Source organism: Aulostomus chinensis, chromosome 23, assembly GCF_037954235.1.
Source record: "Aulostomus chinensis isolate RoL2024-O1b breed Wild chromosome 23, RoL_Achi_v1.0, whole genome shotgun sequence".
Lineage (NCBI taxonomy): Eukaryota > Metazoa > Chordata > Actinopteri > Syngnathiformes > Aulostomidae > Aulostomus > Aulostomus chinensis.
The window spans coordinates 8,593,648-8,879,425 of record NC_141342.1 but is presented as its reverse complement, the minus strand read 5'-3'; the positions used below and the strand labels follow the sequence as shown (position 1 = coordinate 8,879,425).

Below are 285,778 nucleotides of genomic sequence, written 5' to 3'. Positions count from 1 at the left end.
CCCTGGTGTGGGGCCCATGGGCCTCCAGAGAGAGAGAGGGGCAGGGTGGGGTGTTAATGGAGGGTTTACTACAGGTCAGCATAGCTTCGGCTATCTGAAGAGGAACCCAGGCAAAATGGAAGATTGATCCCAGAGTGATCAATATGAGACGACTTAAAAAAATGACACAAAAACGCAGATTGAGGATCACACACTTCTAATGTTTTATTAGAGTTCATGCAGAAGTCAAACAACACAAAGAGAAATGAGAGATGAGGCAACTCAGGAAAGTAGCAGTCATACAGCCAGTACCTTTGCTTACAATCCAGTGACATACAAAGAAACGCATTGTTCCTCTGCAAAAACAGGTCTGAGATGGCGACGTGAGCCGGCATTCAGTTACACATCACTGATGGAGAGCTCACACCGATGTTAACCAGACTGCTCCTGGGAAGACTCAAACATGAGCGCAACAACATGGAATTTTCCAAAAAAACAAAAATACAAAAAAACAAAACAAAAAAACACTTGATTTTCTATCAACTGAGATAAAACTTTTCTGTGTTACAGAACAGCTGAGACACACAAGTTTCAAACGAAGAAACAGACAAGAGGAAGGTTCCCGTCATATATGCAATGTTGATGCTTCGTCCAAAAAGTGAGAGACGTTGGTTAATTGTTAATCCATTTTTGTCGCACACTGGTCAGTCTATGAGGGTATCCTTCGTGAGATGAGGGCGTCTCTTCGCAGTTACAAATCGTTGTCGTAGCCGTTCACTGATGGGACACATTCGACCAACAAGCACCCACATAAGCAACAAACATGAGATACATTAGCCAGCAGCAATGTAGAAGAATGAACTCCATAAACAACAATCTGTCCTGACATAACTCATTTCCCATTTGTACAATAAAATTTAAAATACTGATATAAAGAATGAATAAATTATCTTTACACTTCTGCTCAAATATTTCTCAGTAATTACAGTTTACGTGTTCGTCCTCCATCCGATGTACAGTACAAGTGCTATGTAGTGATTGCGTTGCTTTTAGAACTGTCCAAAAAAAACAAAAACGTCTCATTTGTAGCGATGTGCAAACTCATTTCTGACAACAAATGTGGCTTCGAAAGGTCAGGCCGTTTACGATGTCAGCACGAGGGAATAAAAAGGAGAGCTGCGTGAACAGAACGTGCAAACAGCTTTCAAGGTGGGACGTTGAATTCTAATGTGCAGGCTGCATGAGATATGTTCAAATATACAGCCTGTTCATACTTCCATCTGTATCCCTTCAGCATCCAGAGGAAAGAACTCGTTTGGTCCTCTACAGTCGACTCCAGCACAGTAAACTCCTACCAACCGCTCACCAAGGACAGCATGGTGTGAACTCACGCAACAACAAAAATATTTTTTATCCATCTTCAGCATCAACAACATTAATTCAACAGAACTGATGGAATAAACCAGCTTTAGGTGAATAAAACTTCAGCAAAACAACCTTAGTAAATTTTCTGGGACCAACATATCAAACGAGAGAAAATCTACAACACAGAGAGGCAGATTAAGCAAAAAAAACAAAACAAAGAAAATTCGTTAGAACTGTGTACTACTACACCAAACACAGAAACTAAATTCCCTTCTTTTTTTAAATTATGTTCTGTAAATGATCATATAGCTAGTCCCTTTTCTTGAGAAAACGCAGGCCACGATTAGGTACATCCCTAATGTTAAAGCAGCTGGGAACAAGTTCCAAAACCCTTTTCAAAAATCTACATTTAATCTCTTTCATACAGCTTAAATATACACACGACGCACGTGACGTTTGTCATTTACAGATTTACAATTCAACGCAGACTGACTTGCCAAGGGACTGATACAAACACCAAAATAATATCCTTTTAGGTATGCTCAGTGTGTAGTAGTACTAGCAGTGTTACTACTTTGATAATAAAAGATAAATAATCAGGGTTGGTGGTGTAAATGCATGCGTTTGATTAAACAGAATTACTGTGGGACAGAGGGGCACCTCTTTGATGAAATGATATCAGGATTAGCTGCAACATGAAGCTCTGCAGTAAAGTGAGGGAGTCTCCTCTTCTGATCATGAGGAGGTCCTTGGTCTGCTGGCGGCGAGCATGAACAGATCCCTTTCAATGAGGATGTGGCATAGAAGTCTCTGCAGTGTGGTGACGGACCAATCAGAGCGGAGGTGGATGTGTTTCAGTGTCCGGTCAGTCTGTCCTTGAATGATGCTGCTCAGCTGGTCAGGTCTTGACTTGGGGTCGGGGGGGTTAAAGGACTACATGGCAAACAAAGCGTCCTCTGATCTTTCTGGCTTCTTGCGGCTGGGGGTTTCCTGTGCTGCACCTGGCTCACCACTAGGGGGAGACGGTAGGCTAGGGGCCATCTCAGCAGCTTTGGCTCGCTCTTCCAGAAACTTGTCAAATTCTGCAAGAGGTGCAATGTCCACGAGTTTAAGATGAAACATTGACGTAAGAATCTGTGTACACTTGAAATCAACACAGTACAATATCACAGTATACTTAACTAAAATTATCTAATCTATTTGGTTTGATAAAAAATGAACATGTACACAGATTAATTAAGATGAACAAATATGGATTTCCTTCATGAATCTTAAGTATTAGTAAAGCAAATTTCTGGACTTTTCCAAAACTTTCTAGATTTGTCAATTTTCCCAAGATTTTTCAGGCTTAAAAAAAAAACAAAACCTACTTTTTCATCACTTTTCTAGGTTTCTCAGGACCATATGAACCCCGGTTTGCCCCAAAATACACCTTAGGTATCCAATTGATTAAAGAAACTTTTGTAAAGCCAGTTTTCTGATATTTTAGTTGGCAAGCTTGCCGTCTTCACTTCCTTTGTGGCTGCATTGATAGACTTCTTTACACATTTATCATTGGGAACAGCACAAATTGATGGACAAGCATGTTTGTGGAGATCAATGCTCCAAGTGCTGAACAACTCCACAGGACTTGAGCTGCCTTACCTTCACTTGTCACACCCTCTTCACCTTCATCTCCTTTCTGTTGAAGAAGACAGTGTTTCAAAAATGAAAGTTTAGCAGCAAACCACCAAACGAGGAGCAAACCACCACAAACCACATCAATCCTTATTAAACCCACGGCAGCAGCATGAACACTCACCTGCACTATGATAGGACATGCTTACCATTACCCCTCAAGCAAAACTGTGCAATAAATAATACAAATGGCCACCGACTAAACTGAAAACTCACAAATTAAATATATGTTTCCCAACCAAAACAGATATGTTGCCACTCATGCAACAATCATATCTGTGTAAAATGAGCATGAACAGATGTGTTGCTTATAGCGCCTTTCAAAGACACGAGGCCGCTATACAAAGAGGTTGACATCAATTAACTGGCATTAACGAAATATGCAAGAATAACGCTGACTGCCAGTGGTAAATGTTAGTCCGTAAGAAATGCTGTCTTGAATAAGACTTAAGTAAAAAGTAAGTCATTCAAAACAGGTAATGAATATGTGGTATAAGTACATAAATCTATGGCAAACCCGTTTAATCGGAATTAGAAAAAGGCTCCGCTATATGATGTCATAACATTAACATCGCTACACATGGATTTAAGTATCCTTTTTTTTCCCTGTGTGTAATTATCATTATCATTACTGTTATTATTAATTTGTTTTATCATATTCTGATTACAGAAACCAGGATAAGCCCTTATCCCTTTTGAAAAAGCCCACTACCTGAGAGACTCTGAAAGTTAACAGAATAGATAAGCATGTAAACGCCTTGTCCCTGTCTCAGCCAAGAGACAAATCAGCATATCAAACATGGCGGCGGGCAGCGAGAGCATCTTACTGCTGGAGCAACGAAGATACTGAGTTTTGTCTTTCAGTCATGAAAGAATTCAATATTATTGGGGGTACAGACAGGAGAAAACACTGCGATGCTGAATTATTTCAGTCTGTGATGGACAGGTTGCAGGATGCCAGTTTCCCAACATCGTGGAGCAAGTCAGATCGTGTTAGAAATTGCTTAAGATGGATCACTACTTGGCTAAACATAAGACCAAAAACAGCGGCTCTGATCCAGCTTCTTTCAAATTTTGCAAAATCATTGCCACAGTTTGTGCTGTGAAAAATAAACATGACAGCACCTGACAAAATACGATGCAGTCATCAGAAACTGGGATACTAATATTTACCATGTATACAGGGATATCAATATCCAGGTTCCTCTGTGTGCATGTAAACACCATATCCTTGAAATGATCAAAACTGGGATATGGCTCGTGACTAGGATACTTAAGTCCAAGTAAGCGTGCAAACTGTGAGGCTCCTCCCCTTGGGTACAAAGAAAAGATTACAAAATATACATATGTATAACACAGATAAAAATTCACAAGATATTCTTATAATATCCTGCTTGTTGCTGTTGTGCTTATAAAATTAACATTTTAAGCTGGTTATTATAACAAACCCTCAATTTAAATGCCCTTCAAACTATATATTTACTGTGTAAAAAAAAAAAAAAGATCTTTAGTCAGGGCAACCCTAACGCCCTCAGTAAATCAATCCTATCATTTTGCGAATCTATGGTCAAACAAATGGTCTTGAAGGTAGGATTTATTGCAGAACTGCTGGAACGTACTTAATCGAGGTGTAACTAACGGCAAGCACGTCTGAAGGTGGCGACCAGTTGTAACCATTATACTGAGATGCAGTGATGCCAAGCTCTGATTCAGCACCAAACAACAAAGCTCACTAAGAAGGCAACAATAGATAAACGTGTCCAAAACCATTCTGAGGTGAAAAATATTGTCTCACCTGTCATCCTGCATTCACAATGTCATGCTCATTTTTACAAAGCATTGTCATGTTAATACCAGTTGGTGCCCACAACACACTGTTAGTGACTTAAACCATACGTGATTGGTCAAAGAGGTGACACAAGTATTAGAAAGGAAATGTTACTGGCTTTGAGAGCCTTTTAAAAAGAGACATGAGGATATAAAAACAGTGTGAAAGGGGAAAGATAAGGCAGAAATTAAAAAAAAAAATCATGATGATCTCACCACATCAGTACATAGCCACTCCTCTATGTCATCCATGACAGAGGACTGGCCTCCCACACCCTAGGAGGCAACATCGAGACCGCCACAGGTGGTCAAGAGGGGCGGGGGGCAGCAAAGCCACAAAAGAGAACAAAATCCAGCCCGAACACAAGAGTAAACATGATTTCAAAACGTCAGTTTTAACTCAAATCCAACTTCAAACAGAATTTTGTGAGGGAGAAAATAAAATTAAATGAAAATGAGTGTGTTGGAGTGTCATGGCACATCAGACATGATGACAGTGACAAAGCAAATGTGTAGCACATGCTGATGGGAACACTGGGGAGGAATAGAAAACACAGCGTCTGACAGTAAAAGCGGGAGAGAGCTTGATCCAGTGACAGCAAACAGAATACAGCTTATTTAACCATCCCTTTAAAACTCTTTCTCTCAAATCATTCAACTCATGTGTCGAGTGGATGGGAAACAAGCAAACAATTAGCAACAGTTGGTTCGTTCCAATCCTTCTATGTCCCATTTGACAGTTCAGTGGATTGAACTGTTTCAACGAGGCCACACACACTGCCACTGATGAAACAAAATACTGCAAGTTGTGTTACTGATGCATGAGGAGCCGAAGCCAAGAACGCTACCAGTTAACATGCATTTAAAATGAACTTGCTGGAAAATACATAAAGCAGGAAGCTGGAGATGTAGCCTGAATAGTCAACAAGAAAAGCTGGCTCCAATTCAAATGTGTTTATCTACCTTAGCAGCATCTAGCAGCAGAACAGGAGGCATGTGAGTAAACAGAGCTACATGGAAAACACACACACTGCAAATGTCCTCTGAGTGGTTATAAACAATTGTAGCCCCTGCTGGACAGAGAGGAGTGTGTTGCAGAGACTCACCACTCCTGCAGTTGGCTGTAGGACATCCAGAGTGGGAGGAAGATCACCACCAGCATGGCTGTCTTCTGCTGCTGGAGTGCTGAGACAGGAAGTGGATGTGAGATGTTATGACACAATGGTTTTGTTTAATTCATTTTTATTCATGTAAAAGACCTAATCTGGTTGTCAATCTTAAGGTAAAAAAAGGAGCCCACATCACTCTTACGTATTGGGCTGCTCTGGAAGGGCTCCGGTCCTGGTTTGGGCAAATACATCAAAATCGTCCTGGGCGGGTGGAGGCTTACAGCTGGACAGAGAGCTCAAGGTACTGCTGACACTGTCAGCACCCATGTCTGAAGAGCAAAAATATTCAGATAACTGTACGTTTGGCACACAACAAAGGAGAATTATTTCAAGTCAAATCAAATTTGAGGCATATGGACGCAACAAATCCGACAGTTGTGCGAGATTTTGTTTTAGTCCAGTCAAGTTGGTATTTGGATTTGACCCTAACATCACAAATCACACATTTACCCCGCTGTTATTAGACCTAAAAAAATAAAATCAGTTTGTCAAATAAGAATGCTGGGCTAATATCTGAGTTGCAGTATAAGAGGTGGACAGAGCATACCAAGTCCAGCCAAACGGGAGGCTAAGGTAGCCGGGGAGGAGGGTCCTCCTGCAGGCGCCGTGACTGTTGGAGGCAGGCTGGTTGGTGCTGCATTTTGCATGTTGCTAACCACTGCCGGGGAGGCGGGGCCAAGATCTATGAGGTTGTCCTCTGTTGCCTCACTCAGGACCTGTTTAAGACAGAGTGATGAGATATAGATAAGTGACAGCAGAGGGAGGCTTTTCGGGTTTGTGACTCATGAGCAGCAAAACAAATATGCTTGTGGGAGATAAAGAACAGGACAAAATGTTCAGTCTAAATAAAAGGCACAGTACACTTGTGAGAAACTTGTTGGTTAGCTTCAGGAAAGCATGAAAATGTCTGTGATTGAGCACCGTGGGAAATAATGCAACTTTTAAAGTATTTTCTTAAGGGGGTTCAAAGAAGAGTGTTATACATTAATATAATAATACTGTACTTTCGTTTAAAATCGATGTTTAGAAGAAATAGAGAAACTTCCAGTTACCATAGATGTGCCTGTTTATCATTGTTTTTTGCAGCCCCTTAAGAAGAATTACAAAAGGGAAAAAGCAGGGGCGTCTCAGGGAGCTCTAGCAAGACTACTTTGAATGTTTGAGATGATGCAAACACAATATGACTGCGATCCAAGGGACCTTCAACTTGTGTCACTATAAATCTACCTCCATTGGCTGGTGGGGGCTGCATAGTCAAAACATGCCATTTGGGGGAAAAGATACTGGAGGAGGCAGCGCTCGTATTATCTCAGCTATACTTCAATGGTTGCTGTAGGGTCAAAATATATGGCCATGTGATACTACTCATTTGGGGAGGTTGACAATATTTTCATACTTGCCTGTCTCAGCTAGCCACAGAAACAGAAAAGAACAGAAAACAAGAGACCAGTGAATACCAGTGACATGGCTACAGCCAGCACAGAAGCTCAGCTACGGCATGTCAACTACACAAGACATCAAATTAAGATGAAAGCCAACAAAGCAGTCAGAAGCTTCCAGCAGCTTCATGCTGATCATAAGATTCTTGATGGAATTTTGATTTAAGGAACATTTCCGGGATCCAGCTGAGAAAATTCACAATAAAGTGGAAACAAGAGGAAACTGACTGTAAGCAGCAGCATGTTGGACATTTTTAGACCTTTTTTGTTGATCTATTTCAAAACACTGTGCTGACATCTTAGATTAATATCAGAAATATGACTAAATCTGTACTTCAAGATATAAACACCCTTCCTTTGGAAAGTATAATCTGAACAGAGACAAATATGTCTATGTGCAGGGTTCAGGAACATAAGCTCTAGAGACCGGTAGGTTTGAGAACATTCCAGAAGACTGTGAGCTGGGAAAATTAAGTTCACCATTTACTTTACTGTCCTGTTTTTTAGGACTCAAGGGATTTATACTGTTTAAAATCTACTCTAGCTCTGATTATTTGTTTAAAATGGATTATTTTGAAAAAAAAAATTGAAATGTCTTTCAGGAAGTTATTTTTTTTCTGCAGCAGATTATTTTGTTTAGGACTAAGATGCTTAATGTGATACTGTAAAAGTATTTCAAACCAATGAGGGTTGGGTATTTTAAACAAATGACACAGGAATAAAAGAAATCAATCCATTTAGAGGACACTATTAGACATGCTTGAAATCTGTAACTGGACCATCTCATTTCTGGCTTAAACTGCACATGTAAATCCTTGAATGTACTCCACTAGAAATGGAAATACTTTGCACTGAAAATTTTTAGGTCACAATCAGTGTAAACCAATATCTTTTGCTTGTCTTTGTTGAGTTTCCATTTAATTAGGCAATGAAAACTAGTGATTGACAATTGACACATGACATTTCCTGTGAAGCCTGTTAGTAACGAAACATGCGGGTCCACATGAATGAGAGAAATGTCAAATAATAAGATACATCATGCTGTGGACAGTGGTGCTAAAGGAGAAGCTAAGATGACTAAGACATGAAATCCTGGATGTTTTTCGGTGTTTGACCACCGGAGGAGGTACCGCCTGGTGACTCACCCCATTGTTGACGCTCTGAGCTGAAGACCTTCCAGACCTAAACCTCTCATATCTAAGACAAAGACAAGACCACATGAAAAAAAAAGAAAAAAAAAAAAGTAGTTGACCACACTGAATCTGTGCAAAAATTAAAATGATATGTAGGTTTTGTACACCCATTTCCTCCTAAAGATGAGAGTGCTTCTGAATGTGTGTTTTAACCTTTCGTAGCGCAGGAAAATATTATTGAGGTCGTCGTTTACATGTAGCAATTCCTCAGTCACCGCCTCATTGGACACACAGGAGATGAGCTCCACTATTCTCTGCTGCATGGCTCTGCAAGTCCTGTTCAGCTCCTGAACACACACATACAGAGCTCTCTTGGTTTATGGTTTGCATTTTTAAACAAACAAAAAAAGTTCTATTTGTTTTTTTCAAATACTATTAAAAATAAACAAACAAAAAGAAGTGTGACTCCTTGCCTGTAGTAATTCGTAGTCCGAGGCTTCCTCCTGTCCCGGGACCATCTCAGTCAACATTTCTGACATCACCTTTGTGTTTCCACGCACGATGTCCAACTCACTACGCAGGCGGCAGATCTGGGTGACAGAGATATATTTAGCTACAAACTAGTTATCCTATTTCTATGAAAGCTGGTAAATTAACTAATGGTTATCTGCAGCAAATAATATTAATTCCCAGGGAGGGACACTTGTGAATTTGCAAGAATGTGCATTTTAAAATGGATTCCATTAAAAATGTATTTGCATTCTTGCATTACATTTGAAGAATGGACAGTGAAGGCATGTATCAATTTTTTTTCTTAAATTTTCAAAATGGAGGGTTCTTTAGGGATAAAGCAAAAGGTATAGAAACTGCAAAGCTGATACAATGTTAAAGATTAGTTGAAATACTGCAGAAACCTCACAGTGTCCACACTTTCCTAAAGGGACTGCAGGATAAGTCTGTATTTAAATGCAATTTTTCAGTTTTATTGTGTTAATGGGAGTAACACTGTACCTGTTCAGGAGTAGGATTAATGGAACCAGAGGCATGAATGTTGGGGACTTGAGGGGTGGTGTAGGCAGGAGGGACAGCGTGTGGTCCAGGTTGGGGGGCTGTGGTGAACTTATGTAGGGTTGAGTCTCCCTCTGGAGCAGAAGCTGACTGGAAACACCAGATAAAGTGATGCAATACAAACCAGAACATGGAAGGTAGTCACTCTGCTTGGTCTTCTGCTCACAACTGTGCTCCTTACTGAGGCACCCCCTACCCGCTGAGGAGTGTGTATTGGTGACAAGGTCTCCAGGTCTGACATGGGGAACTCGATGCCTTTCCTCTTGAGCTCCTCATAGATTTGGACCACACCTGTGAGATCTGGACTGCTCCTGAATGCATCAGCCCATGCCTAGTTTCCATGCAAATAATAAAAAGTGTGGATAAAAGAGAGGGCTGACACAGCACACAAGGCAAGGGATGCAATAGCAGAAGAGTGTTGTTCTCTCATTTCAGTTGCCTGTCTGCCTTGAATACATTCAGTCAGCAAACCACAGAGCTTGTGGTGTCTCAGCAATAGGAGGACTCTAAACACAAATAAACTCCAACACAGAGAGGCACACGGACAGTTGCGGACCCCACAGACACGTTATACTTCAATGTATAATGTCTGAAGTCCACGTTCCACACGTGCACAGCAATTTAGTGTTCAACTGCTGTGTTGATTGTTGTTTTAAACATGTTTGCAAACAATTTACACTGCATCGACACTCAAGCCAGTCGAAGATTAAATGACCCAGGGAGCAGCGCAGGTCCCCCCCCCCACCAAAAAAAAAACAGGCCTGATGAGCCACTGTGATCATTCTGATGAAAATTATATTTGAACAGCAAGACAGAAGCCTGCTGGCAGAAGTCCACCTGAGACAGTTTCTCTGATGACTGCCATACTGCAGAGTTTAGAGCATCTTCAGTGCAAACTGAACTGAATACTCAGTCACTAATATAGCATGTTCAGTTGCTGCCCTTGTTTAAAGATGAGACACAACAAACTGCCTGGCACCTGACTTCTAATGGCAAAGTTTACATTCTTTGAACCCTCTCGCATGTTTGACATCATGGAAGGTATAACACCGGCTTTAAGATAGACTTTAACATTACAAAAACACATGACAACGTCTAAAAAAAAACCAAAAACCTCAAAGCTGCAGTGAACTTATTTAACATAGCACGTTCCACTCAGTAACTTCAAACTGCTGAACAATTACACATTTATAACTTCCACAGTTCCATAACATTTTGCTGAAAGTCTACCCGTAATTGAGATCAAGCTAAAGACGTAGCCAGCATCTTGTATGGGTTTCATTAAACTAAATCTAGGATATGGATTCATGGATCAACATCTAATTTTAAAATAAAATACAGACAAGCAACATGGGAGTTTCACCAGCATAACCTGGTTCCCGGGACGGTTTGTGAGAAAGCTGCACAGTACAACTACAGTCTGTAGTCCAAATGGTTATACAACAATACTTGATGTGAATGAAGTGTTGTTCCCTTGAACACATATTTTCCTCAACAGTTCCCCTCTCCCTCACTGCAATGCCACTCTCCTGGGTCCAACCTGTAGTCGCATAGTTTCTCTGGTGGAAATGAGAGCAGCCTTAGTGAGCCTCGCAGGATTACCTGAGATGAGACAGGTAATTTGAGCTGCACCGGGTGAAGGCCTGGAGGCACAGTACCTTACTGAGACTACACCTGAGCACCTTCTGGACTGCTTCACACATACAGTACTGGAATAAAAACAGACCTAAAATGCCTCTCAGACTCAATCAAAACAACCATTTTCATTTCTAGACTCAGTAATGTTCATGAGAATACCCATCCTAGCACTGTGAGCACCATCAAGATACATGTAGCTATAAATCTACAACAGCTGCTTGCAATTATAATTATATCATACCTGAATCAAAGCGAGTACTTTATCTTGAACGATGGTGGGTGGGTTGTTTTTTGGAGAGATGATTTTAACAAGTACGCCATCAACAAAGTCTCTGCTAGTGACAAGAGCGTGAAAGCGATGGCCACAGTTCTTCACACAAGTCTCCAGGACCTGATGGATAAAGAGAGGAAGCGGTGTATCCTGTATCTGAATTTTGCAACTGAGTCACACTCTAGAAATTGCAGACTTTCTGTGAAAGTGCACATACATATTAAAGATTAATTACAGGCGTGAGTTGTCTGATTGTAAACTTGAGAGAAGCAAACTGCATGAACTCCATTTCTATGAGGGGAACATGTAACTATACCTTCCTTCCTTACCCACTCTAACTCACCGTCAAAGCCAACATGACTTCCCTGTAGTTCCTATTACCATTCAGCCTCTTCTTCACGGCTCTAATTGCATCCTTTGGCCTTTACACAAAGACATAAATATAGACACGAATTAAATGCATAGGGATAGCACAGTGTGCCATAAAATGGAATGTCAAAGGAGAGGAAAACACAATAACCAAGAACTAAATGGTGGCAGGCTCTTAAAATGTTTCCAAAATCTGTTTTAAAACAATATTCTGTTGCCCATGTGGCTACTCTAACTTTACGGTAATTATTCCTTCTGATCACTAGGTGAACTAAGACAAACTTGAAAACTGTGAGCCTATCCATTGAATATCATTTTGGGGGCAATACTGGAAACTGCAAGACTTGGTCATATGTCAGTTATCCTTGATTTTGACTCTGCCTGCACGCACACAGTGAAAGTTCTACTGTGGGGTAGTAATTATTAACTTTTGAGTTATTTGACTACCTCCACTAAAGGAAACATGTAGACTTCAGTGGACAATTTCTATAGATGATGATAAACAGAGTTACGTTGTAGACTTGACCCACTTAAGAGTTTACAACCCACTGATCAAACAAGACATGGACTTCACACAATGGTGTTGACCTACAGTACAAGGTTAATGGAGCACTGAGATAAGCAACTGGGCCTTGAATAAATCCAATTTATACAGCCGGGGCTTGGCTTCTCTCAGCACGTCACGGACTAAAAGGAAATGATTATCGGTGCAACATACAACAGTCACGTTGCGTCATGTTAATAGTAAAGGGACAAGGAAACCAGTGCATATGTGAGTTGATCAATAACATATAGATGAGCATATTGACTGTCTCCGTGCACTCACCCGTCCTCTGTTTCATTGATGATGTCACATATTTCCATGTTGAGTGTCCAGTCTTCACTCTGCAGAGAGCCATCAGTGGCTCTCTCTGGAAAACACACATGTAACTATGAAGACATCTCTGTCAAACGCGAGTTAATATCAAGACGGTGACTGGTGGCTAGCGAGCATTAACTGTTTGCTAATATAGCTAATGCTGGCATTCTATAGGCTTGGTGTACCGTTACATTCATTCGCCAATGTTGTTTGCATTGAACGAGGTACTTCTACTAACAGAAAATAAAACAATTTAGTGTTCTAAAGGTGATGCTGGCACACTGACAGCAGATGTTACCGTAACTAGTGGTAAGCTAGGCGGCTAACGGTGGTTTTCCAGCTGTAAAGAACTCTTCCAGGGACATTAGCCTGCTAAAGGTTGCTAGCCCGTAAATTAGTCACGCGCGGATTAGATACGTTATCGGGACAAAAACACATATCTGCACAAACTGTCGTCTCTGAAATTTTGAGTTACATACCAATGCAATGCCCCACTGGGGTACTATAAGGATTCCCTAAAAGGAACTCCATCTTGGTCGACAACAAACAAGTCAGTCCATGGAATAGAGATGATGATGATGATACATGAGGAAACATCCAGTATGTCCCGCCCCCAGCACCCAGTCATTGGCTAAGATATCCTGACCTTTGATGTGATTGGACAACAGTGACACCTTTCTTGGGAGTTGGGCGATTGTAAATAAAGGGCTGCAAAGGTTACACCAATACAACTGAAATTGATGTTTGTTCATTCAAACATTCAGCGACGGAAAATAATAAAACCCTTTGTACAATGGTTTTAATGTTCCAGTTTTAATTCATGATGAATTTGTGACTAGCTTGCTCTCAGCTTGTACGGAAATGAAATAGTTAAACATGTCATATAATGTAAAGAATTTAATTCAAATCAACTGTAGAAGTTAAAAAACAGTGACCTTTGTAAATCAAAATGACCACTTTAATTTTAGCTGGAAGTTGCACTTACAGATTACCAAAAAAAAAAAGGTTGTCCCTGTACAGCATTTAATAGTTAGCATATAACCACCAAAAATGCCAAAATAAATTCAACAGGAAAAGTTTCAGAATGTGGTTTGTAATACTATATTTTACCATCAAATGCTACCCAATATTTTTCTTAACTGTAAACATACAGAACAGTTTGCATGGATAGTGTGAACGTTGGGGTCGCATATTCACATGCCATATTTAGCAGACAAAGAAAGCAGACATTGCATTAACACACCAGCAACAATTAGACAACGTTAGTCACCATTCTCTCGAAACCATGCGCAGTGTCCAAAATGTCACGGGTGACTGAGAACTGACTGGAAACTCAGTGAGCGTTATCACACTTGGCAGCTGCACATATAAACACTGCAAAGGAGACAGCCAGAGTGTTTCATGGGGGTGAGATGACTCCATAATAGATCACAGACTAAGCAGCTGTCATCACTAAACAGAACAAACAGGATGTGTTGTGTTTATCTGCATGGATAGAGAGGCACTGCTTTTATGGTGCTTGGTGGCAGATTTGCAGTTTTCTCTCTTTGTTTGACATTTGATCCTCTCAGTCCTGCATAAGTTTGCGTTTTACAGTTGAACTCTCAGATGAGAGGTGAACAAATAGAGCCCCGGCAGCGGTTCGTGCCCTCAGCTCATACATGTCGTAGTCATGAGCCCATTCCACATTTCCCCAGCGTTGAATCTGTAAAAGAGAAAGAAAATAAACTCATAGAAAAAAAAAAAGAAGTCCTCATAAAAATCCAGAGAGGGTACAGAATTTAATTTATTGTTTAAATGTATCACATATATTCAATTAATGCTACTAATGGCATAAAGATAGGACCACGACTAAAGAGCAAAGTCAGTCTCCACACTGCATTTGAACATTGGGTGCAACTAGGTTATATTTCTTGGGAAACACTATGAAAATAGAGGTTTTTTTCCAAAATGAAGAAAGCTAATGTTTTTTGAGTGATTGATAATTGCAGAGTGGCAGAGAGAAACATGTAGAGCCATCTCACAAGAGATATACTGGTGGTAATGAAGTTACAGGAAACAAGTGTCAGAATAAAGAGAGTGCCAATCAACTCATTCATGTGTGGTTATAGAGAAAAAAGAAAACATGTCATGGATATTTAAATGGAAGAAGGTGGAAAAAAAAAAACATAAACAACATTCTGCTTCTTTCCTACCTGGTATTCCTCCTCCAGTCTGGACAGCAGCACAGCCTGCTCAACACTGAGATGCCTATCAATCATGCCTAATGACAGCACGACAGACTTAAGCTGGGTGATTACATATTCAAGCCCTGCACAGGAGAACCCATTCTGTTAGTTTACCCATCCTACAAAAATAACACACCATAGTATTTATTCATCACAAGCTAGTCCCTGTTGTTGTTTGTTTTGATATATAAACTGAAATTTATTTTTGCACCAATCCATATTTTCTTTTTAAAATTCCAATCTTATTCCACAGTCGTTTTTCATTTCCAGTCTAATTCCAATAACCATCTGCCAATAGATTCTAAAACCAGAGCTGCCTTTTTCTGCCTTGTATCATTAACATTGTTTGTAATGACTTTATTTCTAAAGTTACATCATAATAGTAATAAACCATACAGCAATACTTTCTGTTCATGAGATAAAAAAACTATATGCACAAACCCATTAATTAAACATCAGTGTATTCCAAAAAAAAAAGTATTTTAACTGGATCAGTGATGTGTTTCATGTAACGATTACATGATCAAGCAAAACGAAGGCACGGAGTCTGGATCGACACCACTGTTCTGATTCCTAATCTAAACTTTAACTCATCCGATGTCTGTGACACCCGATTCCAATATTCCTATGATAAATCATCGCTAATCCAAACTACATAATAAAGAGTGGCATTAAAAATACACATAACATTTGTTGTCATCATGAATGACAACAATATAAACCTGCCACCAAAACTTAGTATAAGAGATGCTGTCCTGTACACGATATTCCAATCAAGGCCTGTATCACTTGTTGACCGTGCTCATTTACCTGTCAGCGACCAGAAGTTGTAGGACTTCAGGTGCTGTCGGAACGTCTCTTTGGTTTCCTCTGGGATCTCAGGACCCATAATACTGGATGAGGAACCAATAGCGACATTATATCTGCAATTCAGATGTGGGAGACAAGTATCAGAAAAACTTGCTTCAATATGTTCATGAACATATTGCCTGTGTAATGTAATTATGTCCACAGTAAATGCAGATGTTACCTGTTTTCAATCCAGTGCAGCACAGGGTCCCACTCATTGTTCTGCAACTCCACCAAACCATAGGGCTCATCTACTCTGTAACTAAACAAAACACCATCAACATTTCAACAAATTGAAGTGCACAACTTTTTCTACTGTCTAATTTCTATTGTCACAATGTGGACTCTGCAACAATATAGGCAAGGAAAACTTTATAAACATATATTTTTATCTGTTCGACGTTGTCATGAAGCTGGTGTTGTTATATCTTTCGAAAAATGATTTTTAATTGAAATCATGACATTTCATTCATCCTTTGAAGACTGACAGGAGACGTTCGCCATCAATAACTGCAAAGATGTGTAAACAATGTTTTACTTCTAGTGGTAAATGTATGTAATGTTATTCCATTAATCAAGGAGTTCACACCCTCACCATTGTCGATCAGACAGGCAGGCAGTAGGATTTTGCAAAAAAAAATGCAGATATTTATATCACTCAGTGGAGTGGTGTACATAGCATGGGGAGGAAGTATAAGGCAGATCTATTTGATAATAGTGAAAAATCTGGAGAAACAACACTGGCTACACATGGCTGTCAAATGAATATATAATGTTTTGTAAATGCTTGAAACTTATAGTTTTAAGGGATTCTAAGGGTTCTATGGGATTGGCATGTATAATCCTAATGTTTATTAACAAAATAAAAGTCAGTAAATAATTAAGTAACATACCAGACAGTGTCTGTCTCCAGAAACTTCAGAGCAGCATTAATCATTTGGTCCTTGTTGCGCTGAGTGGGATTGTCCAAAGCTGTGTTGCACAGCGTAGTCTGCAGGAAGACTCTGTCTGTCACGTCCATTTTTAAAATTATTTACCTTTGGCATAAAGCTACATATCAAATATGGATAAAAGCTGCTAGCATAACTAAAATTCCAAACAACAACTTCTTCAAAATGATCCCCTTGCTTTTGTGTCACAAATACAAAAACCCCTGAATCTGCTCGGTAACTGGCATACGATAATTAAGAAAAATGTATTTTGAGGTGAATGGGAGAAACAGAAATGTTATTTAAAGTTTGTCTGTTGTTGAAAAGATAATAAATCTAGACACAGTTTCAGACATCTCTCAGGAACTCATCAAAATGTATAGAAACCCTACATGCTGGCCAATCAGGAGGTGACAGGGGTTGCCTCAGTAATTAATAGCACGTGAGATGCTGAGCTAAGTTAATAAAGTACATTAAAACATTTCAAACTATATTCAGTGCCAAGGTACAAGTCATACCAGATGCATGGTATAAAACTTGAGTGTGTCTCTCTGAGCATCCCATTCAGTTGCAACAGCGATGGCGAGGGCTTCATTTGGGACCTTCAACAGCTTCCCTCCTGGTGTTTTCAGTTTCCTTTGGTCGAGGTTTATTTCATACTCACCCCCTACGAAAGCATATTAAATAGAAATACCTATTCAAACAATTGTTCCTATATTAAAAAAATAAAACTATGACAAAATAATTACATCTATTGCGAACCCCCCCCCCCCCAAAAAAAAAATTATGAAAACACATCACATTAATATAAATAGTGACCCTCACCTTCTCCTTGGGATACGCTGACATCTTGATAAAATTTCTTTCTTTCTGGAAATAACATAAAAGTAGGTTGAATGTTGTCTATAAAAGTCCTCTAGCAGCAGATTGAAAACACTGGACAGTTTTCTTACCTGAAGCTGCTGTTGTTGAATATTTCAAATAATTTTGCAAGCACCGACTGCCTGGATAAACTTTACAGAGTGAAAGGGCATTTCCAATCCGACTCTGAAATCTAACAAGGCTTCTAAACATAATGACACTTCTTCAAAGATGTGGCGTATAGAGGGAAAGCTAGCCGAGAAGACACGACCGATCCTAGTTGCAGCTTGACTTAATTTAACGCATCATTTTTCCATCAGTGGCTATTTTCCAGGCTGGCACTGATCATTATTTGTACAGCATCGTTTAGCTGCATTCAGTCGACGTGTCCATTACTTACAACTACACGTTTATTCTATGTTAGCTGTAAAACAGCTCCTGTGCGTTCAAAAACACGCGTGTGACCTTCTGCGTTTGACAGAAAGCTCAATAGTTGGGACTTGTAGTTTCGAAAAGACCTTACGTACCCAAACACAAAACGAAAAAACTACGCAAAAATCCCATGGTACTTTCTACCAGTTGAACCAATCAGTATTGAAGTTCTTTCCCAGGTGAACTCCTTTGGCCAATGAGAGTGGAAGATGCTGCCGACAGAACGTCGCGTCATAGTCCAGTTACTTTTCTAGGAGCTGGGTACCTGGTAAACTGAACTGTGTAGGAATCAAGAGGAATTTGAATGCCGGAGGACCTCTTTAGTCCTCCTTTGCCTCTTCGCGGACCCCGGCAGAGTCCATCGCGCAGACGGCCATTGAGCAGGGTCGGTGTCCAACCAGTCAAGCGGGAGTCATGCCTGTCCCCGCTGGATACCTCAGCAACTCCCACTGCGCGGCCTTCGCATCCTCGGTATCGCTTATCCCGCCGCCGCCGATCAACACTCAGCAGCCCGGTGTTGTTACCTCGCTGCTATATAGCGGGTCCAAGTTCAGAGGCCACCAGAAGAGCAAAGGGAACTCTTACGATGTGGAAGTTGTTTTACAGGTGGGACTTTGAATTTAACAGTTTAGGCGAGCTGTCAGGGTTCATTTGATCTGTCAAATGGGCGGTGCGATGATTGACAGCTACAAAATCAATGAGCTCAGGCCTGTCGTGGACTAACTAGCAAAGCTAGCTGTGATGTAGCAGCGCCTGCTGTTGTAAGGCTACGCCAACAAGTCTTTTCAACTATGAAGAGACATTCCAGTCAAAGTTACTATCAAAATTCTGATGTAATTAATGCAGTCATGTTTTTTTAGTTTTTTTTTAGCTTGTGTAGGTGTATAAATTCCTTTACAAATATCATTGTGTCTGCATAACAACATATTACACTGACGCTACTTGATATTGGCATGAACTTGTTAGTACTCAGGTTGTTTTGTTTGTTTTTTAAAGCATGTCACAATGGAGGATTCTTACTTGTGTGGCTACTTGAAAATAAAAGGACTGACTGAGGTAAGAAGACAATTAACCACAAATGTGCATTCATATTGTTTAGGATTTGTGTCCATTTACAGCTCTTGGTTTTTGAGTCCCTTTTTATATACAGGCAACTTTTTAGATAATATTTGTGAGCTGGTGCATCCGTTTGACTGTATGTGTCATGTAGAAAGCTACATACAGGTGACATATGAATAGAAAACCCAGAATAGATGTAGTTAGAAATGTCATACCTCCATTTGAAAATGATTTATGTGTTGATCTAATTTCAATTGTATGTATAGACGAAACATTAAGATGATGGATTGCAATCAGTCATCAATCCCAATAATATATGTGACACAAAAACAGTTAAGAGTAATTAATTTTTTGACAGTTATTTCCAACCTTCTCTAGCATGTAGGTGCTTTCTGTTCCATGTTTTCTTTAAGAATGAAATTGGGCCACCAATTCAAAGTAAATGCCAGACCGAGAATTGGGCTGTGTTACATTCTTTCACATAAAAAAAAGCACTGTTGTGTGTCTGATTGGCTGCAGCAGAGCTAACAAAACCAACCTTAACACTTCTCTTGCTATCATTCTTGCTCTCGCAGGAATACCCGACTCTAACCACTTTCTTCGCTGGAGAGATAATCAGCAGAAAACGTCCATTTCTCACTCGTAAATGGGATGCAGATGAGGATGTGGATCGGAAACACTGGGTAAGGCGAATGCTTTACTTATAATCTGCGCAAGTGCGTCACCAGTAGCTGTTTGATTGTGAAATTACCTTTTTGCTATTTGTTTCTAGGGTAAGTTCCAGGCCTTCTACCAGTATGCAAAGACGTTCAACTCAGATGATTTTGACTATGAAGATCTAAAGAACTCGGACTATATTTTCATGAGGTGGAAGGTAAGTATTGAGCTTTTATGCTGTGTTATACTTGGATTGTCACCTTTCAACTGAAGCTCATTTCTTGCCCTGTGTGCACCATCAGGAGCAGTTCCTGGTCCCTGACCACACTATCAAAGACATCAGCGGCGCTTCCTTTGCTGGGTTCTACTACATATGCTTCCAGAAATCCACAGCAACAATTGAAGGCTACTACTACCACAGGAGCTCTGAATGGTAACACACCACAACAGAATTATGCTGGCTCAGCATCAGTTGACTGGTGCAATTTTGAGCTATCTGCTTTTTTTTCTAAGGTGTTTTAATTTATGATATAATCATACACTCATGTTATATGATATTTAGTTTGCAGTGGGTCGACGTAGTCCTTGATTAGATGCATGCATTATTTCTTGAGGGTACATTGGGACTCATATAGTCTAGTAAACAGGCTAAACAGTTCAATTGTCACCAGTTGTGCTGGCACACACACACACACACACACACACACACACACACACACACACACACACACACACACAGGTGTCCAAACCTTGATGGTGCTTTCTTTCCAGTAGTGTCCCTGATCTGCTATCCAGCTCAGATAAGAGCAGGTGTTGCCAAACTTTTTTTTTTTGGAAGTCTTGAAGCGCCTCTACCTTCACAGCATTTGCTAGCACCACCAGTAGCGCTGCTAAAATCGGTGCCAACGTTGTTGCAATACATACTGTAGAGCCCCAGAGGGACTCTTGTCTTCACTTGTTGTTTTGCATACTCAGACCCTTTCTGCTGCTCCTTGTAGGTGTGGGGTTTACATCATTTCAACCATTTGTTCACGGTTTGGGTGCTAAGGGCCTTTTTTCAAAGTAGGACAATGTGGTCAAAGGCCAATAACTTACTGAGTCCACATCCCCTGAAAACCCATCTGCAGGCCTTCTCTGTACTTGAGGCATGTAGAGTACATGGATCAGGGTCAATTAGAGGAAGAAAAGGAGCAGGTCTGTGGTTGGGGAAAAAACATAAAATGCTGGTTTATTTTTGTTGGAAAATTTTGATAGCATACTCTGTTTTTTGGGCGAACCCCCCAGAAGTACCTGTTTGCCCCCCTGATGGTTCCCTGTTGGGTAATCATGGTTCTGGACAAGCCGGGGCTGAGTAACATAAAATACTCCAGAACATACATGTGGCACATCATTGCAGGCAGCACAGACAGCTGGAGTTGAAGGATTTAAGAAAAACCAAAAAAAACAAAACAAAAAAAAGCCAGCTTGGCTCCACATCATATGATGAGTCCCATTAAAAACCCATTTTTGAGTGTGTGTAGGGAGCAGGTTGTGATCTTCTTGACTGCATGTCGTTGCATCAAATGTCCCTTTTGAATAAGTTGACTTTATGTAAGATTAAAGTGTTCAGGAGTTCAAAATTTCATGGTCTTTATATTGTAATGTCAATTGTGCCGTTGCATCTCAGGTACCAGTCTCTAAACCTCACCCATGTTCCCGAGCACAGCGCAGCCATCTACGAGTTCCGGTGACCCCGGCTGGCATCATGCATCTTCTTGTTTGTGATTGACAACAGACTTAAGGCAAAGCAGAGGTCTGCGGATGCTACTGAACTGGAAAAGTGTCAACTCTTCTGTGTTGTCAAGGATGAACAGCTTGTTGATCGATGGATACCACAGGACACATGAATGTATGTATGGATGAGAGAGGACGGAAAGAAAAGAAGAGGAATACAGTTCTGCTCCCTGGCTGGAGATTGTAAAGTAGAACCTGCATCACAGTTGGGCTCTTAAAGTGTTTCTTGATTTGTTTTAAGGTCTGGCTTTAAAAAAAAAAAAAAAAAAGAAAAGAAAAGAAAAAAGCTTGGCACAGTTTTTGTTTTTTAGAAACAAGCTTTCAACAAGCTGATGCAGAATGCTAAACAAATAACAGGACTACTGTTGGACAAGGATTCTTGAGGAGTCTGCTCTTACGAACACGAAAGAAAGTGAATCACCTAGTTTGAAGCATTCAGAGTCAGGAAGCAGCTTTGGGTTTATGTTTAGGGCTCCTCAGGTTTTAGAATTGGAGCTTTTATCAGCCCAGAAACTAGAAAGACAGTATTTCTCTGCCAGCCTGCTCCGAGGATATTTGGTCTTTAAAAGATGGACGCGAAGTTGCACTTTCAAAGCTGCAATGGTGGTGGGAAACAAACCGAGCTGCCCCTCCCCCCATGTTCATCTAATCGCTTGGGAGATTTTTGTCACACGTGGTTGCTGTGGATCTTCTATTGAGTTACATTTGCACAAACATGGACTTACATGTTACAAATGCTTGTTGTCAGGATTTGATACTCACATGCCCCCCGTACACAAGCTCCAAGGTGGCAGGCCAAGCTATATGTGAAAGAGAGAGAGAGAGAAAAAAAAAAAGCTTTTTAACAAGTCATGAGACTGTTTGGAGCCAAAACAATCACATAAGAGTATTCAAAAAGAGTATTTTTTACCCAGATGTGCACTCTGTGTTAAACAAAGAGCTTTTTACTCCTTATGTGTCCTTACATGGTCCTCATGTGTTCACCCCCCCCCACCCCGTCCCCACCCTTACATTTCTGTCTTCTTGACTATGCAACACTTTCAACACAGCACTCTCCAAACATCCATATTCAGAGACAGAATTTTATTCTATCCTTAAAAGTATATATGAATCTATCTTCGTTAAAGGAAATATTTTTGTTATGAAATTACTCTTCCCTAATCATGTTCCATTTTCATGTGATTGTGCCATTTTTTTTTCAAAGCTTCAAAGTTGTATTATAACAGAAGTCTTTGTTTGAGAATAAGCTTGAATTTGATTGTCAGTGTGACTGTAAAGAATGAATAATGGATTTTAAAAGAGAAGTCATATCAACACACCCTCAGACCTTCACTGTGTCTCACTTTTCTGACTTATTAATTGGAATGTTTTGAAATCACACATCATTTCAACAGGACATACGTGTGTAGTATTGGTTACGCAGGAGTTTTACCCTCCGTTGCCATCTAGTGTGTGAAAATGAGTCCTACATTCTTGGCGTTTTAGCATGGTGAGAAAACAAAACAGGGTACCAGCACAACAGGAGGCTCAGTATTTGATTTATTAATTCAATTATACAGTGTGGTATTACTGATACTCTTCCAAACATGTAGAAATGCACATGTAGGGCTAATTCATTCAAACTGTGCTCCACCAGACTTGAGGGCAAGATGCTGAAAACTCATACAGATTAAATTTAGATTTATATCTAAACATTCAAAACACTTCAGTAGGTGCAATATGATGCCTAAACCTGCATAAAATATGGAAATGTGATACTACTTGTCTAAGTATTTCGATTGTAAAGGAAATTAGTTTCATTGCAAGAAAATTATTATATTAGATCAATTCCATAAATGTAATAGTGATATTGAATATTGTATAAAACATGGATGTGCACAATTATGCTTGATGAGAAATTATTTTGTTAGAATCTAAATAATTAAAAACCCAAATCAGAAAAAAAATTGCTGCAGGTAGTGTTTAATTGTAATGTAAACTGGAAACAAGGAGCATTCTAAATGGTCTTTGACCTGCGTTACAATGAGAATGATAAGACATCAGCACATGATAGGGTGCAGTTTAATATCATTAACTTCCTTATTTTCAGAACTTATTTTATTGGGGGAAGTGGGGCCAGTGATGAATTTCCTGCTTTCTGATGATGTCATTCCTTCCAACAACACGTGGCAGATGTCCTGTTCTTCCTTCAAACAAGATTTAAGATGTGCTGCTGTTGGGGAGAGGTTTACAAAACAGGCGAGAAGTTCCATCCATCCATTCCTTTTCTTTAGATCTCATATGTGAAGGGTTGCGGGGGCGCTGGAGCCTATCCCACCTGACATTGGGCAAGGGGAGGGGTACTCCCTAGAAGGGTCACCAGTCCATCGCAAGGCCATCAGGAGCAATTAGGGGCTCCCTAACGTCCTCAAGAATACTTCAAAATGGTCACCGAGGGAAGGGTGAGGATCGAACCAGCAACCCTTTGGTTGCTAGACAGCCACGCTACATCTGAGCCATGCCGCCCCCGCAGGCATGAAGTTGACCAGACGAAACAAAACATCAACTATGATGTGATTTTATTGTCCATCATAAAATAGTTAACATAGACTCTGAACTTTTTTCCCTGGCATGTTCCACAACCTCCCATTGTTTATACGTACAACATGAGACTCCTTTCATTTCTGACACTAGTTTCACATCCACAAATGTTTTTTTGTTTTGCTCTTTTAAATATGATCACATTCAGGCTATGGAGAATTGTGTATATTGAATGTACAGCTGTCCTTGGCTGTAAATTTCCTTTCTCATAGTGGCCCACAATTGGATTCAGGTCAGGTGAGCAAGGGGTGGGCCTCAGGAAATTGGCAGCGCATGAGTGTTCAACCTTGAATCATGCCGCTATCTAATTTGCCAGATTACAACAGCAAGTATGTCATCTAGGCTTTGTGCTGCCATTTCAAATGCCACATTCATTTGTATTGGTTGATGCTGCTTCTGTTTATCTTTTTATCTTCGTGATTTTCTTCATGTTCTGTACCACATATTTTGCTCCAACTGGAAGGAAATGTGTTGTACAAATGAACTGCTGGCATCAGTTGAACGGTTGTGCGATCAGCAATCCGGCGACTGATCCAACCATTGAATCCATCAAGTGTCACGCTCATCTCAACCATCCAAACAACCTGGGAAAAATCTGCCGTCGCCCTTTTATTTGTTTGGCGAAAAAGGCTATTTTCGCTGATCTTGCCAATAATGCCAAACTCTTAGCGCCGTGCTTCTGCACAGTCCAGGAAAGTTGCCATTCTGGAAGATGACGGCACTTGAAAGTACGGAAGCCAATTGTACTAGCAATCAGTTCGTTAAGCACGTTATCAAACTTAACGAGGAGACAACGAGCATTCTTTACAAAAAAAAAAAATCACAAGATAGCTGCTATCTCATGAGATTAAAAAACAAAACCTTGTTCTGTTGTGGTAACAAGATATTACGTAATTATGATAAGAAAAGAAACTTGATGTAATGACATCATATCTTGTGAAAATGGCACTGATCTTGCGATACAAAGTTTGTTGTCCCATTATGATGAGATAGTAACTTAATCATCTCATAGTGCTGTTTTACATCTCGCGATATGATACGTAAGATGATGCAGTGCCGTTGGTTAATTTAACAAATCTTGTTTCAACAGAGACAAATATGGCCTTTGTTGGCATCTGTAGTTCCTGGCTACTTCCCAGAAAATTCCTGTGGTCTCTTTCGGTTAATTTGCATATTTTCTTTTTAAACTGTAGTGGCACCTCTGTGGCCTCAAACTTGAACGTCTCTTGACTTGGCAGTTATCAACCAGATTCAATATCTTTGCAGTTAAAGCCAGTTTACAACTTTTCATCACTCACTAGGGTTTGTGTTTGCCCCATTTTCCTAGCAGGACAAATATGGACTTACTTTTGTTACTTTATTATTCAAACAAAAAAATGGGTTTGGCATTTAAAAACCTGATTTCAGAGCAAAAAAATTATTAGAATTGTAATAAAAAGATATTAATTTGGTGTAAAATCCCAAATTTTTCTTTTTGAATAAATATCTTACATATCAAGTCCAAAAGATTTTTGAAATCCATCATGTTTGTACATTAAAGAAACCAAAGTAACTCCACACTGAACATTTGGCTATAAACTCTTTCAATGAAAATAATAAATCTCCTAAAATAGTTTATCTCTGTAGATCAAATGCTCTTTGGTGTGTTATTTGGTTGGAATATTACATAATAAACGTGTGTACATCGTAAAGAAGACATATTACGTTCTGCCAGCACATCTACACATGACAGGTGATTGTGTTTTATGAGTGGATTGGAATGGTGTTCATCAGTCTATAGAGGAATGTGGGCTGGGACTGCCGGTAACAGCAGAGGTGCGTCTACCAAATTAGCATTTAAAAAAAGAACTGGTGATTGGTGAGACCACAAATAGGCCAAAAATGCCATCTCGCCTGAAGGAATTGTTACCTAAATTACGGGACTGACTCTTCAGAAGTTAGGAAAGGAGCATCAAATTTGTCAGGCTCTACACCATTACTTTGGCATTACCTTGGATCATCTGCAGTATTTTTTTTTTGTCTGTAATAATAGAATTGAACATGATCAGCACTAAAAATCAGGACTTATCTGCAGTTTCCATCAATATACATTTTGAGGGGCATTTTAAAAATTGTATTAAACAAAGCTGATAGATATGGCAAAATGAATTTAAAAACACAAAAGGTTGGTGAGTTAAAAAAAGATTCACGCTGCAAAATGAGAGATAGAAATCTTGAATTTAAATCTATTCTGATGAATCAAATCCGAAACTCATGGATGACCGGGCGTGTCCTCCGGTGTGACTGATAATCCCAAACTTTGCCTTGAAGCATACGACATGTTAAAGAGTTGCTGGTCCTGAATTACAACTTGTCCGAACAGAAACAGTTCCCCGAGACTGACACTCCAAACCAGTTGATTAAAAAAAAAAAAAAATCATCAGGTGCATTTCCTTTTTTTTTTTTTGCATTACAAAAAATACAAGAAAAAAATTCTGACATCTGGTGGACTGTCTTCATATTAAAATAGCATGTACATTTTTTGTTGTTTTTGCATTTTCCTACATTTGGGGTTGGACAGTCATGCTATAGTTTATTCATGCAAGTGTATTTCAGATCTATCAAAGGCTTTTTATTTTGTAGCTTTGTGTCACTGGCAAAGAGAACTTCATCTTGGAGTTCATAATGACAAAAAAAAATTTACATAACCAAGCGTGCCAATTGGCTGATAATATCATTTCATAAGCACACTGACACACAAAACCACATTCCTGCTGATTAACATGCCAGTTCAAAGAAAGGGTTGGCACAGGGACAGCTACTTCTTTCCAAATGTGTCATAGCCAAAATAGAACTAGTAGAAGGCGGGGTCAGCACTGTCGCCTCACATCAAGAAGGTTACGGGTTCAAGTCCCGGCTTGGGCTTTCTATGTGGAGTCTCCATGTTCTCCCCGTGCCTGCGTGGGTTCTCTCCGGGTACCCCAGCTTCCTCCCACAGTCCAAAGACATGCAAATGGAGACTAGGTTAATTGGATAAATTGGCTGTAGGTGTGAATGGTTGTTTGTCTCTATGTGTTGGCCCTACGATGGACTGACCTGTCCAGGGTGAACCCCAAAGCCGCTGGGATAGGCTCCAGCCCCCCCCCCCCCCCCCCATTTTGGAAATCAGGCCCCTCCCCTGGCAGTCTCTCACCGTCATTTCTTCGAGTGTTGATTGGCTAGGAATGGACAGGGGTTGATTTTGTTGAGTTTTACCAAAATCTCTCATTTGTATCTAATAATTAGTATCTAATGAACTGGCTGCGAGCCATGTCGTGTTTAGGAACATTTTCATCAAAAGACATCGGATGTTTATGTTGCGACTATAAAGATCTCAATTTTTGTTTTTGTAACCCAGCCCAAATTTTAAATCCCGCCCACATCGCTTCATTGGGGGAAGAGATTGTTTCCCCACATTGGACTGAATAATGAGAGCGAGTCAGCTTCCTCAAGATGTTTCTCGATGTTTCTGTTGGGGATGGGTGCACAGTTAAAATCGCCCACCACTACATATTAACCCCCCCCCCCCCGCGGATGGTTTCTTATCGCAGTGTTCTATTCAAGAGCAGATGCGTTCTTTGGATGAGTATCACTGACTCTGGTGATGCCCAGTTTTTGTGGTCTCAAGTGAAAAGCTTGACTCCTCGACTCCAGTCATAGGGCGCATCTCCTTCTTTGCAGTATAGCCACTATTCACTTCAAATTCACTTGACAATAAATGGAACCACACTTGTGTGGCACTAAGTCTTCAATGGCATCAAAGCAGCAGCGCAGAACTGATGTAGTGAATGACACAAACTGAGCAAAAGCGGACCAAGGTATGCAACCTGTGGGACACAACATGAAATCAGAACAGTCAAAGGTATACAGCTGTAACCAGTGATAGTTTGATAGGATTAACATCAGTTCAGACAGTTCCACATAGGCTAACTCAACATTTTCTCATCAGACATCATTTTACCTGACACAAAGCATCCTTTGACATCTACTTTTGTGAGACGCTACAACTGAATTTTGGATTTTTCAGAAGCAATCTTTTGTCATCAATGTACAGAAAAAAATTCACTTTAATACCAGACATTGATGCTGGAGAATCACAAGTTTAAACTCATGGAAAAAATAATATCGTATACACAGTAAATAGCCATTTACACTTTAAAATGAAATGAAGGTGTTTTTTTTGGTAAAGGTCATGCCATCTGTAAGGTCTGGTTTGATTTACTGTATGCATGTGAGCATCTAAAAGTTATCTCAGGAGTTTTATATTTCTTCGCATCAGTTCACAGGCCAAGAGCATTTCCTTTATGAGAACCCGGAATGAGAAGAGGCAGTTCAGGGTGAGTTCATTTCTATAATCAAGTATTACTTATTATATATATAATTATACTTATAGGCTTATTTTGTAATTTCACTTACACATAATCACTTCATAGCCATCGCTGCATGTCATTACAGCTTTGTTTTGTGTTCTCACCAAATTCCTGATGGTGAACCTGTTGGTTTCATTTCTCAGTGTTACACTTGGCACGGGGACTGACAGTTCCTTTCCTACTGTGTCATGACCAAAGCAGAATGAGGTGAAGATAAAGGAATGAATTGTCAACTGAATTCTACTTCCGTAATGTTGCTGCGCTGCTCTCAGGATTAAAAGATGGAAAGTCCACCTGTCAAATAAAGGCTCCCATGAGCTCTGCCCTCATTTCAGAAATTCCCATCACACCATACTAAGCAAACCTCCCTGTCTGAGTCATGTTGGGTTATATAAAAGACACTGACACACACATATGAATGTGGATGGCAATCGACTGATCTCTCACCTTAGTCCAGACTAAAACGTCTCACCAGATACTGGATGGTTGCTCATTGCAGTTTTCTACAAGTATTCAAGGTGCTAATCGAGTGCAGATGCGTTCTTCGGATGAGTACTACTGACTCTGGTGATGTCCAGTTTTTGTGATCTCAAGTGAAAGTGCTTGACTCCTATTGGCTGCTTAAATCAATATGGTACAGATTGTCTATATCATAACTTTGTAATGTATTTGCACACTTTAAATAAAAATTGCATAGTTAAAAAGTGTATTACACAAGAACAGAAATTCCTTGTTCCTTCTTAGAACAAATAAGAGGGACGGAAAGGTCCATTCCAGAAACGGTGACTCACTCATGAGATGTTGCACCTAACAGTTTGACAGGATCACACGCTAAGGCGAGAGGTTACACATGATGTCCATGTTGGAATTTGATTCTAAAAATAGTCTGGATCCTTTAAATAAAAATACACAATTGGGATGAAAAGAGCCAGTATTTACTTATGCGTTTATGGTGGTTACTGTTATTCAGGGAGTGTATCAGGTGCAATTCAAACACGAGTGTTGGTCAGGTGTGTGAATATGTGTCTCACTTCCCAAGAAATGGTCAAATAATGGTCAAACATGACCTGCTTTATCACTTTGGAACAGTGTCCTTCAACAAGTGACAACAATTTGCAAATTTTTCAGGAGCTTGATACTCTTATCTGCTGGCTTCACCATTCTGGAGCATGATTAAAGCTACAGGTCAACCATATCTTCAAGATTGACTAATTCATTTTTACTCAGTCCAAAAAAAATGGCAACAGCTTTTAAACAAATGCATAAACTATTTTTTTTTTTAAATCTCCCTATGTTTAATATAAAATTTTTAATTCCAACTTTTCCAAACATGTCCTCATATTTAATGGAAAAATATATACACACCTTATGATCTTGTGTAATTTCTCTATTGCTTGAAGGTAAGTAGTGTATCAACACTCAGTGAATCTAAGTGTGTCCTTATGCACATACTTCCCTCCTCGTTACCAGAATTATGATAAGAAAAACTCCTTTACTTCCTTCTACTTCAGCTTCCTTGTTTATGATAACTTTAGTGATGATTATCTAGAACGTAAAAGGACCCGTTAATGATCAATATGTGCATTTTTTTTTAACTCAGCAAATATTTCAGTATTCTAATACTCATGTTACTGTAAATATGAGGAAAATGAGTTCTATGAGCCATGCACCTGGACAATTTTGGTTTCCAGGAGGCTCAAACAAAGACATTATTGTGAAGTCAGTACAAAACAAGCAAATCCATGCTTTCTGGTGCTACTCAAAAAAATCTCTCTCTCTCTCTCCTTTTTTTTTTTTTTCTCTTCCAAAGACTCGAAGTGCTATCAAAATGATCCTTTGCTAAATTCTGAGTTAATCTGCATAAAGACATCAATGGTGTTATTGATGAGTACCTGCTGCCCAGAGAATGCACGTGTGCAAATAGCAGAGGGACTTTCTAACAGAGGTGGATAACAACCAAGGAGTTGATCAAGGAGGAGTACGCGAAAAGAAAATTATGGGTTAATGATTGTAAGAATATTTGGATTTCATACGTATTTTTTCCCGTGGAACTCGATCAACCATAACTTTAAGATGAAAAGCAAATTTCTGAAAGTCTTAAGACCTGTGTCTGTCTCAATGTTAACAAATCAACTATTGTTCATTGTTTCGAGAAGACAATGTACAGTCTGAAGTGTATGAATGTCTACAGTGTATGAATGTCTACAGTGTATGAATGTCTACATCTGACAAAAGATCGAGTAGAATGAAATCCTGTTCTATTCATTGGGTGCAGTCTCTTTTTTTGCACGTGATCTTATCAGACTTTACTGGATAAGGATACAACATAAGGTACATTTTTTTCTATTTAAACCTGTTACACCATAAGTTATAAAAAAAAGTCTTAAAAGTTGGTGTCAGTCCAGACGGAGCCACAACCTCTTATTGTTTTTTTTTGATGGTTGAGCTTAATAATGAGCAAGGGAGCTGAAACACATGTTGACGTACCAATGACTTTCTCCTATTCATTACTGTAGTATAAGGCCACACCAGAGGCTACTCAGTGGTCACTATTATATTTACATCTGTACTCAGTAGTCATTACTATATCACTATGTGAGCACTCAGTAATCATTACTATATTACTTCAAAGTTACTTTGTAGACTTTATTACTACATTATTCCATGGTTACACAGAAGTTATTTCAGTCTTGTTTTTGGGGGTCTCTTTAGGCATCGGTATGCTAATTTTGGAATACTTGCCATTATTTTGCTTTTTCTTTGAGTACTCAGTTGTATATATATTTTTAGATACTTGCGATGATTATATTATCTTGTTGGGTACTCTCTTAATTTCTATATTATTTATGTGATACTCAGTTGTCATTGTTCTTTTTTTTTGGGGGGGGGGTACTCAATAGTAATTACCATATCATGTTGGGGAGACTCACTTGTCAATTTTTTTCTTTTTTGAGTAGCCTACTGAGTTTTCATAACTATGTATCTTTTGGGATACTCACTTGACATTATTATATCATTTTTGGGTACTAGTGTAATTAATATATTCTGTTTAAGATACTTAGTTGTCATTATTGTATTATTTTGGTGTAATTAGTAGTTATAAATATATTAGAGATATTTACGTCTAATACATAAGTTGGACAATACCCATCTGTGAACTCCTGTGCTCCCCCTCTGCCCCTCCCCAACTTCTTTCCGGTGCCCTTGCTGAGATTGCCCATTTTTTAAATTCTTCTTTAGTTGTCTTCCCAGCAACACCTCTGTATTTTCCTAAAGACATCTTGCACATTAGTTACGTGATCAAACTTACCTAACCTGTTCACTGACAGACAGAATGACAAACACGTACCAAATTTAGAAGCCACTTCCATCTCACCCTGAAGTCTCTTTGGGAAAACATTTTTCTATTACGCAATAATGTTTAGACTCCAACATACATGAGCATTATACCACATGGGCATTTTCTCTGAAATTCTCATCAGTTGTGCAAGTGTGTCTGACATTACGTAACTAAGGCAACTGAAAGTTTGACACTGAGTTTGTGTGGCTGTATACAGCGACCTCTCTGACCTTGTAATCTTTTTACAGTAGCTGATATGCTAACAAAAAGTCAAACACTTTTAGTGTTATTTAGATTATGTTATTGGGTTCAAGATATCACAAACTTTGGAAATGTTGGAAGTTCTACCAATGACAACCTTGCTGGTGTTGGTACTGATGACAACTCTATGTATTATTTCTGTCAAGGGGTAATGTTTTTAGTTGCATTGGGCCAAACAAGTGTTCTAATTGGACTCAACTTGGACGGATATTTTGCAAAGTTAATACAATTGAGCAGGAAGTATTTTCTGGAGAACTACCAATTGGATGGATACAGGAAGTGGTAGTTTTACCACAAGTATAAATTTCTCTGCTTTTTCATGTAAAATCCAAATATAATACATATCACCACTCTAGCCTATTCTGTTCACCCTGGACAGGTTGCCAGTCCATTGCAACCATTCACACTCACAGACACGCCTACAGTCAGTTTACTGTATCGATCAGCCTCGTCCCCAATTGCATGTCTTTGGACTGTGGGAGGAAGCTGGAGTACCAGAGAGAAACCCTGCGCAGGCACGGGGAGAACATGGAGACTCCACACTCCACACAGAAAGATCTTGTGCTCGAGCTGGGGCTCCTACTCATAACCTTCTTACTATTGGGCCACAGTGCTGACCACTGCATCACCATGCTACCAGAGCCACAACCAGTACAAAAAAATAAATAAATAAAAGGAAAAAAAGAAAAGAGATGCATGCAGCTCATGACCTGCAGGTTGGTTATCGCAGATCTGAAATACCCCCACATAAATACATGCATTGGGGTATGAGGCCCACTCATCCCTGCCTGCAGCTTTAATAAGAGCCATAGCCAAGAAGATTTAGTATTTAGTATGCACTTTCTGAATGCTTTTCAGTTGATTATGTGCCATAGAAGTGCATTGGCCATTGGGTTAACAGGGTCTCAGTATCGGAAAAGCGTTCATATGTTTGCTTTCACCATGAACACATTTATTGTTTTGTGTTACCATTGCACGCACGTACAAAAATGTAACGTGCCATCAATGTAAGCAGTGTGTCATCATCATAAAACACATACAACGTGAGCATTAATCAACTGTTAGAGCCACCTGAGAAACGGGTGAACACAACAAAACTGTTGTTGAAAGCATTTTTGGAAACAAATATTTTCCCTCTAAAAATAGAGCCAAACATCACCAAAAAAAAACGTTTTTCTATGCAATGACATCAAATATTTAATGTTAATCAGTTTTGGTTTTTTTTGTCATTAAATCCCATGAAAGAACTATGTGAATGGGTCCTTCAGCCAAAGATAAAGATCAATCCTCTTGGCCTACGGAGATTCAGTTCCATTCAGAAACAAAATCAAGAAGAGGACACACAGAGTGGCATTGCTCCGATTTCATTTGATGAGCATGAGCACTTCTCACATACGTTACCTCAACAATCATTTTCCCACCATCACAGCTCACATCAGCGAGCACTTGGATCTTCCCCAGTTCTTTGACCATTTATGTCATGTACATCTATTCACGTGCAGTCTAACCAGACTGGATATTTACATAAGGGGGTTTCATGTTCTCACATATTTCATCTTTGTAACTCTAGAAATCACGTTCTTGTGTCATCGATTGGAACCCAAAGGTCGGTGCTCAGAACGGGAAACATCATGTGGATTTACACTCAGGTGTTGAGAGTTGTTAAGTTCTCTGGCCATACAAAAGCTAGACAGGCCTGACCTTTTACAGCATAATACTGTGTGTATGTGTGCATTGACATGTGCTAATATGCTTGTGTGTGTGTGTATTTGTGTGAGTGTGTGTGTGTGTGTGTGTGAGAGAGAGAGACAGAGAGAGAGAGAGACAGACAGACAGACAGAGAGAGAGAGAGAGAAAAAGAGAGATAAAATCCTGGCATGTCTTCAGACAAGGACTCTCCACCGACGAGTAGTTGGGGATAAACCCCTCTGAGTCTGACCATCTCACTTTGAAGAAACACCTGCTCCCCTCACACCACCCCTCCACACACACACACACACACACACACACACACACACACACACACACACACACACACACACACACATACACAAACACACACAGAAACACATACACTCTACCTGTCCTCCACACAGTATTTCCTGATAAGGGATATTGCTGCCGGTGAGGAGTGATTGCACGTGCAAAAATTTTTAATTATGAGTGTTGCAATCCAGGAGATCCTGAGAAGCTGCTGAGGATGACAGTCAGAGTTGAGCTCATATACTCCAACAATAAAAACATACTTACTTTATTTGTTCTTTGTTAAAACCACTGTTTTATACTTGTGCCCGATTTTTTTTTTTATTGGTCAAAAGCAACAAGCAAAGGGGTTAAAATTTTTACATTGGAATAAAAAAGATTTGGAGCTTTTTGAATTTGCTTTGAGTAGAAAAAAATCACTGGAAAGAATGTGAAGAAAGAACTGGAGCCAGTTTATCCATGTATATTCCAAACCAATTATGATCTGTTATTGGCAACTGAATAAATCCGTTCATATCCATTGCTTTTGATTCACCTTGCTTATTTTTTTTCCCAACAATATCTTAATTTAGATAGATAGATAGATAGATAGATAGATAGATAGATAGATAGATAGATAGATAGATAGATAGATAGACAGATCTTTATTTTGTCATTGTAACATGTACAACGAAATTAAAAGTGCCGACCAATCAGTGCAACAAAATTTAGACTCAGAACTCCGCCCCAAACCATGCAGAACCCACCTCCATTAAACCCTGACCAAGACAGAACAGCAAAACAACACAAATAAATAAATACACAACCAAATAATAATACAAACACATCAATAAAAAGAAGAGGGGGAATAAGTACAAGACCAACTATACACTGCTTGTACCTGCACGTGTGCACTACAAATAGATTGCTAGACTGCATATGTGATCTTTCCTAAAGGCAGAGCTGTTGCTAATTCTGAAAGCCATTTAGCAATCCTTGTCCTATCCACCTCTTTCCAAGCAATTGCAATGACTCTTCTGGCCAACAACAGGCCGATATCTAAAATAATCTAAGCTTCTTTCTTATGTTGCAGTTAGTTGGAAGGATACCCAATAGATAGATTTTCGGTTGCAAATGTAATTTTATCTCTAATATTTCCAAAATACACCGTTTCGCTTCCTCCCAGAATTTCTTTATTTGAGAACGCTGCCACAAACAGTGAAAGATTGTGCCCTTTTACCAAAATCTCTCATTTGTATCTAATAATTAGTATCTAATGAACTGGCTGCGAGCCATGTCGTGTTGAGGAACGTTTTCATCAAAAGACATCAGATGTTTATGTCAGGACTATAAAGATCTCAATTTTTTATTTTTTTTGTAACCCAGCCCAAATTTTAAATCCTGCCCACATCGCTTCATTGGGGGAAGAGATTCATTCATTGCTTATTCCTTTCTATTAAGGGGTCACGGGGGGGGGGGGGGGGGGGGAGCCTATCCCAGCAGCTACGGGCAAGAGGCGGGGTTCACCCTGGACAGGTCGCCAGTCCATCGCAGGACCAACACATAGAGACAGACAACCATTCACACTCACATTCATACCTACGGTCAATTTAGAGAATCAATCAGCCTCGTCCCCAAATTGATGTCTTTGGACTGTGGGAGGAAGCTGGAGTACCAGAGAGAACCCAGCAGGAACAGGGAGAACATACAGACTCCACACAGAAAGATCCCATGCCCGAGCCGGGACTTGAACCCAGAACCTTCTTGCTGTGAGGTCACAGTGCGAACCACTGCACCACCATGAGAGATTTTTTTCCCCATATTGGACTGAACAATGAGAGCGAGTCAGGTTCCTCAAGATGTTTCTCGGACCTGTTTCTGTTGGGGAGGGGTGCGTGAATGGGCATGGATGGTTGTGTGCACAGTTAAACACCACTACATATTAACCAGGAAGAGTGGTCAAAATTAGGAGAAAAAAATTGGAATCATCTGCATTTGGTGTATAGATGTTCACTGAGATAACCTGCTCTTCCAATAAATTTCCTTGGATGGTAAGGTATCGTCCAAATTTGTCTTTGATGACCTCATTTAGTGGTATTGGCTCATGCACCAAAGTAGTGACACCTCTGGCTTGAGAGTAGAAAAGACCTTGCCTGTCCACCTCCTCCTACTTTTCAGATCATCATTGTGCATCAGGTGTGTTTCTTGAAGGGACACAATCGTAGACTGCATTGATTTGATCCTGTTCATTGTTTGTTGGACTTTAAGTTTTCTGAGACCCCTGCAGTGCCGTGATGTCGTTTTAATTTTTTATCTCCCTAGACATTTTGTATAGTTTGCATAATTACACTCTACTCGCCAAAGATTTCAAGGTGTTTGTAAAAAGTAAAAAAAAAATGTTAAAAAAAAAACAAAACGAACATTAATAAAACCACTGACGGACACTCTACCCAAACTCACGCTCCTCTTTAGGACACTTAGCCTGAACTCATTTCCCCTGAAATCTTAAAACTTCCATATAGTGCACCCTTAATCAGGGGCAGATTGGACCAAATACACACACACACACACACACACACACGCACACGCACACACACACACACACACACACGCACACATATACGCACACACAAATGAGTGCAAATGCCCTCTTAGTCTTGTCAGACAAGCTACTCATAATTACACAGAGTATCTGCCAAGTATCTGAAGTCAACAGGCACTGTGATACTTACGTTCATTGTTTGGCTTTTGAAAAAAACAAAAAACCGCTGTGACTGTTTTTGGCTTCTTCATGACTTTAACACACCTTACCAAGGATTGCCTGCAGGCCAGGAGGACAATTAACATTTTCAAATCTTATAATTTCAGTTCCTGAATATTAAGATAACATACAAAAAAAAAAAAAACATGAAAGATTTTCACCTACATCCTAGAATGCTGCTATTTTACTTTGAGCCTACTTCAGGTAAGCCCGAATGCCTTCATATTATTTCCAGACGAGCTGCTTAAAACAAGTATTGCCAATCGCATTAAAAACGGAACTAGAAGTGGTCAGAATGGTCTTTCTCGACATCTGTAACTCTGACTTTTGGGGGCTTTTGTAATTAAATTAAGCTTAAGTTATGGAGTTAAGCATACTTTAGTATGTTTAGTCGTCAAAGTTGTACAACTGACATGCCTGAACACCTGAATGAAAATACATCTCGTAATTTCACAGTGACGCCTTTATATTACGTAAAACGAGATTCTTTACATAACATGTTTTAAGTGATGGATGGATCCATAACAGACTGCATTAGTTTATTCTTTCACGTGTGAGCCCTCGATGTAGTGCGACAAACGTCCCTTCAGCACCGTGCCGTCGAGAGCGCGGGGTGCCACTCTGTTGCATCCAACTGTAGGTAGAGGCCATATACTGTTTTACTCTTGAATGTAAAGAAACTACAAAACAGCAGCTGTCTTTGAATTGTGATTGTTTTTATTTTATTAAATACGTAAACGGTAATCAAGTCAGTTTATCTGCTTCGAAATGGGATCCGTGACATCACGATGGCCCCCTTTTCACTTGACCCGTTGTCTGCCATGAAACGGAGTGATATCTGTGTAATATCTGTTTAAAATTCTAAGTGTTTCTGATATTTTGGCCAGAACAAGGCTTCACAAAGGCTGGTTGACACTCCTTCAGATTAAAAATGTCTTTGACAAAGAGTTTGAAAACAACAGCCGCCCCCCTCTCCCCGCGCGCACTACCGTGAAGCGCGTGCTCCGTTTACACGTGGCTGCAATCCGAGATGTTTGCATCGCTTCGACTCCGCCCACCACGCGTCCTATATTAAGCCTTGTGCTGAAGACCCACGTTGCCATCAGACATCAGATCAGAACAGCATCACGCATCTGACGTCGCAGATCCCCATCCGCTGAGAGGCAGAGCAGAGCTGTGGAAGACTGCACCATGACCGGCCAAGAGCGAGTTGTGATCAGTGTCCGCATCATTGGAGCCGTCCACAGGGTCGCGCCGAAACTCAAGGTGAGCCTCCGGAACGACTCATTCACGTCCTTCCCGTTGTTTATGGAGGATGCTCCAGAGCTGATCCGGTACATTGTGTCACCCACAGATGTTCATGGTGTCTGTCTTGTGGTCTGACGAGACTGAAGTGATCGTCTACAGATCTTTCCAGGATTTCAAGACATTCCATGTGAGTTGGGGGGGGGGGGGTGGTCTAAAATGTTATTAATGGTACAAAGTAATAATTTATCAACTTTTTTTTGTAAACAGAGGCAGCTAAAAAAGAGGTTCCCTCATTTGAACCCATTTCGGAGAAACGACAGACAGATTCCCAAATTTAGAGGTAAAAATTTGTACTTTAACTCATTTTAAGCGTATTTGGATCATTTCTTTACCCTTTGCTGACCTGGAAGGGCCAAAAGTAGAAACAGGTTTGAGGCTGTAAGGTTCACTTAGGGTGTGTGGCATTCGTTACACGTCGCCTTCTCTGAATAGACGGAAAGAGTGTGTCGAACCTGCAAGACACGAGTTTTGTTATGCTGGCGGTGTTAGGACGAGTTCTTTTTCCCGAGGAAAAATAGCCTGCTTAAAGCAAATAAGGTCTTCTTCCATCCTCATCGATGACGGTAAAACAAACAAATCTAAGGCTTATACGTTATCAACTCTTAAGGTAGTCTCTGTAGTAATTGCTCTTAAATTTACAATATTCACTCGGTTAATCTTGATTAATCCTGGCGTTATTTGGCTCCTCGTGTAACTCAAAATGACACAAGAAAACTCCTCAATTCTTAACAGGTAAATGACGAGAATGGATTTATATTCGTCAGGCTTTTCTTCCTGTCTGTGAGCATAAACTGAAGTTGAAAACAATCCAGAGTAAATGTGCGCAAGAGTATTTCACGAGTGCGAGGAGTCATCAAACCATGCCAAGCACCGTTTGATTCCTATCAAACGTGGAGCCGAAAACAGTCCAGTGTATTGATCGATGTCCAGAAATCATTGTCCAGTGTGGATGCTTTTCTCACTGGTCTTCGGTCCTCAACGCTTCACGCATAAATGGAATTCTAACTGTTGGGGCGACATTGATTCAGTGCGGGTACTTTGATCGTCATTGATGAACCTATGACAGAAGATTGTAACATTTGTAAGCAGTACTTGCACTTCAAATCATTTACAAATGAGCCGTTTACATCATGGGTGGTAAAAGTACAACACATTTCAGGCAGTGTATACACTATGCGTGGAGCAGTGTATGCTTTAGCATGACAGCAAGAAAAACACAGACGCACTGACTCTTCATGGTCCAGCCATGTTTAACTTGTTCACAATAAAAGTAAAATGAAAATCTAGGTTTAAAGTTCAACATCTCTGCATGTTTTCCATGTTTATCTTGCTTACACTCTAAATGAAATTGTCTTCTGCTTAATTTTACGTGCCACTTCCTTCTTGGCTACTGTATAATTGTAGTTTTAAAGATTTCTTTCACAAGTTAAACCCTCTTCTGTCACCAGGAAAGGCCATGAGGAGCAGCCTCCAACAGAGAGGGTCCAAGCAGCCCCTCATGCGTATGAAGTTCTTGGATAGCTACTGTAACAAGCTGGTCATGTGCGATCAAACTGTGACCCAGAGTTCAGAGGTCACACAGTTCTTCATGCCAAAGGACCATGATCTGCAACCAGATTACACCAAGAACAGGTTGACTGTCGCCGCGCTGAGATAGAAAATTGCTCTCGATTACAAGACAACTGACAAGTTAACATGTCTCTTACACAGCGTCATGATCCTGATGTCAGACGATCTACCTGATGGGTCTGGTGGCGGAGGAGGTGCTGTTACGCACCAGAAAGCGGGCAGCGTTACGAACCCATTTGTCACTCAGACGTACCGCTGCGTCGCTGCATATGAGACAAAAGACACCAAGAATCGTCCGTTTAAAGTTGCACTGGATGACAAGCTTGACGTCCTAATCAAAGACCCTGCAGGTCGGCACAGTCACCATCAACTTATTAAGCTCATCATTGACGACCCTTTTTCTGAACTTAAAGCAATGAAAGTCTGCTTGATTTCTTTAGGTTGGTGGCTGGTGGAAAATGAGGAAAAGCGTCTGGCTTGGTTTCCTGCTCCTTTCTTGGAGTTATGGGAAGGAGAGGAGGATGATGAAACTGAATTTCCAGGCGGTATGACATGTGCCTGTTACATTTTCCTTGCAAGAGCTTATCAAACATGTAGCTGTTTGTTTGTGTGCCAAAGAGCAATTTGTCCATTTTATTGTGATGCAGGTTGATACAGTTAACACTTGGGGGTGCTCTTTAGTCGTTGGTGCCTCAAATACAGTGTAGCTATTCCCTGTAGAAAAACCCAGTGTGCTCTAATTTGTCCATTTTATTACATATCCATTCAAGATTTAGCTGTACTGACATGCACGATACGTTGTTCCAATCTGTGCTCTTTTTGTGTGACCTTTTAGATGCTCTCTACTGTGCTGTGAGAAGCTACTCGACTAAGAAGGATGACGAGGTTTCTGTGCCCATCGGCTCTGTGGTGGAGGTGCTTCGGAAGTCTGACAATGGCTGGTGGCTCATCAGGTACCCTGCCTGTTAATTCAGTAGACTGGAGCGTAGGGGACATAGTCACAGAACAGGAGTGTCATATATCTCAGCAAATTTTACATCAAATCCTTAACTTTCTGTGGGTAAATGCAGCTAAGTTGTGTTTTATAGTTTGAAATAACTGTATAAATATCTTTTCTTCAGATTTAACGGCAAGGCAGGTTACATACCATCCATGTACCTGCAACCGTACAACAACCCTCGGGCAGGCCTCTTCAAGCTGCAGAGGCAGCTGCACAGCTCCACCTTGAACCTGACAACAAGCAGGGAATCTCAGGCATCTTATCCAGCCAGCGTCACCAAAGAAAACAACTCACATTCTGCAGCTCCGTCTGAAGGTGACATATTTGGGCCAGGGTATTTTCAAAGATCCCAATCCCTGGATGTTCTGTCTGAGACCTGGACCCAGAGTACACTGCCAGTCCAGGTCGAGAGGGATGGCTCAAGCTCAGTGGGCCGTGCTCGCAGCATGAGTAACACAAGTTCTGAGTCCAGCTCTGTCAGCCTCTTCACAGGTAGCGAATCATCCTCAAGTTATAAAGAGTATACAAAGGATGAGTCCAGCAGCCCTGATCTTGATTTCTCAGACCGCCGTGACTCCAACACTAGCACTGAGAGCTCTGGAGCTGTCAGCACAAAAAGCAATGATGCATTCTCAGGTCCTCCCAAAGTGCCCCCCAGACCCAAGTCAGAGGAGATCCTTACCCGCTGCACCACCATGACCCGCAAGGCTGCTCTGGCCACCAAAGCCCGGCTTCAGGTCCAGCCAGAGTTGATCCACAGTCGCTAGGGAGTTAGATTATTAGTACTTTACATAATAAACACAAATGACACTATATTCTCATTGACAGTCTTCGGTTTATTGAAGTGTTTTTTTAATCAACAAACATTAATGTCAGGTATGTGATCTCTCTAACCCCACAGACGATTCCTGTAGGTCAGTCACCTGAGTGTAATCTGTGCAATATTACTCACAAGTCAGAATTGTGGTATAAATTCTTGTGTTGATGAAACATGAGATGACAGACATATATTATGTCACACTCTCATTTGACCAGATAGAAAATGGTAAATTGGGTTTGTTTGCCTAGAATAAGTGTGATGTAGCTTCAATGAAGCGAGAGTGCAGGAACAACATATGTGACGTTTTATACAACATACCGTTCATAAGCGCTCACAACACTCGGATATTAAGGCGGATTATTAGAATTCGAGAGGTTGAATATTTTCACTGAACTCTGTTTTATATTCCTTTTTACTATACTTTCAACATGCAAAAATCCAAGTATGACCTTCTGTTAGCGGTTTGATTGAAGACAGAATAAGATGATGTGTACTTTTCCTTTTATGTATCTTCAATTTATAACATTGTGTACTATGACATTACATTTTACGAACTTAAATTCTGTAAAGTATGCATATGTAAGGTAAGAAAAGGTTATCCTGATGTTAATTATTAGTAATCAACTGAGAATTTGTCACTGAAATGAATGCCTTAACCGCAAATATGAAGAGCCTGAACTGTTAAGTCAGGTGATGGAAATATGCTGGGTGAGGCTGGAAAGCAGCACGCAGCGGATGGGAAGGGTTATGTACAGTGGTTAAATTAGTCATGACTGAGGATTTTTATGCTTTTTTTTTTATCGAACACATTATACCCTTTCAAGTTCACCATGTAGCTCCACGATCTTCACATTTTACAAGTTAATAAAAGGAAATAAAAAAAGTTGAAAAGTTTTCTTCATTTATGTATAATGAATAGATCAGAGATAAGTGGGTTTATACAAGTATCCTTTTAAAGCTGCGCAGATGAAATTATTTTTATAATTACAGTCTGATGATGAGGCAGCATGGCAGTGCAGTGGTCAGCACTGTCCCCTCACAGCAGGAAGGTTCCGGGTTCCAGCCCCGGCTCGGGCACGCGATCTTTCTGTGTGAGTCTCCATGTTCTCCCTGTTCCTGTGTGGGTTCTCTCTGGTACTCCAGCTTCCTCCACAGTCCAAAAATATCAAGAGAGGACGAGGCTGATTGATACTCTAAATTGACCGTAGGTGTGACTGTGAGTGTGAATGGTTGTCTGTCTCTATGTGTTGGTCCTGTGATGGACTTGTGACCCGTCCAGGGTGAACTCTCACTGAAGGCTGCTGGGATAGGCTCCAACCCCCCGCAACCCGTAACAGGATAAGAGGAGGAAAATTGATGGATGGAGTTTGATGACTATAATGTTAAAGGATCACCCCAAGGGAAACCCACAGAGAATCATCAACCAGCATTCATTCTATTCCAACTTTCCCTGAGATGGTTTCAGCTTTCCTTTAATCTTATGTCAAAACAGACTACATCAGAAGACCTTGAAATAAGGACACCACACATGACCTGCCCAACACCAAACCAGCGTTTAGCTTGCTCGTGAAATAATGAAGCATTCAAAAGCTGAAGAGCCTATTTATTTCTCTCAAAAGAGACAAAAATAACAAGAATCCAATTTGTGACTTTGTATGCTTGTGCTAATGTAAACAAATGAACAACTGCTTTATAGGGTTACGGGTGATTTGTATTCTGTTTTTCACTTAACTCAAATCTTAAAAGACTTATGTGACTATGTGATTAAACAAATAGGCTTTTTTCAATTAAGAAATGTAAAATTAAAAGCAAGGTAAGACTATTTTTCTTTCCCTTTCTGCACGGACGCTCTCGTTAAACTGTCATTATCCTTGCGCTTTGTAATTGTGTATTCTTTTACAGGGTAGCCTGTAAGTTCTGCAGGTTTGCTAAAAGACTAAAATGTTTAACATGTTCAGGTTGTTGTTTGCACGTGTGTGTATGTGTGTGTATGTGTGTGTGTGTGTGTGTGTGTTAAAATGACTTTGATTCCTCATCCTGGTTGTTCAGTTGTTTGAACTTGGCTGAGGCAAGGAAATTTGCACGATGGTTTGATGTCGATCCCAAATTTTTCAGTGTAAGCAAGCGCTGAGTGCCCCAAATGTTCAATAGTTTTATTACTGAAACTTAATTCAACGCTCAACGACCTCGTGTGACATTTTAATGTGGACCCCATGCTGCAGATGTGAACTGTCACAACATCTGTCAAACATACAGCACATCCCCTGATGAGATAACACTCACATCGCTCAGCCAAGGACATTTACATTTATGGGGGAAACTAATAAAAATGCATATAAATTAGCACAATTGCAAAGATATTCAAAGCACCAGCATGAAGCATAACAGCATTTTGAAATTTTGTTTTTCTCATAACTTGAGTATTTGTAACCGCACATATTTCAAAGCTGTCCATCTCAAAAATTTAAATTGCAGGCAACTTGACAGGTTTTGAATATTTAAGCATGAAAGCAGATGTTGGCTCTTAAATTACTTCATCTAGTGGCTTGTGGATAGCTTTTAACTTCCCCACAGGTGCTGTTGTTTGCTACATGTATGTACAGTATATTCTGGTGTTTGCTGTCATTTACCCAGTTGTTTTAACTTTTTTAATGATTATTCCTGTGGCTTGGCGTTTACAAGAATCTGTTTCACAGTCCTTTAATGTATTCTATAAGTATGACATCCCGACTGAACAACAGCATGTAAGCACTGAGGTTTTTGTTGTTGTTGTTGTTGTTGGAGTATTGACATAGCTCAGAAACATTAGCTGTAGCGTTGAGGAGACAAAAGTCTGTCAAACGTAAATCTGCAATCTCTGAATCAAGAGGTTTCTCATGTTATAAGTGAAGAGGAAGTAAATCCCTTAGAGCGAGAAGTGCAGTTTGAAAATTCTTTTCTGAATCTTGAAATCAGACATCGTCATATTTAGATTGTAAGATGTTTTCATATGGCTTTGCAAAACCTAGCATGAAGGCTGACCAGCGTAAAGGTTGAAGAGAGGTTGTTATATAGCTGCTTTCTCTACATTCTCCTTGTTACTCTGAGTCTAACTGGTCTGTTTACTTTTGGAGGGAAGGTTATCGTCACTAACAAAGGCTTTTCTGTACTAACCGACAAGGAAACATAGGGTGAAGGTTTTATCAGAAATATGCTGCTGATGGGAAAAGATGCTGTTTGTCCAACAGATTCCTGCGTCTCACATGAAGGGTTTTATAGCTTTCTTCAGAGTTCATTCGAGTGTGACATTACCGTGTTTGTGTGTGTGTGTCTGTGTGCGCGCACATAATCAGTATTATTGTAAAATATTGTAATGTATTATTGAAGATTATTTGTAAGACTACCAGTAGAAAGTCTATTAGACTTTCTACTGGAATGTCCCTAGTATGGCTGGTTTGGATTTGATATGTTACATAAAGTAACACAAAAGCTTCTTAGTGTAAGGCGTTACATAAAGTTATATAAAGTTAAATTCCTAAAGATATTTTAGAACTTCCTCCTTCGGTACTCGCATTCTTAAGAGAACATGAAATAAAAGGTGTAACACAAGATGTCTGTATATATACCAGCAATATGCATTTGTTCATCAGAGATCGCTGAGGTGTAGTTTATTTTCAGTCAAATGGCTTTCATTAGAAATGAAGATTTGTGAAGAAATTCATTCATCATTGTGTGTTCCAATGAGCCCTAGACTAAAGACTAAAATAACAAAACATTTGAAACTACTGAAATATGGTTTCTATTGGAAAGTCCCATCATCTCAAAAAGAAGCTTGCCAAGAGTTAGACAGGTGTTAGACACCTAAACATATCTGTGTCTTTTTTGATACTCCTTGATAGCGATCCTGCATTTTTAGCCAGCATCCATCTCATCAATCCATTTTCAATACAGATTATATGTCAAAATCATCCACCCATTTTCTATACCATTTATCTGCTAAAGGTCGGGGGGGGGGCTGGAGCCTATCCCAGCTGATGTTGAACAAGAGGCGGGGTTCACTGTGGACGGGTCGCCAGTCGGTCACAGGGCTATCAGGACCAATTAGGGGCTCAGTATCTTGCTCTAGGATATCTCAACATGAACACCGGGGGGAGTGGGAATTGAACCAGTGACCATTTGATTGCTGGATGGCCAGTGTACCCCTAAGCAATGCCTCCCCCTTTTGTCTTGTCATAATTTGAAAATCAAGAACAGTTTTCTCCGTCACCTTATGATTTTTATTCACTGAAATACACAATACTCAACCTGTGTGTTATCCAATCAGGTAAAAATAAATGCTAAACATTTCTTTATGTGCATTAGTAGCATTTAAAATCATGTTATAGCCTCAAATTTCAAAAGTTCCTCTTTGGTTTGTTTTATTTCTATATGTCTAGTTTGACAATATGCTGCATGATGGTGCAGTGGTCAGCACTGTGGCCTCACAGCAAGAAGCTTCCAGGTTCCAGCCCCGGCTCCAGCACAGGATCTTTCTGTGTGGAGTCTCCATGTTCTCCCTGTTCCTGTGTGGGTTCTCTCTGGTACTCCAGCTTCCTCCACAGTCCAAAGACATCAAGAGGGGACGAGGCTGATTGATACTCTAAATTGACTGTAGGTGTGACTGTGAGTGTGAATGGTTGTTTGTCTCTGTATGTTGGCCCTGGGATGGACTGGTGACCTGTCCAGGGTGAACCCCGCCTCTCGCCGTTGACGCTGGGATAGGATCCAGCTCCCCTGCGACCCTTAATGTAGGAATAAGCAGAAGAAAATGGATTGGATGGATAGTTTGACAATATACTTCTGTATGAAGATTTGTCTTTGGGGGTTAGTTTCTTCTACTCCATCCCAATGTAAATTCTTCTGATTTGAGAGCAAACAAAAATTATGCAAAAAGAAAGAGGCCAGTCCACGACGCAGAAATAGTTACAGAAAAAAGAGAAGAATAGACGCTGTCTGTGGAAATAGCAGAATTACATAACACATAAAAGGCAAAGTGTTTTTTTCTGCTTCTTAAAATAAGAGAGATGATGAGATGTAATGTGGCTGAACTGAGACGATACACCACGCTCTGACCACATACTTTGCAACTTGTGCAAAACATTAAGTACGGAAATATGAGAATGTGTTGGATATTTTAGAGTTGATTGGAGTCGGTTAAGAGGTGTTGTTGGCAGGTTAGAGCAGTGCTGTGTGCTTCCTGCTAAACAATAACCAGGTGCTGCCCTCTAAAGTTTGCAAAGGAGACTGTTTTTTCTTTTTATACTTTCTTTTATATTTCCATCCCACTGGAGCATCACTGTTCTACCGTAACAACACAGACAGGTCTGCACTTTTGGTGTTCATTTTTGGTAGGAACATCTTTGTTATAGTTGTTGTAATTATAGCTTGTTTTTTTTATCAACTGTTTATGGCATATGGCTTGAGAGCTTGTAGTTTGGCAGTTGTTGGCCATCAGTTGCTATTAGCTCCAAGCTTAATATACATGGCTGGCTCTTTCAGCATTCTGGAACCGCAGGAGGAGAAAAAGCATCTCTGTGAGCTCTCGACACCTATTGTATTTGTAAGTACTTGAAAGGCAAAAAAAATAGTCCTTGAATTTGCACTGAAGAGACAAACGCTGATCATGATAAGATTAGTGCAACCTGTCAACTTCCTTGTATTTTTAGTAGTCAAAGCAGAATGCTGTACAAACATGTAAATATGGTCCTTGCTTATATCATGAATGATCTAATAATGTAGATGTGCTCAAGTGTGGAATAATCACATTCAGTGTAGCAGTGAATTTGCATCTCATTCTCTCTCTGACGCTGACCTGGGTCTTGTCTAATGAGCCAGGAACGCAGGGAACTAACAGTATCGTTATGAACACTCTTCCCACAGAGTGACACATGCACACACATGCACCCTCCCACACATGACCACACAGTCCTTCTCTATGTGTTTTCATTCGATGCTCCAGGACTTGTCTGCCTTCACATTCTCTCCATTCCGTGTTCCTGTCGTACTCTGTTGTTGTTGAACAGTTTATTCAAGTCTTGGATTCAGTTGTGTGTCATTAGTTTACTCTTTCATTGATGAGTATTTGTTGCACTTCTCTTCAGTATGACTGTATTTTCATCAATTCACTCTGATGTAAATACAGATTTGGATGAACCCTGAGTGATTTATTTTCTAGAGTGTGAGAGATTGTATTTTAAAGCATAAAGAATCACATGTAATTTCACCTCATCTCCTCTTTTAATGTTCGAGGTCGCTATGGAATCACAGCTGACACACATTTGATCTCTGTCGTAATACATCTTCCCTTCTTGTATTGAGTTTTATGTCTTTCAGTACAGCACACGGACACAAACAACTCTAAATGTAGCAGCATAACAAGTACTGCAACAGTAAAAATACAACCTCATTACCTCCACCAAGGAGCTTATATTTCACCCGCATCTGTCTCTTCATCTGTTTGCAGGTTTACGCAAAAGTATTGTAAGTAAGTTGAAAGTATTGATTTCGTGAAACTTGGTTTAGTGTGGTTCAAGGAAGGATTGGTTTGATTTTAGAGCATACCTGAATGACACACAACATTTTTTTTCTGTTTCATCAGCATTTCAGTGTGGAGTTTTAAAGGCTAGAGTAGCTGACATCACATTGACATCAATCAACAGAGGGTTTTAAACTGTAAAAAGTCTTGTTGAACCTGTTCTCAAGGTGACAGTGACACTCCTTAAACCAACTGTTTCATCAGAACAGAGGCAAATTTGTCTTCTATCACACAATATTATTTTTTTAAGCAACAAAGACTCCTGTTCCATGCCACCACCCCCCCCCCCACACACACACACCACTCCCAAGTGAAAGGAGAAACCTGCAAAGACTACAAGACTACAGTATGAGGAAAGATTTTCAGGAGGGAAAATAAAAACACAAACTTCTTAACTTCCATATTGCTGTCATCTTAAAAAAAATGTAAGTTATTAAGTCTCCTGTCTCTTATTATGGCAGACACTGAGGAATAAGGAGGAAAGCGAAACGTGGTTTGAAGTTTTTCCAGCTTTTATTTAACAATCTGTCATCTAAAGTGACACTGAGTTGTAAACATCAAAGCAGCAAATGTATCATCTCATTGGATTCCTTCACATGTAAACATAGGCAGAAAGGTATCACTTATCGCGTTTTATCATCGTGTAATGAAGGTGCATCATTTCAGACGGAATGAAACAAACCCGCAAAAAACTCCTGGTTCAGAGAAAACACACATCCTTTCTTAAGTCCATATTGGCAAATATCTGTTCTGTGATTTGCAATCTCTTACCGATTCTTCTTACGAGTTCCAGCTGCAGATTGGATTTATAATATTTCCATTCATCCATCCATCATCACACTGTGAGGCACTAGTCTGACTCTGCCCTTGAGATGTCTGCTGAGATTCTTTCAATGGACTCTGTGGAGGAACTTTGGGACTGATGCCTGGTTGCTTGAGGGCTTTCCACCCCAGAGTGCATCAGTGGTAAGTAGATGTCATCCATGTTTGGCAGTACAAACACTTTCTAGTGAAAGAAAATTGGATTTAGAAAAGATGGAACATCCAAATTGTGTGCAATCGTGGGTTTTGTTGTTGTTGTTGCTTTTTTTTTTTATACCTGGAACTCATCCTGTAGTTTCTTTTCAATCCACTCAGTCACATGACATAAAGTCACCTCCCTCTCACCTAGTTTGGGATGGACATGAAGATCGAGCTTTGGTGGCACACAGAAGCTGTACCTGCAGAGAACATCAGAACATTTAGACCCAATATATCACATTACATTACTACTGACACGCTTTTAGACCTAATTTGTCTCATTCAAGTCCCACAAAACACAAGTTAAACCTATTGGTAGAATGTTTTCATGTCTTTGAAGGATCTGTTCAAATGTTCTTTTGGCTGAGATGAGGTGTGAAAAACAAGACACAAACACAACATGATGAACAGAGTCGTCTCATTTGCATTTGAGAGACGTTCACACAGTCATGGCATGAAGCACTGGCATGTTTGAGTGACACAGCTTTTGATTTTATGTTTATGTTTTCAGAATTTCTGCCTTGTAAAGTTACAACAGCTGATTTACATCAGAAAATAATTTTGAAAGCTTTACAAAAAAAAAAAAAAATCTGTTTTTACAATTGATTCACTGCTCCCAAAAAGGTGTAATTTCACAATTTTAGATAGACTTAATAAGAAATCTGGAAATTAACATGATTATTAAACCATTTCATGATAGAGTGTGTGCTTGTATGTTTGTCTAAAACTTGACTTTCTTCTTAAATGCTCATCTGATTGACATCCAACTTGGCATGTGTATTAGCGCCAGATTGGCAGGGGATGACAGTCGGGCTCGGCTACTGACAGAGGCGACAGACAGAATGACTGATACGAGCATCAGAGATTGTCAGGGTGGCTCACGGCTTCACAAATCATAGAAAAAGCACAAAAAAAACCAAAATGAAAAATATTTGAAAAGATGATCACAATGAGCCGTTTTAAGACTTATCAAAAAATTTATGATTCACCTGATTTCGATTTAATTAGTTAGAGTAGCATTTGGGGGTTTCATCTCATGTAAATATATGAAAGATTAAGATTTTTTTTTAATATCACTTTTATTTTTATAATTGTAGTCATGACTGCAGTAGCAACTAATGCTATAACAATCATAATACACTGTAAACGTTACCGTGTTTTCATTTTTTTGCATGTTTGCTTTGAAACAATAAAGAAATCAACACCACCTTGCTTATATGTTGGGCAAGGGCTAAAATTTCTAATCCTTATCAAAGTGAAAGGCTGTGGTGGAATCATTTGTCCTCACCATATTCTGTCTGTAGGGGGCGGTGGGATGTTGACAACCAGAGAACCTGACAGCTCTTGAACCTCTACAGTTAGTAGAAGGGGAGTGTTTGACATCTCCTCAAACTTCTTCTTAATGAACTCATTCTCTGTCGCCTTCTGGAAATACTTGGATTTAGCAATTTTGTCCACAAATCTTAAAATCTTCCTTCCAGTTTTTCCACCCGCGTTCCTGCAAAAGAAGATTAATGAAGGAAAGCATTAGTGCGCGTGGTACTGCAGTTGTGGGTAGATTTAGCTTTTAGATACTAAAAACTGAAAAGTAAATGAAAGCTAAAGCCACTTGGAGTGTAAGTCAGTGGGATTTATTTAGTTTCTGCTTCAGAAAAAAATTGCCAAGACAGAAGGCTGGAAGTAACACCTAATGGTGTTACTTGGTAGATCTGACACTTTCTACACTTTATTTTTAGTGAAATATATTTGGACTTGATTATCATAATTTGCACATCTTATTTTGGTGTTAGCCTCAGCCTTTACCCTTCTGTAGCAGGTGAGGACCCTCTCTCCCCGACCAGCCCCTGAGGCTCAGAGAGGAGCAGCTCTTCTTCATCTGATGAACCAGCACTGGATGACTCCTCATCACTGTCTGCCAGCACACTGAGGATGGGCCTGCAGCTAAGAAGATAAAGAAATAAAGGTTTAACAGAAATTCAACAATGCATGCTTGGTTTCAAACGGATTCTTTCATGGATTCATGTACAGATTTTTGCAAAAGAAAACGTCTTAAGTCAAAGCGCCTATTGTGTAGAGCAGGAGGAGACTTACAATACAACCACATCAGTTGCTTATTGTGACACATAACCACAAACGCATGTTTTCTTCAGGTCCAAGCTACATTATAAAGCACTGTTTGAAAAAGTTAAAGGTGCTGCACTGGGATTAGCAGTTGCTACAACCACAGAATAACCCTGCATATAGTCCCAGTAAACCCCCTCAAGAATTTAAGTTTTGTTGAAGTGCAGTAATATGTAAAAGCTAAAATAGCCATTGTGTTTTTGTCCCTATATATGCGGTGTGTGTGTGTGTGTGTGTGTGTGTGTGTGTTGTTCTGTAAGAGAAAAACATACTCTCAATTTCAATATATGTCCAAAAACTATGGATAGATGTTATCACAGTTCAAAAATAACGCCGTACAGTAGGTTTTCCACAGACCTTAGGTTTGTTATTATTCATGTGCTAAATGAAACAAAATACATTGTTCCAAAACTGTTTGGTCTCCTTTTTACAACTTCACTGCTTGCTTACGGATTAAGGACTGCATGAGTAGTTGCATTACATTTTCAGAGGCCGACTGCTGGATGCTAAACTCCATTAAGCACAAAAAAAAGAACATTCAGTGGTTAACTCCATAGGAGCGGTAAAGGGTTATGTGCTCCTTTTCTCACTTCAGCCAGTCTGAAGACAAGTGTCCACCACCAATCTCAACAACTTTCTCGTCTAGGAGGTGAAGCCCCTTTGAGGCAGAAAATTGTGAATCAGCTACACTTTCAGTCTCACAATATAAACCCAAATAAGGCTCCATCATGACACTATTAACACTGAAAAATGTCAACTAACTTAATCACATACCATGATCACACATTTATGTGTTACTCTTACAGTGGACTATTATGAGGGCATTTGGTAACAGAGCCTATCCTGGCTGCCTTCAGCAAGAGGCGGGGTTCATCCTGGACAGGTCGCCAGTCCATCGCAGGGCCAACAAATATTATATATATATGTATATATATATATATATATATATATATATATATATATATAGACAGACAACAGGCAGACAACCATTCACACTCACATTCATACCTACGCTCAATTTAGAGTATCAATCAGCCTAGTCTACATTTGCATGTCTTTGAACTGTGGGAGGAAGCTGGAGTACCAGAGAGAACCCACGCAGGAACAGGGAGAACATAAAGACTCCAGACTCCACACAGAAAGATCCTGTGCTGAGCCAGGACTCAAACTCGGAAACTTCTTGCACTGTGGCATCAGTGCTAACCCTCAGCTTTAAGTGTGAAGACGAAATCCACACAGCACATTTCAAGTAGTGTTAATAAGGAATTTTTATTCGTAGCTTCATGAGATTCTGTTAACAAGAATCAGGAAGAAGTCAGCAAATGCCAGAGAGCCCACAGAGCCTGAAAGACTTCATACCCACCGCCCAGGAAACAGTGGAGCTGTATGTTGTCAGACTGTTCCATCCTGTCAACTGGATGATGACATTTGATTCAGTAAAAACTTGTGTCATCCTGTGTCTTCAATAATGTAACAGTAGAGATGTGAGCTTGAAATAAAGATACAAGGATAAAGGGCTGACGCAAATAATGGCACACTGATAAAAGTGGTAAATAATCACAGAGGTCCTTGAAGATATTTTGAAAAACAATGCTGTGGATTTTGCCTATGAAGAATTTAGTGAGATATTTTGATTCTATTCTTCAAAGTCAAATTATGACTCTTTTTCATCAGAGGTGAATGCATAGGGGGTTAACAAGACATTCAATAAATGTTAAACAAGGCTGCTGGGGAAAAAGCAATTCTCCAGTGTAGATAGAAACTGGAGACAGGGCCTGCTCAGTAATCAGTAATCAGTAATGATAACACTAAAAATAAAATGGGAGCCAGAGCCTTCAGCTATCAGGCTCCCCTCCTGTGGAACCGTCTCTCAGTTTCGGTCCGGGATGCAGACACCCTCTCGACCTTTAAGAGCAGACTAAAGACCTTCCTTTTTGATCAGGCTTATAGTTGGGCTGCTTAGGCTGGCCCTTAGATATGCTGCTATAGGCTAAGGCTGCTGGGGGATCTCCCATGGTGCACTGGGCTTCTCTCTCCTCCTCTCTGTCCTCCTATATGTGTCATACATAAATCATACTCATACGTATTACTAACTCGTCTTCTTCTCTGGAGCCTTCGGGCTCCCCTCATCCGTAGCTCCACCTGCTCACGTCCCCGTCTGTCCATCAGTCTCTTCCCTTTCTCTCTCTCTTTATCTCTGTCCCACTCTTTCCTTCTGCAAATGTCTTCCTCCATTATCTGTCTTTGTCTCTGCCTCGCTCTCCTGCTCTCTTTCCCTGGTCAAAGCAGAAGGCCGTCCCCATCGAGCCTGGATCTGCTCGACATTCCTGCCTGTTAAAAGGAAGGTTTTCGTCGCTGCTGTTGCAGGATGTGCTGCTGATGGAGAATTGTTGGGTGTAGATTCATTGAAGGAGTGTGGTACTAGACCTGCTTTACCTGTAAAGTGTCATGAGATAACTTGTGATTTGGCGCGATGTAAATAAAATTGACTTGACTTGACGAACACATGCTAGTAATCAGGAATCACTGATTCCTGATTACTAGCTGCCGTTTGGTCTCGGTTGGAGGAGAAAGCATGCGGCAAAAACTCTGAACAGGTTACCTTCATTTCGACTATTTTTACCATACTTTCTGGGATGAAGATATTGATTATCAAAATGCCACACAGAATACTGACATAAAACTGTATTATAGCATGCACTGGAAATTAATGAAGATGACGAGGACAAACTGGACGAGGGGATGGAGGAGGAATTAGGGGATGAAGAGGCTGCATCTCCGGAGGAGAACACAACACATGGAAGCTTACCATTCATTACCGACTCATCTCTTAATCAAACAAACCTACGTACTTTGCATTAAGATGATCACTACTTGAGTGCTTTCCTCTGGTTTTGTCTCACTTGTTTTTCTCTCAATTTTTACCTTGATACTTATCTTTATAGACTGCTGTGACTACGAGACACTCCATGTGTCACTCTGCACTGGGGGAGCTGTTTGCAGAGGAGGACCTGGCCCTTAAAACCTTTCAGGCAGCGCCACTACTGGACTCATCAGAGAAGGCACGGAAGGAGCTTGAACTCTACAGAGCTCTACCTACAGAGCTGACCTCCACCAATCCTACTGAGTGGTGGTGGGAGAGGAGAGGGACATTCCCTATCTTGTGTAATCTGGCCTCTAAATACACGTGTCCAGGCATCCTCCACTCCAGCTGAACAAATTTTCTCTACAGCTGGTGACACAATCAGCCAGGAAAGGGCTTGCCTTTTGCCAGAGAAGGCAGACATGCTAATATTTCTGAAAAAAACAAAAAAACTGTTAATTAATGAGGACTGACTCAGTCAGTGTTGTTCAGTGTTGGCTCTGGTTGTGTTATTGACAGAGACCAAAATATTTCATTGTACAGGTTTGTACAGCTGTTTATAAATATTTGAGCACTTTTGAAATGCAAAAAAACTGTTAATTAATGAGGACTGACTCAGTCAGTGTTGTTCACTGTTGGTTCTGGTTGTGTTATTGACACAGACCAAAATATTTCATTGTACAGGTTTGCACAGCTGTTAATTAATATTTAAGCACTTTTGAAATACATTTGTGTCGAAATTTTCTTTGAATGACGACAAGTGGTGACATTTATGCAACTGATTGCTTTATTTTCACATGATTAACATTGAATGATGTTGAAAAAATTGTATCGAATGAAGTACTCAATTGGTATCGGTATCGTTTTAAGGGTACTGGTATTGGTACTGGTATCGAAAAATTTCAAACGATACCCAGCCCTAAGAATCAGTAATGATAACACCACTGCTGCGTCCCTGATAGCCTACACAAGTCACTTTTCACTTTAAAGTCTGTGACACAGCTACATCTACTTTGGTCCCAATGGCAATACTGATATCTGTTATCATTTAAATCGAAGCAGTTTTTATAGGCAATAAAAAGACGTGAGTATTTACGAACCGTGGGCTACTCATATCAGTCATCCAGTCTGTGTCCTGGCCTCCCTCTTTACCCAACTTGGACAAGTTGAACTTAGTCTGCAAGGTCATCTGCAGGGTACCAGTGTAAACCAGCTGCAACTCCACCCACAGGCCTGCAGGGGGAAGCACAAAGAGGTCAACGCCAGAGTACCGAAAATAAGACGAAGCTCACACACAGCAGCCTAATCTGGACTCAGTTGGCAGACTGAACAGCTTTTACTGATTATGAAGGCTTGAAATTTTGAAATAAATTATAAGGAATTATAAATCTCCCTTTGGGGCTGACACATCTGGACTGACCAGGAACAACAGGGACAAGCTGGATAATTTGGCGGGCGGTTGTATAACAGAAAAGACAATGAGGTCAAATACACACTTAAAATCTCCCTTGTCAGTTGGAGTGGTGGTGGCCAGATTGCCTTTTTTTTTTTTTAAACAAACATACGCGCGCACACACACACACACACATATATACACACACAGGCCAATATGCTCGACATGTTGAAGGCTCCCCAGCTCTGTGAGATTACAACAGGATAACAATGTCTGATCCGCAGTGTTGTAATCGCATCTTTTTTGAGTGTGTGTGTCATTCCCTGTGTATGTGCATGCTGGTTTGTTTGATCTCTAGTCTGTGCTCACCTCTGTTGTTTACCTCTGGCCTGGAGGTAGATGTGATATATGGCATGGAGCAGCCCATATCCAGCTCAGTTATAGTCAGCTCATTCATAAAATAAGGCAGCTGTAACAGGAAGACATGTTTTAAAATGCTGTTACTCATTTTTCACAGAGTTTACAGTGCTGTATAGCTTTCATTAAAACATGTCTTACTCTGATTTTGCTCAACTTCTTCTGGATCTTATGGGTTACCAGGTCAGCCCAGTGCTTCTCTCCCAGAAAATCCCAGAAGATTCGACCAATTAAAGCATTGGCCCATGCAGTCTGGCTCCACCCTGGGTACTCTGCTAGACCACAGGTGCACTGCAGAAAAGATTCAGAAATGTTTGGAACTACCTGAGCAAAAAATAGAGGAAGCAGAATAAAGTCATTTTATAAAAGTACATTCGCTCACATATGTCTGTGTAGGTTCTCATTCATCCAGGTCATCGTAGATCGAAGCGAAGTAAAATCTGGTCAACTGGACGTAAGTTTATCTTGAAGACGTTTCACCTCTCATCCGAGAGGCTTCTTCAGTTCTAGTGAAGAGTGTGGAAACTCCAGCTTATAAACCTATGTGGGAGTGGTCAGTGCTATTGTGGTGGAGACGACCCTCCCGAGACTCACCTGGCCTCCCCAAACGACAGTCGTTGTGCGGTGTCAGGGAGTTTCAGGGGTGGTCGTTAGGGAGTTTCACCGACCACTCAGATGCTAATGGGCTGTGCTGGCATCAGCCGTTCCACATGGGTCTTTCAGCTGAGCTCTTTGGGGAAGCTTTGAAAGGACTTGGTTGTAAATAGGTGAAAGGAAATGTCGCAGTCCACCTCCTCTGTTCAAAGATGGTTTCTCTATCCTGACGTGGATGGCTTCTTTAACTCCTCTTTCAAACCATCTGTCCTCTCTGTCGAGGATTTGGACATGATCGTCCTGGAAGGAGTGGCTTTCCTCCTTGAGGTGGAGGAAAACCGCTGAGTCCTGTCCTCCAGAGTTGGTTCTTCTATGTTGACATAGTAGTTGACATATGTTCTATGTCAACATAGAGCTCAGCTGAAAGACCCATGTGGAACAGCTGATGCCAGCACAGCCCATTAGCATCTGAGTGGTCGGTGAAACTCCCTAACGACCACCCCTGAAACTCCCTGACACCGCACAACGACTGTCGTTGGGGAGGCCAGGTGAGTCTCGGGAGGGTCGTCTCCACCACAATAGCACTGACCACTCCCACATAGGTTTATAAGCTGGAGTTTCCACACTCTTCACTAGAACTGAAGAAGCCTCTTGGATGAGAGGTGAAACGTCTTCAAGATAAACTTACGTCCAGTTGACCAGATTTTACTTCGCTTCGATCTTCGCTCACATATGGTCCAGAAGGTGACACGAGTCATGACGATATGTCACTTGGCTCTCTGTGTGCTACATAATATATATATATAAATATATAAATATATATATATATATATATATATATATATATATATATATATATATATATATAGTCAAGCTCTGAAACATTCTTTGAGCTTCACTTGATTTACTTCACTTAATTTAATGGATGAGCATCACTTACATTTCCTTTGATGCTCGGGCTTGTCTCTGTGCTGCTGGCTCCAGGGCTTGATAGTGTGGGTAACTCCTCTGCGGCAAGGAGACGAGACATGTACCCAGAGTAGTCCAGCAGTGAAGGGCCCCTGGTGCTACTGTGATGAGCTGCAGGGATGGAAGGGAGAGGAGGCGTGGAGGGGGCGTCATCATCACTGCTTCCCACTCTGCTGGACCCTCTGCTGCTTGGGACTTGACCTTGGGCATTAATACTTTGTGACAGTACTGGGTCACCTGCAGCAAGACAGGCAACATTTTCCACGGTAAACTAAAATACTACACAGAAATACCAAAAGAATCGTTCCCGACAGTTGCAGTTGACAAACACGGACAAAATAAGGCCAATAAAGAGAGAGCACCCCAACCTTTAAGAGATTGTCCAGGGGGCAAGATGCCGTCACTTCTTGGTGTGAGCTATGATGAATGTGCCTCTGTCTATGCAGAAATGAGTGCTCACAAAAAATAGCGCAATAGGAATGTGTGCCAGTCATGCATACTTCACATTATTGACTTCAGACTTAGAAAGAGGTAAGCTGCCAAAAAGAAAAAAGAAAATGGAAGTTTGTATGATTATTCAACCTATAATTCAATTACATGGTGTATGATTTTGCACGGGCCTGTTTATCTATTTTTAGTTGTGTGGTATAATGTGTCTGTAGCACTGTCACCCATACAGGTTGTAACAATGAAGTTATGATTGTAATTTAGAGGCTACTGTGTGATGTTTAACATTTTAATTGATCTAATCGTTAAAAACATGAAATATGGGGGAAAAAATGTGGACGATTTCACCAAAAAAATGTCAATAATACAGATTGGGAAATGTGAAAATGTCCTTTTCACCCTTGTATTTAATATTGTATCTCCTTCACACATCGATCCATCCATCCATTTTCTACAGTTTATCCTGTTAAGGGTCACGGGGGGGCTGGAGCCTATCCCAGCAGCCTTCAGGCGAGAGGCGGGATTCACCCTGGATGGGTCGTCAGTCCATCACAGGGCCAACACATAGAGACAGACAACCATTCACACTCACAGTCACACCTACGGTCAATTTAGAGTATCAATCAGCCTCGTCCCTATTTGCATGTTTTTAGACTGTGGGAGGAAGCTGGAGTACCAGAGAGAACCCACACAGGCACAGGGAGAACATGGAGACTCCACACAGAAAGTCGGGGCTCAAACCCGGAACCTTCTTGCTGTGAGGTGACAGTGCTAACCACTGCTCCACTGTGCTGCCCCTCCTTCACACAGTCATCGTCATCGTCGTCGTCATCTTCCGCTTATTCCTTACTAGTAAGGAGGGGGGGGGGGCTGGAGCCTATCCCAGCATCTACGGGCGAGAGGCGGGGTTCACCCTGGACAGGTCGCCAGTCCATCGCAGGGCCAACATACAGAGATGAACAACCACTCACACTCACAGTCACACCTACGGTCAATTTAGAGTATCAATCAGCCTCGTCCCCTCTTGATGTCTTTAGACTGTGGAGGAAGCTGGAGTACCAGAGAGAACCCACGCAGGCACAGGGAGAACATGCAGACTCCACAAAGAAAGATCCCGCGCCCAAGCCGGGACTTGAACCCGGAACCTTCCTGCAGTGAGATCACAGTGCTGACCACTGCACCACCCCTCCTTCACACAGTATGAATGAAATTATTCATTCAGACTTTTGGAATGCTGTCCCATTCTCGCTCAAGAGCTGTGCAGGTGAATTTACAGGGTTGGAAACACACTGACATGTCAGTCTGGAATGTCCCATAAAAATCCAAACAATTTTTTTTCAGCTATGAGAAACTTCATGCACTACCTATGACATTGAGCACTGTGACTCTGAAAAGTGACATTATGTTACTGGAAAAAGGTCAGAAAAATGAGATTCAGAGTCTCATCAGGTTTCAGCTGCATTCGTGTTCATACGGTGGATTAGCTGTGTTACAAAACTGCTGAATGGACTTTTACAGTTCTGTGTCAATGGAAGTGTGTTATTTTCCATGCTTCAGTGGGTTTTATTTAGCTCTTTTTTAAAGAAGAAATACTCTCCATTTCTGATATAACTGACTATAGCTATATATACTACTGTAGCTGCATCTACGCCAGCCTCTTCAGGAGCCACTTGTATCATCTTAAACAGTCACAGCTGTTGTCATACTTAAATGTCGCCCCTGTTCCCTCACAGGACACTGATTGGCCAAACCACTATCGGCGACAACACAAATGTATATCGGGATATCTGGTTTGATTGATTCTTGTGTGATGTCGCAAATCCAGCTGCCTAAGGGAAGCTGGATTATTTGTCAAGATACTGTTGTCAGAGAAACACTAATAGACTGCTGTCATGTCACCTAGACACTCCTGTGAAGCACTTCGTCCCAGCACCCTACGAGGTGGCTGCATGTTGAAAAATGAGCATTTACATTTGCAGCACTCTGCTGAATTGACATGCCAGTATGTAAAACACCAATGAACTTCTCCCTGTTGACTTATGACATTTTTTTTTATTGTCACTTTGAATCTGGAGCTAGTGTACTCTTATTGACTCCATCATGAGGAGTACCCGCGTTGTTATTATTGCTTTTAATCAGCATCTCAATGCTCTCCTCCTGTGCGACACACAGATTATCTTGGCAAAGAAAAAGTGATATCAACAAATTTATGGGCAAAATTATAATAATGGATCAAGTGCAACCATTCAAATGTGATAGAATAATTTATGTGTAATATCTTTGCTCTGCGAATACAATATTTTTCTCTATAATGCTGCTAACACAGAGCTGATGCCTCTGATATACTTTTTTTCTGATGTCTTATATGTCAGGATACCAAACAACTGTGAGATGTGTACATTCGTAGATAGGGGATTGACTTTGACATGCAAAGAATTGGAGCATGTAATCCATAATCCACACGTATACAGCAGTTGTATAGATGCCTTATCTGGAGGCCTTCTTTTCACTAATGCATTATTTATGTTTCTCATACCCGATCTGGACAAACATCTGCCAGGCCTTGATTTGTCTCCCTCCATTTCTCTTTTAGTATCCATGGAAGCAAATAAGAAATGGCGAAACCACTCTTCCTTCTCTCTTCCTGTCCGTCCAAAGAGGTAAAGAGTGGCAGGATGATCACTGACAGTCTCAGAAGAACTTGACGATTCAGTTCCTGGCTCCAAAACTAAAGGCTTCTCCTGGGAGTTTATACCCCGAGCCAGTTGGATGCAGATAGGATACTTGGGGTTCCATACTCTCTTCCGAGCCAACACAGATGGCAGCAGGAATACCTTTGGGGAAGAGACAACTGTTAAATGAGATGAAGCTGATTCAAATTACTCTTGAAGATTCATACTTCTCTCACAAGCTAGCATCTTTACATTGATTAGTTAAAAGCTTATGAAGAGCACTTTTTCAAACGTGCAGTATTAGTTTTAGCCATAGTAGCAGGCTAGTGTGAAGGATAGTGATGCCAGTCAATATTTAAAATATTTGGACCAAACTCCCTAATGTATCCCAGTCAATTTGGAAATACATTCCTGGTTTATGTCACATTAGGTTGATGTCTGTGGTTATGATTGTATCATCTCAACAGCTGTGGGATATATTATGGACACATGAATGATCTTCTCAGGATATGCTGTAAAAACTTTGGAAAGAGGCTTGGCAACATCTGTGTTAACTATACATTGGCTTCACACAACATAATACATTTGTCCTGTATATCCACATTTCCTCACTCATTTAGGCAGTCATACTTTGCTCTTTGCTAGTTTAAAGCAGCGTGTCTTGACAAAGATGGCCTCGTGGACTCTCTCATCGTACATGGCCCTACGGCTGATGTTTGTACGGGGGGAGTCTAGACGGAGGCAGGAGCCCTCCAGCGTGGCAAACACGGAGTGAGTCAGCGCTGAATGGAAGGTTTCTGGGTTGTAATCATGGATCTCATTCATCCAGCCCTGCAAACGCAGTAGGTGAGGGTTAATTCAGATGCTAGGGTTGATTTATTCCAGAGACACTCAAAAAACACATTATAGTTGCAATCAGCATAAAAGTGGAGTATGCATTATCTGTCTTGTTTTTTTTGTACATTTCCCCAATTCATCTCTTTTCTCATATAAGCTCAGTTGTGAAATAAAGAAAGCAAACCTCAGAGAAGATGGACAATTAGAATTGTTTGGAAAGGGGCTTGTGTGCCCTGAATATTACATCCAGAGAGCACAGCAACATGATCTCAAATACTGAGGTTAATTCCCCTGAGTGGGTCACTGCCTGACGGCTGTCCACTGATCTCCAGAGGATGGGTCATCTGGAGAGGATGAGACCCATTGTATTCTTTGCAATAACAAAGACTTTCTACTTGTTTGAATTGCTACTGAGGTGGCATGGCTTGGAGGTAGAGTGGCCGTCCAGCAACAGATGGGTCACTGGTTTGATCCTCTGTTCCTGATGACCATGTCGAAGTATCCTTGAGCAAGATACTAAACCCTTAATTGCTCCTGATGACCCTGCAAGAGACTGACAACCCATCCAGATTGAACCCCGCCTATTGTCCAATGTCAGCTGGGATAGGCCCCAGCCCGCCTCCCCCACGACCCTTAATAGATAAGTGGTCCAAAAAATCGACGGATGGATGGCTGGATGGATGAATTTCTGCTTAGATTTAGGCTACAGATTGGTAAGGCAGAAGTTAGGCACAGGGTTGGATTTAGAGAAATCTGTACTTGTAACCCCTTCACCTCATTCACATGAAATTACCTCCATGTATTGACCCATAAAGTGCTGGAATATTGATTTGTTTGGTGGGGATAGTCCAAAACTGCAATAAAACATTGTCTTGTTTTATTACATTTATGTTTGTGTATCAGTCACATGATTCCTGAGGACGGTCTGTGCTAACTAATAAGAAATTGGTTCAAATAGTGCATTTTTTTAAGATAGCATGCAAAGAAAAATACATTCTCCCAGTTTAATCCAGTGTACCTAAGATAATTGTTCCTTAATTTGTTAATTTATCTGTTACTATATGCCAGATATATGTAAAAATCAACCATCCATCCATTCATTTTCCACACATTTACCCGTTAAGGGTTGCGATGAGGCTGGAGCCTATCCCAGCTGACATTGGGTGAGAGGCGGGGTACACCCTGGAAGAGTCGCCAGTCCATCGCAGGGCCATCAGGAGCAATAGGGGTTCAGTATCTTGCTCAAGGATAGGGTCACTTGGGGAAGTGAGGACTGAACCAGCGACCTTTCGGTCGCTAGACGGCCACTCAACCTCTGAGTCATGCCACCCCTGTATGTCAAAATCAATATCAAATATTAGAATCATAGCAATTTTGAACCAAGATCCCTGTCTTTTCTCTTCCTGTAATAAAAGTTCCAGTGTTTGAACTCATCGTGCACTGGTTTTGCAGTCAATGAAAATGGTTTCCCAGATTTTATTCCTTCTCCCCCATATGTCAAGCAATGGGCAGCCCCCAAAAGACTTTGTCCATATATTATGAAAAATTAGACTGTAAATCAGTGGATAAATTGTTTTGAATCTCACACAATCACAGTTAAAGGATCTGTTTCATTATCACAATGCGACCCATTTGGTTTGATAACATTTTGAAAGTCAGTAGAACGGCATAGAGCTCACCAGAAGTAGCCAGTTTGGCTAGCATACAGTCAGTCTCTGGTGCTCATGCTTCATCCTAAGAGTTATGCACATTTAGTGCTATTGGATAATATTAATAGCATTAAAAATACATGACTAGTCTTCCCCAACTTCATGATTTTATTGGAAATATGCAGAAACTAAATCCACTCTGACTTTCTGTTTCCTTTAACTGAGGTACTGTAAACTATCTTTATTCTGTCATCAGCTGACCAACTTCTCATGCTCTAACAGACTGAAATCAATCTGCTAATGACTGAACACATGAGGCACCAAACCCTGTTCTTGAACCATCACTGGTCTCCAACTCCCACCTGCCTCATGCCCTGACAAATTACAACCTCCTCTCGCCTGTATGTGCTGCTAATTGCCTCTGGATTTGACAGTTCCTGGGTGGCGTCTGCTCTCTTTTCGGTTTCTATGTGTCAAGCTCAGCTAAAAGGAGAACTGTAATTATCATTGCAGTTCCATCAGTTTGTACAATCAAAGGCTTTGTGGCTTAATGCCATTCTCAAAGGATTTAAATCAGAGAAGGAGCAAGTGAGTGTGGGACCTGCGCTAACTTGCTGACTTGACACTGCTCTGTATGGGTACACTCTATGGGTACAAACTAATTAGGTACTTTCTTTGCTATAACAGAGTTGCTTTTACATGTCTAAGAGAAGTACTTCTAAGTCTATGAAATAGATTGTTGTGATGACTTGTTTCATTGAAAACTAGCTATGGCAGCTACCATATATATATATATATATATATATATATATATATATATATATATATATATATATATATATATATATATATATATGCACCTGTCTTTCCTTTAATTTCCAAAGTAAACACAGTCTATCCTTCTTACAGAAAAAGGTTCGTTGTTTCCCAGTCTCATCTTACTGTGCAAATATACACACATAATTTATGAAAATGGAAATCCGTTTTAGCAGAATATGGTGAGAAAGGGCTCATCCAATTACCTTAAGGCTGTCAGGCTCATTGCTGACAGAGCCACCGCTGAGAATGCCTTCTCCCAATAGAGTCTGTGCAGGTCTGTATTGTGCCCCTGAACAGTGAGACTTTGAGGAACCCATCCTAATGAGCAAGAGTCCAATCAAGAAGCCTAGTCCCAACCCCAGAGCCAGGCCAGAGAAGTATGAATTAAGTGGTAGGATCAAGTACCCATAGGACAGCATCGCCACGCAGAATAAACTCATGCAGGGCAGAGGATGGGAGGGTTGAAGAGGAGAAGTCTTGTGTCGTGGTGCTGCAGGACCCTTAGAACCAGTTGGTTGTCTCCTCACCTGCTTCTCAATGGCAAATACTTGCATCATGTCACGATCTGTACATATTTCCAGTTCCTCATCCCTGTGACGTTTGCTATGATGCAAAGGGCAGGTGCTGTGGTGGCCACTACCGGGTTGCCTAACCGAAGGCCAGTCAAAGATTTCAGTATCTGCTCTCCTACTGCTCCTGATGGGAGACTCTGAAAGTCCCGTGTCTGTGCTACCTTCCCTCCCCAAGCCTTTGGAGCTGACTTGGTGACCCACCTGAGCCTTATACTGGTGTTTAGGGCTGCCCACGTTCTCCTCTCTCATGATCTTATTGAACATACTACTCAGAGGTTCATGCATGGCTTCAGAGAGCTTCCTCTTGGTGTCCTCAAGTTCCATTTTGAAGAAGCCTCCTTTCAAACCCTCTGCACTAGGAGAGAGTGTACAAGGAGAGGGGGGTGCTGTACGAGAGTCCCCACTGCCACGAGTTTTAGGCTGTGTCAGCTGCTTCCACAGGTGTAGGTTGAGACGAGAGTCTGATTTTGATTGTGACACCTCAGGCTCTGAACGGGAGAGCTCAGTGGAGATAGACTTCACGAGGCTGAGGAGAGGCTTAGGCCTGAGAGTGGAACCTTCTTTAAGCTCCAACTCTGTGGACAGAGACTTTACGAGGCTGGCCAAGGGTCGTTGGGTAGGTGAGGAAGGGCCTGGGGAGAGGAAACTGGTCCCTGGGGTGGAGCAATTTGCCAGAGAACTGGGGGATGAAGGTGACAGTGGTACATGAAAAGCTTGGGACAGCAACCCGTCATCCTCAGCAGAGAGCTGCCTCTCCTTTGAAAGAGAGATTGAGGGGTAGTCCTCATCAAGGGAGAAGATGAGCTCACTTTCATCCAGGCTGTTCCACTCTCCCTCTGTTCCCGTTAGCTGGATCACAATCCCTCTAGGAAGGTGCCTCTTTATCCCATGGGAGGAGGCACCTGCCAGGTAAGGGTCAAGACTCAGGCTGTGGGTCTCCAGGAGAGGTCTGTCACCTTCACCTCCATCATCCTCGCCTTCTCTGGCCCAATTTTTTCCACTCTCTGCCATTTCCTGACTTTATATCACACAGCAAAGGCACCTAAGAGTCACTGTAAAAGAAAAAAATATAGTCAGCTACATTTCTAAGCCTTGGAGGCAGAACAAATGAAAGCATGAGGCAGGAAACATGGCAAGCTATCTTTTCTTTGCTTCTGTGCCTCATTTTCAGTAAAAGTGCTTACATGGTGTCAATTACGCAAGAGTAAGTGAATATCATGTAGTTTAGCTCTGAAGTGTAGTTTAAATTTTGCATTCATCTGTGTACTGGAGACCCAGAGCCAAGTAAGGACCTCTCCCAAAGCTGTCGCTCTACATACTGAAGGAGTTTTAGAGGCATGCAAAAATAGACAAGACAGACTTTCTACCCCTAATGTTGCAAAAACCAGGGCAACGCTGGCTCAGATCTACTGTCTTTTGGGGTTGACTGGATATGTTCATATTATTCATTCATTTCATGTGGCGGGATTATCTGTGCATAAAATGAAAAAAAATTAGATGCATACAGCCTCATTAAGGTTATTCAGCCTTTTATAAACAAGGCAATATTTTTAATTTTAATTTCAGGCGTAAAAAGAAAAGTCATTCCTACTCTCACTCCTTGAGGTAATACTTGATCTTGCATCCCTCCCCAGGACGTAACTATCTTCCAGTCTTATCCTCCAAAGAGCCCACTTTTAGACCCCCCCCCCCCCACACACACACACACACACTCACACATCCCCACCCGATGTCTTCAAGACATGCTTAGATACTTATGTAACCGTGAGATGAGCAGCAAGGGGGTTCAAAAACATTTTTCCCCCGTGTGGCTTTTCTGAGTCATCAGCATAGCGTGTTTTCACATAACACACCACCACCTTCTGACTTGTCGAAACCTTACCACCACAGCACAGAGAGTCGATATCAGCTGTCATTATATGGGAGAAAAGAGCAATTCTGCATCAGGGGTCACAAGCTGGGGAAACAGCACAAAAGGCCTAGTGGGGAACCTTTTAGTCACTCCTTTGCGCTTTATGTGAGTTAAACCCTACCTCGGACGGGTCAGATTTACGTAACTGTATTACAGGGCTGTGTGGCACAATTTCAACCAATTCCACAGCAGCTGGTGGATTCTGACTAATCTGCTCCCACCCAAAATGGATGGTGAGGGAGATAAACCTCACAGTCACACATTGAAGGCATTAGACCTTCTTCAAAGCTTTTCACAGGGTGAGAGGTGGAACCGGAAGCTGGAGGGTGTCAGAAAGTACAGAGAAATGCATGAAAAGTCTATAGAGTGGCAATGTTTGTCTGATGGAGAATGAAATTTCGATGCACTGATGAAATGCTCGGAAAAAGTCTTCAGACTTTGGTCTTTTCTTTATCTTAAATGCAACAGAACATGTTCATGAAATGATAATATGCAATACCCAAAAGTTAAAACTGCTGCATGCAAACTGATGCTACCTTTTACCTCAAAATATGGCTGTGATGAAAAACAACATTTGCCTTTTTCAATATTGCATAAACAGAAATATTAACGTCAAAATCCTTCCCCAATTCCCTCATTTATTATAAAACATTTGTGATATCTCACTAACTCCCTGACTCTGTCCTTTGGGTTTTTTGGTTTAACTGTGTTATTGGAAGTATTCAGCTGTGACAACCCCAAAGGCCACAGAAAGCTGAGTGAAGCGATGTGGTTTAATCAAGGACAAGAAAGACAAGAACAGAAGGAACACTGGGGTTATTTGACTCAGTAAATACCCAATGCAAGCAATTTTTTCCATATTTTTCAAATAAGTGTCTCGCTCTTGGGGTCAGTCACCTCTTAGATCCTTTCTGTTGGGTCCTTGTCTAAAGTAGCAGTGTAATCTCAGTGTGAATTCCTGTTAACTGTTCCATAAGATTTCATGTGAACTATAGAGATCATGAGACGGCTGTGGCACGAATCACAGCGAGCATCTGCTCTCAGTCCACTGCACTCATGAAATGTATGGAAGTGCATGAAGCCTCTGGGTCTGAAGTGCCTTAAACCAGCATACCTTCTAATATCCAGCAGAGGGCGACTTCTCTGGTTATAAAATGTATTAAATAGTCAACGCACAAGGACGGTACAGCAGGGTAGTGGTCGGCACTGTCGCCTCACGGCAAGAGGGTTCCGGGTTCGAGCCCTGGCTCAAGCACGGGATCTTTCTGTGTGTTCATGTTCTCCCTGGGCCTGCGTGGGTTCTCTCCTAGAACTAGGCTAATCGGATACTTGACCGTAGGTGTGGCTGTGAGTTTGAATGGCTGTCTGTCTAAATGCGTTGGCACTGCAATGACTTGACGACCCATCCAGGGTGGACCCTGCATCATGCCTGAAGGCTGCTGGATACGGTCCAGCCCCACTGCGACCCTTAACAGGATAAGCAATAGAAAATAGATGGATGGATGAATGGATGGATGGAATGCACATTATAGAAAGGAGGAAATTTTACATCTCACTAAATATTTCCTCATTAGTTTCAAGTCTTCTTCAATCTCAAAAAAGAGATAAGTAAAAGGCTTGCAACCTTTAACACCATATTAGGTTGTATATTTATTGTTGGAACCCAACACAGTCATGTTGGTGTGAATAGGCAGAGAAAGGCATTTTTCATGCTTGAATTCCTTTTAAAACATATTATAAACCCAAGCTAAGATGTTTTTCCAACCTTAACTTTTATGTTTTTATGTGCCTAAACCCAATTTTATGTTGTTAAATATTGTGAATGTTGTGAATATTGCATGTATGAGTATGTTTAAATGGCTGTGGACATGTTTAAAAGTCTATCAGTTCATGAAAATTGTGTTGATGAAAAGTACGTTTTGGTCAACTGCAGATGTCTTGTTTTAGCTCACTTGGCAATGTGAGTCTCCAAAATCCAAGATGGCTTATAGTAAACTGCCAAGGCTTCAAATCAGTTGTCAGCGTGTGACATCCACATCTTTTCTTCAGTTTGCCACTAAAATGGTTACTCCATCTATCTTTTATTCTTGCAGTATCAATCCAACACCATGCCTGTCAGTCACTCAGTATGTTTGTGTGTAGGAGTTTGTGTGTTTGTGTCCCATCATCTAATCAGACACGGACAGTAACAATCTCAGATTAACATTAATGTAGGGTTTAACTGTGAAATCTGACAAATCACACAGCGGGATTATAGGCTAAACCAACACTGTGTGGGGTGAGTTTCCAAGCTAGCTCATCTCCGTGACCCGGTGTTGACAGTAGTATCACAACCCTCCATAGACCTTCTTCAGATTCTCATGTTTTTGGCTGACATGAAAGGGAAAATAAATATTGGCATCAGAAACCAGAGGAGAATTTTACCAAAAATCCCTTGGAAGAACTGTGTTCATCCCTCCAGCAGAGTTTGGAGCGTTAATACCAACGTGAACTGAAGCTCATATGATGTTGACAGTCCCTTTAATTCGTCATCTATTGTACAGAATGTTACCACTTTTTTTATTTTTAGAGTATTTGTTAAAAACTATGATAAAAAAAATCATTGTGTATAATGACAATAAAGCGTCTTGTATCTCATATAAAAATATTTTTCCTATTCATTATTTATGATAATATAATGAGTATATTTTCACATTTGTTAGTTGGTTGTTTAAAAAAAAGCGACTTGAATATGTTGCCTTGTTCTTGGGGAATAAAGAATACCTTCAACCACTATGATATTTATATACAAGTTATAAATCAATCAATAATTAACAGAAGAACCAACAGCATGATGAACTGACAAGTCCTGGTTATTTTGCAATTGATAATCAACGCTATCAGTCCAAAACCAAGAGGGATAGTGAAACATCCATTTACAAAATATAACCTTTCAAATCAAGAACATACAGAATGTGTCCGAAGATTTGGTTTAGCATCCCAACGCAGAGTTGCAGGCCTCCACTTAACAGAAGGCTCGCACCCACAAGACTAGTGTGACATGTAGGTGTGACAGCAGGAGTAGAAGTTAAAGACCACTCACAGAGACAGACAGAGATAAAATTGCATCCAAAGAATCAAAGCAAGAATTGGAACACACACAGAGGTGAGAAAAAGCACATACCTGTACTTTTAATGTTGTGCATGGAAATGTGACTGAAGCGGCTGCAGCTCAATGTTGTCTTCTGATAATTCCCTTTCCATTTGTGTGTGGAGGGATGGCAGACTGAGGAGGAGTCTGAGCACTCTCTCTCTCTCTCTCTCTCTCTCTCTCTCTCTCTCTCCCCCCCCCCTCCCTCATGCAGACACACACACATACCTCCTCTTAACACAACTGCCTGTATCCAGATGTGTCATGTGCTGCCGAGAATCACAGCTCACCCAACTGATTATGAAAAGCATGGCCGCACTGCATGATAATCCAGATTTAGAGTCCTGCAGCCCCAACAGATGCACACACATAAACTCACCCACACAGCACAGTTATGCAGAGGGAGAAATACTTTGATTGTACAAGATAAAAAGACTTAAATTTGTACTTAACCCAAGAAGATTATTTTGCCTCTCAAGTGCTCAATAGGTACTTTGAGTGTTTTCCCTCCTGTATCAATTCTTTGTGACTAGCTTCTACCTAACATAGTGGCTGCCTCTTTCATCAATTCGGAGTGAGAATGAAGGGATGCAAGAGGGAAGAAAATATTTTCTTGAGCTTAAGACACTTTCTTTGGTCAGTTTAAGCTCAGTCTAGGGGTTAAATATTATCATTTGTCTGAAGGGAGTTTGTTTTCCCCCTTTTTTCCTTCCTCCATCTTGGCCTACATAAAGAAACACTTTGGAAGTCCAAGAAATTGCAACATGAGGAAGAGTCGTGCAGCTGGGGTGAGAAAATAATTGCCATCCATCATGGACGGGGGGGGGGGGGGGGGGTAGTGTTGAAAAGACCGACTGACAATATTTACCTACACTTATATTACTCTTCTCTTATTTTATCATCTAATGACAATATGATTCAGTATTTTTTCATATCAGAATTATTCTAATTAATGAATGTTCCGACAGGTGTGGATAAACCTCTTATTTGTGTATAATGACCTTATAAAGCAAAACCCAAGCCAAATGCAGACTGAAATGAATGATCAATAAGTCTTTATGCGTGAGCCTACAGTCATACTGATCAGCTTTGACATTGTGGCCACTGAAAGGTAAATACTGATTATCTTACTTGTTTGTGTGTGGCATGTAGGAGGCAGCTTTTTTATGAGGCAGTAAGTGAAGAATTTGTCCTCGAAGTTGACGTTCTGGAAGCAGGTAAGATGGGTGAGCGTAAGGATGTGAGCAACCTTGATTAGGGGTGAAATAGTGATGCGAGACCACAGGGACTGGGCACCAGGATGCACTGTGGGGAACACAGTAAATGGTAAATGGACTCAATATTATATAGCGCTTTTCTACCTTAGCGGTACTCAAAGCGCTTTACAGTGTCATCTCATTCACCCGTTCACACACACATTCACACACTGATGGTGGAGGCTACCATGTCAGGCGCCAACCTACTCATCAGGAGCAATTATGGGTTCAGTATCTTGCTCAAGGACACTTTGACATGGTCACCGGGGTCGAGGATCGAACCAGCGACCCTTTGGTTGCTAGACGGCCACTCCACCCCTGAGCCATGCCGCCCACAGTAAGCTGGTGTTGCTCGTGTACCTGGGTTACTGCCACTGTGACATGGATCAGCCACCTAAACATTGTTACTTAATCCTTCATGGTCAAAATACACTCTAACGGTAGGGGCCTCTTACAGTAGGATATCACATCTTACCTTTCTGCAGAAATGGTTCAGAAAACACAACAAGGCATTGACTTGGTCACCAGATTCCCCAGATCTTAATCCAGTTGAGCATCTGTGTGACGAGCTAAAAATATCTGTATTCCATGGAGCCCTCACCTCAAAACAAGCGTATTTGATGGATCTGCTGCTGAAGTCTTGGTATCTGATACCACAGCTCACCTTTAGAGGTGGAGTTCATTCCTCAATAGGTCGAAATTATTTGGCAGCAAAAATTGTACCTCACAGTGTGGAGTTTGCATGTTCTCGCTGTGCCTGTGTGGGTTCTCTCCGGGTACTCTGGCTTCCACCCTGAACAGGAATAAGCGGAAGACAATGGATGGATGGATGGAAATTGTACCTCACAGTATGAGGCAGGAGGTAATAAAGTTATTGCTGATTGGTATACGATTAATATAAAAATGACTCTCCCTTCTCAATTTAATTCCTCCTCATATTCTCATAAAAAAGCCATTATCATAATAAATCTCCAAAGATTTCTGTACCCTGTGATATTACTTTAATTACTACTTTGCATAAGAATGAATAAGTATTTGCCTGGACTATATTTAGATGGCAGCTTTGAACGACCAGCTGTTTAACATATCTCGCTGGCATATGGTGTTATGATAATTACACAGCTATTACGACAGTACATGGTTTGAGAAATTAAATAAGAGTGTGTGCGTGTGTGTGTGTGTGTGTGTGGGAGGGGGGGGGGGGCTTTATTGCTTTTGCTAAGCCCACCACAATCTCGCTGCTTGTCTGTGAACGTGAGTGACTGCAGGCAAGTGACTGTTGGCAACCCGCCCCCCCTCACATGCACGCACACACACACACGCACACAAACTGACGCACACATACCTTGCCATCTGTTGACATATGCAGCTGTTCAAAAATAGCCCTCTACCAGAAGCTTCCCTGAGTGACCAACAGATAGCGGAGCAGGGTTCTTGTTAGAGGTCTCTGCAAGCAGTCGTGTCTCTGCGTGCTGGTGTCTCTCTACTATGACCACATGTTGGTCGCCAACACCGCAGGACTGTTTGCATGGAAAGTCTCAGTAAGTCTGTCTCTTCTTATTGTGCTTTAACTGTGATAGTTTTTAGTCATTTCCATTCCCTGCACTAGAGTGGCTAATCTCCTGATACCTGGAAATGGAGCCTTTTTCTGACCAATTTATGGAATTCCACCCTATCCACGGAACCAATGTGCAACTGGACCACTCGTCAACCCAGGCCACGCGGGTGGAGAGCTTTGCTAATGGAGTTTGTTTCAGCAAACACCCCCTGAATCCAGGCGAGATTTTTCTTATTGAGATTCAGGACAAGGAGCTTGGCTGGTGCGGTCACCTCCGCGTCGGCCTCACTGCCCACGATCCCAGAAGCCTAGAGGCAGTGCCAGAATATTCCATCCCAGACCTGACAGACATGGGCGACAGCTGGGTTTTTGCCATCACTCGCAACCACAACAAGGTTATAGAAGAGGTGGATGCAGGAGTGGGTGACCATGAGGCTGGAGGTGGGCTGGCTGGGGGTCATCAGCTGGGGCGAGGGGAGGTTGAAGATGAGGGAGATGGACGAAACAACAGCAGCAAACCAAAAACTTTCTTCACTGACTCTCACTTGTACATTGAGAATGTTCGCATCCCCAGAGATAAACTGGTTGGCCGCAGCCGACCCGGACGGTATAGCCACATTTTGGATGACTTGTACAAAACAAATGCACTGCCTCCAACAGCCAGGCGTAGCCGGATAGGAGTACTGTACGTGCCTAAAGGCAGAGGCCTGGCTGACATGCATATTGTCATCAATGGCGAAGACATGGGTCCTTCAGCCAGAGGAATCCCCACCATTCAGCCTCTCTATGCAGTCGTGGATGTATTTGCTGCTACAAAATGTGTCAGGATTGTTCAAGTGGAGTACGGATGTGAGTGTCACATTGCATGCTCAGATATTTATACTTTTTATTCTTTACAGTGTCTTGATTCATAAACCCTGCTTCTTTATTTTTAAATCTTTTTTTTTCCTCCCTCTAAATCTCCCTCAGTCTCATCATTGCAGACATTGTGCAGGAAGGCCATCCAGAAACACATCGTCCACAGGATGGCCATTGACTGGCTGGAGCTGCCAGAGGCGCTGAAGCACTACTGCAAGTATGAGTGAAGAACCCCCAGACCTGCCTCATCGATGGCCAAAAATGTTATTTAAGAACATTTTCCTCATTTTTTTTTTTTTTTTTTATCAAGACACAGGGTTTTGATGATGAAACTGTTCCATATTTATGCTCCAGACACAGAGAATTCATGGGCAAACCTGATACTGTTGAACTTGCATTACATGACAACAAAATGGTACGATTCCTCATCAAAGACCTATGAAAGTAACGCAGTTGTCATCACTTCGGCGTTGAAGCCAGTGGTGTCATTGCGGGACATATAAAGTTTGCACTTGATGAAAAAAGACTGAAAAGATATGAAGCCGAAAATGGGGCAGCACGGTTTAGTTTCCCCCTGCACTAAAAAGTAAAGGAGCTGAGTGACTGCTGATACTGAGCACTGTGAAAGGGACGCTTCTCCCTCCAGGAAAGACGAATCGGAATATCAAAAGAGAACAGAACGAAAGGAAAGACGCAACTGAGTTCAGCTCCGAGCATTTTTGCTATTTCTGACATCAATTAAATTGTGTCACAGCTACAATATTACATTATATATAATCTGAGACTATTTCAGAGCAGCAGTTGGTCTCTTACTTGTTAGTGAGGATGTGAGAGGCACATTGACAACTACAAGGAATCATTTGAGGTTTTCAAAATGAGTGTCCTCCTCAACCTCGATGTGAAGCGTTGTCCTCCATGCACCAGAAGAAGGTGCAAATATGTGACTTATCAAATAAATAAATCATGGCACTTGAGACTCCATTCGTTCTTCTAGGCCAACTTGTTGTCTTTCTTTGGACAGTATTTTCTTTTGTTTCCAGTCCAAAATGACGGCAGCAACGTTGTCAAATTTACAACCATTCTTGGCTTCTATATTCTGTTTTTTTTTTTTTGTCAAAACTTATGGCGAAGAAAAGGGATCAGTTATTACAAAACAGTTATGATGATAATAATCATAATAATGATAAGATGTGGGAGGTGAATGGATTAACAGAGGAAATGGGCCTATAAAAGACAGGATTGGGGCTCAAAATTTTTGAACAATAAACCAGCTGGTTAAAGCCTCTGACTACCAGCTTGGTTACACCTCACTCCAACTGATAAAAGCACTGAAGGTGAAAAATGTCCTGTCCTACAGCAACAAAGCAAAAAAAAAAAAAAAGCTAATAACTATGTGGATAAGCTGCACGGTGGATTACCATGCGGGTCCAAAATTCATTCATCCATCCATTTTCTTCTGCTTATCCTGTTCAGGGTCACAGGGTGGGGCTGGAGCCTATCCCTGCAGCTTTCAGGTGAGAGGCGGGGTTCCCCCTGGACAGATCGCCATCACAGGACCAACACATAGAGACAAACAACCATTCACACTCACAGTCACACCTACAGTCAATGTAGGGTATCAATCAGCCTCGTCCCCTCTTGATGTCTTTGGACTGTGGGAGGAAGCTGGAGTACCAGAGAGAACCCACACAGGAACAGGGAGAACATGCAGACTCCACACAGAAAGATCCCCTACCTGCATTGGGATTTGAACCCAGAACCTTCTTGTTGTAAGGCAACAGTGTTAACCACTGCACTACCATGCTACCAGCCTTTAAAAGATGACAATCAAAATGAAAACTTCAAGCATCTTATCAACCATGAAAAGGTGCTTTAACTTGTCTTGTGGTTTTAATCTATTTTGATGATGAACCTAGCAAAAATGTCAAAAAGCAGCTTTATGAGATGTTGTGCACCTTTCCAAAAAAATTGGAGCTGGGGAATGTTGAAGCTTTTCTGATTCTATTTTAAAAAATGAAAGTATAACTTTGAAAAATTAAGATAAAGGACGTGTAACTGACAAGCTGACTATGTCTCCTGATAGAAGATATTGAAGAATAAGGGCAACCTACCATGAAATAAAAAAAAAAGTAAGTTAAAGTTAAAATTTGATTTTAGGGCTGCATGGCTCAGAGGTACACTGGCCATCTAGCAAGGGTTGCTGGTTCGAATTTCCCCTGGTGACCATGTCAAAGTATCCTTGTGGAAGATACTGAGTCCCTAAATGCTTCTGAAGTTCCTGTGATGGACTGGCGACCCATCCAGGGTGAACCCCGCCTCTCGCCCATATCAGCTGGGATAGGCTGCAGCCCTACCCCCCCCCCCCCTCCCAACCCTTAACAGATAAGCGGCATAGAAGATAAATAGAATTTTATTTAACTTTTAATTTTTTTTATCAATTTACTGCATTTATTTGACAGATCAACAACAGTTTTACACTGTGATGATAAAGCCTTTTTTTTTTTTTTTTTTTTTAGATATCACACGGATAAAAAGGTATTTGATTTCTGGTGTCAGACTCAAGCTGTTAATCGCGCCACCGTATAATTTCCCACCAGTGGAGCGCCTCTATTCGAATAGTCACATACTGCCATCTAGTGGTCATTTAAAGAACACCAGTAGGAGGAGCTTCGTCAGGATTACCTCACACGAAAGAAGGAAAACAGGCGATTGCTCTCGAAATCTCAATCTGGTTGGAGAAAGGTTGAGCCAGATTAAGATTTATTTTGGTTTCGGTTCGTCCGCACAGACACTCCAAATGTCTTTCTGCCGGTTTGTCGGCGATGAGATCTACAAAGATCATTTTAAACCAGGTGAGTAACTGTTCTTCTGTAAGCACTGACGTGATGTAACCAGTCTACATTAGATAAAGGAGGGTAACAAATACGTTTCACTTTTGTTCAGCCATACCTCTCAATTCCTCAGTAGCCTTTTGGCTGGCTTTTTAGGCTATAAACGTATTTTGTTAAAGTAATTATTGAAATATTGTGAATTCAGCATTGCGAGTGAAAGAAAAGAATTGGCGTGATATTATTTTCAGTAATAATGATCAGATTTTTAATATGCAACACTTTTCCTATTTAGTTAAAACAAACAAGCAAGCAGAAACACGGTCAAACTAAAAATAATTTGAAATATTATTATAATAACTTTGGATAAGCTACTAAATTGTGGCAAAAAGAAAATCCAATCTTTCGGGCCAAAGCCCCCCCCCCTCCATTAGCTTGATGTTGCTTCACTTATGATGTATTGGAGGTTGGCTTCACATCCATAGGGGGGGGGGGGGGGGGGGGGGGTCTATGCTTATTTGTGTACCTACAAATGTAATATATGATGTTACAACACTGACACATCTCAAACTTGATTTTGACCATCATCAATTCAACTTCTAACTCTAAATTTGATAATTGTTTTAAAAGTACATTTTCCCCACAGGAATGTATGTGTGCGCCCAGTGTAACCACCCACTGTTCTCCAGCCGCTCCAAGTTCGCCCACTCGTCCCCGTGGCCGGCGTTCACTGACACTATCAGAGAGGACAGCGTCACCAAGCTGATGGAGACCCTTACTGCCTACAAGGTCACAACTTGAACGTTCCACTCTTCTTCAGTCAATCATCAGTCAGTTCTTTCGTTCATCCTACTGTCATATTAACAGTGTTACTGCTGTGCGTACACAGGTTCTGTGTGGCAAGTGTGGTAATGGGCTGGGCCATGAGTTTCTAAATGATGGGCCACAAGACGGGATTTCACGCTTTTGAATATTCAGTCACTCGCTCAAGTTTGTCCCCAGCAAAGGTAAAGCAGACATGAGGGAGGAGTTAACCCTTTCATAATAATCTCAATGTAAATCCCACACGTCCGCCGTGAAGATGCAGTGTGTAGAATTTAGGGAAATGTGAGGTCGGTATGGGTATTGCAGCCCCCTTGCCTTGATCCTCCCCTAAGAAAATTAACTGTGGCTGGAAAGGTCATTCATGTGTGATAAACAATTTCTCACAACCTAAAATTGTTAGCCAGCACCTGAGTGGATCCCTGCAGTGAAGTTACTTTGTTCGTCTACAAGCGCTTAAACACAGCTAGGACAAAATGAAACTAACTCCTCTTGCCTGGAAAATAGGAGAGGAGCAGAGGCCTTACACCTCCATGAACTTGCACCATTTTTTCCTTGTTGGAAAGAATCATATTGGTGCTGGGGTTGAGGCGCTTTCACAGGAGCTGTGTCTGGGTGATGGCTGTCTCCACCTGAGATGCCACATAAGTGGATGAAAGAAATGCAGAAATAACTACACAATAATGCAGAGAAGCGCTACCTATGAAGCCACGCTTCGTCTCATCTGCCCCCAAGACAACAAACAAACAACCTTTGAAATGCAAGTTTTCTGAGGGGAGTTTGGTACAGGGACACAGAATCTCCTTTTCCAGCTCTTTTCCTTCTGTGCTTTGTTCCTCATCTGCATCCTCTGTCTGTCCTCATAAATTCTGCTCTAACTTCTACACAATGCTCCTTCAAGGGTCAGGTTAACCAACTCGTAAATTTTTCAGAAACAGCGCTGGGGTTGCTCAGGACAACCCACAAAACCCACTGTCAACAGATTTAATTGGGAACTATTTTTTGCTGGAAGTAGAAGGTCTGTTAAGTGTCCTGAATCACCAGGACATTGTTTTTGGAAAGGGGTATAGTTTTGTGGGTGTTTTTTTACGATCCTTTTTGGACCAAGCACAAATAAAATTTTGTTTACCTCCATTGCATCGTTTGATGGAGGTTTGGTGACTTTTTAAGTTCGTGTTTTCGAACTGAATTTTTTCTTTTTCCTGTTTTTCTTCCAACCTCAAATGAAATGTTCTGTTGCTCCACTGCATCTCAATCATATTTTGAATCTCAAAGACTTGACAAAAATCTATCAAATCTCTCTGTTCCAGGCAAGGACAAGCAATAAAGAGTGAGGTAGGGCTTGAACACTCCAGCTGCTGCTCAGTAAAGGCGAAGTGAATGGCTCGGGTCAGTCGATGATATGGACAGGGCAAAGGCCTGAGAGGGACGTCCTGTCCATGGAAGTATCTTTGACCAGCCTATGACGCAAAGACAGGGACTCAACCTAGCCTATTCCTTTAGAATACTCCAGAAATACCTCATATTTAAATTGATAAACACTTGATAAACACACAGTATTTTAGCTTGAAATGTCATTTTGTGTATACAAACAATTCAGCCTATTACACTGAATCACCTATTACACAGTACTGATTGAAGCAAAGTGTTTTCCGAAGGTAAAAAATATATATATATATCTATGCACTAAAAAGACCACATCTCTAGTAATATCACACATGTATTATTGTTTTTTTTCATGCTGAGTATTTTTCTTCCAATTTGTAATGTGCATGAAGCTAGTTTACTTGAATAATTTATTGAAGTTTTGTTTGTTTGCCTAGGCTAACAATGATGTGCATTTCCTAAATATAACTTCAAACATTGCTTCATTGTTACACATTGTTGGAACAAACAGTAAAATACAGTTTTAAAGATGAATTTTCTCGTGATTTCTTTGTGAGAGAGAGTTTCACGCAGAGGGTAATGGGGCTGCTGTTTGCCATGTCGACCTCTAGATGGTGTTATCGTCTTTCTCCTGAAGCACTTTTGGATCCCGGTGTCGATTGAACACGTACATGGTGTACTACTGTACCTGTGTGTATGTAGTACATGTCTGCTTGGTCATCCATTAATTACGAGGGTTTTTTTTTTCAGTTGTTCTCCCTCTGGCTCAGCTGCAAGCCATATTCTCTAGGCTCTTGGCAGCTGACCCTGAGGTTTAGAGGAGTAGCCTTGCCGCCTAGCGAGAGACCAAGGGCTATCATTATAAAGGAGGCGCGCACACACACACACACACACACACACACACACACACACACACACACACACACACACACACACACACACACACACAGAAAATCCAGAAAATCATTCAACACATGTTTTGCAGTCCCAGCACTTTAAAGTTGTGCGATCACATTCAGTGGTGTCTCTCACCTTCCATATAGTCTTGGTCTCTTCGAGCATATTTTCTTACAAAACATCACTTCTTGCAGTATGCAATTGCCAGAGTTCATCATAATATTGGTGGATGTTGAGCTCCCAGCATCAACAATTGGAATCGTCTAGAGCAGCAGCAGTCCTCGCCCTTCCTACTAGGTATTCAAATGAAGCCGAAGTCTGACTACGTTGATTTCCTCTTGAGTTTCTTTTGGCACAGTTGTCTGTTTAGTGGATGTCAGTATTGTGAGTGCATGCATTTTTAGGTGATACCACAGGTACTCAAAGCCACAGCGCTGGCTGTCGCTCCCTTGTTCTCAAATACAGGAGTGGCCATGTTTGATAAGCAAATGCAGAGAGATGGAAATGTGTTCCGCTACAGTACATCAGACAACTGAGGTGAATTCTTTAATTGAAGAAATTGCTTTCTTCCTTTGCAATGCCTCATTGAACTTTCTGCATTTCATATGTGGTTTATTGATATGTACTCACTCAAGCTTGTCTATATAGATATAACATCAGCAGTGTGTGTGTGTGTGTGTGTGTGTGTGTCTGTGTGTGTGCTTTGCCACCTCTACTATATGCTGATATCTAACATCCATTATGTAGTAAATTATGATGCTGCCTGCTAAAATCAAAAATGAAAGACTGATTGTTTTGTGAGACAGTTGAAGATCATGTTGTCACAAAATTGGAGCCTAATAAACATTTTCATAGACAGCTGTTTTCAGGAACTTGTCGGGCCACCAGCCCCTTTGAACATGTGCTCTCAAAGACATTTTAAGAGGGAAATAAGTACCTACCACAGGATAGGGTAAAAGAACCAGACTTGACACTGATTGGTCTGTACTAAGTAGGTAAGGTCAGACCTCGTATTCCTCCAAAATACATTTCTGATATCTTGAGGTATATATAAACTGCTTGTTGTGCATAGGAATCTTTTGGTAATCCGTCATCTAACATGAGAATAAATTATTTAATGTGTATTTATCTTTTTTAATTATTTCCATTGTAGTTCAAATTGTAATCATTGGTATCGGTTTAGGGCAGCACGGTGGTGCAGTGGTCAGCACTGTCGCCTCAGAGCAAGAACGTTCCAGGTTCAAGCCCTGGCTCCATCACAGGATCTTTCTGTGTGGAGTCTCCATGTTCTCCCTGTTCCTGTGTGGGTTCTCTCTGGTACTCCAGCTTCCTCTCACAGTCCAAAGACATCAAGAGGGGACGAGGCTGATTGATTCTCTACATTGGCTGTGTGGCTAAATGTTTTTAAGTCCATTATTACTCCCATTGTAAACACGTAATAAACCATGAATTAAGAAAATGATGGTATGCTATACTACGGCATTTTATCCATCTAGGTTAAAGATCTGAAAGCCTGTTTAACCCAGATGGATGAAAGATGCAGATGAACACCATACCCACATGTTGCCAAATAGTGACCCTGCAGTAATATATGGGAAATTGGAGTATAAGTCATTTATAACTGCTAATTAATGGGTAATGAATTTATGGAAGACTTATTGTAAAGTGGTAACAGATTTTTTTCACAAAGTCCAAATGAATGAACATGAGTCTTCTGTCAGTATTTTGTGTTCCTACATTTGTCTTATGTCTACCTTAATGTGGTTCAATTTTAACATGTTTGTATTTCAGAAATTATTAATGGGAAAAGAACAGATGATGGAGGATGCTGCCATCACTGTTTACCCGTGTTGACCCACTTGGGGGTTTTACACTGATTATGAAACTGTCTACTGGAAAGATGATGCACCATGTGATGTCATGACTTGTCTGCCTCAGGTTTATTTCCTAAGAGAGCAGACGCTGTTGATGGGTCATGCAGGTTGAAAGTCCTTGATGCATTAACCCGGCTGCTCACAGACATTTTAAAGATGGGATAAATGCCTCAGTTAATATTTTTATAGGCTAATTTTGATTGTATCCACAGCTACCTCACCTCTCATTTCAGGGCTGTACAGATAAATGTCCATCCATCCATTTTCTATACTGCTTATCCATTAAGGCTCTGTTGGGCAGGGTTCACCCTGGACGGGCTATCAGGAGCAATTAGGGGTTCAGTATCTTGCTCAAAGATACTTCAACTTGGTCACCGGGGGAAGTGAGGATTGAACTAGCAACCCGTGGGTTGCTATACGGCCCTTACACCACCCCTACAGATGAATGTGTACCATTAAATATGAACAGAGGCAAAATGACTGAACATAATGGATCCTAATGAGTGTATTTAAGGAACGAAAATTATTTGGTTGAACAAATGTTGGTTTTTTTTATGTCTTGAGTGGGGAAAAAAAACCCAAAACAACTAAATCCCAAGAGAGCAGTTTCAGCTCAAGAGCTCCAGATCAGATAAGTTGACTCAAAAATTGTCCCATCCGTCATCGCTGCCCCTGAGCCAAACAGCAGGTGTATGACATCATGGTTACTCAAGAACATTAGACCAAAATTGTGGTGCCAAAACACACACAAAGCCTAAAATGCAAGCATGCACACAGTTTTGTTATTCTTTAGATCAGGAGTTAGACTGTAAACACTCAAGAAGAAATTTCTCTTCTCACAGGGGCGGCTGCTACATCCTCAAAGCGTCATTGCAGCTGCATTGTGGTGTGTTTGTGGTATTCTGCCTGACATGAGAGTCCAACCTGCACCTCAGGACTATCAAAATGAATGTTCTGCAGTTAGACGTCACTGAACGGATGTTCACCAGCGTTTTTCAACACTGGAAAAGTAGCGCCTCTAAAGCTTGGATAAAGGTGCCCTCTTACCCCTTCTTAAATAACTTTTTTTTCTTTTGGTTGTCTGTGTACAGTAAGATCTTTATTATATTATTTGATCCTGCAAACAATCGATAGTTAAACAAATACTGCTGATGTATAAAACTTCAGAACAACAGTCTGTTCTGAATCATTAACTGGCCTCCTGGAAAGTAGCAAAAAAAATGTCTCTTTACCATATCTTTATTGAACATTGCATACATTCTGCTCTACATACTGTCCTTTTCATAACTGATATTCTTTCACCTCCATTTACTGAGCGTCCCTCAAAACTGTCTGATCATTCACCAAATCAGATTATCACCCTAAAATTGTCTGAGATACAAAAAAAATCACCCTGTGTACTCTTAAAAGACGTAGTCGGTGTACGATGTTTGTGCTTGTCTTCATGATCCATGACTCTCCTCTCTGCCATGGTGAACCAGTTGGCCCTCCAACTGAATAATCCGTCCATCTTTCCTCACACGAAACATTTTCATAGGCAGCAGCTGTCAGTACTTCCTTTCCCAGGCCGAATGATATGAAATCAACTGTAAAAGTTAGTTCAGGATTGCAAAAGAAGTCCTCCTACTTCCTCAACCATCAGCCAATCACCTCCACTGCTTCCAATCAGCTGTTACGCATCATTTTCAACATTTACCACAGCTGCATATGAATATGGGAGAAGTATTAAAGCACTGACGTCTATTCTGCTGGCTGAGCTCAACTATTTCCTGCAGCTCCTCCGTATAACTGCTGTTCATGCCTTTTTATTTTTCTCTAATATCTCCACTAAAGTAAATGCGAATAGCGGTTACAGATTTATTGCTGGTCATGAAAACTAGGAGGCATATTTTCAAAATATGTGTATTACACGTAGATAGGGTATTTTCTCATTTTTTACTTAAAGTCTGTGTTTTTCACATTTTACTGTTAACTTTAAGATTACAATTTATTTACAGCAAGTAAGGTAAGTTTCCCAATACAAAATCCAAGTGAAGGTATTCAATGTGACCCAAACAACATGTGAAGGTGTTTGTGTAAACATGTATATACTCTTAAGATTCCTTCAACCCTCTCAACCACAGTAGTTACTAAAGTTTACCTAAACAAATACAGCTCACGAGACTCCCACAAACAAGGAACTTCATGCCCAGGAACACCAGCCCAAGGCTTTTTTTTAACTGTTTTTTACTGCATCATAGATTGAGTGCCTTGTTTGTAGTAGCCTAGTCTGCCGACTCACCACGAGCACCTCTCTGTTTTTACTACTCCGTTCAGTCAAGGCACAGTTCTTATTTCCTTTTTTTCATAAAGCGCTAGACCTCATCTTAGTAAAGTGGTCTTGTTAAAACAAAACTGAAAACTAACTTTAGCCTCCGTCATCCTGGTCGGTGACAGAATTAAATCGATCAACTGTAACTCTTCGCCAGCCAGTGGAACAAGAGTCGTTCAACATCTGGGCTGAATTATGCTAAATCCTCTCGACACAGAGTAGATCTCCACCATCCATCTTGATGCCCTGACATGTGATGCCTGTTGGCTGCAGCACCCTGCACATCAAACTCATGTGTCAGCATCATCTCTCAGGTGCCTGTGGACCTCACACATGGATCTCCATACATCATACTCAGAGATCCGCAGCATTGAGCTCCTGCTCAATAAGTCAGCTCGCAGGCGGCAGAGACGGCAGGGTATCGACACCTTTCAGCTCCAGATGGGATTTCAGTTAGAGAGCAACAAGGGAGTTTACTGACTTATTGCTTTTCTTCCTGCATGTCTCACAAAGACTCCAACTCTGTAAGGAGATGGCTTATTAGTCTCAACCAGAGAGGGTTAGTTATTCTCTGTAAACACAAGGTCACGATACACGATACAATAGCGAGAGGAGTCGATGCTGAGCAATGGGAGATAATACCTTTTTAAAGACAATTCATCACTGTACAAGAACACAAATATGAACATTTCAACATCATTGTTTACACTCGATCGCCTCTTTTTTGAATTATGGCAGACTCTGCATGGTAAACACTTAATAGAAAGAGCAGAGCAAAAATACACTGTATGTGCATTCAAGATTCAGAATGAATGAAATGCTATACTTAACATAAAAAGTGCAAAAAATGTAGTTTCTCATTTGCCCTTGGCTGAATGAATACTATTTATGAAAAAAATGGGATGCAGATGAATTCATTTATGCACAACTATAAAACAGCGAACGTTTTTTTGTAGATGCTGTTTCCCTTCAGTATTCTGTTTGCTCATTTTATGCTTAATATTACTCGATGGAACGGGAGTTCTTACAACCTGGCTACCCAAATGTTCCTGTTATTGGCTTAAAATGATCATTTAACTAATGCCAAAAACCGAAGTGCAACATGCAGTTTTATCAATGGCCAATATGTTGATCGCTCTTGTTTCATACATCATTTGAACTGCCAGGTTGTAGAAATGCCTCTTCCAGAATAAAGAAAAGGATTTATCAACTAAAAAAAAACAAACCCCAAACAACTTAATAAAAGTGATCACAGAGTGACACCTAAATCTCTGATGCTGTTCTCTCTTGCAGCTCCCAAAAGTTTATTGGATTTTCCAAAGGAATGTATTTTCAGCTAAAGATCTGTGTCTACGCTTAAAAAAAAAAAAAATCCCTGAGACATATCTTAAAACCAAGAAGAAGCTGTGCTGAAGAAGCTGTACAATACACTGAAGCAAAGTGAAATACATATGTTCCTTCACTTTTATTCAGAGGAGGCAGTGGAAAACAGTTTACACAAGGTATTATGGCATTTCTGGTCCCTTAAGGTAGAAGCCTATCCAGGTTTCATGCCAGATCTGCCCAATCATCACAGTCTGACATGTTGAGCTGCATTTCTGCTCACCGCGGCTGCCTCCTGACAGCGCAGGTGACTGTTTGTAAACACAGTCTCTGAGCGCTGTCTAACTGTGTTATCTTCAGTCCTGGGAGCAAGATAACAGCCAAACACAACGACTGGCTTCAAAGCTGCTGAGTTCATCGAGCCTATGCCACACACGCTCCCAAACTATTTAATCAGGAGCTTTTCTTCTGGCTTCTGCTGCCAACCTGGAATTGTGATTCTCTGACAGCAGATTATGTGTGTGTGTGTGTGTGTGTGTGTGTGTGTGTGTGTGCGTGCGTTGCTATTTTTTACTATATTTGCAGGGTCCAAACCAATACTTGTGGAGTGATTTGCGAGGGAACAAATTGCTGGACCTTGCAAGCAAGTTTCAGTGCTTGTTTGAGTGTTAAGACTTGCTTTTAGGGTGAGGGGCTTGTTAGTGTAAGACAAGGGTGTGTGTGTGTGTATGTGTGTGTGTGTGTGTGTGTGTGTGTGTGTGTGTGTGTGTGTGTGTGTGTGTGTGTGTGTGTGTGTGTGTGTGGCCATAGTGGTTAGGAGGGGTTGTCATGTTTGTTTAGGCTGCCTGTCTCCTTCAGTGGGTCATGCTCAGACTCATAGAGGTATAATTCTGTGGAGAGTGCTGAAAATTTAACATGTTTTTCACATTCTTCTGGGGCCTCCTCTGCTCCATTGATTTCTGCAGCTTAAATAGTCAAATAATCAAAAAGACAACTGTCTTGCTGGCATTTTTACCAACTTTAAAGAGAGCTGCCAAACTCACAAACACACAAACCCCACATCTGAAAGTCATGCTAGCATTAGTCATTTTTATTTTGTCCTTGGTTCTGCCTACACGGTCTACCAGTGCACTGTCTGTATATTTACAGCCATGTCCACGTTCTGATATATCATCCTCCACTGTGGAATTTCCTTGCAGAGAGAAGAATTGACCAGAATGATTATAGGTCAGCTTGAATGACATCATGACTGTAGATCATGGAATAGTATGGTTTTGGAGATCCACTATACACAGCGCAGTAAATCGCATCGTAGCTGTAGCGTGTAGGCCAAAATTCTTTGCTAAACGTTTGGATTCGATGCAGAGGAAAATGGAAGATCAACAAAGGGATGCCGGCACGCAAGAATACACACACACACACACACACACACACACACACACACACACACACACACACACACACACTGAACTCATATAACCTAGGACTCCAGTGCACGCAGATTGTCTGATTTTACAGGGTGGTCTTGTTACTTCTGAGTTACACCTGTCAGATATCTTATCAAAGGAGCTGATTGCTTTCTGCTGTGAAGGGCAGCAAACACAAGCTGATAGCGCCACTGTAATTAGCAGCTCCTGATGAAATCCTTTACTTCATCCCTTTTTTTTTTTTTAAGTTCCAGGCTGTTTTCAAGGCCAATTATCGTCTGACATTTTTTTGTAGGAATGGTTAACATTTTGGAATCTTGGAAATATGTTTGTTCACTTACCGTAAGTCAGATGAGAAGATTGATGGCGCTCATATTTTCTGTTCAATATGAAAGCTGCTTGGAGGTGGTTAGCTTAGGTTGGCTCCTCACAAAGACTGGAACTGGAAGTAAAGCCACATCCAAAGATAAGAAAAAAAACTCCCACAAGTGTCTCTAAAAACTCTCAAAATGAAAGGGATACAAGTCCATTCTTTAAGTGGTCCAAACATATATATAAATATATGTGTGTGTGTGTGTGTGTGTGTGTGTACAACATTTGGTCAAGTCCCCCTGCATCTACAGGTGACGTTGAGGGTACCCCCTCTAAGTCGCTTGTCAACATAGATGGCAAATGCATCATCGTCGGGTGTTGACGAAAAGGGATTTTCCATGCAAACAAGACAGAGTCGTGGTGATAGGTGATGAATCCCTAACCCGAATCCTAACCCTAACCACTACCCTTACTCTAACCCTAACCCTAACAATACTAAGAGTAGTTGAAAAATAAGCAAATAGGACCAGACGGAAGAGGAAGTTGTGAGACAGAGTCCAGCATCGCCGGTAGAACTTCATGGAGAAAACCATTTGAAGTTACGGAAAACCCCGGAAAAACCGTCAATGTCTGCTGGCGATGCGGAGGGCACTCCATCTGTGTTGGCTGTGGACGCCAGGGGGGCGTGACCAAATGTCGTTCTTTGACGAATAGTGTGTGAGACTGTATTGATGTAACCGCCACAAAGTCACCCATTAGTTTGTGGACTGTCAGCATTTTGGAAATTTTTTTTCTACACGGGAATGTGAAAGCAAATAATTCTACACCGCAGTTTACTGTGGTCGTGAAACTTATTTCACCACATTTAGGAAATCCTTCAGAACACACAGCAACAAAGTAGCCTTTAACCTCCGTTACCTGTTTGTTTTCTGTATTGTTTGTGTCTTATGTAGAGCATTCTTGAGTGTCTTGAAAAGTGCTATTTAAGTCAAATGCATTAAATTATTTATGACTCTTAGTAACCACAAGGTGGTGACCCTAAAAAAGCACACCCTGGCATACCCTTTATTTTACTCTGAATAGGATGATTATTTAAATAATGACAGTCACGCTGCATTGAAATGTGAATGACATGGGAAGTTGCCTATATGCCTCATGAACTTTCAGCAAATTTTCCATTTACGAGGTGAATAAATGTCACAATGGAGGGAGTTCATATGAAGTCTTCTCGCAGACTCCATTTAAAGAAAGTTCAATAAAACTTTAGTGGGCAAAGTTAAACCAAATGAGGTTTTACACCCTTGATTGCGGACAGAGTTGTCCCCTGCTGGATATTGGAAAGACTGCCCAGGCAAAGAGGCTACGTCCACCTATTTTATATTTATTTAACCATAACCAACCATACAATTGCTAAAGATCTTCTCAAATTTCTGTAGAAAAAATAATCCATCCATCCATCCAATTTATTCCTGTTAAGGGTCGCGGGGGGGGGGGGGGGGGGCTGGAGCCATTCCCAGTGGCTACGAGTGAGAGGCAGGGTTCACCCTGGACAGGTCACCAGTCCATCACAGGACCAACACATAGAGACAGACAACCATTCACACTCACAGTCGTACCTACGGTCAATTTAGAGTATCAATCAGCCTCGTCCCCTCTTGATGTCTTTGGACTGTGGGAGGAAGCTGGAGTACCAGAGAGAACCCACACAGGAACAGGGAGAACATGCAGACTCCACACAGAAAGATCCCGTGCTGGAGCCGGGGCTGGAACCCGGAACCTTCTTGCTGTGAGGCGACAGTGCTGACCACTGCACCACCGTGCCGCCTAGAAAAAATAATATTCATTATTATCTCCACAACAAAAATACTCTCTAAGTCTCTAAGGGAGACTGACATTGGGTTAGGCTTAGGGTTGGTCTGTTGCAGGGCCATCTTTAAGAACAGTTTTTGAAAAATGTTACACCTGCTACAAGATATATACTCCCTATAAATTCCTTTCCTTGTGAAACTTTTTTTGTGCAAGGTCTTCAAATGCACATTGCTAAAACATAGACTTACTTCAGCATTCAACTCAACATATCCTGGACTATACATAAAACAAAGGGTTTTCCTTTTTTGCACAGTAGACAAAGCTCTCTTACACACTTCCTTGTCAGCTGAATGTAACATTTTGTTTGGGCTATTTCAGATTTGTAGCAACAAAGATGTCGATCAGATGATAAACTGATTTCTCTTCATGTTGTTGTGTCTGGATGCCAGTGCTTGCATGGTCCACCTGTAACCTTATCGCTTCCTGCAGAGTTATTCCACAAGGTTGGCCCAAAACACCGGCGCACGTGATTGGTCGGTGTGCTGTCAACACAGCTCATCATATGTTTTCCCCAATTCTATTTCATAGAGCACTCTGATGATGGAATGAAATTTAAGTTTTAAAGTTTTAGTGCAAAACCCAAACATTTGCAAAAAGGTGGAAGCATCTGAAAATCATTTGTTTAAGTGCAACAAGATGCTCCTTCGGTTTACACAGTCCCAGTCAGAAAATGCATTAAAAAAAATTGTGCATGAAATACACATGAATGACACAACATTTCCTCCCTTCAGCAAGCGACACATAAAAACACAGTGAGGACTTCTGGGAGACATGGGTCACCTTTAAACAAAGCAGTGAAGTCTGAAAAGTCTAAATATGAGAAACAAGCATCAGCTCAGGTTTCATGGAAGCAGCTGCTCTCACCTTTTCCCTCTGTAATGACTCAGCTTTAAACTGGTAAACACTTTTTTTTTTCTTTTTTTTTTTTTGCTTTTCCCACATGTTGCACAATAAGGCAACAGTCCTGTACAGGCATGCCTGGCACTTTATGTGCCTTCTGTGTCCCTCAGTTGAAAGATTTTTCTAGTTGCGTGCTCATAGCCACACCCATGTGATAATGTACAATGTTGGTGTGCCCTATACTTACCCAGCCTGCCGCAGAGCTCTGCCCTGCAGTTATGGCGGAGAGTATGGCCCTGACGCTGGCTTTCGCACAACACACATTTCCACAGTGTACAAATGCTGGGATTATATGGATGTATATGATGTTTTAAAAATGGTCAGAGGGGTGCTTTCACAAAGACACCCTTGGGGCAGTGTTCTTTACAGCAGAGGGGGTTGAAGCACAGTTGCAAGCAACGAAGCATCGTGTCCAAGTGGCTAACCATGCTACTGCAACAACAAACATTCCCCACATATCCTCTAAAACTCCTATCTTGTAAACCTTCCATTTACTGTATTTATAATTGAAAAGGCTACTAAGTCACTATTGCTGACAGTTTTTCCATCCAGTGTTGACACTGACTGCTGTATTTTTTTACGTGCTGATTAACTGTGGTTTCTTTTCGAATATAAATACTACATGGCTTATTTAAAGTCAGTTCTTACCACTACAATGTACAACTGCAGAGTGGGGAATGCAAAGAATGTGAAAAATACTAAATTTTCTGTAGGAAATAATGTAAAGTGGGTCCAGTGGGTTTGTCTTGTTCTGTTGCATTTTCATATTAAAAAAAAACAACCCCCCCAAAAAACAAAACTAAGTTAAATACTTATATCTAATGGTACCGCAACTTTTGTGTGAAAACTCACGCCTAGCTTTGCTCTGTGAGTGTTAGCTCAGCTGGGTTAAACAGGCTTTCAGATCTCTATGAGAGTTAGCTCAGCTGGAGAATACCATCTTCAGTGTAACAAGCCATTTTGTTGAGGTAAACATGGTGGTGTTTGCCATCTGACCAAAATAGTTTTGTTCTGCCATTTTTACACGTCAAGATAAAAATCTGCAACTATGTCCTGGTGGTCATTTGTCGACAGAGGGTTTTTTTTTTTAATTGGCCAAACATAAATTCCACAGGTAGGAATCCATTTAAATTAAAGTTCAGTCCTGCAAATCCTGCAGAAAGCATTCCCCAAAAACTAACAAACATATACCTGTATACCCATCGTCGTCTTCCGCTTATTCCTTCCTAGTAAGGGTCGCAGGGGGCTGGAGCCTATCCCAGCATCTACAGGTTAGAGGCGGGGTTCACCCTGGACAGGTCGCCAGTCCATCACAGGGCCAACACATAGAGACGGACAACCATTCACACTCACAGTCACACCTACAGTCAATTTAGAGTATCAATCAGCCTCGTCCCCTCTTGATGTCTTTGGACTGTGGGAGGAAGCTGGAGTACCAGAGAGAACCCACACAGGAACAGGGAGAACATGGAGACTCCACACAGAAAGATCCTGTGCCCAAGCCGGGGCTGGAACCCAGAACCTTCTTGCTGTGAGGCCACAGTGCTGACCACTGCACCACCGTGCAGCCCTAATTAATAAATGGAGTGACAATTTAATTAACATTTGGGCTTCCTGCCTCATTGGTTTGAGAGCCTTCACAACCAGGAAAAGCAGCTAATGTCTGTTGAGCACGACTCCATATTGCATTTTCATCCATGGAACCAACCACACCAGTCCTTCCTCACACACACATGTTTATAACAGTTATGTCATTTTATCTCTTGGCTGAATTGTCCGTCTGAAGGGGAAAAAAACTGCTCTCAGTCACTCTGTAATCTGCACCAGCCTTTAATAATGTTGTCTGAAGGAGATTGGTGACATGTTTGCAGATGTGTGTGTGTGTATGTGTGTGTGTGTGTGTTGCATTCCATCCAGGTGAGATAACAGGGCATTTGAAGAGCAGCTCTTAAGTTGCTCTGCTCTGCCATTGTATCCTCTCTGTGATCTCGTACAACGTTGCGACAATGCTATCTCCTTTACAACAATGACTGCAACGCCCTTCTGGACAACTTGAGATGTCTGGTGTGTTCACTTTGACCTGAAATGTTGAGGGGATTCATTGTAATGGAGAACACAAGGGCGCAAAGCTCTTTAAAAGACATTAAAAAAAACAAATAAAGCATTTACTTTTCATATTTCTCTGTGACTCTCCTCCACTTGCTGTCACACTGCATTTAGACATAAAATACTTTGCTTGCAACTTCTTTACTTACTTCATATACAGTGACATTGCCTTGTACAGTACGCAGAAGGAACCCCTGAAACAGATCCTGTCTTTGAAGCAGCCGCCACAGGTCGTCACAGGGACTTTAGCAAGGATTATAAAGCTGAATGGTCCCCGCTGAGCTTTGTACAGCTGTCTGCTTTCCCACAGCCTCAGACCTTACACAGGTGGTTAGGAATTCAACACAGAGGATGTCACTCACACATGCAGGTGTGTATGTATGGGTGCAAGGAAGATTCCCATACAAGACTGTCCCCAAGGATGAGATTGATACTAAAACTGATCTAGATGAATCATCTACATTACTCCTTATGGTCTACAATTCTGCACGTTGGCTTTCTTCTCTTTTCAGTCCTGACACCGCAAAGAAATTGGTTGGAGCAATCTGACAGAAAATAAAGGAATTGACCACGACATCTTGACATCATATGGCATAGCATGGCAGCACGTTATGAGGTAAAATTACCTGGTGGTACTGTATCCTTGTACATGATAAGGATCACTGGTGTTACTACACAGGAATGTCTACAGAGGATAGGTCATTGGTACCCTGCACAATATTTTCTTCTGTTTGTGTGTGTGTGTGTGTGTGTGTGTGTGTGTGTGTGTGTGTGTGTGTGTGTGTGTGTGTGTGTGTGTGTGTAATATGGTAATATAAAATGGTTAACATTTTCTCAGGTATGACCATGGATTCTGCAGACCAATTATGTTTAAGTTCAGTTTTTTTCCACCTCAACAAGCAAACAAATTAACATTCAAAACGTTCAGATGAATAAATCAATTCATGGAAAGAAAATAGTCCATTTCAATTTTCTGACTATTACGTGAATTATTTTGGTGTTTTTCTCTTGTTATTAAAATTTCCTGACAAGCTAACAAACATAATCAATCTGAACTCCTTTCAACACACTAACTAAACTGAAGCCAACACAGCTCCGTTTGACACCCATTAAACAAAACAAAGCGAGCGCACATTATTGACCACTTTGACTACAGAGTGGCACATCCTCCGATTGTTTTTCAACATCGCAGCTGATCAATATGGAGGAGTGCTCAGAGAGTACAGAGGAGTAAATGATGCCTTCTCTGTTTAGAGACTCAGGGAAATTGACATACTGCCAGGTTGGAGGAGACCTGGGTCGATAGACATTGCCATCCTCCTCAGATTTGTCATTCATATGGACGAGCTGCCATGTAGCACCGCACTTATATTTCAGCATAAGATGAAGCTGCCAATAATTTGTGATTTATACTCCGAAATGTGTATGGTTGAAAACTATTTTAAGAAAAGGGGTCTCGTATCCAGCTGCTTCGATCTCCTGAGAGTCTAACATTTACTGGTCTTATTGGGTGGAGTATTTAGTATAAACATCCACTCAGCAAAGGAGGGGTTTGAGCTCATAGCACAATGAACTTCAAAGCTCATCAAGTTTCAGTAATGTCACTTCCTCCGCCCTTGAAGAAAGCGGTGTCTTTCTTTCTTTCTTTGTGACTGACAAGTTCCCCTGAAGCTATTTGGAAATATTCTCCAACAAATATTATATCAGTATACAGATTTCACATTTGTTAATGTGCGACTGAAAGTGCGAACCTTGACGAGTTTCCATTTACTGTATGTTACATTTTTTATATCAACGAAACTGTCAGAAAGATTAAGGTTTCATTAAAGCGATGCATCACCTAAAGAGTGCCTTTTTCCTTTCAAAAAATATCTTTAGCTCAGGAATACATTTTTTTTCTTGTACCCTTCATTACTTCTTTGTGACTGCAGTATGAAGAGGGAGCCAGCCAGGCGTATTTACCGTAGCTTGAAGCTAATTATGACTGACAGCTAACAACAACATGAAAGCGCGCCAAACCGTAAGTGTTCCAGTTTGTTTTTAGCTCAAATCAAAGTGTTTGTGGATTACTGAGCATACAGCTGGATAAAGAGGATGTGGATTACACCGGACAATGCACTGCTGTTTTAGCAGTTGTTAGCACTCAGTAGCCATTAGCTTCCAGCTAACTGTATGTGGCTGGTTCTTTCTGCATTGTAGTGTTCTTTCTTCACAATGGAGTTATGAAGCAGTAATGCATGAGAGAAAAACGTCTTAGCAAACTCAATACACGTATTTGTGACTATTTTACCTGCAGGCACTTTAAAGTTAACTTTGAAGGGTGCAGATAAAAAAGGTACAAAAAGTTTTAAACATTACATCCCCATCTGTCCATCATTCTCTCCCCCTTTCTCTCTCTCTTCACCTCTCCCCTTCCTTCTCTCCTTACATCTGTCTTCCTCCATTATCTGTCTTTTTCTCTGCCCCGCTCTCCTGCTCTCTTTCCCCCCAACAGGTCAAAGCAGATGTCCATTCCCACTGAGCCTGGATCTGCTCAACATTCCTGCCTGTTAAAAGGAAGGTTTTCGTCTCCGCTGTTGCAGGATGTGCTTGCTCATGGAGAATTGGGTGTAAATCCATTGAAGGACTGTGATGCTAGACCCGCTCCTCTTTTAAAGTGTCATGAGATGACTTTGTTGTGATTTGATTGACTTGACTTATTGGACAGGAAATGCCGGCAAAGATTGTATGGGAATGACTTCCAGCGTACGATCTGGCCAACCAGGACTCACGCTTGGGACATTCTTTAATTTGTGCCCATAAAGTATGCACCCTAACCACTCGGCTATCGGGATGCCCGCAGAAGTCTGGCTTTGGGGACGTTTCAGTCCAAACTTTGGTCCAGACTTAAATATCTCACCAACTTTATAGACTACTATGCAATTTAGTGAAGTCATTGATAATCCATAGAAAGCCAACAGATTTGTTACCTTACTTTAATGCCACAATAAGGTTGATATTTGTGGTTCAAAGTAATTTATCATCCCAGCTATTTGGTGGATTATTAGGAAATGTGTTCATGATGAAGTCAGTTCATCAGGACTTTTTATTGTAATTTTCTGAACATTTACAATTTTTATCTGGGCCGTCAAATGAATGACCAGGACTCCTTCCAGTCTTTCATTTTTAGATTTATGGATGCTGTAAACCTTTAAGTCAAATTAGGGAGTGTGTCAGTTTTCTTCCACTCTCATTTTCCGCCAGATTCTGCAGCCAGTCACCAGACATAAGGTTGTTGGCTCAAAAATCTTTTTCCTAGTGTAGTTGGTCTCATGAAGTTTTACACATAGCCTATTAGATGTCATTTTTTCAATAACTTGACACAAAGTTTCAATGTGATTTATTTAGATAACGTGAAGTTATCCAGAAATTTAAGTTTACAAAAAGAATCAATCATCTACGGTCAGTGGAGGATATTGAGTAGCGTCGCATTGGGTTGTCATTTTTTATGAGGGTCCTGAGAGAAAAAGTAGGAAAACGCAGTTGTACTGGTTGACATTTTTTGTTTTTGATGAAGGTTTTCTTTTTGACAAGATGGATATGGTTGCGTCATTATGGCAACCTTTCATCTGCTTCTAACACAAAAAGTTCAATAACATTCCCCTCAGCCTCAGCGCTTTCCATTATAATGAGTCTAACAGCACGCTATCTCACTTAAGATATGGAGAACACGGTACATATTTAACTTTAGCTGCTTCGTGTAAACACACTGGTCACCAGCAAGTGCGATGCGTTTCACGAAGAATTAAACTCCCTGACAACAGTGCATGTAACAGAGGAAGCATGTGGCAGACCAGAGTGGCAGAGAAGTCGGAGCAACGAGGACCTCTTGGAAGGTTGAAAGGGTCACGCACAAGTGGGGGGAAAAAAATGCAGGAAAGGCAATTTGGGCAACTAAATTGCCTGACAGGGATAAATAAAGTAGTTTTGATTGAATTGAATTGAAAAAATATTAATTTTTTACTTACTATCTATGTCTTGTATCTATTTTACAAGTGCAAGCATACAATGCATACTTCATACTCGGATTATCAGACGTTAACTTGAGTTGCAGTGTAGATATGGACATGGGATTTGTTGTTCATTCATATAAAACTATAGAATTAACAGCTCAAGTCCAAACATTAACAAAAAAGGACAAAGCATAAACTCTGAGTGTCCACAGTGAGCATGGTCCTCATGTCGCTAGGAGGAAAGGGATATGTTTTCCAAATGTCCATCCATCCATTAATTTTCTACCACTTATCCTGAGGGGGTGGAGCCTATCCCAGCAGCCTTCGGGCGAGAGGTGGGGTTCACCCTGGACAGGTCACCAGTCCATCACAGGGCCAACATAGAGACAGACAACCATTCACACTGACAGTCACACCTACAGTCAGTTTAGAGTATCAATCAGCCTCGTCCCCTCTTGATGTCTTTGGACTGTGGAGGAAGCTGGAGTACCAGAGAGAACCCACAGAGGAACAGGGAGAACATGCAGACTCACACAGAAAGATCCCGGGCTCGGGACTCAAACCTGGAACCTTCTTGCTGTGAGGTGACAGTGCTGACCACTGCACCACCGTGCTGCATTTTCTAAATGTGCTCAGTGATTTTCAGCACATCTTTATGAAAGAGGAACATTTAAACTGCCTGTTTCATTGCTGAAAATATAATAGAGTAAATTTAAGATTGTTTGGCACATAGGCAGACATCCCTTTCACTGGAAATGCTTCAATTGTCAAAGAAAGAAGGTTAATGATTGAACATTTAGCCTTCTGTTTAAAAGAAAGTAAACAGAGGCAGAGAGAAACTGATGGTGGTCTAGAAAGCTGCGTGTTGCATGTTTCTTCACACACACACACACACACACACACACACACTCACACACACACACACACACACACACATAGGGAGAGAGGAAATAGATAAAGACATGACACCTGTCTGTCCCAGCAGGGTTGGAGTGTAAAGGTTAAATGTGTCATGGCTGGCTCCATGGGGGTGTGATCAGGAGGGCCAGCAGACAGCAGGTGGCCCTTCAGCAGCCCCAAAAAACTGTCCATAAAGCAACTTCAAGTTAAGGCCAATAATAAGGCTTCCAAATGTGCTACAATCCCCTGGATGGATGTGGTGATTTGAAGAGGAAATGAGGGAAAATTGCATCCTCAGTCTGCAATGAAAGGCCCTACCCCCTTCCTTTAGTGCATTAAACACAATTAACCTAACGACTATATTTCTCTAAAATTGCTTTAAAAATAATATCGTCACCTTCTTAAAATAATTGCCTGAGTCTTTTTTTTTTCTTTCTTTTTTTTAATTTGTCATCAACTCTGGGGCAGTGTGGCTCAGCTGTAGAGAGGCCGTCTACCAGCCGAAGGGTCGCCGGTTCGATCCTCACTTCCTCCGGTGACCATCCACCGTCTGTCGCCCACTCGCCAAATGTCAGCCCCCTCACGCGCGACCCTCAAGGGACAAGCGGTATGGAAAATGGATGTATGGATGGGTAAATCAACTCCGCATGATGCTTAGTCATCAGTTTTTTGTGTTGTCTGAAAAACGTGAAAAAAACTGGTGACCCATTATTTTAAGAGGGCGACGATATGCAAGTTTCTGCGCTCGCTCTGTCAACTTGGACAGGTCAGGATTTCTGCGTGGCGGGGTATGAGGATGGAGGGGGCGTGTGTTTGATAAACAGGGCGTGGATTGGCAGCAGCGCCGGACGAGCAGATGAGGATTTCCTATAGAGACGCTGACAAGGAGCCGCAGGAGCGCACAGGAGACACGGACCGCTGCGAGACCTACATTTACAGCCACTGACATCCGGGCTGGGACCTGGGTCTCCTTACTGAAGAAACAAACTGTACCGACATGCTGCTAATCCACGAAATTAAGGAAGACGAGTGAAATAAACTGAGGAACATGTGGAGCCGCGTGACGCGCGCCGCACAAGTTTTGCGCCACTTGCTACTGGTGCAAGAACGCGCTGATTTTTGCTGGCTTAATCGCTCGAGTGGCTTCTGAAGTCATCTGACATGGCATGTTTCCTGAGTGGTGGTCCCATGCCCCTGACTGCGACTCATGGGATGTAGTAAATGGAGAGCTGCGGTCAACTTTGGACACCTGAAGGTGCAGTCCAAGCTGTCCGTCTTCTTTACCATGATCATCCTTTTCACGTACCTCTTCTACTGCCTCAACGGATTCTGCGACTCGTTGCCCAGACCCGTGTTTGACCAACATTTACACAACAAGATAATCTCACATGATGGACAAGAAGCAAAGCAGCTCGGCGCACATAACGCGCCCCAGGTCTCGTTTGTCCGGGAGCAGCTGTCAGACTTGGACAAGAGCCATGCTCCATCTAACAATATCTCTGTAGCAAATAACTTCGGCAGCAAAAAGTTCCCGCAAGCCATCATCATCGGGGTGAAAAAGGGAGGCACTCGGGCTCTGCTGGAGTTCCTGCGCATCCACCCGGACGTGAGAGCCGTCGGGGCAGAGCCACACTTCTTTGACCGTTTCTACGACAAGGGTCTGGAATGGTACAGGTGAGACACTAATCCTCTAGAACGTAATCCTATTCAAAATAATGCGTTTATACTACCACCAAAGGGGGAATAGTAAGGAACTGTAAGGTTCAAAGGTCAGGCGAAAAGTCAGAGACAGAACTGATGTCATTCACTGGGTTATAGTTAGGCCTAAAGTAAATCGTCTGTGTACTGTCGATGTAGGCTTATTATTTGAAAAAAAAAATGGAGTTTGATCTAAGATGTTGGTGCTTCGTAGAGGTCGTTTTTTTTAAACTTCATTTATGTCGTGAAACACATGTAAAACTACTGATGCAGCTACAGGTATAAGCATTTTCCAGGACTGACCTGATACTCACCTATTTTCTGAATCTAGAGTTTTTTGTTGTTGTTGTTGTTGTTGTTGTTTTTGTTGTTGCTGTTTTTTTTTTAAATTATTGTTGGGGTTGTTGCTGTTATGTTTAAGGTTACATCATGAAGCTGTACAGCACTTCTTAGTTAAAGAGCAAACAAAACATATACAAATCAGTTTGTCATAAACATAAAATTTCAAATTGAAAATTTGCAAAACTTTTGACACAAATACTGACTTTCAACAAATTCACCCAGTTAAAAAGAAAAGAAGTCAATTTCAGATTTAAAAAAAACAAACCCAAAAACCTTAAATTAAATACATTAAGTACGGCTGCTTCAGCTGAAGAGAAAAAATCAGAAACAAAAACAAAAATATAGCAGGAATGCAGAAAAATATATTTTTGGCTGATATGTTGATAACTTGCAACTTGTTCGGTCAATCGGTGATGTTTACTGATGTCAGCAATATTTGCAAAAACAAGTTTATATGGTATTAGAATTTTGCTCCTGCTGGAAGACAAACGATTTTCACAATGAATTTCACTGTGACATATGAATTTGAAAAATACAACTCTTTTTTTCTTTGGGGGAAGAGCGTGAATGATATATGTGTCTCCTCATCATTGACGAAGATCAAAGAAGCGACTCCACGTTAAAAAAAAAAGACCAATATCTATTGAGACTGATGAAATACTGATGATAGAATCAAACCTGGATGCGTACCATTTATCCAAAGTCCGATCTGCAAACTAAGTCAGCCAGTATTGGAAACTGATCCACTATTGTTGATGCACAATCCCATGGCTAATAAAAACATCAGAGCTATTAAGAACCGGATTTTTCTCTTGACTTCTCATGCTTTTTTTTTTTTATAAAATTTTGTGTCCTAAAAAAAAAAAAAAAGTTTATATAGCAGACATCTCTTGAAAAGAAGGGCCCGATTTTATTTCTGGAGGCAATCTTAGCAGTTCAAAGTTGTACACCGCACTCACGGCTACTAAGGTGCCAGGGGAATTTACTTAAAATAATTTAGAAAAGAAGATCTTAGAGACGATCTTGGAAAAAGTCTTCACATATTGGAAGTTTGTATTTCTACGTGTATTCATATGTTTCTAAAATATGTTTCTATGTTTCGGAAAATAGAGCGAAAGTATTTTTTTGTCCAGTTCTGTTTTTAGAGAAAGTAAATAAATATCCGACTGATATGAGAAATTAGATCCACACTCACATGCTGGTGTAATCTCTCCCCTCCTCTCCTCTATCTTCATTAATATCTCTCAGCACCAATATGATGCTCTGCTGATGACTTCCAGGGAGTGTATTAAGTGTATTCAGTCCCCTGCCAATAAATTGCTGTTTATTGAGCTGACACACTGCTTCCCAAAGTGTCCATGTTGGTCCCCTGGGGGCCACATCACAGAGGGAGGATGGGTGGTTGTTGTGGTTGTTATGGATGCTGCTGCTGCTGCTGCTGCTGCTGCTGCTGCTGCTGCTGCTGCTGCTAGTCTGAGACGACTCCCACGTCTTCTGGTCATGTATTCGAGGAGGACTAGCGACATTCTTATTTGACAGCCTGTATTTTGAGAGAGAGTTCAATTATGTGAAACAATGTTTTTAAGTGTCTCCACTCAGAGGAGTAGTTGCGTTTAGAGCTGCCAGATATCTGATAACACAGGGATGACAGAATGAGCAACAGAACCAAAAGGGAGGGACTGGGGAGGAAGCATTACAGAAGAAGAATAAGGGAAAAGGGAGCAAATGAGGGTTTGATGAAGAGATGTGGAAAACCAAGCAGAGAGCCGGGACTGAAAAAATATTGGGTGAGAGGACAAGGTGCCTGGAGGGATCAATACAGCTGGGTAATGATCGGTTTAGTGTGACACTCAGATGGAACAGACAGCTGGGAGGAAAGCGAGTGTGTGCACAAGTGTGTTTTTGTTTCATATTACGCAGAAGGGTTTTCAGAAAGGTGCTTACAGGAAAGGGAGGAGGAGGGGGTTTTCCTGCTGCATGCTACTGTGAGTCATCCTGTGCATCTCTGATGCACACGTTCTGAGTGATGTGGAGCCTGTTGCTAATTAGTTTATGGATGACGAAACTGATCAGCAGGAGCACTGAGGTTGTAATTCGTGGGGTGTGGTGTAGTCCACTGATGTGCACAGATACTGGGGGGGGGGGGGGGGGGGGGGAATGTAGGGAAAATGGGGCGCCCCTTTTAATTTTTGTGAAAAAAACAACAACTTACAAACAGTAGCACTACTGTTTCCGTAAACTTGTATTCGTTTCAGTAAAAACGTACTTAAGGGTTTACGATAAGTTAAGGTTTTTGCCATTCTCTTTTTGCAAATGTAATTCATTCATAGTAACAGTTTTTGCAGTGAACACTCATCAATAATCATCAGCAGCTGCTGATCGCATCAGGACAGACCGGTAATCAATAGAATATTTTGCCTCTCTTTTTTTTTTTTTTTTTTTTTTTGGTGGGGTCTTACAGGCATTTATAATGACAGAAACACTACAGAACCAACCAGAAAGCCACACTGTATTGCCAGCATCATTTGTAAGGATACATTTTAAAGCTTTGATTTGTTAGCATGAACATATAATCAGATGACAAAATATTTGCATTTTTTTTTCTTACGATTGACAGCCAATTTGCAATTAAAAAAATATATATGATAGCCCATCAAATCCCCAAATTTAAACTCAAAATTATAAAGACGAACACAAAATGACGTCCTCCCAAAACAAAAAAAGGGGGCATTTCCTAATGTATATCCAGTCAGGCCAAGGGGGCCAGTGCTTGGGCACCACCTGGAGTGTATCTGTGAATGTGCCTGATGCAATTATTAAATCACAGCTACACTTCCTGGAATGAAGAAAAGTGTAAATTGTGATTGAAGATTAATCTGCAGTTTTAACTTTAAAGATTTAACATACCAACGGGGCGTCTTGGTGGACATCTCACCCCAAAATTGTATTTTTGCACTATAGATTCCAGACCGAATATGGATCCATATGGATCGCAACAAAACGTACACATAATTGACTTTCAAACCACTTTATATTTTCTGCCTGACATCAGATTTTATGATGCACAGAATCTAGATTTACACAGTAGAGGGATGGCCATCGTAACTTCAGCCTCCTTGTCAGAGCCAGAATCCCATTTGATGAACGCTGTGGAGGAAGTTAAATTTAGTAGTGCACTGGCTTGCACGACTTGATGGAAAATGCGGATATTGATGGATGTCATGTTTCGGGCAGCCGCTTCCTTTGGTTTTAATGGTCTTGCTTTACTCTGTACAGTGCTGAATATTTGGGTAAAAAATCCTGAATGTTTGTAGTTATAAATATTTCTCCTTTGAGTGTAACAGTATTTCCTTTTCTCATATTTTGTTTGTTTGATTTTCTTCTTATTTGTTATTTTTAGTGTAGTCAAATTGATGTTGAAATGCATATTCAGACAATGCAGAAATGGGTTTTAATGAAACACTTGAAAGAGTTGAGGTTGACAAGACCTTTATATGCTCCCTTTACTGCTTTCCGTTGATAGGAAAACTGACTTCACCTTTAACTCCTTTATTCTGCTCGTCCTTTTTTCCTCTGCCTGTCCCTCCATCTCTTTTGAACGCATAATGAAACGTGTGTTTTGCTCCGTCCTAATCTGCTGACAGCTCGTGTCAACACTGTGTGAATTGGACCGGTGTAATGACAGGTCAGGCATTAACACGGACAGCTCAGGGACATGCAGAAGGGCTGAGGAGGATTAGGTCACCAGTCACAGTTAAACAAGGCCTTATGAAGCATTAGTCAACACCCCCCAACTCATCCCCTCACCTTGTAGCTCTGTTGCATACAAGAGAAGCCTATTGTACCCAGGGGCCATGTATTTCACTGGCTTATGGATAAGCAGTAAGAGTCAGAGGGATGGGGTTTAGTTTTATATGAGACAGATGTAAACTTGTTCCTTCCTTTCCTTTTCCTTCTTTCTCTTACTTACCCATATATTCTCTCCTTTCTCTTCCTTTCCTTTCCTTCTCTTTATTTTCCTATAGCATGCCTTCCTCCCATCCCTCCCTTTTTGCTATCCTTCCATTCCATACTTCCAGATATCCTATTATTCATTTGGTATAATCATATGTTAAGTACCCAGTGATGCACATATCAATTTGAAACAGAACCGTAGCATGTGAGGCCAACTAAATCATCTGAAACTGGGCTGGAAAGTATCACTTAAACATTTATTCTCTTCAGTTCTCTGTCTTTGAGCTCCGAGAGAGCCTTGGCCTCTGTCTTCAGCTGGTAACCAACTAAAACACGTGGACATCCTTAAAGGAAGCATTTGGCAAATTGTTTTAGAAAAAATGCTTATATGTGGAAAAGCCTTGGCTTTGCCATCTATTGGAAATGATCGTGTGGTTTTGTGGTGAAGAACGAGGCTTTAGACAGCCAGGGTCTGCAAGTGAGCGAGAGTGTGTGGATTCATCCTCTCTGTCTCAGCTGGACCCAAAAGTCTGTCCACCTCTCGACGCTATAAATAGTCCAAAGACATGCATGTCATTTCCCAATATCGATCACGTAAAATAGGTTCTTGCTATTGATCCCTCCCTCTCTGCCTTTATCACGCCATTGCAGCAGAAATGAATTAACTTGTGAATATTCAATCTTGTTGACAAGGAGCTGTTACTCCTTTCCGGTGCTGACATTTATACCCCACAGTCAGAGTGTTGCTAGACTGGATTTATTGGCTTGTTCAGGTCACTCAAACTGTGCAATGTTAAACCACCGGACAAGTTAGAGTTCTTGTTAGAGAAGAGTCAGTTGTTTTTTTTTCTCTGCGTCTGTAAGTCTCTTTCCACGTTGACTCGTTTTCTGCCTCTGTCTCATAGTCTGCTGTCTCTTAGGAAACATATTGCATAATTCATCTGAGAGCTAGATGCGCTACTTAGACAGGAATGTCCAGGTTTTATTTCCTGTTGGACTTTTCTACCAATCACAAGGGACTGAAGGTTGAATTCCTTCCTGTGCACACGCTTGCAAGCTGCAAACTGTTTTTCAGAGGTTTTCAGTGAGACAAGTATAAGAAATGTATATATATCGTGTGGCGAGAAAGTCGGCTTTGTGCAGACAGCATTCAATTCCTCATAAGAATTCAAAGCTGCATCAGTGTTTGAAGGAAAAAGCCGGTTATGTGCAACAGTGCTCGACACGACTGTCAGATCTTCTCAACGCAAAATGACACACCGCTATTTTCATGTAAAGGAATATTTGTCAGAATTAATACAATATGTAAATGAGGCTGGGACATAAGTATGAGTGTATAATCAAGCAAGACATGATAAATTGGTGCAGGATAGATATGGATTTTTACACTGAGAGGGGAAAAAGCCCAGTCCAACAATATTCATCAATATTGTGACAGCTCATCATCGGTCTGTCTTTCCCATCCCAGCAGGCTGTGTCTCCTCCACTAAGTAATAATAGAATCAGATAGAACTGGTGAGAAACATAAGATGTGAGGATCTCTGAGGAAACCTCACCGCATTTCAATCCCAATCACCCAAAGCAGAAAGCAAAAGTTTGTGTCAGAACATAGCCTCGATTCTTCTTTTAAGGTCATTTTAGTCCTCTCTGTTTCATCCCAAACTGTCAGATTGAATTTTTGTACGGAAGAGATGTGAGAAATACGACTACTTCTCTCGCCATGAGTATGGTTTGTGTCATCATCCTCTTTGTTTTTGGTTCGATTGCAAGGAAAAGAAAAAAAATCCGAATGTGTGAGGAAATTTGTTGTATTCATATGGAGAACAGATGTGACAGAGAACCAGAAAGTGACGCAGCAATCATCACATTAGATATTTAGTGGTGTACAGTCAGTGGATGAAAGCACATTTACTCAAGCAGTTATTTTTTTTTATAAATAATTCTATTGGATCACATTAATAAAAAAAAAAAAAAAAAACCACAACAGAACAGCTATAGTCACGCTCGAGCGCATCAGAACTTAAAAGCATAAATTCGTCCCTTATGAGGAGACTTACATCTTAAAGTTGTTTGTAATAAAAAAAAAAAATGTGTATACGGTAAGCAGGTCAGATCTGTTGTAAACAATAGTTTTTGAATTTCCTAATACGCCATGGCAGATTTAATGGGGGACATTCATGAAGCAAAACTTCACATTTTTCTGAAGTAATTTTCTTGAGTGTTTGCATTGTAGGCCACTTTATACTTCACCACATTTTGAGGGGAAAAATAGTACCTTTTAACTCCGCACCGTTTATTTGTCAGCCATAACTACTATTTACTTTTCAGATAAAGATTATGAACATTGATTCTGGAATGAAAAACCCATCAATATGAAATTGGCGTTTGATCAGCAGCAACACCGAATTGCTACTTAATAACACAATATTACAAGAAAGGCACCGGCCAAAGCCAACAGCCCACCCTCCGATTACATGCAGATCAGCAATGTCGCTTATGGCTGGAAATAGTTTTTCAGTAAATGTCTGATTGTTTTTATAAATGTGATGTAATATTTCTCCATAAATTAATGAGAATGACAACAACAAAAAAAATCCCTGCTCTCACAATTTTAAAAGAAAAAAAATTCAGGATCTGCCTCGTGATCCAGATTTAATGGGTTCCTCTTGGCCTGCACTCCACCCAGTTTCATGGAAACGGCTCGATAGTTTTTGTGTAATCCGGACAAACAGACGGTCCCAAAAACATCTCCTTGGTGGGGATAGTAACACCCAGGAAGAGGCCTTTATGTCTATTCTTTTATTATTGATATATTCAATCTAAGGACACCTACAATAAGGATATGAATACTTCTTGCAACATTTATTGGTGTGATTATATACAATTAGCATATCAGAATGTTTTTTCTCTCAGAGTATCTCATTAAAACTGATTTTAGGTTGAAAAATCAAGCTGCAAAGCTGTTTCAAATTACTTCAAAGTTACTACCGTTTGGTTTTGTGGGACAGAATAGACGCTCAAATCCACCATTCGTTTATCATCACCCTTCTGTCTGGAGAGACAGGTAATTATTGATTTGTGTGTGTGTGTGTGTGTGTGTGTGTGTGTGTGTGTGTGTGTGTGTGTGTGTGTGTGTGTGTGTGTGTGTGTGTGCAGAGCTGATGACCTGTCACTGGTGTCCATCTCTGTTTAATGTCTGACTACCTTGTTAAGTAAAAGGGGGATCATGCGAACCTGCAGTCCCACGCTGAAACACGCCTTTCTTTGTCCGTCTTTAAATCCTCCAAGGAAACTCTCATCCTTTGACTTAACCAACTGAGAAAAATCTGCTAATTGTCCGTGATGTCTGCGCTCATTTTGAGGGGGAAATGAGAGGAATTATGCCTGAAACTCTGGCAGAGAACTCCTGCTGAATTTGAAGAAATCTGGAAAACGACTCCAGCTCTTGTTTCATGTCCATCCAAAATTCTCCTCCTTTTAGTTTGATGTGTGTGAGACCACTGTGAAATAGATGGCACTAATAGCAAATCTGTGAATGGGCTGTTTCCAGTCATAAAAGACGTTCCTTTGCCAGCGCTGAGTTCGGTTTTTGAATTCTAACAATGAACTGAGAAACTACAAAGAAGTGGCAGGCTGCAACTCCTCGGAAGTGGGTTTTCATGATCAGACAGTATTGAGTGTTCTCATTGGTTGGGACCTGGGGAGTTGCCAGACGATCAAAAGTCCATACTGAGATGATGACAGAGTGCATGTGTGTGTGTGTGTGTGTGTGTGTGTGTGTGTGTGTGTGTGTGTGTGTGTGTGTGTGTGTGTGTGAGTGTGTGTGTGTGCTACACACATTTAGAAAAGCTGTTTAATTAGTAGAAACAGTTGTTTTTGTAACTTCTGCAGTATGAACGTATTAATCTTTAACCGAATTGAAGGCCAAACTAGATATGTTCATCTGCAGGTTCAAATATAATAGGATCCATCTATTTATGCAAAATTTTACATCTTTTGTCCATGAAGCTAAACATAGAACTATATATGAAAAAATATACCTCTATAACTGTAATTCCCAAACTCTGGTATGTGCAGTTACCCGAAGGGGGGTTATATTTTTCTTACTCAAAATCTATGAAGACCTGCGTCTTTTTTTCCCTCTCCTTGGCTCTGACCCTGATTCATCTCACCCTGTATGCCTAAAGGCACCTAGGACAGGCCAGTCAGAGGCAGAGTAGGAGTGTGGGTGGGTCTTGTAGGGATGAACTCGCACCAGGCCTATGTCAACTTCCCTCCGGATCAGAGTAGCCCTTCAGCCCTTCAGCACCCAACATGTTACTTAGCTTGCTAAAACATGGATAAATGGATAAAACAATCTCACCCCGCATCCATGGGAGCAGCAGAAACTGTTCTACAGTTAGCATTAATGTCCGTGATGTTAGCCTTGCCACTGGTAGTGTTAACAAGGTTAAATATTTCAGGCAGTTCATGACATAAAAAAAAAGTTTGAGAACAAAACTTTTGAAAAAATATACTTAAAAGACACTCCATGTTAAGCTTGCTGATCAGACTCGATGTAAAATAAGCTTTCTAAAAGGTTTATGGTTGTCATGAAAGTTGTGCCCAATCACACATTCCTACTTTTTTACAAACGGGCATCATGATGTAAATCCTTCATCGTGAGTTTCATCTGGTTCTTGCAATTAAATCATGACATCAAATTGTTTGGGAGCCACTGCTCTGTAATATGTTTTTTTTTTTATATATAACCTTCTGTCCTTTATTAAAACACATGCTGCATATACATCAGCAGCTAAATGAGATGGACCAGAATATTAGGAACTCGCCTTACTGTAACCCAGCACAGCACCTCAAATGACAGCCTCCAAAAATGACCACTAAAAGAAATCGAAAAATTCGTCAAACTTCCTCGACAGCATTGTAATTCCTGTTAAGGAAGGAGTTAATGCAGGACTGTTGTTTTAGGCTGCATTAGTCTCATTTTCCTTTGAATTACAGCAGGTATAGTGGTAGAGCATTTATGAAGATGTCCTCGGGAATGGGCTTAGTGGTTTCACTGACCATATGAAACAATGTTCAGCCAACAAATGCCATGGTTGTGACTTTCAGCCCCACCTGCAGCACAAAAGCATTTTGTGAACTTTCATTATATGAACTAAGTGGATTCCATCCATCCATCTTCTTCCACTTATCTTGTTAAAGGTCGTGGGGGCGGCGGGGGGGGGCTGGAGCCTGTCCCAGCAGCCTTCATGCGAGAGGCAGGATTCAACCTGCACAGGTCACCAGTCCATCACAGGGCCAACACATAGAGACAGACAACCATTCACACTCACATTCATACCTACAGTCAAATTAGAATATCAATCATCCTCATCCCCTCTTGATGTCTTTGGACTGTGGGAGGAAGCTGGAGTACCAGAGAGAACCCACGCAGACACAGGTAGATCATGCAAACTCCACACAGAAAGACCTCATGCCCGAGGCGGGACTCAAACCCGGAACCTTCTTGCTGCGAGGTGAAAGTGCTAACCAATGCACCACCGTGCCACAGGAAAAATGAAATTCTATAATATATTGTTATATAATTATATGAATTACAGGGAGAAAATACGCAGAAACGACACTCTCAAAGATACTGTGGCTCAAGCCCAGAACCATCTTGCTGTGAGGCGCCAGTCCTAACCACTGCACTACTGTGCCACCCACAGCGAAAGAAATGTTGCTGTGTTGCTGCATGATACAAAGTTGGCATTTCACAAGGAAGATAAAATGTTTAACTTGGGTTTGAATGTAAGTTTAAAAGGCTCCAGTGGTGCAATCGGTCAGCACGTGGTACTTATAAGACAGTATCCAGCGGAGAAATACTGAGGTTGTGAGTTCGAGTCTCACCTGGAGCACTATCTTTCTTGCGAGTCTGTTTTACTTGGCTAGCGCCAAATAACAACAAAAATTATCTCATGGTACTTTACAAATACAGCAGGTCCAGCAACACACTCCTTCAATTAATTCATACCCAACAATTCTTCAAGAGCAAGCACATCTTACAACAGCGGCAATGAAAACCCTCCTGCTATGCCATTGTACTATACTTCAATAGTGACCCTTGTAGGCAGCACAGTGGGGCAGTGGTTAGCACTGTTGCTTAACAGTAAGAAGGTTCCGGGGGCGAGCCCTGGTTCTGGCTCAGCATCTTTCTTAGTGGAGTTTGCATGTTCTCCCTGTTCCTGCGTGGGTTCTCTCCAGGTACTCTGGCTTCCTCCCACCGTCCAAAGACATCAAGAGGGGACAAGGCGAATTGGACACTCTAAATTGATTGTCGGCGTGCCTGTGAATGCTTGTCTGTCGATACTCTATGTGTTGGCCCTGTGTTGGACTGACGACCCGTCCAGGGTGAATCCCACCTGTCGCTCAAAGGCTGCTGGGATAGGCTCCAGCCCCCAGTGACCTTGAACATGATAAGCGGAAGAACATGCATAGATTATTTTCCACTTATTTAATTGGCGTATCTTGTGATGTATGCAGGCACTTTGAACAAACTACTTCCTCTCTCTGTATAACCCTCATGAAGGGAGAATTCATTTCTTTGTTGTTGCATTATACTGAAATAGTTTATTGTATATTTGAGTTTTTTGGAACTCCACGGTGGTGCAGTGGTTAGCACTGTGGCCTCACAGCAAGAAGGTTCTGGGTTTGAGTCCCGGCTTGGGCGCAGGAGCATTCTTTGTGGAGTCTGCATGTTGTCCCCCTCCTGCATGGGATAGGCTCCAATCCCCAGTGACCTTTAACATGATAAGCGGAAGAAAATGCACAGATTACTTTCCACTTATTTAATTGGCTTTTCTTGTGATGTGTGCAATGACTTTGAACTAGCTTCTTCCTATCTTTGCATCACCCTCACGAACGGAGAATTCATTTCTTTGTTGTTGAATTATACTGACATATTTTGTTGTATATTTGAAAATTTTGGACGTCCCTTGCTTTTCACAGCATAGATGACTCTAGGTTACAGGGTTTGAATAGGAATTAGACAGGCTCCAGTGGTGCAATCGGTCAGCACGTGGTACTTATAAGACAGTATCCAGCGGAGAAATGCTAAGGTTGTGAGTTCGAGCCTCACCTGGAGCACTATTTTTTTTGTGAGTCAGTTTTACTTGGCTAGGGCCAAATCACAACAAAACTTATCTCATGTAACTTTACAAATACAGCAGGTCCAGCAACACACTCCTTCAGTTAATTCATACCCAACAATTCTTCAAGAGCAAGCACATCTTACAACAGCGGCAATGAAAACCCTCCTGCTATGCCATTGTACTATACTTCAATAGTGAACCTTGTAGGCAGCACAGTGGGGCAGTGGTTAGCACTGTTGCTTAACAGTAAGAAGGTTCCGGGGCCAGAGCCCTGGTTCTGGCTCAGCATCTTTCTGTGTGGAGTCTGCATGTTCTCTCTGGTACTTCATCTTTCTCCCAAAGTCCAAAAACCTCCAAATGGGGACCAAGCTAATTGGACACTCTAAATAGACCGTAGGTTTAAATGTGAGTGTGAATGGTTGCCTGTCTATATGTGATGGACTGGTGACCCGGGGTGAATCCTGCCTCTTGCATGAAGGCTGCTGGGATAGGCTCCAGGCCCCCCCCCCCCCCCCCCCCCCCCCCCGTGACCCTTAACAGGATAAGCAGAGGAAAATGGATGGTTAATCTTCTAGTTATTTAATTGGCTTTTCTTGTGATGTATGCAGGGGCTTATAACTAACTTCTTCCTCTCTCTGAATAACCCTCGTGAAGGGAGAATTCATTTCTTTGTTGTTGCATTGTACTGAAATAGTTTATTGTATATTTGAAAATTTTGGACGGCCCTTGCTTTTCACGGCATAGATGTCTCTAGGTTACAGGGTTTGAATAGGAATTTAAGAGGCTCCAGTGGTGCAATCGGTCAGCACGTGGTACTTATAAGACAGTATCCAGCGGGGAAATACCGAGGTTGTGAGTTCGAGCCTCACCTGGAGCACTATCTTTTTTGTGAGTCAGTTTTACTTGGCTAGGGCCAAATCACAACAAAACTTATCTCATGTAACTTTACAAGTACAACAGGTCCAGCAACACACTCCTTCAATTAATTCATACCCAACAATTCTTCATGAGCAAGCACATCTTACAACAGCGGCAATGAAAACCCTCCTGCTATGCCATCATATTATACTTCAATATTTAATTGTCTCGTATTTAAATGGCGTATCTTGTGATGTATGCAAGGGCTTTGAACTAACTACTTCCTCTCTCTGTATAACCCTCATGAAGGGAGAATTCATTGTGTTGTATGTTTGAAAACGTTGGATGTCCCTTGCTTTTCACTGCATAGATGTCTCTAGATTACAGGGTTCGATTGGGAGTTCAAAAGCCTCCAGTGGTGCACTCGGTCTGAATAATACAGTGTTCAGCTGAGAAAGGCTGAGGTTGTGAGTTCAAGTCTCACCAGGGTTACAATGTTATCTTTAAAACATGTGTTTGAATGCACATTTGAAAAAGACTCAGCTGGATTACATGAAGAAAGCAAGCAAGTTCAGATGAACGCCAGTCTACATGTAGGTAGTGTTGATTATTATTAGTCTGCATCACTGACCCCTGCTGAATTCAGCAGGTTTTTGGGGGGGATTTTTGTGATTAAAAAGTATTTGGTTTTGCATTCTGTATCAAAGAAAGAGCTGAGAATATTTCTCACTTTGTTTTATATTCCAAATTGTAAAAAAAAAAAAAAAAAGACCCCTGCAGTGAAAATAAGTGCCTAGCGCCTTTTTTTTTAAACCTCTTAGTAAACAATGGTTCTTTTGAAATGTGTGTTATTAATCACAATAATTTCCAGCTATTTTACTTAGTCAGCAAATCGGTTGGCACATGGTAATTATAATACTGTATTTAGCCAAGACATGCAGAAGTTGTGAGTTTAGCCTCACCTAGCAAACAAAATTACAGCAAGTCACTACACACGATATCACAAATCTCTCAAATATAAGAAAATGGTTTATTCGTGGTCTAATTAGCACATATTGCAATATTTGAAATGGCAAAAAATGTTTTGTAATAAACTTCCATCCCTAAATATAAATTACTTTATTAAGTGAGGTTTTATTCTTGGTATACTATATTAATTTACCTAGAAATACAATGAGTGTACCTCAGTGGTAATTTTACTGCAATGATGTCTCCAGGTTATGTCCCGAGAGTTTTCATTTTAACTTCGTCGGGGCTCCAGTGTTGCATAGGGCTACCCAGCTGACCAATGCTGGGGGGGTGAGTTGGAGTCCCACCTGGAGCACAAGGTGACCCTTGAATTATTCTATTAAGGGCACATTGCGATTATTCGTCACAGAGGTGGTGTCGTTGTTAACAGGGTAACTCCATCTACAAGGACGGTCCTGAAATATGGTTGAAAACTTCAGACACAGCAAATTATACCTTGTATTGGGATTTTTGTCAATCTATAAAGTCTGTAATTATATGTTTTAATACATGAAATGACTTAATATCAAAAGACCACTACAGACAGTCTACATTCCACACATTGACCTCTCAGGGGTCTGGATGCAAGTGGCGCTGTAATCTGTCTGTCTCTCCACCCATCCTCTATCTGTCCATCCCTCCCTTTATCCTGTGTTTAAGAGATCAGATGAAGTCAGGGCGGGGCCCCGGGGCCGTCGTCGACTCAGAGATAAAGCCACACAAGCAGGCCACTGTGGGGCCCGGCAGGAACACAGCTGTAGATTTTCTCATTTGATAAGTCAAGACAAGTGGGAGCAATCAGGGGCAGCATATGGAAACACATAGGAGATTCATGTTTAAACTCAATACACACATTTTAATGTTCTGTTAAGGAAAGTTACTGTATCTAATTACTGCATCACCTCTTTTAGAGTATCGTGAAACTCTCCAGCCAAGATAATAAAAAAAAGTGTGATCACAAGATTGTACAACAAGACTGTTTATTTTTTTCTGTCTGGTTGTTACAACTGTTGAATAAACCAAGATAACTATTTATGAAATAACTTAAAGTGTTGATTAGCCTGACAACGTGGTTGCTGTCCATAAATAATAACCATCTCGTATTTAGCCAACCCACAGTATAAATAGTATTCTATATTTGAAAATGTAGGGAAGGAAATCTGGGGAAGCCAGTTTGAAAGGTTTTGATGCAGCTGCAGCTTTGTTGAGATTTTATAGCCAAAGTTAATCACACAGCCGTTGTAAGTTCTACAACCTTCATGCATAAAGTGAACTCTTTGTGTATACAGTATATTTGGTTGGTTGAGTGAGTTTTCCTGTATGAATTGGCTGTTGTTGGCTGTTTATTTCAGTTTCCTACTTCATTCTTCATGTTCAACTCTTGTTGCCTGTTTAACTTGTGAACAATCAATAATATTGGAAACAGTTCATCTGAGTTTTATTAGTGAAAGAAACTGTATGTCATCTATTGAGCTAGTGTGTGTGTGTGTGTGTGTGTGTGTGTGTGTATTTTATATCTTCAAACTTTGAGTATTTCCATGCATGAGTGGAAAGCCCAGGGCAGCAAAGTTAGGTCCTTAAATCTGAGACCTAAACTCCCGCCACATGTGTAAACTGCACACTTTTGTAAACCCTGATGTTGAACCGAGGCCAAACATGTGCACGTGATTAAGTGCATTTGTGTGTATGTGCATCTAAATCTCACTCCAACCAGACACCCAAAATTGGCAACATTGGCAGTAGCCACTCCATGAAATTTGAGCAGTTGGGGAACAAAATATTCATGACAATTGTCTTAAAGGCAGATTTCTGTGATTTACTTTGGACATCTGTTCATCGCAGATCTCTCCCCATTCATTCATTTAAACGGGATTTGTATTTTCCCAAAATAACTGCCTGGAGGCGTTACCAGGGTGGCCTCCGAGTGGCAAGACTTGTCTATGGACTTTGGCTAAGATAAGCAGCTACTGGTTCCAGCTATATATGTTATATATATCATCATACTGACATGAGACAGAGAAAAAGTGTCCCCCAAAATATCCCTTAAGGTGAACAATTATTTTGTGTCGCATTGTGTTACATAGCAAAAAGCATATATTCTGCCCATGGTTGCATGCTGATGCTAAAGGTACAAACAGTGAAGAATTAGTGGCCTGGTAGAAAATCGCACATACATTGACCACAAAAGCACAAGAAGAGCAAGAGGGAGGTCTCCCTGTGTCATTAGGGCTGCCGCGGTTTCTGTGAGGAATCTCTGACTGACCACTTCTCACTCACTCGCCGCTCTCAGGCCCTGTGAAGTCTCTATTAACTGTTACGCCTCTATTTTTCCCCTCAACTAGACACATTCTTCAACTCTTTCCTACCGACCTACCCCTGTGATGCAAGCCTCCTCGGTAAAACCACCCTGGAGCGTCAGCCAGACAGTAACCTTCAGAATGTGTCATAGTCACACACACAGACGCACACGCACACACACACACACACACACACACACACACACACGCATGCACACACGCACACATACAGCAGATACACGTATTGAAAGAGATGCAGTAACATGAGGTGTGAGTATATGTATAGTTATTCTGTAAAGAGGTGCTGATGGATTAAGCTGTTTTCCAACACTGTAGGTTTAGGTTCTTTCAACTAGCATTTTCCTTTTTTGTGTGAAAAGCTTTTGAAACTGCATGATTTAAAATTGAGTTATCAAAAAATTAGTAGGGTAACTGCAAGAAAGGGATTTTCCAATCCAGCTAATATACTGTTCCAACTGTTACAAAGCTCTATGCTCCCTTTTATTGAGCTGCATACGGTCATGACTGCCTTCTAATCAGGAGCTCCTCAGCCCTGTATTTGCCTCAGTAATGACAAACCTCTCACTCCACGCAGCTGTGAGTTACCTTTTACTCTTCTTTGAACACACACACACACACACACACACACACACAGGTTGATCGTATCTGTCTACATACGTCCATCTGAAGTGGTGGAGGATGCTTTCCTCCGCACATGTCAAGTATATTCAAAACAATCCCACGTTGAAGGATACTGTAGAAGCCAAGCGGAGGCTTTGAGGTCGTACAATGGGGAGTCAGTTAGAAAAGTGGAGAGAAGAGAGGAAGTGAGTGGAGGAGATTTAGAGTGTTAGAGGAAGGAAAAAAGGAGGAAAGAAAGCATGAAATCTGCACATGATGACATGTTGCATTACAGGATCCCCAGTGATCCTTAGTGGTCTCGCCCTCTGAATCACAACCATCTGCGTCTGACCTTCGGGGTGGAAGAGTCCATTTCCGTGCAATACAAGGTGGAGGAGATTAAGAGGGTCTGGGGGTCTGGCCACGGGCCCAGCAGAGACGGCAGAGATCACAGCTTTCAGTGCTCACGACTTCCTAACCTGCAAAACACTTCCCTCATCTCCCCAAATAGCTCACATACTTACACATGGACATTGTGTGTGTGTGTGTGTGTGTGTGTGTGTGTGTGTGTGTGTGTGTGTGTGTGTGTGTGTACACATCATTGCACCCAGATGTGGATCCATCCTGTGGAAGGCATGTTCAGGTGGTCATTGTGCACACACACGTTTGAATCAAGGCAGTCTATACATGGATCATGGTTGGTGTGTGTGTGGTTCCCAATAGAAAAGGTGACATTATTGAGCTTACAGGACCTGCAGGGGCCACACATTTCCAGAACATTCAGACTCTGAAATAGTGATTTTCAGACAGACAAATCTGGGGAAAATTAACTTTCTTTGAGACCTTTGTCTACACCCCTTAAGGTCTAACAGCCCTGACAATATGTTTTCCAATGCACAAGGGAGACAGAAGCTTTCTGCCAGAGAGCCTTCCAAATAGAAATCCAGCTAGAAAGCCTTTGTAAGTTGTCATTAATGTTCAGAAAGTTTCTATGTACCCCAATCTGTGACATTTTCCTTAACCTAGGAAAACCTGCTGGCTCAACCTAAACAAGAAGTACTGTTGCCACCAAATGGGAAACGAAATATTTTGAATGTTATGTTTTTTTTGTATTATTGTTATTTTTACATCTAAATGTAGATTACACCTAAAATACAATAGTAAGTAAAACTTTTCTTAACAATGTTACTAAAAGCAGGTTTCAGACCTGAGTATTTTGAATTAAAGCCAAAAGCACTCAACATTCCTGCCAATGCAATCTCTTTGAACAGATTCTACAATTCTACAATTTTATTTGGCAGGCGCTTTTGTCAAAAGTGGCGTACAACATCCGCATGTAAATAGAATAGAATCTAAAATAGAATCTATTGGCATAGGGGAAAAAAATGTCAGGACAGGGAACCTTCCGGTTCCTGGTTTCTGCTTGTGAACCTTTGACCAGTCACGTTTTGTCTACATAAACACTCAGTATGGAGTACAAAATAGCAGAATGAAGTGGACGATATGCAAGGTCAGAAAAAATGGTCTGAAGGTCTGAAGCTCTAACTTTTCATTAGCTTTTTTTAATTATTTCCGCATCCATATGAGTTTAAATCAGCTACTTTTGAAACAATCTACTCATTTTTGTCCTTCAGTTACAACTCCATGCAAATGTCAGAATTCGCTGTATGACTCCTAACAATGAGACGGAACAAGGAAATCTTGGAATGGATATCTATTGGCTATCCTGGACCTCCAAAAATACTGTCTGTTTTTCCCAGAGGCTAAGTCATCAGACAGCCTATGGGTTCCAAGATTGCTACCAATCTAATGAACTGCGTTGCTATTTATTCTTCGATACCTAATTTCCTTACATTTTCTGTCAGAAAACCTTTCTCATCCTCCAAAGCAAACATAAATCACAACATTAACAATAACTTATTCTATTATTCATCTTTTCCACACTATCTCCACATTAAGGATCCTCAAGTGTTGTTGCTTTTGTGTTGAGAGTCTATTGTTGGTCAGCACATACCTCCTTTGTGTGTGCTCATATTCTAGTCATAAACAGTAGGCTGTTAGCCTGCAGTCCTTTAAACAGCCCCTAATAAAGCTCTAAGCCCACCCACACAGAGCAGTGTTAAATGTGAGTGTGTCTGGACACACTTATATGCATAAACACATTTCTCTGAATGCATTCCAGTTCCAGATGCTAATAAGTAAAAGTGCAATGTAAATTAACATCGGGTCACTATTTTTGGAAGCTGCTGGTGGTAGGTGTCATTACAACATTATAACAAAGAGATGCTGGAGGCTCCTGAGAGAATTCCTTCTAGAGTCGCTTCTGTTTTTCCTCTGTCACTCAGCTCTCCCACCTCCCCACTCGTCTCCTCCCGGTGTTTCTCAGGGTGGCCTGGCTGTCCTGTGATTACAAGCTAGCGGGCCAAAATGTAAACATGATGTCAATGGAAGCCCCACTCAGCCTCACATGAAACACCACAGCCTCCATTACACTGATTGAATGAAATGAAACATACACACACACACACGCACTCACACACACACACACACACTCAAGCACATTCACACTGGCACCTCAGTTGTTTTTCACATCTGGTTGCTGGTTGAGGGCTTACAAGCAAACACATCAAGCTTTTCCACCAAGGCAACAACCACATTTGATAAGAGACAATTGTTTCAAAATTTAAAAACACCCACAATTCCCATCAGGTTTTCGTTAGTCCCCCAGACCAGAGGGACTATTCATAAAGCCACTGTTTTTGCACTGCAAAAGTCATACTTGGAGAAATTTACTGAAAAGACGCAGACTCTGCTGACAGTAATATCAAGGAACCCAAGAGCATAGCAGCCAAAAATATGCTGATTAAAGGATGCAACTCTACTTTTTCTACTGAAAACACATGTTTAATTCTTCCAGCATGTTTTCTCTGAGGGCTGTTAAGAGTCACTCTGGGAAATGTAGCAAGCGCAGGTAGTCGCGGCAGCTTGAACACACCAGAAAAACATGCACAAAATGACACTTGAATAACAATAAGGGCTGTAGTTTGTAGTAAAAGGCAGAGTTGTTAAGCTCTTCATTGCTCCAAGAGAGAAATTTTGCTTCTTTTTTGCTGTGACCCTTATTCATTAAAACTATATATCCACTCATGTCATGTGGTAACTAGAAATAAGCCCAGTCTTAAAAACTTGGCAATAGACTAATGGGTTAAAGCTAAAAAAGTTGGCCTGAAGTAATACATCCCAAATTTCAGACAAACCATAGAAACAGAATTGTTTTTCTAAGCTTTTCTCCCAGAGGTATTTGCTGTATTTTTCTCGATTTTATTTTGCCCCAGCTCAGAAATGCTTCTTATGAATACCATAAGTTGTGTGTTTGGTGTTGCTTTTGTAGCATCATGCCAGAGACAGAGGCTTGGAGCTGAGTGTGTGTCTTGGATCAGAGAGAGGAATGGAGCTCCATCAGCACACACCAAAGCTCAGAGCTCCATAAGCCCTTCACTTACAGACCAACCACGAAGATTCAGACCCAACCATCAAAACATGCCTTCTGAGGAGTGTGTGTGTGTGTGTGTGTGTGGGGGGGGGGGGGGGGGGGGGTATTAGCTGAGAGATCAGTTGCAACACTGACATTCCTCACCACTTTGATTTCTATCACACAAACCTAATCGAACATTCTAATTTAAATAAAAAGGGCTGTTGTTCTTTTTTCGCAGAGGAATATTGGCAGAGGTTATAAGGTTCCACTTCAGCTTTGCAGTAAGAAAGAAATATATGAGACAAATAGGTTTTCCTTTCCTTCCCTTCTCATTTGTTTTATACACCCTAGAACCCTCAGTCCAACCTAGGTTTTGGTTAGGGTTTTTTGAACTTCCTGAGGTATTGAGTCATGGAGGTAAAGATCAAGCGGAAGAGGACAACCTACTCAATTAAAAGTGTGCCAAGAATACCTCAACCACTGATGATAATAATCAAAGAGCCAAAGGCAATAACCAGGATTACATTAGAATTCATGGCTGCTGTTCAACAGATTTTGTGGATCCTGTAAGCATTGTAAGTTTTCTTTTTTTGCTGTCTTTTTAATTCCATGCTCAATGGAATACAACAGTACCATACAAGAGCCTTTAGGGAACCACACTTACTGCCTTTTTGCTGAGAGCTAGATGAGATGATTACATCACTCTTAGGGCCACCTTTTTCCCAGCTGAAAACACCAGGTACTCTTCTGAAAACGCCCACCTGGGAACCCTTCAGAGTGCTTTTGCAGCATCTTTTTAGCTGAGACGTTATGGTTTTTCCTCTGGTCCTCACTACGCATGAAATCATGACTGAAGCACACCGAGGGAGAGTAGAGAACCCACTGGTCTGTGTGGGCTCATGAAATTTTGAGGGCTAAGAGAACAATCATGTGGTTCAAGAGCTCCTACATTGTTTTTGTTCAGCAGTTGTACGTGTAGGATGTGTTGGTTGTGGTCTTTGTGGTATTTGTTCCACCCCTCCTCCAATGCGATTGGACGATCGGATTCAAAGTGAAAGTGACGAGTGTGGTGTTTTAGCTAAATTTTTTAAGCTCTCAACAATCACACTGTTAGTATTTGTGGCCCAGTGTATAAACACTGATCCCATCAGATTTGAAGGATTCGGGCCCTTGTTTGTGCTTTGAGCTCTACACTTGAGTTCAAAATATGCTAAAGTGAAATCTAACAAAATGACTTTCACAGTTATCCAAACATAAAAAAGATGAGTTGTCATTTCCTGGGAGCAACTATCATTTGGTGAGCAATTGACGGATGCTCTGACTCCTTAAACTTCTCCCGATTGTCTAACAACTCCACGATGACAGCAAGACACAAGGAATTTATCTCTGGCCACTCCTGGCCTCAATAATTTTGACTTTACAGAGCCCCAGTGCCAGTTGTTTCCTTGTTTCCAGTCTTTACACAAAGATAATTGTCTCCAGACTCCATAAATGATTCACAAACTTGAGAATTGTACTATCTTCTCATTTAGCTTCCTGCTAAAAATGACCAAAATGTCACAGTGTGATAAAATCAGCTTTAGCCCACAGAAGTAAAAACAGAAAAGTAAAGTGAGAGTGAAATAATAGCATTGACAGTAGCGTTTACAGGCCTGGAAGACTACCAGTGGTATGACAGTAATGTGGCTATTATTTCAGTCCTGCGGGACATACTCGAGGAATACAGCAAGGAACAAGAGCAGAAGGACAGGCCAGGCGGTTATGAGCCTGCTAAAGAGGAGGTAACGGATGCGAGGAAATTACTTTTCTGAGGTTAATATAGCCTTGTGGTTTTCCTATTGTAGCTGCTCACAGGATCCGTCACAGTCAGTGCTGACATGGTCACTCCATCAGTGCCAGTAGCTAATGTCATGTTTATCTGCCTTTAATCACAGATTTAGACCACAAATTGCAAAGCACACTAATCAGAAAGACTGCAAGGCCACCAAGGAATCATAAAAGGAATGCTCTGAGAATATCAAGGGAATGTGCACTACTTTTAGAACATATAGATGTTATTCTCCAATATAGAGTGCATAGTGTTTTGGCGTTGTCTCAAGAATACTTGTGTTATGTTTCATAGTGCAGTTTCACTCATCGTAGTGTGTCTCTGTTTCTTTTTCTCTGTCATCCAGAAACTTAATGCCTCGTACGCTGGAGGGGCAGATCACAATGGAAAAGACTCCCAGTTACTTCATCACCAAAGAAGCTCCTCGTCGTGTCTTCTCCATGAGTCGCCACACCAAGCTGATAGTAGTAGTGCGTGACCCCGTGACCCGGGCTGTTTCTGATTACACCCAGACTGTGTCTAAATCTCCAGGGCTCCCGTCTTTCCAAAACCTGGCCTTCCGCAATGCCACTACTGGTCTCATTGACACTTCCTGGAGTGCAGTGCGCATTGGTATCTACGCCAAGCACCTGGAGAACTGGTTGCGATTTTTCCCACTCTCACGTTTTCTGTTTGTCAGTGGTGAACGCCTGGTGACAGATCCAGCGGGAGAAATGGGTCGGGTTCAGGATTTCCTTGGCCTCAAACGTGTGGTGACGGACAAGCACTTCTACTTCAATCAGACCAAAGGCTTCCCCTGCTTAAAGAAGCCGGAGGGGAGCAGCAGGCCTCGCTGCCTGGGGAAGTCAAAGGGCAGGCCCCATCCGCAGATCCCCTTGCAGGTCTTGCTTAGGCTCAGAGACTTCTACAGACCTTTCAACCTGAAATTCTACCAAATGACTGGCCACAATTTTGGCTGGGACGAATTAGCTTCTCACCAAAGCTCTTAAAAATTGTCAGCATTCTCATTCAGTTAACTACCACAACCAGACAGGGAGTGTCCGTGTGTTACCAAAGCTTTTACTGTGCAAAAATATCCCTTTCCTTTATTTCCTAATCTAAAAAAACTCAAAGCAGGATCTGCCAACACATTCTTCAACCTTCCGCCATGTTTACAGCTCCACTCTAACACTATTTGTGAGGGCTTCTCTAAAGTTCATGTTTTAGCACTTGGCATCCTCAAAGCTGGAAGAATGCTAAGTTCTAAGTGCTATCGAACAGCACAACCTCCATAATGAAAATAAAACTACAAAGTGATGCAGAGATGTGCCTCAAATGGCATGTGAGGAATAAGCCTTGACAGCAGTTCAAAGCCATGTTAAACCAAATGGAGCATTGAGAGGTATGCATGATCTCTGCTACAACAACACAAACAGTGAGGAAAAAAGCAAAAAGGTTTATATTATGCACAATGGAACAATCAAAATAAATGTAACTGTGTGTGGTCAGTATTGTTCAGCTCACCTCAAGGTAAAAATTCTTTTTTTCTTCAGTTCTTTCACTGCAAGCTCATTTAAAAGACTGGTGTTTCATATATAACCCTGTAAGCAGGAGTAAGCGCTGGAGTATGACTGCTATTGATGCAAAAGGTACTAGAAGTGTGAAAACATAGTGGTCTATGTGCTGTAAATTTGCTGTTATTTATGTTGCCACTATTATGCGATTTGAGATGTTTGTTTGATTGATACTCACCTCTGCAAATGGTACTTACACATGCAAGTGTTTATTGCTAAAAATCCTAATTTATAAAATGACAAACTATTGTTTATTCTGAGACTTTTGTATTTGAAATTCTGTTGAAATTCTGACTAAATTTTTTATTCTAAAATATGGGTTTGGAACTCATTTTTTCATTCTATATCTGAGATCTACTCATGGTGTTTTGACTTTGTATTTCTGTCTGCCCGGTGAATGCAACTCAATATTCTTTTGCAACCCCTGAGGTCAATGTCTGACTTGCGAGTCGCTAAAGGCTCCACCCTGTTCACCAGCTAACTGTGTTAATGTGCTCTTTGGTGCAGATGAGGTGGATTTAAGAGCCATATGTCCAGAAACAGCAACCAAATAAAATTTTCACTTTCACCTGAACTGCTAAACAATTGGAAAAGTACTGCTACCCATCTCTGCAAGGTTCATCACTATGATGAAAATGACTCCTCTGACTTTGACGGTCGGTCATGGTGGTACAGTCGCCTCACGGCAAGAAGGTTCTGGGTTTGAGCCCCAGCTCAAGCATGGGGTTTTTCTGTGTGGAGTTTGCATGTTCTCCCTGTGCCTGCGTGGGTTCTCTCCAGGTACTCCAGCTTCCTCCAACAGATCTAAGACATGCAAGAGGGCACTAGGTGTGCGTTTCCACTGGCTCACTTCGGCTCGGATTGAGTGGGGACGGCTCGCTACGGGTGCATTTCCACTAGCACTGGGTATCATGTCAGCGTGGGTGGACTCACCAGCCGAGAGTTCCCGGTGTAATTTGTGTGAGACACAACAACAACAATGGACGACATGGAGGCAGTGTTATGCCTGCTGCTCGGTCTGTGGTTTTTGCTTAAGCTAAAAATAAGGGACGACAGACAGGCAGGCTTCAAGCAGCAAAACAGATCACCCAAGAAAGACTTTACCAAGCGATCGACCAGTTATTCCGCTGAGGCTGATGATACAAAATAGACGACGTAAACGGGTAAGTTACCCAATGAGCGCCCCGCTAAGTGTTAACGACACATTTTAGTCCCCGCTCGGCTCGCTTGGAACCCCAGCGGAGCAGGGACCAAAATGGTAACAGTTAGTACCGTATTGGTGCGAGTGGAAACGGGGCCAAACTGACCCGAGCTGAAGTGAGCCAGTGGAAACACGCCCTAAATTGACCATAGGCATGGCCGTGAGAGCGAATGCTTGTCTGTCTATATGTTTTGGCCCTGCAGCTGACTGGTGACCCGTTCGGGGTGTACCTGGCCTCTTGCCCGAAGACACCTGGGGTAGGCTCCAGGCCCCCCTGCGATCCTTAACAGGATAAGTGGAAGAAAATGGATGGATGGATGGATGGACTCCTCTGATATTAAGGGAAATCCCTGCAATTGTTACACACCACAGTTCTGACATACAGATTTTGTCTTGCGCACCACAGTCGCATCTTTTATGCAGAACAAATAATGTTTTCATGGAAAATCACCAAGACACCACCATGCAGCTATAGGACAGAAATAAAAGGGAGAGTATAATTCATTTGCAGGCCAAATGATGGCTGTATTTTGTTGATTCAAATGTAAATAAGAACCAACAGTGTGACTGTAGACCTGGAGATGATGCACTGCTTTTGTAATAAAACAGCTGATTTACTTTTCCATCAATCGGCAATCCAACATTGGAAAACAAAAGCCAAGCTTCATTCAGCCGTGTCTAAGCATCAAGTCTGTTGATCTATGGCATTCTACTTACTTGTAACTTTCCAAACAGAAGTGGGTTGATAGAAGAATGACTCCTAAACACTTAACAAACAGCTATGAGAGAGCAAATCCTAACAGGGAAACATGTCTTTCTTCTGTGTGACTTGCACAGCAAGCAGCACTTTGCAGCTGTGTGTGCGTTTATGTCCGGGGAGGTACTCTGTGTGTGACTGACAGACCGGCTGCCTATCAGAGAATGTTTCAGGACAATTTCCCACCTCCAAAAAACACCTGAGCACAGATAATGACACATTTTTCCTCATTTTTCGCTCGACCTTGTTACTATTTTGAGCAGTGTTACGACATGTTACTGTGCTACATGTAACATCAGATAGTGCCACGTGCTCTTCTTCATGACTTGTTTTCCATCAAATAAATATGAAATGAAAGCCATCAAAATGGCAAAATCCACCTTCTAGTATTTTCAAAACTCATTTATCATGTTGAATTGATTCAGCAAATGAGATCTTTAGAGTCGCTGTTTAGTGTAGTTTGTTAGCATCAGTCAAAACCATGTCAGCTGTGACCCCTTTTTATGTTAAGCTATACGGAAAATGTATGAAAATGGTATTATGTTGGAATAAAAAGAAAATTAATGTGTTGGACTATGAAGCATAAGTGAACAGTCAGTCAGGCTTTGGTAGCTCAAACACAGTTTTAGTGTGCAGGGAGGGAAACACGCTGCTGGTGGAAGTGGGTGAAGGGACGTGGGGGGTCATATGGCTGCAGGCTTCGAGGCTAAATTTGAAGTAAACATCGGGCAGTGGCTCTCTGATGTGTAAGCAATCAATTCACCGGGGTGATTGGAGACCTTTTGGGGGTGGCAATCTTTGACCTCTGCACTCCCCCTTGACCTGCGAGCCTGGTCTCCATAAACTGCTGACCGCTACCACCAGACTGGTTAATGGAGTCGCCCTACATGAGATATGCACACAGATGCATGCACACACTTACACACAAATAAACACACACAGATATACAACAACTCTCCCTTGATCGATTAATATTGCATTCTCAACCTTCAGGACCTCCACTGAAGGGAGATGGTCTGGATCAATAAATGCCTGTTTAGTTTATAGGCAGGGGGGATATGTGCTTATATGTACCATGTCCTGCTGTCACTTTGATTTAGCTCAGGGGTCAAGCATGGGTCACTATCATACATTTGTAAAATATTATTTAACAACTTGATATATCTTCCACACATTCAAAATCAATTCAGGGCCTAAACACATTGGGGGATACATAGACAGTGGGCCAAGATATGATTATACTCTTCTCAGGGATCCACAGTCACTGTGGGGGTTCTATTCCATCCATTAATAGTCTTATTCTACAATGAATGTTCTTATTATTGTCAAAGCTGTTTTTTTAATTATTCCAAATCAGTGATCAGTTGTGTTCAATTGCCTGGATGCACATTCTCAAAACAGTCAAAAAGGAATAATTTATGAATGATTGTTTGGATTTTTTTGGAATCCCATGTTTTTGCCCATCCCAGTCATTTTATGGTTTGATTCCTTCAGCAAAGTAGTTTTTGCAAACTCATCCCTGTTCTCTGTTTCTATAAAAATAATCAAAATAATCAACATGCGGAGCAGCATACTAACAGCATAGTGAAGCTGAAACTACTGAAGCTAACTGCTAATGCAGGAAAGCTAACATTCTGTCAATGACATTTCTACAATGCAGAATTTCACATTTTAGGTTTTACCACATGGACCACCTCAACATGTTAGTATAACATTTGCCATTAAAGAGAAAGAACAAAAGAGATTGATTTAAGTGTCATATTTACAGTCATTTTGTCACATTAATCTTAGCTGTTGCTGACATTAGATCACAAGTAATCAGAGTGACCAAAAATCAAAATGGCTGATGTCTGGTTAAAACTCAAAGAGACAATTTTACCAGCCTTCAGGTGAAAATCCTCACAGAAATTTAGTTGTTGTGAGATAGTTCCATCTTGGCTGGAGAGTTGGAATGCCTAAGTGCTAACATGGCAAGGAAAACGAACACTCGCTACATCGGGATAAGCTTTAGGCAAAAAATCAAACTTTTTATTTTGTATCTTTGCAGTGACTCTCACAGTCTGCATTTTCAGACTCATCTCAAAATGATAACCAGCTGGTTCCTTTAGGAAACGTTTACTAAAAGAAACTAGCAGGTGGGTGGTGGTCATTTTCCGCTCTGCATACTTTTCAGTCATAGAATATCTTCAAGTCACACAAGCCCATTCATAGGTGGGGAACCAGCCAGCTATGTCATCAAGTTTCCCGCTGGTGAAAAGTTTTCTTTATGTCTCTAGACCAGAGAGTCCTGAGACCCAAGATAGCAGCAAATCTCTCATTCATCAGCTGACTGAAGTTATTCAGGCCTGAAGGCATTGATATGCAAACTAGATGGTTCAGCTGCAGGTCTGCAGAACAGGCCTTTATCCAAGAAGCCCTGGCTCTATTCCTGATACACCCCCCTGTTGCACACACAATGAGCCCCCTGTCAGAAGTCCATGTGTGCATCTGGCTATACACTGAGGGTGCATAGGATCCAAACATGCTTGGGTTAAACCAAATCTGGATATTGGGATGGATGGGTGAATGTCACTCCTTAAGATCTTTACACTCCTAATAAAAGTGAGTGGTGACCCTTATTGAGGAGGTCAAGTGTCCTCACTCAGGCAGGAGAAGAATGGCTGCTTGATTACCGCCTGCCAGTCTGCCAGCCTGCTTACAGGGCACTACTTTGGCATGGAACAGCTGGAGGACAGCGAGAAATTGTAGAACCCTTTCTTCCCAGGTAGTTACACAGTGCACTGCAATGCCTCCTGTAATGTAACATGATGCAAATAAATTCATAGAACATTTGGAAAAATTTCAAAATCCACTTTGTCATCAGTTTTCATGTGAAATGAATGTTCTAGAAACCCAAACTTTTGACCTGAACAAGATAATAAGACATAGAATAACCAAAAGTATTGACAGCGTTATGAACTTTACTTATTTTCAGATATTGCAGTAAAATTGTACATATCAGAAATCACAATTGTCATTACAATGTTTTGTGCCTATCCGTCTTGTTTAACAATTTTATAAGCATGAAAACATCATCATTGTCCTCTAGGAGCCATGAATATCTGTGCAAATTTTCAAAGGAACCCATCCAGATGGAACCAGGATACTGGCAAGTAAAAAAATGCAATAAGTATCTTTAGTGAAGCAGAGTGTGTAGCTGGTTGTGTACTCTAAACATGGTTCATATGTTAAAGAAAAATGTGGAAATGTAATTTGAGAAGGAAATGCTTGGTTTGGAAAAATAAAAAGTGCCAATTTTGGGGGGGGGAAAGTCATAAAAATTTGCTTCAAGCATACCTGCATACTAGAGATGGTACTTATAAGATGATAAGAAAAATCTCTTCCAGTTAATATTCATTTTCATTGGTACATGTTTAATTTGGATAAAATCAGGTCCATCCATCCATCTTCATCTTCCGCTTATTCCTACAAATTAAGGGTCGCGGGGGGGCTGGAGCCTATCCCAGCGTCAACGGGCGAGAGGCGGGGTTCACCCTGGACAGGTCACCAGTCCATCACAGGGCCAACACATAGAGACAGACAACCATTCACACTCACAGTCACACCTACGGTCAATTTAGAGTATCAATCAGCCTCGTCCCCTCTTGATGTCTTTGGACTGTGGAGGAAGCTGGAGTACCAGAGAGAACCCACACAGGAACAGGGAGAACATGGAGACTCCACACAGAAAGATCCCGTGCCTGAGCCAGGACTCGAACCCAGAACCTTCTTGCTGGCCACAGTGCTGACCACTGCACCACCGTGCAGCCCTAAAATCAGGTCATTTTAGTAAAATATACACTGGTACAGTTGAAAATCAATCTCAAAGGAATATAAAATTCGATTTATTGGTTACAACGTGTATGTTGTGATGTAGGTCCTATCACCCTGTCTCGTTTGATCCAGACATTCTAACTTTTTACTTTGATTTAAATGAAATTCCAGGTGTGGGACCTCCCCTACACCATTGTCCAACCTATGTTGGGATTCAGCGTCTATCAAGTGAAGCATGATTTGGTTCACTTGAGAGTATAGCCAGATGTTATGTCAGACCTAAAATAGGAAAAGAACCAGAGCTCAGTGCAGTGTGGCTTGAAGTTGGAAGATACGGGTTAACGGAGAGGGACAGAGGGCGAGCAGCATGGTAATTAATTACAACAAAAGGTCAAAAAGTACTGACAAAAAAAGACTAACATAGGGGTTAATCAACACTACTGTTAAAACTATTACAGGCCTCTCTGTCGATAGTAGCAATTTAATATGTGTAAAGTAATATCATGAACATGAAAAATCACAAAAAATGCCCTCCAAAAGGCAGGAAACAAGGCTTCCCTATTCACACAGCCAATCTTTTATTCTGAACCCCCTTGAACATCCTCTGGAAGGGACTTGAGCAACTGGTCCCTTCTGCTCCCTGACTTGCTCTTCTCTAGGAGGTCAGGATTGGCCCTGTGGCCTGCCCAGGAGGTCAGAGTTCACAGAGTCCACCACCAGGGTCACCTATGGTCATTTGACCCTCATACAGCAAAGGTTAGCATATTCTTAGTGTGATGAGGGGAAAGTAATGAATCTGTTACAGACTTTGTGTAATGAACTCATTTACTGTGAAAGATCAAGACAAATTGAGGAGGAGGAAATTGCTTGGGAGAAAATCTTTTGCGGGACATTTTTATGTATGATCTCGGGTGTTTTGACAGTCTGGTGGGATTTCAGTCGGCCACAGAATGATAAATCAATCTAAATCGAGATCACTTAGCACAAAATAAGCTGAAATTAAGTAAATAAAACTACTGTTTCCTAAGTAGTGTCTTTCTTTATAAGTGTGTCTTGGTTGCCATTTGATAGACTGTGCCCTTTGACTCCAAAGTATAAAAGTGTGAGGAAAAGGGAGACCCTGCTGTCAGCCAGGCTGTACCTCTGTCACTCAACACAGCTCTTTATTAACATGTACTATGTCCCTTTTTTTTAATCTTGGCTAAATCTTTGGCCCTCGCTGCTATTGGTCTAGTTCGGAAACAGATGCATCCTTCATAGGCTGAACCTCTGGATGCTGGATCTTTAGAACCATCCACGGGTTGAAACAATTCTAAGATAATTATTATGATGAGACTCCCATCTGAAGTTGGAGGATTCTTGGCCAGCATGCATGGATACACATGTCTCTGCTGTAGAAATTATTTAACTCTCTGAAACCCAAGTAGCTTTGAGCATTTTTTTTTTCTTGCCTCTCCCATGTTCTTATATGCATGAGCTTATGGTTCACTGCAATATACAGTCTATGAAACGATACAAGTGTGAGGAGTTAAAGGTTTGTTATGGTGTGCAGTCACAATATTCATTTGAGAGCAGAGTCTTCCGTACATTTGTGGAAAAAAAAATGTTTGAATTAGAATTTAAAAGTTTCATTGGAGAATGAAAGCTAACATAAGAAACTACATTAATTTTTTTTTTTTTGCTAAAGAGAAGGAGAACTCCATAAACCACAAAGAAGGAAACATAAACCTGAATTTCTTCATTAATTTATTTTACAAAAACAGAAAAGAAAAAAAAAAAACAGAATGAATATAAACCATAATTTTCTGGTGCCCACCAATGTTACTAAATTTAGAAAAGTAGGCAATTTGCATTTTTATAGCCCATAGCGATAGCAAAGCATTTCAAGCTCTTTATGTGTCGTTCACATGGTGTTACAGATAAATTGTTTCTCTTTTTATCATACGTGACTGTTGGTCACAGCAGGGGCAATCACAGTATCACTGTGGACCAATTCTTTTGAGAGTATGCCTTGGATCCATTCTTGGCAAAATTTTACAATAAATTTGTAGAATAAAGAAATATTGATCAAATAAAACACTTTGGTGAGGTTTTCTTAAAAAAAATAAATAAATAAACAGGCCTCTTAGATATGCTAAGATATTTTGCAGTTCCAGTAATGTTGGAATTACTCAGACTATAACTCACAACTCCCACTCATCAGCATCTTGATTGAGTGCAGTGTTCCAGTCCAGCTACCAAGAACTTGGTCAGCTCAGAAGGGATTTGGTCTCTTGAATATCAGAAACCATCCTTCAAACCCTGAGTCCTGCTGTTGCCTGTTTATCATAACTTCCTGAATGTATGCCAACTCATACAGTCTTTGATTGGTTTAATATAAGGGCTTCTTTACTTTTGACAAGCAAGCTTCAAATTAGGAGAAAGTACTTGGTTCTGGCAGCAAGCACCGCATTCCTCCAGCCGAGCGGAGAAGATTTGCACCCGTGTTTCCTCTCTAATTAGCAGATCAAGAAAGGAACAAAGACATGTACAATACATTAATTACATATCAGTGGGAATAAACCCAAGTTCCTGTGTTACATGTTCATATACGTTATTTTCCACTTCAGTGGCCTACTGATGACAGTTAGCTCAATGAAGGAGCGCTCTCATTGATTCCACCATATGTTCAGCACAGCCATTTCAATGAGGTTTTGCTTGATTTCAGATCCAAGGTTCAGTCATTTAAGGTTTCATAAAACAGAAACAGCCAGACGAACAGATTTAAAAAATAGTTTCAATATGCTTCCCTAATGATGTTACGGAACATGCTGTCATTTATTATTATAAAACAGTGGAGGAAAAGAAGTGGGAGAGGAGAGCACTGCAGACGACAACTGGCCTTCAGGGCAGACACCTAATGAAGCTGCCCCCCACAGTGGATATCTATGATGACCTTTGACCCTTCAAATGCATGTCAAACTCCTGGACAAGGCAGATTCTCAGGATCGGTATTAGAGATAATGAACTCTGGTTATTTATTATTAATAACTTTGTGATATGTATCCCTGATTCTTGCATACACATGTAAAAGCGGAATTAAACTTTTAGACTTATGCTCCGAGCTTTTGTTTAACTTATAAAAAATACACAGGAAAAAAAGAACAAAATCAGAGTCAGCAATAAATGTAACAGCAAATATGCAGCTGGCTTGCAGTATCTTTTTCTCAGTGGTAGGAGGATATAACTACTTCTTTTAAAGCAATTTTAAAGATAAAAGGATTTCTATATTTTTTGATATCCTGGTTAAAATTGTTCCATAAATGAACACCAACAGTCCTAACAGTCTTTTTTTTTCTTTAGCAGCTCTTGGATACTCTAGATAGGTTTTTTTCTTAATCTTTTCTCTCCTTCTTCTTCTTCTTCTTCGTCTTCTTCGTTTTCATCTTTCAACGGACCAACAACCAGATCTTGAAATTTTACGGTTATCTACAATAACTTTTTAAAAATCCTTTTCAATGGTAACATAATTCTAGAATTTTTTGGAAAAGCAACTTTAATATTTATTTCCCAACACTTCTGCAAAGTAGGTCATATCTAAAAGCTTATGACTTCATAATATTAACAAAAACACATCCCTAAGAATTTGGATTGATTATCTGGTTAATGCTAGAATACAAGTGTATGTAAAAATAATTATATATTTATTCGAACATTTTATTTTTATAAATAATGTATTCTATCATAGGAACTTCATTTAACATATTGTTGCCTTCTAAAAAAAATTGACAAAGTCATTTTTTCAAGTTTTTCAGAAAACACCAAAAAATAGAGACAAAACATTATAAGGAGTTGATTTAGGCAAAAATTTGTCAAAAAAATGACTTAGGCTATTATTTTAAGAAGGTGATGATATGTAAAAGAAATAAAGAATACATAAACCTTTTTGTTTAAAATGGTCTAAAACTTTCATTAAACAGCTGTTTCTGCATATGGTGCTCGGTAACTGGCAGCAACCGCTTCACTCAAGGTCTCTGTTGTTGTGACATCATATTTGCTCGCAGCAAAACCAAATCCTCTTCAGAGGATTGTTGTTTGCTGTTGCTGTTACTTTCTGGTATCATCAATATTAATCATCCCATTCAACCAGGTAACATCACATCCTTCCTGTGCGCTGTAAATCTTTCTCACGTGATTGACAGTAAGCTTAGATGGCACATGTATTATGGGGCAGTGTGGCTCGGAGGTAGAGAGGCCATCCGGCAACTAAAGGGTCGCTGATTCAATCCTCACTTCCCCCAGTGACCATGTCCAAGTATCCTTGAGCAAGATACTGAGCCCCTAATTGCTCCTGATGGCCCTGCAATGGACTGGCAAACTGTCCAGGGTGTACCCTGCCTCTCGCCTAATGTCAGCTGGGATAGGCTCCAGCCCCCCACCCTTGACAGGTAAGCGGAATAGAAAATGGACAGATGGATGGGGCACATGTTTTACTGTCCAACACAGCCACAATGTTTGCAAACATTCAATAGTTACAATGCTCCAAGAGACAAAACATGGTAGCTTCACAAAAAAGGGATTTGAGACAGTAACATGTCAATATCTGTCAGAAGCTAATGTTTATTATTGGACTTCGTCAGTATGATATGACTGCTATATTCTGAATGCAATAACAAAACAATATGGCTGGCATTCCTTTCTGTTATACATATTCCTGTTATTGTCACTCTTATTGTCAAATAAAGGAATGATGACACCGTTTTGAAGTTCAAACTTTATCTCAAACTCTGCAGCAGGGATCAGACTGCAAGAATGAAAACTTCCAGACATTCCTACAACGTAGTCACGTACATACCATGCTACGCTTGGATAGGCTGAACAGATATCCATAGGATATTATATCTCCCTTGCTAAGATGAACTCAGTGGTAAAATTTTAAAATGGAATAATAAACACTACCATACAATACTGTAGTGTTTGTTTCACATTCACGCACACATGTGCGGCGGCACGGTGGTGCAGTGGTCAGCACTGTCCCCTCACAGCAAGAAGGTTATGGGTTTCGAGTCCCGGCTCGGGCACAGGATCATTTTGTGTGGAGTCTCCATGTTCTCCCTGTGCCTGTGTGGGTTCTATCCGGGTACTTCGGCTTCTTCCCACCATCCAAAGACATCAAGAGGGGACGAGGCTGATTGATACTCTAAATTGACAGTAGGTATGAATGTGAGTGTGAATGGTTGTCTGTCTGTATGTGTTGGCCCTGTGATGGTCTGGTGACCTGTCCAGGGTGAACCCCACCTCTCACTCGAAAGCCGCTGAGATAGGCTCCAGCCCGCCTGCAACCCTTAACAGGAATAAGTGGAAGAAAATGATAGATGGATGGATGGATGGATGGGCACGTGCACCATATCTGTACTTAACATACAGCCTCATAGTTTCAAAACACAACTTTTCTTTCAAAACAAGTGCACAATCATTTCAATTTTTTCCTTCATATACAGTATATGTTATATGAACAACATACTGTATATATGTTGTATGAACAACATATATATATATATATATATATATATATATATATATTTTAAATGGCTTTATATGATTCAGAACCCACAATTTAGAGTCTTCGACCTCAAACTTGACTCTGGGCTTAACAATGTGACCTGATTTGGTATGGTTCCTTGTGATTGTTCCCTGAGCCCGTAGGCAGACTTTACTGTGCTGCCGTCTGAGGCATCTAAGGCAGCTGAGGTGGTGTGTTGTGTTTGTCTCTTCAGTCTCAAGCAGATGATGTCGGTTGCGCCTGTATTCCTGACCCTCAGGATGACGGCTGAGGTAGGACCTTTAAGTGCCTGATGGTTGGATGACAATGGCAGGCTTCCAGTGTCTATCACTCTGTTGGAAATGGAACGTGTCTCCATCTCGCAGAGCAGACAGTGGTCTTGCAGTTCTGTCGTAGTACTGCCTCTGTCTCTGTTGACACAGCTCTCTTCTGGCACGCACTGTTCTGGTTCACAACCTGTGGTCATAGCTGTTGACTCGTGGTAGGGAGAACTGAGCGTTGGCATCCACTCATGAGTAGTTGTGCGGGTGACTTGAGCCTGTCAACTGGTGTGTTCTATACTCAGGTATGGATACTTCTTGTCTACTGCAGCCTTCTCTAACAGTGACTTAGTGGTCTGGACAGCTTTCTCAGCTAGGCCATTGCTCTGGGGGTAAGTAGGACTACTTGTTACATGGATAAAGTCCCAGTCTTGTGAAAATTTCTTAAACTCGCTGGAGCTGTGACTTGTAACATTGTCACTCACGACTGTCTCTGGGATCCTAACCATGCAAACTGAGCCTTCTCCTGCAATTTCTGCATCTTTTCCCACAGTTCCAGTTTCGTTCCTTGGTGAGACATTGTGCACCTCCTCTGTGCATTTTCTTGTGAACAACTGCATGAACAGCCTGGCCTGTGGTGGTAGCCCCTGAGCTAACCATTGTCTTCATTTGCACTTGGGCAATCTCATGAGAACACGTTATATCGACAGCCTTCTCTAAAGTCAAGTCTGGGCTGAACAGTTATCCCAAGGATATTACACTTTCATTATCACTAAAATATTCAATATTTTAAGATTGTGCATAGAAATGTGTTATGGTGACATACCTAGCAAGAATTGTGCCATTTTATTTCATGAACCTCAGCTAATTTTGTTTATGTTTGTTTGTTTTAATGAACATTTATTAGGTATGGCCAGGAAATCGTTATTTTTTCCCGTTTTAGACCACCCTTTTCCAGCTGAGGACCATGGCCTCAGACGTGAAGGTGCTGATTGTCATGCCAGCTGCTTCACATTTGGCTGCAAACTGCCCCAGTAAGAGCTGGAGGTCGTGGTTTGATGGAGCTAAGAGGACCACATTGTCCGCAAAAAGCAGATATGGCATCCTCCTGCCACCAAACTTCAAAAAGAGTCCAACCCTCACTAGGAATATGTCTGACTCAAACTAGACTCTCACTGCTCCGATAGCTCACCCCTTTGTAAGGGGCCATCAACCACATACTCCCGGAGTAACCCTCACAGGGTGCTCCTGGGAACAAGGACATAAGCCTTCTCCAAATCCACAAAACACATGTGGACTGGTTGAGCATACTCCCATGCCTCTTTCAGCACCCTAGCGAGGGTAAAGACCTGGTCCACGGTTCCATGGCCAGGACAAAAAAGCTCTATGTCCTATTGAAGAGCAACTGACCTCCTTTCTGATGCATGGACTTTCAAGTTTGAAAATGCAGCATCTCCTTCCCATGGAAAAAGGCAGTATTGTCCTAAGTCAACTTAGACTTATCTTGTCGATGTGTACCCTTATGAGCCACAGACTGCGGGCATGCAAATTTGCTATGTTTCTTAATTTATAGAGTAGATTCCACTTTTTTTTCTGAGTAAATACAAACATCATTTGTCGTGAGCAAATGTGCCACAAGACAGCAAGACTCCTGATGCAGTAAGGACTGTGAAGGCCCTCTACCCACACTGGAGGACACCACCCTGAAGGACTCTTTGCATTCAGGACATTCATTGTTTTAGCCACTGCCATCAGGCAGACGGTACAGGGCCTTTCAAACCAGGACAAACAGACTGAGAAACATCCATCCATCCATTCATTTTCTTCCATTTATTCCTATTAAGGGTCGTGGGGGGCTGGAGCCTATCCTCTACGGGCGAGAGGCAGGGTATACCCTGGACAGGTCGCCAGTCGACTGAGAAACAGTGTCTTTCCAACTGCTGTCAGAGCCATCAATGCTTCCTCTACGAAATAAGCACAATATAGCTATGCCATGCAACTGTCGCTACCTCTTTTCAAACATCCAATGTCAATGCAATTTCACATGGTTTTCTGTACCCACCTCTCCCCCCATGTAAACCATGTTTATGTATATGTACTCGAATCCGGGACCTTCTTGCTGTGAGGCCACAGTGCTAACTATTGCACCACCGTGCCGGCCCACCTGTGTACTTGACTGATTAATTTATCTCTATAAATTTCAGGACAATACAATCCATCTCTTCCATGCATGCTGCTCCAATGGAAAGACTAGATCGGTTGGCTTAGGTGATTTGGTCAAATGTGGCTACTGGCCAGCCACAACCCATTTTGAGACGTTGCACACGGTGGATTTGTTTACCACATAAGAAGATCTTAAGATCACTGGCCTGGGATTTACACAGCAAGCTCTTGGTAGCGTGCTAGATCTTTGATCAGGTGAGTACACAAAACATGGATTTAATTTGAAATGTACTGTTCTGATATTTCAATTTTAATTTTCTTTCTTCCATCAGAGGAGGAAGATATTTGGGAACACCATGCAGAAGTCATTTCTGGAATGGACCTATTAAAATTCAAGGTGGAATGGCTGTCTGAGATGCAGTGTTTTCATTGCCCTGCATTTACACTCTCCATGTTGGCTGTCGCAGTGCAGTGGATAGGAACCAAAAATTGTATCACTTCAAGAGTCAACCAGGCTTTGTAGAATTCTAGTCCATTATAATTTAAAGTTTTTTAAATCTAGTTATTTAAGAAACACCTGATGAATTTTTTTGCTGGACTATTTCTGGCTAAGGATGCTGACATATCCACCTCTCAAGACGATATCCATGAGTCACCAAAACATGTAAGGAATTTGTTTTTCCTACATTGATGCAAGTTTCTAATTATTATACATACTTGGACCTTATCCTTTTTATTGTATATTCATTTGATGACTCCATAAAATGTCCCATGAAAATATTTTCTGCGTAATTTGTACTTTTGTTGTCTATGTGTATTTGTGTCTTTCTTTAGGATCCTGCAAAAGGGAGACATGGCACAGGTCAGTAGGCAACAGCTCAAGAATCTCCAAAAATGTGTGCAAGCAAAGTAGACAAAGAAAGCATGGAGGTTGCTTTCTCTCATCATAGGGTTTCACTCAAGGGACTGAGTATTTTAAGTGGAGAATTTTTTGCATATAAATTGTGGTCACAAAAAGAGCTTCCTTCTCAGTCTGTGCAGATTTTTTTTTTCTTTTTTGCTTGGATGTGGTCTGCTCACTGTCCAGAGTTGCAAGACTTGCTGAACATGTGGCCATTTCTTAAAAGCATATTGATAGATGTGTGAGGTAATGATTGAAATTTGACTGCATTACTTATTCTTGACATAATACATGACTCTTGGTGGCTGTCCAGTTTCTCCACATTTGTGCTTGAGTATATACAGTACACATGTAATGTATGTTTGTATACAGTGTTCATACAAGTAAGTGGCCAGGTGCATATGGATATTTAAACCAACAGGGGCATTCTTGACAACTTCTCATTGCACCACAACTGATACACTCTATATACATTCAGCTGATTGTGCTTGTGTTTGGCATTCAGCTTAACACTCCCTGAAGGGTGGACCAAAGACTGTGTGAAATCTAAACCGAAGTCTTTTAACTAAAGTGTGAATATACTTCACCCTCCAACTTCTCTGTATGCACAACGTGCACACTGGCGAGGTGTGCAGAGGAATTTTGTGTGACAAAAGAAACAGTCTGGAGACTCAGAGATAAGCTTACGCTGGACACTTTACTGGATATATCCAATACAGATGTACATGTGAGATGAGGTAGTGTCAGCTCTTCCAGAACATCTGAGTTCCACCCCTTGTAAATATACAAACAAAAAATACTTGTAATGTCAGACACTACCAGTAATACCTAATTGGAAAATCCTGCACAAACATGACCTTCATGTAGTCTAAAGACAGCTATGCATCTGGATAACGTTGGCGTCATCAGTGTCGGCTTTACTATCAGTAAGTGTTCTAACAACAAATTTATGATTATAAAATACTTTATGGAAGACACCACAGGTTCCCTCCCAGACCCAGGTCAAGCTCAGGGATCATATCAGCTCTTAACCTTACGGACGAATTATGAGGATGAGGCCCAAGAAAGTTCAAACAAAGGATATCAGATAAAATTACTTATTAAGGTGAAGAGCAATAATGGGAGACAAGACACACCTGTGTACAATTTAGTGAGCAGCTACCCACACCAGAGGAGGGACACAAAAATACAACAGCATGAGGCAGGAAAACCCTGCCCACAAAATAGACCTAAAAAGGGTCAACCATCCATCCATTTTCTTCCGCTTATTCCTGTTAAGGGTCGCGGGGGGGGGGGGGGGGGGGGCTGGAGCCTATCCCAGCGGCTTTCGAGCAAGAGATGGAGTTCACCCTGGACAGGTCGCCAGTCCATCACAGGACCAACACATAGAGACAAACAACCATTCACACTCACAGTCACACCTACGGTCAATTTAGAGTATCAATCAGCCTCGTCCCCTCTTGATGTCTTTGGACGGTGGAAAGAAGCCGGAGTGCCCTGACAGAACCCACGGAGGCACAGGGAGAACACGCAGACTCCACACAGAAAGATCCCGTGCCCGAGCCGGGACGCGAACCCGGAACCTTCTTGCTGTGAGGCGGCAGTGCTGACCACTGCACCTCCCTGCCATCGGAACAACTTCAATGCCTTGAAATTTGAGAGAACAGACAACATGTCAAATTAAATTAAAATGTCTGGCCTTAAGGGATTTTACATTTTTGTTCTTTTCTGTTAAGAGTTCCTGTTTTCAGTTCACAATCAGTTTTACCTATATAGGATAAGCCACGAGAGCATTTGAGGAGATACACATCAAATTTGGTTCTACATTTGATCCTTCTTTTACTGTGAAATTTTTTTTTTACCAGTATATCAGTATATTCAGTATATCACAGTCAATTTGAAAATCTCTACAATAGGTCAAAGCATCGCACTTTTATTGGACAGTCCGTCCCAGTGCACAGGAAAAGATACACCTTATAATCTTTAAAAACAGTTTTTTTCTGTCCGATGCTAACATCATAGGTGCTCTTTACAGGAACTGAACCAAAGGTCCCTTTTTCTTCAACAGGTATGGTATGAAAGAGTAAAGTGGAGTCAGAGATAGAAGATTTTAGTGGTTATTAACTCTCAGTATTCATGCCATCCTCTGTGTGAGCAACCCCACCATCATCTTTCAAAATGGCAGAAGAGCCCCCCATTATCCAGAGTTTGTTCACCAAAAATGCTTCCATCAACATCCCAAATTTTATGAGCCCAAGAATCATTTCCACCCATCAAAATTTTATTGGAGCCCACAAAATTCTCTGACATTTAGGGGACCACTTTGTGGAAATGTTAATAAACATGATCACACCCTTAAAAACAGGTTTTCTCCTCCATCTCATGTTCTAGAACCAATTCACCTCAGAGGGGAAACAGAAAACGGACTCCCAAAACATTGCAAGCCCCCATAGGATAGGGTTCAGGTCTGGAAGATAAATTAAGTAGAAGAGTGTGAAAAATTCAGGGAGAAGCAGAGAGAGGAAATGAGAGCAGATTAGACTGATGGAGACGGGAGGATGCCTGAGACAGGGACATAGAGAAAGACAGAAAAGAAAAAGCTAACTAGCAGTAGGCCATGGTCTCTAGCTTCTGGTTGAGCTTTAACGACAAGAAATGAAGGACAATATGTGCTTTTTTTGTTATATTATATTTCTTAATGTGACAAATCTTCTGCACTGTCATAACTTCACTAACTCAGATGTGTACTCACACATTGGGCAGCAACAAAGATGGACTCTAACACCTACAGCTTCTCCTCCATCTCCCTCCCTTTTGTCCTTTGTTTTCCCTCTGCACCAAAAGGTAAATTAGAGGCCATTCCACATAACAGATGTCTGGGGAGTCATATCTCCTCTCATATGTTGAAGTCCCTCTCTAAGGCAATCTTAGGTCAGATGGAGTTTCCTCTTTCTCCCACTGAGGACAGGGAGAACATCCCAAGGGGTATGATCGTCTTTCAGGGGCTTGCTAGACGATACAGAAAAGATGGAAACATAAAAAATTGATTTTCAGCGATATAATTTGCTGAAAAGCAAGTGAAGAATGATTTGTAACCTTTTCTGCATGTAATTGTTCTGTAAAATAATCCAGTCAACAGGGTTGCTTTGACAGCATTATAAAATATTAAAGGGCCATACATTTAATCAATTAAAGCTGCCATATTAACTGTATTTCGATTAATATTATCAATTAACTTTTTTAATTGGTCAATCATATTCCTTGGGTGGGTATAAAGATAAATTTAGACTGTTTTAGAGAACTGTGAAGTTCCCACTCAAATATTCATAAAAACTATAGGTGGCGAAAAGTAAAATAAGATACACTCTGATTTTTTTGTCGAGTACAAATCTCTAGTGTTGACTTGAAAACTGAAGCACACATCGCCTTAAAACTTACGGAAGAAGAAAAGATGGAGTTTTTGCACAACAATGAAGATGAAAAAAACAATTTTGCGCTACAATATTCATATTATGTTTTTTTAAAAAGCCTATAAACTGCAGTAAGCACAGGTTTATATTCACCTCCATTTCACTGCTAATGTCTGGTGCTGATTTGGAATTCCTAAGTCACACCTTGGAGATATTGAAATAGAAAATGATGAATGTTGTTGTACATACAATATACAGTATTTTGTATTAATGTACTATTTTGGAGGTGATAACATGCATTAAAAAGATGTGTGTCTCATATTTCCAGGAGTGGCTAATGAAAAAAGCAAATACTAAATTATTGTTGTAAAGTTAAAAAAAAGGGTCATTATGCACAAAAATATTAATATAAAAAATAAAAAGAAACAAGAAGAGACGTGTCCTTCAACCTATACTTAAGTTGAACACAATAATCAATATTAATATCTGGTGTTGATTTTGAGTCACTGGGTCACATATATTGGAAGCTGAAGTTTGACTGTATCTGAAAATAAATCATTTGAAAAAAATTATATAAAACATAAAAGATAATAAAGTAGAGTAATAAAAACAGATTTCCTGTGCTTCCTAATACTTATATCCACTTTTAATTTTGTATTATTTTTTCCCTAGATTGCATGAAATGGAGGCAACTAATATACAAAAAAGTTGAATTTAATTTTGCACCATATACAAAAAAGGCCAATTCGATCTAAAATGGTTACATAGCTGGCAATAAATTTCAATAGAAAGAAGTGTGCCCTATATTTGCAGTTGACTAATAATATCTTCTCACTGAATTTGAAGCCTCTGGGTCACATGCCATTGAAGCTATTGAAAAAGAACACTATTTTTTCTGTGTAGGAAATTCGCAATTATTTTTTCATAAAATATTTATACAAAATCGAGTAAGTAATAAAGTTCTCCTTCTCTCTATCTCTCTCTCTCTCAGGTAAGGTCACCTGTCCTGACAAGAACCACTGATACCTCTGAGAAACCCTATATACAGGAAAAAAGCAGAAACAATGACAGAAATATCAGAGACTTTGAAAAATAACTCAAATGGCAGATGATAACCAACCTATAAGGCTAACACCAGTGTCAGCCATTAGAACTTCTCCATTTGTCAAGGTGGACTTGCTGACATGGATTGGACAGTGTGGGTTAGAAGAAAAAAAAAAACAACAGCACTGAGAATTTGTGCAGCTGTGCACCCTCACATTCCATCTCTTATTTCCATTTCAAGGAGTTGGCATTCTTGGTTTCTGATACAAAATGAAACCACACATTTGTAGTTGTAAACAGTACACGTGTGGTAATGTTCATACTGCAGTATATATCATTGAATGAGCTCCGAAATAATAAAGCCACTCACTTTGGTCAAAGTTTTCTCATGCTGACTCACTGTTCTTACTGTCTTTCAGAAGTTCCCACTGCACAAATATTGTCGGTCCATATGAGAAAATATCATCAAGCTTTATTATCTCCAGTGATTACCCGAGCAGATTGGAGACCGTGTCCTTTTCCTGTGCACTACTGGGAGCCAGGCTACACTTAAATCCTTCTTTGGAGCCAGAGATGGGAACAATATCACATTTCATGCCTCCGAGGCCTGACAGAGGACCAACTCATCCCCCAAGTCTCATTATTTAGCATCAGGACGCATCATTGAGGGGCCATGTGGAGGTCAGAGATTTAGTTTTATCGTCATTGTTCAATGAGAAGCATGTCATACAAAATGGAAATGAACACAACATCCCACAATTTACAGAATCTAGGTATGGTGCAGAAAGGGCAAAGACAGGACAGACAGATAAAGTGTGATGGAGAATGAGAGGCAAAATCAAGGACTGATACAAGACTTAAGGTCCCAAGAAAAATAGAAATAGTTGACTCCACTCATTTTCCATCTCTGCTGTCATGATAGCGATCACACATGCCCCAGATACCAATCTGCAAACACATGGGTATCATTCCCATTCCCAATTTAGACGAGGCAAGGAGGATGGCATGGACTCGGGAACACCTGACTAGACAAACTATCAAAGAAATTCAAACTAGACAAAGCAAGGAGCAAAAATACAAATTTGACGAAGCATGGAAAATGGCATGGAATACAACATAGCAGGGTTTGACGGACCAGACAAACTAGCACAAGACAAAGGGAAACACAGACTATATATACACACACAAGGTAAGGGGAAACAGTAGACACAATCAGGGCAGGGATGACTATCAGACTGGAGGGAAACACACCAGGGGAAGAGGAAGTTACCTGAAACGAGAGGAGAGTTGAATTTCAAAATAAAACAGGAAGCCACGAGACAATATAGATACAAGACAAACAAAAACAAAAACCCAGTTGCTTGGACATGACACAAAGTATTCCATTCACTGTCCAATTATCTCCCCAGTTGACATCAGCAGCCTCCTCAGGCAATGGACCTTTTTGGAACCAACTGATAGTCATCCTCCATGGCCTCATCAAACTCCTCCCATCCCGAGTTTTTGCCTCTGTGACCGCCAAAGCTGCACAGTGCCAGTATCAGTCAACTGCCTCTGGAGACCCACAGACCAGTCAGGCCCTGTAGGCCTTTCTTCTTCAGCCTAATGGCTCCCCTCACCTATGGTGTCCCCTAGCAGGTTCGGGTTTACCGCCGGAACTGGCCCTTGCGGGCACAGCTCACAGCAGCTGCCTCATCAATGGCAGAGCAGAACAGGGTCCATTTAGACTTAATGTCCCCCACTGCCCCTAGGCGAAACCATGCTGGAGGTGTTGAAGATCATCTAGACATGTTCTTCCACCAGCCGTTCTCAGCGGACCCTCACGACTTGTTTGAGCCTACCAGGTCTGCACCTTCTCTTGCCACCTTATCAAACTCACCACCAGATGGGGATCAGTTGACAGCTCAGCTCCTCTCTTCACCCAAATGTCCAGAACATATGGCCACAGATAAGATGATACACTCATAAAATTGATCATAGACTTAAGACTTAGTATGTACTGGTACCACGTTCACCGATGGTCATCCTTATGGTCAAACATGGTGTTAGTTATGGACAAACTGTGACTTGCACAGAAGTCCAATAATTCAACACCACTTGGGTTCCAGTCAGGCCTGATGTTCTTCCCAATCACACCCCTCCAGGTCCCGCTGTCATTGCTCACCTGAGTGTTGAAGTCCCCCAGTGTGACAATGGAGTCCCCAGTCAGGGTGCCATCCAGCACCCTTACCCAGGGAATCCAAAAAGGGTGGGTATTCTAACTGCGCAGGCAACAGTCAGGACACATTCCCTGACCTGAAGGCTGGGGGAAGCAACCCTTACATCCCCCAGGGTAAACCCCAACATACAGACAGAGAGTCTAGGGGCTATCAAAAATCCCACCCCCGCCCTCTGCCTCTCACCTGGAGCAATTCCAGCAAAGGGGAGAGTACAACCCCTCTCAAGAACATGTGTTCCAGAACCAGAGCTATGTGTCGAGGTGAGGCCGACTAGATCTAGCCGGTAGCACTCAACCTCTTCCACCAGCTCCAGCTCCTTCCCCGCCAGAGAGGTGACAATCCATGCCCAAAAGCCAGATTTCATGTCTGGGGATTAGGTGGCCAAGGCCCCCTCCTTGGTCTACTGCCCAATCCAAAGAGCACCAGTCCATTCTGGTTCCTCCTGTAGGTGGTGGGCCCATGGAGGGATGAGTCCATGTAACCTTTTCAGGCAGTGTGCCTAGCTTCAGGGCGGGGCCCTGGTAACCCCCCAGCCTAGGTACACAATCTCTTTGGTTTTTTTCCATGAAGGGTCTTTTTGAACCATTCTTTGCCTGGCCCTTCGCCTAGAACCAGTCTGCCTTGGGTGACCCTACCAGGAGCAAAAGACTCCCAACAACATAGCTCCTAGGGTCCTTAGGGCACTCAAACTCCTCCACCATGATAAGGTGATGGTTCCAGGAGGAATAATTATCATTTACTTCATTTTTGCCATCTCTGTTACTCTGATTGCTCATATTTCACATTGACATCTTATGGTTTCAGGGAAAAGACAAACCAGAAGTGAATAAGGAGGAAAAAGTAAACATCACATTATTTGCCATGAATCTTGATGACTTTAAGTAGTACTTATGGGAGGAGGTTGGAAAGACAAGCATTAGTGTTAATGACGTGAAATGACTGTTCAGACATACAATTATTTTGTCAGCCCTTCACACTGTCTGCAAAACCATAATAGCAGTAATATAATATCCATCCATCCATCCATTTTCTTCTGCTTATTCCTGCTAAGGGTGGTGGGGGGTGGGGGGTGGGGGGGGGTAGCTACAGGCGAGAGGTGGGATTCACCCTGGACAGGTCGCCAGTCCATCGCAGGGCCAACATATATAGACAAACAACCACTCACGCTCACATCCACACCATGTCACAATTTTGAGTATACAATTAGTCTAGACCCTAGTTGCATGTCTTTGGACTGTGGGAGGAAGCTGGAGTACCAGAGAGAACCCACGCAGGCACAGGGAGAACATGCAAACTCCACACAGAAAGATCCCGTGCCAGAGCCAGGACTCAAACCCAAAACCTTCTTGCTCTCAGGCGACAGTGCTAACCACTGCACCACCGTGCCACCTCAGTAATATAATATATTATAACATATTATATTAATATAATTTTTTTACACAGATTAAATGACAACAGTTTCTTAAACCTACCTTGTTGGGTCCACTGTTGGGAGAAAAATTGTTTGCATTGTCTGATCTTCAGTACAACCCTACTCTGTTGATGAATCATAATATCAATTTTTACTTCCCTTTTCATCATCAGGTTGAAATTGAAATGTTTCCAAAGCTTGATTTAATAACCAATTAATCACATTAGCCTCAGCAGTATTTTTAGTTTTGTGCTAATTTGTATTTATTAGGATGCTAACACAGAGCATTATGATGTTGAGTATAGTAAACACCACTGTCAGCATGCTTGTCATAGTCATAAATAATCTATGTGCATGTAGTTATCCACAAATAAACTCTTCTAAGTTGCTCAGTTTTCTGATTGTTTACAAACACAATATATTAGGGTTATTCAAAATTAGGTTTTCATTTTATCTTATATAGATAATAAATGTAACTGATTTTTATATGTAATATTTATAATATATATTTAAGATTAAAGTGAGGAGTTCATAAATACAGTATACAATTGTTATGGTGATTTTATTCATTAGTTTGGATGTAAACTTCATTTAATTAAAAAAAGGACATTATGCCAACAAATTTAAGTAAACAAATTATATGGCAGGCTTTGTACAAGAGAGACACACAATGCACAGTGCTTACTGAAATTAAGTTACAATCCACAAAATTAGGACATATGATTATCTTGAACAAATGATTGACTTGATCAGGACGAAATAAAAATACACACCATGAAAAGTTTTGATCCAAGGTCATATACCCACTTTTAAAAAAGATTAATTCCATTTGCATTGTTTCTGCTGTGCCACCGTGTACTTTTAATACATGATGAGGTCATGTCATTTTCTATTATTTAGTCAGTTTAAAACCCTGAATCAAGATGCACCAGCTGTAAGCTAGATGCAGGATCTACTGTGCGTATTATTTGTGGCTATCCCAATAGAATTCCATTAATTTTTGACCTTTTTAATCAAAAAGAAAACCTGATTAAGCGCTTTAATCTGGCTGAGCAAAAGAAAAAAAAATCTGCTTCCTTGCAGCCATACAAATTCCAACCAGCTTGGCCTATCAGAAACTAAGGACAGAATTTTGTCATTGTTTCCCTCCTCTCCAGTTGAAATATTACACATCGTGAGACTTCACAACATAATGTCCATGAAAGAAAAGTAAGTAATGTGAAATGTAATTTAATTTCTCCTTACTTTGGTTGGATAAGTTTGATCATCAAAAGTGCTAAAAATAGCTGGCCACGTATTTAGCTTGAGGCTAATGGTGCCCAATCAGCAAAAATCTTTCCAAAATATCCATTTACAAACTCTCAAGTACCTAATTCATGTATTCTTGATCCTGCCATATGCCAAGTAAATCACAACCACTCTTTTTTTGTTGTTGTTGCTAAAAACAAACAAAAAAAAAATCACTTGTTCACAGCAGTGTTAAGTTCAACCAGCTGGAACGTTCAGTTAAACCAACACACTCCCGCTAACGGTTAAAAATGGCTGGAGACAACTCGACTCCAGATGCATGTTCAGAATAAGCTAGACGCATATCTAAAGAATGCACCTAAAATCTGAATAACTTAAATATATTCCACATGTCTTGATTTGAAGATATAAAATTCAGAAAAAGGCCAAATTCCAAAAAATCCTGAAATTTGCTAATTACGCAACCGTTATCTAATTCAGAATATTCTATTTTTTTAAACATATATGTCCGTAATGGCATGGTGACCACAGTCGGATGCTGAAGTCAAAATCTCGCCCAAAGCAAAGTATAGCTGCTAGCATGGCTGTAAACTGGTTTATTTAATAAATATGATTATATTTCTTTCCTCTGCTTGACGTATTAATGTATGTTGTGCATCATTCTACCTGTCAGAGGTGGAAATTAATGGTGATTACAAATCTCCATTTACTCTCCACCATATAATAATATTGAATGTGTATTGTAATGGAACGCATGAGTAAATAGAGGACTACATCGCAGAATTGAATGCCAATTCAAACAAAAAAAACATCACTTTTAATATCAGTCTTTAGAAATCCGTACTGGTTTATCCATACATTCAATGCAGAACAGCTAAACAGCTTTCATATTCTAGGTGATTAATATATTTCTGCACCAGAGACACTTCACATTGGTAGAGATCAATGGGCAGTCTGAACAAACATAATCACCCCACTAACCACCCACCCTTCACACATACTTGGTCCCACTCGCCCAATCTGACAGTGAGGCTGACAGTAAAGCTGTGGTAATAGAGTACATCGTAACCAGTGCATGAACAGCCACTGCAGGCATGATCAATGGGGAGTAAAAGGAACAGGTAATATGATATTGATGGATCCACAATTACGAGGATGGTGGTAGATACGTGTGATTTTTGGTGTCTCTGTGTGAACATGCACCACCATGCATGCATGTATGAGTTCATATATCTTTTTACAGCACAAATGTGTCTTAGAGAAGCTTGACATGCCCTTGCATTTATAAGAGCTACTCCACTGAGTGCGGCTCGGTGTTGATCAGCCTGACACCCCAGCAGAGCCATGAGGCCTATGGGAAATCAATTACACACTGACCGTGTTGTTAATATCAGGATTGCACTGGCACTTGCCCATGAATGACTCCCCATTTACGCATCAGTTGTTATTGAAGAATTACCAAGCAGGGACATTTTCTTAATGATCTCTGAAAAGATGAATTCGAATTTAAAAACTTAATTTGGAGGCCTTTTTGCCACTTCTTACTTAATTCTCTGGATCATTTTATTATCAAAACAGTGTGCAGCAACATTTTTGTACTGATTCAGTAACAATGAATTCTGTAATTTAGTAAAAGGAGAAAGGACTTGGAGGTCCAATAGAAAGCGCAGGGAGAGTCCTGATCTAAATAAAAGATGTCTGTACAGGTTAAAAAACATTATACAGACAGACACAGACATTGAGGTGCCATGGAGGTCAGACTCAAGTGCCTAGCAGAAGTACAAGCTTGAAGGGAACTGTGACAAAATGGTTGGTCTAAGTATCAAAATAACCATCCCAAGCAGTCAGGGGCCAAGTATAAGTCATTCTCTGACACAGGTCAAATTTAGACAATGAAATATGACATTAGAGACAGTGTGCTTGTCCTGATGGAGCCATTATGCGTCCCTCCATGCTGTAGGTCTGAACTAACATGTCATCGCCAGCGCTGACAGCTGATCTAATGACAGACATGTCACAGCATACAGAGACCAGGGTTACATCCTGATGACCACCCAGGAAGCTCCAACTGCTTGTGTCTTCGTCTGCTCCCTTAAAAAGATATGATTGACTTCTCACTTTTACTGAAATAGACAGGAGGCAATACTTAAATTGTTACAATGTGGTTAAACATCCAGGTGGTCTCAGTGAGGTACTGAGCCCCATGAAGGGTGTAATGTTGGATGCAAGTGAAAGACAACTCTGTTACATTAAAAGAAATAAAATGCATTTATGTTTGTTTGAGAAAGACGATCACTTAATATGGACTGTAGAGTGTTAAATGAATTATTGGGTGTCACATGATAATTTAAATGCGCACAGTATTTTAGGATGTATTGTGTACTACTGCGGATGTGTTGTGATGTCATGTATGTTGGTGTGTGGCTTATGAATACACTGTACAGCTGTACACCAGTCCTGCTCTCCATGTCTCATTGATAGTTACAAGTGAGTATCGCTACATTGGAAAATCATTTGCCTAAATTATTTCAGCATTTCGGTTACAGCCAGGAGCTTCATTTGTTAAAATTTTTTTTTTTTTTTAAATCATGAAGCAACCCGATCACCAGAAACAAAATGTTGGAACTGAATGATTCTGCACACCACAGATATGTATAATTTCAACATTTGTGACAACACAGCCTGTCTAAATTGAATTTATTGTTAACACAGCTTGTTAAATGCAATTCAAACATAACAAATAATGATATCTTATGATGTGTCAAAGCTTAATCCTTTTATTACTAGACAGCCATGAGCCTAGTTGCTTGCCAATAGGACAGGTGTAGGCACAAAAAAATCCCTTGGAGTGGGTAAGGATAACTTTGCGGGTTTGGTTAAAGGGCTAAAACTGCTGTTTTCTCACTGCAAGGTCCGATGATTATTAGATCCATTCTTAGTTTGATCTCCTCATAGACCACCTTTGCTCCTATCAGAAATTCTAAAGTATAATTTTGTTTGAAGAATGTTGCAATTGTTCAATTCAATGGTTTGCAGAAACATTGGATGCCAACATTTTCCTCTGGCGACAGTATTTTGTGGTGTGGTGTACTGGACCACATCTTGGCTGGGTGTGGTGATTTTGGGGAGGTTGCTGCTTCCAGTATTTATTATTTGTTACCGCTGACTGGTTGAACTGATTCCTACTTGAACCAATAGTAGTCTTCCACTTGGTGATGTTTCCTCTTGGCTGCTAGCATGCTCGAAATGGTTTGCTAACTTTCTGGCTTGTTTCTCTTCTGAAATTGCTATTCCATTGAAAGCTTTATTGCTTTCTAGTCAGTTAGATCCTTATTTTACATTACTGTCTTCAGCGGTTATTATATTAGAGAGTCAGTCCTATACTTCTGCATCTTTCTATGTCTTACACTCATATTAATTATGTTTTCCATCTTTTTTTTTAACTCATGTTGAGTGTCTCGGTTCCTTGAAAGGACTATAAATTATTGTTCTGTCTACTACATCACGTATGCCCTCGTTTAGCTGAGAACAAATACTTACTTACTCACTTCTTTATTCTCTTACTTCCTTTTCCATCAAGACCCAGCACACACTGTCAAACTGCTTCCTATTTTCTCTGCTAAATTGCGTTCCCTCATTTCGCTGGGAACAAATACTCTTACTTCCTTTTTCATAAAGAAACCAACATTCATTGTCAAACTACTGATGTCTCTGTGTTACCCACAGGCTTTTTCTCTCTCTACATCTCTCTGTGTGTTCTCCCAAATCAAACCCCAAGATCATGACTGCTTAATGCTGGGAAGCCTGGCACACCCCATTCTCTCTCTCTCTCTCTCTCTCTCTCTTGCTCTCTCTCGTTCTGTCATCCCTCCCGGTCTCTGCTGGTCTGGAAGAGCTGCCGTGGCCACGCTAATGTGTTGCAGTACATGATGGCCCCGGCTGGGGCAGGGCCATAATTCGTTCCATTCCTTTTTATTAAGCCCATAGCCACATTGTTATTACGGCATGCTGAGGAGAGCTGTAACAGGGTGATGTCTTCCATATGTGATGTTACTATCATCCCGATGAGAGAGCGAGCACTGGGAGAGACAAATGAGAAGGACTTTTTCCCTCTGATGGCAGAATTGGTTTGAAGAAGGACAACCAGTATAATATGTGTTCAGAACAGCATGCTTCACTCTTACAAGCATCTAATGCATCAGTGTAGAGGCAAACACAGCCTTTAATGTATTTCATCTTCACTCTGAAATCTTTCAATTTTGTTTTTATTTATTTTTGGTGATCTCTGATGTACTTTGGGTTGTCTTGTGCGGGAAAATGCACTATATAAAAACCTAGCCTTTCAGCCTTTTGGTTGTATCGCACATAATCTATGCTTCCATTTTAGCAAGTAATGAGGATCAACCAGTTAATGTTCAATCTAGTGGCTTAAAGTACTTCGATGACATTTTGAGAAATATTCTGATTCATCCAAGCTATAGCCAGGAAACAGTCATCTTAACTTAGCATAAAGATTTGGAGGCAGCTACCCTGGCTCGGACAAAATATATGAATAACTGCCCACTAGCAATAAAGCTAAATCAAAAGTGTAAAAATGACAAGTTGTGGTTTTACAAGGCATTATGTACTGGACTGTTTCTTGGCAGGGTACAGTGACTCCCTGGAGGCATTTAGAAATATTTTTTCAAAGATAGGTTGGTTGCTTTCTCCTGCTTCCAAGGTCAAAGAGGCTATTCACCTCACCCCAGTTGCTGAACCTCCAGTGCAGAGTCGCATCAACCTGGCTGGAACAAAGAAGTCGGCATCCAGTCCAGAGATCAATTCTGCCTTGGCGTCTTCCTCCACCGCCTCCAGGACCAGGAGCACATGGTTTAAAGGTTCATCATGCAGGATCATGCATCGATGCCTCCTGTAGTGCATAAGGCTTTCAGCAAAAAGACAACTAAGTTCTGGTTCCATGGATGTTTCCATCCAACAGAGTGATCCTGAACAGACAGAGCCATAAACCTCTGGCCAACAGCTTTCAGCAAGGCAGAGGCATAAAATACACCTTAGGCATAAAACACTTTTTTAATCACACAATGACCATAAAAAAGGGATGCATATAAAAATGAACATTGATCATTCCTTTTATATTGTTATTCAGATTTTTCCACCTCCACTGAGCATTCTAATCCATGGAACTTGTCACTTGGTAGGTAAAAAAAAGCATTTAATGTGAGAATAAAAATTCCAATGCCATTCCTCTTTTGGAAAGCAAACATTTTCATGGCTGAATCTGTTAATGTTGGAAAGTAAAAGCTTAACAAATGCTCACAGCAATTTTTTTCCTTCCAAACAGTAAGCATTTTGCAAGAACTGAAGTCACTGTTGTTAAATATTTCATTATCCAGTGATATTTCATTCCATTACAAACAACAGACGAGCAGTTGAGCTCAATCCTGCATACCATAAAGTCAGCACCTAAACATAGGAACATCATTTTAGAATCAGCCCATAAATGCTGCTATTTTCATTTAGCATGTAACTGTATCCTGCTTTCTACCATTTTTAGGCGCAATGCTCCAGAAATATAATGATTTCATTGTTCAGTAGAACACACGCGGCACGGAAATGAAAGCCTCTCTTTCATACATTACTCAGAAATAATTAAAGAAGTGTGTTTTTCTGTCTTTTCCGATCACGTGAGGAGAAAGAAACATTTCTCTGATTGTTTTTAATTATATAGAAGACCTTTAGGGTCAAACTAGATTCTATCTATCAGGGCTTGTTAGAGGATAAGTGGAATTTGCTCCTCAAATCAACAGCTCTTAGTCTCTGCACAGTAAATATGATGAACGGATGAGGAGTTCGCAAGGTAGCATTACATTGATAGTGGCAGTATATTAGGCTGGGTTTTGCTCTGAGGAGAGGGAGGGTTTGCTTGTGTGTGCATGTGTGTGTGTGTGCTCCAACTCACAGTAAGCAATACATGCAAAATATATACATTTAAGGTGAATTTAAGTAGATTTACTGAGGTTGTGGGATAATCTGATGTGACCGGGGTGTGTATTAGAGAGGGGACAATAGGCCCTTTTCACAGCAGATTATTGCCTTGTCAAAGCATGAAAGGCACAGGTCTAAACACTAATATTTATACTGGTTCTGTTCCATCAACTGTTCCAGTAGGCCATGTCAATGAATAAGCTTCCACAATCCTCCAGCAGTCCCTGGTTTGGCTCAACTAAACTAAACACAGCCATCATTAATGTTGGTAATTCCACCTGTGTTTTCCCTGATTTAATAAGTGAATATGTCTGCTGGGAAAAGGGTGTATCCATGAAAAGGTACAATAATAGAGATAATTCTGTGTCAGAGCAATCTCAGTGAGGGTAGTCTCCATTATTGTAAGCCAAAAGAGTATCCATTCAGTTAGAAATGTCACTCTTGTTAGAAACAGTCACTTTTCACAGCATCTTTTTTAAATATGTCGGGGCAAAATTAGGTGTAACTGAAAAAACAAATTGCTGTCCTCTTTTTTTTTTATTTTGGCACAGCAAGTCATACACTGGAATGGCTATGGCCTGTGCACTGTATATGCACAGTACCAAGGCCCTTGTCAAAGGGCTGCTTTGAAAAGGACCTGTGTGGCAGACATCCTGCACACACACCTTACCAGGTGTCCACAATTATCACCCTCTCCTCTTCGGTACCACACCCACATCCTTACAGATGTCACACACAGGTGGGTTGTAGATGCTTGCTCGAGAGCATTGTGCTCAGAAAGCATCATGTTGGAGCCATATTTTGTTTGCTCTTTGTTGTTATTTTCTTTAATTTACATTTATGAAAACCCATGTAATAATTTAAATGAATGCAGGGTGGAGCCTTAAAAGCAGAAATGTCTAAAGGAAGGTGAAAGTGAAGTCAGTCATGTGATGTGGAGGAGGAACAAACAATTTCTTGATCATGTACCTGGATATGTGTACTGTCTTACTTATCGGTGTTAAAGTGAGCATGTGAGAAACTGAATAAAGGGATCGCTGTTTTCATGCGTAACAAATGTAGTTATTAAATTAAAAAAAACATTTTTAGTTTTGTTTACATGTATAAGGACTGAACATACAGATGTTGGTATTAACAATTATACACTTCCCGCCTATATCTACTCCTATACATCTTAAAGGGAGGTATTTTTAATCCTAACAAATTCACAAGAAGAACTTGGGTTTCTGGCTACTTTTACAAAGTACGATTTTTTGCACTCACGACACACAAAGTTGTAACTTCAACTACCTAACCAAATACTGCTAAAATGGTTCGTTGTTGAATCGTTTACATGAATGACTGACAATATTTAGCCATGGTTCTGTGAAAGCATTTCATGGTTCCAGTAAAATAGACTTCAATTTGTTCTGATAATTTTTAATGTTGTGTTATCATTTGGACAAAACAAGGGTATCAATGATACTTATTTCTTTTTCTAACAACCAATCAATCGGTCAAGCAACTGAAAAAAAATATCAGCAGATTTATCTATATGAAAATAATTGCATATTGTTAAACATATAACATGGCCAAAACTTACACCATATATGCAGTGTAACACTTTTGTTTTTGGTTGGTTTGCTGCAATAGCTATTTAATGTTTAACAATTCATTCTGAAACTAACTTTTTTGTGTCCTATTGAATCGTGTTTATTAAGCCAACACTGGAATGGCAACTTCCTAACAAGTAAAATATTATGCATGATAGCATTGTTTTAATGAAAATGTAAGCATGCTGATGTTTGCTTTTAGCTTGAAACATCACAAAGTCAGTCAAACATTTTACCGTAGTCCCTGATAATGGCACCAGTAAGCGAAGCTACACAGACTCAATCCAATTTATTAACCCACACAAATTTGGACTGAGGCCACAAATGTTCAAGCCGAGACAGAAACCATGCCTGATACTTGCATGTGGGTGGTGGTACCTGTTAAGTGTAGAGTGACATAAAAGCATCCTAACCACAGCTGCATCAAAAGAGCAGCCTTTTCTACCCTCTGCATCGGTAAAGAAATGCTCTCTGCCTCAGGCAACCTACACTTAATTGTTTATTTTCCTCTAGTTTGTTTTAGCCTGGCATCATCTCATTGGACCACTTCATATTTGCAAATGCAAATCGTTCTGAGGCTTGACAGAAAAGTCACTTTCAGCTTTCAGCATAATTTTTGATGTCACTAAAGCTGATAGACGAATGTAGTGAAATAAGATGTACAATATTTCCCCCCCGAGATGAAGTGCAGAAGTAGAGAGTGGCATCGAGAATACATCAGCCTCGCAATAGCCTTGTTGCTGAAAGTTAATGGAGACCAAAGATTAACAACAGCAAAACTATATCTATAACTATAACTAACCTCAACACTTTTGGTGACTCCATTACTAGTAAGTGCATCCAGAAGAACTCCTGCCTCCCAGTTCATTCATTGACCAAAGCTGATTTTTTTTCATGGTGTGCCACATAACTTTGTTGCAGCAAAAATCCTACACACAGGTTTTTGCAATTATCTTGCATCCACTTTAAAAGGAGCACTGTGTGGTGGGGGTGACACCCCGAGGGAGACTGTTTGTGCAGGTCATTCAGTTGACATTTTAACATATCCAAGCAATGTTTATGCATCTGAATAACAGATTTTTAAAATGTATTTGCTAGAAAAATGCCCTTTTTTGTAACTTTTGCATTCCATACCAAAAAGCACCTTCATCAACGAAAAAAATCCCATCAAGCAGCTTCCCTCAGACTTGGATTAAAGACATAACAGTGCAAACCATACAGCCGGAAATCATGCTTGAACTGGGCTCTCTGCACATCCTAAATGCTATATTATTATGTGGTATCTGAATGTCTGAGCTCTCTGACACTGAGCAAGTGGGTACTCAGCTGATGTTGAGAAGAGGCGGCATACAGTAGGTTGCATGCTGCGATGCAGCATGTACAGCTATCTGCCTTTCTATTTGAATGACATGCATGGAGCCATTCTTTGAGTCGTCACCACCATTTTTGCAATGTGCCACTGACCGCCCTGTAGTCACTCATACACCCGTCAAGTTTGAGGCTTATTGAAAAGAACGGTTGTCAAGAAACTTCAGACTGGCATTTCCAAAGGTTTACCTGCAAAATAGGAACACTAACAGTGGACAATGCAATAACACAGGCAAAATTATTCCCATTACCTCTGTATGGTGGCATAGAATCGAAGGATGGCTGACATCATGACTGCCACTGATTTCTTTATTCAGCACCATGTTATTAACATCATTTAATGTTTCCTCCACAGTCATATAGTCCCGTCTCCTTGCTTGTGGAGACGAGGCGATAGACTTCTTTGTTCTAGCAGAGCCCATGCAGCTGGATTCAATGGTTGTGAGCAGGCCCAGCAGTGCAGCAGCTTTAGCCAGTCACACAGGTGGCAGGGAAATTACAGTGTACACATACTTGTATTCTGGATGTCTTCCACTTCTGGAAGCCAATAAAGACTGCAGAGGCTGCTGCCAACAACTGTGGCTGTAGAAGTTTGGTCTAAGATATTATTCACCATGCACCGCTCTTAGAACAAGATGTTTTAATCATCGGAATCAATAAAATAATGTTGATTGGTTCCATGAGGTCCTTGCAGAATATTCCTTTGCTGACAGATCATATTAGACAACAGACCTATTGTCTATGTGTGTGTGTGTCTGTGTGTGTGCGCAAATTTCTGCTTGCTTGCTTGCATGTGAACTAAAATCCCAGTTCACCAATTTAAATACTGCAAGTTGTCTACCTGTTTCCTGTACAGCAAATTACAGCCCAGTACACCCATTAGGTGCATAGGATTTTTTTTTTTTAGTACATTACATATGGGTGTAGTGTGTTTGAATTCCTGATTAAAAATCTTTGTTCGAGATGAAACTAGAAGTCAGATGTGCTGTTAGACAAAGAAACCATACACTGAAAACTGCTGTTTTTTTTTTTTTCCAATCCCTGCAGGACACAAGCTTGACGTTTTGTAGTTTTTGTGTTGCCATGCCCCTCAGCAGTCACTGTTGTCTTCCTGTGTTCTTAGGTTTCACAAGAGTGAACCACATGTCTCCTGTCTGGTGCTATCATGGAGGTCCAAATGCAAAAGGAAATAATGGTGTGACATATAGTTATATAAAGTTATCACTGGAGCATCAGTGACAAAGGGATTTTTAGTTGTAGAAACAAGTCGTGTGTGCATTAGTAAATATGAAATCACAGAAAAAGAAGTTGCCGTTGGTGAGTAAAAAAACAACCAGAATTGAGATTAAATACAACTGTTGTATTACGTGAGTCCTGATCCGTGAATGCGAAAATGATTTGTAATACTAAGAAACAGATTAAAAATATGGCCTTTCAATAAATTATCTCTACTGATGGGTTCACATGAACCCCATTTGTGTTTAGTTTATTTTATCTGCTGTTGAGAAGCTGGATACAGTGTGTAATAATTTACATGCTCATATCTTTCCAAAAAAAAAGAGAGAGTTTATTCCCTATGTGTTGAAAAAATGCAGTTGAGCAAGTGGGAGTATTTTCCAGAGTGTATTCCATCATGGCTAAATGTCCTGCAATAAAAAATGTGTTCCCAATGAAACCATGACGGATAGAGCATCAACAAAGCACTGAACAGCCAGAGGTGAACAGCACAGACATAAAGTGGCACATGTATAAACATAATCAGGAGCTCCAATATGTCTGCCTGAAGGTGCGTTATTCAACACAGACTAACGCCATTGATTATATTTAATCTGTTTTATTTTTTTATGGCCCCAAACGTAACACAAAAACTAACTGTATGTGACATGTACCACAACATGAAGATAGAAACAAACCAATATTGGATAGATGTATAACGGATGACAGATTAGGCTGTGAATAAATCACTGAAGCAAAAATAAGTTTCACTTGATTTATCTGGTGGTACTTAACAGTGTGGCTGTGATTAATGGACTCACAAAGCATGGTCAGAAAAACCTAATGAAATTAGAATTTGAAATTATGTGTCGTTTGAATAGCTCACCTCTGGTACACGTGGAAAATCAATTCCTCTGTGTGGGTAAATGTTCCATGTTTAATCACCCCTGTTTGAAGTTATACATTACATGCTCGGCTGTCTTCTAAGAAATAACCTCACCTTGTTGACTTTATTGTGTTCAGGATGTTTGACAAATGAAATTCCTTTATAGCTGCTGCAACATAACAACAAAAACAAACCTATTATCAGCTAAAATTCATCAGTAGTCAGGGATGTGATATCCTACCCACCCAAGTGTGAGGATTAGTCATCATAAATGAGAAAAAAAAAATTTGAATGAGGGTTTACTGTCACACTTTTTGATTCTTGCTTAGGTGTGTAAGACAGCTTTGTGTTGTCAAAACAAACCAGAAAACTGTGAGATTCACCTGCCAGCGTAGTTGTCTGGAAACGAACTGTGTCCGTGAAAGATGTCTTAGATGGATTATCAAGGCAAAATCTGTGTGTTCAAATGAAAGACTCCAACAGATATTGTGTGTGTGTGTGTGCGTGTGTCTGTGTGTGTGTGTGTATAGCTTGAATGCGTCCATCAGTTGTAGATTTCACTGTGCGGCATAAAGTCCACCCCTACATCAGGTGAACAAGCCTCTCTTTTCAGACAACCGTGTTTTGCCATAAAGACTGTAACCTTGAGGTAGTAAACACACGAGGACTCAATAAAGTGCTCATTTGAAATTACAGCATGGTCACGCTCCAAGTATTTTGTCTAAATTAGTAGGCCTGTAGGTCATTTTATTTCTTTTTACAAGGATATTTTTATGGAGGAAAAAAATATTAATGATGTGATAATAGGCCCTTTCATATATAGCTGTGTAAAGAAATAGAGCAAAATACAGTAGAGCTAAACCTTTAAGCATGTTGCCTTCATGTGCTTCTCATAAATATAATAGTCTAATAAATGTATTGCTGCATGGTTAAACACAGCATGTATTGTGAAATAATAGGATATTGTCCACTGACAGTAGTCTTTATTGTGGGATACAACTGACGAAATATTGCAAATTGTTTTTTGGTTTTTTTTTTCTCCAGTGTATTAATTTAGGTCTTTAGGATATGAACCACTTGAGCTACTTCCTGACTCAATATTAACAAAAGACCATATGGAAATATTTTTGCATCTAACCTTCTTGATGGCTTGGAGCAACGTTCAATGTAGCGACTGTTAGTTTTTGGTGGAGGAATGTTATGGCTACTGGCTTAATGAAGATTTAGAAAGCTATTTTTATATATATGTGTATCAAGTATGTCTCCATTTAACTTGTTTCGACAGTTTGTTAGCATGTAACGTTACACGGTGCAGTATGTTTTAATCACAAAATTCACCTACTTTGAATGACCCAAACCACTGAAATTTCTTCTTAATCGTCTTGACATTTCCTATGTTGCCTGAAGGCAGCAGGCATGAAACGGTTTTACCGCGAATATCATCCAGTGACTAGTGTGGTAAGGACACACATGCAAATAACGAATTAAAACAATGAATATGAATATGTTTTAAGTACCGACTTAGGTAAGCTGTTTACTGTTGGACCTAGCTAACCAGAGAGAACTCTCTTGTGACATTAAACTTTACTAGTTGCTAACGCTAACAAGATACTATCAACTATCATCTGGGTTTGTTAGCAAAGGTGCAAAGCTAGGTATCTGCAAATGAAAGAATAGGGAAACTGCTTTTGCTTTTTTCTGTCTCAGCTAGATAGAGAGTCTGTACATTGAACGTCCCAAAACTGGACTGGACTGTAATTGTCATCAGTAAAAATGGCTGCCCAAACTTATATCGCAATTTCTGAGCTTCATCCCAACTTTTCTCATCCTGTAAGTAAAAACATTTTCACCTTATTGCAGTAATTTTATATCTCTCGCCTCTTGTCTGGAGATAAAGCTATATGGCCAGGAATAATTTCCTTGGTGTAGTTGTAACTTTATAGTGGTGGAACCAGGAATTATGGATATTTGAGCGCCTGTTTGTCTCCTTTATTTGGCAAGTGATGAACCGCTTGAATTCCACCATTATAACAAGTCTGCACACTATCATAATCCTTGTGAATTTTTGTAGAAGGTGGTCGGCATCATCATTGGAAAAACAGATATCAAAAGCTTCCCTGACAGAAAAAGTTCGTATCAACTTCCATTTTACATGAATTCACCTAAACTGTTGCTTTTGGTCAGATTCCTTTATCTGCACTGTACCTCAGCACATTGTACACCAGCCCCCTCTTCTGGAGAAAAGAGGAACATCGAACTATATTTTCTATTTCAGATGCTGGGATGGACAGATTCACTTTTGGCTTCACCATTAGGGACTCGCCTGAATTCTTTATCAATGTGACAGCCTGGGGAAATGATGGGTACATCAATGGGCTCTCAAACAGCTTAACTGTTGGAGATTGTGGTGAGGATGACATACATATACATATATACATATATATACTAAAGCTTTGATAATGATAAGTACAGTTTTCATCTAAAATTATCATTAACTTTTAATTTTTTCCAGTTACAATTGACAATGCTCTGGTAACCAACAAGGACCCTGAAAAAGGGGAGAGATTCTGTCCCACAACACCAAGGTAACAAATAGGTTCACCACATACATGCGAGCCTGTAATGTTTTTAGACAGTCAGGGAGGATTTTGTGTTGCGTATATTATGATGTTACAGGGTTTAAAACTTCAAGACTTGCTGATTCATAGAACTTGTACAGTATATGCTGTCTCAGTTTCTACAGGCTGCTGGTCACAGAGGCACATTCTCAGGTGTATCTGTGTGCTGACATGGACACCACCAACAGGTTGGTGCCGCTGATCCACTTGCCAGTAAAGGACTCCAGTGACTTCTACTCTCTGGGAGACATAGTGGCCAATGGGCAGACGCTGGATGGCACCGTGATAAATATACTTGCTGCTGTGAAATTGGTATGGCACCTAAAAACCACAGGCTTTTACTGTTAAGTATGAATTCTCTTTTGGATACTCTAAAATCTTTACACATCAGCCATTGTTGAGCATTCCCTGTTATATTTTTGCCGCACTAGAATGGCTTTAAGGGCCGAGATGTTTTGTTTTTCAGTCTGCTACTTCGTTCCAGGCTTAAGTATCAACACCTAGATTAACTGCCGGAGCAATTGTACTGAAATATGTGTTGTCAGGATTAACTGTGACAACATCAACATTTTAACCAAAGGCCGACTTTTAAACTTTCCAGTATTTTGGAGTATGATCAAAGAACAACAAACAAAAACAACAAATGACTAAATGAATTCCTCAATAGTTACTGTTAATGCGCTGACAGCATTTTGCCTGCTGTTACCAGTGAACTCACAGAGCTGTAGGTAAACCTTCACACTGTGTTTTACACAGTTTTGTACAACTTCCATCCATCTTCTACCATATCTGAAGTTCGAATGGAACTTATATTTCCAAGAATGACTTTCTGCGTTCATTTTTGTGGCTACAGTGGACAACAAGGCATCTGTAAAGACTCTTTAAAATTTCAGGCCCTCATAAAAAGAAGCAAGATTATTCACTACGGGACAGTTGTGGGGATGGATGATATTGGCCAGATATTTTTCATGTCTCTTCTTTGTTTGCAATTAACGGATAATGAGGAAACAAACCTAACTGTATGGTTTATCGACTTTATAAAACGGTTAGGAAAATAAACAAATGTTTCATAAATCGATCATGTTTACAGTGTCTTTCAGGATGTATTAAATAAGAATCTCATATAAACTTCCCCCCGCGTTTGTTAATTGTTAAATGCGGGTATTGAATTGTGCAATAGAGAGATTACACAGGTTAAATTTTGTTTGTCTGGGAGTGGTTGTCCCAGTAAAGATAATGACAAACATGGACAAAAAAAACATTTGCCTTGCACAAGCAGACATATTTGAACACATAAATAAAAAAAGGATGAAAAAGTTTGGATGTGTAAAATACAAATTGCAAGAAAGAAAAAAATTCAAGAAACTAAAATGAAAAATGATTTTAAATAAACAAGACAAATTGCAGTAAAAATGGAATAAACTTGTTTTATAAAGAAAATATTGATATCAGTAAATATCAGCGCAGTAAATTGTGTATGTGTATGAATATCAGATATCCACACCTAATCTACACATCTCTCCATAGTGGTTAGACAGATTGTTTAGAGCAAAACACCGGGACAAAGTTGTTCCTAGAGACTGAATAGTGGTGTGCTGGAAAGTCTGTTTGTGGTTACTTTGTCCGTGGTGGGCCTCATAGTATATGTAAACACAACTGTGCTCAAAAATCAAAACAATGGATTCTGAATAGGTGGCATGGTGGTGCAGTGGTTAGCCCTGTCACCTCACAGCAAGAAGGTTCCTGGTTCGAGTCCCAGCTTGGGCACGGGATCTTTCTGTGTGGTGTTTGCATGGGTTCTCCATCTGGAACTCTGGCTTCCTCCCACAGTCCAAAGACATCAAGAGAGGACGAGGCTGATTGATACTCTAAATTGACTGTAGGTGTGACTGTGAGTGTGAATGGTTGTCTGTCTCTATGTGTTGGCCCTGTGATGGACTGGTGACCTGTCCAGGGTGAACCCCGCCTCTGTCCGTAGCCGCTGGGATAGGAATAAGCGGAAGAAAATGGATGGATGGAAGGATGGATTCTGAATAAGAATGAGTGGTAAAATTACCTGCAGGGTCATCATGTAGAAACTGACCAACTATTGCAGACTAAAATGTTTTGGATGTTGTTGATTTTTGACAGGTTTAATCCATAAAGAAAATAAGAGGGAAATTTCATAAATTCACAGAGAAACTCAAGTAAAATATACCTTGGTTTATTTTGTAATACACCCAGAGAGTATTTGCCAACATTTTCATGTACGTATTGGAATAAATTGTGGTTTTCCAGTTTATTTTTCCTCCTCTGTAAGCTCAACTATAGTGTAAAATAGCCAACATTAACAAGGGGGAAAGGTTTTGAAAAGAGGTTCAATGTAAATTCAGTTGTGGAAAAGTCATGGCTTCTGTCACTGAGGCTGTGGTGGGTGCTTGATAAGCACACACGCGTAGATGTTCAGCAAACATTTATTGGGTTAAAAGAAGTTTGAGACTCAATCATATCAAAGTTGCTACATTTATTTGACACATAACTTGGAAATTGCCTAATAAACTAGATTGTGTCTATTTTCTCTGTTTGGTCATGTGGTGATTGGCCTGTTTGCTTGGAGCACCATAATGGGTTCAGAGTTCAAACAGAGGCCAGATCTTGCAATTAATGGCTTTTTTTTTTCTTTTTTTTTTTAGGAGGGGAAGATGTTATGATAGAAACTGTAGATGATTGCTGTTTACATTTTCAGATTGGAGAGCCGAAGCAGTTCACCACTTCAGATGGACGCAGAGGACAGAGGCTGGAAGTGAAGCTCTTTGATGATTTGGTCCCTTCCTTCCCCCTTGTCTGGTGTGTCATGGTTCTTAATTCAGAAGATGAATAAAGATGTATTACTTTTTGCTGTATTTGTGCCATATTCCATCTTTTGGTTAACTCCAATTTACTTTGGTGACATCGAGCTTTGTATTAAATCAGTGCACTGCATGTGTATTTGATTTTCAACTCCCTGACCTCTGTTTCACTCACAGCTGGGACAGAGAAGCCATTCAGCTCATGCAAACTCTGATACCCACGGGGACGGGTAGGTGAACAGCTGCTACTCATTCTCAGCCACAAAATGAATCTATTTAACTGTTATTCCTGCCTGTCATGTGCTGTTAACATACTCTACTGAAAAGCAACATGAATGAGGATATTTGAGACGAAACGTTGTGTTTATGTTTAAGAAAACTCACTGTTGTTTTAACTTTTATTCTCCATTCAAAGTGCTCTTCATAGCGGATGCAAAGATTGGCTATGACAGCTTTCGCAATGGCATGACCGCAACTGTTAACTCGAAAACCATTATCACTGTCAATCCTGGTAAGGAAGTCACAGGAACACTCATGGAAACTCAGGAGCAGATTGTGTAATTAATCAAAACCAAAGCTGAAAGAGTGTTTTGATGAAAGTGAATCAACCAGCCAGGGTGGGAATAATCCCATCTCCCTGCTGTTAATGTAGAGAGACAGTCCTTGTTGTTGTCTAAGTCAATTATAATTTGCTGTCAGACACCAGGGAGGCCAGCCTGCTGTCCAGATATGCTAAAGAGGCATTTGAATCTGGTGCCCTGGAACAAGATGAAAAGCCAGAAGATGGTAAGCTATACTGTGTATATGTATGTGTGTGTGTGTGTGTGTGTGTGTGTGTGTGTGTGTGTGTGTGTGTGTGTGTGTGTGTATGTATGTATATATATATACATACATACATACATACATACACACACATTAATGTCAAATTCTAATTGCGGAACCGTAGAGCAACTGTGATATAACTCAGTGATCCAGTTTTCTTCTTGTTCTGCTTTAAAGCATTTTGCTTATAGCATATGATGATGATGACACTGCATACTTTGGAAAAAAAAATGTAAAAGAATGCATATTTTTGAAGTGTATAATGGATTTTTGACAAAATTGAATGAGTTCTTCCTTGGCCCATATTACACCCCTCCTTTAATTTTTGGGAAATTCAAGCCTGTCAAAAACAGACCACTGAAAACATTACAGCCTCATCTGAGGCTTTACCTCTGAGTTATTAGATTATCCCCATGACAAAAGCACTTGTCTGCCCACTATCAATGAGCAAAAAGTTTGCAGACTGAATCAAAGAGGTGTTCTTGATCATTCAGTGGATTCCATCACGGATGTGTACACTGTGAGTCAACTAAAGCGGAAGGCTCGGGAGACTCCGGATGCTTTCTTTGGCATCACATACAGCTTTATCTCCAAGCTTGATCTCGATTCTTCTGTTTCAAAAGTCATCACAACACGATGGTACGTTCACACAAGCAGATATGCTGCATCTTCCTGCTGTTGTGTTCTACTCTAAGCTTTGGAACGTGTTCTCTGGTCTGTCTCAGCTCTAGGTGTAAGTTCCTGGTGATGGAGGACATGCAGAGCTGCTCCAACCAGCTCTGTCCAGGGAGGGATCAAACATTTTCAGCCACCACAAGCTTTGACCTCCTTGTTGACTTAACAGACCACACAGGCACTTTGCACGCTTGCACCCTCAGAAGCCCAGTGGCTGAGAAGACACTTGGCTGCACTGTTAGTATTTCTCTAAAGATTTCTCTGAATCATAACAATCAGTGGTAGTAGCTCATATGGGGAGTGATTAATGAAAACAACACTGCTGGTAGCAGTAAGTTAATTTTTGTCATTTCACATAATTTGAAAATAGCATTTCATGTACTTGTGTTGCAGATAGAAGAGTTCACCAGTTTGACTGATGATGAACGGATTGCAATGAAGTGGAAATTTCTTCTGGAGAGATGCAAAGTACATATTAAGGTACAGTAAATCAGATATCCCCTCTTTACCACTGTAAACACATATTACACAACTTTAAAAAATAAATGTGGCATGATGTTCTAGATCCTCCCCTCTGCTAAGATGAAGAGCAGGGTCAGAGGGACAGTCCTGGCCTGCTCACCAGCTGACCCAGGGGAGGTGAAACAGCACATGTCTGTCCTGCTGCAGCGAGTGTGATCAGCACGTATACCCACAATGCTGGAAAGTAAATCTATTGGAGTTTAGCATGTTCAGTTTCTAAAAAAAGAGTTCGAATTGCAGATGGTATTCTAATTGGTAGTGTTCTGTTTTCTGGTCGCATCTCTGTTTTCTCCCCAGTATTTAATATAATTTATCAAAATGTGCATAACTTGAGAATTTAAACTGTATTAAATCTAAATTATTAATGTATTTATCAATGAACTAACTTATGTATAATAAAGTTTCATTTATCAAACAAAGGTGGTCTCTCCTATAACAGGATCTCTCATATAACACTTGATAGCTCAAGTTAAACACTTACTGAACCACATAGTGTCAAGTAGTCATTCAGCTAACTTAAATGTGATTTAATTAAGTAAATTTGGGATCCGTCTAATATTTTTGCACTTGTGCAACACAATGTCTGCACATGGCACATCATTATGTTTCAGTTTTGGTCCTTGGAAGAGAAAAAACTTGGGCACCCCTGGTTTAATAAAAACCTCTGCAAACCTACACGAAGCAGTAGTTCTTTTATAAATTCTTATTCTTTTCAATATCGCCATCAACAATAAATTAATAAAAGCCTCTGTCAGCGTCAGCTAACACTTTATTCTATAATCAAAGTAAGGAAATGTGTCGTCCTTTTGTCTATTTTCTTGCAAGTCTAAAAGCAAGTCGGTAGGTGGCAACATTGCACTCATCAAAACGGAACGTGACATTGCTGTATGGGGTTGCTAAGGGACGTATTACGCTGACGGACGTACTGAGCTATCAGTACAATCGACTCAAGGTAAACAAAATTCGTCCGTTCCCGTCTGTAGGACTGTATTGTCCGGTTTTACCCAAAATGTTGTTACATTTGCATTGAAGTGTAAACATTAAATGCCTGAAGTGAATTTATCATACCTAAGCTACTATGCTAACGCTAGCTGATACGGGTCGACTGTTATACCTGTATTTCCTCTGATAAACATAACATGAACATACATGTTTTTCCTTGCAGATTTTGGAATGTCCGAGAGCTGCGGTAGTATTGACTAGTTCCTACAGTTCTGTGTCGTGTTATACATACTTGGCCCTGCGCAGTGACTGTCTACAGCCAAGCATGAATGTGAACCAGGGCACGGTGGGCAGCGACCCAGTTATTCTGGCTACGGCTGGATACGACCACACTGTCCGCTTCTGGCAGGCCCACAGCGGTATCTGCACCAGGACAGTCCAGCACCAGGACTCTGTATCCTCACTTTGCTTATAAGACTCCATAACAACCTCCAACGTTACTTTAAATGTAGTGTTCTTCTGTGTGTTTAAATGTACATGTGGACATACAGTAACATGAATCAGGACATTTCCTCAAATGATGGTAATTCTGTTATTAAAGCTGTTCCACAATGTAAAGCTTTTGCTTTAACATTTTTCTCAAGCAAGTGAATTCACTTGAAGTTACACCAGACAGAAGTATGATCGCAGCTGCTGGTGTGTTAAGAGTCTTTCTCCCCACTCTTCATTATCTAAAATGCTATGCCTTTTACTCAGAACTGTAATGTTAGATTAAAAAATGTCACAAGAAATTTTGTCTGCTTTTCAGGTTACCAGCACATCCGCATGTATGACCTGAACTCCAACAACCCCAACCCAGTGATCAACTATGATGGCGTTAGCAAGAACATCACATCTGTGGGCTTCCATGAAGATGGACGCTGGATGTACACTGGAGGAGAAGATTGCATGGCTCGTATCTGGGACCTGAGGTACAGTAAAACCTGCTGGTTGACTATCTAGCCATCCATCCATCCATTTTCTACCGCTTATCGTGTTAAGTGTCGTGGGGGGGCTGGAGCCTATCCCAGCTGCCTTCAAGCGTGAGGCGGGGTTCACCCTGGACAGGTCACCAGTCCATCACAGGGCCAACACATAGAGACACACAACCATTCACACTCACAGTCACACCTACAGTCAATTTAGAGTATCAATCAGCCTCGTCCCCTCTTGATGTCTTTGGACTGTGGGAGGAAGCTGGAGTACCAGAGAGAACCCACACAGGAACAGGGAGAACATGGAGACTCACACAGAAAGATCCCGTGCCCGAGCCAGGACTGGAACCTGGAACCTTCTTGCTGTGAGGCAAAAGTGCTAACCACTGCACCACCATGCTGCCCCTGTTGGTTAACGAGTAACAAAAAAAAACTGTTCTGTCTTCATTACACCAAGATAAATTCTTGTTGTTTCTCACAGGTCAAGAAATTTACAGTGTCAGAGGATCTTCCAGGTCAACGCACCAATCAACTGTGTGTGCTTGCATCCCAACCAGGTGAAACATTCAGTGTCTGCTTGAATAGATTTAATGAGATTGACATTAAGAACAGCCTGTTATTCTTGAGCGACTGTTAAATTGTACTCTAGGCTGCTCTATTTCTTGGTTATTTTTCTTTTACAATATCTCACTGAGATATTTCATTATTTGCAAAAGGGATATTTGGACAAAAACTTCTCTATCTTTAGACAAACGCTCACTGAAACTATGAATGGAAATGAATGATGTATAATCGATTATTGACAATTTTGTTGATCCATGAAATTTGATTGATCAAACATTTGAATCAATGAGGTTGTGTATTCTGTGTCTTAAGGGAATGCAATTAATTTCACTCTGAGGCAGCAACCAGCTGGGGCATAACTTGTCTTTTTTTAGGAGACAGGAAATGGACCGCTTGGCAGCCTACGGGCTCCCGTAGAAATCAAAAGTTAACACGACAAAGTTAAGAGTTTAGTTAAGTGGAGAAAAAAAAAAGCTGAATGTAAACATTGGAATGCTGTGTTTATCTCCAAAACAATTGTAACCATGTCCATGATTGATCACCAGCACACATGAACAAACGACTTGTCAAAACCAGATAATGTATTGCAGTATTTGATACTTTGTTCCAATCCTGTTTTTTGGTGTTTCTTGCCACTGTCAAAAAAAAAGGTCAATTAATAATTGACTCTAATTATCTCAATGATCAGTTAAGATTCAGATGTATTTATTGTCAGTTCTTCAATCTGTCCTCAAGTGGAGCATTTTAAGTGCCTAAAACTGCTTTATGTGTTTTCCAAGACTGCACCAAAGCTAAGGGCTTACTCACACAAAGCCATCTGTACTGTGCCCAAGCACGTTTGCTCCCTCATTGTTTAGATGCTGTAAGCGCTCGGTACAGCATTCAGATACAGCATGCTTCCTGGGCTTAGCTTGGATGGCCGAGCTTGGCTTCAGCATGATACAGTTGCATGGGCACAGACTACAGCCTCACACACCTGAGCATAACTACACTAAGAGCAACCTCAAGATACATGACGATCAATGTTTCTGTTCAATGAGAGCAAGACAGTATTGTATGCATGGCTTGTCTTTCACCTGCGCTTCACTGTATGTTAAAGTAATGCCAGATTGTGTTTTGAGCAGTGTAACTGTCTCTCTGTGTATCGTGTACAACTCAAGTCAGCATTTAGTGTGCATGTTGTCTGTAAACCTGCCATTCATGCTTTCAGGCAGAACTGATTGTTGGAGACCAGAGTGGAGTGATCCACATTTGGGATCTGAAGACGGATCATAATGAACAGCTGATTCCCGAGCCCGAGGTCTCTGTCAACTCTGTTCATATCGACCCAGATGCCAGTTACATGGCAGCAGTCAACAGCTCGGTCAGTACCCCGTCATATTTATCACAGCCGATTGAAATTTTATAGCGACTCCTTTGGTTCAGCTTTAATGATATCCTGCAATGGGCCGATTCAAGCTGATGAATCTTGTCTTTGGACATGTGGTGAATATTTGAGCTATTAATTTTATCTGCTGTCAAACCTGATTAGTAACAGCTTTGCTAAAAGGAAGGCTACTTCATTTGGCCCTTTTGTCCTCCTTAACAGGGAAACTGTTATGTGTGGAACCTTGCCGGAGGCATTGGAGATGAGGTGACTCAGCTCATTCCCAAGACTAAGATCCCTGCGCATAAGCGCTACTCTCTCCGCTGCAAGTTCAGCCCTGATTCGACGTGAGCACCTCCCTTTTCAAATCAAGGATTGATGATGATGGCCAGGGATGGAGAGTAGCATTTGTGGCTGGGTTCATTTCATTTTACCTCAACTCTTGTTTATGGATATTCTGGCAAAAGAAATCTCCTTGAGTAGAGAAACTGTTAAACCAACAGCTTTTGGGACATTTCAGCAGCTGCACCCACTTAACGAGACAGTTCAGATGCTGTGGCTGACACCCATATTGACTTTATCTGTTTGTCATCATACTCAGTCTATTGGCCACCTGCTCAGCTGATCAGACCTGCAAGATATGGAGGACATCCAACTTCTCCCTGATGACAGAGTTAAGCATCAAGAGCAACAATCCTGGGGAGACATCTAGAGGCTGGATGTGGGACTGCGCCTTCTCTGGAGACTCCCAATATATTGTCACAGGTAAGACGGTCACAAGCAATCTCAGTATATTTGAACATCTTCCACTCTTAACATCCCGACTGAAAAGAAGCCCCAGGTTTGAGTAGTAGAGTAGTCAGCTAGTTAGTGAACAGAAAGTTTACTTTGGTGTTGTTAAATTGCTATAACATTGCAAACTACCGAACAAAAGAATAAAGCATTAAAATCCATATTTGTTAAGAAAACATGAACAATCATGAAGAAGAGAGGATCAAATGCAAAAAATAAATGTGTGTGGGGGGGATTCTTCAGGTGTCACGCTGAGGACGCTTTTCAGTGATGTTTTCAACTCAAGTTCAGTAAAGCTTGTGATACGTAGGAGCCTTGTGCAAGTGTCGTTTCATCCTTTGGTGACATTAACAGGTTTAGTTTGGATTGTTCCAGGGTCAAAAATGTTCAGCAGCGAGCTTCATAATGTGGCTCTTGTTTTCCCGTAGCGTCCTCAGACAACCTGGCCCGTTTGTGGTGTGTGGAGACCGGCGAGATCAAGAGGGAGTACAGCGGCCACCAGAAGGCTGTGGTGTGTCTGGCCTTCAATGACAGTGTGCTGGGCTGACGAGGGAGAGGATAAAAAAAGAAGAGACAAGATACGGCAGACAGACTGCGCAGAGGTGAAATAAGGACAGAAAAGCAAAGGGACTTAATTCCCAGATGCTGGAGGTGTGTTGGCGTCAGCGGGTATAAGTCATTTTCATTCCACACACCACCTTGAGAGAGTTCGGGCTTGTGTTTGAACATTGCATTGTAACTCGGTTGTGTTTTCCAAGATGCCTACAATGTTGTTTCCTGTCAGTACTGTGCAGGATACTATGGCTGTAAACATGAAGTGAAAACCCACTAAAAATAAAGGTCCTAGCACTTTTACAGCAGTAAATTGAGATTGTTATAAAAGTACGTGGTAGTATTTATCAATTCGTTCTGTGTACGAGAGGAAATCTTTTGCAAGTGTTTTTGATTTACAGTACACAATATTTCCTGTATGAAAGAGAGACTTTCTTCAGAGTCACCAGATAAGCTATCATTTGCAATGGAAGTCATTCATTTTTTCCTGAGTAGATTTGTTTTGACATAAAGGCGCGTTGTACGGAAATAATCATTGAAAACTAGATCATGTCAAGAACAGGATTCATACAAGCCCTTATTGTGCCAAAGTTCTTTTTCTTTTCCTTTTCAGTTTAATTCAGGGGAAAAGTGGCCAGAATTACTCATTTTATTAGACAGATCAGAACACTCACATTGCAAAAGGAACAATTATACATAATTGCACTTCAGCAGTGAGTTACAGGAAATACAACTAGAGGAACGCACAAAAAAGGGGATCTTTCTTCTGTAATCTCTGAATGGTGCCACCAGAGAGGGTATTAGACATGAAGAGAGTGACGATTTGGTTTTGGCCATAACCGTGACAGCTTGTCTCCATCTCTTCTCTCTTGGAAGGAGAATGGAAGGGTTGACCGCATCGCTAGTTACTGGTGGCTGTATGGCACAAAGGAAACAGTCAAAGCTGGCTTTAGTTTGTTCCTCAGAGAGAAAGAGAACCAGACAGACAGAAAGACAGACAGAGAGCTAAAAAAGACAACTTTGTTTCCCTGATCTTTGGCTGGGAGGCGAGGAAGAGAGTTACTCTGGCAGGTAGTAGAAACACACAGACACACAGATGTTGCTTGGGAAGCAAATGTCGATGCAAAAATAGACCAGTCTCTGTTTCCCTGGGCCTAAAAGACAGAAACCATAGGGATTCATTAAAAAATAACACAACAAGACACCAACTTGGTGAACACATTGTCAACCGCCATCAGATCTCCCTGTTCTCATCCTCTGTGCACAGACACTGCTGCTTGTTCTGTTGTAAGACAAGCAGAAGAAATGGTACGACCCACTCTGATTTAACTAATTCCTTGCGATAATTAAAGAAAAATAGATGGTAAATATCATTTATAACTTTAAGACATAATCAACCCACTGCTAAAACCATTAGCTTTTCCTTTCATTAAAATGTGAATTCAGGAATCAGTCCCTGATAAATGATAAACGTCTCTGTTTACTGTGTGATACTTAAATTTCTTCAGCACCCCAGGTAGAGTGTTGATTGAGTTTTTAGTGTGCGCAGTTTAATCAGCTGGTCATTGACTGCAACAGTGGAAAGGTCACTAAATGTCATAGGTTAGGTTGCAACCTGTCATGTCATTTCAAAATGTCAGCATGCAAAGAGATGTGCGCAGTCTATAGCTCTGGGAAGCCATTAAACAAAAAAACTCCAATCTATTTCCTTAAATGTTATTGAGACAAGGATGTAACCTGACAGATGTGTAAGCTAATTTTAAGACAAAAAAAAAGTTCTTAGTCATCTAAAAGGTTTCAGATGGTCATAAAAAATATGGAGGAGTCATGGAATTTGAAAATATCCTTTTCTTTGTCTGGAAAAGTTTATGAAAAATAAAAACCAATTTTGAATAGTAATCGTTATTTACTTCTCATACTGTGTACCTGCATTTTGAACTATGTGTGGTTCAGTTAACATTTAGGAAAAATCCCTTTTGGTTGCTATGCGTTTAGTTTGACACACATTTTTATCGTATCAAACCACCTCGTTTTTTCATTCGTAGTTCAAGTATTTAAATATTTTTTTCATTTTTCATCTAAAAACAGATGTTTCAGAGAATGTCAGTCATGACATTTTCCCTCAGGTGTGGAAAAGTCAAGGAAATTGATTGGTAAAAATGTCTACAATCCCTATCCAACCGAATATATTCGGATAATTGGTCAGATAAAACAAGACGTTTAAAAATGCTGACTTTTTTTTTTTTTTACATGTTCCTGGCCGTTAGTCAGGTCTCTGTGGAACTTTTGATGAATTGATCATAAACGCAACTTCAGCCCTGGTGGTATTTGTTTATGTGTATTGTGGGAGCAGTCCTATCTACAGGACAGATTTGGTGGTGTTTACCCTCGGCCCTCCTGGTCCAGTGGATGGACCGGTCCTGACACAGAGCCTGGAGAGGCTCCTCCAGGGTGGATAAGTCAACCAGACTGGCTGCCAGCACACCCAGAAACTCAGTCTGCCTCTGGGTGTCATTCCCAGTCAGCTGGAACTGACCCTGCAGAGGACATGAAGAATAATCTTAATAATCAGATAAGACTAATAAAAATGAAGACTTCAACAGATGGGAAAACTACCCTGCTATTAGACTGACACAGTATATTTATTGATGAGGTGTGTGTGTGTGTGTGAATTGTGCTCTTATTTATTACAAAGGATGGGTTTAACTGCAGCACTTAACCCTTCTGATGGGCTCTTACAATAATCCACTTAAAGTTCTGTTCTGCCTGAATGGGTCAGTGAGTTCTCCTTCACCATCCCAGACCAAGAAGACCATTGTGCCGTAGCGCAGAGGGACAAAACACTCAGCATTCATAAGGGCCTAACCCACCTATCATCCATTAAATGAGCACAAACAGCACAGATTAAAGCTCAAAGAGACATGTGACACCAGGAGACAGGGTCATAAAACTCAATTGCTGCTTTTGATGCATTGAGGGGCCAAAAGATGATAAGGAAGAGAAAGAGAACCCCACCTGGGTTTACCTCATAGCTCCGCATCACATCCCAGGGTTCCATTTAACTACAGCCATGATTGTTCACCTCTGTGTATTGTAAATGAGCCAGATTATTCCACACAAATCTTCATCGAGGGTCGAGCTCATTCTTGACCTTAACCGTCCGCGAGTACGTCAATATCAGAAATCCACTTTTGTCCGTAAATTTGCCATCAAGCAGACCCAAAAATCTCGAAACTAACCAATGGATCAGGCAGTATTTCAGTCTGACAGAGGAGTCTTAAAAGCCCTCATACAGAGTGGCCATTGTGCCCATTCCAAGGCTCAGGCTCACTGCGTCCTGTAAGAAGATCCTGGGCGCGCAGAAGGGGCTGCGGGGATCAGATGTGCTGAGGAATTCAGCCGTGGAGGGAATAGAGAGGGAGACTGTAAGGCTCTTCCAGACCCTGTACGCTTCACCCGTCTCCCTGAACAGAGTGTCCGGGAAGACATGCAAAACCTATGAGAGGCTGCTGTCTCTGGCTCATTAGCGCTTCTGTCAGAACCCACTGCAAGAAATGCTGGTTGACACGGGTGCCGCTCTACCTTTACAAACAACGGAACCAGAAAGGGTAGTCTCAGCGTCCTGGTCCTACATTTCCTGAATACATAGATGAAACCTCTGTCAGCACCTATTACCTCAAGTGTCGATGCATGAAGGAGGGACTGCACGTTCTTGTAGTCGGATGTCTCCATGGTTCGGAGAAAGCAGCTCTCTTCACTGACTGGTTTGTAACATATCAACCCCTGTGTAACAGGACAGCAGACGGTCACGCATTTTCCCCCCTTCACAATCCACAGATTTACTTGATTATTCCTTCAGCTGCATCAGGAACAAAGACTTGTGTGGACATACATGTTTGACATCAAAGACCACCGTGGATGTTTGATTTGTTGGTGTGGTCACAGAAAAAGTCACTAGATTGTTCTGCTGGTCCACAACAGCTGACTGGTTGACAAGAAGTCCAGTGTGGTCTGGAACAGTGATGCGGACTGTCTGTAAAGACTAACACAGACAAGTGTGTTGATCAGGATAATAGAAATTGGGGAGGGGGGGGGGGTCTACTCAGCTGGATGGAAGTTACCTGTGAGTAAGTCTGTGACAGCCTGAGGTGTCCTGTCAGGCCCAGGGCGATGATGATGATGAGCAGAGAAGCTGAGAGGCTGAGCCAGAATGCCTTGTGTGGAAAATGGGGGGATGCAGGTGGACCCCCATCCTGGAAGGATGTTACCACGCAGAAGAACCAGCAATTTAAACAATATGGGACTTGAACTGCTTTTATGTAATACATAATTTTGGCTACAATATCTGCAAGTCCTATCCAGATCAATTTAAGCTTAAAACAGCCTCATGCTATGACCCTAAATGCCCTTTCGTGAACTAAAATCCATCTGCTTACCGTGCATGCAGCTTCCTCCAAACCGCTCTCTGAATGTGCCCAACACCTCACCATCCTGTGTCCCTTGACGACTCCTCACTCGGTCTGCTCCCGTTACGCTGCTACCGGCATGGAGCCGTGCTCATGACCAGCGCGAACTGAGACCCAATACACCTGCCTGACTTCTCTTTGTCCCTGCAGACCTCCCCCTCCCTCTCCTCAGCTCGTCTATGTTGCCCTCCCAATACAGCCACCCGCTTCACCCACAGCTGAAACTTGGCAAAGTCAAAGTATTGCCTTTCTGGAATTTCCTCTTTTTAAAGCAGTGTTATCTGATTAATATGACAGCTGCCCATCAGCCATTATCCACTTTTCATTTGGCCTTCTTCCCCATAACACACACACACACACACACACACACACACACACACACACACACACCTATCCTGGGCCAAACAATGGACAAAGAGGTGAGACAGGCACAGCTTGGAAAGTCCTTCATCGGGTGAGAGGTGATATACCGCTGCATGATGAAAGCCCAAGGTGACTTCGAGGGAGCACGTTAAGATACATTTAAATCAAGAGATCAGCGGAGTGAGTTAAGTCAAGCTTTATTGAGCACACTGCTTACAGTGACTCTGCAAGTGAGAAGGATTACTGTCGTTAAAAACAAGTCAGGAAAAATCAACTGTAAAAACGAGAGAATTGTGGGCATCACAGCACCTTTTTGAGAGAAAAACAAAACTTAAGAAATCAAGTGGCACCAGTTCAGTTCTTGACAGCCCAAGTTTTGGCCTGTAATTTATTTGATCATTTTAGAAACAGAGCTGTAAACCTGAACACACATTACAAAACTGCTGACTCTTTTTTTTACCCATTTCCCTCTAGTTTGACTTTTAGTTACTTAAGGGGAGATTGCATCACAAACAAGATAAAGGCCTTCAAGGTGCAACCCCCCCCCCCCCCAAAATATTAACACTTTTATGCTGAAACACTGAAAATTAAAAAGGTGCTATTTCTTTACATTTAAACCAAGCTGGAACCTGGTGAGTCCTGACTTGTAATATCACTTTATACATCAAGAGACAAGAGCAAGTCCCTTTAGCATGAAGTAGCCCACCTCTAGAAACTGGACTGGACTGTTGTAAATGTATATGGATCGCTCAGCATGTAGTGTGTGTGTGTGTGTATATATATATATATATATATATACACACATATATATACACACTACTTACTTTCTAGCACACATGCACAACATGACTGCATCTACAAGAGGGGAGGTAATAATCCAGAACCTGAGTATGGACAAAACTGCAGCATCACAACACCGAGGTCCACATGGAGCCTCCGTACACCCTGTAAAACTAACCTTTGTGTCCTGTTTCAATTAAAGGATCAACCGAACAACCCTAATGAGTAAACTCGTGTTGGCTGCTTTTAAAGGGGGCCTTTGTCGATGACAAATTTTTGCAGGCCAGCTTAGACATAAGCATCGCCGCGGCCTCCCTCCACCAAACGTAAACGGGATTTCTACATTGGATTTTGGATTACAGCTGAAACTAAACTTTGCGGCAAACCAAACTTTAAAATTGACAGTTTATTTAGCAGGATAGTCCTCACGTTCCACTTCATTTTTTTGAAACGTGAATTTAAATGTTTGGAGGTGTCAAACTACACAGAGGACGCATGACGTCATCATCACAACTAGCGCCATGCCGCTTCCAATTGTACAAACCACTAACCTCAGTCACGCATTTAACCTCCCCCAAAAAACATTAAAAATCCACTGACTTTGAGACAAAGCAACTCAACAATACTTACTTCTGGGTTTTAGGATTCATTCCTACACCACTATATTCTGCTACCACTGTGGCATAGGGGAGCGCTGGAACATAAAATTAAACCCATACTAAGGAAGTTGGCGTTTCCATCAGAAGGAAAGCCGAGTGACTTAAGCAGCAGAATGTGAGAAGGATATTTCACAATGCCGCTGTCTATGAGTGAGCTGCTGATATTTGCACGACTTTTTAACAATGGCAGTTACCCAAGCTGCATCAGTTCACTTCTGTCACTCATGGCTTCTGTTGTACTGGTAAAGTAAAAGCCTTAGCTAGGAGCTACAAAAAAATCAATCAAAGGAGGCCCACGCAACTAAAATCGTTCCCCATTCCTGTGGTCAAAACACACTAAGATGGGGACGCTTCAAGTGTGAAAAAGTGCCTCCAGTTTTGGTTCTTGTTTCTTAAGACACGAGTCACAAGACATCAGCTTCCAGGTAATATGCCGCCCCCTAATGGTCTGGAGTGTGAAGTATGAGCTTCTGGCTAGTTTTCAATGTTTCAAATAACACCTTACATCAGGTTTAAATAATAATTCAATAGCAAAGCTAAAATGTGTGTTAAAATGTCTTTGTAAAACCATAGCTTCTGATGCTTGGTTGTGCCCTTGTGAGATGACTTATTTCTCGGAAAAGCACTCAAGGACGACGGGCCCAGGCATGAGAGGGTCTCGGCTAACGCCTCATCCCTGCAGAGCTGGAAGCAGGTCTGCGATGCTCTCCACGTAATAATCTGGCACCATCCCCTGCCTCTCCACACAGCCGCTCCTCAGGTGGGCTTCAGCGTCTGCCACAGTACTGACACCAGTCAGGGTGAGGAGGGTCTTCAGGCCACAATTCGAACCCAGCATGATGTCTGTGTCAAGGCGGTCACCCACCATCAGGCAACGGTCCCGGTCCACGCCAAACTGCGAGGCCACACAGTTGAACATGAAATGGTTGGGCTTGCCCACCGTCTCAGCCTGGCGCTGGGCTGCTGTCTCAACCGCTTGCAGCAGACAGCCGGTACCTGCGAGGAGGAGTGGATGTCGTAATTTAAGGCGACCTTTGCTGGACAAACAATGCTTGGAAACCTTCCTGAGATTACAGAATTAAATTCCTCTAAATTCCACAGTCACAATAATCTGTGAATACATTTTGGACGGTTAAAGGGCAACTTGATGTTTTGTGGACTTAATGGATGGCAGCTTTTTCGTGATGAAAGAAATAAAAAATTATTCTTCAAAGTGGATTTTTTTTTATATATATCTGAAGGGGGACCTTTATATTTTTTATCCAGTAAACAGACTTGGCAGTTTGCAATCTGTATTATTTTATGCATTCAAGCAGTCACGCTTTCAAGAATGAAACATATTCATAGTTTTGAAAGTACAAGATATAATTTTTCACAGATACAAGCTCCTCGGGTCATGTCTCCAGGCCTGAATGTAAAATGCCAACTTGTGTTGGATTATTTCTACTGATACAGCTATTAACTTGAACAAATGAATGGCCACTTGTGTTGTGTAACGTCAGACACGGGGCTTTGAATTTCACCAGGCAAAACTGATCCGAGTTCAGAGAGTGATCCCTACCTGGGACGGCTCTGCCTCCCTCCAGAGGCAGCCTGGTGTCCCTGTTGGTTCCCACAAACAGACAGTCCGACTGGGTCAGGTATTGCAAGGCTCTGTTCAGCTTCATGTAGCTGAAATGTTCATCAAAACCCACGACCACCGCCTTCACATCTGGATCCAGGGGCACGTTGGCCCAATCGGTCTGCTTTCCAAAGATGTGGTCGGGTCCCACCCCGATCTGCTGGATCCCCACCGCCTCCAGCTCCTGTTTCATTGCGTTGCTCCCTATCAGGTACACTTTGCCCTCTAGCTTGCAGACGGTCTTCAGGTACATGGCGGAACAGTACGCGGTCCCGAACACTTCCTCTTCAGAGACCTCGAAGCCCAACGTGGTCATTTTATCCGCATACATCTTCCTCGTCTTGGTGCTGTTGTTAGTGACGAAAAAGACTTTCTTCCCATTTTCTTTGAGCAGGTTTATGACCCTGGGGGCACCTGGGATGGCCTGGTCCCCCCGCCAGATGACCCCGTCGCAGTCGAACAGGACGCTGTCCACAGAGTCCATGAGCTGCTTGACCAGCGTCCCGCTCAGCCGTGTACATTTGGACCCAGACATGAGGACAACTTGAAGTGAACCACGACGATCTTTTTAGTTCACACTGAGTACACGTTCTCTGATGACGGACCGTAAAAGTGCTTTCCCCTGAGCCCAGTCACGAGCGCTAGGGCGGTCATAAGGTTGCGCAGGGCGGCACGTAGCTCAGCTATAGATTGGAGGCGATGCACAGAAGCCCATGCAACCCGTTTACTGGAATAAAAGCAGTGTTGAAATTAGTCACGGGCAACCTGACCTTCCAATGAGCGCTAAATCAGCCCTGCATTTAGTTCCGCACCGGCTTAAAGCGGCAGAAACAGCTTGAGTAGCTCCGCCCATTTCCGGTCTACCGTCTCGTCCTATGGTGGCTATATTTTAGGTACCTTTTGTTTTGTCATCTCCTTTCAAATGTTTGAAATGTGTTTGTTTTTTTCTTGACAAAGTTGCCGAGATAAACTCTCGCCATCACAAAAGTATTTCGAGCTGTCTGTTGCTGTTGCTTTCACCTTCATCAAGAGAGAATGTTTCGGCCTCCCCATCGTCTGGTTTGTTGATTTGGCCACAATCTATCAATCATTAATGAAAAATTGATTACCATTGAATCTGACTTCGATTTTGAGCTTATTTTTACATGAGATTGTCCTTTTTCATGGGTACGCTCGTAAACAAATTAGACTCTTTACAAAATAGGCTGAATGAACACAGAAGAAAACTTATATAACCAGAATATCGAGGTTAGAAATTTTGAAATGGGTCACCAGTGTCCATAATTTTTCATGAAGCATTCAAGCGTCGATAGGAGCTTTTATTTATATAAAAAAAAAAATGCAAATGGTGACAGAGGAAAAGCAGTAATTGTGTAAATTGTTTTGCATCACAGCTCTTCTATTCAAGTTTTGCTATTATCTTCTAATATCGCTGGTGAAATTCAATTATGTTGACAAAAAAAAAAAACACTCCTTATCCTAAGGAACACAAAAAAAACCCTAAATTCTAGCTTACTATTCAACAAATTTAAAATGTATGGCCTTTGCATCTATATACAGTATTATAAAGAACACGTCATTGAAGGCAGCAGCCAGTGTTTACTGACTTTAACAATTCATGACAGCTCTTGGGGGATGGACACTTATTCAGAAACCACTGAACTATACTTTATTTTCTCAGTAATACTGTCATAGTTGTGATACCAAGATGACAGACAGTATAATGCAGCATTATAACCTAGAAGGCAGTACAGTATCTTTTAATTGGCTTTTTTCCGGACAGGTTTCAGAGGGAAGAAAATTTCTCCCAGATTTCGGAGTATCCCTCTGCTGTAGTAATATCTTTTAAAGTGGTCTGGTGCTGTGCTGCTGAGTTGGTTGGCAGTTGCTGTTGGCTGGCAGTGCTGACAGGTATAACCTTGACTTTTGTACCACTCGTTGGAGGTCTGGTTGACTAGAGCCAGGAAGGAATGGAACAAGGCGTAACCAGCCAGCAAGAAGAAGACGAAGACCAGAAAGCCCAGCATGAAAATGATGCGGGGGAAGGTCAGGAACAGATGCTGGAGAAAGAAAAAAAACATCTGAGATGCATTTTTTTTTAAAAAGATACCAGCTTTTTAGTTTGACTGGTAAAATGTCCAATGAGAGCAGCATTTGTTTTTACGTCTCACCTGTATAACAAACAGAGGCCCAGCTTGCTGCTGCTGCTCATACTCATCAATATAACTGGCCCCGAGAAGGCCTGAGCGCAGCGTAACATGAAGCAGCATGTCTCCTGTCAGAAGAGCAATGTCACCTGCCATGGCGCACAGGCTGAACAGGTACAGCAGGAAGTAACGCGTATTCTGAGCGCCGATACAGTTGTTCACCCAGACACAGTGGTGGTCAAAACGCTGAACACACCTGTTGCAGACCCCTGAAATAAAAGATCATCGGTACAGCGAGCACTACTTGAGGTCAAATGCATTTTTGCTTTTGATAAGGTGTTGGAATAATCCACTTATGTGTGGACAAAGCCAGAGGGAGCATAGAAGTTTGTTCAGCAATGATACGATTCAGTACAACCTTTGGTAAACTTGGAGGAGGCAACTACAGGTAGTATACCCAGAAGGAGGAGAGTTACTGGTGAAGCAGGAATATACAACAAAGTACTCACTACAGTGTTTGGAGCGTGCTGGTTTGATAAGCTGGCAGGTAGGACAAGAAATTCCAGGGTGAAACAGCTTCCTCTCGTACGGATAAACATGTAGCTGGCCAGCGGAGACTTTCACCTTTGTGATCGTGCCTGTCAGTGTGTCAAGAAATACATTATTTGTACATACTAATCCTACCAGACATAAATACAACAAGACAAGCATGTTTATAAAGGCCAGCTCGTTCTTTTCTTGTAACACACTATCCTAAGTTCCCTATTTTACCCACCATCAATGTGAATATCAGGTGCCTTACAGCCTGTTATAAAGCCATCTATGTTAAGATTTATTAAGATGAATGTAATACCTTTAAGGAAATTTAGGATTCGTAGCAAATGTAGCAGGGGTGAAGATGCCAAACCATCTCAAAATGTAGCATTTTGTGTATTCAAGTGTGAATGTGGTCCGTAGAGTAACGCAGTCAAAAGATCTGGGGTGAATGAGGGCTGTATTTGGCATTCACAAATTGTGGGTATTTTTACCTCACCTGTTACGATACCCTGGGGGATGCTGTAAACCCCAAACATGTTTATATCCTCCAGGGAAACCAAATTAAGTTACTTATCACATTTGGTGAAGGAAGGAGAACGTGCCATTCCATTCAAATTTAAGGCATATTCTTGCAACACGAGGGGAAAAAAAAACTATCCGCTCATAATTCAACTTGGGCTAATGACAGTTAACGAATGTTATGCAAATAATGGGATGCCTTGGCATTAATCAAAATAACTGCGTATGTATACACACACGTATATACATACACACACATTATATATATATGACAGTAACAAGCATTAAAAATATTTCAAATGAAATTGCTTTTGGCAAATGTGTGAATAAATGAACTGATGTAATCGTGAGGTGGGAATCCTTTTTATTTTACATCATTCAGAACATATTTTTGACTTTTTCGGGGTTAATAATGACCACCCCTGTAAGCAAAAACACAGGCCAAATATTTACTGTCCATCATTATTTGATGAGGTTGTTGAATACAGTCATCATCTTTTAATTTTGGAGATTAGACGCAGGCGAGGTGTGACGCTGCCACTCACATGGGGTCAAGGGGCAAAGGCACAATTAATTGCATATTTTGTTTGGTGTCATTTTTTCTTTGAGTAACTAGTCCGGTTTTTGTCGGCCCTAGTTATCACATATTTTGCAGCCAACATACTGGCTGGATATTTACCTGGATCTCTGCAGATGCAGAGGTAGAAGAAAAAGGACTTCACAGCCAGCAGAATGTAAGGCACAGCCAGGCTGGTCAGGGTGGTGTCCATCTCCCTGCAGTAGCCAAAAACCTCATATGTAAACTCTGCATACACAGCGGCCTCCAGTAGGATATGCATATAGATGAACATGTTGCTCCTAAAATGAGAAGCAAATGTCAGAAACTGAGGATGGAGCTACAATAAATTCTTCATTTTTAAGATTATTTTCCACTTGTGTGCAGTACCTCTGATGAAACAGCCTGTGCAAGGTCCGCTGTGAAAGCTCTGTGAGCCATTTCGGCGTGAATGGTGCAGCTACCTGGGAAGGAAAAAACTTCGACGTGTTTACATCGCACTTGAAAAAAAGTAGTCCGACAGCGCCGTCCAGCGTCAATTCGTAGTAGTACGGCTAAGAAGCTACCCTTTACTTACATTTGCTATACAATTTAAGAGGGTATTTAAAGGGGTTTGCTGTTGTCCTGAGTATCTGCAGATTAGGAGGATGCACGTCAGCACCACGGCGACGTAGATAGCAAACAGTGTGAGGAAGTCCATGTTTCACCTGGCAGCTTTCAGAGAAACAAAACAACAGGTGTTAGTGGTGAAAACTCCCTGCAAAACTAAGGCTTCAACAATTAAGCGCCTTCAGTGATTTTATATTACGAGCACTAAGATATGTAAATTCGTCACGTCCCTAAATGTCTATTAAACAAGTTTAAGTTAGCATACTAGCTTTAGCGAACGTGCATATCGATATACTTGCATTCCAAGCCTGTATGTACCTTTTATATCCCCTCGTAACTTCCTGGAGAGGTCACACATAACTGCCGTTGAGCGTATTATCTCATTACAGCATCGCTGGAAAGGATTTTGTCGGGAGGGATGTGGCTACCTGTTTCACTTTTAGTCCATGCTACGATCTGTAAACAATGAATCCCACTTCCTTAGCATCGGTGTGGCTAACTTTCATGCTAACAGCTGGGGTTGGGCTAAACCATGCTTCTTCCTCAGATACTGGTCTTTGATTGTGACAAAGAAAACGTGCCCATATTTGGGTGTATTTTTGTTTTTGACAAATTGGTCTAATATTGGTTTTCTCTTCTAGCATTTCTGCTTGTTCCTGTTTTCAAAAGTTAATACAATCACTCAAATTTTTCTGATGCATGCAGGTCGGTTTAACATATCCCTGCCTCCAGATTAGAAATGATTGCACTGCTTTGACCATTTTACTGCCCAAATTAATGCTTGCTTTTTTTTCTCTTCCTGTCACTGACATCCACAGCCTAACACAATGCAAAAGGGCATCACAATACACCTGTTGGATCTGGTTGCTATCCGGGCTCCACACTCATATTACAGGTCACTGTGTGGGGAAGAGACACAGCATTCTCAGGAACCCTGCATGCACATCTACGGATGCAGTTTAAAAAGGTACGGGAGTTTGCTTGTGTTAAATCTTATGCTATTAGTCACAAAATATATTTATTTTTCACCCTGAAAAATCATTCATCAGCATTGCTGTTCTGTTCATCATAAAGATAAGTTCAAATCTACTGCTAACCATAGACATAACATACAAACCGCTTGTAACATTAAAGATTCATGTAGTCTTTTTCTGACTAAACTGCATGCAAAATGTTTTTTTTGTAATATTGCCATATATACATGTGTCTTGGCTGTGCTGTTGAGTTGAAAGTTTAACTGAAGGGAACAGTGTCTGTTTGGAAATAAAGTCATTTGTGTTAATTTATTCAGTTGCTTGGACAGACTGTTCCTTACTGTGTCCCTTGTTGCTAGCAACAGTTCATATTGCAATAGGACCAGTGGCAGGCTTTCCCACTGATGCTTTATGTTCAGCTGTGCTGTGGTTTGTCATCACATCTGTCTACAGCAATGTTCAGACAGAATTTTAAAAAGCAATTTTCAAGGAACTCGACTGTTTTCAGGTGCCCAAATATAATAATTTGCTCTTTTTCTTTCTTATTTGACTACGAAGGAAATCTATTTGAAATTTGTATGTGATAAATGATATTCATATTTATTCATATCAAGGGTGGAAGTAGACTGAATTGAAACTTCCTCTAACAGTGGTCTACTTTCTGAAAAATGAGTTTTCACCGCAGTAGAAGAAAATGGCTTCACTGGAAGTAACGAACATCAACCCCAGTAGAATAAACACAACTGTAGATGCAGTCATTGCAGAAATAGACGAATTAATAGCCATTGAATAAGAACAGGAAGATTCACTCAAGGAGTATTTAAGCAGAATCAAGGCTTTTCACTGTTCTTCTGACTGGGTTTATTGAAGGGTTCCAGCTGTAGCTGCAGAGTAAAGGTGGGAAATTGGATCAGAAATATCAGAATCAGGTGCCAGGAATGATGTTATTCACAGATCGTATATTGGAATGCTGGTGGTGATCCACGTACCGGTCCAGATTCCACCATTTTTATAAAAACTCACAGTCTTACTTTTTTGAAGGGTAAATTATATAAGAGCTTAAAAATTCACAGTTACACAGAGTCACTATGAGATGATCTTACTGTTGCTGCTGTTCTTTGCGATCACTCAAATGAGCATAGTCACCTCACCTCAGCTTCTTGACATTGACTTGAAGCTTAGCAACCTGAACAGCTGGTTCTTCTGACAAAATGTGCCTTTTTACTTCCCTTGGGACAAAAGCCTCTGCAAAAATACATAGTGTATGACATTTCCACACATTCTGACTTCAATAGTTATGGGTCATTATTTTGCGTTAGTCAGGTACTTTGTAAATTTGTGTAATTATCAATCCATCCATTTTCTTCTACTAATCCTGTTAAGGGTCACGGGGGGCTGGAGCCTATCCCAGCAACTTTCAGGCGAGAGGCGGGGTTCACCCTGGACAGGTCACCAGTCCATCACAGGACCAACACACAGAGACAGACAACCATTCACACTCACAGTCACACCTACGGTCAATTTAGAGTATCAATCAGTCTCGTCCTCTCTTGATGTCTTTGGACTGTGGGAGGAAGCTGGAGTACCAGAGAGAACCCACACAGGAACAGGGAGAACATGCAGACTCCACACAGAAAGATCCTGTGATGGAGCCAGGACTGGAACCTGGAACCTTCTTGCTGTGAGGCGACACTGCTAACCACACTGCGCCGATATGTGTAATTAAAGTAACCCAAATAGTCAAATCCAGAGGTAACCATAATGTTGTCCAACAATGTTAAATGCTCCTGTAAATGTATTCTCATGCTTTGACCACGGGTAACAGCACTCAGCTACCCCCTGACTGAATTCAACACACAATGTCAGCTGTGTGGGGGTTAGGGACTCATCTAATAGGAAAATAATGCTAGGCTGTTTTATTAGGGTCACACTGGATTCATCAACAGCATTAATGATCAGCTGCAGATATTTAAAATGTATTTAGATGTATGTCTTCATTATACACAATATAATCAGTGTAGGTATCCATCATGGGAGGTCAGCATGTGCTCCTGCAGTATTAATGACAGGGGGGTGGATTCAGTACATAATCCTACTAATCCTACAGGCTGAAGTCTTCAATTGCCCCTACTCCTTCTCAATGGGCTGAACGCGCACATTGAAGCATACACATGGACTACAGAATTCCAGGCAAGCCAATGTTCCGATCTGAACTCCTCAGGTTTTCTCGCACCGACGCAGAGAGATTCTGGGCCAGGAGCAGTCCCTCTGAGAGCCACCTAGCCAAGAAAGGAGGAGGAGGAAAAAGACACATTTGTGTATTTATAGAAAAATGAGGCCTCACAATACCCTTTTTGGAGAGAGAATTATTAAGGAAGCGAGGTGCGCGGGTGCATGCGTCCCAGTTTTCTGATTAACACTGTGCGAGCGGGCTGGCCTAGGATGAATCAGGGATGAGACGAAGGACTAACTCCTTGACACACTCACTGAGAGACTGCACTCGCTTTTCATGCACACTCACCCCTTCCTCATGAGGAGACTGCTGTGTTTTCAGATGGGGCAATGATTTGAGTTCCATCGCCCTTTTCTCTGTGGGTTGTGGGGTGACCTGGGAGGAGGGTTTTTTTCACATTGTATTTGACAACGAATATTGGATAATAGCCTGCTAGCAGGCCACCTACATTGACATTCAAGATGAAGAAGTTTTTGCAAAACAAAAAAGGCAGATACTCTTTTCGTCAGAGCAAACGGGGCTCTCGGTATCCATCTAAAGATTTCTGTAAGTCTTTTATCAGCTTCGTCCACTATGTGAATCCTGCTGTTCTGTGGCTGTGGAGGTGGTGGAGCACATTATTAGCCTCCAGCTGAGCTGTGGGGGTTTATGCTAGATTACATTTCGCAAAAGGATCATGCCAGTTTTTTTTTTATTCTGTTTTTAAAACCATCATGTGGATTTCATTTGGCCTGCTTGGAAGTCATCAGTGCTGGTGTGTTACGTTATTGCACAATGGCTATTCAACAGGAAAGACTTGAATGTGAGTGAAAGATTTGCCTGAGGAACTTTTGTCCCTCAAGGCAATTAAGGTCACAATCTCTGTCATGCCTTAATTTGATTGGCTGCTGTGGAGTTTGTGAACCAGGTCAGGGACGGAGGAGTGTGTCATGGTTCAGGGTGGAGGGTTACAGAGCTGCACTCAATAGTACAAATTGAGACACAGGAGAGTGCAAGAGGGAGGAGAGACGGGGTGTTTCAAAGGATTATTTGATACAAGGGTTGTTGTTTTTTTGCGATGCTGATTGACTTGAATGTATTTGCATCAGTTGGTAAGATGTAATATGTGGCTTCATTTTTAACTTTAGAACCTCACAGTGTCAAGTGTTTTCAAGATCATCCTGCAGAGCATTTTGGGATTGTGAGACGCCTCTGGTAACTTTTAAGTTTAACATCCTCTTTTGTTCCCCATTTCCCTCCCATTCGTCAAGTTCTCAGCATGCCTACATCTAACCACGGCTGGCCTGAGGACTTTGGCTTCCAGCTCGGTGGGAATGGACCCAGCTACATCCTGTCTGTGGAGGAAGGGAGCAGTGCTCACCTGGCAGGGTTACAGGCTGGAGACCAGGTTCTGGAGATTGAGGGCCACAATGTATCAACACTTGGTCCGCAAGCTGTCATCGCCATTGCCCAGACACAGAAGAACATCCCTCCTAGCATCGGAGTGGTGTCCCGCATACAACAGGTCTTACAGCACTGTAATCTCTGACTATGTAGACAATGACAGTGACATGTCACAGTGATAACTGCAAATAGTCAGACTGAAAGTTTGTATAATATTAGCTACTTTTCCATGTTATTTTATATGATCGTATCCATCAAACCATGCGTTGAGCAAACCCTTTAACACAGCTGTTTTAATCAGGGAATATTATGCTGCTGATATGCCTGTCTATAAAATTACACAGGGACGGAATAGTGGGAACAGATTGTTGCACCTCTAGGTGGCCACATCAGATTATTGATATGACACAGTCATAAATATCTTATCCGGCTTGATGCCATATCAGGTGTTCATTTTCAATTGGCCCATTTTTTTCTCGCATGACAGATGGACATCATACCAGGCCCCGATGGCCGTTTTGGCTTCACTATTGTGGGTGACTGCCCCCTGCTGGTTGAGGACTGCTCACCTTGCTCTCCAGCCGGCCGTGCGGGTTTGAGGGCTGGGGATTACGTCATGGAGGTAAACGGCATTCCCGTCAGGCAGCACGAGACGGCTGCAGCGCTGATCAAGTCTTCCCAGGGGAGGACACTGCGTCTGGGGGTGTTGTGTCTCGGCCTGAGGCAAAAACGCAGCATCAGTGTGGAGGAGAGTCAAATAGGAGGAGAGGGAGCGAGATTGGACCGCAAACACAAAGCCTTAGAGTTCAACAGGAAGGTAGGAGGGAGCTATGGCTGGCTAAGAGTTCAAGAGTGAGTTAAAAATGGGGAGCTTGAAACAAAATGGGCTTTTTGGGAATGATGGGTGTGTGTGAATACGTTAGCATAGGAGGATTATTACACGCAACACAAAGTGCCCTCAACAGCCTCTAATTTCATTGTCCAATCTCAATCAGGTTGACCAGATTCTAAGTGATGAGCCAGAGGTGAAAGAGAGACTCTTCTCTGTGCTGAAACAGTATGCAGCCGAGAAGAAAGTTGAGTGGTTGGCCTCGGTCCTGCCAGAAATACTCATCACTGATGAGCACCGACAGCTCATCTCCAGCATCAGGTATTTGCCAACACAGCGGCATAGCAGAAGAAGACATGGATTATATACTGATCCATGTCAATGGATGTTTTTGGACAGTTTTGCTGTTGTTCTATACTTTGATATGGTTCAGATTAAACTGATTTGATGGCTGCAACTTGAACCAATTTTCTCAATATGATCCTAGACAAACAACTTTGTAGACACACTACCTCCCAAAAAATCTTGCTGTATATGGAGGAAATTGTGATCTGCTAACATTTTTTATTGGACCTGTACATATTCATTTGTAATGGTCAAGTCAGTGGTTAAAAACAACAATAATCTGTACAGATTAATTTCGAATACTCGTGTAAACAGGCTTTTCCTGTCGGTCATTTTATCTCATTATGGATTAGAGGAGCCCGTCGTGTCAGAGTTAAACTTTAGGTTTAGATGGGTCCCATCTGCCACCCAGGGTAAAGTCATAGTGATCCTAAAAGCCGCTTCAAGTGCCATTGGTGTTAGAGAAACTGCAGGAACCTGGATATGGAGGGGGGCGGCTTAATGTGTGTGTGTGGGGCAAATGAGGACTGGCAACGTGAGGCACATTCACAGCATGGAGGTGTCTATGATGAAGAGCCACAGGAAGCTTGATTTAGATAAAAACAGTTTTGGTTGAGTACTTGCTTCACGAAATCAGTAGCTTTGCTGCTGTATTCCCCCAGTCCCTCAACGAAAAGGCTACACCAAACAGGTTTGTTATGGACGTGTGGCGGCACATTGCCATGAAATGGATTAACGCCAGATATCTATTTCGGCAATTACCTGCTTTTCTGTTAGCCAAAATAACCGGCGCCTTTCGAGATCCCCAGACAGTTTGTCCACAGATTGTACTTCCTCTACAAATTGAGCCAGTAAAACTCTTTCTTCTCTCACTACACTGGCTCAATACCCGATACTATTACTCCAACTCATTTTAATAGTATCAATAATTCTTAAGAAGGCTGTCCAGGAGTGTTTTTCTTTCTACTCTGAAGGATTATTTTGCCTTCAATCGCTCATGACCAATTAGAAAATTATTTGATTGAGAACCCTTCCCCAGTATAATGAAGGAACCTCCTGTTTTCAAATGCACCAATAAAAGCATTAATGTCATCTCTCGGTAAATTCTCCATCCCCCACCCATCTCACTGCTCCCTTACCTCTCTCTCTCTTCCTCTCTGAGGGTGTTTTGTCTTTTGCTCCTCTCATTATTCTGCTCAGAGCTCCAGCTACTCCCTGCCTCCTCTGTGTGGTGGTGACCATTTCCCTTGACAGTTAGTAAAGGCAGCCTTCTGCATGAGACCAAGGTCCCACCATATGTTTTTATTGCTCTCAGAGAAGCAGTGTCGTTAGCAGTATTGGTGCTAGAACTTAAGACCCCTTCATTTTCCAAATATGGGTGACAGCTAAAACAATGAATTGCCTGGGGTGAGTATATTTCTCTATTGCTTTTAATTAGGCTTTTGTTGTCATATTTTCAGTGAGATTTTCTGACACGTGGTGGGCAAAATATATATATATATATATATATATATATATATATATATATATATATATATATATATACATATATATATATATAGTGTTATCCTGCAGTGTGAATTGCATGCTGGAAGTTGTGTGAATGCAAATCAAGTCCAAACGCTGCTGATATTTGATGTTTTTAGCCCCACAATCGTTTACTCCCCCTGTGTCCCCCCCCCCCTCCTTGTCTTCTAAACCGTCTTCAAGGAGATCTAAAGCTTCAAATCTATAATTAATCAGTTAGCCTGAATCATCAACATGTAGTTTGATGGGACAGAACTTGTGAGGACACTTGTCACGATAGAGCGACTCGCTTATGTGCCTCTCTCTACGAGACTGGAGTCATTAGGATGATGAGGATGATGAGGATGATGAGGATGATGCTCTCTTTTAGGGTGTCATCTCTCTGATCTTGGCTCTATTTGAGCATGTTTTTCGAGCGAACGGTCCAGGTTACATGAATATTCCTTCTAACCATATCCGCTTATTAACTAAGTGTGACAAAAATGCTTGCCTCTAATCACTTCATGACCATCATTACAGTCCCTGAGGTGTGTTCCAAAGCACTTCTGCATTCACAGCAGGCAGGTCGATATGAGCCACCGTAACTGCAGTTTTCAGATCCACAATGCACAAAGATTCTTCTAGTTTTGTTAACAATTTGGTGAATGATATTGTTTAATCGTGAAAGTTGGAATGGTTGTTTGCATCGTAGTTGCAGCTCCTGCTAAGACGCTACATGGCGCAAGAGACGGAGCATCTCGATAAGGACAAGTCAATTCAGTACGTTTCTAGCTTTAAGAGGAACATAGTAACTTTTTGGAAATCCATTTATTCGCTCTCCTCCCCACAGCCAGCCAGATACCAGCTGACTGCCAGTTAGCTCATCACAATAAATGGTGGCCGATGGGCAGTGCGAACATACCTCCATCAAAAGTCATCAGAGTTGACAAGGTTCCCTCCTCGTCCTCTCTTACGACGTCAGCCGTAATTGGTAGCAGCAGTCGCTCAACCAGTCATAAACAAACGTTTGTTGGCCGAAATCACATTGGAGCTTTCCAGGTACTGCGTTTAATCACTGCACCCGGCAGTTTCATCAGGAAGGTAGTCCCGGCTATGTGGCCGACAGTAAAACTGCAAGGTCTCATGATATGAACTTGTTATTCCATAGCACGTGTGATGCACAACTCTTGATGTTTTAATGTAGGCAAGGATTCATTCGCAGAAATCTGTATATGATGACTTTTGAAGTGGACAATAAACATATTTCTCAAAAAAGATGGCTTGTTCAAATCTGCACTGGTAAAATTTGGGGATATATTCACCATCTTCAATTTGAAGAAAGAACAAAGAAGATAAAGGACTATCTTCTCATAGTTACATTTTTATGTCAGTGCCAAACTGGATAGTGCTGTGTTTTGTTTTGTTTTGTCTTTTAGAGAACATAATAGTGTAAGCTGAAGTGGGCGGCATGGCTTAGAGGTAGAGTGGCCGTCTAGCAACCGAAGGGTCGCGGGTTCGATCCTCGATCCCGGCAACCATATCAAAGTGTCCTTGAGCAAGATACTGGACCTAAATTTGCTCCTGATGAGTAAGTTGGCGACTTGCATGGCAGCTTTCACCATCAGTGAATGGGTGAATGACATGATGGGCTAAGGTAGAATAGCGCGATAAAAATTGAGTCCATTTAAAAAGGCTTGTCCCTCATGCATGCAATGCAAAAGTTATAGGCATATACATCAAATAATTATGTTATAGAGATGATGTCAAATGAGGTCTCACTTGTGCATCTATCTCTGTTGTGTAACAAATACTCAAACATCCATTTTTTTTTAACCTTCAACAGAAGTCTTTCTCTGCTTCATAATTTCTGATATGCTGCAGGTTTTAATGATTTATTATTTTCCTGCTCATGCACTCTTTGCAAGTTCCACGACACATTCCAGTTGCCCAGATTTGTGATCAGATATCCTCTCTGAAATGTTTTACTCTCCACTGTGCTTCTACAAGCTTGCCATTTACTCTCACTTGCCTGCATTTGAGCCACATCTCCAAAGAAAATGAGGTGTCCTCTTTGTAGTTTTCTGCTCGTCATTCTTCCCTTTTGAGAAATACATCCCTTTCTCCCTGCTTGCTTCCTCCTCTACAACCCCCCGTCAGATAATTATAGATCTCTGTTCCTTATAAACGAGGTCAAATCAGAACACTCATTTAGTTTCCAAGAGTTGATGCACAGAAAACTTTTTTGTGATTAGTTAGCTGTTTCAACAGATGGCTGTGCATGCAGAACCCAGCTTTAGAATAACAATGCTGATAGCTAGACACACTACGCTTCACGCACACGCACGCACGCACACACACATGCACTTAACAGACAGGTAGCTGTGAGAGACATATTAGTGCTGTGATACGAATAGATTCCAAATAGCAGAGGAAGACAGATAGCAAACAGAGAGGGACTATGTGGGTTCCTACACCCACATGACTACAGAACATGTATTTATACCTCAGGAGTCTGCTTATTGTAGCCAGCAGTCTGAGCTCCAGGAGTGCTGTTTTGAGCTGCAGTCAGATACAACTACACTTCCAACCACATCAAAATCTGCAGCGCCAATGACAGCAGGCTAAGAATACGTGACCTATATCATTAAATGAACAGAGAATGGGATACCTGCCAGCAACCAAGTAACATAAACATATGTATGTTTTCTTTTGCATACAACTGAAAGCCAAAATGTGTATATGGATATGTGAAAGAAAAAAGTTATACCCCTAAAAAATTGATTATTGTATGCCAGGAAGTAAAATTAAAAGAAGTAGGACACTGCTGAACTTTAAATATTGGACAGAACAGCAGACACAAGATGTTTTGGAGGGAATAATTACGTAGTTTTATGAGTTCAAAAGTGATACAGAGACAAGTTTTTTCTTTTTTTTTTTAAATGTGTCCTTAAGAAAAAAAATTAAGATTCGCCTGCTGACATCACCATCATCTCTCAAGGGTCACTCCTTTACTTTTAGAGGGCTTCCCCTGGGGAAAAGATATTACACTGCAGTTCTCACAGGCTGAGTATTACTCATCATCACTGATCGTGTATATGATTTGTAGTTTCCCCCTTAATATTTAATAGATTGTTTTAATGACAATGTGCTATAACAGATGCAAATGATCCATTAAAAGACAAGAAAAATACACAATTCTCTCAGGTGGCAAAGGGACTCTGCTCTGGTGCTGAGTGGAGAGCTCTTGTAGCCATATGTCCACCACTGGAGGGCGCCAGTCAAAAAGTAGATTTCTTTACTCTGCTTTTATTGTTTATAGCAGAGTTTTTCAAAGTCTGAGACTTTCGGCCTCCTCTCAGACAAACTTTGGGATGAATGTGAATTATTTTTTATGTACTTACCTTGTTTCTGGATGTTTCTGAGATCACGATTATGTTTTTGGATCCCAGAGGCGCTACAACCTAATATGAAAATGGTGAAACTCCTCAAAACTACTGCATCTCTGAATATTCTTTTTAACTAAATCACATACATTTAGACTTTTGTGATGTACTCATAGTTCGTCATGGAATATGAAGGCTTTTCACCCAACAGATTGTTAGTTTGCATTATTATTAGCAGTATTACTGTACAAAGTCTGATTATAGTTGCCTTATAATAGCTGTTGATTTCTTTGGACTCAGTTGCTATGTCGGTTTGAGGGTGTTATTGTTTCGAGAGCACAGGAGTGTCATGGCTATTGTTATCAGCTGATTTGAGTTGATCATATATGCATCATTTTGATCTATAAATTAGCTGATAAGAGCTGTGCCCAAGATGTTCAACACACAGTAGGTTAGAATCTGTGTTGCCATGACACAGTTATACTACTAGAGGACACTGGCAAGTATTTTTAGTGTAACCACCCGCATTAGTTTGTTTGTCCGTCAGCAGGATAATGCAAAAAAAAAAAATGCAGACGGATTTTGATTAAATGTGGAGGGATGATAGAACTTAGGCTGGGTTACAAGCGGTTAGACTTTGGAATTTTAATAGTTGGGTGGATCCAGTAGTTAATTTTAACATGTTAACATGGTAAATTATGATCAGATACACTGACAACATGCTTCACACAGGATGTTATCAATTTTTTAAAATTGCGCATGCTAATGTAAGCATTTTACTGGAAGCAGCTTTGCCCAAGTACACTCCCTGAGCTGATGGTTTGATGTAGTTTCTTCTGCTGTGTCACACCCTTTAAGTACTTGCTTTTGTACACCTCGATGTAGTACAATATGTGTGCTCCATCTACCTACTTATGTAATTGAGTTGTACTTATACTGGCCAAATTCAACTTTAATTCATCACAGACTGCTAAATCAATACAATAATCATACAGGTGGCTTCCATACAACAACAGAGTGGTGCTCAGTGAAATATGGAAGAATCGTTAAAAAGCTAGAAACATGTAACTTGTATTTACAGTGTGTTGCGATCACTGTCACACTACTTCCTTGAAGGCTGTTTCCAAAAGATTACAGTGGAATCCAAACTCCTCCACTACGTAGCAAATATGGAGAGCACTGGTGCCGAGAAGCCCTTGTGCACTCACTTGTGCTCTTAAACTGGTAAATATTAGTAGGGAAGTTTACAGATTGAGACAGTGACCTTAAATTTAGGAGTAAATGAGACACACAACAATAATAGCACAGAGCTGAGTGGACTGTGAATCTTTTTTAACAAACGCTCCAACAGAATGAAGTCAGCTGTGTGTGTGTCTCTCTCTCTCTCCTTATCTAATTATAATATGCGTGTCCTAATTGCTTCATTTAACCATCAGAGTTGTTTTTATGCAGTTTAATGAGCTCGGAGCCTCTGCCTGCTTTCTATCACTGTGTTTGTTGTTAATTAATCAGCTAGTGCTGCTTTTCACAGAAGGCACTGCGCCCTGTCTTCTTATAGCTGATTCATCTGATCAGCAGCGAATCAGCTTGTCAGGAGACAACAGTCTGGTTGGAGGTGGGAGTCAAACCGGCTGTTTGTGCAAAGCTTTGTTCAGGCTCCGCGCTCAGTTGGAGCTTTAAGCCACTGTGATGTAGGAAATATGAAATCTTAACACTAACTCCCGACTGGGCTTTTAAACTGTATTCCTATTAAAAAATGTGAATTGTAGCCATTTCCCATGGGTCTGTTTTGAAGCTCGTGATGCTTAAACGGTGAAGGCTTCTGCATGTGTTCTTTTAATACGTTCCCATTGTTACTCATGTAAGTCCTCCAGGTGTCACTTCTTCTAAGTTGTATTTGTAGGCTCAAACTGAATGATGTTGATAAGGATTAGATTTACCTCTCTGGCAGTTTTGTTTTTTTCCCCCAAAGTGATTTACAAATGATGCGAAGAAGAGTGCTTCAGCTTCATCCATCCAACCATGGGGGGGGGGGGGGCTGGAGCCTGTCCCAGCTGACATTATGCGAGAAGCGGGGTTCACCCTGGACAGGTCGCCAGTCTGTCGCAGGGCCATCAGAAGCAATTAGGGGCTCAGCATCTAACTCAAAGATACTGTGACACAGTCAGCGGGGAAGTGAGGATCGAACCAGCGACCCTTCGGTCGCTAGACAGCCACTCTACCTCTGAGCCATGCCACCTGAGTACTACGTCTGCTGAATCTAAATCTACTCAGTTACACAAAGTGCAAGGAAATCAGGTAAAGAGGGCATGTTAGGGTGTTAGAGGTGTTAGAGGAGGTGAGGCTCTCAGAAGAGGTGAGTGTTAAGTGATTCTTGAAGATAAAGAGGTTCGTTCCTCCTCTGATACCATTTGTTCCTCCGTTGTGAAAACATGAGCAGGAACAGTCTGGACTGAGATCGGCCATATTAGACAATGTTCTCTTGATTAAATCGAGGGGAAAATAGCAGTTGGGATTCTCGCATGGTTACTGAGTTGCAGATGTTGTTATTCACTATTTTGAATATTTAATGTCATGCTTTTATGCCGCTTGATGACATCTTTTGTCTCGTTTTACTTCACTGTCAGTCAAAAGACAAAATTTTGAAGTTTAAGTCAGTGCTTTATGTTATGATAAGTCTCCAGGAAATGAATTCAAGTCTATTTCAAATTGTGTGCATGTGTGCGTGCGTGCATGCATGTGTGTGTGTGTGTGTGCGTGTGTGTGTGTTGGGGGGGTGGGGGTATGCTTGTCTCGTCTCTCTGCAGAAGCAGCAGCTCTTATTATTACTTGAATGAAAAGCTGTTATCTGTTGTCATCTGAGTCACTGAGTCCTGGTGTGTGGGGGACGACTCATTCTGTTTTGTTCTCACAGTCAGTCCTGGAGTGGTAAACAGCCAGAGCGCTCCATAATAGACAGCATGTGCTGTCCACTCACTTAGCCCCCTCTTTGACATTTTGCGAGTTATTATACCACACAATGTCCTATTCATTATTAAATTGATAATTTCGTTTAAATCTTGTTTTTTAAATAGGAATATGATAAAAACTAAATCTTGTTTCTTGGCTGCTTTTGTTTATTCTTTTAACATTCGAATTTTGGCTTCTGGAATTGACTTTCCCTCTAGAGGTATTGAAAAAGTATTGATGTTTCACATCTGTAGTATTTAATTTTGTGTTTTTTAAAAGCATAAACTGGCAGTATTATAATCATCAGGTCATTCATTGATTTGATGAACTGTCACATTAGCAAATCCTCATCATAAACGAAGAGTTGTGTTCTGAAAGTGACGCAAGAGGAAACATGGACACGGGTATTCTGGCTCAGCATACCTGCTCCGCCGACCTTACTAATTTATCACTCACTCAGTTTTTTTCCCTTTTTTTTTGTAAAATTTGATGCATAATGGAGTAATTAGTCCGCTTTAAGCGGTGCTGGATGGTGGATTTTATTACCTTCAGACAGAACTGCTTCCCTTACAGGCAAGTTCATATCCAAGTGATGTTTCACCCAAAAACAGTCATTTGTTTACTTTTACTTTTGTTTTCTAATTACATGTCTTGAATTCAGTATGTCTGTTTGGTCTCTTTTTGAATGCATCCAGAATTCAGAAGAAACTAGTCACATGCATGCTTGAAGCTAACAGCCAACAAATTAAAGCGATACGTCACCCTAAACTTATATTCACAAATGGGAGTCTTGAGCTCACAAAGACCTTTTTTCCCCTCCTGCATTTCTGTTTTTTTGTGTCTCCCAGCGTGAATAAAAGCCAGCCAAATAATATTCAGCTATCAACTAATGGTGACTGACAGCAAAGAACAGCAAAACTAAAAAACGTCCGTTTACAGTCTCTCATGCACATCGTCCAGTATAACCTACGTCATGCCAAGCCACATAAAGCGGTGGGTGTTGCGCTCTTTGTCTAAACAGGATAATTAGTGCGGTCTGAGTTCGACAAGATGCTGACACCATCACTCTTACAGTGACCTGCAGGTAATGAGTGGACAGAGGTGTAGGAGGTTGAGCTCCTGTCGACCAAGAAAGGCAGAGAAACAGAGAGGGAGAGATAGCGGAGGAGAAATCCCATGCTCACTCACTCCCACACCTTTTCACTTGCTGTATTCTGGCTCGGCTGGTGCCTCACGCTGCAGCAGTGAGACTCCAGCAAGCAGTGTGTGACGCTCCTCTCCTTCTCTCCTCAGAGGAATAGCTTTCTTCTCTGGCTTCTCTTTCAACTTGCCTTTCTTTTTTTTTCTCTGGGGACAGTGTGCTCACCAGGGGAAAGGGTCCTCACCTGCTATCACAAGCAACCTTTTTTCCTTCCTTTTTCTTGAAATGTCTTTTCAGAGGAAGCCTGTTGAGCAGAGTTAGTGTGTTCTTGGAATGTACACATCATTTCAGCAGTGATCAATTGGGTCATCACTTTTTTCTCTATCTGCTGGGACTGTGTCTGTAATTTCACTGGAAAGCCAAGCTATTAGGTTGTGGAGTGCTTGTTTCACACGTGGATCCAGGTGGATCAGTGATGTAGACCAATCCACTTTCCTACTCCTTTTCTCTTCTCACCCTCCTGTTTTCTTCACATGCAACCATGTTCGCCAGAATCTTCATTCCCAAGAAGCACCGACAGCGCTTCGACGAGGCTGTCTCCCACAACGTGATCAACAGGCTCCGCCGCAGCAAGAGTATCAGCGAGCCGCAGGGAAGAATCCGTCGCAGTCGGAGCGAGGATCACTCCGATCGCCACCATGGATCCAAACGGGCCAGTTCAGTGCCCAGGGATGGGGGGGAACCTGGAGGGAGGGGTGACACAGAGAGAGACAGGGGTCCCAGGAAGTCTGTCTCAGGGATACCAGCACATCCCCCCATTGGACCCAATCAGAGGTGAACACATATTTCATTATTATTTTGTAATAATATGGTGCTGTCTCACTCTCTGGTGTTACACACTGCAGGAATTTGATCGAAACATGTAATGCGGCAGCCAGTGATAAACTTTATTATTCAAGCAAGCATTTCCAAACAGAACGTTTTAAAAACGTAGATGAAACGCTGGAGAAACTGTTCTCTTCTTGTTCTCTTCTGCTTGTGTGAGTCTTGATAGAAAACTGTACTCACAACACCCCAAAAATCTTTGTACATGTGATATTTTCACACCCTTCAGATTTTGTTAAAATGACCCTCACTCCAGTGTTAAAGATGTTTTTTTTCCGTTCAGTCAAAGATCCTTCCATCTTTTCATCCGTTGAAAATTTGCCTCTGCTGAAGTGTATCTGGTTCATTTAAGGACAGCTGGTAAAAATCTCTATCCTTGTTAATCATACGTCACTAACAGATTCCCTCCACCAATGCTTTCAGGTACAGAATCTGAAATTTGTCCCAAATTCCCACATTTTTTAATGCAGAAAAAATTGTAACTACCACTTTAAAATCCTTAAAAATACCAGATTATATATTCATTATATTCCAAATTGCATTCATTTACAGATATTTTACAGTCAACATGTTTTATTACTAGATATAATATCTTTCTTACTTCTCCGTGAAGCCCATTGTTGTAGTTTTATTGGACCAGGATCAGTTTCCAAAATGTTGTGATGTCAGAAATCCTAGTCTTACGACTGCCTCTTAAAATCAGACTCTAACTGAGCAAAGAGAAAATGTGCTCTTTCCCCAATGATTTCGTGGCCTTGAAAACTGTCCTCAAAGTCATGTGATAAGAACGGAAATCAGGTGTATCAGTAAAATATGATTCAACCTTGACATTTGACTCCACGACGTCAAAGAACTACTTCGAGAGCTTCTAGTTCCAACGGTGGTGGAGCTGCCCTGGAAGGTGACTGTCCGCCTGTTTGGAGCGTCATGGGGTTCATTTCATGTTAGTTGCGTGTCAGCAAGCCACTGGTCAGTTCAATCATTTGCCAACACCACTAATATCACTGCATAACTGTCTGATGAATCCACATCCAGTGTAACACAAGTTCCGTCCTGTAAAAATGCTTGAGTTTAACTTACAGAAACGTGGTGTTAGAAAAGTGACATTTTGATTTATTTAAAAAAAAAAATGCCGCTCATGCTCGAATACTGAGTAGCATCAGGATCCCACAGCTTTCCCATTCTTCCTGCTAATGGTTTGTGTTAGTGCATGGTCATATATACATTTAAGTCTTAGGTTTTTGGTTTGGCAGCTTATTCAAACTTCTTTAACATGTCAGTATTACATCCAACCACACACCAGTTTTCATCATTTTGCCGGCTGATGAAGGCAACAGTCAGACATTTTGGCCTAATGCAAAGTCATTGCAGAGAATTTAATTGTTTTCCACTCGAGTGTGGGTGGGACTTAATTGTGCTATATCTCTATCAATCCCGCAGTTAAACTATTCAGCCTCGGTGGGTTCATCTTCCTCCCACAAATACACAAATTACACGGTCATCTAATTAATAACACCACAATGGACTTAGTTAGGGATTACATTGGTGACAGTCCTCACTCCCACGCAAAGCTGAATAACTGGATCCCCAGGACCTGTTTTTATCCACACGAGTAAAACCTAAAATCATGTAGTTGCACAAGTATATGGGGAAGCTGACAGTGCTTCATGGTAGACAACATGGTGTTGTAGAAGTGGCACAATTACAAGCAGAAGTGCTGCATACTGGTACTTTTGCCCCTCTAGAGTGTTGTGTAACAGTCTCCACACATAGATGGATGGATAGATGGATGAAACATTACCTATTTGGAGTGAATGTCAAATGTTTTGCAACTACAATTGGTTACATTTTCAGTTACAATTGCGCTGTAAGCCATCGAACCTGGTACATTGTGTTTGTGATGTCATTGTTAGAGTTGCTACACAAGATGTCAGATGTTGATTTCTCTGTGGATTTTTATGAAGCAGTGACTGATTGATTCCTTTTGTCTTGTTATGTAATACTTTGAGCTTTGAGGACTTTGAACAGCTAGTTTGGATGCTGACTGATGGGAATCAGGACACGCAGGCCTTGAGCAGCATGATAGTCACAGTCTCTGAGTTTGCCACCCTTTGTGGTTGTGTGTGACACACATGGGCGCACACTCACACTCACACACACGCACACACACACACACATACACTAACCCATTTGGATTTAGCTTGTCTTATATAACAGCTGCTAACCATGGCTATAAAGGAGTAGAATTGGCTGTTTTTCGCTCCTCGTTTGTTTTTTTTCTCTCCCCCCCTTTACATATCAAGAAGATGTTGCCTGGAGCCGTTTCCATGGCAATACTCTGTGGCTATACCACACACACACACACACACACACACACACACACACATATATATACACTACATTTGTGTATATATGTGTATGTATGTATCTATATATATATTTGTCTGTGTGTATGTGTGCATATATTGTGTATATATGTGTATATATGTACATGTATGTGTATCCATATATGTATGTATATGTGTACACACACATATATATGTATATATATATATATACACACATAAATATATGTGTATGTATGTATCTATATGTGTGTGTGTGTGTGTATATATATGTGTGTATATATATATATATGATCATATATATATGTATATATATATATATATATATATATATATATATATATATATATATATGCGTGTGTGTGTGTGTATACATATATGTATGTATACACACACACAAACATATATACATAGATAATATTTAGTATTGGAGAGTTCCATCATGTACCCCCCACTGGAGTACATGAAAGTTAAGTATCATCAGTATCAGCTTTTCTGCAAGATGTCTTGAATTTTTTTTTTTATATAAAGGTGGCTGGTGAGGACAAAACATGCAGGAAGTTGTGTGGATGGGTTTGCAGTCCTTACAAGTTAATTTAGTTACTTGTTCATACACCTACATGCAGGAAGTGATGAATCGAAAGAAACAGAGCAACAGGCCAGTGAGTGATCGTTGTGGTCAGGGTGAGCTGGTGTCCCTGTTCGTTCATAGACCTCCAGACTTTCGTAAGGGGGCAAGGGAATGCCAAAAAATGAATTGATTTTTAGTCTCCAGTTTTCATGCATGTTTTGGGTTTAAAAAAAGCACGCTGATCAGTCAGAATAGTCCCATTAAAATCAAGGAGAAAAGTAACAGATCACAGTGAGCATGATGTGAATTAATGTATTAACCTCTTGTTTACCATCTGATAGATAGATCTGATAGATTTCACATCGAAATTATGAAGAAAAAAAATACAAATTGTATACAACTGATATTGTCCAGTTGAAATGGGGTGGTGGTGGTGGGGGGGGGGGGGGGTGCTATTCTGAACCTCCCTTTCAAATGCTCAAGTTATAACCCACCTTTGGCTCTTCTTCAGGATTGTCCGTGTCTACAGGGGAAAGAAGACCTTTGGCTTCACACTGCGAGGTCATGCTCCAGTCTGCATCGACTCTGTCATCCCAGGTGCTGCTTTTATTTATTAACACCTGTACGGTACTGTGTGTGTGTGTGTGTGTGTGTGTGTGTGTGTGTGTGTGTGTGTGTGTGTGTGTGTGTGTGTGTGTGTGTGTGTGTGTGTGTGTGTGTGTGTGTGTGTGTGGTGGCTTGACCCAAAGATGGCTCTGTGTTGGAGGGGGATGACTGCATTTCTATGTGGGTGAGTCAGTTGCAGTGCCAGCCGCTGGGGGTTGAAGTTGATCAGGAAGTTTGCGTGTGAGAGGATGAGCGTAACAGGAACAGGATTCGCCTGACTCACCAATGAAATATTAACAGGAGAATGCTCTGAACAGGCTGTGCTGTACAGTAACACACACTTCAAGCAGTCGATCAGTGCTGCACTGGTTTATTCTGAGATTGTATTCACCCATCTTTAGCAGTCAAGTCAGTCCACTTGTGATCACTGATAAAGAGTAACAATAATTTAACAAGGTAGATCAAGTCTTAATGACGCAACTTTTGATCGAACGAAGAGAAGGAAAAAAAAAACCTAAACTGAGATGCTTAATTAACACCAATTTCTTAAAATAATACTGTCATAATCATACTTTTTGTTCCTGGTCAGACTCCCCTCAGATTGTATTTGGTCCTGGTTTGCCTGTATTCACCTGGAGGCTGTTGAGCTGATAAATCTAGCAGCAATTATTCACTTTAGCAACAAGAAGGCTTAGAGCCGGTTTCGAAACTCCACATATCCCTGAGAGTTGAGGCAAAGCAGCCAGAGATCAGAGGGAAGCTGTTTTCTCCATAAAATATAATCCAGTTTAATAAATAATAAAGTTGTGTTTTTGTACTGTGACCACCGATGCCCAGCCCCCAGTGAATACACCATCCTGGCTGTGTGCTGATATGAATCTGAGCTATTTACCACTGTGAAATGATATCTAAAAATAGACCTGTAAACAGGAAAATGATATTATAAAAATGGTGTGAGCTCATTATGTCTCAAGGATATCAATAATCTGATTGTGACATTTGCATCCTAATAAAAACTCATTACAGAAAGGGAAAAACATCCTTAGGGTAAAGTAAAAAAAAAAACAAAAAACAAAAGAATGAAGGTAGGCAGTAGGGGTGTTTCCCAACAGTTGCTGGCTTGATATTATGAACATTCATTTTACTGATGATTATTTATTACTCAGAATTGTCTCGTTAATGAAGTTTCAGAATTAAATCTTATCAAATTAAATGTTACGGCCCTGAGGCTACATGCTCTGTGTGTGTGTGTGTGTGAGTGTGTGTTTGTGTTTGTGTACGCGTGTGATGATGATGACGGCACTGCTACCACCCACCACCATCTCCCACCATCATGTGCTGAAGAGGGCATAACGGACTGACTCAATGAGCCTTATGGAGGTTGATATGGAGATGGCGGGGGTGGCTGCCGTGTCTCTCATCGTGATCTGAAGAGAGATCCTTCTCTGGTGACCAGAAGCCACAAAGTCAGTGATGTAATGTCCATCTGGTGACCTGTAAATGTGCACAGATCTGCTTTTATTATATCTAAACTTCTGATGATGTTTGGGAAACTTCAGCAGCCGCGCTGACAGATGAGGAGGCGATGGTGGATGGGTACACTGCAGTCACAACAGGCTCCACCGGGGATTGTTTTGACAGCACTGTTTCCTTACGTAACAAGATTTAGCATGGAGATCATCTGGTATGTTGATGGGCTGTGTTGAATGTCAGATTGACAGAATTACATTAGTCACCATCTCTCCCTGTTATGCCCGTCTGTTGTGTGCACCGTGTTAGCAGGTTAGTTGTGCCAAGATCCTCTTCTCATGTATGATTTTCTGCCATCTTTGTCTCCCTCTCAGATAGTCCTGCCGAGGAATGTGGACTGAAACCGGGCGACCGCATCCTCTTCCTCAATGGACTGGACATGAGGTCTGTTAAAAACATTATTATTAGCAGCAGCCGTAGTAGTATTGAGACTTTGCCCAGTGTCCAGGTGGACTGAGGCTACATTTCTGAAGAATGTTTGTGTCTGTGATAGGCCATCTGCTGCCATGTATTCTCACTCAGTATGAAAAACAGCCTCCACAGTGCCACGTCATCTATCACCGGGACCATGAAGCTTTTATTTGCTTTTGTTAGAGTTGCCGTGTCATCTTTATATCAGTGCTGCTGCTGTATTGAAACAGAAAATGCGCAGCTTCCTGTCAGACACTCTCAGGAGAAAGCTATGAATTAAATCCTCAAAAAAAGTGGAGTCTGACTTGTCTTATGCATGAGGCGGTTGACTGAGCTAGATGGGAAGGGGAGTGTATCAAAATACAATTTTTAAAAAATACACAATAAAACTGTCACAAAGAAAATGAACTTTTCCTTCAGTGTTGATATGTGCGTCTGTGAGCGTACACGGGGTAACAAACGTGAGAACAAGCATTTATGTAAACATGACTTTTCTTGTGGGAGTCTTTGTAGTTTTTACAACTTCTCGACCTTCTGCCTCTGGATCGTAGGGAGCGAGAGTGGGAGTAAGCATAAAAAAAATTCAGCCATGTGTGAATTTTAATTGCACCTACAAGAGTTCGACTCAAACAGTATATCAACCAAAACATCAGGTAATATATCCATAACAGCCTAACACATCTTGCCACACTGATAGCCACATGCAAGACTGTTGCTGTTCCCTTGCCTGCCTGCTTTGATTGGCACTGTATAATTTTGCTGCTGTCCCTGATAACATGGTGCCGCAGCAGTGGGAGGTGATCAGGAAAACAGTAGGAGTAGTTCACCAGAGAGAGAAAGAAAATAAAAGTATGTAGGCATACAATGCAGGTTTTACCAAGTGAGCATATGCCGTTTGACACAAGATGAGTAACAGTCATTGAGCCGCAGTCGTCAACTTTAAAACAGCGCTTTTCTTAGTGGTGAAAAAGTTTGTTGAGATTAGATTCTTAAGAATGAAAACAGGATTTTTTAGTTCGACACAAGCTTAATTATTATTCAAACTTGAATATAAAATAAGGGTGTAGGAAGATAGGAGATACGAAGGGTAGACTCTCTGTCCTATTGCGTTCTTTTTCAATACCTTTTTATAAGCAAATATATATGTTGTGGTAAGGTTCATGTTGATACCATGGTTGCATTGAAATGGTTTACTGCTGCCACCCTAAATGACCAGAGCTCTTTACATCATGCACACGTAAAGCCAAGAATCTTTTGCATTCTTTATACATTCGTACAGTAATTCATTGAAAGGGTCCACTCAACACTCTTATTTGGCTTTTAATTGTACCTTCACTCATGTGATAGATGGAAAAGGTAAATGTACACAATTTAAGAAGTGTTTTTCTACCTTTGTGGCATATGTGTATACACACAACTCAAAGTTCTTTACAATGGTGCTTCATTCACATGCTCTCCCATACTGATAATGAAGGCTGTGACACAAGGCAGCAGTTAGACTGCCTTGATGCCCACTCTAACACCTGAGCCACAACCCTCATTAGAAATGATATAGAAAGTAGAGGGAAAAATAAACAGTTGCAGTAACCAAGACTGGTCAACAAAGATAATAGGTGGTGAAAGTGGCAGGTGGCGGTTTATGATTAAGAGATCATCAGCTTATTCTCTCCATATTGTTGCATTTACTCTGTGTAGGAATTGTTCCCATGAGAAGGTGGTGTCCATGCTGCAGGGCAGCGGGGCGATGCCCACTCTTGTTGTGGAGGAAGGTCCTTCTGACTTCTCTTCGGACCAAACTGACCCAGAGGATTCTCCTAAGCTCATTCCCTCCACGTTACCACGCTCCAGGTGAGAGCCTGTTAAAAAAAAATCTCACATTTTGATCTGACATTTTCCGTTGCCTGTATTCTGCCAAGACAAAGAGGCTATTATTAGAACAGTTGTGTTAATATTTTGTCCACAAAATATTAAGAAATTGCTGTCATTTTGCATATGTGAATTGCTATTTGCTTGTTTATTCATGGCATGTCCTGGTCAGGTCCCCTGCCCTCAGTTCTCTTCAGTGGGTGGCTGAGATTCTTCCACCAAGCATCAAAGTCCACGGAAGGACGTTCAGTCAGCAGCTGGAGCACCTACTGACCATCCAGGAGAGGTACACTGTCTGCAAGGCCCTGGAGACCTTCTTCCAGCATAGGTCAGTCGAATACATGGACACATATTCAAACTCAATATTTACTGTAATTACATCAAGATGCAAGAATATCTAGAAAGGCAGATGTTAATTCAAAAGATATTGTACAACTAGAGTCTTACAGTTTGAAATCTCTGTAAATCTGCCTCATCTAAAGTCCCTTGCAGCCAACATTGTGTTGTCGTCGTCATTGTCGTCGTCATCGTCGTCGTCATTGTCCTCCTCCTCCTCCTACGGTTATCCAGTCGGTCAGGGTAGTGGGGGCAGCAGCCTCAGCAAGGAAGCCCACACTGTCCCCTCCCCAGCCACATCCACCAGCTCTTCTGGGGGAATCCTGAGGCTTTCCCAGGCCAGCTGAGAAATATAATCCCTCCAGCGTGTCCTGGGTCTGTCCCGAGGCCCCCTCCCAGTTGGGCATGCCTGGAACACCTCCCGAGGGAGGCGTCCAGGTGGCATCCTCACCAGATGCCCGAACCACCTCAACTGACTTTTCTTGGCATGGAGGAGCAGTGGACCGAATGACTGAGCTTCTCACCCTATCTCTAAGGGAGAGCCCAGTCACCCCGCAGAGGAAACTCATTTCGGCCGCTTGTATTTGCAGTCTTGTTCTTTCGGTCATTACCCAAAGCTCATGACCATAGGTGAGGGTTGGAATGTGGACTGACGGGTAAATTGAGAGCCTCTCCTTTTGGCTAAACTCCCTCTTCACCACAAATGGACTGGTTTAGCACACGCATCACTGCGGATGCTGCCCCAATCTGCCTGTCAATCTCCTGCTCCATCCTACCCTCACTCGTGAACAAGACCCCGAGATACTCCTCCGCCTGAAGCAGGACCTCCCCCCTGACCCGAAGTGGGCAAACCACCCTTTTCCGGCTGAGGACCATGGCCTCAGACTTGGAGGTGCTGATTCTCATCTCACCCGCTTCACATTTGGCTGCGAACTGTCCCAGCAAGAGGGAGGTCATGGCCTGATGGAGCTAAGAGGACCACATCGTCCGCAAAAAGCAGAGACGACATCGTCCCGCCACTAAACTTGATCCCCTCCACCACTCGGCTGCGCCTAGAAATTCTGTCCATAAAGGTTATGAACAGAACTGGTCACAAAGGGCAGCCTTGGCAGAGTCCAACCCACACACTCCTCCTGTAGAAAGATTGAACGGCCCTTTGTAAGGGGAAATCCACCCCATACTCACGGAGTACCCCCCACAGGGTGCCCCTGGGAACACGGTCATAAGCCTTTTCCAGATCCACAAAACACTGTGGACAGGTTGGGCAAACTCCCATACCCCCTCCAGCACCCTAGCAAGGGTGAAGAGCTGATCCATGGTTCCATGACCGGGATGAAAACCACAATGCTCCTCCTCAATCTGAGGTTCGACTATTGCCCTGACACTCCTCTCCAGTACCCTGGCGTAAATCAAAAAGCCCACTCCGGCCCTCCGCCTCTCACCTGGAACAACTCCAGTGAAAGAGTCCAACCCATCTCAAGGACTGGGGTTCCGGACCGGGAGCTATGTGTCGAGGTGAGGCCCACTATATCTAGCCGGTAACGCTTCCACAAACTCTGGCTCCTTCCCCACCAGAGAGGTAACGTTCCATGTCCCAAAAGCCAGCTTCCATGCCTGGGATCAAGGCCAAGGCCCCCGCCTTGGACTACTGCCCAAACCACATAGCACCGGACCCTTCGGGTTCCTTCTATGGGTGGTGGGTCCATGGGGGGACGAGTCCATGTATCACTTTCGGGCTAAACCCAGCTGGACCCCTTGAACTAAAGCACTCACCATTGAGCCCCAACCCCAGGCCTGGCTCCAGGGCAGGGCCCCTGTGCCCCTCCGGGCTAGGTACAAAAGCTCCTAGATTTACCTTCCATGAGGGGTCTGTTGACCTGTTCTTTGTCTGGCCCTTCTCCTAGGACCAGTCTGCCTTGGGTGACCCTACCAGGGGCAAAATGCCCCAGACAGCATAGCTCCTAGGGTCACTAGGGCACTCAAACTCCTCCACCACGATAAGGTGACGGATCCAGGAGGAGTATTTTATTGTCACAATTAGATTTATTTCAGCAATGTTTTTGACTTCTTACTTGCTAACTAACATTGACTGAGAGAAAATCAGTCGTTGCCTGGGAGACTGAGTTTTTAACTGTACACAGTATATGAGGCTGGTGAGGAGATTGCAGGAGGGAGGTGGGGAATTGATAAATGCACATAGCTAAGCAGGAAATGCATAGTTCCCATTAGGCAATGTACGTATTTCCTCATGGATGAAAGAATACAGAGGAAAGATGGATGGACAATTAGTATTACAGCTGAACAAGGTGTCAGGATTTATGTGTGCTCTTAAAGAAAACTACTAATTATACTGCAAATGCTTACAGTAAAAAGAAACAAAAAAACACTTGAAGGCATTCCTGTCATCCTCCCGCTGTTTGATAATCTCATTTTCATTCTTGAACTGAGATGCTGAATATACTTCTAAGCTAAGTCCTCCCATTGAATGGAAATCAATTACCCAGTGGTGTACACAAGCTGGTTATATAAAGATGTTTATGGATATTTTTGTGTGTGTATGTTTTACAGGAACGTGGACACTCTGATAGTAGATGTGTTTCCAGTGCTAGATACTCCAGCTAAGCAGCTAATCTGGCAGTTTATTTACCAGCTTCTGACCTATGATGAACAGGAGCATTGCCAGGGCAAGCTGTCACGTTTCCTGGGTTTCAAAAGCAGCGGTGAGCCAAAAGACAATGTGGGGGGGGGGGGGGGGGGGACCTCCTCCGTGAGCTTCTAATATGAACCACCTGCATACACCTGGAAAAAACAAACTGTAGCATACAGAGTTCATGTCTGAGTGTATGTATGTTTATATACACATATACACACACACACACACACACACATATATATTTATACGTATGTACTTGTTTACATGCATACATACATGCTTACATGCATAAAAAAATAACTAATATGTGTTTGTGTGTATGTGTGCAGCAGTGTTAGAGCCTGACATAGGTCTGGAGCACCATCGGCGGAGCAGCTCCATGCGTGTGAAGGGGACATCGTATCGCAGCAGCATCCGAGAGAGGAGTTCTGACGACTGTATCATTGGGACACACCTGGGAATGGGTAGGCTGCACTCATGGACAAGACGGAACAAAAGTTTCAGCAATAACACAATATTCATCAGCTTTTTTAAACCCAGTCATTATTTTGGTCCAAATCACCGAGATTTACCCAAATTAATTGCCCCAATGCTGGTACTCATTGCAGCTATGCTAAATTGCAATAGGGCATTGAGTGGGGAATTGAAGTTCCGTCCTGCATTCAGAGAGGAGAGAAGGGCATATACCTGCTTGTCTGACACAAAAAATGGACAAGTAACATATTTCCCAAGAAGTTGGCTCCTGTATTACTGATTATTAACAATATTTTTCTGTATCTGGATTATAGCTATTCATGTCAATGTATTCACATTCAGCCTTTTTACTATTACTGTGGTCAATACGGGTATTAGACATCGAAGAAGTGTTACCCAAATCTCTCATATACAGGACTTGATCGGAGGGGGGGGCATTCATGTTGTTGTATCAACACCAAAGTCTGCTGCTTCAAATCATGTTAATATTATTATTAAATGAACCTCAAAATAAACATGCATTGCTTGGAAAAACTGTTTTTCCTCTGACCACAGAGCAGCTGCCATAACTGAATAATTTCCTGTGAAGGATCAGTAAGGTCCTTGTATCTGTTTGCCTATCTATCTGTGTTATATGGTGTTGAAATATTTTCAAAATCTATGCATTTATCAAATATGTGTCCTTATATTCACTGTACAAATTTGCAATGATAAACAATTCCCGATTCTGCCCTAAAATTCTGAATTCACTGTGTGTTATTAAAATGATCCTGGTAGTTTTGTCGTGTATGAACAAACACAAATGAAAACATAACCTCTTTGACTAGATGGAGGCAAATATTTTAGTAAATCTTAGATCTGAATGTTTCACAGTATTAATTCAGTATTACCTCAAATCCCCGGACATACAAGAAAAATGGGGGTAGCAATAAAAAAACACTTCCTTCAGCAGGTACCATCGATAATGTCTTAAGCAAGCTTCCCCAGTTGAACAGCTCAGCAGTATGAGACTGTGTTATGTAATATCTGCACTGGTCAGCTCCCTAGTGGGAATGTGTGTAATTGTTTGAACACGCAGGAGGCTCTGTTCATCAAATCCTCTGTGAATACTTGAGGACAAAAAAGACAAGGACCATTACATCATACATTATTAAAGCTTTCAACTCACTGTCAAATGCACATTGATTCTCAACTTCAACTCTTTCATTCATAGGTTTCTCATTGTCATGGCGAACTCCTGTTTCAGGAGCTAAGCCTTTGCTCCTCCATGTTCTGCTTTGCTTCATCCTCGCTCCTCTCAGCTGGAGGTGGATGGAAGAAGGCTTATGTCCGTGTGTCACTCTTCATGCCTTGTTGTGCTTTAGGAATTCATGTCGATGAATCCGGCAGTCCGGAGGAGAGGCAGTCAGGAGATGGGACCTCCTTCCCTGAGTCCCCCGACCTCAGTCATGTAGGTATAACTGCAGCTTTTTAGCGCCTAGCCTGTTATGTTGTTGGTGTCACCACTTGAAGGTCTGCTCATGAATACCACAATTCAACAAGCAATATGAAATTCCAAAAATGCAGTGGACCTTCAACTGCAGTTGTACACTAACCTGCTGACCATGCCTCCATTCATAGATGACAGGTGTGTACACGGAGCTGGAGAATGTGTACGCAGGGAAGAGTGTGTCTCCACCGCAGGGAGGCTCTTCAGCAGAGCCTGAGGGGCAGGGTCAGACTGAGGCCTATGGCCGCTCTCTCTCCCCCCTCACACTCCCCCCTCTCGCAGGTACTCTGACATACACCCACACGTGTGCATGATGTCAGACACGCTTCGATCAGTGGTTCATTTGCCATCTAGACCCAATGCATTTAAGGAGGGATTTCATGGAGATTTTAGATGAAGATTTTGGTCATGGGTGGCACATGACTCATGTCACATCACGTTGGACATGTGACAAACATGGCTGCAGATCCACTGTTGTATAGAAACACATCAAACATGAATACGCGCTGACTCATCTGCAGTCTGTTCATGTTTGATTTTGGATATTAAAACAGGTGAAACAAGACTGCCTGGTTTACTCATCTGATGTGAGCTCACCATGCAAACCACTGACTTTTACTGAGTGAACTCATTTAAATTCTTTAACTTATATGGGCAAATAAGCATGCAGGGTTTGTGTTACCACGGTAACCTCTCAGCTGAAATGATCCTCCAGACGATAAAAATGGCCAAGACTGTCACTGCATATTGTAGAGGAACATTTTCAGTGTGATCTCCAGACTGAACTGACGCGGCGTACCATTCTCACAGGCCACCGTAAATCCGGCCTGTCCCTGAGCTGGAAGGAGCCCCTCCCTACTCCTGTCTATGAAATCCACCACCAGAGCAGCGTGGACTCCAACCCGTACGTCAGCCTGGAGAGCCCCCCCGCCTCACCTCAGCACAGTCCCAACACACTGACCCGCCACAAGAAGCTGTTTACTTTCTCCCGGCCACCTCGCAGCCGCGACACAGACAAGTTCCTGGACGCCCTCAGCGAACAGCTGGGCCACCGGGTCACTCTGGTGGATGATTATATACCTGGGGAAAATGATTATGAGGAGGTGAGGAAGATCCTCCTTCCAATGGCCATATCATCACCAGTGCTCTTACATACATGTGGAGTACATGCCTTCAGTATGAGCTTTTGTAACTTTTACATTGACTTTTACTGATTTTATACCATTATATTATTTGAATGAGTAACTCCTTGTTAGAGAACCCAAAATGTTTTTGGGCTGTGGACCAAATCTCTTTACCTGTAATCTGACACAGTAGCACATCATGTAAAACGTTCAATCTGGTCTAATTATACAAATGCAGTATTATCACTGCTTTATATTTAATGCTTGAATTTACCATTAAATAGTAATGTGATTATTTATGCATTTGCCTTTTATCAAATTAGAAGCAAATTCAGGCAGTAGTAACATTGTAGTGTTGCATGTTGACATTAGAGCAGCTCTAATGTGCACTACAATGAACACTTGTGTCACAGATATATCAAGGTGGTTGTCATGGTTTCAGAAGAGGAGGTGTGCCTGTAAGTAAAATATGATTAACGTATACAGTAGAGTCTAATTATAAATATCTGCCCATTTCTGACTATGATGAGGAGCCAGCAGAGGCTAAATCACCAAACCTCAATGCAGTGTGTGAAGTGACATAATATGCATGATTCACAATACTGTTTTAAAGGGGGTCTTTTTTACTATAGTGTAACAGAAAAGCTCGTGTTATTTCAGTGCAGTAATAATCCTCCATAAACAGAGTACTGAGGATATTTAAATGCTGTGTTAAAACCAAATAGATCAATAGGGCTTTTAAAATTATTTCTTCTTTTTTGTTGCTTTCCATTTAGTTTTGCCTCTAAGTAGAAGAAGAGAAGTATGGGCATTTGAAAGTTTGACTATTAAGATATTTAGAGTTTGATTATCTCTAGAGTCACATGACAGGATTAAAAAGAAAGTATAAAGACCTAGAGCATCCAATATCCTCTTTTTCTCATTTCTAACTTATGGTGTAATTCTCCTCCCTCCAGATGAGTTTCCACGAGGAGCAGGAGCTGGCGTTCATGCCCCGTCAGCTCAGCAGCGGCAGCAGTGAGGATCACAGTAGCAGTGATGAGGCCTCCTCTCCCTCTTACTCCTCCGGCTCTGAACCCATCCCACCTCCTCCGACCCAGAGCCCTCCGCCTCCCCCACCCTTCCAGGCCTTGATACCACCCCCAATCCAGTTCACTGATCCCCTGCCACCTGTTCGTTTTTCCCCGGAGCACGTGCCCCGCAGCCGGATGCCCTTTCAGCCACACCACCCCATCATCCCTCCCCCTCCACCTCCTCTGAGGACTCTCCTGTCCAGTCGCTCTCCTCTGCACAAGGTGCTGCCTACCAGAGAGGAGGCAGAGAACCAACGCTTCCAGACTCCATCCAGCCGTTTCTCTCATGGCCACACCACCCTGGGTTCCACTACTCTGCGCACATCCCAGCCATCCCGCCCCTGTTACCTGCCTCGACAGCTCAGCCAGCCCCAGCCCATCTGCCAGCCGTCCCCTCAGGTGCTTAGACCCAGCCAGCTTGTCCTCCAGAGGCACCACCAGCTCCACCACCAACACAGCTACCAGGGCTCACTGCCACCATCCCTGCAAGATCACAGCCCATCGCAGTGTATGAGCCAGAGCCCCACGGCTTCCTCGATACTTCCCCAGCCTCCAGGCTCTCACTCCACTCTCCCTAGCCACACAAAGACGTACGAAACCCAACGGCAGGAAAACCAGTCGCAGCAGGTAACACCGAGCGCTGCTTGGATCCTTCTAATGCTACATTTTTTATGTATCATAGTAAAAGACACACAAGATGATGCATCTTTCAGCAAGTCAGCTAAAACTTACAGGCACATGAACCACGGTAGCGGCATGTCACTGAGAGCTCTGTCATACACTGTAATTTCTCCGCAAATGCTTGTGTGTGTGACATAAGAACATCAAAGACTCCTTGATTAGAAACATCTTGTCAACCTGTTCTTCAAAGCAACTCCCGCCCCCACCTCCACCTCTGCCCCCACCCTGTGATCCGCCTCCCCTGCCTAAACCGAGTCACCGCGCTTCAGACACCAACCACATGAGTGTGAAGCGGCTGCGTTGGGAACAGGTGGAGAACTCTGAAGGAACGATTTGGGGTCAGGTGAGCTTCTTTACCTTCTGGTCTCATGTCTGGGAATCCCTGATCTTGAATGCAGAACACAAGTACAAATAAACTGAAGAAATACAAACTTTGGTTTTTAAATTGAATCTTCCCACCTCGGCTATTCGCTCTCTCACTCCACCTACAGCTCTTTTCCCACTTACTTATGGAAAGACCTACTCATCTACTCTGTTGTGTCTCTGATGAGTCATCAGAGCAACAGCCTTATCAGCTCATATCCAATAAAAGGTTTTGGTCTTAGTATACAACTCTACAAGAGGTGGATCTGATATTTTCATAAAATTACTTCTTCTGCCTCTGAAGGGTGTGATTCTGTACTTGTCTTTGTTTAGCTTGGAGAGGATTCCGATTACGACAAGCTGACCGACATGGTCAAGTACCTGGACCTCGATCTGCACTTTGGCACTCAACGAACATCCAGTAAGTTGTCGTACATGTGTGGTCACTCGTCATCGTCATCGTCATCATCATCGCGTTCATGTTCACTATCGAACAATGTTCAATACTTTACGCTGTTTGTGTGAATTGTGTTTGTACTTTCACAGTTGTGATGTTCTCCATAAGCTGCTTTGGAGCTGCTGCACTCACCTTCTCATCACTCTCCATAAGGCACCATAACCTCATCCCCACCCCACAACCCTGATCCTGAGTTTAGTAATAACACAGTCCTGCACACATATCAACCTCATCTCAATTCAAATTCACAAATAAGAAACTGCATTAAGGAGCTTTACTCTCCGATAATGGCGCAGCAGCCTTAGACGTTCATCAGGAAGAGGAGAAACCTACAATAAAAACCTCTTAACATGGTAGAAAAAGGCCAAAACCTCTGGGAAAGCGAAAGAGGAGGGGTCCTTCTCTGGTGCTTGTGACACAATTGTGTCAACCGGACTGTCTTACACCAACTCTTAGTTTGGCCTCCTTGGTGTGGCGTCTGAATTTAGTCACAGCTTATAGTGTGTGTTCTTTCTTGAATATTAATGTTGAAATGCACCCAATGTTGCAGTTTAAGTTGACATGTCAGTTCTGCGAGAGGACAGACACTTGATTCTTATTCATCAAAAATATCCTAGCTGGATTATTTTTTTGGCACTGAAAGAAATCGCAGAACTGTGTTATTAACCCATCAACCTCAACTATCTGTGTATGTGTATGTGTGTGTGTATGTGTGTGTGTGTGTGTGTGTGTGTGTGTGCGTGTGTGTGTGCGTGTGTGTGTGTGTGTGTGTGTGTGTGTGTGCGCGTGAGTGCGTGTGTGTGTGCGTGTGTGTGTGTTTTCAATCCCTGGTGCCTGGAGAACACATCCTTACACTGTTGTTGAAATGATCAGTCTCTCCTCCAGAGCCAGCCTTCCTGCCTGAGAACTTTAAAAAGAAAGATGTGGTGGAGATTCTGTCTCATAAGAAAGCCTACAACGCATGTGAGTATTGCAGGTCTCTCTCTCTCTCTCTCTCTCTCTCTCTCTCTCTCTCTCAGTCAAACACACACACACACACACACAAACACCAAACACGCACAAGGATATACTGAGCCCCTAATTGCTCCTGGTGGTCCTGCGAAAGACTGGCAGCCAATCCAGGATTTACCCCCCCTTGCTCAATGTCAGCTGAGATAGGCTCCAGGCACCCCCTCCACCTTACCCTTAGGGTTAGGGTTAACCCTTTACAAAGAGATGGATCACATTCATCCTCGATGTCATTTTGAAAATGCTCTCCACGTTTCTCCACACTGCTGTTCTGGATGCAGCCATCCTCATCGCCCACCTCAAGCTCTCCCCTGCTGAGCTTCGACAGGTTTTAATGGACATGACCACTGACAGGCTTGAGCCAGCCCACATCAAGCAGCTGCTCCTCTATGCCCCCGATGACGACGAGGTCAAACAGTACGAGCAGTTCGACCAGGACCCGGCCAAATTGAGCGAGCCTGACCAGTTCATTTTCCAGGTACGCAGAGAATTAAAAAAGCCAAATGAGACGGTGGCAGGTATATGATGGAGTGACAAGTGAGTGCTGCCGCATTACAGATGCTAATGGTTCCGGAGTATAAGACTCGTCTTCGGAGCCTCCACTTCAAAACCACCCTGCAGGAGAGGACGGAGGAGATGAAGGTGGCCTATGATTACATCTACAAAGCCTCTGTGGAGCTGAGGACCAGCAAGAAATTAGCCAAGATCCTCGAGGTAAAAGACACTGCTGTTCAGAGGGATGTAAGAGCTGTCGGCTCGCTGTACACATTACTTATTAAGCTGTTCTTTATCACCCAGTTTGTACTTGCAATGGGGAATTACCTGAACAATGGACAACCCAAGAGCCACAGGACAACCAGTTTTAAGATCAGCTTCCTCACTGAGGTACTGCTTCCACCATCTCTCTTTTGTTTTTCAAGGCTGCATGACTGTGTCTTAGTAGTTCCTTTCTATTTGTAGCTAAGCACAACCAAAACAGTGGATGGGAAATCTACTTTTCTTCACATTCTGGCCAAGTCTCTGTGCCAACACTTCCCCGAACTGCTCAACTTCTCCAGAGACCTTACCACAGTGCCACTGGCAGCCAAAGGTACGCTGTTGTCATAGCAGCACCATCCTCATTTGATGTTGTCTAACGGTTCTACAGGTTTTTAACATCGTCACTGTGGCTCTCTTCTGATTTGTCCAGTGAACCAGAGGGCCATCACTGCAGAGCTGAGTGACCTTCACAACACCATCCAGGACATCAGGACGGCTTGTCTGAAGATACCACTCACCTCTGAGGACCATTTTGCCTCCGTCATGAGCGTAAGCTAACGTCTTTAAAAATACACAGATAAAGGAGGAAAACTACTTCATGATTTGAGCACTTCCACACCTCAAAGTCCAGAGCAGAGGTTCACACTCCATACTTCACCCCTTTTTGGCACATTTTGACTTTGTTTGTTTTATTTAATGGGTGACAATAGCCTGCCTCCACTTCCTGTAATGAGTCCAAGGTATATTATGATGACTGAAACAGCCTCTCAAGGTCAAATCAGATTTGTATCCTTTGATGCAGGCAGGGGTACCACTGAAATCCATCCGTGTCTCAAAACACCATCTAGACACCAAAATAAATATGTGATTCAAATGATGTAACCAGCACAGCATGCATTGGCATACATGTTACATAATGCATCCACTAGAGGGTAGTTCAGAGTAAAGTGTCTTACAGCAGCAAACAAGACAGTGGTGAAAGAGATCTTGTTGAGAAATAGTGTATTTAGTTGAAGAGGGAAGTCTGAAGTTCCCAGTCAGGAATTTAAACCGCAACCAACTCTGAGATTGGATTTCCCACTTGGAAATTTGGAGATACCTGGCAAATGTCCTTTAAATGTTGAACTTTCTACATTAAATCCATCCATCCATTTTCTTCTGCTTATCCTGTTAAAGGTCGCGGGGCTGGAGTCTATCCCAGCAGCTTTTGGGTGAGAGGTGGGGTTCACGCTGGACGGGTTGCCAGTCCATCGCAGGGCCAACACACATAGACAGACAACCATTCACACTCACAGTCACACCTACGGTCAATTTAGAGTATCAATCAGCCTCGTCCTCTCTTGATGTCTTTGGACTGTGGGAGGAAGCTGGAGTACCAGAGAGAACCCACACAGGAACGGGGAGAACATGGAAACTCCACACAGCCGGGGCTCGAACCCGGAACCTTCTTGCAGTGAGGTGACAGCGCTAACCACTGCTCCACATTAAATCAGTTGTGCATAATGTGTTGCTCATATCAATACGTTTTTAGTTCCATACCAACTCTCGTAACTTCTCCTCAAAAATCGTCCCCATTTTACAGTACTCCTGCACGTGGTCCACAACTAAGTTTTCAAGGAAAGATGCATGAATATGGACAAAAGGCTCCATCCCCATCAAACACTAAGCATTACTGTGGCTTTTTGACGGCTAAGCTATAAAAAAAGAAAAAGATCTTTTTCCCACAATGCAAAACTAGCATTTTTGATTTGATTCTCAGTTTGATCCACTGATTAGTTGAGATCAGAATGGGCATTATTATTTTTTGCTTTAATGAGATAAATTGTGTTCCGGGTTCGAGTCCCGGTTCGAGCTCAGGGTCTTTCTGTGTGAGTCTGCATGTTCTCCCTGTTCCTGTGTGGGTTCTCTCTGGTACTCCAGCTTCCTCCCACAGTCCAAAGACATCAAGAGGGGACGAGGCTGATTGACACTCTAAATTGACCGTAGGTGTGGCTGTGAGTGTGAATGGTTGTCTTTCTATATGTGTTGGTCCTGTGATGGACTGGTGACCTGTCCAGGGTGAGCCCCGCCTCTCGCCCGTAGCCACTGGGATAGGCTCCACCCCCCCAACCCCCCATGACCCTTAACAGGAATAAGCGGAAGAAAATGGATGGATGATGGAGATCAATTGTTGTGTTCCACCTTTAATCCCTCCCACAGAGCTTCCTGGAAAACAGCCACCCTGTGGTCCAGTCTCTTGAGTCCCTCCAGACAAGAGCAATGGAGGAGTTCACAAAGGTGGCCTTCTACTTTGGAGAAGACAGCAAGTCCTCCAGCCCAGAATCCTTCTTTGGCATCTTCGCTGAGTTCATTTCCAAGTTTGAGGTGTGCTGCTCTGTTTCACCGTTGTGTTGGAAGCAGCTAAATCTGACTAGCTCATGCATGCGGCAAGTGTTTGAGTGGTTTAACAGTTGCCTGTCACATGCACACACTCATACACACATATTCTCACTCAGAGCTGCTGTCTTTGCTATCAGCTAAATTAGAAAATATGAGCACAATTATCGTGTCATTATGAATAATAGTCATATAACCATGACTTTTGTTTTGACAGAGGGCTCTCAGTGAGACCCAAACCCCAGAAAACCCCAGAAGCCCCAGACTGTCTTCCCCTCTGGCCTGGTAGAAGTGAGAAACACAGGCAGATGTCGGATGACCTTACCGTCACACCGGTCAGCTCAATTTTCAGTCTGCTCTCAACAACCGAAGTGCCAAGATCACACACAGAGACACTCAAAGCATCGGGAAGACAGACCACTTCATCTATAACACACAGAAAGAGAGAAACGGACGAATACTCTTTGTGTAGGTTATCGTAATAGTGAGTAAGCAGCAAGCTGTTGTTTCAGGTGCTGAGTAGAGCAGGAACATTCAGGTGTCCAAAGGTTAACAGTCCCATGCAGCACAGCCAGACTCAAACCATTTCCATTCTATACATATTTTTTCAAGGTGGATATTCAGTGATTCCATAGAGAAACCATCCTGGTGCATTAAAGTACTTCAGCACATCTTGAATCTGCATTAAGCTAAGAAAACAACTGTTCTGGATGTCGACAGATGCTTATGTTTATTATGTGACTATATAAAGTTTATATTTTCTATCAGATCATATTTGAGAAATTGTAAAGTTGAAGCGTAGATGTAGAAAGGCTAATTCACAGGTGTAGTTAAGTGAGTGTTTATGGCGGCCAGATGAATGCTCCGTGTTCTCAGTGTCCAGCCCCCCGCCCCACCCCACGCCCCCCCCCCCCCCCACCACCACCACCACTACAATTTGTCACTCCCAGAATTTTAAAACCAGAGTTTGACAACATTTCGGAATAAAAACATCCTTGCACCAAATGAAGAGATTGATAGCGCTGTTAAATCAGTATGCTATCTTTGAAGCACTAGATTATCCTAATTCAGCATTATGACTGGAAACAGGGTAATGACTTAGCTGGAAGCCTCAACAAGTTTTCAGGAATAAACTACTCTTTTTTTTTCCTCTTTTTTTTCTTTCTTTATGACTGTTTTTTATTATTATTTTTTAATCCTGGGACTGAACTGAGCTAGCTGTTAGCCTTGTTTCAGGTCTCTATGCAAGGTTAAGCTAAGCTAAGTGCTAAAAGGTGGTTCAACACTGATTTTTGGTTGAATATAAGTTATATTGTTGATATTTTTGTTGGTTTTAAGTCCCGTGTTGGAAATATTATCAACCTGATTGTCATTCACCTAAAATTCCTCCATCTTTCCAAAAAATTAGTAAGGATTCTTTTAAATTATCTTTGTTACAGGGAGCAACTTTCATACATATTTTATTTTCTGCACACTTATGACTTCATTGTGATTATCATTATTATTGTTACAGTTTTTGCCCCTTCAGAAAGTCCTTATTAAAAAATACATCAAAAACCAAAACAATAGAAAATAGTCAAAAAGGAGGGGAATGTGTAGAAATTGGAAGAACTGGGGAACGTGTCAACCATTTTTGGATTTGTAGAAAAGTTATAGCGCTAAATGAGTGTGTAGGTTCCGCTGGCTCCATACCAATGATCATCTCTACATCTACTCTTACGTGAAAGAATTAATTTAATAAACAAGAATGTGGCCATGGTCGACACTTGTTCGAGGTCCCTATAACGATGTTATGAGGGTTGAAGTTCCGTTGTTGCTGCAGCGGTGTGAACGTGAGGTTTATCGTTTTCTTGGACGCAGCACGACACACTCAAGGCTCCTCGAACAGTCCGACAGGAACAAAATGAAGGTTGCATCGGCTGCGCAACTATCGCATGACGTGCATCGTGAAATTTGTCAGATGCATCATCAGCTTCAGGATGTGTGGGTGAAAGAGAAGATCTTTTCAACAATTAGTCCTTTTTTTTGTCAGTACAGAAACATTTCTGTGAAGCTTTTGCTGGAGAGGACGTCAGAGTTGCAGGCTTTGTCGGGTATTCAAGAGAACAGAGACCTGCTTAAATCAGTGGGCGGCTGATGAGTGAATGAACTGAATAACACACGGAGAAAAAAAAATCCTTCTGTAAATATCTGGTCGTCATGGTGATCTCATGACTCATCTACAGTGTAGCTGTAGCTGTTGTATTTATGTTGTACTATTGACATTGTAAATTCACTGTTTTTGCTATGCACTGCTCATCATTTCCCCTCTGTATTGAATGCACGTGTGTCCTCCAGGTCCTAGTTTCTATTTTTCTTATTGAGATTTCCAGAGCATCTTCAGGAAATGTAATTTCTTCTTATCGCACAGCTTTCGTCAAGCGTACGGGGTGATCTCGTAAAATGCAATCCTAGCTGCTGCTATTATGGTACTGCTTTTTCCTCATCCGAATCAGTTGCATGTTGGTGCAGTTAATGTGCAGCTGGTAGCATCTACCCTCACTGGATATTTAGGTTGGAAATAAATACATGTTAGTCTAGTTTATTTATTTGTTCCATTTTGGAAATGTTCTGTACATTTTCATAGGATGTTGCTCATTTTGTGAGATTATTTTACCTTTATGGTTGGTTCAATGCTTTCAAATGAAGGATATGTTTTGGATCCATAAAAAAAAAAAAATGCTTCAAAGTAAAAAAACAACAAAAAAAATGTCTTGAGTTCATTTGTGCCACCCTGCCATAAAGCTCTAACATTCCTGTTGAGACCTCTGGTACTGCATGTCTGATGGAATTATCCGCTGTTTTTGTCTTTTTGAAAGATAAAATGCTTTTAAAATGATGACACTTTGGCTGAAATATTTAGAAATGCTTCATAGTGTTTTCTGCCATGACTTTTCCTAAACCTAATAAATGTTGACTAAACCTTATCAAAACGCAACAGAAAATGTAACAGCTAAAAAAAAAATAATCAGAAAAGAATTCAAATGAAATTAAATCCAAAATGTTGTTACTGCCAGACATGGTATTGTCAATAACTGACAATCATTTCACCAAAAAAGCTTTTTTTTTTTTTTTTTTACATTATATACACGTGTATATGCTTCTATTTAATTTTGCTGTGGTTCCTTTATTCCACATTCAACAGATGGACTCCACAGTTCCAAAATGGTGTAATTTGTCACAATTTAGCATGAACATTAGCAATCAGAAACATTAGTTATTGGAGAATAAAGCATTAATAATCAGTCTAATGATATGATACATGATTTTGTTCTCTGTTATTGTCCTTGTATAAAAAAAAAAAAAATTGACAAGTTAACAGTTCTTCATATACTTTATTTTCTTTGGAAAGGGAGTATAACCAAGCATTCATATTACATATTTTTATTCCATATTTAAGCTCACCAGATGACAAACATACAAAATTACCGAGCTTAAAAAGGCAGCATTACCACTTCTAGTTTAATGGCATTCGTTCGTCTTAATGCACAGGGATAAGGCAGCAAGGTACAGGAGCAGAGAGCGTAAAGGAGGGGGTTACAATGCTCGATCGTCTCTGAAAAGTCACATTATTTTCAGGGCAACTGCAGCATCCAAATCTTTTCCCCCATTGGTACCACGTCAGGTCAGTTCTCAGGGAACCAAACTCTGCTTTACATTTTAGGCCATCAGGCTGAAAAGCAAAACCTGCACAGTAAATAGATTTTTTTTTTTTTAATTTTTATTTTTAATCGTTTGACCAGGTCAGATGTAACCCCACGTCACTACTGAGGCTTCACAGCAACGTTTGCTCTCAGCTCAGTGGGAAAGAAACCAGTTGACTGGGAAAACACTCATGGAAGTTTGGCCTGCGCTCAAGTGCAACATCAGCTGTTCATGCTTTTCTCTGTTCCAGATGAAGAGGCCCACAATAAAAATTGTCCTTTCACTACATTCACTTATATGCAGCCTGATGTGTGTAATGCCCTGGCAGACACCAGTGACAACACAAAGACAGACGGGAGAAGGCAGAATACTGACTGGGTCGCTACAGCAGCTAACCCTGCTATTTTTGCTGATAAAAGAATCTACCCAGATGCATTTAAAATCCACAGAACCACACAACTTCTACTGCAGGGGGTCACATCACCTTCCTTTCATCCCTGAAACAGCTTCTTGGAAATACTGTAATACAAGGAGCCATCCTCTGTACAGTAAATACATAATGCGTTCATTCTTTTAAGGCTTTTTTCTTTTCTTTTCTTTTTTTTTTTTACACTTAAACTGCATTAATTACGTCAAGCCACAGGGAATGTGTGTTTTAACTCGGTAAATAAATACAACAGGGAGAAAAGGTGTGTGTGTGTGTGTGAATACGGAGTGGGGGCGGGACATTCCATACAAAAGAAGGTAAATCAAGTGTTTGAGATGACAGGGAACCAGCCGTCACCAGCAACACTTGTAGCAACAGTTTTGGTTTCTGCTTCATCTCTTCCCTTCCTCCCACCTGTACAAATACCTTCATCATTTGCTCTAAGGCCATTTTACACATTAAAAAAATCCACCCCGCAAAAAACGAGTCTCATCAGTCCGTGTTTTGGCATTTTCCCGACCCCTCCCTCCCCCACATCATCAGTGACCTCATTGAATGCCGCCATTGATCGAATTCCCTCTTCTGACATGTGTCTGGAGCCCTTTCCTCAGGGGTTAGTGAGAAGATAAAGGCAGTGTATGGTGAGTGTGCTCCTCGCAGCGCCATCATGGAGGTCCAGAGGACTCATAAAGCCTATTTGTGGGCTTAAGCAGCTCAGCTGGTCCAGTATAATAATTTGCTTCTGAATGGAGATTGTGAGATAAATATTGGTGACTGATTGATGTCTTCTGCAAAATAAAGATTGGATAACCGAGCTTTTATCATATAAAATTGTTGTTGAGTCAAACACATTCGTTTCAGCTTTAACTTGATCTACCAGATAACCTGAATTAATTGTGTGCCCAAGAGAAGCATCTAGCAGCTGTTAGAAACATACACAAGGTCATCAGATGTGTGTAGAGCAGCGTGATGACCTCCAGCTGATCTGACGCTTTGGCTTCGCAATGAACATGAAGACAAACAAATATCAGATGCATGATTGTGGAAGTGTGTTGCATTGGTCAAAATCTTCATTTAAAACTTGAAAGAGAGCTGCAGGCCTCCAATATGGCTACCAGAAGGTAACATCACGTCACAGGTGGAAGAGTGCAGCAGAGGTTTCTACTTCTGGGGAGTGCTGCAGACACGGTTGGGATGACGCAGGAAGAGACTATATGAAGTGTGTGTATGACGAGAGGAGGCGTGTAGGGGCACAAAACTAAAGTTGTCCTCTTCCTTATAGGACCGTGCTCTCAGTGTCCAGGTCGCAGTCTTTGGGATGGGCCAGAGAGGAAGTTGCCGCTGGCTGCTGCTCTACAGCAAACTCGGGCACCAACGCTCGACTCAGCCCTTTGAAAGACATGGCCGGGTCTGGAGAGCAAGACAAGGATGAGGGAAAAACCATGTAACTCAGTGTAGTTAAGCACTAAGATCCTTAAACTAAATATACTCATCAAATCAAATGATCAAATCAGCTAGTAAAGAAGATAAAAAGGGTGTTCTGTTCATGCAGGAAGTCACACAACACTTAATATTCATGCCCACATGACATGAACAATAAGCGTAATCACAAACATGTGCAGCTTCATCCTGCGGTATGAAAACAGTTAAAGCTGTTGCCATGATGCCATCCTGTGAGACGCAGTAATATTTTCCACTGCCTTGACAGCAGCAGGAGATCTGCTGCAGTTCTATTAGCTATGGCTTCAACTGCAGGTGGCAGCATTTGCTCAGAGAGCAGATGGGAAAGGTGAAGTTTGACTCATCTGGGGCCAGGACGTACTGAAAATGAAAATAAATTGGAGCTACTAACCTGTCACATCAGAGTTACACATGCTTGATATGGGCACACTGGTAATAAGAATCTGAATGATTCACTATAATGTCAGCAGAACATAAACATTAAAAAACAAAGCAAAGCCTGAGTTAAGGGTTTGAAACAGACCAGTGCGTTTATCCATCATAAACTTGTGCTCAGTCTTTGCATGAATAAGTCGGCTTAAAACCCCGTAAGTGTTACTATTGGTCGCACAATAGTATGAAGTGAAGATGAGTGGCTCATATGAAATGTTTGCCCTGATGCAAGACTGTCGAATTCCACATCACAGCTCCGTCAGGTCAACAAGTAGCATCCGCCAACTTTTCTTTGCTCCTACTTTGGTTATTAGGGCCTGAGCCTGAAGGTACTTCAGGTGAAGACCCTATTATGTTTCCAATCTTCTTCTTAAAGGGACACCCCGACTCTTTGAGAGATGCTTCACTGCCATACTCCCTAGAGCCAGACAAGGAGACAGATACCCTTCTGTCCTCTGTGTGTATATTAGGGAACTGGGACCTCCTGATACTGGCGAGTTAGTTTAACAAAATGAATGGGAGTGGAGTTGGATGAGCTAGCATAGATCTGTCAAATTCACTCAAATAGATCAGGTTCAGGATCTTGGTTTGTTCAGAAGTTATCCTCCTCATCCTCTCTCACAAAGTCATTCCTGATTAGTAGGAGCAGTCACTCTTCTGCAAATAAATGTTCCGTTTTGTTGGTCAAAGATATGATGATATGCAATGACAAATCATTGCACCCATTTTACATTGTTTCATGGCTATTGTTATGAACAACCTGAGTGACACTGAAGCAGGAAAAGACCCTTTAGGAGGAAAGAGTATTTCATAACTTTTGAGCGAGGTATGCTGACACCTTCTACCTAAACCATTCATTGTGCTAAGCTAACTAGCAATCTGCTAGGCTCAGCCTCCGAATGAAATGGCCAGTGGTCTACTAGGGCTGTGATATAGAATATGAAAGTCTGAATCAGGGCTCCATAAATGAGGCTGCAGGTGGTATGAATGGCTGTGGTGATGCAGGAGCAGTAGTGCTCGTGTCAGATAACAACAAACCTCTCATAAGTGTCTCTTTAACCTGCGGGGGTATTACAATGTGAGCATTAGTACTTCAGCGGGGAAACAGATGCACAAACCTACCAACCAACATGAGAGATGACACTCACCCATCATCTTATAAGCAGTGGCACAGATCCCATTGGTGTCACTGGCCAGTGTGGTGGGCTGGGGAGGTGGCGGCACGCTAGGTCTGTTCCTGGGCTTGGGGACTGGCCGTGGTCGGGGAAGGGAGCCTGACTGGTACGGAGACGGGGAAGAAGGAGCTACAGCCCCAGGGCCATCTTGGGAGTTGGTGGAAGGTGGAGGGGTGTCTGGAGGGGTCGGGGAGTCTGGAGGTGAGGGGTCCATGCTCTGCTGGTCCCCACTATGCTGGCCTAGGGATGTGGGTTGGGTGGGGCTGACCTGTGTAGGAGGCTCCGGAGGCGGATGGCTGGGTGCTTGGATTGGTGGCTGGTTACTGGAGTGACGCCTAGGTGTGGCACATGGCTGGGAAGTGGGAGATGTGGGCGAGGAGGGTAAGTGGCTTGACAAGGGTCTGGAAGAGGGGCTGAGGGACTGACAAGAGCCTGAGGAGGAGGAGGAGCTGGGGTTCACTGAACTGCAGGGCTGGCTTGGAGGAGGGTTTGTTGGTTTAGGAGGTGCAGGTGCTTGCTTCTTGGTACCTGAAGTTTGATCAAGACATGCATAACATACAAATCTCATCAGTTATTATGAGATGGTACCAAAGGAAACTGGAAGTAAAAAAATCATTTAGGAAAGAGAAAAAGATCTTAAAATGGTAAAATAAACGAGACTTAATCAGAACCAGTGAGCTGGGTGAGAGTCTACGATGCCAAAAACATGCACAAACCAGTGATCAGATCAAAAGGGAGGAAGCACATCAAGAACATTTCTTAACAATCTGGCTCTTTACACACTTCATGCATGACTTCTCTCTCTTACCTGATCATTTTTCTCTGGCTACATTCGGTTTAGAACTTAAATTAATCATTTTTTTCCCCCTTTAAATTTACAAAGTGTGGTTTAAATTCATCCATAAAAAGGTAGGCACAGGTTAAACCACAGTCTGACTTAGTGATTAATTATAATCACTTCTCTATTTAAAAGGAAGACAGTGAAGGGAAGTGAGACTGTGCAGCTCTGTCTGGGATTTAAACACGCTACACCACAGCTTTATGAGAGAAAGCAGAACAAGGAGAGGGTTTACAGAAGAACTTCTGTGAAATCAAAGAAAATGTTAAAACCAGCAGATATTTTCCAAGACGGAAAATAAACTGCTCTGTACGTTTTTTTTTTTTTTTAAGGGGAGTTGCCATTAACATATTTTTGAACTGAATGACTGAAATCACATATGTCTAGTGTGCAGACTCTTCTTACCTTTACGCATCATATGTGGACTGGGCCCCATAGATCCTGTCCCACTGGTCCCACTGCCCAGCTGCCCAGCAGCCTGGCTCCCTCCTCCAGAGCCATTCCGCTGGAGGAGAGGGGTAGGGGCAGATGTGGAGTCTCGTAGCTTTGGGTTGCTTAACAAAGAAAAACAGAGGGGGGGGGGGGGGGGGTTTAAACCGTAAATTATTCGGAAAGAATGCACATAAACACAAATATTTAAGCATCCACCATTAATTCCATTTTACTGAAGATCAGCAGTTTCAAAGCTGGTGAAGCAAAATCAAAAAGCAAACTCATCTAAGTGTAGTGTGTTGTGATAATGAGTGTAACACATACATTCTTTGTGTCTCGTCTACTTTTACCTTCCCAATAGAGTCAGTAGGAGAAGAAGAATGCTGCACTGAATAGTCTTATCTGTCTGGGGATGAATGTTGCCCTTTCACCAACTAAATCAAAGACATCCTTCAGTCGTTACATAAACAGACAACAATGTCCTGGCTTCTCAAAGCAGTTTAGGCCAGTTAGTGTGAAGTTCCTGCTGCTTCCAGTGATTTGGGGGAAAGCAGAGGAATGGGAAGTCAAGAGGCCCTGGGAGCGACAGCAGAATGACAGCAGTCATTGTTGTGCTACTTTGGTGGGCTGAACTCAGTCAAACCAACAGGGCTGTAGCTACGAAAACTTGTGGTTTGCAAGAGAAACAGGAGCTGAACCATCTACTCTCACACAATATCTTCCCAAAAAACCAACACTGCAAGCATGGAAACATGTCTGTCTGGAATACTGTGCCACCAGCAGGGGGCAGGCAGGAGAGCAGCCCTTACCTGAGCTCCTCAGTGTGCTGGGCTAGAAGCTGCTGAGCGGCTGTAAGAGCAGCAAGACCCTGAGCCAAGCTATTCTGGGAGTTCTCAAGCCCTGAACCCCCCAGTGGAGCTTGTGGCTGGGGTTGGGGTTCAGCCAAGGGCTGGGACACCTGCCCAGCCCCGTGTCCCTGCCCAGGAGCCTCCACAGGGGGTAAAGGGGGCTGGAAGGCAGGTGAAGTGTGCTGCTTTCTACCTAAGGTGTTACTGCCTCTACGGAGGGTGTGGTCCGAGTGCTTGTTAGGGGTGCTAGTGAAGGACAGCAGTGAGACAGCGTAAGAAAGACACAGAAGACACCACAGCTTTGATCAGAAATTAATGATTATGTCAGAACAGAGAATCTTCTTAGTCGCAGAGCACAATGAGAGTCAGTAAAAACAGTGTTACGGGTTCTATTCAGAACTACAATTATCACTATTATTACAATAATTATTATTCCTCTCATTGACACAGAAATGTTTGAAAAATTGCAGAACCACGTATCAAAGTGAAGTTGATTTCTGACATTTTGGAAGCAAAATGTCATCATAGTTCCATGCATTTTCGCAAAATCTTGTCATACACGTTGAACGTGTCATTGAGTTACAGTGAAATGTGTGTTTTGTGATTTAATAGAGACCTTTGACAAAACTGTGTGAAATTTCCCCCAGGGGTTCCTGAGATATCATGTTCATGACAATGGGCCGGACCACCCAGAAACCTCCTGCTAGTTCAGAGGCATGAAAATTTATAGGAAGCAAAACATAAAAACCTGAAAAGTGAATGCCAAATTATTGTCTCAAGCAGTTAAGAGGAGTGACTGATTTGACAACTTTGGAAATCCATTATTTGTGCAGTGAAAGTGCTGCCAGGCCTGAACATTACTGTGGTCCGCCAGAGAAAGAGTTAACATTGAGAAAGGTCTCGGAGCTTAATTACTTGTCTTTGCGTGTCATGTCATTCTCTGGTCCCACCATACTGCAAGGCCTCTTCCTCTCAATGGTGCCACAGTCATAATCTTGATGATTGTTGTGGTTAGATGCAGGAGTGGGCATCGCAAACATGCCAGACACATTGAACTCAACATCTATAAGAAGAGAGACAGACATAGTTACACAAAAAAAATCTATCTATATTAAAGTACGACATCTGAAGTGACACAGGAGTTGAGAGGAATAGTTGCACGTCTACACTAGCAGAATACACAGCAACACAGAGAGCATGTGATGACGTGGCTTGTTGCAACTAAAAGACACCAACCAAGACTGTCACAGCAGACTATTAATCCAATGTAATAAGTTGATTACAACGACAATTGATGCTTGCCTTGGTACAAATCAGTCATGATTTGAAAAATCACAAAACGAAGGCAGGGCTTCAGATAGGAGCTGCTGCCAGTGTTGTAGTGGATAAGACACATAAACTCTGTGTGTCCCAGTAAGGTAATGCAGTTATCTACCAACAGTACTCAATTACAGGACTCAAGTACCACTCCAGTTGCAATTTTGATGACTCGCGACTTGACTAGGACTTTCAAGTTTGTGTTTTGAACTATGACTTGGTCTTGAAAGATACTAAGCGCACTGGGTAGCATGGCTTGGAAATAGCGTGGCCATCTAGCAATCGAAGGGTCGTTGGTTCGATCCTCACTTCCCCTGGTGACCATGTGCAAGTATCCTTGAGCAAGATACTGAACCCCTTATTGCTCCTGATGGCCCTGCGACGGACTGGCGACCCATCCAGGTTGTATCCCGCCTCTTTCCCAAATGTCAGCTGGGATAGGCTTCGTTGCGCCGCCCCCCCCCCCCCCCCCCCTCCTTGTGTTTTTACAGGTCTGTTTTACACCCCAACTGGAGACAATGTAACAAATGGGTACAGCATAAAAATGAATACCAGTAGAGCAATGTTGAGTGTTACTCTTCCACAATAGACAATCAATGATTCAATAATTAAAAACATCAACATACATGCAGAGCAGCTGATGTCTAAAAGGCATTTACAATGTAGGCTGTAGAGCACCTGCAAAGACTCCTGCTTAAAATCCTGAGAAACCTGCTTCTCTCTGCTGACATGCCAAATGTACTTACAGTTTGTAATCTGAACCAAATGCAGGAAACAGCCCCAAACACACAGTATTTATTGGTAAGAGGAGGCAGATGTTGACATCCGACAGCCAGTTACATGTGCTTGGCAGGCCAAACTTAGCAAAATAAACTCTGGGCAGGAAATCAAGTCACAGTGTTGAGAGGGAGAGCTCGTATTCAGCTTTACCTTTGTTCTTCATTGGCATGAACAAGAGTAATTCCTTTGTGCTTTCCAACTCTTATCATGGATCATGTGTGGCTTGAGTGAGCCATCACACACAAACACAGTCAGGCTTAGATTCATGCTAATGGTCAATAAGGAGTCTCAGATCTGTGAGGAATCCAACTACAAACTGTGGGAAGATTCTCAGGAAAATATGCAGACTCTAAAGAGAAATAACCATAAAATCAACAGAGGCGCTTATTGTTTTGAGGTGACAGCACTAGGGCTGTAATCTCCCAGTCGACTGGTCGATTTATTAGTCAATACGTTCTGGTTCGACCAAAATTCCGATTGGTCGATTTTTTTGCCACGTTAATTTCATCAGGAGGAAAGTAACAAGTGCTAACGGGGGTGCTTTCAAAGCACCCCTGTTTCACAGATAACAATCTATCTTTGAACACCACCCTTGTTTTGCTATTTTGGACTAGCCCGACCAGCTAGAGACAGACAGACTGAAGAGTATTAGAAGACCAGCGTCTGGTTTAAAGTCAGTCCTCGTCCACCATGTCAAAGACATCTGCAGTGTGGCAGCATTTCATGAAAATAGATAAAGGAAAAAAAGTCGAATGCAAAGTTTGCAAACAACAGTTTTCATGTCACAGCTCCACTACAAACATGGCGTATCACCTAAAAACTGTGAGCTAACGTGTCCACCTTAGGTTGCCCCGTCAGTTTTGAGCATATGAACATATCAGAATTGACATTTCAATGTTTTAGTCTAATAACTGTTTTTGTTTTAACTGTAAAAATTCTTGCAGTGGACTTGCCTTTTGTGTTTGAACGTAAAGTTTTAAGTTAAAAGTCTATTTGTGTCTCAGCCGCGATGCTGAGCTCCTCTGTTCAGTCTGGCTCTGTGCGCAGGACAAATGATAGCGTCGGTCAATTATTATAACGTGACAAAAACAATTGTCTACATACTCCTCAACAGGTTTTGTGCTGATAGTTGACACAGTATATTTTTCCTATATAAAATTATGTCACAGATTTGAGGGCTTCAGTCAACCAAGAATTTCTTTGGTTGATTACAGCCCTAGACAGCACAAGCCCCTGACCCATGATGCCACTCAGTATGAGGAACTACATACAGCGGGTAACGTAAGTATTGAACACGTCACTTTTTTTCTCAGTAAATATATTTCTAAAGGTGCTATTGACATGAAATGTTCACCATTTGTTGGTAACAACCCATGTAACCCACACATGCAAAGAAATTAAGTTAACAGTGTAATGTTCTGTGGGTCTCTTCTATAAACTCTGATCTTTAGTTCTTTCCATAGATTTTCTATTGGTTTCAAGTCAAGCAATTGGCTGGGCCACTCTAGCAACTTTATTTAAACCAAGTGAGAGTTTCCTTGGGATCACTGTCTTGCTGAAATGTCCACCCTCATTTCATCTTTATAACCCTGGTAGATGGCAGCAGATTTTTATCATGAATGTCTCTGTACAAATCTTGCAAGGAGCACCTGGTCGTGGTCGGTTTATGGTGAAATGATATTGTTTCCACTTTCAGATTATGGCCCCAGCAGTGCTCACTGGAACACTCAGAAATTTAGAAATCCTTCTGTAACCAATGCCATCAGTATGTTTTGCAACGATAAGGTTGCAAAGCTCTTGAGAGAGCTCTTTGCTTTTACCCATGAGATGCTTCTTGTGTGACACCATTGCAATGAAAAAACTTTTATAGGGCATCAGTTGGAACTGAACCAGCTGACACAGTATTAATGTGCTCTGACAAGGGGCAGGATTGCTTTCCAATTACTGATGGATTTCAGCTGGTGTTCTAGCTTTCTTTTTGCACCTCCATTTCTTCATGTGTTCAATACTTTTTCCCTGTATCATTCCATTTTTTAACTCAACTTAATTTATGATCATCTAAGGTTTGATTTCTTTGCTAGTTAGTGACAACTGGTGAAAATTTCATGTGGATAGCACCTTTACAAATATATTTACTGAGAAAAATGGTGACGTGTTCAATGCTTATTCTACCCGCTGTAGTACAGACATTCTGTCACCATCTTAGCTTAAGTTACAGGAGCTAAAGAGCTTTGAAAAACCAACCAAACACCCTATGACAAGAGAAGCTAAAAGACTGGACCAGATTAGCGTAGGTGTAGGCTAACATTTTTACATTTGTAATAAATGCTAGTGGTTACATTTGATACATGACTTTAGGGGAATATATGACATCTGTTCTGAAAGCCTTAAAGCTGATCCAGAAAATGCAAACAACACAAAGTTTGAGTGAGTGCAGAGCAGTGACCACTGATCCCTGATTGGCTACAAGGAAAGCTTCTGGGCTCCAAGGCCACTGAAGAGGAAACCCAGAACTTACCCTCAGGAAAGAACCAGTCAGCATGCTGGATGATGGGCTCTATGATGGCCACCACATGCACAGAGGTAGCTGCAGCCATCTCAGCTAAACTCCTGGGCAGACACACAAATGAGCAAAGTCAGACGTTTTCAAACATAATGAGGGAAATAATGCATAATCTTCAGACATAAACTATATCTTTCCCCCACCCCTTCAATTTCTCCTCACCCTTCAGTCTTTGCCCAGAGGAGATTCGGTCCCAGGACAATGGCAATGTTGCTGGGAGTCATTTTGTTCACCTCACTGTCCTGAGCCAATTTGGCTAAAAACTTCACCAGATACCTGCAAGGAAACATGAAAGCTTCTATTGTGATAATACAGTTGCAAAAAAAGAAAAGACAAACAATATTGGAACAGTGGCTAACCTAAGGTTGGTTTTGTTGTTCTTTGGTAGCTGATCACACACAACCCAGAGTGCTTGGAGCCTCTTATCTGGGTCCGACACGCTGGAAAGGTCACAAAGCAGAGCATATTATTAAGCATATTATGTGAAATAGTCTATCATCCATCATGGGTGGCCCACTCCACTATTTCATACAGACAATCAATATAATATCAATATATAGTGGCATCTGGGTCACAATTTCTCTCATAACTATTATTATTATTGTAGTAACAGTAGTCAAAGCCCTCATAAAATACTGAAAACCAAATAATAATTAAAAACATATGTGTAAACAACCAATCAGCAGCCTCCACCCATTATATAGTTGGCTAGTGGCTAAAAGGAGTAGTAACATGTCAGTGGAAAGAAAACATTTTGGTAGGTAAGGTTTTCTTTTGGTGTTTGTCCTTAGCTTTATTTATAATGAACACACCAGTATTTCTCTTTCAAAAACCAGTATAATACTTGAGGTGGCCTCCATGTGACAACACTGCAGCAGTTTAAAAAGCCCTGGTCCAAAGTGATGATGCGATGAGCCTTGCCTGCAAGCCTGGATCCATTCGTCATAAAGCTGGTGGGTCATAAGAGGTTCAGGGAGTTCCCTCAAATAGGACTTCAGTGCTCCTGAAACATCACACACAAAAAGATTGTGTTATACTCTTCAAAAATATCATTCAGATCTTTCTGGTACTGCAGTGGGAAGTGGATAGCCTGGCTCCGCCCTGCTCCCACTCAGTTCATTCTTTGCTGAGAATCAATCTCGTAACGAGGGTCATCTAAAGAACTGCAAAAGCCAAATTTTTGGCTAGACCCATGAGCAACTAACAGGAGGGGTTGAGATAAATAATGTAGAAGCCCTTTTTATGACAGTTCCCTCATGTTGGCTATGTTAGTGTCGGATGAAGCAATGCGAGCTCTTGGCGACTGTTTAAATTTTGTCACATATATAGATATTAAAGCTGGATGAAGAAAAATGCTACAACTACTAATAGAAGAAAAGGATGTGGTTGCTTGTCTGACTCTTTGGGAAAAGTTTAATTACCAACTTGCACTGCTGGTGGTGTCAGTGTTGACTGCAGTTTTATAATTAATTTGATCAACTAGGATTCAAATTCTGCAAAATATTGCCAATTGAGAGTGGCCAGACCCTATTCAGTCACACAGTTAATTATGGGCCTGGTCTGCCAGGCAAGGAGCTAGCCATGTCGAGTCACTAACTCTTATGTGTTTTTAAATGACAAACAATGATGCTGGGCGATGAGATGAAAGCACACAATAACATATAAAGAAATCTACCCAAACAGCTTAACCTGCTTTTAAAGTCATACCAAAACATATGGAGAAGCTCTAGATGGAGACATACCAGCGACAGCATGGGGGTCAGAGTAGAACTCCTCCAGTTGTGATGTTGAACAATCCAGTGCTGCCTTCAGTTTCTTTAGTTTGGATGCCCCCGCTGCAATTCTGAATAGACCCTGACAAGAAAATATACACACACACACACACAAAAAGACAAACAAACCACAGTCAATGACAGCAAACAACAATGAAGCTGTGTGCCAACATTCATGTGCACAAAAGACCCCATGCCTTCAGTGAAACCTAAACACACACACTTTTCTAACACTCAGCTACAGATAAACTCCACTATACAAACTTGCCCTGCCAGCTGCACATAATGAAACCTTAAAGCTGGCAAACAAACACACCCACCACTCACAGCACAGCACGCGCTTTACTTTGATACGTAAACAAAGGCTGTCTTTACACCACACAGACTGGACACACCAGGGAATAAATACATCTACATATGATGTGCTTTACAGCTACCATTTGCACTTGTGTGCTCTTTTTGCACTCTCTCTCTCTCTCTCGCTCTCACACACACAAACACACACACACTACAAAACTGATTTATGAACAGGAGACAAGTGGCCTCTATTGTATTCTAAAATTGTTTTGAGGAGGGGACATCACAACAATTTCAGAAATTATTACTCTAGTGTTTCCTTTTGGCAGTGTCTGGGTGTGGGAACAGCAGGAAAGAAATGCAGGAGTTTCCCATGTTTACAGTTGGCTTGAAGATTCAAGGAGATGAGCAGATAGACAAACAAAATGAAGCCAAGTTTCAATTATGTCTGTGACCAGTAGAGCCAGAAATCACAACCACACTTGACGTTGGTGACTTTAAATGAGCTACGCCAGCACTTATTTTACTGACATAGCAAGTAAACAAAGCAGAAGAGTGAAGCTAGACAATCAGTATCATTCTATCTGTCAGGATTTATAATACATAGGATGGAGTAAAAAGTGACATCTGTGGTTTCTCTTTTAAAATCGAACACCTGCTCAATGATAACTCCCCCATACTGTCATATTTATTAATATTAATATCATTTCAAACTACTTGTTTTAGTGCCCAACACGTTCCTGGCCAGCCCGAAACATCACCACTCACTATTATACTGTGTGCCTTCTACCATAATAGAGGCACAGATGTTAAGGCTGTGTGATATTACAATACAGTGTATAGCAATAGCGTCTAATAAAAGACCTAAACCACTATTGTTTATATTTGTTTAAAATTGTTGCAAAGAAGCTGCAGAACTGCTTTCCAGCAGTATTTTACGTCATCCACCACAGCCCATTTACTTTCTCCGTACACAGGCTCTAAAAAGACACAAGCACGGTGAAGCATGATAGAGGGAGGGATTATACAATCTGACTCTGAAATAGAACCTCAACAAGCTAAAATTGTGTTTAAAAAGGGGAGCCATAGGACTGAACAGTGATTCCTGGCCTACTGACTGCAGTACTGTTGTTCATGAAAAGGATGTTTTATATAGTCATATAACGGACATTGTTTATTAGCTAGACAATTGGATATTTTCATAGCTGAGAATGGAATAGTGCTTTAGTTTGCTTTTTCTTCTCATTTGTGAGAGTTCTGTTGCTCAATGTCACGAATAAAAGGAGAAAAGAAAAGAGAAACTCCATTTAAAACTAAATAAATAAATATGGATAACCAGGAAGAAGTTAATAGGAAATACATATTTTTTTTAAGGAAATAATGAACGTGTCCTCTGACATCTAAGTTATTTGCACACAAAGGGTGCAATTATAAAATGGTGGCAGTTGGGTGTGATTTCTGTATTTGTTCATCACGATGAATGAACCCTTTCATTTTCCAATTAGGCATTTACAGTGACTTCAGCATCTGGCTTGACCTCAGTTACCTCTTCCTTCATGCCGGTTTCTAGGAGCATCATGACGCAGGCTTCCAGTGGCAGGGCGATCTCCCTCCCGCTTCTTTTCAGGTGTTCATCCAGCCCAGTGCCAAAGGCAGGCTTCTCTGTCCATGAATCTGAATGCAAAGATGAGGATAATAAACATCCACTCTTATGAGCTTTGTTGTGTCTTTAAGAGAGATGAAACTAATTTTGAAGGCCAGCCCCCAATCCATAAGACCCGGGTTTCAGCGTAAATAAAGCATATTTTGGTCTTGGTTCATCACCCTAATCTCGTCTATACTCCCCCTACAATCAGATAATAATAAAATGCTTCCAAACAGCAGCTTTTTGTGTGTGAGAAAATGTTGGGGGGGGGGGGGGGGGGGCTTGCTGCAAATCCCAGGTGGGTGTGACGTGAGAAGAGTGTGTGTAGTGACTCACTGCCACATGCTGGGAGACCAGACTTGTCCAGTTTAGACCATACGTGTTTCTATCAGAAATAAGTACGAAGCTGCTTCAACATTGCAAGACAAATCTACTGAGAGAGCTCTAATGAGACACTACGCTGGAAAATGAAGGGAGAGCAATGTGGTGAAATCAGAAGGCCATTCTTTAATATCTGGTGCCTGTTTGTGGTATTTAATAATTACTAGGACTGAGGAAACGATAGTCCAGAAGTTAGAAAAACAGACCAGAGTGATGTAGTTGAATGGTACGGTAACTGGTTTCATTTCTCAGGCCAGCGAGAAAATAAATTGTTTCTCCTCCTAGCAACTACCTGGGCAATATTCTCAACCTCAAACATATCCAGTGTCAAACTGGAAATTTTTTTTTTTTTAAGGGACACTAAACAACACAGGAACCAAAGGAAAAAGGGGGGGGGGGGTGTCACTGGAAAAGTGTTCTCCAGGAAATACATAAAAAGGTCTCATATTATGCCCTGGATAGTGCCTTCTTGTGTGCATGTTTTATTTTTGTTTTGTTTTTTTAAACAATGCTGTACTACTAAATGTTACATGGGTGTGTGTGCGTGTTCTTTACCTTGCTGAGCTCGAATGGTCGGCAGAACACTCTCCAGCAGAGTGAGAGACTTTCTGTGGTAATCTGCCTGAGCTTCTAAGAGCTGCAGGAACACAAAACCAGAGATCATGGTAGAAAAAGACAAGCTGTGGTAAAAGCAGGATGACAAAGTCAATAAAAGTTACACGCCAGCTGAAAACATTCCCACGGAACCTGTGCAAACACATTTTTGAATGTTGAGCATGACACACTGAACTCACCGTTATGAAGTAGAAGGCATAGTCTCCTTCTTTTGAGAAAAAGCTGTACATGTCTGCAGCAAGTTGGTCCTGTATGAGAAATATAAGGAGTAAAACTGCGAACTACAAGAACATGCCAGTTATCTTATTTTTAACTGTCTTCAGTTGAAAGCGGAAGCACAGCATTCCTATAGCAAAATCTGTCAATTTTTGTGAAGAATCTACAGTTCAGATCCACACAATGATCAATCAAATGAATGGCCTTTTTTTTATGTGGCACAAGGTTGAGTGAACTACGAGTCATAAATCCTCGGGATGTTGGCAGCACTGGGTGAGACTGGGAGGGAGAACTGGTGGAGGGCAAACAAGGATCTGCGCTTCCTGGATTGGAAACCTGACACATCACGGAGCCGTACACACTAAAAACAGTTCAATTGTTGCAAACACATGCACACACAGCTGATGGGGCATTTTAACTCCTTTCTGTGTGTCAGCAATCTAGGTCAAAGGGCCAGAGAGTCTTGGAATGTCCAGTTGTTGTTCGGGTAGCTTTTTCCCAGATGAAATGTCTGACCAGACCCATTCCCAGTTTCCTCCCTTCAGTCCAGTGAGGCCATAAATGACCACTGGCCAACATACTTGTTCAGGATATCTTCCACAAGTTAATGAGGCAGCTAGTTAGCAGAAATAAATACTGCCCTCATCTATAAAAGGTCGTATCTGCACCCTTTTAAAATTTTTTTCTTTTTTACTGAGATATTTAACCAAAAATGTATTTTGCCTTTCAGGTACTCACAAATAGTTGTCTTGTGCTCATTAAGATGCTTTTAATTACTTCTTTGTGACTGCAAAATGAAGAGAGCCAGCCACATACAGTATATTTAGCTTGAAGCTAATGGTGACTGATGGCCAGCAGCGGCAAAACTGCTAAATAACATACATCTACAAACTCATGTGCTCTACATGAGCTGAAGATACCTATTTGTGAGTACTTGAAAGGGACAATACACTTTTTGGGTAGAGTATCGCTTCAAGAGAGGCACCTTCATTTCATGACTACAATGTAACCCTGATGTTCCTACCTTGCAAAGCTCCACCTTATTCATGGCCTCATCCATCTCCTCCTTGAGTAGGTCAGCCTTGGCTGTCAGTGCTTGAGTGTTTGTTCCTGAGATTATTGACTTGGTTGCCTGCAACCATCTGAGAAAATGGGAAATGAGCTTGTTTCTGTGACAAAGACCCACTATGTGAGGTTCATGAGGGAATGATGCTAATGATCAAAATTGAAAGCCAATGAATCACTCCTTCAGTTCGGTGGAAAAGTAGTAATCCATCAAATGTGCAGCCACCAAAGGGCTGCAGGAAAATGTCCCTCTTCTCACCTTACATTTCAAATGGAATTCTCGATGTGTAAGTGTACTTAAAGTAATCACAACTTGTCTGCAGACAGATAGCGGAAGATGGACAAACCTTGCTCTGGCAGAATCGTAGTCCAACACCAATTTTGCCAACTGCTTCCTCTGCTTTAGGATGTTAGGGATGTCCACCTTCAAAAATTACACCCAAAACTCACAAGCTGAGCATGTTATTGAGGTGACAGACATATGACTAATAATTCTGTTTTCTTTACCCTGATAAGGGTGAGAGCAATAACTTTCAGAAATGAATGGTGCGACATCACCACAGCAAGACATGACATTTTTTACAAAATGCAAGAACTGAGGGTGCAAAGAAGCGAATGTCAAACTAACAATAAGTCCACCATATTGAAGTTCAGCAGGATCAGCTTTGATTGGACTACGTACCAATGTCAAAGGATGACTTCACCAAAAATTCACAAGATACAAGGCACCAGTTCATTTGCAAGTATTCAGTGTAATCCCAAAAAATTCAGATTTAGAACAAAGAAGGCAAGGAAAACAACTGTGACTGCAATTCTAATACTGACCTCTGCTAGTTGGCTGAGGGGATCCAGGACATCCTTTTCTATCTGCAATTCATGCAGCATCAATTCTGATGCCAGACGATTCTCTGCGTCCCCACACAACTCCATCATCTTCCTGTTCAAATGTACATCATGAGAGAGAGAGAGAAAGCACGGTGTTCATTTCACAGATAGTCAAAACTTTCACTGTTTATGACACTGACACTGCTAGGTAAGGATGAGAGGCCTCTCCCTGACAAAACATTATGATGAATGACAGCCTGTCCAACCAGCTCTGTCCCCAATCCATGACTGCAAGCAAAACCAGGTCATTACGGTGTCAGCGTTTGATTGGTTTCTAGCTGTCCTAAGCCAGGACACTGTGGCCTAGTGACAGGCTTGGCTCAGTGTTTCACAGTGTTTCAGTGTCTCTCCAATCATGAAACCCCTATGCAGCTAAATAAAAAGACAACCATGGAACAATATAAACTAAACTAAAAGCTGGCATTAATGCATCACATTTGTTCAAAAATCAACACTTTTTCCCTTACTTTCCCTTCCTCATAATTTCCAGACAGACACTTGGGGTCTACTTTTGGAAATATTAGCTGTCTAGATTCTTAAATGATCAGGTCCTCTTTCGTGTGTTTCTCATCATCACAATGAAGGATCTGATCCTCAAGTTCAGCAACATCTGAAAACCTGGTCAACAGAAACGACAACTGGGCAGACAGCTTGACCTGAATGCAGAGTTCACACACTAGGTGTGCATCTGCTCCATATAGCAAGCCAGAGAGCAAGATTATCTGGGGCGTCAGTCAGTCATGGACTCACCCTATCAAGGAGTCTTCTCCCAGTTGGTTCCCACCTTCAACCATAGCCTGGGATAGTGCCGTTAGAGGAAGCTTTTTCTGTGATGTACATGTTTGTGTGGTCGGGGGAAAGATACAATGATTAGCTACATATTGAGACATTCAAAATCTGCAGATGCCTCAATACTAGTATTATATCTATGTGATAAAGGGGTGACTATAATATGGTACTCTCACAATACTTCGTCCACAATAACAATGGTTTCTTCTACAATTCTACAATAACTTACTTATTACGATAATTAATCTATTACATCTGTTAGTGAAGAAACTATACAACTTCAAAAGTAGTAAATAATGTGTATATCTGTTCAAAGCATTTTCATGTCAGTTTCATAGAATTTGACAAGTGGGATGAAAGAATAATCATGATGTTGTGGCCATGATAACATCTCATCTCTGTCATTAGGAATTGTATCAAAACCATTATTTTGGTGTTTTGACAAAAACCACCAGCGCACATTTCAATGCCCAAGCTTAAGTGTGTGATGTTCAGACCAATGGAAATTTCACCGTGACTTTCCATTGAGCACATCAATGCTGAACTGATGGAGTCTTGAAGAGGAAGAGAGCTTTCCGTGAGGGAGGGAAATACAGATATAAAACAGGATTTTAGAGGCATACCAGAGAAGTGAATCTATCGGCTGACAATCGCAGCTTTCTTTGATAGCACATTTTACAAATTTAGCCAGGTAAGTTGTGCAATATGCATGTCATTCCAACATCCTGTTTTGTTTTTTTTAATTAGACAATGAAAGTTAAAGTGTCATGCACAGAGACTGCACAGGAAGTAGATAAAAGATCTCAGATGCAGATGGATGGGAAATGAAGCAAGTGGTGCTGAGGACCAGAAAGGTGGAGTAATTCATCGTAACGTTTTTACCTGACCATTTCCTGTATATAGGCGTGGTACGGACTGTATTGCATGTTGGGTCGTGTGGGGCAGAAAACACAAAAGACATCACGTTTTGTGGACCTACTGTGGACACTTGTTTATAATGAAAAAAGTGAAAATTCTGAATTCATATGGAAGTTTAAAAAAAAAAAAAGTGTATTAGAGCACATTTTGAGCTACCTTATTTCAGCTACTTCGAGTATTTAAATTGTTTAACGTAAGATGACTTTTGTCTTACATGTCTTTTCTCTGCATCTGCGCCAATGTGCCCCTGTAGACATGAGACCATCCTTTTGTGTGTGTTGTGGGACACCACACGCACTAACTCCATGCGCCGTTCGATCTGTGCACAAGACAAGAACAAACAAAATCTTCAATATTCATGTCATTTGCCAACCCATACCAAGTCCATTCTGTTAATGAGTCAAGTATTTGGTGACGTGGGCTTTTATATAATTCGAGTGCAATCCGAGCTTTATTTTGCTTGGTTGTGTTTGGACTTAACTCAACTATGTTTGTTCCAGTACTGCATTCCCTCTGAACATGGCTTATGTCTTCATTAAGTTGTCATGAACCAATGCAACAGTCTGTTGATGGCAAATGAGGTCCAACTCTATGCATAGCTTTGATTTGTGGCCGCCTTGGAGGGTTTAGGGATCAAAGTTCAATGACGATTGATAAGGCTTGTCCCCATGGAACAACGCTGGAATGTTATCTTGGAAACACATCAATTGTCGGAAGTGTCTCCATGGCAATGGCTGCTGGGCTGTGATCATGAGTAAGGCGTTCTTTCGTGTTAAAAAGACTTTTTGATTACACAGGCTTTCTCCTGTCGGCTGGCCTGGATGCATAGTTCCACTCTGTGCTTTTAGCCTGACAACATAATACGGTCATTGATTTGCTGGTCAATGATGGGAGTCACAGCTATCCTGGCTGAAGAACAAGGACCAACTGAAGCTGTGCAGAGTCACTATTCACTGTCCTTGTGATGCCAGGTGCTTCACTGAGGCTGTCAGTGTCAACAATGTGAAGGCTTTTTCCCATTATAATGATGTTTTTCATAGCATTTCAGCTGAATGAAAAGAAATATTAAATTATAAAAGTTGTATTTCTTCCTGCTCTACACATACTGCAAAAATATGTGTATGGGGGTACACATGAGAAAAAATTAGCTACTAGAGACCAACAGAATATTGCCATGCATCATACAACATGAGATGGTTGTTTAAAATTTAACTTCTTTGCACATATATGCCAGTGTTTTATTTTTATGTTTGGTTCTTTTTATCTGGATTTCACCTGTTGCTTCCGCATTTGACCTAATCCAGGGACCAAACAGTGAGCTGTCTCTGTTAGTTAACCACATATCTTAAAATATGGTAAACAAAGCTACTAGTTCAGACACAAACCCTCCTCCCTCAGGATTTAGATGGAATATTCTTTTTTTTTTATTCATTTCCAGCACATTTTTACAGTGTGTATATATTGACTTTGCTGTTGTAAACTTCAATGTTGTTTCTTGAAAAACAATAGTGATATTCACCTATAAATTAAGTCAAAACCTGATCAGAAATATTTCTTTGGTTAAAATGATCAAACAAATCAACAGGATCAGTAGATTACTGATACAGAAGGAAGCCCCCCCTCCCACAACAGAAAGCTGGAGAAAATCCTGATAGGGCCTTGATTGATAGTCACAAACCATCACCAGTCATTGGAAGTCTGCTTATAAAGTCTAGCCACAGGGTCTACGATGCAAAGAACTTCTTCAGGTGGTGGTTGGTACTGCTTATGAGAAAGTCAATTTATCATTCATACACAGGTTCCAAGTGGAACAGGTAGTTTTTCTAAATAAAACACACACAACCAAAGAGAGGAAGTCAAGTCTGTGGGTGGCTTAAAAGGATAAGCATGTACTCAAAAGCTGGAATAAACAATGTTCCAAATATAAATTGGAACACTGAGGTCTGGAGGGCAAAACGAGCAAAAATGGAGGTTGACAAATGCAGAGGGAGGGTCAACAAAATACCAGACAATAGAGTCCAAAAACAGAACAGAGATGGAATTCCACAGCAGATACCCGCCTTCATCTGCCGCCCCCATCTCACTTCCCTCCCCCTGTTCTTATGCTCTTACGTCATTCCCGACCCATGGTGGCCCCCGGCATTCCCAAAACAGCTGGGTCAAATACAAACTTACCAAGCACACACAGACAAACGCACAGACTTTGCCGCTATAGGCTTGGGAACAATGCTCATACTCTGTTAGTACCTGGCACAAAACAAACAGGGGATTCCCCCCCATGCACTTGGAGGGAGTTAGTTCCTGTGTGTGTGTGTGTGTGTGTGTGTGTGTGTGTGTGTGTGTGTGTGTGTGTGTTAGAAATCTTTGGCTTATATGGCACTGCAAGTCTTTTTCCTTTCATTGTAGCAAAATAGGGTAAGACATATTTCACCATACAATGGAAAAAATAAAAGGAAAACCCAGCCCAGAGGGCGCTGAAAAGCAGCAGCAGGGTGTGGTTTTCTCTTGCTAAGCAATGAGGTCAACACTTGGTCAATCCCATGACGCATCACAGGCCAGGGAATCCCAATTCCAAGTGTGACGGACATGGAGAAAAAGACAGTGTGTGTCTGTAAGCCTGTGTTTGTTTATTGGTTTCCCCAGGAGAAAAGGTAACATGTCTAGACAAGCCCAGAATGAACAAAAATAACCTAACATGACGCAGTTAGGTGGAATTATGTTGTAAGCTATTGACATCACAAAGATCCTGTTACATCCAGGAAATGTGATCTGAATGTTCAATTTAAAACACTCGCACATAGCCCAAATACAAGTTAGGCAGCTTGTCATTTCTGCAGTACTTGTGGTACCCTCCTGTGAATAAGCTGCTATATAAAGCAGCAGCAAGGAATGGATAGCTGACGCAAGAGTGCTCAATGCCTCTTTGCAACCTTGGAGGAACACATAGAAAAAGGTGACATGACAGGAAAAGCAAAATCCAAAAACTAACACCTGAGGTGATGATGGATGAAATGGAGACCCTATTAGCGTGAGAGATCAACTCAAAAGATAAGTGCTTGGGAGTGCAGCAGCTGATATGACATTAGCTTGACAGACATGACTAGACAGTCTCATCTCAGTAAATGGTTCCAAGCGTAAAAATATCTAAAGCTCACAAGTGGTTCTTTGAAATTGTTTGCAGATAAAAGAGAAAGAAGAAAGGAGCATTGTGAAAATGACGCAACTCACACCAAATGAAATAAACTCCCTAATGACAGAAATATAACCAGATTAGTTTCCTATAAACTAATAACCCGTGTTCACACTAGTCATCAAACAAGCAACCACTTAGTTTTGTGAGATAGAGATGAAATGTGTGTTTATGTATTTTTATATATATATATATATATATATATATATATATATATATATATATATACACACACACACACACATATATACATACACACACATATATATATAAAAACATATGTGCATGTACAGTATATGTAGACATATACATATATATGTGTGTGTATTACTGAGAAGAAAAACATCTCCTGCATGAGCTGAAATGAATAAATAAAAAAACAGTCGCTACTGCAGTTTACCATCATTTACCATTGTCACTGGGTAGTGCCTATACAGTTCATGTTTTGTTTTGTTTTGTTTTCCCAGTGTAAGACACCCCCTGTGGGACAGGGTACAATTTGCATTCACTCCCACTTCAAATGGCTGCGTAGTTGTCGTAATCATGGATATTTGTCAACTCCAAACAGTAATGATATAAAATGACACTTGGGTAGACACACACTGAGGACACATCTGCAACCTGGCGGGTGCTGTTAAACCGCAAACACTGCAGCTACACCCTATTATATTCATTCTATAGAAAACATACAAAAGAGTATAGGTCGTGCGTCATAACTGTCATGTATGCTCCAGCTGTATTCAGCCATGTTCTTGATAATCCACAGTCACTTGGATATGAGCTACAAGCAAACCCCTTACACTTACACTTCTGGCCCAGCCCTTAACTGTGTCAGAGGCCCACCAGATGTGTTTGTGGGTTACTGAGCATATAGCTAGATAAAGAAGATGGGGATTATACCAATGTGCTTGACACCTATTTATGAGTTCTTAAAAAGCAAAATATTTTTTGGTTTAAGTATGAATAACAACAAAAGCTATTGGCAATCAAGCAGTTCACAGCAAGCAAATGGTTCAAGACTTTCTCCCAGTATATTCAAACAAAATGTTTTTAAATTATCAACCTATTGTTTTATTTATTCTGATTTTCTGATATTTCTATTTTCTGTTTGATCTCACAGTTTGATTGGATTAGGGTTTGGCAACTAACTCCTTTGATAGGTACAGTTTAGGGAAATGTCATGGTTTGTACTGAGCTGAATTGTTAACCACATTTTATGAGAGGGGCGACACGGTGGTGCAGTGGTTCGCACTGTCGCCTCACAGCAAGAAGGTTCCGGGTTCGAGTCCCAGCTCGGGCACAGGATCTTTCTGTGTGGAGTTTGCATGTTCTCCCTGTTCCTGTGTGGGTTCTCTCTGGTACTCCAGCATCTTCCCACTGACCAAAGACATCAAGAGGGGACGAGGCTGATTGATACTCTAAATTGACCGTAGGTATGAGTGTGAATTTTTTTTTGCCATGGCGACCTGTCCAGGGTGAACCCCACCTCTCGCCCGTAGCCACTGGGATAGGCTCCAGCACCCCCACATTACTTAACAGTAATAAACGGAATTGGATTTTATGAGAGCTTTCTGGCTTCAAGACAAGATTCGCCCTTGTGCTGATAAAGTGAAGCAACACAAAGTGACACAAAGGTGAAAAAACAAAGTCGAATTCATCTTGTGGGACAGAAAATGAGTCAATCAACTTACTGCCAATTTTCAGATGAGAGTTTCTGCTAAGGGGCTAACTTCGGAATTAAGGCGCATGCAATTTGTAGCTCTTCAGCCCTCACTATCTTTTTCTATCAGACACGACTGACTTGACGTGAGCCCAGAGAAACAGTGAGGGCCCACTGTCAGACATAATATCCTCACTTCAGTGCCCCTGGGGATTAGTCACCACTGTCTCCTCACATCTCTGCAGCAACTCACGCTGGCCAAGACTCCAGTGTGCAAGCTGCCAGTCAAATACTGCTGCCTGTACAAAGCCCCTATGATGTTAACACCAAGGAAGAGACAAAGTGATGTTGTGCTTGTTTATGCAGCCGGGTGCAAAAGCGGGTGGGGAGAGCCATAATCAGAATGGATTGTGACAGTCATTGTGGCTTTCTCAAGGAGAAATGCAAAACCTGCTGAGTTTGTTTTACTTTCATCTATGACACCACCCCGTCACACGCAAAGGCAATCTTCATCACTGGAATGTCTTTGCTGAGCAGCCAGTATTTTGTCTCGGCCCCACCTGCTGTCTGCCTGAGACAGCCTCAGGGGCTGGTGAAATAAGTGCACCAGTGGACCTATCTTTCTCTGGACAACATTGACCTCTGAGGAGCTTGCAGAGCCTGAGGTTAGCACAGAAGTGCGTCATGACCGTGTGAAATCACTCCCATGCTTAAAAGCAATACTTCAATCCTTTCAAATACACAAAATAAGGTGTTTTGAGCTCACAAAGGCATTTGTTGCAGCTGGATCAAATATTTGTTCCTCAGAATGCAAAAAGAGCCAGTTACTAAATATTAAACTTTCAGTATAGCACTATGATAAACAAATTTAAGAATGAAGGAAGGTTGAATTGTAGGAGATTAAAATTCCAGAGAGAGGACTCATGCGAGGCTAGGCTAGGTATGGTTAAGTGCTTTGTTTGTTATACAGTACTTGAGTCAAACATGATATTAACACTGATTTACAGGTTTGTTCAATACTTGGGAGCTGGTGTGAGAGAGGAGGCTTCCGTATTTTAAAAAAAAATGAAATAAGGAGGAAGATTTTTCTTTTTTGTAGGCTGCATCGTTATGTATTTCAAAACCATTGATACTACTGGTTAAAAGTAAGGGATTAAAGTGATATTTTACCAAACGAATCCAGAGAATGTGCTTGAGTGTTTGTGAACAGACCTTTCTGGACAATTTTACAGTTTGTAGTTTAAGATTCGGAAGCAACATTAGCTTAAAGTTAAATATCTGTGGCTGGCATTTTTTTGGGCATTCTTAACAAAAAGTGAAAATAAGGAAGAGAGGTTGCAGGAGTTCAGGAAACCAATTTGGGAGTAGTTGAAAATCAAAAAGCACTGTGATGCTGTATTTGGGTCAGTAAAAGGATTTTTTTTTGTGAGCTGTATACTATCAAATACATAAGCACACAACAGTTTCTTTTTTTAGAAACTGAGCATGGTAGGGCGGAACAATCAACTAAAATAAAGCAAAATTGCAATGGCAGGAATTGCAGTATACTGTATGCTACAGTGAAAATGCATGGGAAAACGAGATACTAAATTCAGTACTGTGGTGCTGCAGTCCTGCAAAGGGGGTTCTACAAAGTTCACAACATTGTCATTTCAGAGTTATTTTTCAATTCAAGTGTGAATGATACATGAATAATCCCTTCTAATATCGTGAATAACACTGCATTTACAATATCAGTAAAAAGAATTGTTCTTACACTTTTTTTTGCAAAATGTTCAACCTAAATTTGATATAATGCTTAACAGACCTGTGTGAAGGGGAATTGATTTGACTAAAGGGGGACAAAAACCTTCACATGTAACTGCAGCCCCCATCTAACAGTTTCAGGCTTTCCCTTGCCAAGGTAGTAAGACTTGATCACAGCTCTGCTAAGCAGTCAGATTATGAATTACCTGCAACAGGTCATCACTGAGGACTTCAGTTTTCTCCGCTCTGTGGGTGAGAAGAAACAGAAAGGTCATAGATGAGTATTGACTGACATGGACGCATTTCATTGCTGTCAATGTGAAAATATCTGCCAAATGAAAGAATATTGCTCAAAGACTGGTTTGTATGCCAATTCTGAAATATAAAACTATGATCTAGGTATTGACCTCAGCATACATGAAAACAAGCCAATATGCTTACAGAGGATTTCAGAATGTACAATCTCTTTTTAGGACACACTGATGCAGCACATAAACTTCATGTACCATTTCCTTTTTTGTGAAGAGTTTAAATTATATCTTATACTAAACAAGTGCAGATATGATTTGTTTCATCCCCAGTTAGCTCATGGTGTCTTGCACAGGGTAGCAACACAGCAATGCACTGCATGAGCCTATTAATAGCAAACTAATAGTTGGGCCTGGAGAGGTCAGAGGGATTAGATTCACTTAAACAGAGAAGGCTTGGAAACATGGGCTGAGCTCATACTGATTATCAACATCTCCACATGCACTGGGGGCTTCTGTGGCTACCACTTACTGACAAGCGAATTTTAAGTTAATTGTAGATAAAAAGGAAACTTGCATTAGAAATAAAGACACTAGACTATGCAATGAAACCAGAGATTGGCAGTACATGCAACATTATGTATGACTGCTGTGGTTTAAACATAGCAAAAGAGGAAGAAGGGCGGTATCAATCAGAAAAAAGAAAAGAGGTCAAGCAAATAGTAACTGTTCTGAAGTACTAGCTAGTACTAGACATTTTTGGATGCTATCTCTTGACAGACAAATTTGAAGGATATCTGTGAAGATGACAGTGGAAGAAACAGCTCATTATAAAAACAGATTCACTACACCAGGGTTTACTTGAAAAAGGGGTTTCCATCTTCGATGTTTGTGCTTTCACTTTTTATCTAAATAGGCAAAAACTACCTCAGGTGTAATTCTTTTATGAAAAACTATTGAGGTATCATCATCTTTTCATCTTTTCGAACAACCGTTTGTTATACTGTATTGATAACAAATATTGAAGATCATGCCTTATTTACATTGGCATGCCAGCAATTTAGAATCTCACAACATTCAAGAAGAGACTGGAGGCTGGTCCAAATTGTTGCAGGAGATGCAAAGACATGCAAAACATCATACAATTTTTTTAAAAAAATTTTCTACATTTAAGGCAGAATAAAACTGGAGTACAAATCTGTCTGAAACAGAGTAAAGTAGATAGAGATAAGACAGAGATAAGTTTAATTCAGATAAATTCAGGTGTGAAGCTGTGAACCGTGAATGAGTACATTCTAAAAAACAACATACTCCAAAAAAGATAATGTGTAAAATCTATATAAAAGTTTTTCTAAATTTTTATGTCGATGTTCAAGGTTAGTCCATCCTAACATAAACTAATGCTTTTCTATGGTTGTAAACCTATGGCATAAATTACTGTATACCAGGTTTTTAGGTAAAGCAGGGGGGAACACATCACCTATGTAAAGTACAGCTAACGGACAAACAGAAATAGCAGCAGTGTGTGTAATCTCCTACATTAGCTCATGAACTTAATTCTCATCTCTGTTCACTCTTCCCACACATCCTTTGTCTCCTTTCAGTCATTCAAAAATGAAGATGAGGCAGGTAAAGTTGATTGTGCCGTGTCAAGCAAACCTCTACATTCAAGTTCCGCCTCAAGACTGAAGAGAAATAGACATTTGCTTGCTTGCATTTTGACTAACTAGAACTAAGCCTGCTCCCTCCTCCAAAAGTTGTTCTCTTTGAACTATAGTAACCTCGTCACATTGGAGGACAGCTGCTTTCAATTATAACATAGAAGCAGAGAGCAGGGAGAAACAGAGAGACTGACAGAGACTGGTTTGATAGTTAGGGGGGTTAGAAGGAAAGAAACACAAATCCAGAGGTTGGGGTGTGGGGGTTACCGACCCTTAAGCGGCAAACCAGAGTAATCTACAAGCTTGCACTGAATGGAAAGACTTCATCTGGAATGGAGTCATAGACTTGCTGGTGAAGTCACACATGCAGAGTGAAGACCTGCAGTATAACCCGCACAAAGCTACAGGCAAGACTTCCAGCTAACTGTGGAAAAATGTGAGCTGCACACTTTAGAGAACGTGATTATGAAGCCACAGCATGGAAACCATGTTCTGGTAGTCTACATGCCTAAGAGCTCTTCATGTGGTCCCGTTGAAGGCTTCGATATAAAAACCAAGAGATTCAGCCACAGGCTCATCCTTTCATGAGCACCCCAAACATTCACCCAAATAACTTGATATAAAATAAGGTAATAGTACACAATGTGCACAGCATACATGCGTTCTAACCACCAACTGTTCCTTTTCACAGCGTGGAGGCATTGCGGAGCCACTATTGTTCCGAAAGAAAATGCAAATAAAGCTAACTTAACTAGCATTCAATATCTTGTTAAAACAATAAAAAAGCAAAATCTCTGTCGGCTCCCAAGTGAAGTGTTTTAGTGTGACTGCAAAAGAAAACATACAGTTTTTCCCAACACCGTTTTCCATGATGCTCTTTTAACACAGCACTTTGCATCTTGTCCACTTGATGACCTCTAAGACTCATGAGCATAACCAAAGCAATGGAAACCAGACTAAACTGCGTGCATGCCAAGAGTAACACAAAAGATTGACCAAATGTTCATTATCAGTGATTGACATGAGAATTAAGCCAAGTTCAGTTGTAGAAACTAACCTCTACTGTGCTCCCTTGTATCCTCGAATCAGCACACAACACACCAGTTGTGTTGCTTAGTTGCTACTACAACATTTGGCACTGTCACTATCTCAAGCCTGGTTTTAAGGCAAAAAATGCTTGGTTTATTTAAAGGAAACATTAAGTTTTAGCTACAAATGCACACTGCCATTTATTCTTGAGCATGCAAAAGTCACATCAACAGTTGACTCACTTAAACGATAATTAAACAGAAATGGCATGGAGTGGGACAATAAGTGCAAAAAAGTGGGGGGTAAGATTGCATTGATTCATAATGATTTTAAATTGATCAAGAACAGTATGGGTGTGTTCTCAAATTTGCAGACATTGCCAAAACCGGATGGTAACTGAATGATCAGAGCACATGTGGGGACCTTTACTTAAGAAGCCCTTTTTAGAAAGTGACACTTCTCTGATCCAACCTCAAAAAGCCCTATGTCACAAAGGAAAACATAGGCAGTGTTCAACCAGGGCAGAGGACAAACAACAACAAACAAATCAGCAATTGTTTTGCTGTCATCAGCTGACCTAGAGCAAATAGAGTTGACGTCCTGTCACACCTCACTGAAGCAGTAGCCTTTGGAGAAAGTGTGTCACTGTGCATTGCATGTGACTTCTGAACAAGAGGTCCTTGCAACGCAGCCGTGGCCACTAGTTCACATTGGTAACCATGGCAATCTATGAACACAGTGGAAGCAGAGTAAGTGAATACTGCAACCATAAGCACAATAGAGCGTCTGTTACCAGCCACTCTAAACAATCAGCAGGCTAAGGGAAGGGAGGGTCTTGCCTCTTAAGGTTGCAACAGTTGGCAGCTTCAGGCATAAGGTAATGGATACTAGAGGAAGATGAAAGGAGCGAGGTATAATTGAGTGACTCAGCCCTTACACTCTCACAAATGAGGCTGATTATGTGAGTTGCTGCACTACCATTAGACCCAGGCAAGAGGGAGCATAACATGGATGTGAAAGTGAAAGCGTTTCATACACTTAGAAATAATGTAATGATAATGTAAGAAATAAATCAAAGCTTGGCTAAGCCTTGGTTATTTCACATCAGTAAGTTTTGAATTATTTTACACTCAATATTCCCCAAAAAATATATCAAATCTGAATGGGAGACCTGTGTATAGTTTTCATGTTACTTGTCTATTTTTTTTTTAAATATTTTGATTATAATACATCACAACAAGACACACCTGAAACTAAGTCGTTTCTCATAACTGAGGCTAATAATTGATAAACATTATTTAAATTATTGTGATCTTTGTTTCTGACACATTTCCTAAAAAATTCAGTCTTACCAAATGAGCAATAATTAAAATCAAAATGACTTTTTTGATAACAAAATAAAGAGCAGCTTAGCCTGGCAGCTTGTACTTCTCACTAGCAGGACCACAAAGGCTTAAGACGCCTACCTAACTCACTGTGCTCTGCCCAGTCACCTGCTGTCATTAATACAACAGCTCTGTGAGAAAAGAGTCCTTTAAAAATGCTTTCCCCATGATTGACTCAAGGACTCACACACACAATAAATATACATCTAATTGCACAGCACTACTCCTAAGAAGATATTATACACAAGAGATGACCTCAAAGATATAACGCTACAGTTTATAGTGCCAGCGAATTATGAACGCTCCACATACATTCTGGTTACATCTCACTTTCTGTGAATGAAGTGAAGGGATTATGATTTGGTTTTCCAAACATGGAGACTACGACTCAGCAGAAAAGACATTTAGTGATAAACTCAATGATGTACTGATAGATGTTAATATGGTAAGGCGAAATATTTTCCTCATTAACCCAGATCAACTCAAAGTGATGCAGCAGATGTAGTATGTGACGTACCACAGGATATTGGTTTGCTCAAGACTTTTTGTCTGTGCCACAATGGATCATTTTGTTCACATGCTAAAACAAGCTGGCATCCACACGTATTGCATATTTTCACTTTAATCTTAAGAATTTGGCTAAACTAAATGTAGACATTTTTCCGTCCACCAATGTTATGCAAATATTAGGTGTCACAATAATTCTCCCTCTACTGCTGTAGAAGACGAGAGAAAAGCGAGGTGAAATGAATACAAGAGCTCGTCAAACCTCAAACAACCTAACAGAGGAAACAAATCAAAGGGACTGGATAAAAAAAAAAAACTATTGATGGAAGAAGGAAATGGAGAGCCTTGATGTTCACAGGCGTGAGATAATGCCGTTTATTTGCTGAAACTGTTTCGAATGCCTTATTTGCCATTTACTTATTATTGATACACCAAATTTTCAACCTCCCCCAAGTGTAAAAACTTGTTTGCGATATTTAGAGATTTATTCAAATTTTATGTTTCCACTCAAGGATTTTTTTTTTTTGGTGCATTTTCAATTTGTACATTAAAAAGAGCTGGAAGGAAACACAGCAACTGCCCTTTTCACAGCAGACATGTTAACTGGTTAAAAGCAGAAAAAGTGACTGGAAAATTGATGATGCTCAAAGCCATTCATTGTTCTGGTAAGCCACTTCAATCAACCAAATCAACAACAGAACCTTGGGTTTAACTTGTCAAAGTTCCTAAATGTTCTGCCACAAAAAGGGCCTATCTGGTCAAATGTTTCAGATTCTCCATCAACCTTTTGTCTGAAATACCATATTAACACCCTAGTTTCATACAACGAGATTTTAATGTCATTAACCACCCAAAATGAATGTACAGTGTTTCCCATACATAGACTTGATTTGGTGGTGCAGTGGTTCGCACTGTCGCCTCACAGCAAGAAGGTTCCGGGTTCCAGCCCCGGCTCGGGCACAGGATCTTTCTGTGTGGAGTCTCCATGTTCCCCCTGTGCCTGTGTGGGTTCTCTCTGGTACTCCAGCTTCCTCCACAGTCCAAAGACATAAAGAGGGGACCAGGCTGATTGATACTCTAAATTGACCGTAGGTGTGACTGTGAGTGTGAATGGTTGTCTGTCTCTATGTGTTGGCCCTGTGATGGACTGGTGACCTGTCCAGGGTGAACCCCGCCTCTCACCCCAGGATAAGTGGAAGAAAATGGATGGAAGGACAGATGGATGGATCTAGGTAAATGGAGACCCGCCCAGGATGATAAAATCTGAATTCCACCTTTTTTTCGATCAATGACATAATTTCACAGCGCATTAACCATCCACTTCATCAAAAACATGAATGTGTGTTAGTTCAGGGGACTAGAAGTATAAACACCAGCTACCATTAGAGTGCATGGAAAAGGCAAATGAAACTGACCATGAATTTTGTGTAATTTAGCACCCAGTCTGATTGGCATTAATCATACTGTTGTTTGTCTGCAATCTAATGAGTGATCAGCCAACATTTGCAATAACATTTCAAGAAGATAAAAATAGAGTTGATAGCTCAAATGACCACCAAACACTTAAACATTTAAATCTTTGTTTCTTTTAGTTATATCTTCATCATCTCTCATTTTGTCCAGCAACATGCTGCCTCTCCCCTAGACAGGTTCAGCTACAAAAGTTAGCAAGTAAGCTGAATCATTTCAATAGTTTCTCTGCTCACCATCCATTTTCTACCGCTTATCCATTCAGGGTCACAGGAGGCCCTGGAGCCTATCCCAGCTGACATTGGGCAAGAGGTGGGGTACACGCTGGATGGGTTCCCAGTCTGTCGCAGGGCCATCAGGAGCAATAAGGGGCTCAGTATCTTGCTCAATGATACTTTGACACGTCACAGGGGGAAGTGAGGATCAAACCAGCAACTCTCTGGTTGCTAAACGACAACTCTTACTCTGAGCCAGGCTGTCCCTTTTCTCTGCTCCCCAAAATCATAAATATTCCCATCCAGTAATGATGGCTCATTTGCATTAAAGTTAGGTCATGTTTACTGCAAATTAAATCGGTTGAAAGCTGTGACCTCAAATTTTGCCAACTATTTCAATTTGTCAAAAGAAAGAAAAACCACACAAACTGGATGAATATAGCCAGGTTACGACTGGGTTGGTTTTTCAGGTTTTCAATTTTCAGGTTATTTGTTTTTTCTCAACTCAAAGAACGATTCATTGCTTGGACAGGAACTACCAACTTTTGTGAATAACACGAAAAATCAAAGTTTGTTTCGTCATGAAAACATTTTTGAAAATAAAACATTATTCATAAAACTTAGTTTGCGCAAGTAAATTCTCAACCTGTTTGAAACACTGACCTAACTTCTTAAACATAACCTTTACAGCACAGGTCTGTGCTCATAATTATGTTTTCACTATCCAGTCAGTCAATGATACCCCTATTTATAGGCTATCTTCTGTAAGGGTGTTACTATCTTGCAACACTGACCTACAGGAAGCATGGAGGTACGAGCCAGGGAGTTCAAAGATAGCACACTAAAATGTTCCTTGGCATCAATCACATCATTTTCCCTCCACTTCAGTTTTATTCTCCAGATCAATCTTCCAAGTGCTGTCTCACCCTTCTCTAGAAAGCATTAGCTTCTCTCTGGGAGGTTGCTTCCTGTTTGCAGAAGAAATAGGAGAGATTTCCTTCGAACGGCTGCTTGCTGGACACAGTGTTCTGCCTTCGCACAATCACAGGAACCCAGGGGGCAGCGGAGAGGGCCTCGACACTCAAGACATAAGATATACAAGCAGGGACAAACATTATGGACAAAGCTTGCTTGGCCTAATCCTATCATGTCCTTCATTCATAGGGGCCTGTCCAGAAATACATGAGAGCTTAACAGTAACTCTCTCATACACATACATGCTGTCTGTTTTATCCATCATGCTCTCTCCCAGCTCTAATTTACAGCTGCCTCACCACATTGAGGAAATTATGAGAATTCCAGCTGCCCTGCTTTTCCAGGTCCTGAGTTTTTAGGTGTAACAATATTAATAGGTCTACTCTTTTAGATACTGCTGATAGTGACACAACCATAAAATAAACACTCCATTACAGTTGGACGACTAGTACTCGTAGCATTTAGTTAAGTGCTGAATATTATGACCAGTGCTCCTTCCTCAAAATAATGTGCAGCAGGGATGATGGGTTTTTTTGTGTAAGTCCCAGCCACAAGTTAGCAGCGCCATATTTTCCCTTCAACAAAAACGCAAGTTAATTTTTATACATAATTTTGGATTGTTGTAGAAAATATGCTCTTCGGCATACAAACGTTTATGTGACTTACATGTTTTCTTTCACAAGATGCTCCACAAAAATGACCATTTTTATGATGTTTGAAGCATGAATGTCATTATTAGAATAGAAAGCAAATGTTAGGCTGTGAATTTGCAACACCATGAAATTCACTGCTTCAACAACAACACACTTAAACTACACGCTGCTTCTATTTTTCACGATGACGACGTTTAATCTCTGTGACAACTTCTACAGTCTTGCTTACCTAAGGAGAAGTAACCATCACTTTCAAGACCCATAAATGGTTTTTAATCCATGAATACTGGATTTAATGATGTATTTTAAGCCATAGAACAAGATGTTAAAATATCTCAAGCTTGTGTAACCCTTTCATTGACCTTATTCCAGGTATTTAAAAAAATACTGCAAGCAAAAAAAAAATTAAAAAAAAATCGGTTAACTGAACTTTCTAGAATGAATCGTTCAGGTTGTAGGACTCAGTCCTACAACACTCTGTGGCCCAAAGCAACAGATTTTTGCAAATGTACTTTTTTGGTGGATATATTACAGGTTGTACCTATATATTCTACCAAAGACTATGGTACATGTTTTTTGTTGCAAAGCATTAACACAATTGAAAAGATCCAAACTCCTAATTACAGCTGAAAGCTTTTTGTTGTACTTTCATAAACATTGGGAGAAAATGTTTTAAGTTTACAGAAATATAAAACTAAAAAACTGATGTGAAAAGACAAATAAATAGGGCTTCCGTGACTTTAAAATGTTGAAGCTCAACTTTTTATTTGGCAATGCTGTCTCTACCTATTCTACAATGATGTATCATTGTTTTCAGCCTGTCACCAGCTTTATCTGGTGCCATCCAGGGATGGTGTATCCTGTGTCTTCATGAAGTGACGAGCACTGCTGAATACCACATCCACCCTCCATCATCCACAATACACACATGGGCGTTGTATAAAAACATCCTCTGACAAAGCCTGTCCCTCTGCTGTCAACACAAGGCCAGACTAAAGTCACTACTGCATTAGCTGTATACCAGTTACACAGAGACATTGTGTGTCATGTCACTGCGTCAAAAATAACAAACACATTGGTTACCAGACTTAAACACAGCAGAACACACCATCATTGTTCGATGTAGATTCTTTGCCTTATTCTGGTTCTATTCACCCAATAGCATGGGCACTGCAGCAGTTTTCAAGTACAAGTGAAAATGCTCTATAGGGCAGCAGGTATTTAGAGACCTCCAACAATTATACACCTATCTACTGATTTTAGGGCGGCACTGTTATGTAGAGAAGCTCGTTCTACCACTTGTGCGGTCCAGAGTATGTAACACGTAACCAATTGCTTCACAATAATAAGTTCTTTTTTCCCCCTCTAATATAAAACAATGAATTCTGTTGTGCACGGGCAGTCGGAAACCTGGACTATATGGAGTGAGCCCCTGCTAGTAGCACCGCAGGTTAACCAGCTCAAGGTATAGTGGTTCACCAAATATCATGTTATGATGAACACTAGCCTTATTAACCAGAACCATGCTGCGGGTATAAGCTTGAGATTGGTTAACTATTTTAGTTGCCAATCCATCCTTTCAAATTTCTGTGTGCTTTAGATTTTAGTCACCCTTGCTAAAATTTAAAAAAAAAAAACAATGTAACTCATGGATCAATATGTACGTCTCGTTGTCTACAGATGGAGTTGAAAAATTTCAATAAAAATTTAAGTGTAAAAAAAAAATTTAAAAAAACAACAAGCAAACAAAAAAAACCAACCTCTTAACTAGCTAGCTAATAGCAACCTACACACAATAGTTTTGATGAAGATTTGGATCATGCAATCACGCAAGCATGCTCAATTCTTTGGGTGAGCACTTGTAAAGACAACCAATACAAACATGGAGAACATTTGCTGACAAACAGGGACACTCTTACATGTTCGCCCAAAGGTAATAGAAAAATCTTCATATTGCATGCATAGTCCAAGGTTGCCCCACCCTAACTCCCAAAGTAATTCTGCAAGGACACCATCAGTGCATCCTGCAATTATGATTAGCTTACAGAAACAAAACAAAGCAGGGCGTTTTTTTGTCTTTTTCTTTACCACAGCGGGATGATTAACAGGTTTAGCCAGCTGTCTCTCCTGTGCTGACACAATGCAATTGAGGGACAAGATTAATACTAATGTTGATCGTACCATTAACCTACTTATATGCATCTTCCGTTCTCCTCAACCCTTATCCATTCCATAGAAGTCTCTAGTATTGTAAATCAGTTGTTGTACTTAAGATAAGATAAACCTTTATGTGTCCCTCAGTGGGGAAATTGGCAGTGTTGAGTAATATCATTCTGATTACTGTACAGTAAAAACTCATCCCACTGCAATCCCACTGGCTAATCATGCACATTACATGATATGTGTGACTGACATTGATCAAATTCATGACTAAACTTGGACCGATATTTTTTTTTGGTCGTGGGTTCTTTACGGAGTTGCAGGTATGTCTGAGAGACACGATGATATCCTCTGACAATAGAGAAATATTCTTGGGTAATAATTACCTCATAAGAATCAACTCTTTACCACAGTATTTGAACTTATACAGATGTGATTTGGTTTTAAGTCGTCAAACATGTCACACAAAACTGGACAGTATGCTCCAACCAGTCCTTAACAACGCAACTCACATATGTGAATCACGTCAAATATGACCTTATGGAGAGTCTATGGTAACAGCTACAAAATTACAGTGAAGTGGTCAGACCCCGGCTTTTGCCCTCGGAACACCGTTTGATAAAGAATCAAGACGATGGCTGGAGAAACGTCGCTGTTACAACATAATGAGATAGATGCGAATACCATTCATCTGTTCAGAATATAATTCAAACTATGATAAGAAATAGGCCCTTCCATGTATCTATTCACTGAACTGATCACTGATATCTCTACCTAGAAAAGAGTAATGGAATTCTGGACAAATTTATATCTGTCTGAGGCACAAAATATCATCAAATGGGAGTCCATGGTGTCAATGTGACCCAAGAATTACGAGTAAAGCAGATGGCCAAAGGAGAATTTGCATCGCTTGTTTTAACTGACCTTCAGTCCAAGATACAAAAACAATTCTGTTTACGGTTATGTATGTCAAAGACAGCAAATTTTCACTTCTGACATACTCACTTTGTCTCAGTGGATTTCATAATTTGACATATTGGCTGTGACGCCCGAATCAAAGTAACCTTTATAATTGTTCAACAGTAAATAACACTTCACACTGAGTGGTGAAACCTTAATCGTCTTTCAGCTTCTCAAATGTGTCCCACTCATAATAATTCACAAACATATTTCAATTAAATTACATTAATTAGCATGTATTAACATTCTTAACATGTTCATAAGAAGACTCGTGAAAAATAGATGTCCATTTTGTAAATTTCTCAGATGTCCTGTGGGTTTCACAAACTTGCACAGGACACGTCAGTCTTTGCTTTACAGCATTTGCCAGAAACTTCTTCTGTGCTGTATCTGTGCCTCATGAAAGACAGTGACTGATTCAGCTGAGAGAAAATTGACTGAGTCAGAAATGCAACATCATCCTGATGCTGGTGTTTACGCTGAGTAAATGGCTGATTCATTAGTTTGATGACATCTGGTTGGAGAGTTGGAGGCTTGCAAACATCAAGGGAAGCATAATAACATCCTCAGTTTATTTATCAGGAGTTCATCATCATCGGGACTGGGCAAAACTATTTATACTGTACTGCAATATATTGTGATAGAATTATGTTGTGGCCTATATATGTTATGGCAGTTATAGTTCAGTTTGTTAATGACACAAAACCTAACATGCAATTTATTACAATACTGTATTTTGGCAGCCACAGCTATAACTGTGCAACTTTGCAAATATTGATCAGATAAGAGTGGAATGAAAATTTTCAACATCATAGTTTTGACTCAATTTGTTTGTTTAATTTTCAATATACCATGATGTATAAATTACTAGACTACCCAGGTGGCGCTCGGCAAGTTGTATTTTCATTTCTATATTAATAGAACACCACAATATATCGTGATAAAATCGTGACACGATATGGATCTTATTGTGAGGCCCTTATTTACATGCAACACTAGTCTTTAAGCCTAGCTAATGATTCATTCATGAAAAACTACTCTTGTCCCTGCTGATTAGATTTTTGTTTGCTGGCCGTTCATGTGATTGTCTTGCTCCTTTTTAAAGCTGCATTACACAGAGACATCTTAGTAAAGTCACTTATGGACAAAAAAAAACACAAACATAGGAAATAGCTTAAAGTCCAATAACATAAAAAGGTTACAAATAAAGACTTGATTGCTAATGAGCTTCAAAACAGTGAACTGCGGGCAGACTTAAAATACTTGCCTGCCAACTGTTTGATTGGCGAGCTGTTTCATCCGATTGAACTGCTTCTTCATCTTCAGTCCCTTGCCAGTCGAGTCTTCCGAAGTTAACGTTACTCTTTCCAGACGGACGGTGATTTGTCATGAAGTTCGCAGAGCCTCTCCACCTTTAAATTTTCCAAACTGTCGCTATGACAGGGAAAAACAAGCGAAAGCCATTGAGCCCAAAGCCAATTAAAAGTAGTTTGTAGCCCTGCTAGCCCCTAAGCTAGCCTTTCCCAAGTGGAACTTTCAGAGAAATGCGAGGACATGGTCCAAAAACCTCTGCTTTTAGATTTTCCCTCCGTTCAAATCCCGAGGAGAAGTCGTGGCTAACTTTCACTAGCTCCCCCGGCTTCACATTACTCCCCTCGGTTGCTGTGTTGACCGCTAGCCGAGGAGCTAACGTTCCCGAGCTGGGTAATCCGCCGTCAGCCGCTTTCTCCCAGAGTAGAGCCGAGTGGGGAGCAGTCTGCGGCTGAGCTCACCTCTGCCCACAGACGGAGAGAGAGGGAGGGGGAGAGAGAGCAGGAAATAGCGTTCCTGAACCGCCACATCTGCCAGCAAGCCAGCACCACCTCCCCCTGGACACTCACGGGACAAACCCTCCGAAACGCTGCACACGTCCTCTACGACGAGTGACACACAAAAAAATTGTATTCATTTTATTTATTTGCATGGGAAATATTAAATAATAATTTAAAGATAGGTAAACAAATAAAAAAAATACTTCATATCGGTGTAACATTGCAAGAATGCAATTATTCTATGCATCGAAGTGATTATGATAAGTTTGGAAAATAAAAGCAGTGAAATTTGTGCCTTGCTTTTTAAGAAAATATATACAGGTAAGTCCAAATGACTTTAAAATTTGTTTCAAACATTTTCTTCAGGTGTATGAGAAGTTATCTGTTCAGCGCAAATTGAACAATAATATCCAGTAGCAGGACATCCCCTGGTCTGAGACTTTCCCTCCTGTCCAGGGTTTATGTTTGCAGAACAAGTGCTATTGCAGAATTCTTATAAAATGCCTAAAAGTATAATTACCCAGGAAAAATAGGACTGTGGCAATAGTAAAAGGTAAAAGTAAAATTCTCTAATAACTATTCTACTGGAGAGTAATATTATTTGGATTTATGAAGTATCAAAATTAGAGGTTCACATTCTGCAGTAAATGAGTTTTGTAAATTCTTCCGCTCGGGAGCAGAGTAACTCGACAAGGGATGTAAGACAATGAGGTTTCTTTTTGTGAGTGTCCAGTATGAGAATATTCAAAAAATTCCCCCCAAAAATTGGAAAAGGCATAAATCATATGTTTATTGAATTGCTAAGAACATGATTCTGGGTTTGACGATGATATGTTGAAGAATCACTGACATCTTCTGCTACCAAGTATGTGCTGATATAATTGTGCATCCCTAAAGTGGTGCAGGTAAATGATGTGGATAAAAAGCTGCAATATTCCTTTGAAACATACTAAATTAAAAGTACTGGACATAATCCCTACAATGCAAGTAGTCTTATGACCCCCCCCCCCCCCCCCCCGTCTGCCAAAGTGAATACAGACCGTATTTGGTGTATTACAGCAAAACTGTCAACATTGTTATGCTTAAGTTTAAAAGTTTGTGCCTGTTGTAAAGGTGAGGACTGCAGACACAATAGTTCATTTATACAAGCACTGGAAACGGTAAAGGTATGTCCTTCTTGAGATGTGATAACCACTGAGAGAGCCTATTGTACATGTGAAAGGAAAATGCACTAGTCCACACCGAACCTTAATGCCATGCAAATCAAGTGACTGACATTAAAAATGAGCCTTACTCAGTCATGCTTTCTTCAGGTGCCATTGTGCTTCTGGAAGACGAGCTCCTGACTGATGCTTTCAGGTTGATTGGCAGAAGATAGAATGTAATGAATTCCCAGTGCAGGGACATGTTGTGTGTGTGTTTTTTTTTTCTTCAACAATTCTGTGACATTAAAGTCAAATCTGCACAGAGTCTTTTGTGTGTGAGCTTTCATCTTTGAATTAATATGTATCTGGTCACTGAATTTGAACTGTCATTACGTTTTTGTTTTTTTTTAATAGACACAATGAGCCTGATGCATACTGCTCTGTAACTAAATTCAGTGAAACACCATACATTTGTCAGGCTGGATATTTAGAGCTGTGGTATGATACAGCTCTCTGCCAGACCCACATGGAAAGAACCTATATGCTGCAAATATGCAACAACACTCACTGGCCACTTTATTAGGCACCCCTGTCCAACTGCTCGTTCACGCAAATTACCAATCAGCCAATCACGTGGCAGCAACTCAATGCATTTAGGCATGTAGACATGGTCAAGACGATCTGCTGCAGTTCAAACCGAGCATCAGAAAAGGAAGAAAGGTGATTTAAGTGACTTTGAACGTGGCATGGTTGTTGGTGCCAGACGAGCTGGTCTGAGTATTTCAGAAACTGCTGATCTACTGGGATTTTCACGCACAACCATCTCTAGGGTTTACAGAGAATGGTCCGAAAAAGAGAAAATATCCAGTGAGCGGCAGTTCTGTGGGCAAAAATGCCTTGTTGACGCCAGAGGTCAGAGGAGAATGGCCAGACTGGTTCGAGCTGATGGAGAGGCAACAGTAACTCAAATAACCACTCGTTACAACCAAGGTATGCAGAAGAGCATCTCTGAACGCACAACACGTTGAACCTTGAGGCAGATGGGCTACAGCAGCAGAAGACCACGCCAGGTGCCACTCCTGTCAGCTAAGAACAGAAAACTGAGGCTACAAGTCGCACAGGCTCACCAAAATTGGACAACAGAAGATTGGAAAAACGTTGTCTGGACTGATGAGTCTCCATTTCTGCTGCGACATTCGGATGGTAGGGTCAGAATTTGGCGTCAGCAACATGAAAGCATGGATCTATCCTGCCCTGTATCAACGGTTCAGGCAGGTGGTGGTGGTGTAATGGTGTGGGGATATTTTCCCCTTTAGTACCAATTGAGCATCGTGACAATGAGTTCACCGCACTCAAATGGCCTCCACAGACACCAGATCTCAATCCAATAGAGCACCTTTGGGATGTGGTGGAACGGGAGATTCGCATGATGGATGTGCAGCTGACAAATCTGCTGCAACTGTGTGATGCTATCATGTCAATATGGACCAAACTCTCTGAGGAATGTTTCCAGTACCTTGTTGAATCTATGCCACGAAGGATTAAGGCAGTTCTGAAGGCAAAAGGGGGTCCAACCCAGTACTAGCAAGGTGTACCTAATAAAGTGGCCAGTGAGTGTGTATGCAACCTATATGGTGCATGTATGCGCATATATGCCACATATAGGTCCCAAATAGGCTACATATATGTCGCATATAGGTTGCCTATATGTTCAATTCCGTTGCGTATATAGGCCACATATGTGTCCTATATATCTTGTTTATATCCACATACATGCTCATAATACAGGGCATATAGTTCTCCTGATTGAAGGTGTAAGGATTATGCCTGTTCAGTGGTATGACAGCAATCAGATCGAGTTCCTATATAGCTTCTTAATATCCATATGGGCCAAATAAGGAACAATACCATGTGCCAAATAATAGCTGATATAGACCAGTTCTGTTTGTATTCTGTATGTCGTACTATGGTAACCTCTCTCACATTACTAAGTCTTGTGTGTATATTTTTATCTGCAAATTCAAAAGGCAGTAATCATATATGAACGATATGGAAATTGCGTATAAATTGTGAATTTCACATGGGAAAGAATCTATGTATGTCCTACAGGTCCACATATAGGTTTGACATTTACGTGAATTAAACAAAAATTGGCCCATTTCCATTAAATGTAACCTATATGTCTGTCCGTCCTGGGTGAGGGATCCTCCTCTGTTGCTCACCCTGAGGTTTCTCAGATTTTTCCCTGTTAAAAGGGTTTTCTATGGAGTTTTTCCTCAGTCGATGTGAGGGTCTGAGGGCAGAGGATGTTGTTATGATGCCATGTGAAGCCCTTTGAGACAAACTGTTGGGGAAAATGGGCCTTACAAATAAAATTGCCTTGCCTTGCCTTGCCATATGTACATGTATGCAACATATATATCCACACATATGTTTGACATAATAAAGTTTTGGCCGATTTCCTATAGTATAGGTACCTACACTATAGGAAATTGGCCAAAACTTTATGTCACCTATATGTCAAACCTATTTGTGGACATATATGTAAAACATACATGTTACATATAGGTTTTTTTCTGTGTGGGGAGGCTTTGCAGCTGTATAGTTTCTCCCCCCAGTGACTCCTCAATTATTTTTCTAATAAAGCTCCTGACGTTTTATAAACGTAGGGAAAGTTGCTCTCATTTTCATGCAAGTTTCCAGTGTTGTATCATGTTCTCTGTGCAGTTCAGCCTTGCTCCACAGAAGCAATAAATTTTTTTTTATTGATAATCTCTGTGACATGGGACCTTAATGATGTTTGGATTGAAATGTTATTTGTTTGTTTCATTTCGACACAGCATGCAAATGCTTTAGGTTGCATGTTGTACATGAACCTTGATGCTTTTGTCGCCAGATTTTGCGCCTTAATTTGTCTTTCCTCTCTCAAAATCACCTAATGAGATTTTGATTCACGGCTTGTACTCTATCATTATAGCTTCTTTGATATCCTTTTGTTATTCTGCAAGTTAATCAAATCAGTGCAACAAATGATGAGAGATGGGTTTATTTATTTTTTCCGTTTTTTTTTTTTTTTTTCTACTTCATCAGTGAGTTTATTTATCTAAGCACTTACCACGGGTCAAATTTTCAAAATATTCTAAATTGTAATTATGCAGGAGAGATAAACTATTTAATTTCGAAAAATGGGCTTTAAATTCTTCTTGTCGGTACTTGAATTTGTCAAATTACAAATGTCACATACAAATGACAAGTCTGTCGGTGTCGGGTTCATTTTATTTTAAAAAATGTTTAACCGGAAGTATTTATAAATAGCGTCCGGTTTGCGCTAATCCTTTCCGTGTTAGCATCGAGCTAGCTATTTTGTGTTAGTTAAATACTATTCTGTCGTCGGGTACTGCTCGTTTTAACTCATCTCATAGTAACATCACTTTGCACAAGTAGCTGGCTATGTTCGCAGATTTATTCTGTGTTATTGTTCCTCTTCCGCGTTTTGTTTAACTATCATCACTGTCAAAAATGAACCAGACAGTTAGACTGTTGTAGCTAGCCACTGTAATTTAGCGATCGGACGTGATTATGTATCAGGTGCCGTCTTAATGTTAATAACATACATAAGGATAATTCATGGCAGCTCGACAACCCTTCACAGACACTGATACTGCCGACGAAGCAGTGAGGGCGACATGTGACGATGCAACCATATGCAAAAGGTAACCAGATATTACTTAGAGGTGCAATGCTATAATATATTGTCTGTGTAGGTTCTCATTCATCCAGGTCATCGTAGATCGAAGCGAAGTAAAATCTGGTCAACTGGACGTAAGTTTATCTTGAAGACGTTTCACCTCTCATCCGAGAGGCTTCTTCAGTTCTAGTGAAGAGTGTGGAAGCTCCAGCTTATAAACCTATGTGGGAGTGGTCAGTGCTATTGTGGTGGAAACGACCCTCCCGAGACTCACCTGGCCTCTCCAAACGACAGTCGTTGTGCGGTGTCAGGGAGTTTCAGGGGTGGTCGTTAGGGGGTTTCACCGACCACTCAGATGCTAATGGGCTGTGCTGGCATCAGCCGTTCCACATGGGTCTTTCAGCTGAACTCTTTGGGGAAGCTTTGAAAGGACTTGGTTGTAAATAGGTGAAAGGAAATGTCGCAGTCCACCTCCTCTGTTCAAAGATGGTTTCTCTATCCTGACGTGGATGGCTTCTTTAACTCCTCTTTCAAACCATCTGTCCTCTCTGTCGAGGATTTGGACATGGTCGTCCTGGAAGGAGTGGCTTTCCTCCTTGAGGTGGAGGAAAACCGCTGAGTCCTGTCCTCCAGAGTTGGCTCTTCTATGTTGGGCCATGCGCTTGTTGAGGGGCTGTTTGGTTTCCCCTATGTAGAGATCCGTGCAGGCCTCACTGCATCTGACAGCGTATACCAGATTGCTTTTCTGGCTGTGAGGGGTGGGATCTTTGGGGTGAACCAGTCTTTGTCTCAGAGTGTTGTCTGGTTTAAAAGACACAGGGATGCGGTGCTTATTATAGATTCTCCTTAATTTCTCAGAAACCCCTGCCACATAGGGGATCACTATGTTTTTTCTCCTGCCTTCTTCATCTTCCCTCCTCCTGGAGCTCTCCTCCTTTCTGGACCTGGAAGAGGATTTTACAAAGGTCCAGTCTGGGAAGCCACAAGTTTTAAGTGCTCTTTTCAGATGCTGCTGTTCTTTTTTCCGGCCTTGGACGCTGTTGGGGATGGTCTCTGCTCGGTGTTGCAGCGTCCTGATGACACCTAACTTGTGCTCCAGAGGATGGTGAGAGTCAAAAAGCAAGTATTGGTCAGTGTGGGTGGGTTTCCTGTACACATCCACCCTCAGGCTCCTGTCCTCTTGAACGTAGACGTCACAGTCCAAAAAGGGCAGATGGTTGTCTTTCACATCCTCTCTGGTGAACTTGATGTTGACGTCTACCGAGTTGATGTGTGCTGTAAACGGTTGTACCTCCTGAACCTTGATCTTCACCCAGGTGTCATCAACGTATCGGAACCAGTGGGTGGGGGAGGGTCCACTGAAGGAAGTCAGGGCCCTCTGTTCCACCTCTTCCATGTATAGGTTGGCCACGATAGGAGATACGGGAGAACCCATGGCACAGCCGTGTTTTTGCCTGAAAAACTTCCCTCTGTACTGGAAGTAAGTTGTGATCAGGCAAAGGTCCAGAAGTTGGCAGATTTGGTCCGGATTGAGGTTGGTCCTGTTGCTGAGGGTGTTGTCCAGCTGTAGGCGTTTCTTCACTGTTTCTACAGCCTCCACGGTAGGGACGCAGGTGAACAAGGAGGTCACATCGTAGGACACCATGGTCTCATCTGGGTCCAGCTTGAGTTCTCTAACCTTGTTCACGAAGTCCATGGAATTCTGGACGTGGTGGGGGGTTTTCCCTACCAAGGGGGCTAAGATGGTGGCGACGTGTTTGGCGATGTTGTACGTCACGGAGTTTATGCTGCTGACAATGGGTCGGAGCGGGGCACCTTCCTTGTGGATTTTATAATATATTGTTTTCTTTTACTGGCTTATTCATGGAACCTAGAGGGATCAAGAGCTCTTGCAACATTTTAGGTGGGTTACTTTAATGAATAATATCAAACATAGTTTCCAATTTGGTTTCTAGGTTTGCTACCAGTAAAGGCTACTGGAAAGACCCTTACATCCAGTATTTTGTGAGGTCGGTAGGCGAGAGGAAGGCACCTGAAATCAACAGAGGTATGTAATGAAGGATTCAGAGTCTTTCCTGTATATCCAGCTGTCAACACATCTGTCACTATGGGTTTAGTCAACCGCAGTGATAGTCTGTCATTGAATAACAGAAAAATTGGTCCTTTAATCTTGTAGGGAATATTTTTTATAAACTCTGGCAGCCGCAGGCCTAAAATGATACAAGTATCGTTCAAAGGGTGCAATTTTACAGTAAATGTCTCCCGACAAAGATTAAGAAATAGTTGTAAATGTGTTATTACTTTCATTGTAAATACTTACTAACCTAGTTGTAGCATACCTTCACCTGGCCCTGCACTGATGTATGGGAAATTAGGTTAAAAGTCATTAACAACTGATAATAAATGTTTATGAAGGGTTTGCAATGCAGTTATTAAGACATTTACAGCCATTTCTTGATCCTTTATAAGCGGAGACTTCTTGTGAAGTGGTAGCATTGTAAATGTTACTTTGCCTACGTGTGTTATCAGTTTGTGTTATGGGCCACTTGTCTTACATGACAGGTTACTATGGCCGTGTTCAAGGCGTTAATCATCTTCTAGATGCGTTCATAAGAAAAACAGAGTGCGACTGTCAAGTGATCAACCTGGGCGCCGGACTGGACACCACATTTTGGAGACTAAAGGTTTGTGACCTGGCATCTCTCTCAGGAATTGTTTTTTTTGTGTGTGTGTATGTGTTTAACTCGGTTGCATCAAATACACCTGAGTATTTAGTGTGTGTATGTTTCAGGATGAAAATCTCATGCCAAAGAAGTTCTTTGAGGTTGACTTCCCAACTGTTGTGGCCAGGAAAATACACAATATAAAGTAAGACAGCCATTTTGCTCATGTTGTATCTGCTGTCGTACCTGATGACTAGCCATGAATCCCCTTTCTGCAGGCTAGAAAGGCTTAATTTGCATTATCTTACCTCGTGAAATTGTACATTATTCACATCTTATTTATATTTTAACCTTTGATATACAGTTTATACATGTAAAGTAGCTCAAAGCAGGGAAAGAATAAGTGGATTCATCCTTGGAGGGTGTGAAAGAAAAAAAAATATTTTGAGGCAGCAAGATCTAACTTTTTCCTGTAGTTCATGAATTTGTGGCCACAAGATATAATTTAGTCCTTCTATGTAGTTATTTTATATGTATGAGCTATTTATATCTTGTGGCCACAGCAGATTTTGACATGGATTTGTTTTTTTCTTTTTTAGATTGTTTTTCATGTGTAAACAGATTCAGAAAATCTATGGTTATGAGAACTTTACTCAAAGGTGTGGGAAAATCTTGGTTACTTATTAGCCAAGGTTTGCGTTAACCCGTTTTATATCTATGCCCTCTTTTTTTTTTCCCTTCCTAAGGCCACTCCAGGTCTGTGTGTGCAGTAGTGTGTGTAGAGACCTGCAGAGGGCGACAGAGCGATCAGTTCAAAGAAAAAAAACAACAGTTTTTATGTTACAGCTTTCATGCAAAGCTCTAAACGAATAATTCCCGTACTTTATTTCTTCACTTTATGTTGCAGCTCATAGTTTCTTGTTTTTGAGTGTCAGTCCATTAAATTTGAAAACATTATTATGGAAACTAGGAACGAGAATAAGCCAACATTATCATATATATCCTATGAGCTCTTGGTAATACTTTGTAGTTTTTCCACATCTTCTATTAAATACATGTGAATGTAATGCGTGCTGCTTTCAAAGACATTTTTAGAGGCAGTTTTGGTTTTGCATTGTAATGGTGTCATTTCCTTTGACTAGGACAAAGCCGCCCCTGTCCAAACCCCTCATTGAAACCCACTCAACAGACTCCTTACTCCTAGGTAACAAGCAAAGATTAAACTGTGGTGGATGTTACATGACAAATCTATAAATTGAATTTTCTCCATAAAATCGTGAAAGGTCTCTCAAGTGTGTGTGTGTGTGTGTGTGTGTGTGTGTGTGTGTGGGTGTGGGTGTGTGTGTGTGTGTGGGTGTAGATGCCCACAGCCTTGACTCAGATCGGTACTGTATCATTGGAGCAGACCTCAGAGACGTCACTAGCATGGATGAAAAACTGAGGAGGTTCCAGCTTAACCCAGAGTATGTGATGTCCTACCAATACAACATTCCATTCAAGTCAGTGTGGAGTAATAAATGAAGAGTAGAAAGTGTCGTTCAAAGTGAGGTCATTATAATTTTTACAGCTTTCTGTCAGGTGTAGTATTTGTTTTCATTCTTTAGCAGTCCGCACACTAAAACTTATCTGTGTTTGCTGGCTTTCAGCTGTGAGAAGCTGTAGATAACAGGATATGTAGAGCTTCAGTGAGTTGCGACACGTGAAGTCTGTTTTGAAAGGATACTCCACCCAGAGTGTGTCTTTATGACATAAACCTTAAGACAGCAAGCATGACAAAGCCATGCAAAGGCAGAGGGAATAGCAGAGCATCATCAGTACCACAACATGCAGTCATACAGAGTCACACAAGACAAGTCAATTTCATCGTACCTTTACAGTGCAATAGCAATAAAGGCTATTCCATTGTAAGACAGTAGACATAGATGCAAAGTACTTTATTGTCTCATGATCTTGTTAAACTGTTAAAAGATGCAGTTGTGATTCGTAGAAGGGTATTAAGCCTTGCCACACAGAGATGTAAGACACATTGTAAAAGAACAAACTTTGAGAATAGAACAGTAAATGAAATACATTCACGTTGAAGAATATTGAAACGTTTGGTTTTCTGTCCCAGCATTAACAGTTACATTTGAATTTAAACAGCTTATGTGTTATATATTTAATATTTGCAATTGTTTCTTGGGTTATCAAGGCTTCGTGAATTTATCTGTATTCGTTTACATCTCGTATAGGCGAAATTTGGCCACCGGGCCTCAGAGTCTCCTAGAGGGAATCATAGCGGGAGAACAGCTTGACAGCAGTTGGTGTCAGATCCTCGTGTATTATTTATCAGCATTTTTCTCATCAGTTTCTGTGTTTAAGGAAAACAATCCGACTGTCACAGTGTGTGCTTTGATGCCAGTGGAGATTTTTTTTTTTGCCATTGCAGTTACATTTGCTGCTCTGACTTCCAGGGTACCCACATTGCTGCTGTCAGAGTGTGTGTTGGTCTACATGACACCCACCCAGTCCTTCAATCTAGTTCACTGGGCAGCAGAGACTTTTCACACTGCCATGTTTATCAACTATGAACAGGTAACCAGAACACATGAGATCATCCTGGCACAGAAGAAGTCGTGTTTATTTTCCAGTTTTATCTACGACTTTGGAGTACTCAAGTGTTTAAGGCATCCATCACTGTTCCCTTTTATAGTTGGTGTGTGGTAGATCTGTGATAGAACTACAGTTTTTACTGTCAGTGTTTTAGCTCATAGTACAGCACCTAAAAGAACATTATTGCTCAGCTTGGCAGTGCACCTTGGCTTGTTAATGATTATCAGCTCCTTTTTTTATCTGCCATCCACAGTTCTCTCATTGTCTTCTTTTAGCTTTAGCAGGCAGCTGTGAGGGTACAATTTTTGCTCAGGACCAAACCTCCATGACAGAGTGGCAGGATACAATAGTTGTAGTAACATGAAGTCACACACTTGAAGTTTGTGTTTTTTATCTCTCTTTTCTAAAAAACAAAACAAAATAAGGCCTCACTTGGTCAACATGTTCTGTGTATCCAGGTGAACATGAGTGACCGTTTTGGCCAGGTCATGATCGAAAACCTGCTGCGCCGCCAGTGCACCATGGCCGGTGTAGAGGCTTGCCAGTCTCTGGACTCTCAGGTAACCTTAGAAACACCACAACATCTCTTTGTTTACTTTTAGTAAGTGACGAGGTATTTGTGTAACTTAAAGATCCTTAAGGGTAGATACTGTAGCTTGTTGTGGCTCGTAAACGTGACATTCATTGGAATGGGGTCCCTCTTCCCGGATTCAGCAGCACCAGAAACATATACCCGCTACCCCTGATACCATGAACACCCCCACCCAGTCCTGCATTCACAAGTGAACCGCCAGCTCACACACACTAAACACCAGCTAGGTCAAGCTAAATGCCAGCTAGCACAAGTAAACTGCATTAAGTGTTCAGCAGAAAGCAGGCTGTCGATGCATCACTCTTCTCCCCCAGCTTTACCTTAAGTGTTAAAAAGTGGCTGAAAGCCGAAGTGAGATTCAACCTTGTTCTGAAACAAGCTTTATCTGCTTGCCATTTTGCCTCAGTAGGACTGTATTTCTGTGCACATCCACCATTTTGTCAAGAATTAATTTCATCTACTTGCTGGGTTTTATACATGCCCGACCTCCCCTGTGTGCTGTCGGTGAATGCATGCGCCCACTCACTCAAACCCACTCCCCACACAGAAATGTCTCTCAAAACTAAAAGCAGTGGCTCTGCGCGCACAGGCACAACCACACAGGTGATGGTTGAACCCCATTTCGTTTTGTATAGGTTGAGATTTTGTTTTGTAAAGGAGATGCTGTAGATTCTACTTTTAACTGTCACCGTTTGTATCCTAAATTTTAGGTCTTTTTTTTTTTTTAGTTCTTTGTTTTAGCATATGCAGGCATTTAATTGTTCAGGGTGTGTGGTGGTTGCAGAGGGAGCGGTTTCTGAAGGCTGGCTGGGAGCACGCTGATGCACTGGACATGATGACCGTCTACAGTATGCTTCCACAAGATGATGTGGCAAGGTAGTACTGGGCTAACGCTGCTGAGCATTTGCAAAAGTTCATGTGTTAGATACCCGAAGAAGAAAAAAAAACCATATGGAGACAGGGTTTTCTTCATCTGCCTCAAACATTCCCACCACAATTGTCATGTCGTAGTGCTCTTCTCTACCTTGGTAGTACTGGTACATTAATCTGGAGGAAACAAATAATTAGATAGATGTTGTAGGTCTCCTGCACTTCGGTACAGTTCACAGTTTCACTGAGTGGTGCAAGAATGAGTCCTAAAAAAAACCTGGAAATAAGTTGTGAACATTAAATGCTAACAGATGGCTGAACAAAACTGCAAAGTTTGCGGCAGATGTTATAAATGGAATCACACCGAAGACGTGCACAGCTAGTCTTGACAATGTGGAAGTCACAGTGTTATATGTATATGGTATAGTTGGTTCATTGCAAAAACATCAGCCTTGTACTTGTAGTTATAAATTGTGAAGATTATCTTCCTGAACAAAACGTCTCATAAAGTTTTGTTTGCAACAGGAAATATTTTCTGCAGTAATCCAGAATCCATAGTAAAAATCCTGTTGGCTTTTGTTTAAGGGAATGCTTTATAATGCTAACTTTCAGGTTAGCCTTCAAAAATACATCATCCCTGTAGAACTTCATTCTCTTAAGATAATGTTTTCCATTTTCTTTTGATTACTTGTAGAATCGAACGACTGGAGTTCCTTGATGAGAAGGAGCTGCTGCAACAACTTCTTCAGCATTACAGCATCTCCTGGGCCAGCAAGGACAAACTCAGGCTGGGTAAGCGACAGTTCTAATTTCGCTTTTGCTCATCGAGCTGGCGACACCCATGGTTACATCTGAGACCAAGCAGCAACCTGGGGATTGCCCAAAAACTGCGACTCCGTAAAAGTTTCCTCTTGATCTTGACAAATGAGGCATGCCCTGACGATTCTTTGAGATTTAGATGAAGTTTAAATGAATGGGTAAGTTCTCGCCAAGATGGTGATGGCCAAACGCCACTGTCAAGACTTTAAAAAGGAAGTCCACAAACCAACAGATGATGTCTTGTGTTCTCTATTGACGGCTCTTATAGTCTGTGGTCTGTGCGTAGACATCGCGCATCGCCATGTTTATTACCACGACAGACACAGCTGAATTTCAAGAAAGACAACAAACCCTGGACTACTGTGCCGTACTGTCTGTCCTGGTGTGTCCTTTTTAGTCGTTTCCAACAACAGTTTGCTTCATCAGGTCTGTCCCAGTTGGCGTTTTGAATGTCGAACATCTCCACTGTCCATGAGCTTGGCACGTGCTGAAGCCAAAATCTACAATGAAGGAACGCATTGGGAAGAAGTCATCCATGTCCCCCATCAAGCCTGCATGTGGGAGTCGATCTGATGTGAAACTCTTCATCAGCACACCGCGTCATCATGTTACTCCCCCTACGGTCTCAAGATAAGACAGTATTAATTGAAATACATTGAATTCATTGCTGAATCACAGTGTGTGTGGTTTGTTGAATTAATTTATCTGTTCTAACAGTCCTCTAAAATTCTTCTTTCTACTCGTTTGTGTTGGATGATAGAAGGATGTAAGTGGTAAAAAGAATTTCAGCTGTCATATAATTGTCCTTGCCTTGATTTTATGTCCAATATAAAGTTTATTTATTATTCAATTGCACCTCCCTGTGACATCTTTTTACAAAACACGCATGCGGTAAAATAGTGTTGAACTGCAAAATCTACACTGCTCATCACAAAGTGTGGAGAACAAAGGAAATTAGTTTGTAACAGATTATATTTGAATGCTGTTTAAGCACATTTCAATAAAACCTTTGTGTAAGACAGTAACTGTGAATTTATGCACTGTTTATAGACTTCATATCAAAAAAATCAGTTGAGTTATCTGCAGTGGGCGGGACGACTTGAGGAGAGATAAGAATGCCTGTTAATGTTTGTGTGGAGTCAGGAAGACTGGCCATTGAAACATTTTTGTTTGTGTTACCTTTACTGACAACTTGCAAAAAAAAATATATATCTATCTCAAAACAAAAATTTTACCTTTTTAAATTTGGTTTTTCACTTCCTTGGCATTTTTTTCATAGAAATATAAAACAATTTATGCAGTGTAATTTTTTTGGATCCGTTCATGTTTCAGCATGTTTGCATTTTCCCACTCAAAGCAGTTTTACAACTCTAAATTACAACTTGGAGATTTACTCCTTTGGCGTTGAAGTGCAGTGTAATGGGCACTGCTCTACACTTCGAAACAAAGCCAAATACAGTACATTCTGAAATGTTTGCGATGTGAAGGAAAAATGCATCTCACCTAAAGAATCAGCAGAGTGTGGGGTGTTTGACTATTAGCAGTTCAACTTGAACATTTTTTTTTTAATTCATGGTTTTGAACATAGAGAGAATTAAAGTACCAAAAGACGACCATTGTGTACCAGGACCAGTGCCAGTGCCAAATGAACGGTACCCAACCGTTGCCATCCACAGCATGCAACCATCATAAGTTGGACCGAATTTAACCATTTGTTCCGTCAGCGGCTAAACATCAAAACGCCAACGAATCAGCTTAAATTTTGACTTTGACATAATGACTTCCAAGCAAAGTGTGACTTATTCCACAGTAAATACACTTTCATTGAAGGCGTCGCGATGAGACAGTCACTCCAGAGAGAGCCATCTGCAAAGCCGGAGTTGAGCAGTATTGTACTTGAGTTCAGTGGGACGAGCCTGCTAATGTGGGGAAAGACTAATGACGCTACATTTTGTTGGATGTTTCAGTGGCTTTTAATGAGGGTTTTTTTTTTTGGACTAAATAATAGAAATAAATATGAACCAATTAACTCAAAGTCAGTTTGCACTTAGGAGTTTTCTATCTACAAATTTTCCACAGTAATTTCCAAATGTTGCTGTCATGAATGCTGCTGTCTTGCATCAGTGCCAATATGTACAATTACAGTTAATATATTAAAAAATGTTCATCTCGTACCCAGTGGATTATGTGCCATTATCATTTATTATCATATAACAAACAGAGTAAAGATCACTACATTATTTTCACTTTCAGGCACTTTAACCTCAGTGTCTCTATGTATGGAGGCATGAAGCTTGTATAAAACTTGCCAAAACTCACTAGCTTATCAGTTTGACTTCTAATAATTCCAACATTTCTTATATCACAACTGAATTAATGCCATTGTGCCACTGAGTGTGCGTGCTCTTTACGTAAATTGAAAAACTGTTCAATCTTGATTCAGCTTTGACACAAGCATGAAGCTCGATTGTAAGGCCATTTCAGGATTTCTGTATCTGCTTGGCCTGAATGTGAATGGGTGTTCATCTCAACATGTGCAAGCCCTGTAAAGGACCGGTCCAGAGTCTACACTTCCTCTGGCCCAATGACAGTTGAGATAAACTCCAGCCACCCTAACAGGTGGTCAGTGATGGATGGTGGACATAAAAGAATGAACATCACTGGATCTATCGGGATGTATCCAACCACCTGGGCCACATCAGTTAGGACCAGTGCAAGCATCACTGGTGTCCAGGGAAGCTTGTTGGTGCTTTGGTCCACCACTTCATTCATTCATTTAGTTTACCTACTTTATTTTCAACAGTTGTTGTCACTCTCACTCACACTTTAATTGCGCTGAAACCCCAAATTAAAAATGCTTTTTTTCTTGTGATTATGTCTCACCTGTGACTGCTCTCCTTTTCGCTGTCTCACACCGTGGTCATACATGTGATTGATTAACACGTATGATACACAGGACACATGCAGTCTGATGCCCTCTATCACCCATCCATCCATTTTCTACCACTTATCCTGTTAAGGGTTGCAGGGGGGCTGGAGCCTATCCCAGCAGCCTTTGGGCGAGACCTGGACAGGTCACCAATCCATCGCAGGGCCAACATATATAGACAGACAACCATTCAGTTTTAGAGAATCATTCAGCCTAGTCCCCTCTTGATGTCTTTGGACTGTGGGAGGAAGCTGGAGTACCAGAGAGAACCCACGCAGGCACAGGGAGAACATGGAGACTCCACACAGAAAGATCCTGTGCCCGAGCCGGGACTCGAACCAGGAACCTTCTTCCGACAGCGCTAACCACTGCACCAACATGCCACCTAGTGCCCTCTAGTGGAGTCTAATCACTTTGATGACCCCTGACCTTTCTGCAGTGATATGAAGCAACAGTTTTTAAATTGCACTGAAATATGGCAGATATTCATTTAGAAGTCCATTTAGCACCACTAGAGGCCAGTGTGACCTATACTCTGGTTTATGCATTAGCAACCTTTGCTACTACTACTAACACTTGCAGCTTTTATGATTTAATAGTCTAGATTTTCTGTGTACAAAAACCTTCCATTGCTTAGGTGCTGGATCTAAAGATGTATAGATAAAAGGCTGTGTATAAATTCCAGTACTAAACAGACTAGTTTATAACCTTTTCCACTGGACTTTGGTCCAATTAGAGGCAAAACAACATTGCGCTCCTGTTGCTCCAGACACAGAGATTAGACTCTGATCACCTATCTACTTGAATAAGGTTAAGACATGGATACAATACACAAAGACAGATGCAAAACCAAAAAACAACTTTTTACATGGCTCAAAGATGGCCATAATAATTGTGGCAATTACAATGATTTCCTCTATTTTACAGGATGTACATAGAGCAGACCCCAGGGGAGGGAGACAATTCATGTGAGGTTTATTCGAAACTTTTGATAGTAGCTCATTAATCTAACTAGTAAACCACTGCACAACACCACAGCAACCCTTCCAGGGAATGACCTGTTAATCCCATCGACATTATCCGGATGAGGTGCAACGCAGAGTTTGAGGTGTCTGGGCTGTGTGATGAGAGGCACTGGGACATGTACAGTATGTTTTGATCAAAATAGTCAGAGCAGTTCACAAATTGTGTGACAAAATGTTCTCATTGCATCACTACTTGGTGACTCCAGAAAGCATGCAGACCCAGCCACATACATTTAGCTTGAAGCTGATGGCAAATGACTGATATGTAACAACAGTTACAGCAACAACAACAACAACAACAACAACAACAACATCAAAAAATACACACTCTCAGAAACATCATCCAGTGAAATCCACACCTTTTCAAACCTGTATGCTTGGTAATACTCTTTGACCGTTTGGTTTTCCCACGAATGAATGTAAACAAGAGCAAGTAAGCTGGTTCAAATGAGTGGGCTAAGCTAACATGAATGAACAATGTTGAAGGACAAATTATTGCCTCGCCTGCTGCCCAGGATGGTTATACCTTGGTGGAAAGGTGAACAAAACACTCATCAACCTCTAGTCCAATAACATGTATTTTGGCACACACAGAATAGATACAGAGTCAGTGACGAGACTTCATCTAACCACCTTAAGGTTGGAGTAGAAGAAGCCCCGATTTCCGGGTCACACAGTCTTTTTACCCTCTCTTGGCTCCACCTGCACAGGGGGGGTGGAGTGTATCAGTATTTTTCCATATGTGCAGCCAAATCGGCTTTAACTGGTTAAGAACAGGTGAGTTAGTGAGTGTGGTGCGTTCTAATCTGATGTGCAAGCTGCAGCCAACAGTAAATAGCACATTAAAAATGTGGCAAAGCACGACAGGAGCTCTTTCTGTTTACTGTAACCATGAAAATAAATGCAGAATTATCCAACAACAACTAACTGAAGGGCTATAGTTTGTTTTTAGGTGAAATCAAAATGTTATGGATTGATGAGGATACAGCTTATTACAGAAGATACGGATTTTACTAGATAATGCTCTTGAGAGATTGTAAACACACATTTACTTGGCCTCTGGCTGTAGCTACCAGCTAGATATACGTGGCTGGCTCTTTCTGCATTCTGAAGTCACAAAGAAGTGAGCTGGAGACAACTGTTTGCCAATACTTGAAAGTCAGGGAATTATCCCTTTAAAGTGATCTGACTGTGTTATTAAAATTAACAGTTTTCCTTTCGATCAATCGTTGGCTTCTGTTCAATGTCAAGTTCAGATGTGTCTGATTCAATAAAGTGTTTGATGATACGATAGAGATCTGATAGCTTCTCTGAGCTTGGACTTTACTTTGCAAAATGTCTGGTGACATTTGATAATAAATTCCAGACATAGAATTTCTTGCATGTTATCATTTACACTCTTTTTTTTATACTCATTGTTTGGGTCATAGTACTAAAACGAAATTTCTTGATAGCTTTATTACTTCAAAGATGGTACAAGGACAGGGCACTGCACTACTCAATAACGCAAGGTAGCTAATCATAAACAGGTGTCCTTCCATTGACTGATCTTACCCATCTTTACAATATTTTTTCTTTGTACAAGATCATGAGACAGAAACATAAACGACTGAATGAATTTCTAACAGCGCATTATGTTTCATATATAAATATAAATGTATTTATTATATTAAATGTTTGTATCATCTTCTAATCTCAAAGCAACATCTATAGTTGAAAATAAACGGAACATAATCGAGTATACTCAAGTCAGAAACATTTTTGATAACGATAAATATTATTTTTCACATTTCATTAGATCAGGGTAGCAACATAAAAGCAGGATTTTCCTTCAAACCTGAGGCGATGCAAAGTCTAGGGTCCAGGTTGTTGTCCTATCTATATAGGGCATAGTCGGTTAGTCTCTGTATACAAGCGCATTACGATAAAGAGGCGATGATGATGATGATGATGATGATGGTTGTGAGTAAAGCAACACTTATTAACCTCTTAACATTTATCCCACGGAACAAAGTCACTCTACCTTGCACGACTCCATCTATAGACCGAGCAGCAGAAGTGTCAAAGAACTTGAGTCCACACCATGTTTGGGCACAGATCCTTCACCTTTGATGTTTTATGACATGACTTATCTCAGTTGCTGCTGTTGGTTATAAATAATCACACGAGGTCAGTCACACAAGTGCTGGGACGTGCACAGACAGGCGAACACAAACCCGTCAAAACTAGATTAGTCCTCCTGTAACAGAAATTGCCTCTTATTTATACAAGCAATAATGACAGTTGAGAAAATGGAAATGGAGGACACAGATTCTACTTTAATGGAGAAGGGGAAGAAGCCACCTGTGGACAAACTTCCCAACAAATATGAGAAACTTTTCCAGCCCTGCCTGGCAGAAATAGTGGGGACCATGTTCTTTGTTTTTATTGGTTGTGTGTCTGTCATTGAGAATGTGCCAGCTGCTGGACGACTGCAGCCAGCTCTTGTGCATGGACTGGCCGTGGCAGTGATGGTGGCAGTCATGGATAACATCAGGTAAAAGAGAATACAGACGAGTGCGGAAAGTGAACCTCTAATTACAGTTTGAAATATGTGTGCAAATCATTTGGTAGAAGCAAGAATGGATCCTTCAATTTGCATGATTTCATCTTAAAAAAAAATCCTATTTGCTCTTCATCCTTCCTTCCTTGCTACCTTCTTTTCCCTCCTTTCTTCAGTGGCTCCCATTTCAACCCTCCCTTCACCATTGCCATCTACTTGTGTGGAGGCATGGAGCTGATTATGGTGGGACCATACCTGGTCAGCCAGCTGATAGGAGGCGTACTGGGAGCTGGGATGGCCAAGGTCAGCTGACATGAACCATAAATCCACATGAATGAAGAATATTGTGACACATACTCATCACTAATACACTTCATAGATGATGACACCTCCGGAGAGATACTTCAATGCCACAGGTGCAGCATTTGATATCCTCAAGTCAGAAAGCCAGCTATCTGGAGCCATCTTTGGGGAGGTGGCCATGACCTGCTTGGTCACCATGGTGGTGCTGCTTGTGGCGGTCAATGGTAAAACTAAAACACCACTGGCACCTTTCTTGGTGGGCTGTACCGTCATCATCAACATCCTGGCAGGGTGAGTTAAAAGGATGATGAACAGGTTATCCCCTTTGCCATGATTTCTTTGAAATCAGCCCTTACATTGAATCACGATGAAATTTTGGAGAAAAGACTGAGATTTCAAAATTTTGAAACTAGTCCTTAATAGATGATCATGTTCATGTATTATGTGATGGCTGTAGAGATTACTGCATGACCTCATTTGCTGGGGCAGACCCAAGCCAGGTGTTGGTTTGTCTTTATACTTAAACAAGCATGATATTCTTGTTCAGGAATTTTCTTTTATTGCACCAAAACACCACATTTGTCACAGAGCTCATAAAACCCCATAGAGAACTGACAAGCAGCTATCTTTTAACAATGTTTAGAACTGACTGGAAGCTCATCCTGCGACCCTGTTTAGCTACAAATACAGTCTTTATATGCCTGTTACCTCTCTTAAGCCCAGTTCACACTACACGATTTTAGGCGTTGGCAGCATTGGCGACTTCCCTCCCCCAAATCGGGGTGAGGCACTAACGATCACTGCGACAAAGGTAATGAGGTGTGAACAGCTTGAGCAGTGATATTTCTGTGTGGAGTCTCCATGTTCTCCCTGTTCCTGTGTGGGTTCTCTCTGGTACTCCAGCTTCCTCCCACAGTCCAAAGACATCAAGAGGGGACGAGGCTGATTGATACTCTAAATTGACCGTAGGTGTGACTGTGAGTGTGAATGGTTGTCTGTCTGTATGTGTTGGTCCTGCGATGGACTGGCGGCCTGTCCAGAGTGAACCCCGCCTCTCGCTGAAAAACCGCTGGGATAGGCTCCAGCCCCCCCCCCCCCCCCCGGCGACCCTTAACACAGGATGGATGGAGATAAAACAGATATTTTTCCTTGTGTAGGGGTGATGTATCAGGAACATGTTTGAACCCAGCCAGGGCTTTTGGACCAGCTGTGATGACCAACTACTGGACCTACCACTGGGTGTACTGGGTTGGACCAATTGGAGGTGGTTTGGTGGCTGCTGCTTTGCTCAGGTAACAGATAAGATTGGATGCAACCAGTGATTAAATAAATGGGATGCTAAGCACGTCAACACTTGACTCAAAATGTATCATCTTTTTCAGGCTCATTCTTGGGGACGATAAATTACGAGTTGTTATGAAATCATAACAACATCTATTGTGTGTTTCAGTGTGTGTTGCTCAGACTACAAACCTAGCATCATTGTGTATCCCTGTCCTATGTCAATATCACATGTGCTCAATTTAATGCTGTCTCCTCCATGTTAAACTGTATGATATGTGAATGTTCAAGAGTGAAATAAAGCTCGAAAAACTGCAGTTGATGTTTTACTCAGTGTTTTTGCAAAAAAACAAACAACAAGCTACAATACATTTTTAATGACAGGAACAAGTAAGTATGACCCTGAGCCTCTTGTTGAAGTTGAGAAAGCGATATTCAGAAACAAATGATTATGAGGGAAAATGTTTGTAATACCTTGTTGGAAGAATCACATATAATTTTCAAAAATTCACCGCTCCGTCAATGAATTTTGGCCCTGATGTTTTCCTCTATGGTTGTACAGTATATACTGTATGTATACACATACATACATACACACATACATGTATGTGTGTATGCATCCAGGCATGTGTGTGTGTATGTGTGTGTGTGTGTGTGTGTGTGTGTGTGTGTGTGTGTGTGTGTGTGTGTGTGTGTTCTAGATCTAGAAATAAACTAAACCAGGAAAAAAAAAATGGCTACGGCCCTGAGATGGAAGGGAGGCCCCAAAGAATGGCATTACTTCAGCAAAGAAATCTCTTAAATTCTGAGATTGGCGACGTAGCAGACACAGTAAGGCTTTATGACTCTTTTCCATAAATGCACTGTTTATCCAAAATCAGTGGCAAAATTTGCCAATGTATCCTTGGCAGACTGAAATTAAACGGAAGGGGGAGCTTCAAAAAACCCATCAGAGATTAAGGAGGTTTTCATTGGAAATGAGTGGAATTTTGTTATGGAGCTATGGAGAGTAGGGTGGCACGGTGGTGCAGTGGTCGTCCCACAGCAAGAAGGTTCCGGGTTCCAGTCCCGGCTTGGGCACGGGATCTTTCTGTGTGATTCTCCATGTTCTCCCTGTTCCTGTGTGGGTTCTCTCTGGTACTCCAGCTTCCTCCACAGTCCAAAGACATCAAGAGGGGACGAGGCTGATTGATACTCTAAATTGACTGTAGGTGTGACTGTGAGAGTGAATGGTTGGTGGCCCTTCGATGGACTGGCCTCTTGCCCGTGGCCGCTGGGATAGGCTCCAGCCCCCCCACCCATAACAACATAAGCAGTACAAAATGGATGGATGGATGGATAATACATAAACACTTGAATTCTAATAATAATGATAATAATAATAATGATTCTGATCATAAACAATTAAATAAAAACAAGAAAACAATGACAATAATAATGCACTATACAATAATATATAACTTATTATTGATAATAAATAATCAATAAATATTAATGATAATTAATAATAATGACATTAAAAAAACACAATGACAAATTAGCTTTTAATAATAATTTAAAAACGTGTAATTCTACTACCACCACCACCACCACCACCACCACTACTACTACTACTACTACTACTACCACCACCACTACTACTACTACTACCACTACTACTAATAATAATAAAAAATAATAATGATTACGGGGAACAAGGCAAGGCTGGGCATTTTATGTTGTGTTTTTACTTTTTCATTAATTACTTAATAAACCAATTTTAGTAATGTCTAAGCTATAATGTTTCTGTTCTTATCTTATTCTTCCCTCCCGTTGCTCTCATTTAGCACCCAGTCCTGTAGGAAGGTGTTGGTCTGTTGTTGCTCAGATTCACTGTTAACCGGACCCCAGCCTTCCTGTAGGGGCTGGAATTTAGGAGGCTCTTTCTGGTTTCAAGCATTCTTCTGGACAGAGGGATTAAGTAAGGAGGAGTAGTGGCTGTATGGCAGGCTGTGGAAACCAGCCAGGGGCCCCCCTGACGCCTCATACCAGTTATCCAAGATTAGCATGGAACAAATCATTTACAAACAGAAAGTACTGAAATACATAAAGCAAAATTTGTTCCATTTAGAAGTTAAGAAGATGGATGGACTGATAGAAGTAGATGCAGAAAGGGTGAACGAGACAGGAAGAACTCAAAATGCCATTTCATTGTGAAAGTGAGTGTGTGTCAGGTGTGACTGCTATTCCATATCATTCTTGATAATCATTATAGGGCATTATGCTGACAATATTAGATACTAATTAGAAATAATTCATTATTGATATTTTCATTTTCACCCCCACCATCATCACCATGAATACTGTTTGTGATTTTGATAGTGATACATGAATAAATTACTATTCTATCCATCACGAGTGTGTATATTTATTCGGATCTTAGCCGGGTCATTCTCCACTACCTAAGCAGGGGTCTTCCATTCTGACCTTGTGACTTCCAGACCATACTCAGTCCAGATGTTCCTGTACACCATGCCTGCCACTTGGTTATAGCTTTCCATGCACACTCTTTGACTCTCTGTCTTGCTACTGTGGGATTACAATTTAATTGAGTTCTTACTTTGGTCAACGGGTGGTGTGGGTCTACCATTTCTTGCACAATCCACTGCACTCCTCACTCGGAATGGTCTCTGTTGCGGTCAGTTTAGCTGCGCACATCCTCAGTTATTTTGAGTTTCTTTTGCACAGTGCCGTTTAAAATGGTTAACAGATAGATGATGCACTTGTAAAGACCACACTCTGTGGATTTGTTCTGATGGGATTGCAGATTAATGTTCACTGAAAACTGAGGATGTAGAGTAAGCTTTGCCAATTGTGAATTTGTTAAAGAAAAAAGAAGTTTTCGCTATTTCTCATTTAATATTTTTTGTTTCACATTCAATAGAAGTTACACTGTTTTGTTTTCTGAGAAATGCTGCTATATCTATATTCAAGCAAAGGTACTTTATTGTGTTATATTTATTGAATGTTTTTCTATTTACAAGGCACTGTGATGAATATTTTCTATGTTTTTGTTGTATAGAGGTGCCATTGTCCTATTTTGCCTTATCTGTACTGTAATTGTGGTGTTTGGACCATATTCTGGGAATTTCTTACTACATTTATGCAACTGTTGGCACCATTTGGAATGACTGTAGTGGAATAGTGCTGACACTTATTTCTTTAATTCAAGTTTTCTGTTAAATGTTTGTGAAGTGCTGAAGTCAGACGACCCTCTCAAAGGGAATATATATATATATATATATATTTTCCCTTTGAGAGGGTATATATATATATATATATATATATATATATATATATATATATATATATTTACGCAAACACGCACTTTTTAACACTTATGATTTTAGATGGAATGTCACAAAACAAAACAACCATTTGGGTACAGACATTATTATTATTATTATTACTAGAAACTCTACCTTGATGATCACTTGACCTGACATCAAACATCCATCCATCGTCATCTTCTGCTTATTCCTTACTAGTAAGGGTCGCGGGGGGTGGAGCCTATCCCAGCAGCTAGGGGCGAGAGGCGGGGTTCTCCCTGGACAGGTCACCAGTCCATCACAGGGCCAACACATAGAGACAGACAACCATTCACTCTCACAGTCACACCTACAGTCAATTTAGAGTATCAATCAGCCTCGTCCCCTCTTGATGTCTTTGGACTGTGGGAGGAAGCTGGAGTACCAGAGAGAACCCACACAGAAACAGGGAGAACATGGAGACTCACACAGAAAGATCCTGTGCCCGAGCCGGGACTCGAACCCAGAACCTTCTTGCTGTGAGGCCACAGTGCTGACCACTGCACCACCGTGCAGCCCCATCAAACATCATATGGTTAAAATATGTCCAGTGCTCTAGTTCATGACCTCAAGAACTAATTTCCCATCAACAAGATGGTGAGCACTAATTACGGGCCTACTGTATTAAAAAAATGAAATAATTCAAGAAAACAGGAAAGCACTGTTTAAACATTTTTTTTATGAAGCAAAATACTATTTTAATTGCAGTGGGTGACGAGCTTGCATAAGCTTTCACTGCTAAAAGAGGAACTGTGTATCAAACCAAGGGTTTCAGACAACTAAACCATGCACTGCTACATTATGGCTTGGATGCTAACGAACTCAGATGCAACATGATTTCTCATCTGCGATTGCAAAAAACAACAACAACAACAACAACAACAAAAACCTTAAAGAATTAAGCATTGTTTGGACCAGACAGTTTTCTGGACAGACAGCACAACTGCGCTCAAGTGCTTTGCAAGTGAAACCAAGAGATTCCAAGTGTTTGGAGCAAACACAGGGCTGTTGTATGCGACGTTACACGGGTGGCCCAGTGGAGACAAATCGGAACTGAACAGAATCCCGCAGATGATGCCTTGAGGGGGTTATCAGCTGACAATTTTCTAAAATGTGAGCCATGGTAGGAAGGACCAAAGTTTCTCCTAAGTGACGCAAAATTTGATAATCACTTTGGATGATCTGAGGTCAAACAAGACGTCATGGTACCAACACCATAAACAAGCCTCTCAGCTTCTCAGATCAGGTAGTACAATAGTGCTTTGCACAGGATGTCTCCTCCTACAGTTGAACTGTCTCCGACCATGTAAAAAGGTTCAACAAATGTTAGCCCATCACATTATAATTATTTAATGAAGGGAACTTCGTACAATGTGGGCATTTTTTTCACCGCACAATTTGTGTTTGCTTTATGCTCGTGGTCGGCTTATGAGTTTCAGTTTGGTCCTCCAAGGGAAATGGTCTGGCCACTAATTTACTAATTTAGACCACTGCTTTCCGACCTGGGGTCTTTGCCCCACGAGGGGGTTGCAAAGATGTGCAGGTGGTTTTTAAAACTAGATAATAACAACAAGTAACTTAGCAACGTCTAGTCTTTACGATTATTAACACAAGGGTATTTAAGGTCACGTTTACCGTATTTAGTTGATTTGTAACTCCACCCTTCATATGACGTCAAAAACCGTTTCACTAAATAATTAGAAAGCTCAGTGCTCAAACTGTCACGTGCGTTCACATCCGTGTTTCAAGAGAGAACATTTGTGTGGCGGAACCTCTCCAGGGCCTGAAGTCAGCCTGTGAACGTCACACCTTCTAAACACCGTACAAAGTGGATTCTATTGTACTTGTCTGGCACTTGAAAGGGTTGTTTTTTTTTTTAAAGTGAAAACTCCCCCCCCAAAAAAATTATTCAAAGTTTGCATGAAATGTTGATGAGGCATAAAAGACTGACACAGACACTTTGGGTTTGATTGCGATTTATTATTTGACGTTTTATATCATGTTTTACATGATCATGTGCCTCAGACCGCTTTTTAAAACATCGGGCAGCTTATCGATATTTCTCAGAGAGAGACAAGGACAGACAAGCCAGGAATTTGTCCAAGGCGACGTGAGCCTCGGGAGTGAACTCCTTTGGAAACTTGGTGGCGACCACCACGAGAATGCAGTGGGTCAGGATCTGTAGGTGTAGGAGGGGGAAATATATAAATATATATAATTCATACACGGCAAAGCTCCATCATATCCAGATTTCATCTTCGATAAATCAAAAACAATGTTTACTTTCCGGTGCTGATTCCAGATTCCAGTATATACAATAATAAGGCGCCTATACTTGAACATATAGATGACCGTTCTTATCTTTGAATTCCTCCGTTCATCAAAGCCTCAGATTTCAACAATTACCTTTTACGTTTCGTGGCCTATTGTCTACCGATAAAATTGTGCGTAAATTTCGATCAAGATTCGCACAGTCCGTAGCAGACCTGAACCATTGCACATACACCACTGCGTAATCTCAGCTCAACTAATACCGACGCGACGGGATGACGGTCTCACCTTGAAGTTGGACGGATCAACTCTCAGTTTAAAGGCGTGCAGCTCGCTGAGCTCCAGGAGGCCTTTTTTCAGATCGTCAATTTTGGACACGGCAAGTGCGACGCCATCCATGATGGTTTTACCATGCTTTTTCACCGGGCCGGAGCCGTAACTGAGATCTGGCCAGTGGGAGAAGTAGGTCTTGGTTTGTGGGTAGACACTGAGCATCCTGGGGAAGTGGACATAAAGTTAATAATTGGTAGGGAATAATTCCTGACAGATGTTACGCAAAAACACTCATTTCAATTTCTACCAGCGTCTATAGTCTTTGGGAAGCGTATAGAAACACGCTCTTTGTACGTTTTCTACTTCTCAAAGCTCCCACGCATGTTTTAAAAATTTGAAAATGTTCAATTCAGACGGATCACACCGAAGCAGAGATTATTCATCAGTTTCGGGCAACCAAGTCAGTCAAACAAATCGCCTGCAAAATCAACGTGTGACATAAGAAGCACCTCTCCTGCTTACCTGCCCAGGGCATCGGTCCCGATAGCATCGGATGACTTGGAGATCACTCCCCACAGCTTCTTCACGGCTGCCTTGTCTGTGTCTGTCAGACTCATGTTGGTTTG

At 41.3% G+C, this 285,778-nt stretch overlaps 18 protein-coding genes and 3 non-coding genes across 38 annotated transcripts in view; 13 read left to right on the top strand and 8 right to left on the bottom strand.

Annotated features, from left to right (window-relative positions):
* Positions 1-185: 185 nt before the first annotated feature.
* On the bottom strand, positions 186-13,406 carry tom1l2b (target of myb1 like 2 membrane trafficking protein b). 3 transcript variants are annotated; one of them, XM_086195981.1, is made up of 15 exons: positions 13,274-13,406; positions 12,762-12,846; positions 11,910-11,988; positions 11,537-11,686; positions 9,839-9,988; positions 9,601-9,747; positions 9,063-9,179; positions 8,803-8,936; positions 8,602-8,653; positions 6,565-6,733; positions 6,160-6,286; positions 5,955-6,033; positions 5,065-5,124; positions 2,989-3,025; positions 186-2,426 (listed from the first exon to the last, which is right to left on the bottom strand). In XM_086195981.1, exons 1-15 carry the CDS (start codon positions 13,389-13,391, stop codon positions 2,278-2,280), a joined length of 1,653 nt encoding a protein of 550 aa, XP_086052107.1. In that variant the 5' UTR covers positions 13,392-13,406; the 3' UTR covers positions 186-2,277. The 3 variants fall into 3 exon arrangements, with proteins under 3 accessions (XP_086052107.1, XP_086052108.1, XP_086052109.1); XM_086195982.1 differs by having other exon boundaries at positions 9,854-9,988; XM_086195983.1 differs by lacking the exon at positions 5,065-5,124.
* A 185-nt stretch (positions 13,407-13,591) lies between these two features.
* atpaf2 (ATP synthase mitochondrial F1 complex assembly factor 2) lies at positions 13,592-18,661 on the bottom strand. The gene is made up of 8 exons (XM_086195986.1): positions 17,754-18,661; positions 17,626-17,670; positions 17,319-17,467; positions 16,765-16,862; positions 16,053-16,133; positions 15,833-15,945; positions 14,990-15,105; positions 13,592-14,499 (listed from the first exon to the last, which is right to left on the bottom strand). The coding sequence occupies exons 1-8, from the start codon at positions 17,872-17,874 to the stop codon at positions 14,362-14,364; spliced, it is 861 nt and encodes a 286-aa protein (XP_086052112.1). The 5' UTR covers positions 17,875-18,661; the 3' UTR covers positions 13,592-14,361.
* On the top strand, positions 18,300-23,342 carry LOC147239387 (glucose-induced degradation protein 4 homolog). Its single transcript, XM_086195987.1, has 6 exons — positions 18,300-18,699; positions 19,090-19,149; positions 19,728-19,835; positions 19,925-20,026; positions 20,112-20,242; positions 21,476-23,342. The coding sequence occupies exons 1-6, from the start codon at positions 18,508-18,510 to the stop codon at positions 21,537-21,539; spliced, it is 657 nt and encodes a 218-aa protein (XP_086052113.1). The 5' UTR covers positions 18,300-18,507; the 3' UTR covers positions 21,540-23,342.
* A 14,638-nt stretch (positions 23,343-37,980) lies between these two features.
* On the top strand, positions 37,981-42,461 carry noxo1b (NADPH oxidase organizer 1b). 2 transcript variants are annotated; one of them, XM_086195984.1, is made up of 8 exons: positions 37,981-38,140; positions 38,229-38,309; positions 38,390-38,462; positions 39,631-39,814; positions 39,893-40,101; positions 40,192-40,296; positions 40,587-40,704; positions 40,873-42,461. In XM_086195984.1, exons 1-8 carry the CDS (start codon positions 38,066-38,068, stop codon positions 41,516-41,518), a joined length of 1,491 nt encoding a protein of 496 aa, XP_086052110.1. In that variant the 5' UTR covers positions 37,981-38,065; the 3' UTR covers positions 41,519-42,461. The 2 variants fall into 2 exon arrangements, with proteins under 2 accessions (XP_086052110.1, XP_086052111.1); XM_086195985.1 differs by lacking the exons at positions 37,981-38,140; positions 38,229-38,309; positions 38,390-38,462 and adding an exon at positions 38,504-38,745.
* A 6,218-nt stretch (positions 42,462-48,679) lies between these two features.
* Positions 48,680-69,653, bottom strand: tex2l (testis expressed 2, like). 2 transcript variants are annotated; one of them, XM_086195696.1, is made up of 12 exons: positions 69,573-69,653; positions 64,129-65,549; positions 61,251-61,451; positions 60,485-60,782; positions 57,473-57,738; positions 56,080-56,262; positions 55,891-55,990; positions 55,229-55,361; positions 50,948-51,085; positions 50,433-50,642; positions 49,224-49,344; positions 48,680-49,130 (listed from the first exon to the last, which is right to left on the bottom strand). In XM_086195696.1, the coding sequence occupies exons 2-12, from the start codon at positions 65,506-65,508 to the stop codon at positions 48,975-48,977; spliced, it is 3,186 nt and encodes a 1,061-aa protein (XP_086051822.1). In that variant the 5' UTR covers positions 65,509-65,549; positions 69,573-69,653; the 3' UTR covers positions 48,680-48,974. The 2 variants fall into 2 exon arrangements, with proteins under 2 accessions (XP_086051822.1, XP_086051823.1); XM_086195697.1 differs by having other exon boundaries at positions 56,080-56,229.
* A 2,777-nt stretch (positions 69,654-72,430) lies between these two features.
* On the top strand, positions 72,431-73,711 carry neurl2 (neuralized E3 ubiquitin protein ligase 2). The gene is made up of 2 exons (XM_086195573.1): positions 72,431-73,202; positions 73,323-73,711. Exons 1-2 carry the CDS (start codon positions 72,431-72,433, stop codon positions 73,436-73,438), a joined length of 888 nt encoding a protein of 295 aa, XP_086051699.1. The 3' UTR covers positions 73,439-73,711.
* A 2,166-nt stretch (positions 73,712-75,877) lies between these two features.
* msrb1b (methionine sulfoxide reductase B1b) lies at positions 75,878-78,788 on the top strand. Of its 2 annotated transcripts, XM_086195189.1 has the most exons (4): positions 75,878-76,063; positions 76,686-76,828; positions 76,929-77,046; positions 78,172-78,759. In XM_086195189.1, exons 1-4 carry the CDS (start codon positions 76,009-76,011, stop codon positions 78,186-78,188), a joined length of 333 nt encoding a protein of 110 aa, XP_086051315.1. In that variant the 5' UTR covers positions 75,878-76,008; the 3' UTR covers positions 78,189-78,759. The 2 variants fall into 2 exon arrangements, with proteins under 2 accessions (XP_086051315.1, XP_086051314.1); XM_086195188.1 differs by having other exon boundaries at positions 76,929-78,788.
* An 18,257-nt stretch (positions 78,789-97,045) lies between these two features.
* On the top strand, positions 97,046-121,214 carry LOC147239379 (heparan sulfate glucosamine 3-O-sulfotransferase 6-like). Its single transcript, XM_086194896.1, has 2 exons — positions 97,046-97,832; positions 119,719-121,214. The coding sequence occupies exons 1-2, from the start codon at positions 97,366-97,368 to the stop codon at positions 120,359-120,361; spliced, it is 1,110 nt and encodes a 369-aa protein (XP_086051022.1). The 5' UTR covers positions 97,046-97,365; the 3' UTR covers positions 120,362-121,214.
* Positions 107,959-108,052, top strand: trnai-uau (transfer RNA isoleucine (anticodon UAU)). Its single transcript has 2 exons — positions 107,959-107,996; positions 108,017-108,052. It is a non-coding gene; the product is annotated as a tRNA-Ile (tRNA).
* Positions 109,187-109,280, top strand: trnai-uau (transfer RNA isoleucine (anticodon UAU)). Its single transcript has 2 exons — positions 109,187-109,224; positions 109,245-109,280. It is a non-coding gene; the product is annotated as a tRNA-Ile (tRNA).
* On the top strand, positions 110,069-110,162 carry trnai-uau (transfer RNA isoleucine (anticodon UAU)). The gene is made up of 2 exons: positions 110,069-110,106; positions 110,127-110,162. It is a non-coding gene; the product is annotated as a tRNA-Ile (tRNA).
* Positions 121,215-157,286: 36,072 nt separating the features above from the next.
* Positions 157,287-163,971, top strand: meiob (meiosis specific with OB-fold). 6 transcript variants are annotated; one of them, XM_086195316.1, is made up of 14 exons: positions 157,287-157,398; positions 157,648-157,770; positions 158,012-158,069; positions 158,216-158,347; positions 158,453-158,525; positions 158,747-158,870; positions 161,284-161,384; positions 161,564-161,616; positions 161,802-161,897; positions 162,086-162,172; positions 162,703-162,847; positions 162,934-163,120; positions 163,277-163,363; positions 163,448-163,971. In XM_086195316.1, exons 2-14 carry the CDS (start codon positions 157,714-157,716, stop codon positions 163,559-163,561), a joined length of 1,314 nt encoding a protein of 437 aa, XP_086051442.1. In that variant the 5' UTR covers positions 157,287-157,398; positions 157,648-157,713; the 3' UTR covers positions 163,562-163,971. The 6 variants fall into 6 exon arrangements, with proteins under 6 accessions (XP_086051442.1, XP_086051438.1, XP_086051443.1 ...); XM_086195312.1 differs by having other exon boundaries at positions 157,288-157,398; positions 158,675-158,870; positions 163,448-163,968; XM_086195314.1 differs by having other exon boundaries at positions 157,355-157,398; positions 157,652-157,770; positions 158,675-158,870; positions 163,448-163,968.
* A 303-nt stretch (positions 163,972-164,274) lies between these two features.
* mlst8 (MTOR associated protein, LST8 homolog (S. cerevisiae)) lies at positions 164,275-170,483 on the top strand. The gene is made up of 9 exons (XM_086195922.1): positions 164,275-164,357; positions 164,571-164,801; positions 164,992-165,043; positions 165,156-165,318; positions 165,803-165,878; positions 167,096-167,248; positions 167,474-167,598; positions 167,853-168,016; positions 168,472-170,483. Exons 2-9 carry the CDS (start codon positions 164,673-164,675, stop codon positions 168,588-168,590), a joined length of 981 nt encoding a protein of 326 aa, XP_086052048.1. The 5' UTR covers positions 164,275-164,357; positions 164,571-164,672; the 3' UTR covers positions 168,591-170,483.
* Positions 169,235-173,155, bottom strand: bricd5 (BRICHOS domain containing 5). Its single transcript, XM_086195923.1, has 6 exons — positions 173,032-173,155; positions 172,717-172,848; positions 172,488-172,637; positions 172,271-172,378; positions 170,982-171,132; positions 169,235-169,749 (listed from the first exon to the last, which is right to left on the bottom strand). Exons 1-6 carry the CDS (start codon positions 173,083-173,085, stop codon positions 169,655-169,657), a joined length of 690 nt encoding a protein of 229 aa, XP_086052049.1. The 5' UTR covers positions 173,086-173,155; the 3' UTR covers positions 169,235-169,654.
* A 529-nt stretch (positions 173,156-173,684) lies between these two features.
* pgp (phosphoglycolate phosphatase) lies at positions 173,685-177,311 on the bottom strand. The gene is made up of 2 exons (XM_086195122.1): positions 176,425-177,311; positions 173,685-175,859 (listed from the first exon to the last, which is right to left on the bottom strand). The coding sequence occupies exons 1-2, from the start codon at positions 177,017-177,019 to the stop codon at positions 175,534-175,536; spliced, it is 921 nt and encodes a 306-aa protein (XP_086051248.1). The 5' UTR covers positions 177,020-177,311; the 3' UTR covers positions 173,685-175,533.
* Positions 177,312-177,786: 475 nt separating this feature from the next.
* Positions 177,787-181,358, bottom strand: zdhhc4 (zDHHC palmitoyltransferase 4). 2 transcript variants are annotated; one of them, XM_086195219.1, is made up of 7 exons: positions 181,171-181,358; positions 180,821-180,957; positions 180,634-180,707; positions 180,367-180,461; positions 179,141-179,269; positions 178,656-178,900; positions 177,787-178,544 (listed from the first exon to the last, which is right to left on the bottom strand). In XM_086195219.1, exons 2-7 carry the CDS (start codon positions 180,941-180,943, stop codon positions 178,245-178,247), a joined length of 966 nt encoding a protein of 321 aa, XP_086051345.1. In that variant the 5' UTR covers positions 180,944-180,957; positions 181,171-181,358; the 3' UTR covers positions 177,787-178,244. The 2 variants fall into 2 exon arrangements, with proteins under 2 accessions (XP_086051345.1, XP_086051344.1); XM_086195218.1 differs by having other exon boundaries at positions 180,367-180,545; positions 181,171-181,356.
* A 2,631-nt stretch (positions 181,359-183,989) lies between these two features.
* On the top strand, positions 183,990-219,842 carry grid2ipb (glutamate receptor, ionotropic, delta 2 (Grid2) interacting protein, b). 3 transcript variants are annotated; one of them, XM_086196111.1, is made up of 26 exons: positions 183,990-184,605; positions 185,310-185,563; positions 185,930-186,259; positions 186,438-186,592; positions 196,148-196,429; positions 199,908-199,993; positions 201,847-201,916; positions 203,639-203,791; positions 203,982-204,137; positions 206,714-206,865; positions 207,128-207,262; positions 208,637-208,722; positions 208,893-209,043; positions 209,572-209,864; positions 210,299-210,343; positions 210,842-211,585; positions 211,830-211,982; positions 212,336-212,423; positions 213,345-213,422; positions 213,749-213,945; positions 214,026-214,181; positions 214,266-214,352; positions 214,428-214,557; positions 214,657-214,775; positions 216,426-216,590; positions 216,820-219,842. In XM_086196111.1, the coding sequence occupies exons 1-26, from the start codon at positions 184,521-184,523 to the stop codon at positions 216,889-216,891; spliced, it is 4,422 nt and encodes a 1,473-aa protein (XP_086052237.1). In that variant the 5' UTR covers positions 183,990-184,520; the 3' UTR covers positions 216,892-219,842. The 3 variants fall into 3 exon arrangements, with proteins under 3 accessions (XP_086052237.1, XP_086052236.1, XP_086052238.1); XM_086196110.1 differs by having other exon boundaries at positions 213,333-213,422; XM_086196112.1 differs by lacking the exons at positions 183,990-184,605; positions 185,310-185,563; positions 185,930-186,259; positions 186,438-186,592; positions 210,299-210,343 and having other exon boundaries at positions 194,359-196,429.
* A 62-nt stretch (positions 219,843-219,904) lies between these two features.
* On the bottom strand, positions 219,905-258,883 carry arhgap17a (Rho GTPase activating protein 17a). 4 transcript variants are annotated; one of them, XM_086196115.1, is made up of 22 exons: positions 258,269-258,883; positions 245,945-245,984; positions 239,357-239,461; positions 239,107-239,139; positions 238,186-238,262; positions 237,376-237,487; positions 236,898-236,974; positions 236,510-236,627; positions 235,449-235,517; positions 235,210-235,291; positions 234,175-234,302; positions 232,302-232,413; positions 231,481-231,562; positions 230,919-230,999; positions 230,722-230,835; positions 230,515-230,606; positions 226,815-226,962; positions 225,861-226,145; positions 225,025-225,173; positions 223,755-224,309; positions 223,645-223,666; positions 221,982-222,123 (listed from the first exon to the last, which is right to left on the bottom strand). In XM_086196115.1, the coding sequence occupies exons 1-21, from the start codon at positions 258,319-258,321 to the stop codon at positions 223,662-223,664; spliced, it is 2,517 nt and encodes an 838-aa protein (XP_086052241.1). In that variant the 5' UTR covers positions 258,322-258,883; the 3' UTR covers positions 221,982-222,123; positions 223,645-223,661. The 4 variants fall into 4 exon arrangements, with proteins under 4 accessions (XP_086052240.1, XP_086052239.1, XP_086052243.1 ...); XM_086196113.1 differs by lacking the exon at positions 223,645-223,666 and having other exon boundaries at positions 219,906-222,123; positions 258,269-258,880; XM_086196114.1 differs by lacking the exons at positions 223,645-223,666; positions 239,107-239,139 and having other exon boundaries at positions 219,905-222,123; positions 258,269-258,881.
* Positions 258,884-263,276: 4,393 nt separating this feature from the next.
* Positions 263,277-272,202, top strand: lcmt1 (leucine carboxyl methyltransferase 1). 2 transcript variants are annotated; one of them, XM_086195840.1, is made up of 11 exons: positions 263,277-263,670; positions 265,601-265,692; positions 266,247-266,329; positions 266,437-266,513; positions 267,451-267,512; positions 267,669-267,771; positions 268,762-268,882; positions 269,359-269,460; positions 270,277-270,368; positions 271,057-271,154; positions 271,608-272,202. In XM_086195840.1, exons 1-11 carry the CDS (start codon positions 263,585-263,587, stop codon positions 271,628-271,630), a joined length of 939 nt encoding a protein of 312 aa, XP_086051966.1. In that variant the 5' UTR covers positions 263,277-263,584; the 3' UTR covers positions 271,631-272,202. The 2 variants fall into 2 exon arrangements, with proteins under 2 accessions (XP_086051966.1, XP_086051965.1); XM_086195839.1 differs by having other exon boundaries at positions 266,208-266,329.
* Positions 272,203-277,366: 5,164 nt separating this feature from the next.
* On the top strand, positions 277,367-279,408 carry LOC147239370 (aquaporin-8-like). Its single transcript, XM_086195164.1, has 5 exons — positions 277,367-277,671; positions 277,854-277,980; positions 278,057-278,271; positions 279,138-279,272; positions 279,363-279,408. The coding sequence occupies exons 1-5, from the start codon at positions 277,412-277,414 to the stop codon at positions 279,406-279,408; spliced, it is 783 nt and encodes a 260-aa protein (XP_086051290.1). The 5' UTR covers positions 277,367-277,411.
* A 5,159-nt stretch (positions 279,409-284,567) lies between these two features.
* hbae5 (hemoglobin, alpha embryonic 5) overlaps positions 284,568-285,778 on the bottom strand; it is a 1,272-nt gene continuing 61 nt past the window's right edge. Inside the window, exons 1-3 of the mRNA XM_086195649.1 lie at positions 285,675-285,778; positions 285,168-285,375; positions 284,568-284,787 (exon numbers count right to left, since the gene is read on the bottom strand). The exon at positions 285,675-285,778 is cut by the window's right edge and continues 61 nt beyond it. Coding sequence (XP_086051775.1) covers positions 284,659-284,787; positions 285,168-285,375; positions 285,675-285,769 — 432 coding nt within the window. The 5' untranslated portion in view covers positions 285,770-285,778 and the 3' untranslated portion in view covers positions 284,568-284,658. The remainder of the gene's footprint in view (positions 284,788-285,167; positions 285,376-285,674) is intronic.

Bases quoted from the DNA above. Each gene is read 5' to 3' on its own strand.
- tom1l2b (XM_086195981.1), bottom strand. From the start codon at position 13,391: ATGTTTCCTCATGTATCATCATCATCATCTCTATTCCATGGACTGACT. The intron at 9,989-11,536 runs GTATGATATAAT...CATGGAAACTAG, and splicing joins AAGTACTCGCTTTGATTCAG to GCATGGGCTGATGCATTCAG. The intron at 6,734-8,601 runs GTGAGTCACCAG...TGTCTTAAACAG, and splicing joins CTCAGAGCGTCAACAATGGG to GTCCTGAGTGAGGCAACAGA.
- atpaf2 (XM_086195986.1), bottom strand. From the start codon at position 17,874: ATGTTTAGAAGCCTTGTTAGATTTCAGAGTCGGATTGGAAATGCCCTT. The intron at 17,468-17,625 runs GTGAGGGTCACT...ATGCTTTCGTAG, and splicing joins CAGCGTATCCCAAGGAGAAG to GGGGTGAGTATGAAATAAAC. The intron at 15,946-16,052 runs GTAACATCTGCA...TCTGAATTGCAG, and splicing joins CTGCACTGGATTGAAAACAG to ATATAATGTCGCTATTGGTT.
- LOC147239387 (XM_086195987.1), top strand. From the start codon at position 18,508: ATGCCTGTCCCCGCTGGATACCTCAGCAACTCCCACTGCGCGGCCTTC. The intron at 18,700-19,089 runs GTGGGACTTTGA...TGTTTTTTAAAG, and splicing joins ATGTGGAAGTTGTTTTACAG to CATGTCACAATGGAGGATTC. The intron at 19,836-19,924 runs GTAAGGCGAATG...ATTTGTTTCTAG, and splicing joins ATGTGGATCGGAAACACTGG to GGTAAGTTCCAGGCCTTCTA.
- noxo1b (XM_086195984.1), top strand. From the start codon at position 38,066: ATGACCGGCCAAGAGCGAGTTGTGATCAGTGTCCGCATCATTGGAGCC. The intron at 38,141-38,228 runs GTGAGCCTCCGG...TGTCACCCACAG, and splicing joins GGGTCGCGCCGAAACTCAAG to ATGTTCATGGTGTCTGTCTT. The intron at 38,463-39,630 runs GTAAAAATTTGT...TTCTGTCACCAG, and splicing joins ACAGATTCCCAAATTTAGAG to GAAAGGCCATGAGGAGCAGC.
- tex2l (XM_086195696.1), bottom strand. From the start codon at position 65,508: ATGGCAGAGAGTGGAAAAAATTGGGCCAGAGAAGGCGAGGATGATGGA. The intron at 61,452-64,128 runs GTAATTGGATGA...CTGCGTTTGCAG, and splicing joins ATGAGCCTGACAGCCTTAAG to GGCTGGATGAATGAGATCCA. The intron at 55,362-55,890 runs GTGAGCACAGAC...TTCCCCCTGCAG, and splicing joins GCCAGAGGTAAACAACAGAG to GCCTGTGGGTGGAGTTGCAG.
- neurl2 (XM_086195573.1), top strand. From the start codon at position 72,431: ATGGAGCCTTTTTCTGACCAATTTATGGAATTCCACCCTATCCACGGA. The intron at 73,203-73,322 runs GTGAGTGTCACA...AATCTCCCTCAG, and splicing joins TGTTCAAGTGGAGTACGGAT to TCTCATCATTGCAGACATTG.
- LOC147239379 (XM_086194896.1), top strand. From the start codon at position 97,366: ATGGGATGTAGTAAATGGAGAGCTGCGGTCAACTTTGGACACCTGAAG. The intron at 97,833-119,718 runs GTGAGACACTAA...TCTGTCATCCAG, and splicing joins AAGGGTCTGGAATGGTACAG to AAACTTAATGCCTCGTACGC.
- meiob (XM_086195315.1), top strand. From the start codon at position 157,714: ATGGCTGCCCAAACTTATATCGCAATTTCTGAGCTTCATCCCAACTTT. The intron at 162,848-162,933 runs GTACGTTCACAC...GGTCTGTCTCAG, and splicing joins AAAGTCATCACAACACGATG to CTCTAGGTGTAAGTTCCTGG. The intron at 163,121-163,276 runs GTTAGTATTTCT...CTTGTGTTGCAG, and splicing joins AGAAGACACTTGGCTGCACT to ATAGAAGAGTTCACCAGTTT.
- mlst8 (XM_086195922.1), top strand. From the start codon at position 164,673: ATGAATGTGAACCAGGGCACGGTGGGCAGCGACCCAGTTATTCTGGCT. The intron at 164,802-164,991 runs GTATCCTCACTT...ATTTTTCTCAAG, and splicing joins CAGTCCAGCACCAGGACTCT to CAAGTGAATTCACTTGAAGT. The intron at 167,599-167,852 runs GTGAGCACCTCC...CATCATACTCAG, and splicing joins AAGTTCAGCCCTGATTCGAC to TCTATTGGCCACCTGCTCAG.
- bricd5 (XM_086195923.1), bottom strand. From the start codon at position 173,085: ATGGTGAGGTGTTGGGCACATTCAGAGAGCGGTTTGGAGGAAGCTGCA. The intron at 172,638-172,716 runs GTAACTTCCATC...TGTCTGTGTTAG, and splicing joins TGTCACAGACTTACTCACAG to TCTTTACAGACAGTCCGCAT. The intron at 169,750-170,981 runs GTAAACACCACC...TCTGTCTTTTAG, and splicing joins CTGGACCAGGAGGGCCGAGG to GCCCAGGGAAACAGAGACTG.
- pgp (XM_086195122.1), bottom strand. From the start codon at position 177,019: ATGTCTGGGTCCAAATGTACACGGCTGAGCGGGACGCTGGTCAAGCAG. The intron at 175,860-176,424 runs GTAGGGATCACT...TCCTCCTCGCAG, and splicing joins GGGAGGCAGAGCCGTCCCAG to GTACCGGCTGTCTGCTGCAA.
- zdhhc4 (XM_086195218.1), bottom strand. From the start codon at position 180,943: ATGGACTTCCTCACACTGTTTGCTATCTACGTCGCCGTGGTGCTGACG. The intron at 179,270-180,366 runs GTAAATATCCAG...ACACACTGACAG, and splicing joins CTGCATCTGCAGAGATCCAG to GCACGATCACAAAGGTGAAA. The intron at 178,545-178,655 runs GTGAGACGTAAA...TTCTTTCTCCAG, and splicing joins GGCCTCTGTTTGTTATACAG to CATCTGTTCCTGACCTTCCC.
- grid2ipb (XM_086196110.1), top strand. From the start codon at position 184,521: ATGAAGAAGTTTTTGCAAAACAAAAAAGGCAGATACTCTTTTCGTCAG. The intron at 196,430-199,907 runs GTGAACACATAT...GCTCTTCTTCAG, and splicing joins CCCATTGGACCCAATCAGAG to GATTGTCCGTGTCTACAGGG. The intron at 211,983-212,335 runs GTGAGCTTCTTT...GTCTTTGTTTAG, and splicing joins AAGGAACGATTTGGGGTCAG to CTTGGAGAGGATTCCGATTA.
- arhgap17a (XM_086196113.1), bottom strand. From the start codon at position 258,321: ATGAAGAAGCAGTTCAATCGGATGAAACAGCTCGCCAATCAAACAGTT. The intron at 239,140-239,356 runs GTAAGACAAAAG...CATGCAATACAG, and splicing joins CAGATGCAGAGAAAAGACAT to TCCGTACCACGCCTATATAC. The intron at 234,303-235,209 runs GTAAAGAACACG...CTTTGCATTCAG, and splicing joins GACCATTCGAGCTCAGCAAG to ATTCATGGACAGAGAAGCCT.
- lcmt1 (XM_086195839.1), top strand. From the start codon at position 263,585: ATGGCAGCTCGACAACCCTTCACAGACACTGATACTGCCGACGAAGCA. The intron at 263,671-265,600 runs GTAACCAGATAT...TTTGGTTTCTAG, and splicing joins GATGCAACCATATGCAAAAG to GTTTGCTACCAGTAAAGGCT. The intron at 265,693-266,207 runs GTATGTAATGAA...CTTACATGACAG, and splicing joins GGCACCTGAAATCAACAGAG to GTTACTATGGCCGTGTTCAA.
- LOC147239370 (XM_086195164.1), top strand. From the start codon at position 277,412: ATGACAGTTGAGAAAATGGAAATGGAGGACACAGATTCTACTTTAATG. The intron at 277,672-277,853 runs GTAAAAGAGAAT...TCCTTTCTTCAG, and splicing joins GCAGTCATGGATAACATCAG to TGGCTCCCATTTCAACCCTC. The intron at 277,981-278,056 runs GTCAGCTGACAT...TACACTTCATAG, and splicing joins TGGGAGCTGGGATGGCCAAG to ATGATGACACCTCCGGAGAG.